At 52.9% G+C, this 280,827-nt stretch overlaps 5 protein-coding genes and 1 long non-coding RNA gene across 20 annotated transcripts; 3 read left to right on the forward strand and 3 right to left on the reverse strand.

Moving 5' to 3' along the window:
- The first annotated feature begins 21,611 nt into the window (after positions 1 to 21,611).
- Positions 21,612 to 86,868, forward strand: BICD1 (BICD cargo adaptor 1). Of its 5 annotated transcripts, XM_060194624.1 has the most exons (10): positions 21,612 to 21,939; positions 51,169 to 51,381; positions 55,036 to 55,188; positions 56,913 to 57,338; positions 59,710 to 60,765; positions 66,237 to 66,388; positions 68,347 to 68,676; positions 69,226 to 69,419; positions 80,646 to 80,721; positions 83,222 to 86,868. In XM_060194624.1, exons 1-10 carry the CDS (start codon positions 21,730 to 21,732, stop codon positions 83,316 to 83,318), a joined length of 2,907 nt encoding a protein of 968 aa, XP_060050607.1. In that variant the 5' UTR covers positions 21,612 to 21,729; the 3' UTR covers positions 83,319 to 86,868. The 5 variants fall into 5 exon arrangements, 4 of the variants coding, with proteins under 4 accessions (XP_060050607.1, XP_060050608.1, XP_016047456.2 ...); XM_060194625.1 differs by lacking the exon at positions 69,226 to 69,419 and having other exon boundaries at positions 21,614 to 21,939; XM_016191970.2 differs by lacking the exon at positions 69,226 to 69,419 and having other exon boundaries at positions 21,614 to 21,939; positions 68,347 to 68,554; positions 80,636 to 80,721.
- An 8,480-nt stretch (positions 86,869 to 95,348) lies between these two features.
- Positions 95,349 to 181,407, forward strand: FGD4 (FYVE, RhoGEF and PH domain containing 4). 3 transcript variants are annotated; one of them, XM_060194629.1, is made up of 17 exons: positions 95,349 to 95,606; positions 142,129 to 142,281; positions 151,356 to 151,509; positions 152,657 to 153,224; positions 161,066 to 161,155; positions 163,662 to 163,807; positions 164,980 to 165,136; positions 165,279 to 165,417; positions 167,463 to 167,521; positions 168,099 to 168,245; positions 169,758 to 169,930; positions 170,837 to 170,867; positions 172,788 to 172,880; positions 172,992 to 173,138; positions 174,323 to 174,527; positions 175,485 to 175,625; positions 176,976 to 181,407. In XM_060194629.1, the coding sequence occupies exons 1-17, from the start codon at positions 95,417 to 95,419 to the stop codon at positions 177,338 to 177,340; spliced, it is 2,958 nt and encodes a 985-aa protein (XP_060050612.1). In that variant the 5' UTR covers positions 95,349 to 95,416; the 3' UTR covers positions 177,341 to 181,407. The 3 variants fall into 3 exon arrangements, with proteins under 3 accessions (XP_060050612.1, XP_016047454.2, XP_060050613.1); XM_016191968.2 differs by having other exon boundaries at positions 95,351 to 95,606; positions 174,323 to 174,463; XM_060194630.1 differs by lacking the exon at positions 95,349 to 95,606 and adding an exon at positions 124,488 to 124,735.
- Positions 181,408 to 183,026: 1,619 nt separating this feature from the next.
- Positions 183,027 to 190,002, reverse strand: LOC132539435 (uncharacterized). 2 transcript variants are annotated; one of them, XR_009550724.1, is made up of 3 exons: positions 189,869 to 190,002; positions 183,477 to 183,688; positions 183,027 to 183,356 (listed from the first exon to the last, which is right to left on the reverse strand). It is a non-coding gene; the product is annotated as an uncharacterized LOC132539435 (long non-coding RNA). The 2 variants fall into 2 exon arrangements; XR_009550725.1 differs by having other exon boundaries at positions 183,477 to 183,758.
- Positions 190,003 to 190,206: 204 nt separating this feature from the next.
- DNM1L (dynamin 1 like) lies at positions 190,207 to 218,806 on the forward strand. 8 transcript variants are annotated; one of them, XM_060194631.1, is made up of 20 exons: positions 190,207 to 190,342; positions 206,640 to 206,787; positions 208,615 to 208,653; positions 209,604 to 209,650; positions 209,914 to 209,985; positions 211,355 to 211,441; positions 211,580 to 211,742; positions 212,706 to 212,826; positions 213,802 to 213,933; positions 214,599 to 214,805; positions 215,365 to 215,485; positions 215,575 to 215,730; positions 215,906 to 215,995; positions 216,247 to 216,339; positions 216,533 to 216,589; positions 216,950 to 217,027; positions 217,875 to 218,102; positions 218,179 to 218,288; positions 218,400 to 218,559; positions 218,634 to 218,806. In XM_060194631.1, exons 1-20 carry the CDS (start codon positions 190,241 to 190,243, stop codon positions 218,688 to 218,690), a joined length of 2,268 nt encoding a protein of 755 aa, XP_060050614.1. In that variant the 5' UTR covers positions 190,207 to 190,240; the 3' UTR covers positions 218,691 to 218,806. The 8 variants fall into 8 exon arrangements, with proteins under 8 accessions (XP_060050614.1, XP_007531811.1, XP_060050616.1 ...); XM_007531749.3 differs by having other exon boundaries at positions 217,926 to 218,102; XM_060194633.1 differs by lacking the exon at positions 216,950 to 217,027.
- A 322-nt stretch (positions 218,807 to 219,128) lies between these two features.
- YARS2 (tyrosyl-tRNA synthetase 2) lies at positions 219,129 to 226,320 on the reverse strand. Its single transcript, XM_060194647.1, has 5 exons — positions 225,542 to 226,320; positions 224,586 to 224,753; positions 220,043 to 220,198; positions 219,547 to 219,717; positions 219,129 to 219,345 (listed from the first exon to the last, which is right to left on the reverse strand). The coding sequence occupies exons 1-5, from the start codon at positions 226,297 to 226,299 to the stop codon at positions 219,183 to 219,185; spliced, it is 1,416 nt and encodes a 471-aa protein (XP_060050630.1). The 5' UTR covers positions 226,300 to 226,320; the 3' UTR covers positions 219,129 to 219,182.
- Positions 226,321 to 235,348: 9,028 nt separating this feature from the next.
- On the reverse strand, positions 235,349 to 271,546 carry PKP2 (plakophilin 2). Its single transcript, XM_007531762.3, has 13 exons — positions 271,250 to 271,546; positions 263,557 to 263,663; positions 262,545 to 262,999; positions 260,181 to 260,313; positions 251,844 to 252,051; positions 249,437 to 249,614; positions 241,152 to 241,269; positions 240,391 to 240,552; positions 239,076 to 239,249; positions 238,081 to 238,234; positions 236,507 to 236,696; positions 236,181 to 236,268; positions 235,349 to 236,060 (listed from the first exon to the last, which is right to left on the reverse strand). The coding sequence occupies exons 1-13, from the start codon at positions 271,467 to 271,469 to the stop codon at positions 235,992 to 235,994; spliced, it is 2,256 nt and encodes a 751-aa protein (XP_007531824.1). The 5' UTR covers positions 271,470 to 271,546; the 3' UTR covers positions 235,349 to 235,991.
- Between the last annotated feature and the right edge of the window lie 9,281 nt (positions 271,547 to 280,827).

Genomic DNA, 280,827 nt, shown 5'->3' on the forward strand with positions numbered 1-280,827 from the left:
GAGTCTCCAATGCTACTGCCCTCAGAATCTGGAGCTGTGGCAGGGAGGGCACCAAGGGAAAAGTCTGTTTGCATAACCACTGGATTATCTGCCACACCCAGCTTTATCTCTTCATCAGGAGTCAGTGATTAAACTAAGAAGCCTACTTATAGTTTAAAAGCCCTCAGGCTCCCATAACCTATAGGGAAGAAAAAGCACAAAAGAGGCTTTTAAGCCACTGATCTCCAAATCAGGGATTAAAATACTATTGAAACAAGTGTTAACTTCCACAACTGTGAACCCTTTAATTACCTTACTTAGACACAAGTAAATCCAGGCAAGAGTGATCAGTAATTTGAAAAGTACTGAGAGAGGGACCTCATAGCATACTATATAAAATGGTTAAACCAAAAAGAAGAAATACTGTAGAAATGAACCAGAACAAGAGTCCAGCTAAAAACTCCCCAAAGGTTGAAGCACAAAATGATGAGGTCAACATCCAAACACCAATTAAGGAAATAATCACAGGAGTGAGTAAAGAGTTTGAAAGAATTGTCATCAGAAATGCACAACAAATGAGACTCTGGAAGAAAACACTAATTACCTCAAGGTTATTAGACAGATGAAAGCTGAAATAGCTGAGCTAAGAACACAGCTAGCCGAACAAGCTAAAACAGTATCAGAACAGGGTAACAAAATAGATGAACTCCAGAAAACAGTAGAGGGAGAGAGACTAGAATCATTGAGGCTGAAGACAGAATTAGTAAGATCGAGGACAAATTAGAGACAACTAAAGAAGTAAGAAATCTCAAAAAGAGATTAGGAGATACTGAAAACAACAACAGAGTCCTATGGGATGACTTCAAAAGAAACAATATATGCATTATTGGTTTACCAGAGGAAGAGAGGGAGAGGAAGAAAGCATTCTTCAGGCCATAATAGCTGAAAACTTCTCTAGTGTAGACAACATCAATGACATAAAGATTCAAGAATCCCAGAGGGTCCCAAACAAAATTAACCCAGACTTAAAGACACCAAGACATCATATTTAGAATGGAAAAGAATAAGGATTAAAAAAAAGGATCCTGAAGGCTGCAAGAGAAAAACAAAGAGTCACCTACAGAGGAAAACCCATAAGGTTAGCAGCAGACTTCTCCACACAAACACTACAAGCCAGAAGAGAATGACGAGATATCTATCGAGTACTCAATGAGAAAGGCTTTCAACCAAGAATACTGTATCCTGCTAGACTGTCATTCAGACTAGATGGAGGCATAAAAACCTTCTTAGACAAGCAACAGTTGAAGGAATCAACTATCACCAAGCCTGCCCTGAAAGAAGTTCTGAAAGGTCTCCTATAAAGAGTCAGACCATCATAAATAGGCCATCTATTAGAACACTCTAAAACTCTACAAGAATGGCATTAAAATATCTTCAATCTTTGATATCAATAAATGTCAATGACCTGAATTTATCTATTAAAAGACACAGAGTAGGAAGATGGATCAGAAAATACAACCCAACAATATGCTGTCTACAGGAAACCCACCTAACTCAACAAGACAAACACAGACTCAAAGTGAAAGGATGGAAAACTATCATAATAGCCAATGGCCCACAGAAAAGGGCAGGAACAGCTATTCTCATATCTGACATGATAGACTTTAAAATAGGTAAGATTAAAAAAGATAGGAATGGACATTCCTTAATGCTCAGAGGATCAGTCAATCAAGAGGACTTAACAATTATTAACATCTATGCATCCAATGAGAAGCCATCTAAATACGTCATATGTCTATTGAAAGAGCTACAGCAATATATTAACAGCAACACAGTCATAGTAGTGGACTTTAACACCCCACTACTTCAACTTGACAGATCATCCAGGCAGAAAATCAATAAAGACATAAGGCAGCTAAATGAAGGGATAGATAAACTAAAACTATTGGACATTTTCAGAGTCATTCATCCCAAGAAATTGGAGTACACATTTTACTCAAGTCCACATAGGTCATTCTCAAGGATAGACCATATGTTAGGCCACAAAGACAGCATTAACAAATTCAAGAGCATTGAAATCATCCCAGGCATCTTCTCAGGACACAGTGGAATTAAACTAACACTTAACAATCAACAAAAGATTAGTAACAGTCCCAAAATGTGGAATCTCAACAGTACACTTCTTAACAACTTCTGGGTCAAAGAGGAAATCAAGGAAGAAATCAAAATGTTTCGAGAGTTCAATGAAAATGAAGACACAAGTGATCAAAATATTTGGGACACAACTAAGGCAGTACTGAAAGGGAAGTTCATAGCCATACAAGCTCACATTAGGAAACAATAAAAAGCACAAATGAACAGCCTGATTGCACCTCTTAAAGACCTAGAAGAACAGAGGAATCCTAAAGCAACCAGAAGGACAGAAATCACTAAAGTTAGGGCAGAAATAAATAACATTGAAAATAATAAAACCATACAAAAGATCAGTAAAAGTAAATGTTGGTTCTTAAAAAAAGTGAACAAAATTGACAGACCTTTAGCCAGACTCACAAAACAAAAAATGGAGAAGAACCAAATTAATCAGATACTAAATAAAAGAGATATCACAATAGACACTGCAGAAATTCAAAATACTATGCAAGGCTTCCATAAACAACTATATGCCACCAAGCTAGAGAACCTGGAAGAAATGGATGATTTCCTAGATACCTACCAACTTCCAAAACTAAGTAAAGAGGAAGTAGATAACATGAACAGGCCCATCACAACTAATGAAATTGAAACAGTTATCAAAAATCTTCCCAAAAATAAAAGTCCTGGACCAGATGGTTTTACAAATGAATGCTACAAAACCTTCAAAAAAGAACTAATACCTCTACTTTTAAAAGTCTTCCAGAAGATTAAAGACACTGGAATACTCCCTGCCAGCTTCTGTGAAGCCAACATCATTTAGCTACCAAAAGCAGACAGGGACACAACCAAAAAAGAAAACTACAGACCAATATCTCTGATGCTAAAATATTGAACAAAATGCTAGCCAACCAGATATAGCAGGATATTAAGAAGATTGTTCATCATGACCAAGTGGGGTTTATCCCAGGCATGCAAGGTTGGTTCCATATACATAAATCAATCAATGTGATCCACCACATCAACAAAAGCAAGACCAAAAACCACATCAATAGATGCAGAGAAGCCTTTGACAAAATACAACATCCCTTTATGATCAAAACACTACAAAAAATGGGAATAGATGTAAAATTCCTGAAGATAGTGGAGTCTATATATAGCAAACCTACAGCCAACATCATACTCAATGGTGAAAAACTGGAAGCATTTCCCCTCAGATCAGGTACTAGACAGGGCTGCCCACTATCACCATTACTATTCAACATAGTGTTGGAAGTTCTTGCCATAGCAATCAGGCAGGAGCAAGGAATTCAAGGCATACAGACTGGAAGAGAAGAAGTCAAACTCTCCTTATTTGCAGACAACATGATAGTATACACAGACAAACCTAAGGAATCCAGCAAGAAGCTTTTGGAAATCATCAGGCAATACAGTAAGGTGTCAGGCTACAAAATTAACATTCAAAAGTCAGTGGCATTCCTCTATGCAAACACTAAGTTAGAAGAAATTGAAATCCAGAAATCAATTCCTTTTACTATAGCAACTAAAACAATAAAATATCTAGGAGTAAACCTAACCAAAGAAGTGAAAGTCTTGTATATTGAAAATTGTGAGTCACTACTCAAGGAAATTGAAAAAGACACAAAGAAGTAGAAAGATATTCCATGTTCATGGTTTGGAAGAATTAACATCATCAAAATGAATATATTACCCAGATCCATCTACAAATTTAATGCAATCCCCATTAATATCACAACCACATTTTTTAGGAGAATAGAAAAAATGCTACAAATGTTTATCTGGAACCAGAAAAGATCTAGAATTGCCAAAACAATCTTGAGAAGAAAGAACAGAACCAGAGGCATCACACTCCCAGATCTCAAACTGTATTATAGGGCTATTGTCATCAAAACTGCTTGGTACTGGAACATGAATAGACACACTGACCAGTGCAATAGAATTGAGAGCCCTGAAGTAAGCCCCCATACCTATGGATATCTAAGCTTTCACAAAGGTTCCCAGACTATTAAATGGGGAAAGCAGAGTCTCTTCAACAAATGGTGTTGGAAACAATGGGTTGAAATATGCAGAAGAATGAAACTGAACCACTGTATTTCACCAAATACAACAGTAAATTCCAAGTGGATCAAGTACTTGGATGTTAGACCAGAAACTATCAGATACTTAGAGGAAAATATTGGCAGAACTCTTTTCCACATAAATTTTAAAGACATCTTCAATGAAACAAATCCAATTACAAAGAAGACTAAGACAAGCATAAACCTATGGGACTACATCAAATTAAAAAGCTTCTGAACAGCTAAAGAAACTACTACCCAAAAGACCCCTCACAGAATGGGAGAAGATCTTTACGTGCTATACATCAGACAAGAGGCTAATAACCATAATATATAAAGTACTTGCAAATCTCAACAAGACAACAAATAACCCCATCCAAAAATGGGGGTAGGACTTGGACAGAATATTCACCACAGAAGAGATCCAAAAGGTTGAGAAACACATGAAAAAATGCTCCAAGCCTCTGATTGTCAGAAAAATGCAAATGAAGACAACAATGAGATACCACTTCACTCCTGTGAGAATGTCATACATCAGAAAAAGTAACAGCAGCAAATGCTGGAGAGGTTGTGGGGTCAAAGGAACCCTCCTACACTGCTGGTGGGAATGTAAATTGGTCCAACCTCTGTGGAGAACAGTCTAGAGAACTCTCACAATGCTAGAAATGGACCTACCCTATGATACTGCAGTTCCTCTCCTGGGGATATATTCTAAGGAACCCAACACACCCATCCAAAGAGATCTGTGTACACATATGTTCTTGGCAGCACAATTTGTAATAGCCAAAACCTGGAAGCATCCCAGGTGTCCAACAGCAGATGAGTGGCTGAGCAAGTTGTGGTATATATATATAACTCAGCTATTAAAAATGGTGACTTCACTGTTTTCAGCTGATCTTGGATGGACCTTGAAAAATTCATGTTAAGTGAAATAAGTCAGAAACAGAAGAATGAGTATGGGATGATCTCACTCTCAGGCAGAAGTTGAAAAACAAGAAAAGACAAGTAGAATCTGAAATGGAATTGGCATATTGCACCCAAGTAAAAGACTGGGGTGGGTGGGAAGGTGGGAAGAATACCGATCCAAGAAGGATTACAGAAGGCCTAGTGGGGGTTGTATTGTTATATGGAAAACTGAGAAATGTTATGCATGCACAATCTATTGTATTTACTGTTGAATGTAAAAAATTAATTCCCCAATAAATAAATTAAAAAGAAAAAAAAGGACACATTGATAAAACCATAGGATAAGAGGTGTACAATTCCACACATTTCCTACCACCAGAAGATTATTTTTAAAATTAAGTATTGGGCGAGTCAGACGGTAGCACAGGAGGTTAAGCTGTAGGTGGCACAAAGCATAAGGACTGGCATAAGGATACCTCAGTTCCCCACCTGCAGGGAGTCACTTCACAGGCAGTGAAACAGCTCTGCAGGTTTCTGTCTTTCTCTCTTCCTTTCTGTGTTCCCCTCCTCTCTCCATTTCTCTCCTGTCCAACAACAACATCAATAATGGGAGTCGGGCAGGTAACGCCATTTGTTGAGTGCATGTTCCGCAAAGCACAAGTACTAGTGTAATGATCCTGGTTTGAGCCCCTGGCTCCTCATCTTCAGGGGAGTCACTTCAAAGGCAGTGAAGCAGGTCTGAAGGTGTCTATCTTTCTCTCCCTCTGTCTTCCCCTCCTCTCTCCATTACTCTCTGTTCTATCTAACAATGATGACATCAATTACAACAACAATAATAAGAAACAAGGGCAACAAAAGGAAAAATAAATGAATATAAATTAAAAAACCAACATCAATAATAACAACGATATCTACAATAAGGGCAACAAAAGGGAATAAATAAATATTAAAAAAATTAAACAGAGGACCTAATGGGGGTTGTATTGTTTTATGGAAAACTGGGAAATGTTATGTATGTACAAACTATTTAATGTCGAATGTAAAATATTACTTCCCCAATAAAGAAATTTTTGAAAGTTAAGTATTGGATAAAGACAGAGAGAAATTAAAAGGGGAGAGGGAGAGAGAAAGTGAGACACCTGCAGACCTGCTCCACCACTCAAGATCTGGGTGCTTGTGCATTATAATGTGTGTGCTCAACCTGGCCCCCCTAAAGAAGCTACTTATTTATTTATTTATTTATTCATTGCCTCCAGGATTATGACTGGGGCTTGGTGCTGTCACTACAAGTCTACTTCTCCCAGTGGCCATTCTATTTTATTTGACAGGACAGATAGGAATTGGGACAGTCTCTGTTTCCATCACCTGGTATCTCCCAGTCTGGACATGTCACGATCTTGCAGAGCCACCGGGGACATTTCTAAGAGGGGTAATTGTTCACAGTCCTCAGCTTGTGAAGAGAAATCTGTGGACGTGGAAGGCTGCGGTGCCCCGTGCCTTGACCCCCTGTGGAGCTTGACAAGGTCAGCTGCCATGGCCATGAGGATGACAGACTTCAAGGAAGCTGCATCCCCGGGAATGGGCTAGGACGCCGCAAAGGGAATCTATGTTGGAGTGTTTTGATGATTCTGATGATTAAGCTAGCTGTAGTAACTTGGGAACCTGGTAACTTTCCAGAAGCAGCCCCTATGCATGATAAATCCCCTAAGGCTAGAAGATGGCACCCCCCCATACAAACATACTAGGCGTGCACTCATAAGACTCATGCTCCAAAAATCTGAGCCAAAAGAATTTGCAGGACAAACAATAAAGTCACTGATAAGCAAGCTGATTATACAAATGTCAAAGGAAAAACAAATTAACTAAAGAAAATAGTGCTACATGTACAGTACAGAGCAGGAACTATGATTCCAGGCAAAACCACAAACCCCGATGCTTATCTTTTGCTTTCGTTTTGTACCAATGTTTATGTAACTGTGAAACTGTATAAAAGCAGAAGTTCTAATCAAGTAAAATTGAGTTAAGAGAGATAATCATACTTGAGAGTGTGTAGATAAAACTAAAAGAATGTTACAGTAAAGTGAAAGTAAAAAGAAAACTGCCACACCCCACTCAACTCCAGAACAAGGGTCTGACAGGGTCAGCACCCCGGAAAACTCTCTTCAAGGAAGAAGAATTCTGGGAGTGGGTCTTGGCATCCTGAGCAGATCTAAATTGGAAACTCTGATTATTGTTTTCATTATGTACATGGTAATGATGCCGTGTAATCGGGGATGAACAGCCCCTGTTCTCAGATTACAGATGAACAGGAAATGAGGTGGACGAAGTTATGGGTCATCAAATAAAGTTTTAGGAAAAATTCTTAGTAATACTTACTCACCTCCTCTTACGAAATATGTTAAAACTCTACACAAAATACTATCTGCTAAGCCTATTACTCAGAAATGCATCACCCTATAAAGTACGACATTTCTGTAAAACCGCAAGGCCATCTAATCAAGAAATGAGCTTTACTTTCTGTTCCAGATATTGTTTATGTAAGACTGAAAGATATATAAACTCTCACTTGCTGAATAAAAATTGAGTTCAGATTCACCCTCTAACAGTGTGGTGTATTCTGTTCTCCCCTGCGCCGACTCCTGACCCACCAGGTGGTCGCCTTCGGAGTTCCCTGATCCTTCCTGCTGCTCTTCCGCTGTAGCGGTCCGTCGCAGAAGGCTGTATGCCCGGAGATGCCACACACACAGTCCTGGTGGCCCAGTTGAGCTGTTTTCACTTTTTTCAAGTATCGAGTTCTTCCTCGAGACCACCAAGAAAGACCAGATGTGAAACAGAGACAGTTTCTAATTAGCATGTTCAGTCCCAGAGTATTGTTTAAAAGTTATTTCCGGCCAGTCAAAAGAATCAAAACCAGGTGTCTGAGCACAATGCCATGTATTCCTCCAGCCTGGAGCTCTTGTGTGTGTGTGTGTGTGGGGGGGGTGATGGGGGGTGGTTGAAGGACTGGAATTGCTCTGGGCAACACTTTCTCCTTTAAACACTTTATTATCTTTAAAAAAAATATTTTTATTATTGGAGAGAGAGAAATTGAGAGGAGAGAGGGAGTAGAGAGTGAGAGAGACACCTGCAGACCAGCTTCACCACTTGTGAAGCTTTCCTTGTGCAAGTAGGGACCAGGGACTTGAACCCAGGTCCTTGTGTACTGTAATGCATGTGTTCAACCAGGTGTGTCCCATTTTTTATTATCTTTATTTATTGAATAGAGACAAGCAAAAATTGAGAGACAATGGGGGGTGATAGGGAGAGAGACACCTGAAGGCCTGCTTTACCTGAAGCTTGCCCCTGCAGGTGGGTTCCTGGGGCTTGAACTTGGGTCCTTGTGCACTGTAACATGCACTCGACCAAGTGCACCACCATCCTGCCCCTGGGCAACTCTCTAGATTATTTGAAAGCTCCTAGCCTGTCCTTGTCTCTGTTTTATAAAAGCTTTGGGGGTGGGGGCACCTGCTGTCACCAACTGCTTTTTAAAAGAATTATCTTTATTTATTGGATGGAGACAGCCAGATACTGAGAGGAAAGGGAGAGAGAGAAAGAGACACCTGCAGCCCTGCTTCACCACTTGCAAAGCTTTCCCCCTGCAAGTGGGGGCCAGGGGCTTGAACCTGGGTCCTTGCACATTGTAACATGTGCTCACCACCCAGTCCCTCACCACCCACTCTTCTTGTGCCTATCTGCTCATGGATGAGCTGATACAGTGCCTCAATGTCCTTGCTCCTAGATTCCTGTCACTAATGAAATCTCTTTCTCAGTGGCTGGGGAGGTGCCCCAGCTGGTAAAAACAGTATTTTCAGGCGTGAGTTCCTGAGTTCAGTCCTAGCATTGCACGTGTTCAAGTTATGCTCCCCTTTCCATTATCATGTTACAGGATAAGTCAGCTAAGGGAGCCACAGCTACTCCTGCAGTGGTAGTCATCAGAAGTTACTCTCTCCAGCCAGAGGGCTCACTCCTCAGGCAGGGGTTGGCCCCAAGTACAGGACCAAGCATGTTTTAAAGTAAAAGCTTGGAACTGGGGAGACAGCATATGTGTTACGCAAAATGACTTTAGTGCGCGAGGCTCTGATGTTGCAGGTTCAGTCTTTAGCACCACCACAGCCAGAGCTGAGCAGGGCTCTGGTAAGTAAAGCAAAACAAACACCCTCAAACTAAAGTAAAATCATGGGAGGAATTTGAGATGACTTCACTGCTGGATAGGTCCAAGCTTATACAGTACAGAACTCTGCACGTGCACTTACCCATAATGCACATGGAAAACCCTCAGGGAGTGTGGGACTGTGATGCTGCTTTATTACAACGACATTATAATGAAGTGGGGCCTTCTTCAGCCTCCTGTCTCTCCTCTGCGCCTCAGTCAACCAGGTGCCATTCACTTTTTGCTTGGTTCTTTCCTGATACAACAGGTGTGAGACTGGTTGTTCTTGGCAGGATGTACCTGACCGAGAGTTCTGCCATCTCACATTTTGTTCATCCTTCCTGAGTAGTTTGACGCCTTTATAGCTGGCAGCATTTTTCTGTTTGCAAGATGAGTTTATAACTACCACTCTCTCCCCATCTTCCACCAAAGTAATCAGTAACTTTCCTATCTGATAGCTTACTACAGCAATTAAGTATATCTGTTCTTCAATTAGAAAAACAATTGTGGGATGGGGGGTAGATAGCATAATGGCAAAGATAGCAAAGACACTTTTGTATCTGAGGCTCCAAACTCCCATATTCAATCCCCCAGACCACCATAAGCCAGAGCTGAGCAGGGCTCTGACAAAAAAAAAAAAAAAAAAAAGATTGTGTTTTAATAGTATTTAACAAATCTTTCTTTTAGAAAAAGAAAATTCTTGGGGCCACGTGGTGGTGCACCTGGCCAAACGCTGACATTACACATTTCCACCTGCAAGGGGAAAGCTTTATGGGTGGTGAAGCAGGGCTACAGGTGTCTTTCTGTCTCTCCTGTTTTGTTTTGTTTTTTTTTTAAAGTGCTTGATGAGCAGGTGGGTGTGAAGGGAGTTCAGGATGCCAGCAAAAAGGGATTTGTGGGCCCTGGGAGTGGGTCAGAGGGGCACAGCTCACACCTTACTATGCATAAGGCTTTCTAGCCGTGGAATCATGAGGGAGCCCCAGGGATGGTGAAGTAAAGCTGAAGTGCGTCTCCTTTCTGTCTGTCTCTCCCTGGCAGGATACAGAGTGGAAACTGACCCAGAAGTCCACTTGGGAGTATTATGCATGCTTAAGGCTCTGGATTCAGCCCCAGCACTGCGTCAAGTACAAACAAGCAAAGAAGGGGGAAGCTTGGTTAAGTCTGGCTGCTCTGGGGGAGCAAAAGAGGCTAAGGAAGAAGTAACTGGGCAGAATTATTAATTGAGTTTACAAAAACACATGGGGAAGGTCAAAGCAGCTGTCTGGTGGGCTGAGAAGAGTGTTCCCTGTCTTGTGGCCGGGCTTTGTGGGGTCCCAGCTGCTCTTGCACAAACACAGACTCAGGACTGTGGACAGATTCCCGCAAGGTCAGCTGGGGTCTGTTCAGGGAGTTGACAGGAGGAGGCCGAACAGTAGTGCTTGCCTCAGCTGTTCAGGGCTGGCCTGTTCCACACTGTGGGTGGAGAGAGGGCCGCTCACATCAGATACACAACGAGGGGTCAGATTGGAGAAGCCCCCAGTAGACAGAACTGGTTCAGCCCAGAGCGAGCAAAGCCTTAGGGAGTTTGTGCAGTGCAAGCCAGGCTGCACAGCTGCTCTCTGCTCTCCCAAATCATGCCCCAAAATGCTGTAGAAGGTCACTTTTAACCAACCCCCTGACAAGTGGAAAGGCCACAGGGCTTGCACATCCCCTGAAGGCTGGCCAGACAGGCTCTGGAACAGGGCAAAGGGCACAGAGGCCCCCTCTAAGCTCTGCTGCTTAGGTTCCAGACTGACATTCATTTAATTAATTTTTTTTCCTAGAGCCCTGCTCAGCTCAGGCTTATGGTGGTATGGGGCATTGAACCTGGGACTTTGGAGACACAGGCATGAGAGTCTCTTTGCATAACCACTGTGCTACTCCTACCCCAAGACTGACATCTACATGGAGGAATTGCTGAGGTCAAGAAGTGCCTGGAGTGGGAGTGTGGGGGCTGGTGGGGGTGCACCTGGTTAAGTGCACACATTACCATGCACAAGGACCCGGGTTCAAACTTCCACCCGGTCCCCACCTGCAGGAGGGAAGCTTCTTAAGTAGTGAAGCAAATCTGCAGGCCTCTCTTTTTCTTCCCCCATTCCCTTTCCCTCTCAATTTCTCTCTGTCCTATCAAATTAAATAAAGATTCTTTTTTTTAATCTTTTTCCTCCAGGGTTATCGCTGGGGCTCGGTGCCTGCACTAAGAATCCACTGCTCCTGGAGGCTATTTTTTCCATTTTGTTGCCCTTGTTGTTGCATTTGTTGTAGTTGTCATTGTTGTCACAGCTTCTGCTGTTGTTGGGTAGGACAGAGAGAAATGGAGAGAGGAGGGGAATACAGAGAGGGGGAGAGAAAGACAGAACCTGCAGACCTGCTTCACCGTTTGTGAAGTGACCCCCCTGCAGGTGGGGAGCTGGGAGCTTGACCCAGGATCCTTAGGCCGGTCCTTGCACTTTGCGCCATGTGCACTTAACCCAACTCCCAGTTTTTTTTTTAAAGGAAGTATCTGGGGGAACACAGATACTGCTGCACCAAGCCAGAACACATGTTCCCCAGGCACACGTTTCCCAAGATATGGGGGGAGGGGAAATTGTTGCACTAGAAATATGAGTGATAATGGGTAGGTGTGGCTTAGAAAGGAGATGAAGGCAGGCCTTGGGGTTTATACAAACTTGTGTTATGGGCATGGTGACTCTGCCGAGGAGGACTTGCCATCATCTGAGAAAATGTCTCTCACTCCTTCTCTCTTGACCCATGTGTACTCTGATATGTGGGTGCTCTCAGTTCTCCTGAATAAAGTTTAAAATGCATGAAAATCATGCTTTCTCCTCAGTTCTTTGTTGGGTTTATCTGTGACCAAATCTTTAACCATGTGGGGAACATTCTTGGCCATTTCCTTCTCCTAATACAGAATCATGGTCAACCATGTTCCAGGAAGACCAGTGTTTACTGAGGCAAAGGAGGGAAGGAGAAGAGAGAAGATACAGTCTTTACAGGCATGTAGACCTGAGAGACGGAGAGAAGAGAGAGGAGGAGAGGAGAGAGTAGGAGTGAAGGGAGAGGGAAGAAAGAGGAGAGAGAGAAGAAGAGAGGAGAGGAGAGAAGGGAGGGGAGGGGAGGGGAGGAGAGGAGAGGAGAGGGGAGGGGAGGGGAGGGGAGGAGAGGAGAGGAGAGGAGAGGAGAGGAGAGGAGAGGAGAGGAGAGGAGAGGAGAGGAGAGGAGAGGAGAGATGAGGGTCCCAATTCTTGGTCTTTTAACTTTCATAGTGGTTGCAGGGATAGAGGGGACCCTGAGGGGACTCATGCCAGCCTTGTCTACAGGTGCACTCACCTGCTTTGTGTTATCAGTGGGCAGGTGGAGGGGTTGCTGGGGCGAGATGCAGACACAGTGATGCTTCTGGGCCCTGCTCCAGGCTGCCTTCAGGGAGCAGGGGAGGGGATGCTAATGTCCTTCCTCCAGTCCTTCCCTTAAGCAGCCCCCTAATAGCTCTCACTACATAAACCGTCCATCTGGAAACCCCCCACTAGGCCTCGGCTCCCCATCACTGTGGGGTCTCCCCACTGGCAGTCTGCTCCTCTCTCCACAGCAGATTCTGTTTAGCCCTGGGTGTCTGGTTTCAGTCTTGACCAGGCCTAGCTAGATTCTGACAGGTCTCACCTGCTAAGTTTCCACTGGGAATCTGGGATGTGGGAATCATAGCGTCTGGTCTCTGCAGTTGTGTGGCACAGAACATGGAGCTCAAGAGAAATGCTGTCAGCAGAGAGGTGTGGTGTGAATTCCACGGGGCCTGAGGTGCAGGCTCTCAGCTTCTGGGGACCGGTCATATCTGTCTGTATCTGTTTACAGAAGCAAGATTGATGGTGCTCTGCCATCTCTCCTCTGTCCCTTTCCTTTCCTTTCCTTTCCTTTCCTTTCCTTTCCTTTCCTTTCCTTTCCTTTCCTTTCCTTTCCTTTCCTTTCCTTTCCTTTCCTTTCCTTTCCTTTTCTTTTTGCCACCAGGATTATCACTGGGGGTCAGTGCTGGCACTCCAAACAAATCTACTGCTCCCACTGGCCGCCTTTTCCTTTTTTCTTTTCTTTTTCTATTTTATTTGACAGGACAAAGAGAAATTGAGAGGGGAGGGGAAGACAATGAGAGAGACAGAGAGATGGGCCAGGTGGTGGTGCACCTGGTTAAGCGCACATGTCATAATGCACAAGGACCCAGGTTCGAGCCTCTTGTCCCCACCTGCAGGGGAAAAGCTTTGCTAGTGGTGAAGCAGGGCTGCAGGTGTCTTGCTCTGTTTCCCTATCTCCCTCTTCCCTTTCGACTTAATGGCTGTTTCTTTCTTTCTTTCTTTTTTTTTAAGATTTTATTTATTTGTTTGTTTATTTATTTATTTATGAAAAAGAAGGAGACAGAAATAACCAAATATCACTCTGGTGCATGAGCTGCCAGGGATTGAACTCAGGACCTCATGCTTGAGAGTCAGTGCTTTATCCACTGCGCCACCTCCCAGACCATGACTTCTTGCTGTTTCTATCCAATAAATAAATAAAGATAATAAAAGAGAGAGAACAAGAGAGACCCCTGCAGATCTGCTTTGCCGTTTGTCAAATGTCCCCCCTGCAGGTGGGGAGCAGGGGCTTGAACCTGGATCCTGTGCTGGTCCTTGCACTTAGTACTATGTGCACCTAACTGGGTGCACCACTGCTCAGCCCTATCACAGTGTCTCTCTGTCTCTATTCAATAAATAAATAAATAAATAAACATATTTTTAAAAAGTGCAAAGCGCAAGGACTGGCCTAAGGATCCTGGTTTGAGCCCCTGGCTCCCCACCTGCAGGGGAGTCGCTTTACAGGTGGTGAAAGAGGTCTGCAGGTGTCTATCTTTCTCTCCCCCTCTCTGTCTTCCCCTCCTCTCTCCATTTCTCTCTGTTCTATCTAACAATGACGACACCAATAACAACAACAACTACAACAACAATGAAAAACAACAAGGGCAACAAAAGGGAAAATTTTTAAAAAATTGTTTTTAATTTAAAAAAAAAGATCTCCAGGAATCGACGGTAGTGCAGCGGGTTAAGCGCACAAGGCGCAAAGCGCAAGGGCCGGTATAAGAATTCCGGTTCGAGCCCCCGGCTCCCCACCTGCAGGAGGTTGCTTAACAAGTAGTGAAGCAGGTCTGGAGGTGTCTATCTTTCTCTCCTCCTCTCTGTATTCCCCTCCTCTCTACATTTCTCTCTGTCCTATCCAACAACAACAATAGCTATGACAACAATAACAACTACAACAAGCACAACAATAACAAGGGCAACAAAATGGGAAAAACAGCCTCCAGGAGCAGTGGATTCATAGTGCAGGCACTGAGCCCCAGCAATAACCCTGGAGGCAAAAAAAAAAAAAAAAGATCTCTCTGGGGGCCGGGTGGTAGCGCAGTGGGTTATTAAGCACTCATGACGCAAAGCGCAAGGACCTGCATAAGGATCCCGATTCAAGCTCCCAGTTCCCCACCTGCAGAGGGCTCACTTCACAAGCGGTGAAGCAGGTCTGCAGGTGTCTATCCTTCCTCATTTCTGTCTTTCCTTCCTCTCTTAATTTCTCTCTGTTCTACCCAACAACAACAGCAGCAATGACAACAACAACAATAATAATAATAAGGAGGGCAACAAAATGGGAAAAAATAGCCTCCTGGAGCAGTGGATCAGTGGATGCATAGTGCAGGAAGGCACTGAGCCCCAGCAATAACCCTGGAGGCAAAAAGGGGGGGTCGGGTGGTAGCGCAGTGGGTTAAGCACATGTGTTAGACGCAAGGACTGGCGTAAGGATCCCGGTTCGAGCCCCGGATCCCCACCTGCAGGGGGGGGGGTCGCTTTCACAGGTGGTGAAGCAAGTCTGCAGGTGTCTACCTTTCTCTCCCCGTTTCCCCTCCTCTCTCCATTGCTCTGTCCTATCCAACAACGATGATATCAACAACAACAGAAGGGAAACAAATGGGGAAATAAATAAATATTAAAAATTTAAAAAAATCTCTGCTGAGAGAAACCAGTGCACCATCCAGCATATGCAGTGCTAGAGCTCGAACCCAGGACTTCAGGCATGCAAGTCCTACGATCTGCCCACTGGCCCGTGTGACAGCCAGCAGGACCTTCCTGCAAGTTCCCCTGCTGACCGCCCTGGCTGTCCAGTGTTCTGTGACCTGGCTCGTGGCTCAGCCAGAGAGCAGATGCTGTGGCCAGGCGGTGGTTTTCCAGGTAGAGCACACACACACAGCGGGGATGCTTAGTCCCTGGGTTCAACCTCCCCCAGCAATGCTTATTGCTGGAGGGAGCATGTGCCTGGGTCTGCTTCTCCCCTCCCCTTCTAGGGGTGTACTGCAGCTTTGCTGCCAGGAGGTGGCAGCAGATGGAGGAGCATTGGATACGTGGGCGCCCCAACACCCCCATCAGCGGGTGAGAGGGCGGGGGGGGGGGGCAGCTCAGAGCACTGCACTCCCACTCACTTGTGCTTCTGAATCAGTTTCAGAGGCGCTGGGAAGTTATTTTACTGACAGAGCCAGGGCTCGTGTCCCCGTGATTCACTGCTCCCTTATACAGGTCGATAGGAAGGGACTGTGGGGAGAGAGACAGACAGGTAGGTGGGAGTAGGGAAGTGTGGAGAGAGAGAGAGAGAGAGAGAGAGAGAGAGAGAGAGAGACCCCACAGCACCAAAGTTTCATCCAGCACCTCTAGCCTGACAAGTACACATACTACTTGGTGAGTTTTTTCTTTCCTTTCTTTCTTTCTTTCTTTCTTTCTTTCTTTCTTTCTTTCTTTCTTTCTTTCTTACCAGAGCACTGCTCAGCTCTGGCTGATGGTGGTGCAAGAGGATTGAACCTGGGACTTCAGAGCAATAGGCAGGAGAGTTTCTTTGCATAACCATTATTCTATGTATTCCCCTGCCCCACCGCCCCCCCCCCCCCAGCTATCTTTCTAACCTGACTTACTTATTTTTTTTACCATTAGGGTTGTTGCTGGGGCTTGATGCCTGCACAATTCCATGAATCCCTGAAACCATTTGTTTTCCCTTCTCTTTTTTTCTTTTATTTTTTTGATAGAGGGTGAGAAACAGAGGGAGAGGAGAGATGCCTGCAGCCCTGCTTCACTGTTTGTGAAACTACCTCCTGCCCAGGTGGGGATGAACCTGGGCCCTTGGTTATGGTGATGTGTGCATTCTACCTGGCCATCCATCATCTGTCCCTCTAGTCTTACTAGTCTTACTTTTTTTTTTTTTTGCTTCCAGGGTTATTGCTGGGGCTCAGTGCCTGCACCACAAATCCACTGCTCCTGGAGGCTTTTTTCCCTTTTGTTGCCCCCCTTTTAAAATCTTTGTTGTGGTTATTATTATTATTATTAATGTTGCTGGATAGGACAGAGAGAAATGGAGAGAGGAGGGGAAGACAGAGGGGGAGAGAAAGACAGACACCTGCAGACCTGCTTCACCACTTGTGAAGCGATTCCTCTGTAGGTGGGGAGCCAGGAGCTTGAACCAGGATTCTTACGCTGGTCCTTGCGCTTTGTGCCACCTGCGCTTAAACTGGTGCGCTACTGCCCAACTCCCAAAACTTAAACAATCTTTAATGCAAACCAGAAAAACTTAAACAGCCTTTAATGGGAACCAGGGTTTTTTTTTTTTTTTTCTTTGTTCAGCTCTGGTTTATGGTGGTGCTGTGAACTGAACTTGGGACCTCAGAGCATTGGGTAGGAGAGCCAGTTTGCATAACCTTTCTCTATCTCTCTGGGCTTGGTCCCTGCACAATGACTGTACTACTCCTAGTGACATTAAAAATTTTTTTTCTTATTATCTTTGTTTATTTATTGGATAAAGACAGCCAGAAATTGAAAAGGGAGGGGTTGATAGAGAGGGAGTGTTAGGTCCGGTTATCCAAGGAAGACACCAAGAGACAAGAGTGATGCAGAAAGCACAATCTTTATTGCTAGCCGGGCTAGGGCTGAAGACTATACACAGACACAGCTGTACTAGGTGCTCGACCCCCACCCTAAGTTTTACTAAGGTTTATATAGGGCTCAGAATACATAGCCTACATGACAAAGCTCAGCTCTACATAGTGATTGATTACATGACAGTTTTACAATTGTAGTTACCTATTACATACGTATGGGGGAAGTGAGGGGGGTTTTCTTTTACAACCTTTTGGTTATCTCTTTTCCTGACTCCAGGCTCCGGGAGACGTTTTCCCAAGGTCTGGCCTGTGGTTATCTCTTACTTCACAGACTCAAGGGTCTGCAGTTGGTAACAGCCCCAAATTCTGAGTCATTCTTCTATCTGGGAACTCAGGTCTGTTTTGTAATTACGTACTTTTACTTAACCCTTGTGTTTTTAGAATCTATATCTATTTATCTTTCAGTTACCAAGTTTTGCTAAATTCCCACAGGAGAAAGACAGAGACACCTGCAGCCCTGCTTCACCACTCACAAGGCTTTCCCCCTGCAGGTGGAGACTGGGGGCTTGAATCTCGGTCCTTGCACATTGTAACATGTGCACTCAACCAGATGCACCAGCCCTTCTCCCCCTTTTTTTTTTTAACCAGAGACCTGCTCAGCTCTGGCTTGTGGTGGTGGTGTGTGTATGGAGGGAGGGAGGTATGGGTGGGGGGCAGTTTGCACCTAGGACTACAAAGCCTCAGGCACGAGAGTCTCTTGGCCTAACCATTATGCTATCTCCCCCACCCATAGGCCAAATGGCTATTTTTTTTTCTTCCCTTTTATTTGATAGGACAGAGAGACATTGAAAGAGACGGTGGGAGAGGGAGAGAGACAGAGAGACACCTGTAGACCTGCTTCACTCCTTGTGAAGCTTCCTCCCTGCCATTGGGGACCGAGGGACTGAACCCCAGGAAAAGGGAAGTCAGTGAAAAAAAGCCACGACACCCCGGGTGCAGGAAAATGGAGCTTATTGGTGCCTGACCCAGAATTAGCTCATGTTATATACATTTTCTGGGCCTCTTATTTCAGTGGAGTCTCTCTCTCTCTCTCTCTCTCTCTCTCTCTCTTTTTTTGCCTCCAGGGTTATCACTGGGGCTCAGGGCCTGCACTATGAATCCACTGCTCCTGGAGGCTGTTTTATCCACTTTGTTGGCCTTGTTGTTATTGTTGTTACTGCTGTTGTTGTTGGATAGGACAGAGAGAAATGGAGAGAGGAGGGGAAGACAGAGAAGGGGAGAGAAAGATAGACACCTGCAGACCTGCTTCACCACCTGTGAAGTGATCCCCCTGCAGGTGGGGAGCCGGGGGCTCAAACCAGGATTCTTGAGCCGCTCCTTATGCTTTGCACTATGTGTGCTTAACCCGCTGCGCTACCGCCCAGCTACTGCCTGGAGTTTCTCTCTTTTTAAAAAATATTTTATTTATTGATTCATGAGAAATGATAGGAGTGAGAGAAAGAACCAGGCATCACTCTGGTACATGTGCTGCTGGGGATTGAATTTAGGACCTCATGCTTGAGAGTCCAATGCCTTATCCACTGTGCCACCTTCCAGACCACAGGAGTTTCTCTTTTATACTGTAACAGTACACAAAGAAAGGTGGCAGTGTAATGATTCACAGTAGAATCTGGGAGGACCAGGGGGTAGGAAGAGGTAGTGAAAAGCTTAAAATCCCTCAAGGCCATACAAACGCTGGAATTGAAGGGGGTTTAAACTTAGAATTGATAGATGGCCTAAAGATATAGTACAAATATTTGCATTTATCTTTACACACGATTATCACCTGGGCCTTGCACATTAAAATGTATGCTCAAGGTTAAGCACAGGTGGCGCAAAGCACAAGGACCAGTGTAAGGATCCCGGTTCAAGCCCCCAGCTCCCCACCTGCTGGGGAGTTGCATCACAAGCAGTGAAGCAGGTCTGCAGGTGTCTATCTTTCTCTCCCCCTCTCTGTCTTCCCCTCCTCTCTCCATTTCTCTCTGTCCTATCCAACAACAATGACATCAATGGTGACTACAACAATAAAACAGCAAGGGCAACAAAAGGGAATAAATTTTTAAAAAATGTATGCTCAAGCAGGGGTGTCCACGCGGGCCAGGGCTGTTCCCAGGACCCTGAGCTCCCCGGGCGGCACCTGCCTGACAGCTTCTGTTTTGTGTGTATGGCTTCCAGGTGAGATGTGTGCAGCTAAATACGCAGCTATGGGCAGTGCTCACACATGCTGTCTCTCAACTACTGCATCCCTTCCCTCCCCTTCTCCAAGGACTGAGCTTTGGGGCAGGGAGACAGTCACCAGAAGAGCACACGTTACCATGCACATGGACCTGGGTCCAAGTCTTGGCACTGCATGGCAGTACCCTGTACAGCAATGGGGGAAGCTCCATGGATGGCAGAGCAGAGCAGAGAGTGTCTTCTCTCTCCTTCTATCAGTCCCTGCCCTCTCAATTTTTCTCTGTCCTGTAAAAAAGAGAGAGAGAAAGGAAGGAATGAAAGACGAGAGAGAAAGAAAGAAAAGAAAAGAAGAGAAAAAGGCTGGGCTGTGGCACACCCAGTAGAATGCACCCATCGCCATGGTGCAAGGATCAGGGTTCAAGCCTGTAAGGGGACACGTCACAGCTCTGGAGGAGTGCTGCAAGTGTCGCTCTTTCTCCTGCTCTATCCCCCCTTTTCCTTGTGATGTCTCTGGCTCTGTCCAAGAAAATAATAATTATATATATGTCATATATGTAATAAATATATATTATGTATACATAAATATATAAAATATAGTGTATATACTATATAAATATATATTATTTTTATTTTATTTTATTTCCCTCCAGGGTTATTGCTGGGGCTCAGTACCTGCACTACAAATCCACTGCTCCTTGAGGCCCATTTTTTCCTTTTAGTAGCCTTTGTTGTTTATCATTGTTGTTATTGCTGTTGTTGTTGTAAGATAGGACAGAGAGAAATCGAGAGAGGAGGGGAAGACAAGAGGGGACTTCCAAACATGAGGTTCTGAGTTCAATCCCCAGTATTATCACGTGACAGAGGGATATTCTGGTTCTCTTTCTTCCTCTCTCTCCTGGATAAATCTAAAAGAACAAAAAAAGGCATTTCTAAAAAAAAGAAAAAGAAAACATGGCTTCCAGTGGATTCCTTGTGGAGGTACCGAGCCCCAGCAATAACCCTAGTGGCAATGAAAAATTAATAGGTACATAAAGGTCTTGCTTGTCACAGCTTTCCCCTGTGTTGGAGCGCTGGCGCAGTCAGTAGATCACACACACATTACCATTCACAAGGACGAGGGTTCAAGCCCCCCTGGTACCCACCTGCAGGAGGGAAGCGTCTCTCCCTGTTTCCGCTTTCCTGCTGAACGTCTCTATCAAAAATAAATAATTAAATTTTAAAGAGAAGATAAACTAAACAATAAACAAAATAAATTTGGAGGCCAGGCTGTGGGCCTGTGGTGGGAGGCCAGTATCAGTTCCTCCTACCCACCGGCCCCTGGAGTCCCCTTCCCGGCTGAGGGAGGCGGAAGGGGAGGCGGCGCCCCAAGGTGCTGACCGCAGATGCCGGGTGGGGGGGGTCAGCACCTGGGGGAGAGGAGCCGGGCTGCGAGGCCGCTACAGCGAGGTGTTCCCCCATTACACCCCTGCCACGCCCATGGGGACCCCTCCTGCCTGATGACCTGGGAACCCCGCCACCGCCCCCAGCCCCGCCACGACCCTTCCTTCATCAAGACCCTTCTGATGCGCACACAGCCTCTCGCATCGTAGCCGTCCCCATCACACCCCTCCCCAACACCCTCCCTTTCCCTTCACGGCCCCTGCACATCACACCCCTCCCTCCCGATCACGATTACGCCCCTCCCTTCCCATAACGCCCCTCCCTCCCCATCACTCTTCCCCCTCCCCATCACGCTCCTCTCTGCCCAGCACGTCCCCTGCCCATCATGCCCCCACCCCACCACGCTCCTCCCTCCCCATCACTCCCTCCCCATCACCCCCTCCCCATCACACCTCTCCCGCTCATGGTCCGCCTTTTTCAAAAACCAATCCACATGAAGACCCCTCCACGTTACATCTGATCCCTCCCCCGTGCGCCCCGCCCCGCCCCTGACCTAACCCCGCCCCTACGACACGCCCTGCGCGTCAGACCACGCCCTCTGCGCCCGGTCACGCCCCGCCCCATGCGTCACGCCACGCCCAGTCATGCCCCGCCCGTGCGCCTGACCCCGCCCCATACACCTGACTCCGCCCTGCCCCCTCACGCCACGCCCTGCGCGCGCCAGCCTCCCGCCCCCACGCCTCGGACCCGCACACAGTGCCTCCTGGCCCCGCCCCCGGCGGCCGGTGCACGCGCTCCTGCTCGCGCCCGCGCCCGCGCCCGCGCCCTCGCCCGCGCCCGCATCCGCGTCGCTCCCGGAGGGGCACTGCGACGGCGGGCGGCATGGAGTCCCGCGCAGCGGGGTGAGGTGCGGGGCCATGGCCGCAGAGCCCGCGCCTTCGGCCGAGCAGTTCCGCGCGGAGATCGAGCGTCTGAGCCGCGAGCTGAGCGAGACGACGCACGAGAAGCTGCAGGCGGCCGAGTACGGGCTGGTGGTGCTGGAGGAGAAGCTGACACTCAAGCAGCAGTACGACGAGCTGGAGGCCGAGCGCGACGCGCTGAGGCGGGAGCTGGAGCAGCTGCGCGAGGTGAGGGCCGGGGACTCCTCAGTCGGGCCGCACCCGCAGCCCGGACCACCTCAGCCAAACCATCGAGACCCCCCCTCAAAGCAAGGCCGCACCCTCCCGCCCGGAGGGTCACCCAGGACCTCCTTCACAACCTCACAGCCGGAACCGCACCTCACACAGGCCAGGACCCCACCCGGGACCCATCCACAACCTGGGACGCACCTACCGCCAGAGCACCACCCACGGGCCACCACCAGCTGAGGGGACCCCACCCACAGCCGGGGACCCCACCTCAGGGAGCCCACCGTATACATCCTGGGAACCCCACCTCTAGGGCTTCCTCATAGGACCCCATACACAACCCGGGGAACCCGCATATACCACGGGGACCCCAGCTTAGGGATACTCCAACCCTACATATACACCCAGGGACGCACCCCATGGGACCCCACCCCACAAACCCAGGGACCCCACTCTATACACACACTCACACACATCTAGGTATGGGGAGGTGAGCGCACCATGCTCAAGCAGGGCTCTAGAGGTGTTAGCCCATTCCCACGAAACCTCCCCCACCTCGGGGACCCCCACCCTACACACTCCGGTTCCCCAGCACCTTCTGCACTCTGCACCCTGGGCCCGAGGAAGCTGCAGCACCTGGAACACGGGTGAGCCCAGGGCACCTCAGAGCCCCTTGCAACCTGGGGCTGGGGGGCCCACTGCTGTGCCTGGCCCAGGGGTGAAGGAGCCCATTTTCCATACTCCACTGCTCACAAGAGCACCCAGAAGATGGGGTGGAAGTTGGACCTTGTCCTGGGGGAGGGAGCAACCCCTAAGGCTGGGGCTGGGGCTGGGGGGGCCTGACTTCTAGGCCTGCAGTGGGCTCCCCAGCTAGGTCCATTGTGTGTGGGCCCAGCACTCAGCCTCTGTTGACTGTGCTTTGGGTGGGGGTGACAGGGTGCTCCACTGCCACCTCCCTGCGTCTGGGGATCCGCCCGCCCCACTGGCTTCTGGGGCTGCAGGAGATAAACAAGGCTGTCACCCAGGGAGTCTCCCTGAGCAGGCCCCCAGCAGAGTGGGCAGATGGCTGGCGTCTGTCCCGGAGGCCAGCATGGGGGCACTGATAGAGGAATCACTGTGACCCCTGTCAGCCTTGGTCCTTTTGTGAAAGCCCTGGGGGGCGGCTCTTCTGCCTCTCAACCCCTCCCTGCCAGACCCCTCCCCTCCAGGGGCTATGGCTGGCTGGTGACTGTCCCTTGTTCAAGTGTCCACTCCGGCTTCTCCTGCCCAGCAGGTCTTCATTTTCAGGTCCCTCAGTGTTTTAAACACCAGCCCTGAATTTGGCATAGAAAGCCCTCAGAAACGCTTTGTATGGGGGGGAGTCTGATCTTGTGTTGACAGTTAAAAGTGGCATTTCACGTTAGATCCAAGCGCCATGCAGGTCCAGTTCTGTGCCTGGCGTGGTAATATGACCCCTCCCCGGCTCTACCTGCTTAATTCTGAGGCATGGCTGAGAAGGTGGTGGCCTCGGGCTGTCACCTGGGGCTGCTGGCTTGGGGCTGCAACCATGGGCGTCCCCATTGTCGGTGGGCTGAGTGGTCGATTCCACCTTGGGGAGCTCGCTGGCCGACATGTTTGCTCTTGGAAGCCAGGAGAGGGGTTCTGGGTGATGCTGTCCCCACCTTTCCCATCAGCACTGCTTGGCCTGGATGGGGAGGGAGGCCAGACCTCAGCCTGCAGGGGCATGTGGCTCCAGGATGGGCTTCTGGCCTGACTGGGCTGGGGCGTGCTGGCCCACTCAGAGAGGGATGGAGAGACCCAGGGTGGACAGGCTGTCTGGGCCCCTGTGCTTAGCTGCAGCAGCAAAAGGAGGAAGGCGTGTTCTGGGAACTGCAGAGCCGTGGCCCAAGTACCCGCCCTGTTTATGTCCATGCGCATCTGGACCTCTTCTGTTCTGTGTGGCGGGGCCTGGCCTTGCTCACTAGGCGCTGCTGCTGTGTGTAGACCCATATGTCCCACTTTAGGCTCTTTAGACTGTGTGCTTCCATCAGAGGGTATATGAGGCGAGGAACTATGCCCCTGAGTGTGTCATAGTGATGTTGGTCTGTTCCCTGATAACTGACCTTAAAATAACGGGCAATGCATGCCTCAGTTGTGAGTATTAGTAGTATTGTTTTGTCGTTGCCTGGACCCCACATCTCTGGGCTGACTTTTCCAGAGAGACAGAGGAGAGACACTACAGCACTGAAACTTCTTTCGATGTGGTGGGGGCCAGACTTGAAGCTGGGTCATACCCATGATAGAACAGGCGCCCTCCAAGCTGAGCTATCTCGCCAGCCCTGGAGTCTCGTGCCATTCTCAGTCTTTCCCGTTTGAGCAGAGAATCTATAGCCATCGAGGATACGCAGGTGTGCCCTGTGGTGGGTCACAGATGCCATTTTGAAAGCTGCGCTCTGCCGCTCTGATAGCACACAGGGAGGCCCAGCAGGGTCTGGAGAAGCAAGTGGGCCAGCTGTGGATACATGAAGAGGATGCGGTGACCAGCAGTGGTCCATCTGCTTGTCCTCTTGGCTAATTCCTTCCAGAGAGGATGGGAGCAGCACTTTTCCTGGTGGCTTCCTAAGGGCAGCTCTGCACCCGACCTGCTGTCCTGGGTTGCCTCCGGGCCCTGTCATTCTGTCCCCAAAACACCGAGGTCTGGCCAGCATCCGGGGCCTCCTCAGAAGCTAGGGTGGGGGTGGAAGGCTCCCCTGGCCAGGTGCTGGCATCCTGAGCTTCACTGGGCGGCTCCAGCTGATTGCATGTTTGGGCTGTCTGCACCAGCCTATGTTGAGAGAGCCCTACTCCTCAGACAATGTCAACACCAAAAATAGCCGAGAGTTTAAGGCTAAGGGCTTTTAAACTAAAAAAAAAAAAAAATGCTGCCAAGGGTTAGAGACCTTTTTGGCAGAGCAGGTAGTGACCACACACTTGATGTCACCTCTTTGCTTTTTGGCTACCTCTCTCTCTCTTTTTCTTACACACACACACACACACACACACACACACACACACACACACACCGGGGGGAGGGGGAGGACCACAGCAATGGAGCTTCCCTGTTGCAGTGGAACTTTCACGTGGCAACTGCACTCAAACCCTACCTGGTGAACTGTCTCAACAGTCCCTGGAATGGGGAGTGACTCAGCGTCTTGGCACAGACTGGGAGAGCTTGCAGCTGGTCACAGTGTCCCAAGTCCACTCCTGGGTTGTCGGGAAATTGTGAGGATGTGGTTGAGTTTGGCAGGGCTTGAACCTGAGGAGTGTGTCAATCCTGTTAGTCTCTTTCTCTACCGAGAGGTTGAGCAAGAAGGGACAGTAGTAACCCCAAAGGTGTGTCTTGTCCTATCAGACTCCCTGCCTCAAAAAGCACCCCACATTCCTGATACTATGGCCATTAAATAAAAAGAAAGGGGGAGATGTTGGGCCTTAAAGCCAGCCCCCCTGCTCTGCTTACATAATCATCATTTTGCCTAAAATATCCCCTCCACGTTATTCCTTCAGGGTATTGCTAATTCAGTTAAAACCATCGCAACAGTTGCTAAGAATGCTTCCACCTTCCCAGCATGCCTGCCTTTTGCTTCTCTCCACCCCCTTTCATAGCCAATCCTATTCCTGACTTGCCACTTCCGTCTTTACCCTATAAATCCCACTGCTGTTCCAGTTTCGCTCTTTTTCTCTTCCGCGTCCTGACCCGGAGAAGACCTGGAGAAGGGCTGGTAGGCATAGTGGGAGGAGGCCATTTTGCTAGCTCCACGTGGCCTAAACCGCTGTGCTCACACCCCACTCTGGCGCATCCGCGTGAATAAAGATTTGCGTTCCCGCTCTGCCACGAGTTCCTGGTCTCTTCTCTCTCCCCTGCTACGCAACCTGACACTGGGTTCCCTCTAAGTCTGGCCCTGGGGTTCAGACCCATTGCCCTGCCCTGTAGACCTGGAGCTGCCTCCCACTGCAGCCTCTCCAACTCCCTGTGGGTGGAGCTTCAGTCAGAGAGTGTCCTGTGGGCTCACCTGCTGACCGTCACATTATTTTCTCCCTATTTACTGGATGAGCTGGGCCTGCACACAGCCAGACTTGTGCTCCCAACTGCAAAGCAGTCCTTGGACACTGGGCTTTCCTTCATGCACTTGAGAAGATTTTCTTTTTTTTTTTTTTCTTTTTTTTTAAAATCTTTTTTAAATATTTATTTTATTTATTCCCTTTTTTTTCCCTTGTTGTTTTATTGTTGTAGTTTTATTGTTGTTGTCGTTGTTAGATAGGTCAGAGAGAAATGGAGAAAGGAGGGGGAAGACAGAGAGGAGGAGAGAAAGATAGACACCTGCAGACCTGCTTCACTGCCTGTGAAGCGACTCCCCTGCAGGTGGGGAGCTGGGGTTCGAACCGGGATCCTTGTGCCGGTCCTTGTGCTTTGCGCCACCTGCGCTTAACCCGCTGCGCTACAGCCCGACTCCCGGGAAGATTTTTTAAACCGTGAAAATCCCTTTTTCTTTTTAACTTTATTTATTTTGGACAGAGGCAGAAATTGAGTGGGGAGGGGAGATAGAGAAGGGGAGAGACATTTGCAGTCCTGCTTCACAGCTTGTGAATCTGTCCCCTGCAGGTGAGTATCAGGGGCTTGAATCCGGTTGGTTCCTTGTGCACTGTGGTGTGTGTGCTTGACCTGATGCACTGCTGCCTGGCTAAACTATTTCTTTTTTTAAATACTTATTTATTTATTCCTTTTTGTTGCCCTTGTTTTTTATTGTTGTAGTTATTATTGTTGTTGTTATTGATGTCATCATTGTTGGATAGGACAGAGAGAAATGGAGAGAGGAGGGGAAGACAGAGGGGGAGAGAAAGATAGACACCTGCAGACCTGCTTCACCGCTTGTGAAGTGACTCCCCTCCAGGTGGGGAGTGGAGGGCTCGAACTGGGATCTTTATGCCGGACCTTGCACATTGCACCACCTGCGATTAACCCACTGGGCTACCACCTGACTCCTAGTAATTTTTTTTTTTTAAAGATAACTTACCAGGGTTATCTCTGGGGTTTGGCTCTGGTACTACAATCTACCTCCCCCAGTAGCCATTCCCTCCCTATTTTATTGAATAGACAAGAGAAAAAGATTGAAAGAGGAGAGAGAGAGAGACAGAGACATCTGCAGACATGCTTCACTGCTTGTGAAGAGTCACCCCTGCAGGTGGGGAGCAGGGGCTTGAACCTGACCTATCTAACAATGACAACAACAATAAAACTACAACAATAAAACAACAAGGGCAAAAAAAGGGAATAAATAAAATAAATATTTAAAAAAGATTTAAAAATTTAAAAAAAACACAAAAAACAAAGGGGGTTGGGCGGTAGCGCAGTGTTCCTTGCACATGATAATGTGTGTGTTTAACTGAGTTCATCACCACTTGGCCTCTGGGGATAGCTTTATTTTTAAAATGTTTAATATCTATTTATTAATGGGAGCAGTACAGAGAACCAGAGCATCACTCTGGCACATGGGCTATCTGGGGTGGGACTAGGGGCCATACGCTTGAGAGCCCAACACTTTATCCACTGTGCCACTTCCTGGGCTGCTCAACATTTGCTTTTGGAAGCTGTTCATATACAGCTTGAATTGGGCAAACATAATTTACTTCTTTGTTTTTTTGTTTTGCCTCCAGGGGCTCGGTGCCTACACCATGAATCCACTGCTCCTGGAGGCCTCTTTTTCTTCCCCCTTTTGTTGTCCTTGTTGTAGTTGTAGTGATTATTGTTATTGATGTTGTTGTTGTTGGATAGGACAGAGAGAAATGGAGAGAGGAGGGGAAGACAGAGGGGGGAGAGAAAGATGGATACCTGCAGACCTGCTTCACAGCCTGTGAAGCGACTCTCCTGCAGGTGGGGAGCCGGGGGCTCAAACCAGGATCCTTATGCTGGTCCTTGCGCTTGGCTCCTCAGCAAGGCCTGTGCTCCACCTGCTGAGCTGGCTCCTGGCCCCTCATTCTCATGCTCTCATCTTTAAATATCACAGGAATCTATGGTACTGCCATACTCTGCAATCTGGGGCTTTCATTTCATGGTGGGTCCTTATTTATTCATTTATTTAAGATTTTATTTGTTAATGAGAAAGGAGAGAGAAAGAACCAGCCATCATTCTGGTACATGTGCTACTGGGGATTGAATTCAGGACCTCACACTTGAGAGTCCAATGCTTTATTCACTGCATCACCTCCCAGACCGTGGTCCTTATTTATTTTATTATTTTTTTTTATTATAGTGGGTGACAAGATTGTGAGACTACAAGGTCTAGTTCTACACCACAGCCACTACCAGAGTTCTGTGTCTCCACTCTCCCACCTCCCAAAGCTCATCTCCAAGGTTCTCACCAGTGGCAGAAACAGTTTGCTTGCTTCTGTGTTTTATTTTTCATGTCCATGTTTCAGTTCTTCAGAAGGCGCATGAGTGAAGCCATTGGGAGTTGTCCTTCATCTCCTCACTTATTTTGCTCAGCATTGTCCTGGTGGGGTCTTTTAAGCTGTGGACATTTCCAGAGCAGACTGCATCTGAGGCCTACTGTCTCGGGTGGGAGTCAGAGCCTGGGGCAGCAGTACTGCTGGGGACAGGCCTATCCCAGGACAGCAGGGCCAGTGGGTGCAGAAGGCAGGGCTGCTGCGGGTGGGGGCATCTTGTGACGCTGTGCTGGGCGGCTGCATGGCTGATGCTTGGCAGGTGGCCAGGCTCCATGACCAGCAGAACCAGAGCTGGCTCTCATGCTGTGTGGCCACAGCCTATGCCCCCAGGGCTGGCAGGAGACCAAGTGGACATGGGCAGGAGCTGGGGAAGGGTCCCTGGGCTGTGCATGTGGTGCTGGATCAGGGTCTCTGGTGTCTCTGCTTTGCTACTTCATGCAGAGGCCCTGAGAACTGATTCAGGGACTCTTTTTTATTAGGGGGGGAACTTATCCTTGTCACAGGGTGGTGAAGACACCTTTTGCTTCTGTGTGGATCACTTTGTGAAGTTAAGGGTGGGCTACCAACACCCTGAAACCCCCACTTCAAGCCCCAGCACTGCCACAAGCTGAGGTGAGCAGCAATTTGGGCTCACTCTCGTTCTTTCACTGTAAAGAAGAAAGGCTGGGGAGACAGTGCAGTGGTGCCACAGGAAGACTGTAAAGGCTCATGCCTCAGGCTGTAAAGGTTCCAGGCTCAATCCCCAGCACTACCAGAGTCCAGAGTTTAGCAGCTTCTGGCTAAAAAAGGGAATAGGCAAGTAAAAGGCGTGTGTGTGTGTGTGTGTGTGTGTGTGTGTGTGTGTGTGTGTATGTGTGTGTGTGTTTGTGGGAGGCGGGCGGGGGGAGTGCAGTCAGTGGATCAGGCTTTGAACCCTCAGGCATTGTATGTGGCAGAGTAATGTCTGATTGTCTATCTTCTTCCTCATTAATAAATATAAGGTTTTTTTTTTTTTAAAAAAGCAACAAATACATCTTTTAATTAAAAAAATTTTAAACTTTTAAGGAAATCTTTATTCATTTGATTGAAACAGCCAGAGACTGAGAAGGAAGGGGTAATAGAAAGTGAGAGAGATAACTGCAGCCCTGCTTCACCACTCATGAAGTTTTCTTCCTGTAGATGAGGACTGGGGTCTTGAACTCGGATCCTTGAGCATTGTAATATGTGCACTCAACCAGATGCACCACCACCCGGCCCCAATATATCTTTTTAAAAATATATATGTATTTTAAATAGAGACAGAAGTTGAGAGGGAAGGGTAAGATAGGGAGACACACACACACACACACACACACAGGACTTATTCACCACTTTATGCCCTGCAGATGAGGAGTGGGGGCTTGAACCTGGGCCCTTATACACTGTAATGTGTGCGGTGTACTTGATGCAGCACTGCTCAGCCCCAGCAATGAATACATCATAAAATCTGAAAGCAGGGAGTCGGGCGGTAGCGCAGTGGGTTAAGCATGCAGGTGGCACAAAGTGCAAGGACTGGCGTAAGGATCCCAGTTTGAGCCCTTGGCTCCCCACCTGCAGGGGAGTCACTTCACAGGCAGTGAAGAAGATCTGCAAGTGTCTTAGCTTTCTCTTCCCTTTCTGTCTTCCCCTCCTCTCTACATTTCTCTCTGTCTTATCCAATGATGACGATGTCAATAACAACAACAACAATAATTACAACAACAGTAAAACAACAAGGACAACAAAAGGGATTACATAAATAAATAGTAAAAAAAAAATATGAAAGCAAACCAAGGGTTTCTTAGCAGTTTTGGTGATGGGACCACCCACCTGGGCAGCTGCACATAGCATCTCCCTTCGGTGCATGACCTCCCCTCTCCTCTGTGGTCTCCACTCTCAGGTCTGTGGGCTTCTGAGTTTGTCTCTGCCTCAGCCAAGTCCTGTGCCCCACTTCCCCCATGCCAACTGCTAGGTACCCTTCACCGGGCGCTTGGCTCCAGCAAGCAGAGCCAGAGGAGTCTCTCACCTTTGGAGCTGTCTTTTAAAGAATCCTTTTTATTTATTTTATTTATTCACTATTAAAAATGTGTTTACTTGTTTTCATGAGAGAAACAGGAAAGACCAGAGCTCTGCTCAGCTCTGGTACAAGGTGGTGCCAGGAATTGAACCTGCACCCTTTGGGACCTCAGGTGTACAAGTCTGGTGTGTAACCATTACCTTATTTCCCCAGCCCTGTATTTTAAAAATATTTTATTTTAGTGAGAAAGAGAGATACAGAGAAAAGCAGACACACACACACATAAATGCACGCACGCACGCACACCAGAGCCCTGCTCAGCTCTGGCTGATGGTAGTGCTAGGGATTGAACCTTCGACCTTGGAGCCTCAGGCAGGAGAGTCCTTTGCTGTCATCCCAGCCCTCTGCATTTGTTGTTATGACAAAGAGAAAATGAGAAACCAGAGTTGTGCTCAGCTCTGCCATAGGGTGATGTCAGGAATTGAACTTGTGTCTTCTGGGGCATGCAAGTCCTATGCTCTGATGCTGAGCCACCTCCCCAGCTGAGTTCACATTTGGGGTCTCCTGAGGGAAGTGTTGGGGCAGAGCCAGGAGGCCGCATGGAGCCACAGTCAGAAGAGGTGGTGCAAAGTAGCGACTCATAGATGGGTGAACACAGAGTGCAGGCTGCTTCCTGGGTCCCTGCCAGTGCGTTCCCATGCCTGGAGTGGGGCTGGCCCTCAGTGTCTGAGCCTCCACCCCACCCCAGGCATCACAGCAAACCCTCCTCCCTCCTGCTTCTCAGTCAGGGCAAGTCATGACTGCTTGGCTGCCATTACCACTGGACTTCCTGCCTGCACGAGTCTGGGGCTCCTGGCGGGCTTTTTGCTCCTTCTTCTTCTAATTAGTGATTTAGTAGTGATTACAAGATTACAAGATAATAGGTGTATAATTCTACACCACTCCCACCACCAGAGTTCTGTGTGTCTCCCGCAATGGTAACCTGCCGCGGACCACCACAGTGGATGAGCAGCAGGAGGGTCAGGAGTCTTGAAGGCAACCTCCCCGGTGGGTCAGGAGTCAGCGCAAGGGAGAACAGATAGACACCACACTCTATTGGAGGGTGAATCTGGACTCATTTTAATAGTGAAACTGCTTTAGCTTTTATACTTTTTTCAGGTTACAGTCAGGTTGCCTAAACAACCAGCTCATAAGGAAGTAGCAATAAGCATCATAGTCTTGTGGCTTTGGCAGGCTATATGTTACTCCCCTTTTACTGTAAAGAATGCTACAATACTTAGTATTGCCCTGTTCTCAGGGGAGGTCATACCCAGAATTGTTTTTGACTTTTGCGGAGGGCTATTTCTATCATTAATCTTCTGTGGGGGGCATACGGATCTTTGCCTAGTCGTGGACCACTGCTCATCTAGGTCTGGTACAGTTTAACTATTAATCTTTCTTTGTTTCAATATGTCAACTTGTACCAGGGAGGCCTCAATCTCTGCATTCTTTCTTTGAGGGGCAGGTCATAACATGACTTGTTTTGTCCGTCTATGTTGACCCACCTTCCCCACTTTCATAATGTAACTTTCAAATATGCTCTCCTGTGTAAGGGAGAGGGGGTGCTTCTGACTCTCCATTCCCACCAGGCACTGCCAAAGCGCTATTAATCAATTGTGACAGTATAATTATTTGTACAATAACAGGGGGAGAATGCGTCGACCCATTCTTGTCCTCCTGCCCAGCTTCCTTGAAGTCTGAATGCAGGTCCAGGGGAGATGACCCTGTCAGGCTCCCTGGCGATTGTGACGGGGCAGCGCAGTAACCACCATAGTTCTCCCAAGGGTGTAGTTAGGGTTGATGTGTGTTCGCGTGTACATGTCTTTTTCAATTTCATGCGTTTCAATTCTCTGTATTCCATGTATGAGGGAAGTCTTCTCGTAGTTGTCCTTCCTTTTCCCTCTTCTTTCTCAGATAAGATTCCATGTATGAGGGAAGTCTTCTCGTAGTTGTCCTTCTTTTTCCCTCTTCTTTCTCAGATAAGAGAAACAGCACCTGACTTCCTTAGGTGTTCTCTGGCTCTTTCCTACTTTAACAGGCTGCTGGTGGGAATGAGTGAGTGGCTGAGAAAGTTGCGGTCTGTATACACAATGGAATACTACTCAGCTTGATGAATTCACCTTCTTTACCTCATCTTGGATGGAGCTTGGAGGAATCATGTGAAGTGAGATCAGCCAGAAAGAGAAGGATGAGTATAGGATGATCTCACTCATGGACAGAAGTTGAGAAATAAGAACAGAGAGGGAAACACAAAGCAGAACTTGTACTGGGTTTGGTGTATTGCACCAAAGTAAAGGAGTCTGGGGAAGACAGGGAGAGGGGTGGGGGTTTTGGGGTCCTGGTTTATGAGGGTGGAGGGAGACCTAGGTGAGAGTGTTCTGCTGGCATCCTTCATGGGGGGATGAGAATCTGTACACGTCAGCAATGGTTTGAAGTACAGTAAACCATTAACTCCCAATAAAAAAGGGGGGAGAGTGTTAGAAGTGGGAAGAGAGAGATGGAGAGACCTCACGACCCAACTTTGCTGCCCATCAAGCTACCCTGTTCACAGTGCCCCCAAACCTGGGTCCTTGTGGATGGTGGCATGGGCAGTCTGCTGAGTGCACCATCTCAGCCTAGTGGTGTGGTTCCCTGGCCTCTCTGTTTGTGAGAGTGAGCTTTTTTTTGATGTGTCATAACTTTTTAAATGAATTTTTTATTACCTTTATTTATTGGATAGAAACAGCCAGAAATTGAGAGGAAGGGGGAGATAGAGAGGGAGAGAGTCAGAGAGACACCTGCAGCTCTGCTTCACCACTTGTGAAGCTTTCCCCCTGCAGGTGGGGACCAAGGGCTTGAACCACGGTCCTTGTGCATTGTAACATGTGCGCTCAACCAGGTGTGCCACCACCTGGCCTTCTGTATCATTTCACTTTTAGCCTTAAGAAAAATCTTATCTATTGTAACTCCTCTTAAAATCATCTCCATGGTGTCATCTGTGCTTGTGTAATCCACAGTCATTCCCCTTTGTGTGTGTGTTGATACATTTTCTTAAAAGATTTTAATCTATTTACTTATTTACTTTGAATAGAGACAGAAAAATCAAGAGGGAAGGGGAGATAGAGAGATACCTGCAGCACTACTCCACCAATCCTGAAGCTTCCCCTCTGCAGGTGGGGCCGGGCCTTGAACCCAGGTCCTGTGCTCTTTAATATGTGCACTCAACCAGGTGCATCACCGCCCAGCTCCACCCCTGTGTGTTTCAGCTGACTTTCCCAGTCATGCTCTGAGGTGTGGGTGTTAATAACATGGGAGGAGCTCAGACCTCCCCTCTGTAGCCAAGCACCAGATGTGCATGCCTAAGGCCCCCAACTTCTGTCTTGGTACAGCTGTAGTCCAGAGCTAAGCAGTGCTCTGACCTCTCCCCTCCCTCATAAACATAAACAAGTGTTTTTAAATAAACCACTTTCTTTAACATTAAAAAATAAGGCCCCCTCCCCCCAGCCCTCCACCCCAGTATACTTTCTCTCTCATCTTCTGTGAGGTGCTCTCTTCCCATGAACTTCACCCTGAGACACCACGGGCTTAGTGGGTCAGCGGAGGTGGAATCTGATCAGGAGTCTCTTGGCACATCGGTGAGGTGTCTGTGCTGGGGAGGCTCAGAGCTCAGAGGCAGCATCCCGGATGTGGGATGAGGGGAGGGGGCTCAGTGGCCAGGGTGCCAGGCTTGCAGGCATGGGGTCTCAGGTTTGATCCTTGGTGTTGTGGGTGCCAGAGTGACACTCCAGTTTTCTCTGTCATTTATGGATGAACAGATCTTTGAAAAGAAAATTTTAAATCCAATTTTAAAATTTGATTGGTGGCGGAACTTGTTACCATGCACTGCATGTGTGTCCCTCCAGCTAGCTGGCTCACCTTGAGTGACCCAAAGTGACTGCTCCTGTGCCCTATAGCCATAGTCACAGCCCATTCAGCATGGTAACCAAAGCACCTCTCCTCCTCTGTGTGCAGGGCCTGAGAACACAACACTTTACCTACAGCTTTGCTGCCCAGGCTGCTTTTTGAAAAAAAAAAAAAAAGATTTATCTATAGCTTAAACTTTAAAAAAATTATTTTAAATATTTTATTTATTTTCCTTTTTGTTGCCTTTGTTTGTAGGAAATTGAGAAGATATGGTAGAGCATGGTGGGACCCCCCATTGAAAGATGGGTGCCTGAGGGGCACAACTATCCTATCAGTCTCTCTCTACTAAGAGGTTGAGTAAGGAAGGACAGGGCCTCCAGGATCTGCTAGTCTCCCTGCCTCACAAGGACCCCACATTCCGCTCCCTCATTATCTATATATCATTGTTCTGCTCTATCAAACAGTAACTAAGGCCCCCTCCCTCCTTTCCCATCCCTTCTGTTCCTTTGATCATACCTGATCCATCTTCTCTCTGCCCTCAGGACCCCCTCTGGCTGCTGGTTACTGATAACCCGGATTCCTCGTTCTTTAACCGATTCTGACCCTCCCCTGACCCCTTGCCTCTCCTACCATATATGGAATATACATGTTACTTCCTACTATGACCCCTTAAAAATCCTACTTTGTTGTTCAATAAACAGATTGTGCCTAAACACCGTCTCCGGGTTATCTCTTTGTCACATCACTAGCAACACCCACTGAGAGAGTCCCGTAAGGCTCTACCCCGGCTGCCTCGGGTCACATTTTCCTAAGCACCTGCTCCTGGTGTGCAACAGGGCGGACATGCCAGGGAATTGGTGCCCGAGAGAGGCCTTCCCACAAAATCCTGGCACTTGTTTTTATCGTTGTTGTGGTTGTTATTATTATTGTTGTTATTGATGTCATTGTTGCCAGATAAGATGGAGAGAAATGGAGAGAGGAGGGGAAGACAGAGGGGGAGACATAAATAGACACTTGCAGACCTGCTTCACCACTTGTGAAATGACCCCCCTGAAGGTGGGGAGTTGGGGGCTTGAACCAGGATCCTTGTGCTTTGTGCCATCTTCACTTAACCTGCTGCGCTACCACCCAACCCCCTTAAAATTTTTTTAAACATACTTATTTACTTATTTTCCTGTTTGTTGCCTTTGTTGTTTTTTTTATTCTTGTTGTAGTTATTAATGTCACTGTTGTTGGATAGGACAGAGAGAAATGGAGAAAGGAGAGGAGACGGGGAGAGAAAGATAGACACCTGCAGACCTGCTTCACCGCTTGTGAAGTGACTCCTCTGCAGATGGGGAGCTGGGGGCTCAAACTGAGATCCTTATGCTGGTCCTTAAGCTTCGTGCCATGTGTGCTTAACCCACTGCGCTACCGCCCGACCCCCTAAAATTATTTTTTTAACTGAATAGAGACAGAGAAAATTGATAGAGGATGGAAGAGATGGGGAGGGAGAGGGATACCCACATCACTGCTTCACCACTCATGAAGCTTCCCCCCACAGGTGGAGAGCAGGGCCTCAAACCTGGGTCTTTGTGCATGATATCATGTGTGCTCAACCAAGTGCATCACCGCCCAGCCTTAAAGATTTATTTGTTAATGAGAGAAAGAACGGAGGCATCTCTCTGGAGTCAAACTCAGGGGATCTCAAGCTTGCACACTCTGATCCACCAGCTGCACCCCCTGCCTGGTGCCTCCTGGAGCACCTGGCTCTTTGTCCCTGGGCCTGTCTTCTGTCCCCCCTCTGCTTCCTCCAGGCCCTGCTGTAATGACCTGAGGCGGGCAGGACAGATTCAAGGCCTGCTCAGATGAGCAGGTCAGGAGGGGAGGCTGGAGGAGGGGAAGTACCCTGTTTCCTGGGGAACCAGCTCTTCCCTCACCCAGGAGAGGTCTGATGAGCCAAGTGGCAGCACTCCTTGCCCACTTCCAGAAGCCTTTGAGGTGTGACCCTTCCTGCCCTCCAGGTGCCCTCCAGGCTGACCACTCTGCAGAGCTTCCCTGCAGACCCAGAGGACAGACCCAGAGCTACTCACACCTTTGAAAGGAAGGAGGAGCTGGGAGCTGGCTTGAGTCTGAGCCTGTGTTGAGAAGGCAGAATGAAGAAAAGGCATGATGGCAGCTGTGCAGGGGGAGGGGGGAACACCTGGGTGATGGCATAGGTTATCACATGCAAGGATCTGGGTTCCAGCTCCCTACCCTATCTGTAAGGGGAAGGCTAGATGAGTAGAGAAGCAGGGATGCAGGTGTCTCTCTGTCACCCTCTCTATCTTCCTCTCCCCTTTCCATTTTTCTCTGTCCTATCACAAAATAGAAAGAATAAATGGAAAGAGTGGATTTATTGTGCCAGCTTTGGCACGGCTGCCCTAAACAGTCTGCTGTCTCCACAGGCACACGGCGCTCCACCTGCCTGCCTCCGTATGCCAGCTTCTCTGCCCAAGGCCGGCTCAGGGTGTGAGCTTCTGATTAAAGTTTTGCCCTGATGTCTGTTTTTCACTCAGCTTGCTGTGTATTTGCTCATAAGCTAAAGATATGGAAAAGAGTTTGAGAGAAACTCCTGGGCTTTGGGCTGGGGAGACAGCACAGGGCTTCTGCAAGAAACTCTCCTGCCTGAGGCTCTGAAGACCCAGGTTCAGTCCCCAGAACCACTGTCAGCCAGAGCTGAACAGGGCTCTGAGTAAAATAATTAATAATAATAATGATAAAGATAATAGATCAGGATGATGGCACTGTGGTTCTGCAAACAGACTCTCCTGCCTGAGGCTCTTAGATTCCATGTTCAGTCCCCAGCACTACCATCAGCCAGAGCTCAGCAGGGCTCTGGTTAAAAGAAAAAAATCCTGGGCTTCCAGTCAGGCGGGTGGACAGCTGGATGCAATGACCAGCATGCCTGGGAGGCCACTGCTGAGCTCAGACCTTGTCTCCTGACCTCCCAGCCTCTGCTGCCATGTCCTCCTCTTGCTGGGCCCAGTGACCTGCCTCTCAACCATGGTTCTAAGTGAACAAATCAGTTTAGCTTAAGAGGGAAAAAAAAAAAAAGACAGGTCCTTGTGGCAGTGCACCTTGCAAATCTCACACCCTGCTGTGCATGCAGCCCTGGGTCCAGGCCACTGGCAGAGCCCTGTGTGTGATGGAGCAGGGCTGTGATGTCTTCCTCTCTGTGTCCCCAAAGTGGAAGAATAGAGAGAGTTGGCTGAGGGGGCCAGGTGATGGCACACCTGGTTAAGTGCACACATTTCAAGCCCCCACTCCCCACCTGTAGGGAGGAAGCTTCACTAGCCATGAAGCAGGTCTGCAAGTGTCTCTGTCTCTCTCCCTCTCCCTCCTCTCTCAATTTCTCTCTGTCCTACCCAATAAAATAGGAAACAAATAAAGTCAAGGAGAAGCTGGGTGGTAGTGCACCTGATTGAGTACATGCATTACAGTGTGTAAAGACCTGGGTTCAAGCTGATTCTCAGCTGCAGGGGGAAGCTTCATTAGTGGTGAAGCAGGGCAGCAAGTGTCTCTCACCTTCTCTATTTCCCCCCTTTCATCTCAATCACTGGCGGGCACCAGGCCTTAGAGACCCTGTGAGGCGTTCAGCGGCTCTCACTGTGGTGTGATGACTGCTTCCCCTCACGTCCTTCCCCCTAGTCTCTGGTCCCACAGACTTGGGGCCGCAGGCACCCAGACTGTCTCATACAGAGAGAAATTGAGAGGGGAAAGGTAGACAGAGGGAGACATACATTTGCAGCCTTGCTTCACTACTCATGAAGCTTCCCCTATGTAAATGGGGAGTGGGGGCTTTGAACCTGGGTCCTTGTGCATGGTAATATGTGAACTAAACTAGCTGTGACACCTCCTGACCCCAAGACATTTAAAAAAATATTTATTTATTCCCTTTTGTTGATCTTATTGTTTTATTATAGTTATTATTGTTGTCATTGTTGTTGGATAGAACAGAGAGAAATGGAGAGAGGGAAAGAGAAAGACAGATACCTGCAGACCTGCTTTACCACTTGTGAAGCGACTCTCCTGCAGGTGGGGAGCCGGGGGCTCAAACTGGGATCCTTACTTTGGTCCTTGCACTTTGCGCCATCTGCGCTTAACCCACTGAGATACTGCCCGGCTCCCCCCAAGACATTTTTTTTGTATTGCTTCCAGAGTTATCGCTGGGGCTTGGTGCCAACATGATGAATCCACCACTCCCAGCGGCCATTTTTTTCCTTTTTTTTTTTTTTTCCTGTTTGTTTTATCTGACAGGACAAGAGAAATTGAGAGAAGAGGTGCAGACAGGGAGATGGAGACATCTGCAAATCTGCTTCATCGCTGGTGGAGCTTCCTCCTTGCAGGTGGAGAGTGGGGGTCTTTGTGTATGCTGATGTGTGCCCACAACTGGGTGTGCCACTGCTCAGCCCCCTAAAAGAAAATTGCTGTTGTTTACTTCACAGGAGAGGGACTGCCAGGGGGTGGGGCCAGCCGGGTCCCTCAGTCTGCAGGCCTCTGCTCTACCCCACAGGCCCTGCCTAGCCAGGTCCCGGCTGTCCTGGGCATACACTCTCTTTGTCCAGTGGGCTATACTGGTCTGGACGGCGGAGTCTGGCCATTGCTGTAGTCACTGTCTGGCCTCGGAGCACAGTGGCTCTGGGGTCTGCTCCCCCCTCCTTGCCCAGTCCCCAGTGTCCCCACAGCAGGCCATGTGACAGGCCATCTGTGGAGGAACCTCTACCAGGCATCTAGTTACCGGCATCTAGTGGCAGGCCTTTCCCCAGGGTCTGCTCTGGGGCCATCTGCTTCTGTCCCTGGGGGTGGGGGGCGGCTTGGCAGAGCTAACTGATATGTGAGGGACACAGGGCTGAGCCCCCTCCTCTTACGTGTGTTTAATGAGGAAGAACCAGACCCACAGAGAAGGGGTTGGGGGGTACGGCTACCATGGGGTAAATACTATGGCAGTACTTGTCTACCTGTGCCCCAAGAAGACACCTGCTTATGTTTTTATTGGTATTTTATTTTAATGTGAGAGAGATACAGAAAGAAAGGTACAGAGAGAACCCAGAACCCTGCTGAGCTCTGGCTGATGGTGGTGCTGGGGATAGAACCTGGGGCCCCAGAACCTCAAACAGGAGAATCTTTTGCAGAGCCACTGTGCTGTCTCCCCACTCTATCATTATCATCATGATTATTATTATTTCCCCCAGAGCCCTGCTCAACTCTAGCTGATGGTGATGCTGGGCATAGAACCTAGGGCCTCAGAGCCTTAAGCAGGGGAGTCTGTCTGCTGAACCCCTGTGCTGTCTCCCCCATGGAAGACACTGTTCTGTTTGCCAGCTTCACCTGCTTTGAAATAAGCTCTTGGGAGCAGCATTTAGTGCCCAGCCACAGCTGCGGCCACTCTGAAATGTGTGCTGTCAGTATGGCTTGAAGCTGTTGATGGGGTTGTTCCCGTTTGTCGTGACCTGAGACCAAGTTTGCTGTGCACAGCTGAGCCAGCCCCTCCCGGCCAGGCCCCAGAATCCTTGAGAGCTTGTTTGGAGGTTCTAGAAGGGGAGCGCCGCTACTCGTATACCCTCGACTGAAGACCGATCCATCTCTATTCGGTGAAGGCCGTCCTCTTCGACTGAGCGCGCAGCTTCGGGAGGGACTCACATGGAGTGGTGAGGGAGGAAGGGGGCACCCGCCTAGCCAGCCAGATCAGCCAAATCAACCCTGGCGATCAATGGGGTGACAGATGTCGCAGCCAGATCACCCTCACATCCGAGGCCCCAGAATCTTATAGAAGGCCTGAGCCCCCTGCCTGGCCCTGTACACTCACTGCTCTCCCCCATGTGAGGGGACTACACTGACCCAGCTGGCTGGCACAGGGAGGCCACAGTCCACTGCAGACCACCCCCCCCAATCATGGGTGTGTCTGTGTGAGTATGTGTGTGCATGTACATGTTTGTGTCCATGAGTGGCCATGTGTGTCTTGCTCTGAAGACCTCTCTCTGCTTGCCTGTTCCTGTTGGACACAGAGCTAGTGCCATCCCTGGCCATTCTTTGCTGCTTTCCCCTGGGCCAGGGGTGAGTGTCTTCTATAACATTTCTTTCTGGCCTGCCAGTACCTAGACCCACAGCTTGAGCTTGGCAGCTCTCTCCTCCAGGGTTATTCCTGGGGCTTGGTGCCAGCACTATGAGTCCACTTCTCCTAGTTGCCACTTTTTCCATTTTATTGGATAGGATAGAGAGAAATTGAGAGAGAAGGGGGGGTAGGGAAAAAGAAAGACAGACACTTGCAGACCTGCTTCACCACTCGTGAAGCTTCCCTTCTGCAGGTGGGGAGTTGGGGTTCAAACCCAGGTCCTTGTGCAGGTCATTGTGCTTCATACTAAGTGTGTTTCACCATATGCACCACTGCCCACACCCTGTCTCCTTTTCTTTCTCTCTTCCCCTCTTCTTTCTGTCTCTATCACCCTCTCTCATTCTCTTGCTTTCTCTCTTCCTCGCCTCTCTTTTCTCTTCCTCATCCTCTCCCCCCACCACTGTCCTCATCAGCTCAGGGTGACCCCTCTCAGAAGTGTGACTCCCCCAGCCCACACCCCCTGGTCTTCTGGGCCTTGAGTCCTGAAGCAGACACCACTGGGCCTGTGCTTTCTGCCCTGCAGGAGGGTGACCCAGGGTGACCCATGCCTGTTCCCTGGGTGGGGACACCATAAGGTGTCGGGGTCCAGGAGAGCCTGGAGTGGAGCAGGTGCCTTGGGTGTTGCTGTGAGGGAGGACACAGAGCCACCAAACGTGGGCACCCAGCTGTCACATGTGGAGAGGACACGTAAGCCTGGCATCACATGCACTCAACTCAGGCTGTCACTCCACTTATGGGAGGTGCCCTCCACCACTCAGGCCCATGTCTAGGAAGCTCCCTAAGGCCCCTGCCTGGCCAGGACCCCAGCCCGTTGACATGGCCCTGCAGAAAAGTGGTCTTGTGCGGCACTGCCTGAGTCCAGCCATGGTCACCAAGCTCTAGAGCCCTTTCTCTATTTTGTGTTTCCAGAAACAGAACGATCATTCCACCCCAGAGCAGTCAGTGTGCTCATCTGTCTTGAAAATCACAGTGGCTTACTGACAGAAAAAAAAAGTTTTTTAAGCCTCAGAAAGGACTGGCAGGACAAATGCAAGGATTTGAGTGCAAAGTCCTTCACCCAAGGACATGCTGCCCAGATAGGCTGTGGGTCAGGACTGAAGGAGGGACGCAGAACTTTCAGACAGGTACCAGCTAGAGGAACCCACAGGACATGCCATGGGCCATGTGTCAGCGAAGCACTGAGTGCTCGTCTCACAGAGGGTACATGACAAAGTAAAGCAAGGCAACTAGAAGTCGAGTGGGAGCCAGCCTTTAGCCTCAGACTGCACAGTGCCCAGGTTACCAGGCAGTGAGTGCCAAGGTGTGATGTCCATTGGACTCTGCTGGATGATGGTGGTGTTACTTGGAAGAGGTGCCTACATTTCTGAAAGACTTAGAGTTTGGTGGGGCCAGGTGGTGGCATACCTGGATGAGTGCACATGTTACAGTACACAAGGACCTGGGTTCAAGCCCCAGGTCTCTACCTTCAGGGGGAAAGCTTCATAAGTGATGAAGTAGAGTTGCAGGTGTCTCTCTGTCTCTCTTGCTCTCTATCTACCCCTCCCCTCTCAATTTCTCGCTGAGTCAGGGCTCACTGGCTAGCACAGACGCCACAGTGGCTGAGAATCTATGCTGTCTCCACCCACAGACCTCACCCCACCATGTCTCTGTGGTTTCTGTGTCTCAGGGCAGGGCTGCTTTTGCTGACTACCACACTGAGCTGTAACTGTTGCCACAGATCTTGTTGAGAGTGCTGCTTTGTCATGGTGTCTGCTTTCAGCCTGTCTTAAGCAATTTTTAAAAAATTTATTCTGTATTTTATTTTTATCAGTATTTATTTAGAAAACCCTGTAGTTTATTTTTAAGATTTTATTTATTTATTAGTGAGAAAGGAATATTGAGAGAAAGAACCAGACATCACTGTGGTACATGTGCTGTTTCAGGGGATTGAATTCAGGACCTCATGCATTAGAGTACACTGCCCCCACCTCCCAGACCACTTTTACTATTTTTTAAATGTTTTTCTTTTATTAATTAATTAATTTATTAGAGGGAGAAATTGAGAGGGGATGGGAGGTAGAGAGAGACAGAGACACACCTGCAGCCCTGCTTTACCACTCGTGAAGCTTTCCCCCTGCAGGTGGAGGCCAGGGGCTTGAACCCATGTCCTTACGCACTGTGATGTGAGTGCTTAACCAGGTGTGCTACTGCATGGCCCCTATTATTTATTTTTTAATTTCTGCCAGGGTTATCTCTGGGGCCTGGTGGTGGCACTATGGATCTACCACTACTGGCAGCCATTTTTCCTTTTTATTATTATTATTTTTTCCTTTTTTTCTTCCTTCTTCTATTTTACTGGATAGGAACAGTGAAATTGAGGCGGGGGGAAGAATATAGATAGAAAGAGAGACCTGCAGACCTGCTTCACCACTTAGGAAGCTTCCCCCGTACAGGTGGGATCGAGGACTCCAACCCAGGTCAAGATAATGTGTGTACTCAATCCAGCCCCCTTAGCTGATCTTTTTATTGTTGTCACTGGACTTTCACTACTCCAGGCCCTTTTCAGATAGAAACAGGGACAGAGATACCACAGCACTGAAAAACTTCCCCCAGTGTCTGGAGGCTGGGTCAGCCTGAACCTGAATGTCTTATGGCTTTAAAATTATTTTTTAGCGGAGACCTCAGCACTGCTCCACCATCTGTGAGCTCCCCTAGTGTGTCCATTGGCACTCCCAGGTGGTGCCAGGTTATGTGCTCTACCCACTGAGCCACCCTCCAACATCACCCTAAACTGCTGATTAATCCACTTTTGAGGGTTGAGATCAGCACATGGAGGACGAGGAGGCCCTCAGTAAGACAGTGAGAGTTCTAGAGATCCTGGGGTGGTTATGGGTGGGAGGGGGGCACTCTCTCTGCAGGGCAGGGCGAGCTTGGACAGAGGCATGAGCCACGGAGCACTGAGCTGGCTGGGGGTAACCTCCTCAGCCTGGGGGTGTCCTGTCTGAGAGCTGGTGTGTGCAGGGGGCCCAGGCCCTGGGGAGCCTGGCTGACGCCACCTCCAGTCTCTTCCCCCAGCTGCATTCCTCCAGCGCCTGCAGAATGTGCCACTGCTGCAAGGAGCTATGTTCCTGCCTTGGAGCCAGGCCTTTTCAGTGGTGAGGAGGCGGCCTGAACCTGCTCTGACCAGGGCCTTGGAGCCTGTGTGGGAGCTTCAGGGTGGGGGCCTGGGCTGTGGACAGGGAGTTTGAGGGGTCCATGATGGGCTACCTCAGGGAACTGCCCTGTACCTGCTGCCCTCCTGCTGCATCCTCACCCTCAGCCACCTGGAAACGGAGATCCTTTCACTGAAGCATTTACCCAGCATCTCGGGAGGGGGTATACCAGATAAAGCTTTGGTGTCTGGGCATGAGGTCCTGAGTTCAGTCCCCAGCATTGCTTGTGCCAGAGTGATGCTCTGGCTCTCTCTCCCTTCTCTCTCATAAATAAATGTATCTTTAAAAGGGAAGGCCAGGCAGATAGTGAGGTGGCAGCCCACAGACTCAGTGTGTGAAGCCCAGATGGCGGTTATTTAACAACAACCATGGCAATAACCAGGGAAATAGTTCAGCTCGCAGAGCACAGGACTTGCATGCCAGCAGCTCTCAGTTCAATCCCTGATGCTGCTCTAGCTTCTTTCTCTTTCATATAAAGTATACTATCTCTGTCTGTCTGTCTCTATCTCTATCTCTGTCTGTCTCTGTCTATCTCTGTTTATCTCTGTCTCTGTCTCATTTGAAGTAAAATAAATCATTTAAAAAACAAGAGTTTCGACCTGCTTCCTCTTTATATGTCATTTTGCTTGAAGTCACGGTTTCTAAGAACCAGTGGATTATGTGAAGAGAACATTTACTATACTCTGGTTTCCTTTACTTTTCTTTTGCCCTCCTCCTTCTTTCTTCTTTTTTCTTCTTCCTTTCCAGGGCCCTGCTGAGCTCTGGTTGATGGTGGTACTGGGGATGGAACCTGGGACCTCAGAGCTTCAAGCAGGAGAGTCCTGTCTGTAACCATTATTCTGTTACATTGACCCATATTTTATCTTTTTTTTTTAAATCGTTGTGGTTATTATTATTGTTGTTATTAATGTTAATGTTGTTGGATAGGACAGAGAGAAATGGAGAGAGGAGTGGAAGACAGAGAGGGAGAGAGAAAAACAGCTGCAGACCTGCTTCACCACTTGTGAAGCAACCACCCTCCAGGTGGAGAGCCGGGGGCTTGAACTGGGATCCTTATGCTGGTCCTTGCACTTCACACCACATGTGCTTAACCTGCTGCACTACTGCCTGAGCCCTGCCCATATTTTATCTTAATGAGAGAGAAATAGAGAGAAAGATAGAGACCAGAACCCTGCTGAGCTCTGGCTGATGGTGGTGCTGGGGGTTGAACCTGGGACCTCTGAGCCTTAGGCAGGAGAGTCTTTTGCAGAACCATTAAGCTATTTCCCTTTCCTGACAAATTCTTTTTTTAAAAATTTATTTATTATCTTTATTTATTTATTGGATAGAGGCAGAAATCAAGGGGGAGGGGAGTGATAGGGAGAGAGACAGAGACACCTGCAGCCCTGCTTCACCACTTGCAAAGCTTTCCTCCTGCAGGTGGGGACTGGGGGCTCGAACCCAGGTCCTTAAGCATTGTAACATGTGTGCTCAACCAAGTGTGCCATCACCCATACCCCCCCACATAAATTCCTAATACCTACTCTCTGTGGGGTGACTTGACAGTAAGGAAGTGAAGCTAGAACAACAGTCAATTGTGTAGTTATATAACTATATGGAGAGAACTGGAGGTGACAGAACGAAATTTCCTTTGTCTTCTGCATATTTTCACCTCTTTTAAAAAAATTATCTTTATTTATTTATTGGATAGAGACAGCCAGAAATAGAGAGAGTAGGGGGAGGTAGGAAGAGAGACAGAGAGACACTTGCAGCCCTGTTTACCATTCGAAAAGCTTTCCCCCTGCAGGTGGGGACTGGGGGCTTGAACCCAGTTACTTGTGCATTGTAAAGTGTACTCAACCAGGTGCACCGCCACCCTGCCCCATATTTTCACCTCTTAAAATATGATCAGAAGGACTGGGTGGTGGCACACCTGGGTTCGAGCCCCTACTCCTCACCGGCACAAGTGGTGAGGCAGGTCTGCAGGTGCCTCTCTCTCCATTTCCCCCTTTCCTCTCAGTCTCTATCAATAAAGGGAAACAAAAAAACCACTGGGAATGGTGGTCTGTCTCCTCCCTCCATTGTCCGGCAGCGTCCACTATTCCCCGGTGAGAGGTACTGAATGGGTGGGACCCGGAGGTCTACGGTGGTGTCTGCTGGGCGCTTCCCCTTTTTTGGCCGTTTTCAGCCTTCTCGCCACTCCCCTGTGGTGTCCACTTGCCATTCTTTGGTTCGAGTCTGGGGCCACAGTCAGGGGCTGGGCCCTCGCAGCCTGCTCTAGGCGCCTTGTTGCTGCGGGGAAGCAGACGTGCCATGACCAGTGCACAGTGTGTCTTCCTGTCTGTCCAGGGGTTTGGCTGCACACATGAATGGGCCGGGAGCCCTAGGGTGTCCCCAGGGCCAGGGGAGCCAGCCTGGAAGACCTGAGCCAGCTCTCTGACCCTCAACATTCATCTGCCCCTAGCTTTGCAGTACACCCCGCCACCCTGGGGCTTTCATCCAGCATCCACTTACGCTCCGTGGTTGGCTCTGACCTTGGTCTTTGGCCAGTAGGCTCAGGCTGCCTCCTCCAATACCTTCTCTGGAATCTCCAAATGCTCCCAGGTCCATGGCTCTTAGTATCAGAGAGGCGGTTCCACTTCTTTCTTTCTTTTTCTTTTTTTACCAGAGCACTGTTCAGCTCTGGCCTATATTGGTGTGGGGAGGATTGAACTGGAGACTTTGGAGCCTCAGGCATGAGAGTCTGTTTGCATAACCGTTATGCTATCTACCCTCCACCCCACTTCTTGTTCATTTAATTCTTTTTTTTAATTGGATAGGACAGTGAGAAATCAAGAGGGAAGACAGAGAGGGGGGAGAGAAAGATAGACACCTGCAGACCTGCTCCACTGCTTGTGAAGTGACTCCCCTGTAGGTGGGAGTCGAGGGCTCAAACTGGGATCCTTGCACTTCATACTATGTGTGCTTAATCTGCTGCACCACCACCCAACCCCCATTTTAAATCTTTAGTAGAGGACATGAGTTGATAGCAGAGGCTTTCTTCTTCTTCTTCTTCTTTTTTTTTTTTACCAGAGCACTGTTCAGCTCTGGCTTATGGTGGTGCAGGGGGATTGAACCTGGGACTTTGGAACCTCAGGCATGAGAGTCTATTTGCATGACAATTATGCTATCTATCCCTGTCCTCTTCCTTTCTTTTACAGATGGGCTTAATTAATGGAGAGAGGGAGAAGGAGAGGGAGAAGGAGGGAGAGGGAGAGAGAGAGAGACACCAAAGCATCCCTCTGGAACATGTGATGTCAGAGATGCGGTCTGCATTTCTTGTGGGAGAGGCAAGGCAGAGGGCCCAAGCTCTGCTGGCCAGGTGGTAGGTGAGTGACCACAGGGGGCTCACAGGAGTTCATGGGGGCTCAGGGAGGTGAGTGTTTACTCCCCAGGTGCACAGCTCCTCATCTCCTAGCAGGTCCTGGGATGAGCTGAGTGTGTGAGGCAGGCTGGTTTCTGGGGACCCTTAAGCCCTTTTTTTTTTTCAATTTATTTCTTTATTGGGGAATTAATGTTTTACATTCAACAGTAAATACAATAGTTTGTACATGCATAACATTCCCCAGTTTCGCATTTAACAATACAACCCCCACTATGTCATCTATCGTCCTTCATGGACCTGTATTCTCCCCACTCACCCACCCCAGAGTCTTCTACTTTGGTGCAATATGCCAATCCCTTAAGCCCTTTCATGACGATCAGCTTTAGTCATTGTCTTCTGATGTCCGCAGCTGCATTCTGTAGTCTCGAACCAGATACAAGGGGAGATGTTGGTGGAATTCTGAGACTTCATTTTCTTTCTTTCTTTTTTTTTTTTTAAAGAGACAGAAATCAAGGGGGGATGGGGAGGTGTATATATATATATATATATATATATATATATATAGAGAGAGAGAGAGAGAGAGAGAGAAAGACACATGCAGATTTGCCTCACTGCTCATAAAGTTTCCCCATGCAGGTGTGGACTGGGGGCTTGAACCAGCGTTCTTGTGCACTCAGCCAGGTGTACCACCCATCTGTCAGTTATCCAGAGACTCCCATCTGCTGACTTTATGGTGCTTTTCCTCTGAATATCAACACACAGCCACCAGACTGTTCTTGGATCCTCTCTAAGAAGCTCCCTCATTCCTGGGGTTGGTGCAGGATGGTTGGATTAGCGAATGCTGTGTGTTTGGGGGGGGGGGCTCTTAGAATCCTGCTCTCCTGGACAGGGGAGACAACATGATGGTTCTGCAAAAGACTCTCCTAGCTGAGGCTCTGCCCAGCTCTGAGCCCAGCACCACCATCAGCCAGAGTGCCAGGCTCTTGTGGGGAGGCCTCTCTCGGGCACAGACTCTCTGGTGTGGCCACTCTGTTGTACACCAGACGCGGATGCCGGGGAAAATATGCTTTGAGGCAGCAGGAGCGAGTCAACTCAGTGTTTTTCTCAGTGTTTTTCTCAGGGTCTTTCTCAGTGTTCGTAGCTAGTGACGCAACAAGAGATCACCAGGGGAGTGTTTGATGAACAATCTGTTTATTGAACAGTAAAGCAGGGTTTTAAAGGGGTCTCAGGAGGAAGTAACATGTATATTCCTTATATGGTAGGGAGGCAGGGGGTCTAGAGGGGGTCAGGGCTTCTCTAGTGCGTGATCTAAGGAACCAGGAAATTGTTAGGGGTTGGGAAAAGGTCAGGGTTTGATCAGTGACTATTGAGCAAGGGTTTAATCAGTTGGAGGAGCGAGGAAATAGGGTTATCAATAGCCAGTAGACAGAAAGGGGTCTTGAGGGCAGAGAGATGGATCAGGTATGATCAAATGAATGGGGGAAGTAGGGAAGTGAAGAGGACTATCAGTTACTGTTTGACAGAGCAGAACAATGATATATAGATCACATGTGATCAAAGGAGGTGAACTTCTAGTCACCTCTGAGTAAGCAAACCATCTGGTTTGGGAACAAGGAAGTGGGCTCTGTGTCAGGGAGTACAGGGTCCTTGTGAGACAGAGAGACTGATGGGGGTTGGGTGGGCAGATTCTGGGGGTCATTTCCCTCCTTGCTTGATCCCTGTTAGAGAGACTTAATAGGGTGGTTGTGCCCTCAGGCACCCATCTTTCAATGGGAGGTCCCACACCAAGCTCAACTACATCCTCACAACTCCCTACACCAGAGCTGAGCCAGACTGGGGGGTGGGGGGGGTGATAATAATAATAACAACAACCAGCTCTCTCACCATGGTCTCCCAACAGGATTTCCACAGACAATTTCTGTGTTGAAATCAAGAAGCAGGGCAGCCATTCTCTCACTGAATTCAGACAGCTCTTACAGAACTCTCTGGACTGTATCTCCATCCCATTTGTGCTGCAAACAATACAGCCTCTGCACATTTTTCCTGGGGGTGGGGGGTGGGCACCTCTTGGCTCCTGAAAGCTGGTGCCTTGTCCTGGAGCCTTCCCCGAGGCCACGTGTCTGCTGCCCTGCTCAGGAGTGCCAGTTCCTGCAAGGTCAGCATGGTCAGTGACCTCATATCTTTTCTTTCCAGAGTCTATATTTCCTGTTTCACCTTTCAGCATACCAGATCCCCAGGCTGTGTCAGCCTTCAGGCCTTTATCCTCTCTGCCACACTTGCACCCACCCTTGTGTTCTCCCCTCAGGGGTTGGGGGCAGGTGAGACCACCCCATCATGGGGCTGGCTTCTCCTCTGCCCACTTCCAGCCTACATGCCCCACCCCGAGACCAGAACCAGGTGGTGGGGAAGCACAGCAAGGAGCAGAAACATGCAGATGAAGCGTCCTTCTGCTTTCATGTTCTTCTAGCTGCCTCTGGATTCTCCTGGTCCCGTGTGTGTGGTCACAGGCCCTCTTGGTGCTCTAACTGTATGGTATCATCCTGCTCACTGGGGCTGCGGGCGGGCCGGTAGTTGGCCAGAGAGGATGCTTGTCTCCTGCCTGATTTTATGCTTTGTTGCTTGGAATGCATGGCCCGTGATGGGCTGAGTCCAGTTTGAACTGTCAGCCCCTGCGCAGGAGCTTGGGGCTGTGAGTGAGGCAGGGCTGTCCCTGCTGGGAGTGAGGGTGGGGGGAATGGCTGGAGCCTGGGGCTCTGGATACCAGAGGACAGATGGAGGGCTCTCTTCTCAGCTTGCAGGCGTCCCAGCTTTCATGGTTGCATGCAAAATTCATAAGACCTCAAGTTTCCACAGGTCATAAACAAATTTGATTTACTATTTACTTTAAATGCTTATTTATTTATGTACTTACTGGATAGGGACAGCAATTGAGGGGGAAGGGAGGAGACAGAGAAAGAAAGAAAGACATGAAGCTTCCCTTTTGCAGGTGGGGAGTGAAAGCTCAGACCCAGCTCCTTGCACATGATAATGTGTGCTCTCAGCTGCCTGGTCCCCATCTGGAGACCTGTGGCTCAGTGGCCAGGCTCACCTTCCAGACATATCTGCTCCCTGATGGCCAGTTCTCCTTTGGGGAGTAGCCTGGTCCCCCCCACCCCCCAGCTGAGGCCTAGCTCCTGGTGACCTGTCTCAGTGCTATGACCCCACAGCCTATGGGAGTCCTCTACTGAGCAGACCGTGTTGAGTGCTGCCCTTGTCTTTAGCTGTAGGTTACAGTCGTCCTGTCTCTGTCCATTGGAGCTCCCCAAGGTTGACTATAATGCCTATATGTTTGGGGGGGTGTGAACCAGCACCAGGGCCCTCAGACTGGAGGCTCATCCCTGTCTGTCTCCCGTGGCCTGTGTCTCTGTCCCTCCATGGCCTGTGTCCCTGCTTTCCCTGTGACCTGTGTCCCTGCTCTCCCTGTGACCTGTGTTCTGTCCCTTGTGACCTGTGTCCCTGCTCTCCCTGTGACTTGTGTCCTCTCCCCTGTGACCTGTGGCCCTATTTGTCCCCCGTGACCTATGTCCCTGTCTGCCTCCTGTGGCTTTTGGTCTGTGTCCCTGCCCCCCATTCCGTGTCTTGGCTGCCTCTGTCCCTCCTCCATGTCTGCTTCTCAATAGCCAATGCTGCCCCCCCACACACATAGGGTGACATGCATCCCCTTGATACTGTCTTCTGACTCACTTCAGGGCCAGTCCCCCCCAACTATCCTCACTGTGAGAGGCCCCCAGAGGTGGCCTAGTAGGCAGAGCACTCACCATTCACTGTGCATGAGACTCTGGAGTCCAGCCCTGGCACCATCTGGGAGCATCATGGCAGCACTGGGGGAGCTCCAAGGATGGTGGGCCTGTGCTGTAGAGTCTTTCCTCTCTGTCTCCTTCCTTCTCTCTGTATCTAAATAAAAAACTTAAAGATTGGGCCTGGAGGCTGCCTGGCGGTCCAGAGCACAAGTGAAGCCCAGCACCGTTAACTGTTTTCTCCAGGGTGGAGATGGATGCTGGGCTCTGGGCGGGTCACCTTGCAGGCTACCCCAACCAGGCTGTGTGAGGAGGGGCCATGGGCAACCTGCTCTGAGTCCCAGTCCTGTCCAGTGCCCTCCCGGGCTCATGTCCTCCGCCATTCCCTGCAGGCCTTTGGCCAGTCCTTTTCCGTGCACCGGAAGGTGGCTGAGGATGGGGAGACACGCGAGGAGACGCTGCTGCAGGAGTCGGCGTCCAAGGAGGCCTACTATCTGGGAAAGATCCTGGCTGGCCAGAGTGAGCTCCGGCAGAGCCGCGCCGCCCTTGCCAACGCCCAGGCCGAGAATGAGCGGCTAGGGGCCTTGCTGCAGGACCTCAAGGAGGTGAGGGGGGAGGGAGCAGGACCTCAAGGAGGTGAGGGGGGTCCTGAAGGAGGTGAGTGCAAGGGATGGTGGTCAGGACCTCAAGGAAGTGAGGGGGGAAGTGGCAGGCCCTCAAGGAGGTGGAGGGTGGTCTCAAGGTGAGGAAGGGTGTCAGTGGAGGGGGGGGAGGCCTCAAGGAAGTGAGATGGAGCTGAAGGGCTGGGGGAGGAGACTGAAAGGGGTGAGTAGGGTGGCCTGAAGAGCCTGGAAAAGGTGAGTGTGGAGGTGGGGCTGAGAAGGTGTTTGGTGGGGGCCTGAAGGAGTTGAGTGGGGAGGATGGGACCTGCACGTGGATGGACCCACCTAGTGCAGGTACATGCCAGGCTGCCCCAAGCACCCAGCACCACGCGCCCCAAGTGCCCGTGTTCTTGAGTGTCTGAGGAGAGGCCCGTAGAGCCCACTGTGCATGCAGCACACGGGACTTGGCCACAGTCCCCTCCCTCCCTCTTCCAGGATGGCTCCTGCACACTCAGTGTTTCCAAGCTGGTGCACTTTTCAGCCTTTTATTTATTTAATTTCCCCCGTCTTGACCTCTTTTGCTAAAGAGCATGCTAGCCAGCAGGCCCAGCTTGATTGAGATTCCATGCAGGCACCTGATTCTCCCCCGGGACTGGGGGCTTAGTCTCTCCATCAAGGATGCCGGAATAGGCTGGCCTGGCGGAGCTGAAGGTTATGGGAGACTCACCCCAGTGGGGGAAGGGGAAGGGGAGAGACAGAGGGAGGGAGAGAAAGCAAGAGAGGGAGGAGGAGAAGCAGAGTTTAGGAGAGGGAAAGGGAGAGGGAGAGAGGCAGAGACAGGGAGAGGGAGAGGGAGAGGGAGAGGGACAGCCCCAAGGGAAGAGCCCTGAGTAAGTGGGTGAGAGCTGGGATCTCCATGCCTTCGTGAGTGAGGCTCCTTATCACCCCCTGGGCAGAGGGCATCTGTAGAACCTCAGGCTGATTTCTGCCAGGTGAGGAGGGCACCAGCTCCTCCCTGCAGTGCTGACAGCTTTCAGGGAAGCAGCCATCCCCTGGGGGCCTGGGGCAGCTCAGGACTTGCCTGCCACAGCCCATTAGTGCTCTTGTCTCTCTTGAAAATAAGATGACAAGGGTTCAAGCCTCTGTGGGTCTGCAGGTGTCTCTCTCTCTCTCTCTCTATCTCTATCTCTCTCTCTCTGTCCCCCCTCACCCCCTCTCAATTTCTTTCTTTCCTTCCTTCCTTCCACCCTTCCTTTCTCTCTCTCTTTCTTTCATTGCTACAGGGGTTGTCACTGGGACTCGGTGCTGCTCCCTGCAGCCATTCTCTTCTTTTCTCATCTTTTTTTTTTTTTTTTTTTTTTTATTATTAAGTAGGACAGAGAGAAATTGAGAGAGGATGGGGAGATAAAGAGAGGGAGAGAAAGATACTCACCTGCAGACCTCCATCACTGCTTGTTAAGCAGATTCCCTGCAGATGGAGAGTAGGGGTCTGAGCCCATCCTTGTACTTGGTAATAAGTGCATTTAACCAGGTACACCACTGCCTGGCTCCTCCCCTCTCACTTTCTTTCTGTATCTATCCAGTAAAGGAAAAGGGGGACTGCCTGGCTCCTCCCCTCTCACTTTCTTTCTGTATCTATCCAGTAAAGGAAAAGGGGGAAATTGGCTGCCAGCAGCAGTGGGTTTGCCATGCAGACCTTTTAGCAATTTTTAAAAATGTATTTATTATTTTACTCTTTTTTAAAAAAAAAGATTTTATTTATTTATTTATTAATGAGAAACATAGGAGGAGAGAGAAAGAACCAGGCATCACTCTGGTACATGTGCTGATGGGGATTGAATTCAGGACCTCATGCTTGAGGGTCTGATGCTTTTATCCACTGTGCCACCTCCAGGACCACTTATTTTACTCATTATTGCCACCAGGATTATTTGCTGGGGCTTGGTGCCTGCACAATGAGCCCACTGCTCCTGCCAGCAATTTTCCTTCTCTCTCTCGTTCTTTCTCTTCTTTATTTTTCGCTTTCTTTTTAAAAAACATTTATAGTCTTTATTTATTCCCTTTTGTTGCCCTTGTTTTATTGTTGTAGTTATTATTGTTGTTATTGATGTCATTGTTGGATAGGACAGAGAGAAATCGAGAGTGGAGAAGAAGACAGAGCGGGGGAGAGAAAGATAGACACCTGCAGACCTGCTTCACCACCTGTGAAGTGACTCCCCTGTAGGTTAGGAGCTGGGGGCTCAAACCAGGACCCTTACACTGGTCCTTGCGCTTTGCACCACGTGCGCTTAACCTGCTGTGCTATTGCCCGACTCCCTCTTTTTTTTAAAATATTTATTTATTCCCTTTTGTTGCCCTTCTTTTATTGTTGTAGTTATTATTATTATTGTCGTCATTGTTAGATGGGAGAGAGGAGGGGAAGACAGAGAGGGGGTGAGAAAGATAGACACCTGCAAACCTGCTTCACCACCTGTGAAACAGCGCCCCGTAGGTGGGGAGCTAGGGGCTTGAACCAGCATCCTTACACCAGTCTTTGCGCTTCGCGCCACATGCACTTAACCCGCAGTGCTACCACCCAACTCCCTCTTTTTCTCTCTTTCAACAGGATAGAGAAAAATTGAGAAGAAAAGGGAGATAGAGATAGAGAGACTGACACCTGTAGCCCTGCTTCACCACTTGTGAAGCTTCCCCCCTGCAGGTGGTAAGCAGGGGCTTGAACCTGGGTCTGTGGGCATGGTGACATATCTGCTCAGCCTGGTGCCCCACAATCCAGCCCCCTCAGCAGAGGTTTCTCAGACCATTGTCTTTCTGTCCACCCGAGTGTCCCCCAGGGAGCCGGGGTGTAGTGAGCCCTGGGAGAGAAGAGCAGAGGCTGATGAGGGCCTGCCCGCCCTCCGCCTGTGGAGTGATCAGTGCAGTGGTTGAGTGAGAGATGTTTTTAGCCTGAAACTGTCCAGTGTTTTACTAATTTCTACCAGGCTGCAGTTTCCATTAGTCGTTCTTCTTAAGGAAAGCACTGGTGTTGCCATTTCCCCCAGTCTAGGCGTTGTTTCTGTACATTAAAAAAAAAATGTTTATTTATTTATTGGATAGAGACAGCCAGAAATCGAGAGGGGAGGGAGGAAATAGAGAAGGAGAGAGACAGAGAGACACCTGCAGCCCTGCTTCACCACTTGCAAAGCTTTCCCCTTGCAGGTGGCGACTGGGGGCTCAAATTCAGGTCCTTGCATGCTGAAATGTGCACTCAACCAGGTGCGCCATTGCCAGGCCCCCAGTTTCTGTTCATTTTCATGGCACTGCTTGACATCATTCCCAGCTCTGGGCAGCTGTGCCTCCAGGACTGTGGGCTGCCTGTCCCCTGGCAGAGTAGCTGTGCTGTGGTTCTCCCAAGGTCACAGAGATAAAGAGATAAAGCTTATATGGGGCTGGGGAGATAGCATAGTGGTTCTGCAAAGAGACTCTCCTGTCTGAGGCTCTGAGGTCCCAGGTTCAATCCCCAGCACCACCATCATCCAGGGCTGAGCAGGGCTCTGGGGGAAAACAAAAAAATAAATAAGAAGGCATTGAGAGTGTCCCCATGGGGACAGGTGCAGGGATTCTGGGGGAGTACCCCTGTCCTCACCAGATGCTGAGGTGCAGGCCCCTCCCACCCTACAGAGCAGTGAGATGGCAGAGCTGCAGAGGACCCGCATGAAGGATGAGATCCGAGAGTACAAGTTCCGGGAGGCGCGGCTGCTGCAGGACTACACGGAGCTGGAGGAGGAGAACATCACGCTGCAGAAGCTTGTGTCCACTCTCAAGCAGAACCAGGTATGTGCCCCCACCTCCCTCCTACCCTACAGTGTGCTCTGGGGCATTCAGCAGCCCTAACAAAGGCTCTCATCATAGGACGGGGGTGGGAGTCTGCACCCCTGAAACCTGCTCATGTATCACCAGGTGGGGGATCTGCACCCCTGAAACCACTTCACTTGTTACCTGGGGGTAGGGGGGTCTGTACCCTTGCAGTCAGGCTACCCGGTACCACTCTTCCTCCCTTGTGAATTGCTTTCAAATCATACCATGGATGGGACTGGGAAGTATAAATCCGTAGAACTAGATTTTGGGGCCAGGCAGTGCTGCACCCAGTAGGCACACGTCATACAGTGTCTGGGCTGTAGTGTGAGGGACACAGTGTGAGCTGTCTGTGCCCCATGTGTGATGGCGTGTCATAGTGTGTGTGCCACCATAACACAGCGTCCTTATAGCCATTCTGGGTTTAGTTTCAGGTTTTCTGTTCTTGTTGACCCTTTTTCCTGTTCATTTCTCTTTGTTACTTTATGTGGATGGTTTCCTATAATGATATTGCCTAGTGTATCTGTTTCCTGTTTGTCTTTGTGCTATATTTTGTTTTGTGGTTACCATGAGTATTGCATCTACCTTACAATATCTACAAGAGTCTTTTTAAAAAAATATTTATTTATTTGTTTATTCCCTTTTGTTGTCTTTGTTTTTTTATTTTTTTATTTTATTTTTGTAGTTATTATCGTTGTTGGATAGGACAGAGAGAAATGGAGACAGATGGGGAAGACAGAGAGGGGGAGAGAAAGATAGGCACCTGCAGACCTGCTTCACTGCTTGTGAAGCAAACCCCCCCCCCCCCGCAGGCAGGGAGCCGGGGGCTCGAACCCGGATCCTTACGCCAGTCCTTGCACTTTGCGCCACCTGCACTTAGCCCACTGCACTACCACCCAACTCCCACAAAGTTTTTTTAAAGTTTACGTTGGTTCACCAACATTGGGCTATGTTTATGTTGCTCTGTCTGTTTTGCTCTCCCCTTTTCTGTGTCTGTTTTTCCCCATTTGTAGTTGGGGCCATTGTTCTGTTGTGCTACTGGTCACCTCATTGACATTTGGGATTCCTTTGCTTCTTGTCATGTGGGACTCCTCTCAGGAATTCTTGCAGGGCAGGGTTGGTAGGTGAATTCTTTCAGTTTCTAAATGTTTGAAAAGATCTTTACTTCTCACTCATATTTGAAGGGTAACTTAGCAGGATACAGTATTGGGGGCTGTAAATCATTATCTTTTAATACTTTGTGGTTTGTGTTTTTCTCTACCACCACAGTTTTTTTGTTTTGTTTTGTTTTTCTGCCACCATAGTTATCTCTGTGACTCAGTGCCAGCACTTACACGATTCACTACTCCCAGCAGCCATTTTTTTCCTTTTTAAAACATATTTTTTATTGGACAAGACAGAGGGAAATTGAGAGGGGAGGGTGAGATAGAGAGAGAGAGAAACAGAGAGAGAAAAAATAGACACCTGTGGCCCTGCTTCACTACTCATGAAGTGTACCCCACTGAGGGGGGGAGCAGGGGCTCAAACCTGGATCCTTGAGCACATCGATCCTCTGAACCTGCCATTTGTCCTGTGGTCTAGCTCACGGTGACCTGCGTTTCCCGCCCACCCTGTCTGCCTGAGGCCGCCTGCCTTGCCCCTCCTATCGGGTGTCATCTGCCCCTGGGTGCCCCCGCCGCTGCCCGTGGCCCCTGTCTCCCCAGGTGGAGTACGAGGGCCTGAAGCACGAGATCAAGCGCCTGGAGGAGGACGCGGCCCTGCTGCACAGCCAGCTGGAGGACGCGCTGCGGCTGAAGGAGATCGCAGAGCACCAGCTGGAGGAGGCATTGGAGACGCTCAAGAACGAGCGTGAGCAGAAGCTGAGCCTGCGCAAGGAGCTGGCGCACTACACAGCCCTGGGCGAGGGCCACCTCAGCATGGCGGTGGACGGGCTCCGCTTCCCCGATGACGGGCCCGAGCCCAACAACGACGACAAGGTCAATGGCCACCTGCATGGGCCACTGGCCAAGCTGGGCAATGACTTCCGCGGCCCAGGGCTGCGCAAGGGCGACGGTCTGCACCCTGTGTCCGACCTGTTCAGTGAGCTCAACATCTCTGAGATCCAGAAGCTCAAGCAGCAGCTTGTGCAGGTGGGTGGCGGGCAGGGGCCACAGGGGCCGGGGGTGGACTGCAGGTGGGCAGGTGAGCCAGAGGCCTCAGGTGGGGAGCTGGGCCTGGGGTGGCAGGTAGGCAGGTGGGCAGCTAGGTCTAGGGGTGGTAGATGGGCATGTGTGCTAGGGGCTGCAGGTGGGCAGGTGGCCAGATAAATAAGTTGGCCCAGAGGCCAGAGTGAGATGAGGGCCACAGCTGGGCAGGTGGGCTGGGTGCCACAGGTGGGCAACTGGGCAGGTGGGCCTGGGAGTGGTATGTGGGCAGCTGGACAGTGTGTCCAGGGGGCAGTGGGTCCCTGAGCCCCCGTGCCCAGCTGCTATGCAGGCAGTGCTCCCCCACTGGCACCGTGTCCTGGTCCTTAGAGGCTGGAGAGGTGCAGAACCAAGTTACCTTCACATGTTCTCAGTCTTTTTTATTTCTTCTTTTTCTTTTAGAAAGTATTTTTTAAAGTTTTATTTTATATTTATTTATTTTCCCTTTTGTTGCCCTTGTTGTTTTTTTATTGTTGTAGTTATTATTGATGTTGTTGTTGTTGGATAGGACAGAGAGAAATGGAGAGAGGAGGGGAAGAAAGAGAAGGGGAAAGAAAGATAGACTATGGGATCTTTACACTGGTCCTTGTGCTTCACGCTACGTGTGCTAAACCCAACCTCATCTGTTTGTTTCTCAAACTAATCTAGAAGCTCATATTTACTTATATTAGTGATTTATTTTTTTTATCTATGTATTGGATAGAGATAGCCAGAAATTGAGAGGAAGGGGGAGACAGAGAGGGAGAGAGATAGACTCCTGCAGCCCTGCTCCACCACTTGTGAAGCTTTCCTCCTGTAGATGGGGGGCTGGGGGCTTGAACCCTGATCCTTGCAAATTATAACATAGCACTTAACTAGGTGCGCCACTGCCCAGACCATGATGTATTTATTTATTTATTTTTAAAAATTTTACTTATTTATTTATGAGGAAGAGAAGAGGAGAGGAGAGAAAGAACCAGACATCACTCTGATCCATGCACTGCCAAGAATTGAACTCAGAATCTTATGATTAAGAGTCCAGTGCTTTATCCACTGAGGCACCTCCCAGACCACAAAATATTTTATATATTTATTATTGGATAGAGACAGAGAAAAATTAAGAGGGAAGGGGAAAATAGAGAGGGAGAGAGAAACCTATAGCCCTGCTTCACCACTCATGAGGTTTTCTCCTGCAAGTGGGAACCGCGGGCTTGAACCCGAGTCCTTATGCACTGTAATGTGTGCATTCAACTGGGTGTACCACCACCCGACCCCCATGATTTATTTTTTTAAATAGTTTATTTATTTATTTATTAATGAGAGGGATAGGAGGAGAAAAAGAGAACCAGACATCATTGTGGTACATGTGCTGCTGGGGGTTGAACTCAGAACCTCTTGCTTGAGAGCCTAGTGTTTTATCCACTGCACCACCTCCTGGACCACTAGTTATTTTATTTTATTTTTCCTTTATGGAGGGATTAATGATTTATAGTTGACAGTAAAATACAGTAGTTTGTACTTGTGTAACATTTCTCAGCTTTCCCCATTAACACTCTGCCCCCCCCCCCCAATCTAGGTCCTCTTCTGCCATCATGCACCAGCAGGACCTTTACTTTGATGCAACACACAAACTTTTTTTTATTTTTAATCACCACCAGGGTGATTGCTGAGGCTCAGTGCCAGCACTACAGATCCACTGCTCCTGGTGGTCTTTTTTTTTCCTTTCTATTTTTATTTGACAGGACAGAGAGATATTGAGAGAGGTCGGGGAAGTAGGGAGAGAGACAGAGACACTTGCAGCCCTGTTTCACCACTTGTGAAGTGCCCCCCCCCTGAAGGCCTTGGGGCAGGGTGGGGGCTCAAACCCAAATCCTTGAACACAGTAATGTGTGTGTGTGTGTGTGTGTGTGTGCGCGCGAACGCGCGCTCAACCAGGTGCACCACTGGTGGCCCCTTTTATTAGTGATTGAATATAGATTCACAAGATGATAATAGCAGAAAGTCTCTGGTGGGGGGCCAGGTGGTGGCTCACCTGGTTATGCACACACATTACAGTGTGCAAGGTCCTGGGTTCAAGCCCCCAGTCCCCACCTGCAGCTGAAAGCTTCATGAGTGGTGAAGCAGGGCTGCAGGTGTTTCTCTGTCTCTCCCCTTCTCTACCTCCCTCTCCTCTCCATTTTTCTGTATCAAATAAATAAAAAAATAATAATAATAATAAAAGAAAGTCTCTGGTGTTCATGGTGTGTCCCTTGGGAAGTGGACGCCTTAGGCCTGAGGCCCGACTAGACAGGAGGAGCTGGTGGGGAGGGGGGCTGTGGTGACCGGTGTGTCCCCGTAGGTGGAGCGAGAGAAGGCCTCGCTGCTGGCCAGCCTACAGGAATCGCAGACGCAGCTGGAGCACACCAAGGGCGCACTGACGGAGCAGCACCAGCGGGTGCACCGGCTCACGGAGCACGTCAATGCCATGCGTGGCCTGCAGCCTGGAGAGCACGGCCCCGAGCCGGGAGAGGCCCACGACTACGAGGTGGACATCCATGGTATGGAGATCCTGGAGTGCAAGTACCGTGTGGCCGTGACGGAAGTGATTGACCTTAAGGCCGAGGTGAAGGCCCTGAAGGAGAAGTACAACCAGGCGGTGGAGAGCCGGGAGGAGGAGCGTGGCCAGTACGAGAGCCGCTTGCAGTGCTGTGGGGAGCAGCTAGGCAGCCTGGAGCGCAGTGCGCGAGAGAGCGGGGAGCGGGCGGCCGGGCTGGAGCGGGAGCTGCAGCGGGTGGCCGGGCTGGCCAGCGAGAGCAATGGCACACTTAGCGCCGCCCAGGACGAGCTGGTGACCTTCAGCGAGGAGCTGGCGCAGCTCTACCACCACGTGTGCCTGTGCAACAACGAGACGCCTAACCGGGTGATGCTGGACTACTACCGCCAGAGTCGTGGCCTCAAGGGCCCCGATGACCCCCGTGGCCTGCTATCCCCCCGCCTGGCCCGGCGCGGCACCGCCTCCCCACCCGTGGACGCCAGGACCTTGGTCCCCGAGCCTCCCTCTGAGCGCCCTGCCGGCCAGGACCCGGAGCCCAGCCCTGCCAAGACGCCCACGGTGTCCCCGGTCATCACCGCCCCGCCTTCCTCGCCGGTGCTGGACGGCAGCGACCTGCGCAAGGAGCCCATGAACATCTACAACCTGAACGCCATCATCCGGGACCAGATCAGGCACCTGCAGAAGGCGGTGGACCGGTCCTTGCAGCTGTCGCGTCAGCGGGCAGCCGCCCGGGAGCTGGCCCCTGCTCTGGACAAGGACAAGGAGGGCCTGTTGGAGGAGATCCTCAAGCTCAAGGCTCTGCTCAGCACCAAACGCGAGCAGATCGCCACGCTGCGCGCAGTGCTCAAGGCCAACAAGCAGGTGAGCAGGGCCAGCATCCTGGTCAGTGGGGCTGGACATGCTTCCCGGGAGCCCTCAGTCTCCCTTTCTCCTCCCACCATCCCTCTTCCCTCAACCTCCTCCTCTGCCAGGCCCACAAGCTTCCAATTTTCACTGCCCCTTTTCTATTTATTTATTTATTTTAACTTTTAAAAAATATTTTATTTATTTATTCCCTTTTGTTGCCCTTGTTGTTTTATTGTTGTGGCTATTATTGTAGTTGTCATTGTTGGATAGGACAGAGAGAAATGGAGAGAGGAGGGGAAGACAGAGAGGAGGAGAGAAAGATAGACACCTGCAGACCTGCTTCACCGCCTGTGAAGCGACTCCCCTGCAGGTGGGGAGCCAGGGTTCGAACCGGGATCCTTATGCCGGTCCTTGTGCTTTGCGCCACCTGCGCTTAACCTGCTGCGCTACAGCCCAACTCCCTATTTATTTATTTTTGTTAACATTTATTTATTTTGTTTGACAGGACAGAGAATTTGAGAAAGAAGTGGGGTAGAGAGGGAGAGAGACAAAGAGCCCTACTTCACTATTGCAAACCTTTTCCCCTGCAAGTGAGGTCTGGGGGCTCAAACTCAGGTCCTTGCACACTCTGTGCTCAATCAGGTACACCACCACCTGGCCCCTATTTATTTTTTTCATTGCCACCCAGGCTATTCGATGCTGGCACAATTGATCCACTGCTCCCAGTGGCCGTCTTTCTTTTTTTTTTTTTTTTTTAATTTTTTATTTAAGAAAGGATTAGTGAACAAAAACATAAGGTAGGAGGGGTACAACTCCACACAATTCCCATCACCCAATCTCTATAACCCACCCCCTCCCATGATAGCTTTCCCATTCTCTAGCCCTCTGGGAGCATGGACCCAGGGTCATTGAGGGTTGCAGAAGGTAGAAGGTCTGGCTTCTGTAATTGCTTCCCCGCTGAACATGGGCGTTGACTGGTCGGTGCATACTCCCAGTCTGCCTCTCTATTTCCCTAGTAGGGTGGGTCTCTGGGGAAGCTGAGCTCCAGGACACATTGGTGGGGTCTTCAATCCAGGGAAGCCTGGCCAGCATCCTGGTGGCATCTGGAACCGTTTCCAGAAGATGTGATCAGAGCTCACGCCGCTAGCGGCTTCTCAGTCCGCCATCTTCCGGGAACCCCCCAGTGGCCATCTTTCTTTCTTTCTTTTTTCTCTTTTCCTATTTAGTTTGAGAGGGAAGAGGAAGGTAAAGAGAGAAAGAGAGACACCTGAAGCCCTGCTTTATTACTCATGAAGCTTCCTCCCTGCAGGTGGGGAGCGAGTGCTCAAACCTGAGACCTTGCACCCATACGGTAATGTGTGCACTCAATCAGGTGCTCCACTGTCTGGCCCCCTATTTTAAATTTTTTATTAGTGATTTAATCCTGATTTACAAGATGATAAGATAATAGGGGTATAGTTCCACACCACTCCCACCATCAAAGTTCTGTCCCTCCACCCACCCCAACCACCAAAATTCTCCTAAGGTCATAGTTATGAGTCAACTTTATATACATGCATATGTATTCTTTTACTTTAAAAATATATATTTATTTATTCCCTTTTGTTGCCTTTGTTGTCTTTTTTTATTGTTGTAGTTATTGTTGTTATTGATGTCATTGTTGTTGGATAGGACAAAGAGAAATGGAGAGAGGAGGGGAAGACAGAGAGGGAGAGAGAAAGACACCTGCAGACCTGCTTCACCACCTGTAAAGTGATTCCCCTGCAGGTGGGGAGCCGGCGGCTCGAACGGGGATTCTTACACTGGCCCTTGTGCTTTGCGCCACCTGCGCTACCATCCAACTCCCTCTTTTTCTTTTTTCAAGTTCATATGCTTCAGTTCTCTGTATTCCACTTCTGACTGAAATCATTCCATAGTTGTCCTTCCTTTTTCCTCTTCCCTCTGAGATAATAGAAACAACACCTGACTTCCTCAGGTGTTCTCCAGAATCTCTTCCCTCTCAGTGATGGTGCAGAAACAAAGGTTCCTGGTAACAAACGTTCTGGGTTTTGATGGAATTGAGGTTCAGAGTCCTCTGGTCATCTTCCCCCTATCTCTTCTCCCTCTCTGGGGGCATGGACCAAAATCCTTTATGGGGTGCAGAAGGTGGGAGGTCTGGCTTCTGTAATTGCTTCTCCACTGGACATGGGTGTTGGTAGGTGGGTCCACACCAGCAGCCTGTTTCTGTCTTTCCCTAGTAGGACAGGGCTTCAGGGAGGGGAGGTTCCAGGACACATTGGTGAGGCCATCTGCCCAAGGAAGTCAGGATGGAATCATAGTAGCATCTGTGACTTGGGTTGTAGGATTTCTTGGAGGTAAAATAGGCAAATGTTTCAAAAGCCTCTCCTTTGTATAACCCTAATGAGTCTTCACCTAAGTCTTCCAGAAGGGACAGGAGTTGGGGAAATAGACCCAGAATCCCTTTCATCTCCTACCTGCTGCCTCTCAAGGATCCTGGAACAGCCTCAGACATAAACACCACCTTTTCGCAGAACCATTATGCTGTCTCTGTGGCCATTAAAAGAAAAAAACAGCACGTGGTGCAAAGACTGAGGACTGGTGGAAGGATCCCGGTTTGAGCCCCCGGCTCCCCACCTGCTGGGGAGTTGCTTCACAGGCGGTGAAGAAGGTCTGCGGATGTCTGTCTTTCTCTCCCCATCTCTGCCCTCCCCCCCTTCTCCATTTCTCTCTGTCCTGTCCAACAACAACATCAACAATAAAACAACAAGGGCAACAAAAGGAAATAAATATTAAAAAAAAAAAAGAAAAGAAAAAAACAAAGGAAAAGGCCACCAGGAAAGGTGCCAGCACCAAGCCCCATTGATAACCCTGGTTTAAAAGAAAAGAAACAAAACAACATAAAAAAAAAACCGTGCAGCAAAGGGGGGTTTTGCAGAGCATCCTGCAGACAGGAGCTGCAGTCAGAAGGCATTGGGGCCTGAGGTCTGCACTGGAGGATCTCCAGCTTTTCCTGCCCTTTCATCTGCTTGCTTGCTGCTGGTCTGCTCATGCACTCTTGCTCATGCTCATGCTGCTCATGCTCATGCTCATGCTGTTGGTCTGCTCATGCGCTCTCTCCTGTTCTCCTTTGAAGAGAGTGATGATGGGTGTCCTTGGTGTGCTGCATGGCTAGATTACACAGGGCAGAGATGGGACATGGGAATCAGGGGTCAGAACCTGCCTGAAAGTCTGTGTGGGTCTGACATGGGGCCCCTAGGCCTCCTGCCTTGTGTGACCAACAGGCTGTCTCCACCCCCCCCCCACCTCCCCACCCCCCCCCGTGAGGTGTGGACAGAGCCGCTGAGGCCATGTGCCTTCCATGGGAGCTCAGAAGTGCCTTCTATTGCATTTGTGATGGGCTTTCTCACTGCAGCGGCACCTGGTGTTACCACCCTCTGGAGAGCTGAGACTGACGGCCTATGAACACTGTCTTCATCTGCTTTCCACACATGTGGGTGACCTGCACCAGGCAGTCACTAGCCCCTCAGGCCACAGATGCAAGTGCCTACTGGTCAGCACTCTGCACCTCTAGCTTCGATCTATACTGGCAGCTCCCAGCTCAAAGCACTGCTCTCCACTGTAGGTGCACATGAATCCCTGTCTCAGCTTCATTCATTTCCCCTCCAGGCAGATTGTGGAGAATTAAGCTTGCTTACAACTCTTTGTTCTGAAAAGGTCACGGGCAGAGACTCAGCGTGTCATAGGCCCCTGGCTGGCTCTTCCCCCGAATCCTGTGGATTATACTTGGCCTTGTTACTGAAAGGCAGGACTGGTGCTTGTGGCTCAGAGGGCTGGCTGACTGGGAGGTGAGGGCTGGTGTCAGAGAGGTGAGGTGACTGCAGGTGCTGGTGGGTCCTGAGAAGATGGCAGCCTCCAGCCGCTAGTGGGTCAGGGTGGAGGAGGTCTAGTCATGCTGTCCCCTGGCTCAACGACTCCTGTGGCTTTCCTGCTGCTGGAAGGAGCTCTGGACACTCAGAAGTGACCCACCAGAGTGACACTCACTGACATACTTAAATGCTGGAGCTTGGTGGTCTGAAACCTTGAGATGACACCATCATACAGGCCTCCCTGGCTGGCAGTTCCTGCTTCCTGGTTCCCTGGTGCTGAGAGATGGATGGGCAAAAACCCACCATTAACCCGGGCCCTGTGTCATGGGACAGCAGGAGGGGGATCTGTCATGCCTGCTCACTGGCCATGCAGTTAGAACTGCAGAAGGTAGGAGAGACAGCACAGGGATTCTGCTAAAGACTCTCCTGCCTGAGGCTCTGAGGCCCCAGATTCAATTCCCAGCACCACCAGAGCTCAGCAGGGATCTGGAAAAATAAAACATCATCACATTAAAACTGTTGGGGTCTCTGGCGGGGCGATCTCCAGGGGAAAGGTAACGGACCGGTTCTTTATCGCTCACCGGGGAGCCCTGCAGCATGCTCAGAACTCCTTTATTAGCAGGTGGACATGAGTTAAATAGAAAACCAAACAAAGGGAATTATTATTGAAATATGTCAGAAATTACAGGTTTCTTAAAGGTCGGCTTGCCCCTATGGTAGGGGGCTGGTATGACAAGAATTGATGCAATACATAAAGGTCAAGATAATTAGTCTCCTGATGCAGGTATTTAATTACCCAAAGGCGTTTGAGGGGAGGAGAGGGGTTGAACCAGTTAAGGCAAGAGAGAGAGAAGATAAGCAAGGTTTGATGCAAATTGAGGACATCAAAGGGCACTGCTAGGTGTGTGTGATAAGGTGTGTTCTCCTCTGTGAACTTTGAGTAAGTGAATCTTAAGGTAGGCAGCCATGTGGCCTGCAGTTAATGGGGAGAAGTATTGGGGTTTCTGTGGGCCTGAGAGTCAAGAAGGAAAGAACTAAGTCTGAGTTTACCCCCTTTTGCTCACCTCGGTAGAGAGAGACTCACCAAGAGGGTATCTTCTCAGACCTCCATCCAAGGATGGAGGTAGTTCTTCCTAAGCTCTATCAAGCTTACACATAGTCCCAACATAAAACAAAACAAAAAAGGGCTGGGGAGACAGCATGATGGTTCTGCAAAAAAAAAAAAAAAAAATTCCTGCATGAGGCTCTGAAGCTTCAGATTCAACCCTCAGCACCACTGTCAGCCAGAGCTCAGCAGATCTCTGGCAAAACAAACATAAAAAAAAAAAAATGAAACTTGAAGAGACTTGAGCTCACTGAGCATTGGGAGGGCGATACTCTTCTGTGTCCTCCGTCACTTCTCCTTGATAAAAGTCCCCTTGGGGAGGTGTCTGTCCTGCTGACTGCCACCCACCCCACCCCTGACAGTCTGTTCATGGGGCCCAACTCCTGCCTTCTTCTGAGTAGGGGCACGTCACAGACACACAACACCCCATCACTGCACAGGCCCCGGCTCCCCATGCGCCGGGCGTCCCCACACCTGGCCTGACCCCTCATGAGCACTGTTCCCTTTCCCCACAGACAGCAGAGGTGGCGCTGGCCAACCTCAAGAACAAGTATGAGAACGAGAAGGCGATGGTGACGGAGACGATGACAAAGCTAAGGAACGAGCTGAAGGCCCTGAAGGAAGACGCAGCCACCTTCTCCTCCCTGAGGGCCATGTTCGCCACCAGGTAAGGCTCTGGGGCTGGGCCTGGAGGTGGAGTGGGGGCTCGGGGCAGGTGCTGCTGGTGGGGGGGTTTCGTGTCCTGTCCCCAGGGGCTGCATCTCCTCAGCACCTGCTGCCTCACATGCACAGAGTGTGCACTCTGCCATGTGCTACCTCATGCATCGTGGTTTTTCAGAATCTTGGCACCTGATGGTTGCATCCTGGCTGAGTGCACATGCTACAGTGCTCAAGGACCTGGGTTCCAGCCCCTACTCCTCACCTGCAGGGGGGAAGCTTCACAAGCGGTGAAGCAGATCTGCAGGTCTCTCTCTCTCTTTCTCCCCCTCAATTTCTTTCTGTCCTATCAAACAAAATAGAAATAATAAAGAGGGAGTCGGGCTGTAGCGTAGCGGGTTAAGCGCAGGTGGCGCAAAGCACAAGGACCGGCATAAGGATCCCGGTTCGAACCCTGGCTCCCCACCTGCAGGGGAGTCGCTTCACAGGCGGTGAAGCAGGTCTGCAGGTGTCTATCTTTCTCTCCTCCTCTCTGTCTTCCCCTCCTCTCTCCATTTCTCTCTGTCCTATCCAACAACGACGACAACAACAATAACTACAACAATAAAACAACAAGGGCAACAAAAGGGAATAAATAAATTAAATAAAATAAAGAAAAATAAAGAAATAATAAAGAAAAAAGAAGAAATAATAAATATATCCCGTGGCCAGGCAGCATTGCAAAATTGAGAGGGGAGGGGGAGACAGAGAAGGAGAGAGACACCTGCAGCCCTGCTCCACCACTTGTGAAGCTTCCTCCCTGCAAGTAGGGAATGGGGTCTGGAACTGAGTCCTTAACATATGGTAACATGTTTGCTCAACCAGCTGTGCCACCTCCCAGCCCCCCAGGCATGGCCTTTCCACTCTGATCCATTCCCCCAAAGGCTGTGGTGAGCTGTGGCTGCCATGTATGGAGCTCAGCTGAACCTTGTTCCATCCTGTGCCACTGGGGCCACCCCCACAGCCACTCAGTCCCGGGAGCTTGAGACATCTTTCCTTAGGAGTATCCCCCAGGCCTGGGAGGGAGCTCACCAGTAGAATCCTCACCCTGCTGTGCCTGAGGCCCTGAGTTAGAGCCCTGACACCACCTTGGGGTACCATGAACAGCATCAAGGGGAGCTCAGTGGATGGTGGAGCAGGGCTGCGGTCTCTCTAAATAACAGGTGGAAAATTAGGCATGAGAAGGCACTCAGTGACATTGTGTGTGCACAAGGCCCCGGGTTCATAGGCTGGTTCCACACAGAAGGAGGCTTTGGGGCTGTGGTCTCTCCATCCCTCCCTCTCTCTCTCTCTCTCTCCTTCTTTTCCTCTCCCCTTCCTCCCTCTCTCCCTCTCTCTCTATAAAAGGGAAAAAGGGGTTGAGTAGTGGTACACCTGGTAGAGTGCACACATTACCATGCACAAGAACTTGGGTTCAAACCCCCACCTGCAGCAGGGAACCTACACAATCAGTGAAGCAGGTCTGCAGGTGTCTCTCTATCTCCCATCCCTCTTAAATTTTCTGTCCTATCAAAATGAAAGAGAAATAAAAGCATTTTTTTAAAAAGACACTTATGATGCAGTTTCAGAAATTCTGCATGAGCTGGGTGGGGTGGTGGTGCATCCAGTTGAGTGCACATATAGTGCACAAGGACCTGGGTTCAAGCCCCCAGCCCCCACCTGCAGGGGGGAGGCTTCATGTGCAGTGAAATGGGGCTGCATCTGCCCTGTGTGTGTGTCTCTCCCTCTCTCCCTCTCCCTTCCCTCTGAATTTCACTCTGTCTCTATCTTATAAACAAATAAGTAAAAACAAGCAAAACATTAAAGAAAAAAGGTAAACAAGGGTGTCCCCCCTGAGTTGCCTGCTTAGGCTGGGCGTGTTGTCCCCAGCTCTCTGTGAAATCGAGGCAGAGCCTCCCCATGACGCCCCACTCTGCCCCACTCTTAAAGGTGTGACGAGTATGTGACGCAGCTGGATGAGATGCAGCGGCAGCTGGCCGCCGCAGAGGATGAGAAGAAAACGCTCAACACGCTGCTGCGCATGGCCATTCAACAGAAGCTGGCCCTCACGCAGCGGCTGGAGGACTTGGAGTTCGACCATGAGCAGGCACGCCGCGGCAAAGGCAAGGCCGGCCGCAGCAGGCTCGGCAGCCCCAAAGTAAGTGGGGTGGCGCCTGCCCGCGCCCCCCCCATAGACACCTCCCCCTGGCACCGCGGCCTGGGTCCCCAGATGCCTGTCACGCTCGCCCTGCCCGCCGCCGGGGCCCCTCACCCGAGAAGGTAGGCCTGCTGCCCGGCACAGCCCCTTGGGCCCCTCCTGCCCCCACGCCCGGCAGCCAAGGTTCCCGTGAGGCCCTTCCACCAGACGCTCCTCAGGGCCACAGGGATACCATGCTCTCGGGAACCCCAAATTCCAGGGCTGGAGCCAGGCCAGTGAGGGCAGTGGAGGAGGTTCTGGAAGCAAGCATCCAATCAGTTCCTACTGCTCCGGGGGCTGGACCCGCAGCCTCCTCAGCATCCCCAGCCTTAGGGTCAGCGGTGGCAGCCCCGGTCACCTCAGTCATCCTCGGGAGTTCCAGGCAGACAGCACACCCCATGTTGCTCGGTGCTGCCCAGGGGTACACACACAGAGCCCCTTCTCCAGCCCCCTGCAGTGTCTAGGCGGGGTTGCCCTCGCCCTCTGGGAGCTGACTGGCCCAGCCCCGGGTCCCCCTCGTCCTCCAGACTTGAGCCAGTGGGAAGGACGTGTCGGCGATGGGCCTGCTGGGAAAAGTCATTAAAGTTGACCTTTTCTGTTTCCTATATGTATTTGCTGGGATCTCCTGCAAGACCATTTTCACCTTCCCTTTGTGGTCAGAGCCCGCCCAGGACGCCAGGGGCCTCCGACCTCCAGAGTTTATTAAGAGTCCCCCCCGACCCCACCTCCACAGCCTCCTTGCTCCTGAGGGCCCCCCCTTCCATGAGTGAATTCCTGCGAGAGCACCGGCTCAGCAAGGAAAAAAGGTTAACCGTGGCCACTCCAGGTAAACACCATCTCCTTGGGTGCATGTGGTACAGGCGGCGAGGGACAGCCCCCACCCCCAGATTCCCGGGGTCCCCGGGCCCCCACACCACAGGTATCAGCCCCTCTCAGCCCCCCAGGCTCCCTCCATGCTGGAGTGGACAGAGAGTTGGATGGGCTGGGCCTCTGGCTCTAGTTCTGAGTCTCCCACACCATCAGAGAAGGCAGCTGCCAGGCGGGCAGGGATCAGTTCCTGCCGCCCACCCCGGTCTTCTCAGGGTCAGCACACTGGGCTTTGCAAGCCTGGATCCCCAGACACCTGAGTGCTACTGCACCCCAGCCCCCCCAACCTAAGAGGAAGAGGGACATTTACATTCTCCTGAGGCTACATATGCGGCCACAGCCAGACACCCATAACGACCCTGCACATCCACTTTTGGCTGGCCACCTGGGGGCACCGTCGCTGCTGGGGCCACTGCTGTTCCCCACCTCTGACCCCTCCTGGCACCTTCCATCCCCTGCCCAATCAGGTCCGGTCCTTGCTTCATAGCAAACCTGTATCACATGGCTGCCCCTCTGTAGAGCCCTCAGCTATGGCCCCATTGCTCTGCTTCTCTGCCCAGGAGGCAGGCATGATGGAAGCTTCCAGCACATGTTCAGCCCTATAGGTGGTGATGGTGGCACTGGCAGGGGCAGCTGCCACAATGTAAATACCAGCTCAGCTGGTTGCTTCTCCCCCAGGGCTCTCCAATATGGCCCTTTGTGGGGCTCTGGGGTGTCACAGCCCCCAGTGTGGAGTCACCTAGACATCTGGTCAGACAACACCCACTGCCCTTCCAAAATTCCAACTGGACTTGGCGGCACCATGCACTGGAGCTTAGAAAGGAAATGGAGAAGCCTTTAGCCTGCATTGGGAAGGGTGGGTGCAGGCATGACTGATGTGTAATGATAAGTGGAAGCAGTGGTGACTTTCTTAAAAATATTTTAAAATATTAATTTTAATCAGAGAGAGAGAGAGACCTGTTCAATTCTGACTCATGGTGGTGCCGGGGATTGAACCTGGACCTCAGAGCCTCAGGCAGGAGAGTCTGTTTGCAGAATCATGTGCTGTTTCCCCAGCCCTTTTATTTATTTGTTTTTATTATTTGTGGGTGGAGTCAGGGTTGCCTGCTTGTGAGATTTAACTGCTTCAGGCTACTTGTCATTCAGATGGGGGGGGGAGGGGAGAGGAGAGGAGAGGAGAGGAGAGAAGAGGAGAGGAGAGGAGAGGAGATTAGAGGAGAGGAGAGGAGACTAGAGGAGAGGGGAGGGGAGGGAGGGGAGGGGAGGGGAGGGGAGGGGAGAGAGGAGAGGAGAGGAGAGGAGAGGAGAGGAGAGGAGAGGAGAGGAGAGGAGAGGAGAGGAGAGGAGAGGAGAGGAGAGGAGAGGAGAGGAGAGGATTGAGTGCCCAAGCACCTCCCATGTGGATTCAGGGCTGGAATCCGGGGCTTATGTGACTGACTATTCAATTGGAGATCTCTCCAGCTCTGCTTTAATTTGTGTTTGGCTGTTTGGTCCTTGTTTACACACAGGTGAATTTCATACCATCAGCATCCATATTGGAAAGTTCTAGCACCATATCCTTAACATCCCATGCTGTTCTCCACCCCAGCCCCCCAGTCTGACTTTATTCTGAGTTTTATTTCAGGTGCTGCCTCTCTTGTTAACCACAGAGGCTGTGTTCTATTAATTGTGACATCACAGAACATTCTGGAACACACATGTATGGATGCTCTAGAATGCTGCCTGGTGTCCTCTTGCATTCCTTCCTCCTCCCTCCCATTTTCCCTCCAGAATGAGTGGACTCAACCTCCCCGAGGTTCTGGGGCCAGGAGGCTTCTGAGAATGGCAGGCTGCAGTGTCGTCTTATCTGCTTTAGTCTCCATTAACCAAAAGACACCCTTGGCCTTTGGAATGACCAACATGTGCATCTATAAGACCAGAGACATAAATGATAGGGCATTCAGAATCATGAGGCCAGAAGGTCATTCTTTTTTTTTTTTTTTTTTAAGATTTTATTTATATATGAGAAAGCTAGTAGGAGAGAGAAAGAACCAGACATTACTCTGGCACATGTGCTGCCGGGGATTGAACTTGGGACCTCATGCTTGAGAGTCCAGTTTTATCACTGCACCACCTCCCAGACCACCATAAGATTGTTCTAATCGTAAGTTAGCATATTGGCATGACTTGTAGTTCTTTTTTTCTTTTAAAAATTTAAAAATATTTGTTTATTTATTGGATAGAGACAGCCAGAAAGCAAGATCAAAGGGGGAGATAGGGAGAGAGACAGAGAGACACCTGCAACACTGCTTCGCCACTTGCAAAGCTTTCCCCCTTGCAGGTGAGGGCCAGGGACTCAAAGCTGGGTCCTTGTTCATGGTAACGTGTATTCAACCAGGTGTGCCACCACCTGGCCCCTATCTCTCTCTCTCTCTTTCTTTTCTTTTCTTTTGCCACCAGGGTTATCAATAGGGCTCAGGGCAAGCACTACAAATCCACTGCTCTCAGTAGCAATTTTTTCCTTTTCTTTTTTCTATCTTTTTATTTGAAAGAACAGAGAGAAATTGAAAGTGGAGAAGAATATAGAGAGGGAGAGAAAGATAAGACACCTGCAGGGGCCAGGTGGTGGCGCACCTGGGTAAGCGCATACATTATAGTGCACAAGGACCTGGATTCAAGCCCCTGGTCTCCACCTGCAGGGGGAAAGCTTCATGAGAGGTGAAGCAGGGCTGCAGGTGTATGTCTCTCTCCCTCTCTATCATCCACCTTCCATCTCGATTTCTGGCTGTCTCTATCTAATAAAGATAATTTTTTTTGTTAAAATACCTGTTTTTTTTAATATTTTTTATTTTATTTATTTATTCCCTTTTGTTGCCCTTGTTGTTTTATTGTTGTAGTTATTATTGTTGTTGTCGTTGTTGGATAGAACAGAGAGAAATGGAGAGAGGAGGGGGAGACAGAGAGGAGGAGAGAAAGATAGACACCTGCAGACCTGCTTCACCACCTGTGAAGTGACTCCCCTGCAGGTGGGGAGCCGGGGTTCGAACCGGGATCCTTATGCCGGTCCTTGTGCTTTGTGCCACCTGCACTTAACCTGCTGCACTACAGCCCGACTCCCTAATAAAGATAATTTTTTTTTTAATTTTTTTAAAAAAAGATAAGACATCTGCAGACCTGCTTCACTGCTCACCCTGCAGGTGGGATGAGGAGCTCAAACCCAGATCCTTGCGCATGATGATATGTATGCTTACCTGGTGTGCTACCACCCAGCCCCCAAGACTTGTATTCCATAACTATTTGTTGAAGTTAAAATGATAAAGGTAGACAGAAGAAAGGCAGCTGTTATAATCTGAGAAATTTTCAGCTATTTATCATGGAGTGGATTAGAGTTGTTGTTTTCCCAGAGCCCTGCTGAGCTCTGGCTGATGGTGGTGCTGGAGATGGAACCTGCACCTTCAGAACCTCAGGCAGGAGTCTTGCAAAACCATCGTGTGGTCTCCCCTTCCCTAGATTTATTCTTAATCATTTCTAAAGTCAACCCGACAACGTTTGTTTTGTAATCATTTTATTTATGGGTGGATGACTTAAATATTTATTGGATAGAGACAGAAATTGAGAGGAGTGGAGGACATAGAGAAGTAGAGAGAGAAAAATTGAGAGAAATTGGGGAGATAAAGAAGAAGACAGACACCTGCGGCCCTGCTTCACCACTTGTGAAGCTTTCCCTCTTCGGGTGGGGACCAGGGACTTGAACCCGGGTCAATGTAACGTATGTGCTCAACCAGGTGTGCCACCTTCTGGCCCAAGTGAATTACTTATAATACAGATGTTGAAACATGAGAACAATTTGTTTTTATTTTTTATTGATTTTATATTGATTTACAAAATTATAATATAACGGGTGTAATTCTCCACTGTTCCTTCTACCAGAGTTCTGTGTCCCCATTCCTTCCACTGGAAACTGCAGTGGTTCTCCCAAGGTCACAGATATGGGTCGGCTCTTACTTCTATAACTGTCTATATTTAGATATGTTTGCCTATTTTCCCTCTGGTCTTGTTTTCCTAAGTCACACCTGCACCTGTTACTACTTCCAAGTGTCCTTCCTTTTTTCCCCCTCTTCTCTCTCCAGGTCCTGATGGAGTTGGAGTTCATCTTTCCCTAGCATTTATCCCCCCATTTTTTTTTTTTATGTCCAGGGTTATTGCTGGGACTCGGTGCCTGCACCATGAATCCACTGCTTCTGGAGGCCATTTCCTCCATTTTGTTGCCCTTAGCTGTTGTTACTGTTATTGCTGTTGTTGTTGTTGGACAGGACAGAGAGAAATCCAGAGAGATGGGGAAGACAGAGAGAGGGAGAGAAAGAAAGACACTTGCAGACCTGCTTCACTGCTTGTGAAGTGGCCCCCCTTGCAGGTGGGGAGCTGGGGGCTTGAACTGGGATCCTTATGCAGGTCCTTGCACTTTGCACCATGTGCGCTTAACCTGCTACACTACTGCCTGACTCCTGACCAAAATTCTTTATGGGGTGCAGAAGCGGGGATGTCTGGCTTCTGTAATTGCTTCTCTGCTGGACATGAGTGTTGGCAGTTGGATCCATCCCCCAGCCTGTTTCTATCTTTCCCTAGTGGGGCAGGGCTCTGGGTAGGTGAAGTTCCAGGACACATTGGGGAGATCGTCTATGGGCACAATTTCTTTTCTCCTTGTGATAAGTGTCTGCAAAACACTCTCACCCCCTTTCCTCCATCACGTGCCAGGACCCCAACACCCTCCAGCCCCCACCCTCCTCCCTCATACCCCAGAGTCCTTTGCTTTGGTGCAATCCCAGCAATGTTTTCTAAAAGGATCTAGTTAAAGAAATGACGACAGAAACTCATCAGTCATCTATTCCAAATTGTATCTTCTAAAAGTAATTTGCATTATTAATGGCATGTATCATGTTTCATAGGCTGAGCAATATTGAGCAAGATATATGAAACATTATTTCTGATGCTCATACTATCTAAAGTGATTTCCATAAGCTGACAAAAGGAAAGGACACCATATGGGTTTAGCCCTGGCTTCTGGGCAAGAAATGGCTTAAAACCCCTGGGAAACAGTAGGTTTTTGCTTCTGTTCATGAGCTCTATATAAGTTATTGATTATCCTAAAAATTTGCCGACTGGGAACCATTTACGTTTACCATTTTAAAAGGAAAACTCATTGTAATTTCTCCATATATAAGGTTTTTTGGGTGATGTTTTTTTAAATTATCTTTATTTATTTATTGGATAGAGATGGTTAGAAATGGGGAGGAAAGGGAGCTAGAGATTGAGACAGAATCCTGCAGCCCTGCTTCATGAAGTGCGAAGCTTTCCCCCTGCAGGTGGGGAGCGGGGGCTCAAACCTAGGTCCTTGCGATTTGTAGCATGTGCACTCAACCAGGTGCACCACCACCCGGCCCCTTGGTGATGTTATTTTCTTTTTTTTTTTTTAATATTTATTTTATTTATTTATTCCCTTTTGTTGCCCTTGTTGTTTTATTGTTGTAGTTATTATTGTTGTTGTTCATTGTTGGATAGGACAGAGAGAAATGGAGAGAGGAGGGGAAGACAGAGAGGAGGAGAGAAAGATAGACACCTGCAGACCTGCTTCACCGCCTGTGAAGCGACTCCCCTGCAGGTGGGGAGCCGGGGTTCGAACCGGGATCCTTATGCCGGTCCTTGTGCTTTGCGCCACCTGCGCTTAACCCGCTGCGCTACAGCCCGACTCCCGGTGATGTTATTTTCTAAAATAGATCTCAGCACATGTTGTATTTGTGTTTGCAAATCAAATAAGGGAGGGTCTAGCCCCGTTGAAACAACCCAGTCAGTTGTTGGCCCACATCCTTTGGTGATGAAATCCAGAGGGAGATGAGTCTAGAAATTGTGATGGAATATAAACTGTTATCTGCCCCTGTGGGTGCTGCTTTCAGAGAGATATCTCACTTTTGTGAAACAATGAGCAGAAAACTCCCTTTTTTGAAAGCCCCCCAAGGGGGTTGTCTTGTTCTGATCTGATCCTCATCCTGGTGCACAGATTCTGAGTCCCCCACACCCCACCTCAGTCCTGCCCTGAGCCTGAATCTGGAGGAAGTCATCAGGGACTGGGGTGGGGCCCTCAGTGGTCACTTGGGGTCTCCGGTCTCCGAGAGGCGTTCACTCCACCCTAAGCCCTGCCAGAAGCTGACTTTCCACACCGGCCACCCAGCTGGCCCCCAGTGTCCCTGTGTTCTGCCGTGTCCTCCTCAGCCTCTCCAGTCACCTGCCTCTCCTGTTCTCTGCTGACTCCGTGATTCAGCCAGCTGGGGAGAAGGGTTTGGTCCCTAGACTCAGCTAGCTCTCAGCAGATGATGATGATGATTGGATAGAGACAGGCAGAAATCTAGGGGGAAGGGAGAAGATAAGGAGAGAGACAGACATCTGCAGCACTGCTTCACCACTCATGAAGATTTCCCCTTGCAGGTGGGGACCAGGGGATTGAACCCGGGTCCCTGTGCCTGGGAACTGGCTGGGCCCTGGCTGCACCTCTCTTCATAGTCCCTGTGGTTGCTCACAGAGGCGTGCTGGCCTTCGTGTCCACAGGGCCCTCAGGGAGGCCCACCTCGCTGCCCACTGGCCTAACGGGTGTGTGTCTTCCTGCCCTCTTCCTGCCCAGGGCAGCTGGTGAGCAGCTTGGGATGGACTCTGTGTCCAGAACCCAGGCCCCACTTCGGCAAAAACAGTAGAGGTAGGGACTGGCGTTTTCACCAAGAGGCAGGAGGCCACCCGCCCCTGCTAAGTGCCCTCCCTTTCTGCCCCTTGAACTGCTTCGGTCCCTCTGTCCTGGGAAGATCTGTCTGCAGGTGCCCTTTGAGCTCACTCCTAATCTGAGCTTTCTTCCGGGGCTGCCGTTTCTCATCTCCCTTCACAAGTCTGCACATCCACCTGTCACTGTATTTTCTTATTTATTTATTTTTGATAGAAATAGTGAAATTTAGAGGGGGGGAGATAGAAAGAGAAAGACACCTGCAGCCCTGCTTCACAACTTGTGAAGCTTTCCCCTTGAAGGTGGAGACCAGGCGCTTGAACCTGGGTCCTTGCGCACCGTAGTGTGTGCGCTTAGCCAGTGCACCACCACCTGGCCCCTTGTTGTTTTTTTTAATTCTCTTTGTTGCCTTTGTTGTTTTATTGTTGTTGTCGTTGTTAGATAGGACAGAGAGAAATGGAGAGAGGAGGGGAAGGCAGAGAGGGGGAGAGAAAGATAGACACCTGCAGACCTGCTTTACTGTCTGTGAAGCGACTCCCCTGCAGGTGGGGAGCTGGGGGCTCTAACCGGGATCCTTACGCCGGTCCTTGTGCTTTGCACCACCTGTGCTTAACCCACTGCGCTACCACCTGACTCCCATGTTTTTTATGCAGCACGTGGGGCCTCGTGCATGAGCAGACTGCCCCACTAAGGTCTCCATTTTTCATTTTATTTTATAGGTTTTAGAGAAAGAGGAAGGCAGAGAGAGTGAGCGAGAGAGAGACAGCACAGCACCACTCTCCCATGGTTCATGGTGTTCTGTGGTGCCAGGGTTCAAATCCAGAACCTTGAACAGCATAAGGCACATTTGAGTGTGGCCTTTGCATGACACACACACACACACACACACACACACACACACCTGCAGACCACACAGACAGGGACTCCCATGTGTGTTGGAGTTGGCTTGTCTGGGTGTCGTTCATCCTCAGGACTCTGCACCCAGCACATGGTGGGCCTTGCTTTGTTGGAGAAGTCAGTCCAGTGTCTGTCCCTCCCTCCCTTCCTACCTTTCTTTCTTACCACCAAGGTCTTTGCTGAGGCTCGGTGCCAACACTACAAACCCACTGCTCCACTGGCTATTTTCTTTTCTTTCTATTTTATTTGACAGGACAAAGAGAAATTAAGAGGGGGGAGATAGAAAAAGAGATAGAGAGACACCTGCAGCCCTGCTCCATCACTCATGCAGGTAGGGAGCAGGGGCTTGAACCCCAGTCCTTGCACACTGTAATGTGCACACTCAGCCCGGTGCACCCCCACCTGGCCCCGCCCCTGGGGAGCTGCTTTCTGACAGGTGTTGCTGACTCTGGGAGAACCTCGGGCCAGGCACGCTCCCCCCTGGTGCTGGCGTCTCCTGGGCGGTGCCGGTGAGCAGAGTGCATGCCTGGCTAGGGCTGGCTGGCGCCAGGGTCATGTCTCTGTCCAGTGCTACAGGTGAGACCAGCAGGCACGGAGGGCCTGTCCTTGCCTGTGTGTGCACCATCCCTGCTGAGAAGTCCTCGTGGGTTCCCCGAGGTCCCTTTCCTTGTCCCCTGTGACCATGTCTGACCTGGGGAGGGACATGTGGTGGCGTCAAGGCTGGATGGTGAGGAGAGACCCGCTGGGTGAGTGCCAGCCAGGCCAGCTCAAGCCCCGAGCGGCGGCTGGGCTAGAGGAGAGAGCCCTCATGCCGTGTGTCTGCTCACAGGCTGCCGATGTGCTCCATGCCAGCCTGCAGCCCTGGGTTCTGAGGACACACCCCTCCCCGTCTGCTGCTGACAATGGCATCAGGCTTCTGCCCCTGGCGCTCAGTTCCCTTTCTGTGGCATTTCTTCCTCGGCACTGCCTTCTGCTGCCTGGGTTCTGTGCTAGTCTCATCTTGTCTGCCCAGGGCTGCTCTCGCTCTGTGGGCAGACCAGCCAGGGCTGAGCCAAGGAAGCTGCCAAGATGCTTGTGCTCACACACTGCCAGTCACTTGGAAGGTTTAGCAAGAAGGGGCTAGCGTCACTTTAAAAGGTGGCTGTGAAAGTGGTTGTCAGGGCTTCCATGTCAGTCTGACGGCTACCTGAGGAGGATTAAGCACCTGTGTCTCACCTGCTCTATCTACTCCCATTTCCTCTTCCTGCTCAGCAACCATTCCCTCTCTGGCCGTGGTGGTGTGGTGAAGCACACTCTAGTGGGCCCCAGGCATTGGGGCTATGAGGGGGTCATGGCTGGCCCTCCGTCCAGGGCCTTGAGCTGCCCCAGCCTCCAGGAAGCTCTCTTGCTCACTGAGGCTCATGCTCTGCCTGGGCTGGGCCAGTTCCCCCTACCTGGGCACTGGGTGCCTGAGGCAAGCAGCAGGAGAGCAGGCATGGCCAGTGACCACCAGGCCTGGACCAGAGGGAGTGGTCACCGAGCTGGGTGCTGCCATTGTCACTGCCACCTCATCTCTGCTACTACCACCATTACCACCACCATCACTGTCACCATTACCACCATCATCACCAATAACACCATAACCACTACCATCACTACCATTACCATTACCACCATCACCATCACCACCATTACCACCATCACTGTCACCACCAGCACCACCAGCACCAATATCCTTCTCATCCTGATGCTGGGTGGTGCTCACTGAAGTTGCTGGCAGTGACTGAAGTTGCTGGCAGTTCCCATGGTCACCTCTGCCAGAACTGCAGGCAAAGGACAGGAGCTGCCCACCTGATTGTTGGGAGTCCAGGTGGAACCCCTTTTAGGCCCATGGTTGCCTCTCCCTGATACCCACCAGAGGCAGCCAGGCGTGTGGTCCAGGTGAACAGTTAGTGCCCAGCCCTAAGGCCCCTAGAATCTCCCCCTTGTGGGGGGGGGGGGGCTTGGGGCTGAGGGAGCAGTGGAGGCAAAACAAGGCAGCTGTGTCAGTCTTCCTTTCTTGGGGGCTCTGAGTATCCTGGCGTGCTGGGGTCCCATGGCCCCTTCCTCAGCTTCCCCCCAAAGCGACTTGCAGCCATGACCGACTGAGACCCAGTGATGCCCTAGAGCGCTAAGAGAATGAGAAGTGGACACAGGTGTCCAGGGTTGAAGCTATCACCCCGGGGCTTCCAAGGCACCTCTCCTGCCCACCCCTGCACAGCAGGCCCCAGGCGCCACCAAATTCCTGGTCACTTGCACCTTGCACCCACTGCACTTCCTCAGACTTGCCACAGGAGGGCAGCACAGCTCTGGCAATCTAAAAAAAAAAAAAAAAAAAACCCTAAAAACCCAAGTTTGGTAAATACATCAAAACAATTGAATACTTCAAGATAGTCAGATCGTCTTAACTTACCACATAGGTGGAAGAGCTGTAGAAAAGAAGGAGTACAAGGGTTTATTTTAATGTTGTTATTTTTGACACTGGGGCTACTGCTGGGGCTCAGCGTCTGCGCCATAAATCCACTGCTCCTAGTGGCCTGAAATTTACCCCTTTCTTTCTCAGAAACTGAGAGGGAGAGGGAGAGGGGGAGAGGCAGACAGAGAGACACCTGCAGACATGCTCCAACGATCATGAAGCATCCCTCCTGCAGGTGTGGAGCAGGGGCTTGAACCCAGGTCCCTGTGCATGGTAACATGTAAGCTCAGCCAGGTGCTCCATCGCCCGGCCCCAGGAATTTACCTTTCAAGACTCTACAAAAGGGAATCATGGGCTAAGCTGATGGGAAGGCAGAGAATTGGGGGGGGGAAGAAGCAGAACCCCAGACATAGAAGTGTGAAGGGCTGGCCATGCTGTGGGGCTCCAACAGTGGGTGCTGGGCAGTGCTGGGCTTGACCCCATCCCACCTACTCTGCCCATTGCTGCAGGGTGCCTGAGTCATCCAGGGCAGCCTGAGCCCCCCCACCCCAGACCTAGGGCTGTGACTCCCCGAGGTGTGGTCAAAGGAGGGGGCATTCCAGCCTCGGTCCCAAGGGCTGTTTCCAGAATCCAGCTGAGCTGGGGAATCTCTTGGTCAGTCTCCCAGTGCCCCAAGGAGCTGGGTCTAGACCCCCTGACCACTGGCCTGTTCCCTTGGGCCTGTGGGCAGGACACAATTCCCGTGTCTCTCACTGCTCCGCGGCCTCCTGGCACCGGGAACAGATGTCCTTTGACTGTGAGGCGGGCAGCACCAGCTCATGGCAGGCCCCCACCCCCACCCCTTCCAAGGGCCCTTAGAGAGCCAGTGCTTTGGCCTGGGAAGTTGGGGCCACCCAGTCCCTGGTGCCCTAGCCTCCTATGCCCCCAGGACACCCACTTTAATGGTGCCCACATGGGCTGCCCCCTGTCAGTGCACCTGTGGGTTTCAGAGCCTGGCTGGTCACTCTTGCAGGCCCTCCCCTCTGCAGGCACCTGTCCCTGGAGCCCTGGGCCCTCACGCCCTCCACCTCCCTCACTCTGGCACCCACGTCTAACTTCTCAGTTTCTCCTAGATTGTCAGCAGCCTGCTGCCTCCCTACCGGCACAGCACCCACAGCTAGCCCGGAGGCCCCTGAGCCCAACTGCCAGGTAAAACTCCCTGTCCCCCCACCACATGACCCACCATCGTCCCTGCCACCTCTCATCTCTACCACCCCTGCTCCCCTCTTCCAGCCTTTCACCCCCAGAGGCATTCCTCCAGGGTGGACAGGAGGGAGAGTGTGTCCACCTGGGACTAGCACCCTGCAGAGCCAAGTAGGGAGGACTGCGTGAGCTACAGACACACGGCCCCTCACCAGGCCCCCAGCCTACACCCATCTGTCCATGTGGGCAGCACTGCTGTCTGCTTCCGAGGCTGGGCTTGGCATGGCCTGCGACTCTGATGTCCTTGTCCCTCATCCTCGGGCCAAGCTGAAGGGGCCGGGTGTCCAGGGCAAGCCACCTTGCCTGGGGTGGACTGGCCAGTAGGTGACACAGGAACCCCCCAGGCACCATGGACAGGGCCTGGGGGACAGGGAGGAGTGAGGCCTCGTGCTGGATCTGACCACAGCTCCTCTCCCCGTACCCTGCCCACCATGGTCATCAGCAGGGCCGACTTGCAGAAGGTTCTGGTGGGCACTGTGGTCAGCCATGTAGAAGCAGCTGGGTAGAGGAGGAGGGGTGTTGGCGTCAGAAATGCGGCTAGACGACTCGGGTGCAGGTTTGGAAGTGGGAGAGGCTGGTTATGCTATCCAGGGCCTGGACTCCACACCAGCAGGTCTATGTCTACTTCACACACCTGTGGGGGAGCTCAAGACAGAGTGCACAGTGACCAGACTGCAGGGACAGCCAAAGACATAACTCCTCAAGGTGGCACTGGAGGGGGACCCACAGCCAGCTCTGCTCAGCCTGGGGTGGGGTCCTGTCAGTCAGGCTCCTCTGGGCCCACACAGCCCAAGGGTGTGTGGTGTGGGCTACTGGGTGTGTGTGTGCATACGCGCATGCGCGCGCGCTGAATTTGGCTTTTTAAATTAAATTGATTTTAATTTAATTTTGCCACCAGGACTATTGGTTATTGCTGGGACTCAGTGCCTATACTATGAATCCATTGCTCCTGGTGGCCATTTTGCCCCCCTATTTTTATTTAACAGGACAGAGAAATTAAAATGACTGGAAGAGATAGAGAGGGAAAGAGAGAGATACCTGCAGACCTGCTCCACTGCTCATGAAGCACCCCCCCATACACAGATGGGGAGCAGGGGCTGAATCCAGGTCTTTGCTCATGGTAATGGGTGCACTTGGCTCCCTTCTCCTCCTCCTCCTTTTTCTTCTTTTCAGTTATTTCATAAGAGAGGTCAGAGCCCCCTTCTGCATAGGCAGCATGAGCCCTTACACTCAGGCCCTGTGGTGCAAGTCCAGTGTCCTCCCTGCCTACTGTGCTGTCTCCCAGCTGGTGGTCTCACTTGACCTCACCCCTGGGACCACTTCAGTTTTGTTGGGACAGGAAAGGAGCAGAGTTTTTAGGGCTTTGACTATCTGGTTACAACAGGAACCTCGCCCTGTGAGGACTGTTTGCCTGGGCCAGTTCCCTTCCAGAAGCTACTGGAAATGGTCAGGAGGTCCCTCTCAGTGGACTCTGAGTCAAACACTGGGGAGTGGGACTCCAGCCCCGCAGCCTGGCCCAGACCCCCAGGCCCCACCGATGGAGCTAGAAGGCATTCCCCCCCACCCTTGGGTGCCTGGTTGGAAGGGAATGTTTCCCAGTGAGAGGGTGGGCAGATGGACAGACAGGCGGACATGGGCAGGAAGCCAGCATTCAGAGCTGCTGGCCCTGCCCCCATGGCCCTGCCCCCACACCCGGCTGTGTACACAAGAGCATCTTCTGTTTGGAAGCCTAGACCCTTCGAGCGCAAACTGAGCTGGCTTAGGAAGGTTCTAGAAGGTGGCTGCCCCATGTGAAAGGAATCCCCAGGGTGCCAGGGCAGCCGGTGGGGAAGGTGTGCAGATAAGAGGACTTTGTCCACTGCCCTGCCTGTCAGCCAGCTACTTTCCTGGAAAGAAAAAGGCGTGTGGTCAACAAGGGCAAAAAAGGGAATAAATAAATATTTAAAAAAAAAAAGGTGTGTGGCCCCATCTGGTGTCTGCCCAGAGCTCCAGGGGAGGCGGGGCCCGGGGGCACTCTTTGTACAACACCCCTGCAGAAGGATCTTCACCGCTACCCCTGAGGTATCTGGGAGGTTAGGGAGGTCAGTGGCAGGGAGAGAAGTGCTGCCCTGCCCTGCAGTGGCCAGACATGCCCTGGCCTCAGAGATGTCCCCAGGGCTGTCCCTTAATGCAGCTGGCTCTTGCGGGGCAGAGGACACTGGGCCCCCTGTGCTGGGCCCACCATTGCTGCCTTCCCAGGCTGCTGGGCACAACCATAGGTGCCCTGTGCTTGGAGGCCAGGCGGCAGGGGGGCTCCTACAGATGAGGGGCCAGAGCCTTGGGGACCCCTACTTCCACCCCTACCCCCTACACTCCCCATCTCTCTGCATGCTGTCCACTGGTCAAGTCCTCCCATCTGTCACCTGCCCCCCCCCCCCATGCTGATTACCCCTGTTTCTCCTTGCAGTCCTGACCTCGCGTCCCTGGAGCAGCCTACTGAGGAGCCCCCCGCCGGCCCACCCTGCGCCCCGCTGCACTGCCTCGCCAAGCCTCCGCCCCCCTAGGGCTACCTCCTGAGGGTAACAGGCTGATACTGCCCAGGGCTCCAGCTCTGGGATCAGAGGACAGAGAACAGAGTATGTGATGAGTGGCACCAAGGTTCAACTTAGAGGGGGACCTTGGGGGGGTCCCCTCCCTGGACCAGCCCAACAGCCACACCAGATATCAGTTCCCACGTTTATTCTGTCCTCGGTCATGTGGAGGGACTGTCACCCCTCCTGGCTCCTGCACAGAGTGTGTCCCCATCGGTCTGGGCCTGGACCTCTGCTCCTGAGCCAGGGGGGCTGGGGATCACTTGGTGGCTTCTGTTGGACACCCTCTCCCACTGGGAGACTCCACCAAATGCTCCTGGTGAATCTGAGAGAGGACAGTGATCGCCCACCATGTCCCTCCATGTCCAGAGACAAACGCTGGTGCTTGTGTGTGTGTGTGTGTGTGTGTGTGTGTGTGTGTGTGTGTACGTGTGTGAGCCACTACAATGGGAGGGGGACCGGAATGTCCCCATAGTGGCAGGGCTTCACTCTCCTGTCCCTTATTCCCTTCTGCTGAGTGCGTCCAGCCCTAGGGAATGGACGTCAAGTCAGCCTTGGGGAGGTGTCCCCAGACTGCTGACCTGCTGTTGCTAGGTTGTTTTATTTTATTTTATTTTCATAATGAACCTCCTTTGCACAAAGACAAATCAACCCAATAGCTACTGTCCATCATGGCTCTGTCCTCACCACTGTGGACAGGCATGCAGGTGCCACCACTGTCAGCTGAGAGAACCCCCCCATCCATGTTCTTCCTCCTTCCTCTGAGTGTCCACCTGCCATGTCCAATGTCCTGTCCAGTCAGTGGCCTCAGCTCGTGGGAGTGGACCTATCTTTTCTGGAAGCCGTTGTGCTCCACACAGGCCCAACGTGGCACAGAGCAGCTGCCCAGGGGCCTGGCCTTCTCATGAAGCCCTGGGGTCCCTGCTTGTCCCCCCAGCAGTTAACTCTAAGCACACGGCCGACCCAGCAGTCAGCACACATGCACTCACATGCATGTGCCTGTGCATGTGAGCGTGTGTCACTGGGAAGGAGCAGCTGCTGCACGGGGGCACCAGGCCTCAGGAGGAGGAACTCCCTCAGGAAGACTCAGGCTCAGAGGACAAAAGCCAGCAGCAGAAGTGCCACATAGGTCATGGGCAGAGGCTGAGAAACGGCCATGATCATGGTCATGGTGAAAGAGGTCGGCAGAGTAGCTGGGCTGTGTTTGCAAGAAAGCACAATTACTGCGTTGAAATAGAAAACAGAGTCCACAGGCAGACACGCCTTCCCTTCCTGTGGGAGAGCATCCTCAGTCAAACACTAAGAGTGGGAGGAGCAGTAAGTTGCATCTGGACCAAGCACACCGAGGTGTATGGGACACCACCCCTCACACAAATCCTTCCTAATCCTGACTCTCTAGGCCCCATTCACACCTCTTATCCTGTGTCCGTATAGGAGTCTGGAGAACTCTGAGGAAAACAGCTATTATGTGAGAAAAGACTTAATGAGAACGATGCTACTTTAGTCAAGGAGTCATGGGGAGGGGGGATCATGGAGAAAAGGGACTTTCTCAATCTACAGTTCCAGCTCCAGATGCCAGTGTTAGAACCTGGCCAAAGAACCCAGCTCTCAGAGATTCCCTAACCATGGCAAGTCGTTGAGTAGTGGACGTGAGGAAGACACATGTTTACGCCTTGAATGCTGGGTGTCCGGTGAAGATGAGCACCTTAGCCATACCGCGTGGCGCCTGCTGGGCTCATGGCTCTGAGGTGCTCCTCCGCTTTTCTGTCTGGCTTGTGGGGCCAGTTGGCCAGCTAGTCAAGAAGCAGCCTCTCTCTGGAGAGCAGGATGCAGTCTTCACTCCCCCAGGGTATTTGGGAGGAGCAAAACAAAACAGGGCTGTCCAGTTGGTTTCCATTGCTGTCATCTTTAACTTCCTGCAGAATGTAGAGACTTTGTTATAAAAAGCCGAAGCGGCCGGAGCTGCAGAAGCAGCCATGCTGGGTGATCTTCAGGGATGGAAAGGGAAGAACAGGGAGGTCTTTCTCTCTCTCCCTCCCTCTCCCTCTCTTTTTTCCTCTCCCTCTCTCTCTGTCTCCCTGCTGAGGGGACTGCTCCTGTGAGCTCGGGCCTGGCATTCTGCTCCACAGGACTGAGAGGGAGACTGCCCAAGACTGCCACCATCTTCTTCAAGCTGGGATATGGATTCTTGTTTTGAGTTGTTCTAAAGTCTTGGGAGAGAGGGTAGTTCCCAGTGGGGACTTAGCCCACAGGTGCCCCAGGTTCAGGGATGCAGAGAAAGCCAGGGATCACTCACCTGAAAGGCCCTCTTAGGAGAATCATGACTTTAAAAGAAAACAAAGTCCCCCTGGGGTTCTTGGTGGGTTGGTTGGTTTGTATATTGATTTTGAATAAGCTTTGTTTGAGATGACAAAAAGAAAAATACAAGAAGCTGGTCTCCCATACAGGGGCTGAGACTGTTCCAGAAGCCTTGGGGTGGGGGGCACTGCTGCTGTGCTGCTGGGATCAGTGCTGTCACGACACCCAAGTGAACCCCTCGGGACACAGCCCTCCGCAACCGCTGCCCTCCCTTGGCCTAAGCTGGGCCCTGGCGAAGCCCTTCCCTCTGGCCCTTCCCCCACCCTGTCTTCACTCAGTGCTCCCCAGGTGCTCAAGAGTTGAGGTGCACCCCTGGAGGATCTGCAGGTGTCACAGTCAGCTGAGGAAGGATGGCAGAGTGCTCCACCTGTGTCCCCGTTCTGTGACAGCCGCTGGGATGTCACCCAATTCCCCCCCCCTTTGCCTGTGTAACTGCGTGGTTTGCTGATTCAAATAAAGACCAGAGCCAGTAAGAAGCAGGCACCTTCCCCCCTTTTGATGCCTGAGCCAGAGCTGCTACAGAGGCAGAGCAAGGTGCCAGTCGTCCAGCCATAGCGAAGTTGGAGGGCTCTGGCACGTTTTCCACATGGCTGTGAAGCCCAGTGGTGACTATTGGCACCCAGGGAACAACTGGGAAACCTGTGTGTGACATTGCTGTCACCTGGGGGTTCAATTGCACCATCAAGACAGGCCACATTTGACCTCCCTCCATGTCACCGTCTGTTCCTTGTCCAGCGACCCCGCTGTCCTGTCCTTGTCCTATCCTGTCCTTGGCGCTCCCCTCCTGGGGCCACAGTGTCAAGTGTCCCCTCCCTAAGATCCATCATATGGAAACAGCTTTCCTAAAGACCCTTCGGTTGCCGGTTATTTTCTAAAAGTCCAATATCGAAGGAAATGTGTTCTCTAGGACATCGGCATCTCCTGTAAATGCAGGGTTGTTTTTTTTTTTTTTTTTTAACTTCTGGCTGCTTGTTCTTTGAGCTTGTCCCATTGCAGACGGTTCTGGGTGTGTGTCTCTTGGGAAGCTTGAGTGTGCTGGCATTGGAATAAGGGGGCTCTAGGGACGCCAGGGGCCACTGGACCAGCGGGCATGTCTCAGCCTGCCTACCGGCTGAATGAGGTGTAATACATAACTTCCCTGGAAATAAACTGGGTGTTGTTTTTTTTGTTTTGTTGTTGTTGTTGTTCATTTTCTCTGTGTCTCCTCATACTGCTCTGAGTTTCTGGATGTCACTTTAATTTTCACTCTGTGCTACCGTCAGCCCATGGGTGCCACTTTAACTCGTGCATTAGGAAAGTGAGAAGGCTCTGTGCATTTCTGTAGGATCTCCTCGGCTCTGTGGCTTTATTGGCTACACTTCCTGGTAAGAGGAGTCTCATCTCTGTCCAGTTTCTCCTGTCTCTGACCTGGCCTCCCTCCTGCTGCGCATTTTTGTCAAGAAGATACACTGAGTGGGATTAGATTAGAAAATGCCTTCCTTGGGGGGCCGGATGGTGGTACACCCAGTTGATCTCACATGTTACCATGTGTTAAGGACCTGGATTTGAGTCCCTGCAGGGGGAAGCTTCATGAATGGTGAAGCAGGGCTACAGGTCTCTCTCTCCAAATATATATATATCCTAAAATTCTCTCAGTCCTATCAAGTAGAAGTAGGAAGAAGAGGGGTCAGGCAGTGTGCACCGAGTTAAGTGCACATGGGCAAAGCACAAGGACCAGCAGAAGGATCCCGGTTTGAGCCCCTGGCTCCCCACCTGCAGGGAAGTTACTTCACGGGTGGTGAAGCAGGTCTGCAGGTGTCTATCTCTTCCCCTCTCTGTCATCCCCTCCTCTCTATTTCTCTCTGTCCTATCCAACAACAGCAGCAGTGACAACAACAATAATGACAACAAGGGAAACAAAATGGGAAAAATAGCCTCCAGGAGTAGTGGATTTGTAGTGCAGACACTGAGCCCCAGCAATAACCCTGGAGGCAAAAAAAAAAAAGGTAGTAGGAAGGAGGGAGAAAATGCCTCTTTAAAGGAAACATTTTAAGGGAGAAAAGAAGCGAAATGTTTGCGTTCTGGGAGGGTGAAATTCCTTGGGGGTGTGACAGAAAGGAGCTATAAAGTAGGATCCGTGCTACTGCCATATCCAACGCAGACACACTCAGCTCAGAGCTTACAAGCCCACACACCCTCTCAGAGGAATCTGAGGCTACAGAGCAGCCGCTCTGATCAGTGTATATGGGAGCCAGACTGTGCAGAGGTGCCTCCTCCCTAACTTGGCTTCCGTGGGAGTTGTAAATGATTACTGATGCCAGACCAACCACATTTCAAAGCACCACTGGGTGGGGCTCTGTGAAGGGAGAGGTCTTGGGGGGGAGGGGTCGGAGGGAAACTAGGCAGAGCCTTTGCGAGTTCTCAGCCTCTCAGCCCTGGTGGTGTTCATCCATCCAGTTTTACTGGGGGGCTGTTTGAGATGGGGAGGGCTCTGGAGGTCTAGCCCCACACCAGGGGACAAAGCAGAGAAGGCTCCTACCTTCTGAGAGTCGGCTAGTTCTGCCTGAGGATCCAAGGTCCCAGGTTCAATCCCCAGCACCACCATCAGCAATAGCTGGTTAAAATAATAATAATAAGCTCACATGGCGCAAAGAGCAAGGACCATTTAGGATCTCGGTTCAAGCCCCCGGCTCCCCACCTGCAGGGAAGTCGCTTCATAGGCAGTGAAGCAGGTCTGCAGGTGTCTGTCTCTCTTCCTCTCTATCTCCCCCTTCTCTCTCAGTTTCTCTCTGTCTCTATCCAATAACAAATAAATAAATAAAATAATAATGATGATGATGATGATCATAGCCAAATATTTCATTCGATGGACTTACTGATAACTGCCCATTCTAGTGAATTTGGATTTGACTGCAACTCATGATGTTGCTTTGTGACAGTCAGACTTGCTCTCCTCAAACCCCTTATTCTGCTGCTCTCCTCTCTGAATCACCTCTGCATCCAAACTTTCTGTAAAGGTAAGAGCATTTTTCAGAGCACATACCTCCCCTTCCCTTTGTTTGTTTGTGGTACCAGAGCCTTGCACATGTTCACTCCACAGCTCCACCATTCACGGTGCCATCTGTGATGCCCCTGTGTGCTGCCCAGAACTGAATGTGGGTCCTCACACATGGCAAGGCATGTGCTGTAGCTGCTGAGCTCTCTCCTGGCCCACAGTGCAGAGGTGAGAAGTGACGTGCCACTGGTCACCCCTCTCCCTTAGAGTGTCACTTGCAGAGCTGGGAAGACAGCACAGGGCTTCTGCAAAAAGACTCCTGTCTGAGGCTCTGAGGTTCCAGCTTCAATCCCCTGCACCACCGTTAGCCAGAGCTGAGCAGTGCTTTTGTTTATCTTTCTGACTGTCTATATATCTGTCTTCATCTTTCTCTCTCTTCCCCCACTTCCCATTTGCAGGAGGGAGCTTCATACAGTGAAGCAGGTCTGCAGGGGTCTCTCTGTCTCCTTCTCCCCCCTGCCTCAATTTTTCCCTGTCCTATCACATAAAATAGAAAGCAAGGGGGAAAAAATGGCCTCTAGGAGCACCAAGCTCCAGCAATAACCGTGGAGGAAAAAAAAAAAAAAAAAACCAGATTCATACTTGCAGCTGGGCTGTTTCAGTAGAGTTGAGAGAAAGACACAGACAGACCTCCTCATCACTCACCTTCTCTACTCTCAGGGTGGCTGTCCTTATCCAGGGCAGCTCAGCCAGAAGACAGAGGCCTTGTGGGCACACGTAGGTGCAGGTCCTGGAAGGGCTTCATCAGATGGGGTGTGCTGAGTTAAGTGAGTGCCAGGAAGGGGAAATAAAGGCGGGGGTGTGGATGTGCACTTGATGACCTCCCTGGGAGGCTTTCATACCACTTACTCTCAGCAGGGCCTGGTGTCACAGAGTGTGGCCTCTCAAAGGGCTTTAGAGGGACAGCGCCACCCTCCACTTATCCTGCCCTCTGACCTCCTAATCTCCGAGGGTGTGTAGAGCGATACTCTAGAAGCTGTCTCCCAGGGTCCACATTTTGGAGGCAAGGGTGCACAGCCCTTGTGGCTTCTGCACGTGGAAGATGACTCAGGAGAGCTGATGTGATGTGTGGCCTGGGGGCTCCCTCCCCAAGGGGCCACCTGCTCTACTTTCTGCACAGCCACCTGGCTGCCAGCTGTCCACCCCAGCCTGGAGTCACCCTAAGGGACCCCATCACTGCCAGCAGCAGCCAGAGGCCGGGCCCCCTAGCCCCTGTGAGACAAGCCCACCTTGAGAGGCTCAGGGAGAAGAAGCTGCAATCTTTGCTTGGTCATATGTTCTCCTACTTTATTTGCTTGTTTATTTTTTTTTTGCCACCAGGGTTATCATTGGTGCTGGGTGCCTACACTATGAATCCACTGCTTCCAGTAGCCATTTTTTCCACTTTTTTTTTGCTTTTTATTTTTTTATTTAAAATTTTATTTATTCATGAGAAATGATAGGAGAGAGAGAAAGAACCAGACATCACTCTGCTACATGTGCTGCAGGGAATTGAACTTGGGACTTCATGCTTGAGAGCCCAAAGGTTTATCCATTGCACCACCTCCAAGACCACTATGCTTTCTATTTTATTAGGTCAGAGAGAAAGTAAGAGGAGAGGGAGAGACCGGGAGAGAGAGAGAGAGAGGCCTGTAGACCTCTGGATAGGAAGTAGGGGTCTTGAACCTGGGTCATTGTGCATGGTAATGTGGTACACAACCACTTGGCCCCATGGTTCATTATTTAATTTTTTTAAGATTTTATTTATTTATGAGAAAGATAGGAGGAGAGAGAAAGAACCAGACATCACTCTGGCACATGTGCTGCCAGGGATTGAACTTGGGACCTCATGTTTGAAAGTCCAAAGCTTTACCACTGTGCCACCTCCTGGACCATGTTATTTAATTTTTTTTAAAAAAAATCTTTATTTATTGAATAGAGACATAAATTGAGAGGGATAGGGGAGATAGGAAGAGACAGAGAGGCACTCGTAGGCCTGCTTCACCACTCGCAAAGTTTTCACCCTGCAAGTGGAAAAAAGGGGCTTGAACCCAGGTCCTTTTGCTTGGTAATGTGTGATCAACTAGGTGTACCTTCTATATTTATTTATTTACTACCAGAGCACTGCTCAGATCTGGCTTATGGTGGTGCGAGGGATTGAACCTTAGACCTTGGAGCCTCAAGCATGAGAGTGTCTTTGCATGACCATTATGCTATCTACCCCCACCCTCTATCTATTTTTAAAGGGAGAGAGAGGCCATGGCATTGCTCAGCTCTGTAGAGAGTGACTGAACCTTGGGTCTCTGGGCATGAAAGTCAGATGCAAAACCCTGTGCACCCATCCTGCCTGGAACAGATTTACACTTTGTAGACTCGAAAATCAGGAGTCTCTTCTCGGGATAAATGGAAAGCTGTGAGCATGAGACCATTGACACCCTGGTTTAAAAATATTCAGATTGCCAATACTGATAACTGTCGCTCTCAGCTCTCTTTCAGATGCCCCACTGTACCCGAGTGTGTGGAGGTGGGGCTTATGCTCTGTTTTTCCCAGCCAGCATTGAGGGGGGCCATATGTGTGCATATGGGTGAAGGGGGGTTGTGTAACTGCTGCAGACATCCCCCCAAAAAGGGAGCCTGCAGGAAGGCAGTGGTCAGTGGGGAAGATGGGGCTCACTGGTGGGCTAAGAGCACAGCCAGAGTATTTCTGAATATTCAGTCTGTGAGATAGAGACAGCTTCACAACAGAAAAGGGAGGGGTGGGGGAGAAAGAGAGAACAGTGAGGAATTCACTCTGGTCCAGATGAACCAGGCGCCATGGGCATGCAAGTCCTGTGCTCTGTTGGCTGAGCTAGCTCCCATATTTCCTGGCCGTACTCCCCATATTTCTTGTCCCCTCAGTGTGTCCTTTTCAGTTAACACTCCTGTGACCAAGGCAAAGGCATGAAAGAGCAGAATTTAAAAGATAGTTTCTGACTGAGGTGAAAGCCTTCCTCAAAGCCAAGTGACCTTGTCCTTAAGTGTCCCATGTGCCTTAGTGACAAAGGAATCCAGAATCTGGTTACGAGTGGGCTGGTCTTTCCGGCATGCTGTCCAGAGCTTTTTCCCAGATGCTCAGCTCAGCTCAGCTCTGCAGAGAAGCACCCAGCTGGGTTCTTACACACATTTTGTTTGGGACACAGGAATTCATTTTGAATTTTTTTTTTAAATTATTTATTTTTATTATCTTTATTTATTATTGGATAGAGGTAGACATAAATTGAGAAGAAGAGGGAGAGAGACAGAGAGACACCTGCAACCCTGCTTCACTACTTATGAAGCTTTCCCCCTGCAAGCACGGACCAGGGGCTTGAACCTGGGTCCTTGTGGGTTGTAACATGTGCACTCAACCAGATGCACTACCACCAAAATTTATTCATTTTTAATGAGAGAGATACAGAGAGAAAGATATATAGAGAGGGACCAGAGAACTGATCAGCTCTGGTTGATGGTGGTGTTGGAGACTGAAGCTGGGACCTTTGGAGCCTCAGGCAGGAAAGTCTTTTTGCCATTATGCTATCTCCCTAGTCCTTTGCATAATGTTTTGGATCACAAGCTTCTTTTGTTTTCTTCTAGCCACTAAAAAAACAATCCTTGGCTGGGGGCTGGATAGTTTACCTGGTAGAGTATCCCATATACAGAGACCCAGGTTTGAGCCTTGGCACCACATGGGAGCACATGCACAGCACTGGGGAAGCTCCACGGGTAATGTGGTGTCTCCTTTCTCTATCAGAATAGGAGTGAGAGTATCTGAGGGACAGTGGAGCTCAGCATATAGAGGCTCTGGCCCCCCCCCAAACCAAAACAAACCACCATGTGAACCTTGGCTAGTCCATGGGTGGAACTGTCACCCTCAGAGACCAGCTACGCTTCCCCTCCTGGTCATAAGATGGCTGTAGCAGCTCCGGACTCACATCTGTATCTTTCTAGGTTCAGGTTGGTACTCCTCTCTCGACCTCAGGGTGCCAGGACCCACACACACTTTAGCAAGAAACTACTTTTCTTTGCAATTTCTGAGGCGGGGTGTGTGTGTATGGGGTGTGTGTGTGTAAAAACCAGCAACTTGGGCTGAGTGGTGGCACACCTGGTAGAGTACACCTTACAATGCTAAAGGACCCAGGTTCAAGCCCCTGGTCCCCATGGGCAGGGGTGGGAGAAGCTTCAGGAGCGGTGGAGCAGGGCTGCAGGTCTCTCTCTACCCTCTTGATTTCTCTATCTCTACATAATAAATGAATACAGCACTAAAAGCTAGCAGCTGACCACCGGAGGCCAGGCCTGTCCCAGCAGTTTCTGCCAGTGCCTCAGGTGTGCGCAGACCCAGGAGGGGTGTGGGTGTGCATCTTGCTGGAAGCTCTCTGGAAGAGGAGGGGTCCCTCTCAGGTCCTCCTGAGAGTGTGCTGTCCGCTAGCTCCCGTGCTACTGCTGAGAGCCAGCCGGTCCTGTGGGCGGCTTCTCTGCCTTGCACAAGAACACATAGCCCGTCCTGCTGAGGGAACCAGCATCTGTTCCCTGCTGTCACCAACACGGAGTGGCTACAGAATGGGGCTGGGTGGGGGTGCACCCGACTGAGCACAGGTGTTACTATGCACAAGGACCCAGGTTCAAACCCCCATTCCCTACTTGCAGTGGGGAAGCTTCATGAGTGATGAAGTAGGGTTCTGCTTCCTTCTCTGTCAATTTCTCTCTGTCCTATTAAAAAAAAAGGGGGGGGGCCAGGGTTGATAGCATAATGGTTATGCAAAGAGACTCTCATGCCTGAGGCTCCATAGTCCCAGGTTCAGTCCCCTGCACCACCACAAGCAAGAGCTGATCTCTGGTAAAAAGAAAGGAAGGAAGGAACGAAGGAAGGAAGGAAGGAGAAAGAAAGAAAGAAAAAATGGCTACTGGTAGCAGTGGATTCATAGTGCCATGCCTGCACAGAGCCTCAGTGACAGCCCTGGTGGCACTAACAAGTAGAAGTAAAAACAATTCTCAAAATAATTTTAGTCCATACTCTCAGAGGGGGAGAAATGTTAGGGGAAGATGACCAGAGGACTCTGAACTTCAATTCCATCAGGATTCAGAGAGAGAAGAAAAAGCTTAAATAAAAAGGACACTCGGAAGTAATAAAAGGTGTAGCTGTGACTTAAAATGGAAGAGAAGGCAGGACCATAGGGGGAGAAAAAAAGGGCAAGGGGGCGGGTGGTGGTGCACCTGGTTGAGCACATGTTACAGTGCTCAAGGACCCAGGTTCGAGTCCCTGCTCCCTACCTGTAGGGGGAAAGCTTTGCAAGTGGTGAAGCAGTGCTGCAGGTATCCCTCTGTCTCTCTCCCTCTCTACCACTCCCTTCCCTCTTGATTTCTGGCTGTCTCTATCCAATAAATATAAAGATAATGCAAGAAAAAAATTAAAAGGGCAAATTATAGAAATAAGGCAAGTTATAGAAATAATAGCCCATATCTGTGACCTGGGAAAACGACTGCAGTTTCCAATGGAGGGAATGGGGACACAGAACTCAGGTGGTGGGAGTAGTGTGGAATTGTACCGCTGTTATTTTGTAAATCACTAATAAAAATACAAATAATAATAGAAAAAATGGCTGCAGTGTTCCAGGGCCTCTGTCAGCTTTGGGGAGGTCAGCCCAGGGTCCACTCCTGGGAGTGGGGTGCTCCAGCTACTCCCCCTCCCCCCACCATGGGAGCCTCCCTCCTGTGCAGTGAGTAGAGCGAGTCTCAGAGTCGAGAAGCGAGGGAGGGAGGAAGATGCCAGCGGCCCTGCTGGATGGCTGGTCACGCCCAAGCCCAGGCAACACCAGAGGGACTGGACAGCAGAAGGCGTGGGTGCAGCCATGGGTGTGGGGGGCTTCAGGCCAGACATGTCCCAGCCCTGTGCAAATAGGGCGGCAGGGGAACCCCACCTGCAGGGGGCTAAGAGGCGGAGGGAGGGTGGAGACCCTGCTGGAGGGTGGGGACCCTGCTGCCCCTCCAGGCAGGCTCCTGGAAGAACAGACTTCCGGCCTGCAGGTGAGCCGGTGAGCGCCCCGCCCGCCACCTGGGGGCCCCACTCCCTCCCCACGCAGCACCCCTTCCCCACAGGACAGGGCGGGGTGTACCCGCAGGCCCAGCTCGGCGTCCCCGTGAGAACCGTCTCGGTGACAAGGCCTCAGGGTGGAGGCGGGGCACCCATGGGTGGGAGGGACGGGGCGGTGGAAACTGGGCTCCCTGGGGTGGGGGGTCCGTTGGAAGCCCTGGCCCGGGTTGGGAGGGTGGGTACGACTTCGCACGCGGGGTGAAGACCAGGGGATATGGGGTGGGCGGGCGCAGACACGGGTGGGGCCTCGGGCGGTGGCGCAGGGTGGGACCTCGGAGTCATGGGCGGGGCTTTGGGGGACGGGGAATGTGGGCGGAGTCTCTGGGGGTGTGGGCGGGACCACGTGGTCGTGGGCGGGGACTCAGGCGGGAGGAGAGTGCTCGGAGCCTGGCCTCTGGCTAGGGCGCAATCTCGTGGCCTGTTGGGAACGCGGGGAGAGGCGTGGTCGTTGGGAAGGCGTGGTTTTGAACTGAGCTGGGGGGGCCTCTGAGTGGGCGTGACTTAGGGGGCGTGGCCCCAGGGCGGGGACAGGGAACGCGAGTCGCTCGGGACTCTGGCGGCTGGTCAGTGTTGCGCTCCGACCCCCTCCCAGCCATGGAGGCGGTGCCCCGCGCCCGCGGCCCATCGCAGCAACCCGAGGGCCCCAGCTTTCGGCGCGTGGCTGTCCGCCGGAGATCTGACGGCTCCTACCTGCCGTCCGGGGCGCCCCGGCCCTGGACACGGCCCCCTGCAATCGCGGGCCGCCTCCCAGCCTCAGGGGCCCCCGGCGCCGCCGACGGAGCAGGTGAGCGGGGGGTGCGGGACTGTGCAGGTGACAGAATCGTCCGCGCAGGTGAGGGGAGCAAGGTGAGGGAGCAAGAGGGCCCAGCGGGTGAAGTGATCTCGCGAGTGAGGTGACCCCGCGGGTGAGGTGACCGTGAAGGTGAGGGGACCGCGGGCAAGGGGACCCCGCTGGTGAGGTGACTGAAAGTGAGGGGACCAGGCAGGTGAAGTGACCCCGCTGGTGCGGTGACCGTGAGGGTGAGGGAACCGGGCTTGTGTGGTGAGTGATGGTACAGGTGAGGGGATATCGCAGGTGAGGGGACCCCGCGGGTGAGGGGACCTCGGGGAGACCTCGGGCTGCAGACAAGCGCAGGGAGTCCCCAGGCCCTGCCCTGAGCGCGTCCTGGAGCCGGAAGTGGCCGAGGGTCCAAGGGGCCGGCTCCTAGGGGACCTCCCTGGCCCTGACTCACCCGCCGCCTGCACCTGCTGCATCCCCTGCATGCTGCTGCCCAGCACCCCGGGGCAGGCCGGGGCCGGGGACAGAGGGTAGGGACAGGGCCAAGCTGCAGGCTGGGCTGGTGCAGAGCCCTGGGAGGAGACCCTGGGACATTGCTCCTGTGAGCCCTGGTCTACAGGGCCTCAGGCACAGGGTACTGGGAGCTGGGTCACACCAACCGCCTGGTGCTCTGCCCAGTGCCCCCCCCCCAAAAAAAAAAAAAACTCTACAGGACTGAGCATGTGGTTCTCCCTGAGCACCCCAATTCCACCACTGCAGGATTCCCCCCTTACACTGTGCTCTGGACCCGCCAGCCCTGGAGGAAGGGCAGCTCTGCGTGGACATGGTGCCCTTCTCCCCTTCCTTTTTCTGGCTGTTACCCCTGTAGCAGACTTCCTTTCCCCTGCAGCCACCCTCATCCGTCCCCACCCCCGCCTGTCCTCAGGGACTGGGAGTTCAGGCTGCTCCTCTGCGGTGGGCAGGCCCAGGCCCTACTGATCCCTCCCAGGGTATGTCCCCTGTGGCCCTGTGTGACATTCCTCCCAGAGGTGCCCTTTTCCATTGGTGCCCGTAGATAGTGGGATAGATAGCAGAGAATGGCTTCTGGAGAGCTCCCAGCTATGGGCCAGACCTTCCAGTGCCTAGTCCTCCCCAGCCAGCTGGTCCTCCATAGGACAATGTCTCTCTTTAAAAAAAATTTTTTAAATTAATTTATTTATTCCCTTTTTTGTCCTTATTTTTATTGTTGTAGTAGTTATTATTGTTGTTATTGATGTTGTTGTCAGATAGGACAGAGAGAAATGGAGAGAGGAGGGGAAGACAGAGGAAGGGTGAGATAGACACCTGCAGACCTGCTTCACTGCCTGTGAAGCGACTCCCCTGCAGGTGGGGAGCCGGGGGCTTGAACCGGGATCCTTATGCCAGTCCTTGTGCATGGTGCCACATGTGCTTAACCTGCTGTGCTACCTACCATCGGACTCCCTGGACAATGTCTTTTAATCAGGTTCTTTTCCTGCCTGAGGCCTGAGGGCCCAGGTTCAATCACAGCACTGCCACAGCCAGAGCTGAGCAGGACTCTGGGGAAAATGATGATGATGATGATGATAGTGGGACTGGGGAGACAATGTAATGATTCCACAAATGACTCTTCTGCCTGAGGCTCTATGGTCCCAGGTTCAATTCCCAGTACCACCCTGAGCCAGAACTGAGCAGGGAGGGCTCTGCTCAGTCTTTCATTAATTTTTAAAAAAATATCAAAAGCAAAATGAATTACTACATATATCTTTTTTCTTTTGCCACCAAGGTCATCACTGGGACTCAGTTCCTGCATGACTTCATCACTCTGGTCATTCCCTCCCCCCCTTTTTTTTGGTTTTGATAGAGGGATAGAGACAGAAAAGAGAAGGGAGGGGGAGGCAGAGAGGTTTATGCAGCTTCTGCCCTGCAAGTGGGGACCAGGGGCTTGAGCCGGGATCCTTGAGCGGGCCATTGTGATTGGTTCTATGTGCGCTTAACTTGTTGAGCCACTGCCTGACCCCCCCAAAATTATTATTTTTATTACTATGAGAGAGTCAAAGAGAAATAGGTCAAGAAAGGGGGAGAGGGAGAGAGAGACACATGCCTGCAACACTGTTTCACCGCTTGTGAAGCCTGCAGGTGGGGACCAGGGGCCTCAAAATGGGTCCTTGTGCCAGGCTAGCTTCGCAGGTGGGAGAGAGGATCCAGGAACTCGTGGCAGCATGGTAATACAACTCTTTATTCACACGGGAACGCCCCAGAGTCAGGTGTGAGCACAGTGGGTTAAGCCATGTGGCGCCAAACTGCAATGGCCACCTCCAGCTCTGAACACCAGCCCCTCTCCAGGTTGGGAAGCAGGAGAGAAAAGAGAGTGAAACCAGGAACAGAAATGGGTTTTATGGGATAAAATTGGAAGTAGCGAGTCAGAAACGGAAATGGCTAGGAAAGGGAGAGGCAAAAGGCATGCTATGGGTAGGTGGAAGCGTCCTTAGCAACTGTTGTGATGTCTTTAACTGGTGGGATTAATTAACACCCTGCAGGCAGGGCGGGTCTTGAGGTAGAAAGAAGATAGATCAGGCAAAACAATGATTATGTAAATAGGCCATAGTGTCAGCAATGGAGGATGGAGCTGGGGGGGGGCTGCCCAATATCTTCCCCTTTCTTTTTATCCAATGGCCATAATATCAGGAATGCGGGGTGCTTTGTGAGGCAGGGAGTCTGATAGGACAAAGCACACCTTTGGGGTTACTACTGTCCCTCCTTGCTCAACCTCTCAGTAGAGAGAGACTAACAGGATTGACACACTCTACAGGTTCAAGCCCTGCCAAGCTCAACCACATCTTCACAATTTCCTGACATCTCCCTCTTTCTAATGGCCATATATAAATGGGTCAATGTCTGTAAAAGACTCCATTTCTGTCAGAGAAATGGCACTGTAGGGGTGAACTTATATTGTGCAGGCGTTTTTAAAAGAACTGGAATAAGACAGAGAGTGATAAGTAAGAGTAGCAAGGGACAGTGTGAGACTGAAGAGAGGCCTGGTAGGCAGAGAGGGGCTGCCTGATGGCCAGAAAGGGGGCGCTGCCTGATAGGCAGAGGAGTGGGGGCCTGATAGGCTGAGGAGCAAGAGGGGTGATCTGGTGTTGCAGAGTCCTGAGACAGCTGGCTGCAAAGTCCATGGACTGCTACAGTCAGTCCTCGAGAAGTCCAGCAGTGTAAAGGGAGTGTCCAAAGGTGTAACAGCAAGTCTGATAGAAGCGTCAGTCTAATGTCAATGACCAGGGGAAGAAATGCCACACGTCCATCTCGATGGGGGAGGACAGCCACTGGAACTTTGCTTCTCTGTAGAGAGTGAGCTGAAACCTCCAAAAGGTGACAGGTGAAGCAGAAGCAAGAAGGACAGACAGAGATGGGTGAGAGAAAGGAAGTAAGAAAGTTCTGTCCTTGGAGTCTATGAATCAGGTTTTTCAGATTGTGTCAGGTCACATCATGGGTTTTGGGGAGGCACTGTAGTTGTGCCATCTTGTGGGTGATGTCAGAGGACAGGGGTCCAAATGGATTTCCAGGGACTCCTGTGAAAGAAACACATATAAATCTGCTTCCCATGGTTAGCAGGGCATCTGATTCAAATTTTTATAAATATTAAAAGAGGTTTAATGTAGTTAGTGCCTTAGCCAACTGAATATTGGGGGGATGTATCCCCCTATTTTTCTTTACTTAATTGGGCCTAGGTGTTTGGCAGGCCTTCTCAACAACTGTTTGTCTTTGGGGCTTGTAAGGGATGTCTGTGATATGGATGATGTTATAAAGGAAAAAAGTCTTTAAATTGTTGGCTGACAAAGGCAGGCCTATAGTGGCAAAACGAGATACACCAGTTAAGTGTAGAAAAATATGTGAATGTTGTTGTTAATTTACATAAGTTGTATATGAGGGAACTTCTTATATAGTTTAATATCTTACCATATGAGCAGATGCTTTTTCATGTGAAGACTTGACAGTTGTAATTCACTTACTTGTGAAAAAAAGATAAAACTTGTAACAAGTTAGAAGTTTACTATAATTGATAACTTGATGATTATAATTGGCTTAAGTATCTTTGTAATTTTGGAAGGCCTTTTTAGTATGATTTTAAGGTTGTTTAAACAATTTAAGTGCAATAAAATGTAGAAAGGTAAAGAGAAGAATCATTGTTAGAAGCCTCAGTCATGAGAATCATTAGCATAACCATTGTATGATCTATCACTCACCTGGTTCTACTTCTTTAATTGAGAAGGTATATGAGAGCTTTACATATCAATAGCGTCTTTTCTACCTTTTGTTACATCCATTTAAGATGGAGACACACTCTAGGTGTGTGCAGGATCTTCAGACCAGATTGAGTTAAAATATATTTATTTTTAACTAATTTTTGCCTTAGACTTTAAAAAAACTCAGGTTACTTAGAGATGTTAGTGATATATTGATTTTTAACTATTTTTTACCTTAGACTTTAAACAAACTCAGGTTACTTACTTATAGAGTTAACACGTTAGTGACAATGTTTTTTGTTTTTTTTTTAGAACATTCACAATGTCAGATTGATGCTAGAGTTGTTGTGGATTAATTTCCACAAGATAGTTCAAAGGGCACTTTTGGGGGCCTCCAAAAGTATCCTGTATAGAGAATTTGTATTTTAATTTTGGAGATGATGAGTTGTCACATTAAATATTTAGACTTTTACCTTAAATACTCAGTTACTTTAGCAAATTAATTTTACCTTTATAAGAATTGTGTTGAAAATTCCTTCATTTAACTCTGCCTGGTAAGAAAATAGCTTCAAAGTTACACTTTTAACCTTAAAGTTAATGTTTACCAAACTTGAAACACACACATAACATGCAGTCTATAACACACAGGAGGAGAAAAACTTTTGTTATGAAGACATATCATTTCAAACATGAATTTAGATCTGTACTGTCTTAGTTGAACCATCTTTACTCACACAGTTTAAGACTAAACATTTCACATTTATACCAAGACTAAAAAAAAAAATCAAAAGAGGAAAAACCAAATTTTTTGGACTGTTTCTGGACGTCCAGCATTTTTATGTAAAGTTAATTAAGTTTCAGAGTACTCTGAGCAAAATAGGTCATACAAAAATTTGGTCATTCAACTCACTCACAAAACACAACTGAGGGTGGGGGAGACAGCATAATGGTTATGCAAACAGACTCTCAAGCCTGAGGCTTCTAAATCCCAGGTTCAATCCTCCACACCACCATAAACCAGAGCTGAGCAGTGCTCTGGTGTTTCTCTCTCTGTGTCTCTCTCTCTGCATCTCTCTGAAAATAAAAAAACAAAAACACAACTGAAAGCAGAGGGGGCAGACAGCAAGCTTAAAATATTCAGAGAGATTAAGGAAAGAGAAGTGGTAGGGAGGTTTTGTTTTTTTGGCTCTGTGAACCAGATTTTTTAGATCTCGCTATGTTGCATTATGAGTCCGGGAGGGTGTCCTACTTCCAGCAAGTAGCAAGTTGGGGGGGACAGGCTCGGGAGTTTTTACTTTCTCTAGAAAGCATGTAAGGTGCTGGCAAGCAGAATGACCTGTTCCCTTAAATCTTGGATTGCAGCCTCAATGTCCCTTAGACTGGGGCTGTTTCTCAAATTAGAGTCGCTCTTCTCCATGGGAGATATGGGAGGGGGAGTCTAGGAAGCCCCAGGGGAAATCTCCACACATCTCCCAAGCTCTACGATCACGGTCAAGAGGAACCAAGGTGTGGCCCAGAGCAAAATGTCCCAGAGACAGAGAAGCTGTCTAGAGAAAAAGGAATAAAGGGTTTGGGAAACCTCTTCATAAGGAGGAAGGTCGCCCATGGTGAGGGATCTCAGAAAAATAAGAAGAGGGAGAAAAAGAACCGCAGTGCCTTTGTAAAACACAAGGCTGCAGAGAGACAAGTGGTTGTATACTTACCTGGGGTGCCTTCCTACGTCTGCCTCTTGTGTGGAGCCAGTGGCCCTATGTTGGGCTCCAGAATGCTGAGATAGCTTCGCTGGCAGTAGAGAGGATCCAGGAACTTGTGGCGGCGTGGTAATACAATTCTTTATTCACATGGTAATACTCCAAAGTCGGGTGTGAGCACAGTGGGTTAAGCCATGTGGCGCCAAACTGCAATGGCCACCTCCAGCTCTGCACACCAGCCCCTCTCCAGGTTGGGACGGAGAGAAAAGAGAGTGAAACCAGGAACAAAAGTGGGTTTTATGGGATAAAACCGGAAGTGACGAGTCGGAAACGGAAATGGCTAGGAAAGGGGGTGGAGAGAGGCAAAAGGCATGCTGGAAAGGTAGAAGCGTCCTTAGCAACTGTTGTGATGTCTTTAACTGGTGGGATTAATTAACACCCTGCAGGCAGGGCGGGTCTTGAGGTAGAAAGAAGATAGATCAGGCAAAACAGTGATTATTGTAAATAGGCCATAGTGTCAGCAATGGAGGATGGAGCACGGGGGCTGCCCAACATCCTTGTGCATTGGTAACATGTGTGTTCCATAGGGTGTGCCCTCTGCCCCAGTTATATGTACTTCAAAAATGTGCTATTTCCTCAGGCACTTGACAAGCCTGCTAGGGGCATTCATGGCCAAGCTCTGCTTCCCAGTCTTTCTCTGCAGGCACTCCTCCTGACCTCAGGAAGAGGGGCGTCAGCCAGCACCTGGGGTGAGAGTGAGGCCTGAGCAGAACCACGAGGAGTTGCTGGCCTTTGCTGTGTGTCCCCCCAGCCTGGGTCCCCAGCCTGAGTGACAGCTGTGCTGCTTCTCAGGCTCTAGGCCCTGCAGCCTGTGTATGAGGGTTTCACCCCCCCTTGCCCTGGTTGTGCCCTGACCCCTGGTCTCACTGAAGGCGGGGCGGTGAGCAGGGAGCCCAGAGCTGCAGGAAGCAGATCTGAGAGCAAAGTCTAGGAGGTGGAAACAGGAAGTCTTCCCAGTGTACGGGGCAGAGAGTGCTGGGGACACGCCTGCCTGCCTACGCCCCTTCATGGTGTACTGAGGGTAAGGAGTCAGCTTTCTAGCTGAGATGGGAAGTGGGGGCTTGAACCCGGTCCTTGTGCTTGGTAAAATGTTTGCTTAACCAGGTGTAACAGTAGCCAGCCCCCCCATCACTCTTTTTTTAAATAAATATTTATTTATTTTGCTGCCCTTGTTGTTTTTTTATTGTTGTAGTTATTATTGTTGTTGTTATTGATGCTGTCATTGTTGGATAGGACAGAGAGAAATGGAGAGAGGAGGGGAAGACAGAGAGGGGGAGAGAAAGATAGACACCTGCAGACCTGCGTCACTGCTTGTGAAGCAACTCCCCTGCAGGTGGGGAGCTGGGGGGCTCGAACTGGAATCCTTACACCCCTGCTCCTTGCGCTTTGCGTCACCTGCGCTTAACCTGCTGTGCTACCGCCCAACTCCCCACTCTTTGTTTTTAATCTTCATTCTCTCTTCTTTCTTTCACAGTATTCATTCATTCTCTATTTTAAATTTCTATTTATTTAGGATAGAGATAGAAATTGAGAGAGGGGGAGTCGGGCGGTAGCACAGTGGGTTAAGCGCACGTGGCACAAAGCGCAAGGACTGGCATAAGGATCCTGGTTCAAGCCCCTGGCTCCCCACTTTCAGGGGAATCGCTTCACAAACGGTGAAGCAGATCTGCAGGTGTCTATCTTTCTCTCCCCCCTTTGTCTTCCCCTCCTCTCTCCATTTCTCTCTGTCCTATCCAACAATGACATCAATAACAACAATAATAACTACAACAATAAAACAACAAGGGCAACAAAAGGGAATAAATAAATATAAAAAAATTTTTAAAAAGAAATTGAGAGAGAAGGGGAGTAAGGGGATGGGGAGAGAGTGGAAGGGAGAGGGAGACCAACTGACCTGGGCTCTGCATCCTATCCCTTGTGTCCCCGCCTGTGAGGTCTCCTGGAGACACCATCCATGTCCACAGGGTCCCATCCCTGGGCCACTCCCTCGATGCTTCCTCTTCTCCCCCAGGGCCACAGTCCCCAGTGCCAGCTGCTGCCCTCCTCTTGGCCATGACTTGTTCATTCATCTATTCATATCAGGGGCGTGTACCCACGCCCCACTCCACCATCCCTGAAGCTCCCTGATGCTGCTGGGGCTCTGACCCAGGGCCTCACACATCACAAAGCCTGCACTCTACTGGTGAGTCTTAGCCCCCCCCCCCCCCTTAATGCCTGGAAAAGAAGTCTCCTCCCCACAGAGAGCAGAACACTGAGTCTCCTGTGACATTTGTCTCTAAGTCTCACTCTCTGGAGCTGCTCTCTTGATGGTTTTAGCCATGAGGAGTGCACAGGGAGGGACTGCGTGCAACAATGACTGATTTCTGCCCCTGGAAGGGGGACAGGCCAGGGACAGCAGTGCCCTTGCAGGTGGGTGTGAAGCGTGGGCAAAGGTGGCATCTCCGCTGCCCCGCCCCCTCTCATCCTCCTCCAGTCAAGATCTGTGGCCTTCTCTGTTGGAACCTGATCTTAAGGAAACAATCTGCCCCCCTAAAGTTTTCTCTTTTTCTTTAATTTTTGTAACTTAATTTTTTTGTATTATGTTTTTATTTATTTATTGGATAGAAACAGTCAGAAACCAAGAGGAAAGGGAAGGGGGGAAGGTGATAGAGAAGGAGAGGCAGATACCTGCAAAACCTGCTTCACCACTTGTGAAGCATCCCCCTGCAAGTGGGGGCCGGGGGCTTGAACCTGGGTCCTTATGCATTGTAACATGTGTATTCAACTAGGTGCACCACCACTACCTGGCCCCAAAAGTTTTCTCTTTATTCATAATTTTCCCCTAATTTTTTTTTTTTTGCTCATGTGCTAAATGATAACTTTTTTTTTTTTTTTTTACTGCCATCAGAGTTATTGCTGGGACATAGTGCCTAGGTGATGAAGCCACCCTTCCCAGCTGCCATTTAAAAATCTTTGAAAAATAGAAACAGAGAGAAATTGAGAGGGGAGGGAAAGTAGAGAAAGAGAGAGACAGACCTGCAGCCTTGCTTCACTGCTCTAAAGCTTCCCCCCCTGCAGGTAATGGAGCTGGGGCTTTCACCCAGTCCTGTACATGGTAACATGTGTGCTCAACCAGGCGTACCACTGCCTGTTTATTTGTTTGTATGCAGCGCTGGGGATGGAACCTGGGGCCTCACACATGTAGTACTGTTAAAGAGTGGAGGAATGAAGGGGCTGTAGCGCAGCGGGTTAAGCACAGGTGGCGCAAAGCACAAGGACCGGCATAAAGATCCCGGTTCAAACCCTGGCTCCCCACCTGCAGGGGAGTCGCTTCACAGGCGGTGAAGCAGGTCTGCAGGTGTCTATCTTTCTCTCCTCCTCTGTGTCTTCCCCTCCTCTCTCCATTTCTCTCTGTCCTATCCAACAATGACGACAACAACAACAATAATAACTACAACAATAATAACTACAACAATAAAACAAGGGCAACAAAAGAGAATAAATAAATAAAATAAATATTTTTTTAAAAAAAGAGTGGAGGAATGAGACCATCGCACCCCTCTACCATGTGTGGAGCTGCCCTGTGCTATTTGTGGTGCTGTTCCTCTCCTGGGTGAGCTCCCTCCTGGTCCCTGGCTGTGTTTGATTCATTGGATATTGTTACAGTTTGGCCTGGTCCAGGAGTGTGGTTTCTACATGTGTGTGTGTATCCATCCATCTGTGTCCCACCATCCCCACCCATGGTCCCAGGGCATCACACACAGGCCCCTGGCCCACCCCCTCACCCTGCCCCCGTCCCTCTGACTATTATCACTGTGCTTGCAGAGCCTGAGTCAGCTCGGTCCTTGGTGGATTCTGCACACTCATGGTTTTTGTATTCCACACAATGGGTGGAGTCCTCCAGGCTCTGTCTTTTAGCCCCTGACTCATGTCATTCAGCAGCGAGTGTGATCTGTAGCCACCTTTTTTTAAATGGCAGTCTAGTATTCCACAGATATCTCTCCCATGGGCCGTCTGCTATAGGGTGTCTGAGTGGTGGTGAAGGTCAGCTTTCTGTTGCAGACCTGAAGCTAGGGGTCTGTGAGTGAGTGACTGGCTAGTTCATGGCCCAACTTTTGTTGCTCTCCTCTGAGCTCCAGCCAGCAGCCAGCTCCCTACTGCCCGTCCATCTTTCTGTCAGGTCCTCTCCTCTGTCTGTTGCTCAGTCCTGGGTGCACCCAGCTGAGCACACATGTTACCATGCACATGGACCGGAGTTCAAGCCTCTGGTCCCCACCTGTAGGGGGAAGCTTCACCAGCAGTGAAGCAGGACTGTAGGTGTCTCTCTGTCTCTCTATCTCCCTCTCCCCTTTCAATTTCTCTCTGTCCTATAAAATGAAATATAAACGAAGATAGAGAGAGAAATGGCTGCTGGCAGCAGTAGATTAGTAGTATAGGCACCAAGCCCCAGAGACCACCCTGGTAAGGAGATGACTGGAGGACCAGCATAGCCTGCGCCAGCAGATTCTTACGTTCTTACATCCTAGGAAGTGACACCAGGCTAACAAGCTGTCTTCATCTCCTTCCTCCCTCTCCCCTCTCCCCTCTCCCGTCTCCCTCCTCCCTCCCCCTCCTCCTCCCTTCTGCCCCTTCTTCTCCTCCTCCAATTCCTCCTCTACACCAAGACCATTAATGGGGCTCTATACCTGCATGATGAATCTACCACTCCTGGTGGCCCGTTTTTTTTTTTTTTTTTGAAGATTTTATTTATTTACTAATGAGAAACCCAGGAGGAGAGAGAAAGAGCCAGACATCACTCTGGTACATGTGATGCCAGGGATTGAACTCAGGACCTCATGCTTGAGAGTCCGATGCTTTATCCACTGCACCACCTCCCGGACCACCTGTTTTTTTTTTTTCCATCTTCTTTTTTCATCAAGACAGAGAAACAGGGCCCGAATTGGTGAGCTGATGATGTCCTGCTCAGCCCTCGAGTGTCCTGCATTTGATTGGTTTTGAGGGTTGCTCTGTGTTCTGGACTCCAGTCTGTTCCCAGACAGACGAGTGCCCCCCATCTCCATTTCTTCCTTCCTTCCTTCCTTCCTTCCTTCCTTCCTTCCTTCCTTCCTTCCTTCCTTCTTTTCTTTCTTTCTTTTTACATTTTGGATAGAGACAGAAGTTGAGAGGGAAGGGAGAGGAGAGAGGGAGAAAGAGAGAGAGACCGACAGACTTGCCTTACCATGGCTCATGAAGCTCATGGGGAGTGGGGGCTCGAACCCAAGTCCATGGACATGGTGACATGTGTGTTGTTCAATCAGGTGTGTCATCATCTGGCCCCTTAGATAATTTTTTAAATATTTTAATTAATTTACATATTGGATATATATAGAAAGAAATTGAGAAGGGACAGGGAGAAAGAGATACACACTGGTAGCTCTGCTTCACCACTTGTGAAAGGAGCAGGTGGGGACTGGGGCTTGAACTCGAGCCCTTGCACACTGTAACATGTGCTGTCAACTGGGTAACATTTCAAATGTGGAGGACCTTTTTCACTCTTGAGGGTGTGTTTTGATGCACAAATGTTAAAAAACAAAACCCTTTTTCCCCTTGGTATTACTGGGGCTTCACTGCTCTGGGCCACCATTTTCAGATAGAGAGAGACACACACACACAGATGGAGGGAGAGACTCCCCAGCACTGAAGCTGTGAGTGGCACAGTGGGGGCTCAACTCTGGGTCACGTGCATGGCAAAGCAGATGCCTTCCAGATGCCTTCTCACCCTCCTGTCCTCCCCAACCCCCATGTTCTTAAATCTGTTTGAGGCCTGTTTTCCCTTTCCTGTCTTTGCTATGGGTGTCCTGGTGTTGCAGATATGTCCCCATCCTCTCATAAACATCGGCGATAGTGTCCCCACTCTCACCCCTGCAGCTAGCTAGGCTTTTCCCATCATCTGTAGGTGCAGGGCAGTTCACGTTGTTGACTCTCCCAATGGCCAGCTGTCAGCCCGTTGACTCCCTGGTGGTTTTTCTGGTCTGCTCCCACCTCTCCTTTGTCTGGCGCTATGCCAGCTCTGTGTCCAGGCTGCTCCTTTGCCAGGTCCTCGTGAGGGGCTCAAGCCCCCCTGTTCTCCCTGAGCCTGGCCATCAGCTCCCTTTCCACTCCCCTCTAGACACTTCCTCATTTCCCTGACCCAGTTTTCTTGGATTTGTTGAATGTCTATTTTATTTTTTAAATTTTATTTATTTATTTATTTTAAACATTTTAAAAGTTTTTTATTGTTGTAGTTATTATTGATGTCGTTGTTGTTAGATAGGACAGAGAGAAATGGAGAGAGGAGGGGAAGACAGAGAGAGGGGCAGAGAAAGACACCTACAGACCTGCTTCACCACTTGTGAAGCGACTTCCCTGTAGGCGGAGAGCCGGGGGCTCCAACTGGGATCCTTATGCTTTGTGCCACATGTGCTTAACCTGCTGCACTACCGCCCGACTCCCTATTTATTTATTTTTGCCTCCAAGGTTATCACTAGGGCTTGGTGCTGGCACTATGAATCCACTGCTCCTGGAGGCCATTTTCCCCATTTTATTGGACAGGACAGAGAAAAATTGAGAGAGCAGGGGGAGATAGAGAGGGAGAGAGGCACCTGCAGACCTGTTTCATTGCTTGTGAAGCTTCCCCCCTGCAGGTGGGGAGTGAGGGCTTGAACCAGGATCCTTGCTTCCACACTTAACCCACTGCACTACCACTCGGCCCCTTGGATGTTTTTTTTTTTTAATTTTTAAAAAATATTTATTTGTTTCTTTTTTGTTGCCCTTGTTTTTTTATTGTTATAGAGAGAAATGGAGAGAGGAGGGGAAGACAGAGAGGGGGAGAGAAAGATAGACACCTGCAGACCTGCTTTACCACCTGTGAAGCGACTCCTCTGCAGGTGGGGAGCCAGGGGCTCGAACTGGGATCTTTACGCCGGTCCTTGGGCTTTGTGCCACCTGCACTTAACCCGCTGTACTTAACCCACTGCGCTACCACCCAATTCCCGGATGTTTATTTATTTTTTTCTAGAACCCTGCTTAGCTCTGCCTTATGGTGGTATGGTATGGGGGACTTTGGAGCTTCAGGCATGAGAGTCTCCATAAATTTTGTTTATTATCTTTATTGGATACAGACAGGGAGAAGTTGAGAGGGAAGGGGGAGATAGAGAGGGGCAGAGACAGAGAGAGACACCTGAGCCCTGCTTCACCATTTGTGAAGCTATCCCCCAGCAGGCAGGGACTAGGGGCTCAACCCAGCTGCGTCAGCACCTGGCCTCTCCGCATAATCATTATGCTATGTCCCCAAGCCCCAATGGGTATTTAAAAGTGTGTTGTCCGGTTCCCACAGCCCATGGGCCCTTTGAGACTGGCCTCCAGCTTCTCCCAAGCTGCTGAGACAGGGAGCTGCCCCTCTGCCTTCTCCTGGGAGACTTCTCTGGCAGTGTGGGGTAGCTGGTGGTGAGGCTGTGTTCTGCAAGAGTCTGCCATGCCAGGCTGGCCTGTGCTCATGTTCTCTTTTTCTGCTGAAAATAGTATTCATTCATTTATTTTTCATCTTTTATTTGTGACTGATAGTGAATTACAAGAGTGTGAAATGACAGGGGCTAGTTTCACACTTCCTCCTCCACCAGAGTTCTGTGTCCCCACCCTCTCACTCCCCAGAGAACCACTAGAGTCTCAGAAACAGTTTGTTTCTGGTTTTTTTCTTCCTCCTCTCCCTCCTCCTGTGCTGTTCTCTCTCCTCCTCCTTTTCTTCTTTTTCTTCTTAGTACACACATTATCAGATCTCTAGATTCCACATATGAATGAAACCATCTGGTGGTTGTCCTTCATCTCTTATTTCACTAAGCATAATCACTTCCAGTTCCATCCGTTTTGTCCCAAAGGACACATTATCATATTTCTGTCACAAAGTAGTATTTATTGAAACATATATATCCCATAACTACTTTTTTATTATTAGAAAAGACAGAAATTGAGAGGAGAGGGGGAGGGAGAGATAGAGAGGGAGAGTGACAGAGCCACACCTGCAGCCCTGCTTCACCACCTGTGAAGCTTTCCCCCTGCAGGTGGGGACCAGGGTCTTGGACCTGCATCCTTGTGCACTGTAATGTGTGCACTTAACCAGGTGCCTTGGTCATCTGTGGATGGGCATTTAGGCTTCTTCCACCCTTTGACTGAATAATGCAGCTGTGAATACAGAGGTGCCCATGTCCCTCAAATCAGTGTTTGCATGTCTTTTGGGTAATGTATTCATCTCAAGCTGCTTATCCCATGTGGATTTACAGAGCTGTTATTGTCACGAGGATACAGCTCCAGATCTCCAGCACACCCCCTGCCCTGTGTCCCCTTAAGTGCTATAGACCACAGTTCATGGAGATCCAGCAAGCAGAGCACACACTTCACCATTCACAAGGACCCGGGTTCAAGCTCCGGCACAGCACAGAAGCTTCAGTAATGGTGGAACAGTGCTGTGGTGGCACAGCACAGAAGCTTCAGTAATGGTGGAACAGTGCTGTGGTGTCTCTCCTGTCTCTCTCACTCTAAAAGAAAAACAAAGCAAAACAAAAGTAAAGAGTTGTCTAAGAACAGTAGACTGTGCAGACGTGAAGCTGTGGTATCCTAGAATTCAGTGAACCACCTCCCGCGCTAACTTCTAGAGTGTGGTCATGAGGAGGCTGAGTTCCAGGCCCTGCAAGGCACAGAGGGAACATAGGTGCCTGCCTACCCAGCGGAACTCCCTGGGGCTCTGCACAGAGCTGCTCAGTACTGAGGCAGAGAGGGAGGAGAGGGAGGGAGGGAGGGAGGAGAGGGAGAAAAAGAGTAGGAGAGAGAGGGAGAGAAAAGAGAGAGAAGTGGTGAGAGGGGAGAAGAGAGGGACAGGTGGTGGCGCACTGGGTTAAGTAAGGACCCACACAAGGATCTGAGTTTGAGCCCTGCTCCCCACCTGTAGGGGAGACACTTCACAAGTGGTGAATCAGGTCTGCAGGTTGTCTTTCTGTCTCTCTCTTTCTCTGTCTCCCCCTCTTCTTTCAATTTTTCTCTGTCCTGTCCAATAAAATGGAAAAAATGACCTCCAAGAGCAGTGGATTCGTACTGCCGGTATTGAGCCACAGAGATAACCCTGAAGGCAAACAAACAAAACAAAAACAAAGAAGGAGCAAGGGAGAGAGGGGAAAGAGAGGGAGAGACAGGCTGAGGAGGAGCTGGGGAGGCGCAGTCATCAAGGAGGGGAGCCTGGCTCTCTGTGTTCCAGGTGGTGCGCGCGTGCGCGAGCGTGTGTGTGTGTGTGTGTGTGTGTGTGTGTGTGTGTGTGTATATGTGTGTGGGGGGTGTCCCAGCCTCAGGGCAGGGCTCCAGGCTTACTCCCACGAGGCCTGCACCCCACTGCTGGGCTGTGACAACATCTTATTATACCTGAGAAAAGTCTGTGCTGGGCTGGAGAGACAGCATGATGGGTCTGCAAGAGATTCGGAGCCCCCAGGTTCAACTGCCATGGAACCCGAGTCCTTGTTTATGGTGATGTGTGTGTGTCCACAGCACTGCTCAGCTGAGGCATATGCTGGTGCTGGAGGTTGAACCTGGGAGCTTTTCCATGCAAGTCCTGTGTGTTACCAGTGTGCTGTCTCCCTGGCCCAGCCTGTGTGGCTTTCAAAGTGTGGAGTACCTGCTCTGCTCCTTCAAACCCTTCATCCCCTCATTGTGGGCAGTGAGATAGCCCCCCTGGACTGCTCTGCTGTGTGTCACCCAAGTCTGAGCCTGGCCTCCACTGCATTGGAGGAAACCACAGTGTTGTGGACTCTCTCTCTCTGTCTGTCTCTATCAAAATAAAGAATTATTTTTTTAAATATCACGCATGTCCTTTTGCCCAACCAAACACTGAGGAGGCAGTTAACCCACCAGGCCCCCTGGGGTAAAAATCCTGCAGTCTGGGGAGCCGTGTTGAGGCCAGAACCTGCAGGAGGGAGCTAGGAGGGGGTCTGGTGGGGAGGCAAGAGGGAGGAGAGCCCAAGGGCCTCCTCCAGGGGCTGTGATTCCTTCACACCCCTGCGGGGAGCTGGCAGTAGCCTGCCTGCCTTGTTCACTTCCTTTCCAGGTGGAGGGTGAGGGCTGGAGAGATAGAGTGAGCAAGAGACAGAGAGAGGAGAGACACTGCAGCACCTCTGCTTGGAAAGCTCCCCACACAGCTGCTTTCCCCGTGGTAGTCAGGGCTCGAACCTGGGCAAACCCTGGCAGGCCGGCCAGACCTGTCTCTGGCCTTGGGGACTGACAGGTTAAGGCTTCCATCCTTGGTGCTCAGCTTCCAGGCCTCCCGCCCCAGGTGCCCGCCTCCGGTGCCCTTCCTCCTCACCCTTGTCCAAAGGGCTCAGCCTGGGGAGGAGGCCATTGGTCTGCACTCTGCACTTCTGCACCAATGGCTCTGAGCCCGTGAGTAGGGGCAGGCACCCAAGGGTGGGGCTGTGAGTCCTCCTAGTCACTCCTCCCTGAGTGCTCAGGGCACCTGCCCCCGGGCATCGGGGAGTGGCCAGGAGAGGACAAAGGACAAAGCACTGGACTTTCAGACTTGGGATCCATAGTTCAGTCCCCACAGCAGATGCGCTACGGGGACACTCTGTCCTTCTCTCCTCTCTCTCTCCCTGCTGTCATTGATGAATAAACCTTAAAGAAGACCTGTTACCATGCACAAGGACCTGGGTTCAAGCCCCTGCTCCCCAGCTGCAGGGGGGGAAAGCTTCGCCAGCAATGAAGCAGGTGTGTGGGTGTCTCTCTATCTTCCCCTCCCCTCTCAATTTCTCCCTGTCTGTACCTAATCAATCAATCAACTTTTTTAAGTGAAGAAGAAGCAAGACATTCAGAGACATACTGCTTTGCTGATTATATACACAAATTTGCATAAAAAGTGATCACACTTTCTCTTAAGACTTTCTGAGAGCTGTGTGGTTGTCAGGGATGGGGGTGGGGTGGGGATGGTTCCAGAACTGTGGATGCAGAGATACAAAGAGAAGCATACAGAGAGAGAGGGAGAGGGAGAGGGAGAGGGAGAGGGAGAGGGAGAGGGAGAGGGAGAGGGAGAGGGAGAGGGAGAGGGAGAGAGAGGAGAGGGAGAGCCCAGAGTCCTGCTCAGCTCTGGTTGATGGTGATGGAACCTGGGGCCTCAGAGCCTCAAGCAGAAGTCTTTTTGCAGAACTGTTATGCTGTCTCTCTAGCCCTATTTATTATTATTGCTGTTGTTTTATTTTCTCCAGAGCTCTGGCTGATGGTGGAGCTGGGGATTGAACCTAGGACCTCAGAGCCTCAGGCAGGAAAATCTCTTTACAGAACCCCTATGCTGTGTCCCCAGCCTCCTCTCTCTTTTACTCTCCCCCCTCCCCATGCCCCTGCCTCCCCACCTTGAAACGCCCACTCAGGCCTGCAGCACAGGCCCACCCTCAGTGTCCCATGGGGCAGCTCCGGGGGGAGCCGGGAGGACTCTTCCCACCTCTCCTCTGCCTCCAAACCCCAAGGAGCAGATGACCTCGTGATCCTTTGTTCTCGATTCCTGGGGGGTGAGAGAGATGAGGGGCAGGCCTGCTGAGGACTGTGTGCAGGCAGACTCTGGTCTGAATGGGGCTCGGACGCGCTGACCCACTTTCTTGTCCCCTGGGAAACGCTCACAAAGAGCCTGGGGGGCCGCCTCTGTGCCCCACTTCCCGCCGGTGGGCGGTGCTCTGTGGGGTGCTCATCAGTGACACTGAGGCTAGGGGTGGGGTGGAGGTGCTGGGCTGAGAAGTACTTTGTTGTACTTCATGTATTTTGTTGACTATGGCTCTGCGTGCACAGATAACATTTTTATTTTATACTGTGAATTATTGTTGTTACAGACCCATAGTTCTGCTTGATTTCTGGCTTGCTTTTATAATTATTTTATTTTATTTATTTATTTTTGCCTCCAGGGTTATCACTGGAGCTCAGTGCCTGCACTACGAATCCACTGCTCCTGGAGGCCATTCCCCCCCCCCCATTTTTGCTGTTATTGTCATTGTTGTTGGATAGGACAGAGAGAAATAGAGAGAGGAGGGGAAGACAGAGAGGTGGGGCGAGAGATAGACACCTGCAGACCTGTTTCACTGCTTGAGAAGCTACCCCCCCTGCAGGTGGGGAACTGGGAGCTCAAACCGCCATCCTTACTCTGGGCCTTGCGCTTCATGCCACGTGCACTTAACTTGCTATGCTACTGCCCGGCCCCCTCTGGCTTGCTTTTAATTTCAGATAGGGTGAGGGAGAGCGAGAAAGAGAAAGAGGAGGGGCAGCCCAGTTCCGCTTCAGCATTCAGGAAACCTCCCCTGGTGCTGTGTTGGCGCCCCATGTGGTGCCAGGTCCTGTGCCTGGCCAAGTATGCATTTTACCCATTACCTGCTGAGCCCTCCTTGGTCCTGTGTGGCTCTGCTCCACATCCAGCAGAGAGGATCCATTTGGTTGCTTAACTGGCTGTCAGGTGACTGGCTGTGGTCACTTCCAGGTGTGGACTCAGGGGGGCGGCAGGGCTGGTGCATGGCTGTGGGGCCCCGTCACCCAGTGTCCTGGGGCGGCTCGAGGCTCAGTGCTGCTTCCCTGCAGGTAAATATTTACTTGGATCCTGCCAGGAGCGTCACTGGGGGTCACAACACAAGCGGCTGGGGGTCAGGGGGATGCACCCACCTGAGCACCCACGTAACCTTGTGCAAGGACCCAGGTTCAAGGCCCCCTGCTCCCCACCTGTGGGGGGAGATGCTTCACAAACATTGAAGCAGATCTGCAGGTGTCTCTCTGTCTCTCCTCTATCTCCCCTCTTCTCTCAATTTCCCTCCATATATATCCAGAACAAAACATAAATAATAAAAATATTTAATATAATAAGTAACACAAGTGGCTCTTGTACCCCGGCTGGGATCTGAGGTCCTGGGACCCTCACGCCTGCTCTGGGGACAACACAGGTGCATAATGCAGTCTCCGCCACTAGGGGGCAGCACAAACCCATATGCGACTTTCCCTGGAGAGAGAGAGTGCTCTCATTTGGAGAACCTCCCCACTGGGGTCCCTATGGGGATGCACCAGGCTGAGCGCACATGTTACCAGGTTCAAGGACCCAGATTCAAGCCCCCGCTCCCCACTTGCAGGAGGAAGCTTCACAGTCAGTAAAGCAGGGCTGCAGGTGCCTCTCTGTCTCTCTCCCTTGCTTCTCTCAATTTCTCTCTGTCTCTATCCTAAGTAAATAAAATAAAGGGGCCAAGTGGTAGTGCTCACATTACCATGTACAAGGATTCTGGGTTCAAGTCCCTGCTCCACCTGGGGGACTTCTCATGAACAGTGAAGCAGGTCTGCAGGTGTCTCTCTGTCTCTCTTCCTCCTCTGTCTCCCCTTCCCTCTCAATTTCTCTCTATCCTATCAAATAAAATAGAAAGAATGAGGGGGCCAGGCAGGGGCACACCTGGTTGAGCACACATGTTACAGTGCACAAGGACCCAGGTTCTAGCTGCTGCTTCCCAGCTTCAGGGGGAAAGTTTTGCAAGTGGTGAAGCAGTGCTGCAGGCATCTGTCTGTCTCTCTCCCTCTCAATTTCTCTGTCTTTATCAATAATAAATGGATATAATTATATATATATATATATATATATATATATATATATATATATATAAAAGAAACAGTGCTGCAGGTCTCTCTCTTCCTATCTTCCTCTTTCCTGACAATTTCTCTGTCTCTATCATAAGTAAATAAAGTAAAATAAAATTAATATAAAAAAAAGAAAAGAAAAAAGGCTACCGGGAGCAGTGAATTTGTAGACGTCAGCCTCCTTTGGGCGCTCCTCCTTGCTGCCCTGAAGTGATGCACGGGCCCCCAGAACGGGACATCCACCCCAACCCGCCCTGCTGCTCTGGGCAGGAAAGTCTGCACACGTTCTCAGACAGTGCCTGCACAGGAAGCAGGGCATGTGGCTTCAGACCCTGTTCTAAAAGCTGCCTGGCTATTGAGACCACTGCCTGCCCTGGGGGCCCCTCAGGCCATAGGCAGGATGGCGCTCACCCTGGGATGCTGGGATGCTGGGATGCTGGGATGCTGGGATGCTGGGATGCTGGGATGCTGGGATACATATTTCTTTCTTGACTTTGCAGAGTTGTGGGGTGTGATGTTACCGCTCCTGGGATGAATAGTTCACTACAGGGGGCGAGGGTGGGGGTAGAGAAAGAGACAACACATCACCAGAGCTTCCTTCAGTGCTATAGTACTTTCCATGTGGTGCTGGGTTTTCACTGAGGCCTTGGGCATGAGGAGGTGTGCATCCTACCCATTGAGCTTTCTCCCCAGCCCCAGGCTGTCTGCAGTCTGGTGGTTTCTATTAGTTTTTTGTTTTGTTTTACATTATCTGAAAATAATGTGCACCTGTTTGAAAAATGGGGCACTCTGTGTCTGTGGCACTGGGTCTCCCCAGCTGGTCCTTTGCCACGAGTCCCTCTGTGCCTCTGTCCCTTTGTCACCTCTCTCTAGGCCTGGGGCTATAGGCCTCTGTTCCAGGCTACCCAGAGCTCAGACAGCTTGGGTGTGTGGGCAGGAGGTGGGGACACTACCAAGCACAAGGACCCAGGTTCTGTCTCTCTCTCTTTTTAATCTTTATTTATTATTGGATAGAGACAGAGAGAAATTGAGTAGGGATGGGAAGATAGAGACAGAGAGACACCTGCAGCCCTGCTTCACCACTCACAAATATTTCCTCCTGCAGGTGGGGATTAGGGGCTTGAACCTGGGTCCTTGAGCACTGTATTGTGTGTACTTAACCAGGTGTACCACCAACTGGCCCCTCTGTCTCTCCTTTTTTTTTTTCTCCCCTTCTTTCTCAATTTCTCTCTGTCCTGTTAAATAAAATATAAAGAAAAAAAAAAAAAGGAGAAAATAGCCTCCAGGAGTGGTGGATCCATAGTGCCAGCACTGAGCCTCAGCAACAACCCTAGTGGCAATTAAAATAATAAATAAATGAAATGAAATAAGTGAAAAAGGGAGCTCCATGCTGGTTATAAAGTGGGGGAACAGCATGGAGGCATGGCTCCCCCCTAGAACCCTGGTACCAGCTGTGCACTGGACCGGGCCCCTGCGTGTCTCTCCCCATCCCCCCCGAGGGGTCCCCGGGCTCGGCAGTGTCATCTGAGGGGGTGTGAGGTGACAGTAGCAGCGGAAGTGGCCTCTCGGGACTGCTGTGAAACTTCCTTCACTGAGCCTCTGACACAGGGCTGCCCGACTCGGGCCCACCCCGCTCTCTGGCCACACAACCACACTGGGATTTTTCTCTTCTTGCTTTGCCCCCCTGCTCCACCTGGGAACAGTGGAATTGAACTTTATTTTATTTTTAATTATTATATTTATTTATTTATTGGATGGAGACAGTCATAAATTGAGAGGAAGAGGGAGATAGAAAGGGAGAGAGACAGAGACACTTGCAGTCCTGCTCCACTGCTTGTGGAGCTTCCCCCTACAGGTGGGGAGTGGGGGCTTGAACCTGGGTCTTTGCACATTGTAATAAGTGTGCTTAACCAGGTGCACCACCATCTGGCCCCAACTTTTATTTTTTTACATTTTTAAATTTGATAGGACAGAGAAATTGAGAGGGAAGGAGGGGTAGAGAGGGAGGGAGAGACAGAAAGACACCTGCAGCCCTGCTTCACCACTCATGAAGCTTTCCCCCAGCTGGTGGAGACCAGAGGGCTCCAACCTGGGTCCTTGCACACTGTAACATGTGTGCTCAAGTAGGTGCACCACCACCCAGCCCCTTTTCTGTTCTTTTTTCCATTTATTTATTTATTTATTTATTTATTTATTTCCTCCAGGGTTATCACTGGGGCTTAGTGCCTGCAGTATGAATCCATCACTTCTGCTAGCCATTTTTCCCCTTCTTTCTTTTTCTTTCTATTTTCTTTGATAAGACAAAGAGAAATTGAAAGAAGAAGGGAGATAGAGAGGGAGAGAGGCAGAGAGACACTCGCAGCCCTGCTTCACCACTTGTGAAGCTTTCCCCCTGCAGGTGGGGCCTGGGGGCTTGAATTTGGGTCCTCGTGCATGGTGATATGTGTGCTCAGCCAGGCTCTTCCCTGCCCAGCCCCCCTTGCACTGGGCTTTCAACATGGCCTTGAGGACACCGAGCTGGCAGCTGGCCCACAGCCCTGCCCGTGCTGTCCCCATGCCTGTACCCATCCTCGCCAGGCCCCACAGGCCCAGTGCACATCTATGGGCTCCCACACACCACACAGAGCATGAGCCAGTGTAGTTTCCATGGAGGAAGGGCCAGTGGTAGGGTGGGGTGGGGTGGGGCGGGTAAGAGGGCCCTCAGGATCGACCTTCTCGTGGTGCATCCCGTGAGTACCCATTCATTGGGGAAACTGACGATCCTTCCTAGCCGACTGAATCCACATGGATCCCAGTCACTTTCAAAGCCAGCAACAAGCAGCTCCTGACAGCTTTCAACCTGACCTGTTGACTGGCTACGGAAGAAGGGCAAACGCTAGAAGAAGAAGTGGGAGGGCACTGGACTTGCATGCCTGAGGCTCCTGGTCCTTAACGTACCAGTGTGGTGCTCTGGCTTCTCTGTCCCCCGCCTTAACTTCTTTACTTATTTTGCTTGATAGCACAGATAATTGTGTGTAGAGGGGGAGACAGAGAGGGAGAGAGACAGAGACACCTGCAGCTCTGCTTCACCACTCGTGAAGCTTCCCCCCCCCCCCCGGCAGGTGGGGAAGGGGGCCTTGAACCTGGGTCCTTGTGCACTATAATGTGAGTGCTTAACCAGGTGTGCCACCATCTGCCCTTGTCTCTCTCTCACTCTGTCTCTGTCTCTCTCTTTCATGCAGTAGACAGAATTGTTCTCCAAAAGCTAACTGAGCAGGAGACCTTGGGTTTGGCATGACCTGCTAAAGCGGCTGCCTCCGTTCTCTGACAAGAGGAGGAAATGGATGCTGGGGTCACTTGCCGTGGGGGCGAGGCCCCCCTTCTGCCCCCTTCTTCATCCATAAATTGGCCCAACACACACCGCATGGAGTCTGTAGGCCTGGGCTGCTGGCCGACCCTGCTGCTGACCCAGAGGAGGAAGTGATTTAGAGCCAGCCCTGAGGCAGACTGCTATTTCTGACAGGAGTGGCCATGGGGAAGTGACAGGCTGTTCTCTCTCTCTCTCTGACTTGGGAGCTCAGAAGGGGCACAGCCACCAGAATCCTGGCCACGCTAAGAGCGCATTGTGTCTGCGTCTCTGTTGCCATCTCATCCTCTCTCTCAGACTGAGTGTGGACTGTATGAGTCTGAGGCCAACTGAGTGTGGTGGGCAGAGGCCGTGGATCCTGCAGATGCCATTGTGGGCACCCAACCGGCAGTCCAGGAGCAGGGGAAGCTGTTCTCTGTCCTGTAGCACTGAGGTGTGAGGGAACTTGGGGAGCGGGAGCGCCCCTCTGGGACTGTAGGGACGAGGGCTGGGAGGGGAGGCATTGGGCTCTGTGCTTCCACACCAGGACATTCAGCTGCACTTATTAAAGCTTTCCATCAGTACATTTTATTTAGTCTTTAAAATATTTATTTGGGGCCGGGCGGTGGTGCACCTGGTAGAGCACACCTGTCATCATACTAAAGGACCCAGGTTCAAGTCACTGCTCCCCACCTGCAGGGGGGGAAGCTTCATGAGCAGTAAAGTAGATCTCTCTGTCTCCCTCTTCCCTCCTGATTTTGCTGAGTCTTTGCAATAGACAGTAAATAAATAAAATATTTAAACAAAACTATTTATTAAGACTGGAGAGACAGCACAGGGACTGCAAAGAGACTCTCCTGCCTGAGGCTCTGAGGTCCCAGGTTCAGCCCCCAGCACCACCATCAGCCAGAGCTGAGCAGGGCTTTGGTAACACACGCACACGCACATACCCCAAAGGTTATTTATGATGAGTGAAAGGATGAGGGAGCAGGAAGAGGGGCCAACACCCTCATCCAGGCCTCAGCAGATATGGGGTTTGTTTTTTTTAAATATTTATTTATTTATTTATTTATTTATTTATTTATTTATTCTCTTTTGTTGCCCTTGTCTTATTGTTGTAGTTATTATTGATGTCGTTGTTGTTGGATAGGACAGAGAGAAATGGAGAGAGAAAAGGAAGACAGAGAGGGGGAGAGAAAGATAGACACCTGCAGGCCTGTTTCACTGCTTGTGAAGCGACTCCCCTGCAGGTGGGGAGCCGGGGGCTCGAACCGGGATCCTTACGCCCGTCCTTGCTTTGCGCCACCTGTGCTTAACCCGTTGTGCTACCACCTGACTCCCAGGTATGGGGTTTGAACCCTCGACTCCGGACCATGGGCTGGAGTTATGGAGCTGTCTCCTGGCTGTAGCAACTCTCCTCCCATGCTCGGCCTTGCCTACTATGAGATAGGGCTGACCCCCCACCTCCACTGCCTTTTCATGCTGGGGAGGTGCTCTCCCCACTGATCCCTTGCCTTGTGGGAGCCTGCGCAGAGGGGTGGTGTCCTGGGCATAGGCATCCCATTGCCCCTCTTCATTCACAAAGATGGTCTTTTCAGTCTGCCAATACTGTGGGTTTTCTTTCTTTCTTTCTTTTTCGCCTCCAGGGTTATCACTGGGGCTCAGTGCCAGCCCAATGAATCTGCTGCTCCTGGAGGCTATTTTTTCCCATTTGTTGTCCTTAGTGTGATTGTTATTGTTATTGTTGTTATAGCTGTTGTCGTTGCTGGATGGGACAGAGAGAAATTGAGAGAGGAGGGGAAGACAGGAGGAAAGAAAGATAGATACCTGCAGACCTGCTTCACTGCTTGCGAAGCGACCCCCCTGCAGGTGGGGAACCAGGGACTTAAGCCGGTCCTTGTGCTTTGTGCTATGTGCGCTTAACCTGCTGTGCTCTGCTCAGCCCCCTTTTTCTTTTTTTTTCTTTTTTTAAATATTTTATTTATTTATTAATGAGAGTGATAGGAGAGAGAGAGAAAGAACATCTCACTGGTACATGTGCTGCCAGGGACTGAACTCAGGACCTCATGCTTGAGAGACCAACGCATCATCCACTGCTCCACCTCCTGGACCACTTTCTTTTTTAAGTTTGTTTCTATATACTTACTTACTGGAGAGACAGAGAGAAACTGAGATGAAAGGTGCAGACAGAGGCACCTGCAGCCCTGCTGCCTCACTGCTTGTGAAGCTTCCCTCCCCTGCAGTTGGGGACAGGGTCTTGAACCTGCGTCCTTGTGCATGGTAACAGGTGCGCTCAACCAGGTGTGGGGTGGGGGCAGGGGACGGAGGAGTTTGATTCAGCTCAGGACCTCTGGTCCAGGGCACAGTTCTTGGGCCCTTCTGAGGTGTGTGGGTCATCTGACCCAGATACAGAAGTCACCTGATCTCTGACATGGCAGAAGCAGCTGTGCAGAGCTGTGCATGTTTGCAACACCCCTGGCAGCTTCTCCCTGCAGCTCAGAGCTTGGGGCGGGGGGCTCTGGGCAGAGGAAGCCTTGACTGGGGGACACAGCAGACTCAGCCACATTGGGGGGGGGGTACATGAGGAAGGCCAGGGGTCCTGCAGGGAAGGCTCACACACCCCAAGTCCCTCCAGCATGGAGCTTTGGGCAACCCTGGATTAGCCAACAGGCCTGGGGCTGTGACCACAGCTTCCTGCCACATTCCTGAGAGCCCAGAGGAACCCAAAATGCTGATGCCCCATGACCTCACGATCTTGCCACTTCCCCTGTGTCTTGTACCCTCCCCCGCAGGGCCACCAGGCCCTCAGCTGACCTCCCCCAGTGGACCCATCATCCCCTGCTCTCCCCTCCCTGCAGGGAGCTCAGTCTTCAGAGCTTAGAACCAGCAAATCCTCTGGGGGAAGGGATCCTGCTCTCCAGGATGTGGGTGGGGTGTGTGTGTATTGCTAGCTAGGAGCTCAGCTGAGGCCCCACAGGGGTGGGGGAACCTGGGACAACACAGCAGGCCGCCATGCACGAGGCCTAGGTTTGAGCCTTTGGTCCCTACCTGCAGTGGGGGAGGCTTCATGAGTGGTGAAGCAGGTCTGCAGGGGTCTCTCTGTCTCCCTCTCTGTCTCCCCTTTCTTCTCAATTTCTCTCCATCTCTAGCCAATAAGTAAATAAAAACATAATACAAATAATAAAAAAGAAGATGAAGGGGGTCGGGCGGTGGCGCAGTGGGTTAAGCGCATGTGGCGCAAAGCGCAGGAACCTGCGTAAGGGTCCCGGTTCGAGCCCCCGGCTCCCTACCTGCAGGGGAGTCGCTTCACAGGCGGTGAAGCAGGTCTGCAGGTGTCTATCTTTCTCTCCCCCTCTCTGTCTTCCCCTCCTCTCTCCATTTCTCTCTGTCCTATCCAACAACGAATTGCGTCAACAAGGGCAATAATAATAACCACAACGAAGCTACAACAAGGGCAACAAAAGGGGGGGAAAAATGGCCTCCAGGAGCGGTGGATTCATGGTGCAGGCACCGAGCCCAGCAATAACCCTGGAGGAGGAAAAAAAAAAAAGAGAGAAAAAAAAAGATGAAAATTAAAAGGAAAAAGAAAGAGCTAGGAGATGGCTCACCTGGTAGAGCACAAGCCTCCCTGTGTACAAGTCCCAGTTTTCGAGCCCAGGCGCCACACAAGTGCACGAGGACTGCACCAGGGGATGCTCCATGGGTCAGGGAGCCGTGCTGAGTGTCTCTTGCTCTGCTCTCTCTGCCCCCCCCCCCCCCCATAGAAAGAAAGGGATGGGCCCGAGTGCCCAGCTATGTTGTGCTCTGGGCTTACTCTATCCCCGCAGAGGACTGCACCAAAGCAAGGGGGGTGGGGGGCGTTCAGGTCATGGTGCATGATGCTAGAAGAGGACCTGGACTGGGGGCGAGAGTGTTTTGCAGGAAATTGAGACGATTTACCCATGTACAAACTGTACAATCATTAAAATCCTCAATAAAGAGAGAGAGCGTCCCAGTTCAGAAGGGGAGGTGAGGGGGCCACTTGGACAGTCTGTAGAGGGTCTGAGTGCACAGCTGTGCCCCCGGGGTCCAGCAGCAGCCCCTCCACCTGGCCCCATATCCTCCCCGCAGGGCACGGCAGGGCAGGGCAGGGCCCCTCCACTTGCTCCTTGGCTGCTCCTCCCTGGGCTTGTCCATGTTTCGGGTGCTTTGGGACCCCTGCCTTTCCCACTCTCATGGAGTTCGGGTTCTCTTCATGGCTCACTGCTGTTCTTTGGGCTCAGGCTCTCAGTGGTGCTGGGGGATGGAACCTAGGAGCCGGGAGTCAGGAACCCAGGGGGGTTGTCAGAGGTGGTCGGGTGACGACTGTGCTATCTCACCAGCCCTGCTGGTGCTTCACTGCTCACTACTGGGAATCCAGACCCAACAGTCATTCAATATTTATTTATTTATTATAAATATTTATTTTCCCTTTTGTTGCCCTTGTTTTTCATTGATGTTGTAGTTATTATTGTTGTTATTGATGCTGTTGTTGTTGGATAGGACAGAGAGAAATGGAGAGAGGAGGGGAAGACAGAGAGGAGGAGAGAAACATAGATGACTGCAGACCTGCTTCACCATTTGTGAAGCGACTTCCCTGCAGGTAGGGAGCCAACGGCTTGAACCGGGATCCTTAAGCCGGTCCTTGCACTTAGCGCCACGTGTGCTTAACCCGCTGCGCTACTGCCTGACTCCCGTCATTCAATATTTTAAAAAAATATGTATTTGATTTATTTTATTTTTTAATATTTATTTTTTTATTCCCTTTTATTGCCCTTGTTGTTTTGTTGTTGTAGTTATCATTGTTGTTGTTGTTGTTGTCATTGTTGTTGGATAGGATAGAGAGAAATGGAGAGAGGAGGGGAAGACAGAGAGGGGGAGAGAAAGATAGACACCTGCAGACCTGCTTCACCACTTGTGAAGTGACTCCCCTGCAGGTGGGGAGCCAGGAGCTCACCGGAATCCTTACAGGGGTCCTTGCACTTTGTGCCACATGCGCTTAACCCTCTGCGCTACCACCCAACTCCCTTCTTCTTCTAGCGTTTGCCCTTCTTCCGTAGCCAGTCAACAGCGTCAGGTTGAAAGCTGTCAGGAGCTGCTTGTTGCTGGCTTTGAAAGTGACTGGGATCCATGTGGATTCAGTCGGCTAGGAAGGATCGTCAGTTTCCCCAATGAATGGGTACTCACGGGACCCAACTCCCTGATTTATTTTAATGAAAGAGGTATAGGAAGAGAGACCAGAGCCCTGCTGAGCCCTGGTTGCTGGTGGTGCTGGGGATGGAACCTGGAAACTCAGAGTCTCAGGCAGGAGAGTCTTTTGCAGAACCCCTGTGCTGTCTCCCCAGAAACTGCAGCCACTGCAGCCTTCTCCATCTCCTCCCTCTCTCCTCCTTCCTCTCCTCCTCTTCTTCCTCTTCCTTATTTTTCCCAGATCCCTGCTGAGCTCTGGCTGCTGATGGTGCTGGGGACTGAACCTGGACCTCCAGCATCTCAGGCAGGAGAATCTTGCAGAACCCCTGTGCTGTCCTCCCAGCCCCCAAGAAGCTTTCTGAGGAGCCTTGCCCAGCCCCACCTAGTGGTGCTGGGTTGGCCTCCCTGGGGAGCCCCGTACCTGCCTTCTGTCCCCTCCCCACCTGACCCACCATTTGCAACAGTGACAGCAGAGTGAGGTGGGTCTGGGTGTCGGGGCTGGATGCAGTGCAGCACTGGGTGTCACCCCGCATGGGGTGAGGACTCTGGAGGAGGGTGTCTGGGATGCGGGGGCGGGGAGGGGGGCATGCGGAAGGAACTAGAGGCCCTTGTGATTCCGGGGGTATAGGAGCATCAGCTGGGTGATGCTTGTCAGCTGGGCTTCTGGTAAGTTCCTGGTGACTAAAAAATAAATAAATGAAAAGCCCTCAGGTGCCTTAGCCCTGCTTTTCCAGGATAGCCCAGCTGGAGGGGGGACGGCGGTCACCCCCAGGCCTTGTGAAATGGCAGGGCCAGTGGGGCCGGTGGTGTGGAAAGCAGCCTTGCACAGCCCTCACCCCGAGGTGATGAAAGGCCTGTCGCTGTCACTTCCCGAAGCATTGTCCACAGCCGGCCCCAGGGACCACAGGTGGCCGTAGACCGCTGCTGCCTACCAGGAAGGGCAGCATGAGGAGTGAGGTCAGGAGACCCTGCCGGATGCCCACATGGGGGGCTGTGAGTGCCTGGCATGGGATGGAGGCATGCCATGGGGACTGGGGTGTGTGTGTGTATGGGGGTGGGGGTGCTCTGTGCATCTCTGTTCACCCCTTGGCCAGGCCTCAAGCCTGCACTGAAGGCCCAAGCAGAGTTCTGGGATGTGGGTTTGGTGTAAAACAGTGCTCTCTCTTCCTTCCTTCCTTCCTTCCTTTCTCTCTCTCTTTCTTCCTTTCTTTCTTTCTTTCTTTCTTTCTTTCTTTTCTTCCTCCTTTTAATTTTTCCCAGAGCCCTGCTGAGCTCTGGCTGATGATGGTGCTGAGGATGGGACCTGGGACCTCAGAGCTGCAGGCAGGAGAGCCTCTTTGCAGAACCATTATGCTGTCTCCCAGCCCGATTACTACCACTACCACTACTATTTATCATTATTTTCCCCAGAGCCCTGCTCAGCTCTGGCTGCTGCTGCTGCTGAGAATTGAACCTGAGACCTCAGAACCTCAGGCTGGAGAGTCATTTTTGCAGAGCCATTATGTTCAATTTTCTCAGCCCATTTTTTAATTTTAAAAATTATTCATTTACTTTTAATGAGAGATGCAGAGAGAAAGAGAGACCAGAACACTCACTGCTGAGCTCTGGCTGATGGTGATGCTGGTGATTGAACCTGGGGCCTCAGAGCCTCAGGCACAGGGGAGTCTTTTGCAGAACCAGTGGGCTGTCTCCCCAGCCCTGTTGTTGTTGTTGTTGTTGTTCTTAATTTACCCCAGAACCCTACTCAGTGCTGGCTGATGGTGGTGCTGGGGATTGAACCTGGGCCCTCAGAGCCTCAGGCAGGAGAGTCTTTTTCTTTGTAATACATTATTTCTTCACTTAATGGGGATTGAACCTGAGACCTCAGAGTGTCAGGCATCAGAGTCCTGTCCATAACCATTATGCAGCCACACTGGTCCATGCTTTTTTTGTTTTTAATTTTTTTATTTATAAAATGGAGATATTGACAACCATAGGATAAGAGAGTTACAATTCCACACAGTTCCCACCACCAGAACTCTATGTCCCACCCCCACCCCCTTGAATGGTCCTTGTTTTATTTATTTTGATGGGAGAAAGATATATATATATATATATATATATATATAGAGAGAGAGAGAGAGAGAGAGAGAGAGAGAGAGAGAGGGAGAGAGAGACACTAGAGAGACCAGAGCCCTGCTGAGCTCTGGTTGATGGTGGTGCTGGGGGTTGAACCTGGGACCTCAGAGCCTCAGGCAGGAGAGTCTGCAGAACCATCATGCTGTCTCCTCAGCCTATGCTTTTTTTCTCTTTTCCCCAACCAGCAGTGTTGGGGGAATGACCTTCCTTATGTGGGTGCTGCTCCTGGGAGTAGGACTGCTCCCATGCTGTCCTTAGCTCCCTGAACTCTGTCCTCAAGGTTCCCACCCAAGGTCCTACCTGCCTATTTTTGGAACCCCTCATCACCCTCTCTGGGTCCTTCTGTGCTGAGGGGGGGGACATTCCCTCCTTCCTGAGACCTTGGGCTCAGGGAGTTGGGTGTTGGGAGTCTAAGTGCCCAGCTTCTCTGTGCCCTCTTCCATCTGCTCCACTTGACCTGGGTGGCCACTCATAGACCTATCCTGACATCCCTTCCTGATGAGTGGCCTCCTGCCCAAGGCAGGCTGGACCTCAGGGTATGGGCACACTTTTCCTTGGAACAGAGACGTAAGTGTGGGGTTTCCTCTCTCTCTCTCTCTGGTGACAGGTGTGATCTGACACATGGCTGAGATCAGAGGGCACCCCAGCTGGGCTAGAAGCCACAGCTGCACTTGGTCTCAGGTCCCCCCCCCCACCTGCTTGAGTGTCTCCTCCGAGCCTGCTCACGGGGGCCCAGGGACAAACTAGCCCCAGGTCCTCTCATCCATAGCTGAGAGCTGGGGAGGCCACAGGTGTACCTGGCACCCAGCAAACAGTCACCTCGGCCACCTCTAGTCCCCAGGAAGAGTTTCTACACGGTGGGAGGGGTGGTGGTCGGTGACCTCGTGTGACAGAAGTCACACCTTGGGAGTCGGGCGGTAGCGCAGCGGGTTAAGTGCACATGGCGCTAAGCCCAAGGACCAGCATAAGGATCCCGGTTCAAGCCCCCGGCTCCCCACCTGCAGGGGAGTCGCTTTACGGGCGGTGAAGCAAGTTTGTAGGTGTCTTTCTCTCCCCATCTGTCTTTCCCTCCTCTCCCCATTTCTCTCTGTCCTATCCAACAACGATGACATCAACAGCAACAACAATAATAACTACAACAATAAAAACAACAAGGGCAACAAAAGCTAATAAATAAATAAATAAAAAGAAGTCACACCATGCCAGCCCTGGATGAGGGCTTGGTGGGCTCCGATCTCAGTTGCGTGGTCGTCACACTCCCTTGCTCCTTGAAGCTGAACTCTCCACTCAGGCTGATGCAGAGGGTCTCCAATAAGGAAAAATATCCTCAGACTTCAGCTTATTCTCAGGAAGGTCTGAGAGAGACACAAAAAGTGAGAGTCCTAACTAGAATAGTCCATTTTTAAAAATAGTTTTGTAATAAATTACACAGAAAGATGTTATTAGTAAGACGCATAGTGGGTCCATCTGGAAAACAAGTTTGGGGTACCAGCAAAGATACAGATGACACAGGGAAAATACTGGATATCAGGTACATCCTTTTTCTTTTTCTTTTTTAAAATATTTATTCCCTTTTGTTGTCCTTGTTGTCTTATTGTTGTAGTTATTGTTGTTGTTATTGATGTCACTGTTGTTGGATAGGACAGAGAGAAATGGAGAGAGGAGGGGAAGACAGAGAGAGGGAGAGAAAGATAGACACCTGCAGACTTGCTTCACCGCTTGTGAAGCGACTCCTCTGCAGGTGTGGAGCCAGGGACTCAAACCAGTATCCTTATGCCAGCCCCTGCGCTTTGTGCCACCTGTGCTTAACCCACTGTGTTACCGCCCGACTCCCAGCTACATCCATTTTCTTGGGTCAGGCCCAGTATTTTCACTGTTCTATTAATTGAGCCCCTGTGGCATTGAGTCAGGGCATGTCTCTGAAAGCTCACAGCCCGCAAAGTCACTGAGGCCTTGGGCCACAGGGTGGTCAGTGTTAGAAGCTGCTGCCCATGGGCTGCCGTGGTACTTCTGGCCCTGTTAGTGTTTGGTCTCCCATCTCAGAGCTGCTCACTGCTGCTGCCCAGGGGTGCCAGGTGGCTGCCAGAAGTGTTTTATATTTATTTAATTTTTTAAAACATTTATTTACTCCCTTTTGTTGCCATTGTTGTTATTATTGTTGTTGTTATTGTTGTTGTTGTTGGATAGGACAGAGAAATGGAGAGAGGAGGGGAAGACAGATGGGGGAGAGAAAGAGAGATACCTGCAGACCTGCTTCACCGCTTGTGAATCGACTCCCATGCAAGTGGGGAGCTGGGGGTTTGAACCCAGATCCTAACGCCAGTCCTTGAGCTTTGCGCCACATGCGCTTGACCTGCTGCACTACCACCCGACTCCCTATTTAAAATTTTTTATTAGTGATAATATTGGTTTACAAAATCATAAGATAACTCGGCGGGGGGGGGGCAGGCAGTGGTGCACCTGGTTAAGTGCATATGGTACTAAGCGCAAGGACCTGCGGAAAGATTTGGATGAAGCAGGTCTGCAGGTGTCTCTCTGTTTCTTTCCCTATCTCCCCCTCCTTTCTCAATTTCTCTCTGTCCTATCTAATAAAATGGAAAAAATGGCATCCAGGGCAGTGGATTTGTTGTGCTGGCATGAGCCCCAGTGAAAACCCTGGGGTCAAAAACAAACAAACAAACAAAAACAGGAGTACAGGGGGCTGGGCGGCGGTGCAGTGGGTTAAGCACACACAGTGCAAAGTGCAAGGACCTGTGCAATGATCCTGGTTTGAGCCCCCGGCTCCCCACCTGCCATGCCCAGGACAGGCAGACTCCTCAGTGAGTCCCCCTGGCTTCCCCTTGACCTTGGAATGGAGCTCTCTCAGCAAGGATGCTCTCCCATTCCATTTCCCCTTTCACTGCTTCTAAGTGAGGGGATGTGCCCAGCCTTGGTGGGGGAGCAGGAGGCGGCTGGTATGCTGGCTCCTTGCCTGCAGTGCTGACCATGCCTGGTGCGGGGCTGAAACCTCCTGGTCACGCCCCCCACACACCTGCTCCTTGCGACCTTGGCCGCCCCTCCCCACACTAGCTCAGGTGCCTGTTGTGTGGTGTCAGTCATTTTGCTTTTGCCCCCTGGGAGGGCTGTAGGGTGGGAGGGGACGCCAGCTCAGGCTGGTGGGGGCAGTCCTCCAGAGCAGGCCCTCGCAGGGAGCTGCCTGGTCCCCTGGAATGGTCCTGAACCCGGTGTGCTCAGGCCCGCTCCCTTGTCCCCAGGGCCCAGGTGGGAGCTGGGTGCCTCCCTCCCTCCCTGAGTCCTCCTTCCTTCCTTCGTCCTCTCCACCAATGGGCACCTGCCCCGCCCGGCCTGGAGGAGGGCCGTCGCCATGGCAGCCTCCGCCTGCTCCCTCCCGCTTCCTCCCCCTGCTCACTGCCGGAGCTCTGGGTCCTCCCGCTGGCGGGAGCAGGCCGGCCGGGCTGGGTCCCGGGGTGCCCGGGCGGGGGCCTTGGGATGGCATATGACCTTGGCCACAGTGACAGTCCCTGAGGAGTGGGCAACCTGGAGCAGGTGAGCCTTGTCTAATCTGCCTTCCCCTGCCAGGGCTCTGCAGGGTCTTTCAGGCAGTGCGGCCAACCGGTGCATGTCTCTCATGATTCCCAGGGGAGGGATGGCAGCAGGGGGCCCAGGCTGTGTGGCCTGGCGGGGACCTTGTGGGGACAGTGGGCGGGGTGCGGTGGGGCGGGTGGCCTTTGTGTCGGCTGGCGGCGGGTGGCCTGGGCAGCTGGTGGCCGCCTGCGCTGAGGGCTGGAACCATGGCCACAAGGGCCCCTGTGTCCATTGTGAGGCCAAGTTCAACCCCACAGCCCCCGCAGAGCCACAGGTTGCCCCCCTTGCCCTCCCCACTGACTATAGGACTGGGAGGGCCCTGCCCCACCCTGGGGTGCCCACCCTGCCCAGCCTAACCCTCCCTTGTCCTCCCCTGTCCTTCCCTCTCCTGCCCTCCCCTGCTCAGCTCTCCCCCGCTCTGCTCTCCTCAGTCCTGTCCTGCCCTCCCCTGCCCTTCTCTCCCCTGCCCTGCCCTGCCCAGCTCTACCCTCCTCCGCCCTGCCCTTCTCAGTTCTGCCTTGCCCTCCTCTCCTTTACCCGGCCCACATCAGTCCTGCCCTGCCCAGCTCTGCCCTCCTCAGTCCTGCCTTCCCCTCCCCGTGGCCCTGAGGAGGGGACAGGAACCTTCCCTCAAGGACTCACCACATGTGGCCACCCTCCTGTGGTCCTGCCCCTCCCCCTGACCTGGCCTTCTTATGGGAGAGCAGAAGTCTCTGCACGTGTTGCTGGGTGCTGGGTGCTGGGTTCTGGGTGCTGGGACTAGCCCTCCTGCCATGAGCACCCTTTCCTTCCCAGCCCTCCTCCACCACCAGCCCCCCAGCAGTCCTGGAAGTGGGGGTGGATAAAGCCATATGCTGGGCAGCTGTGTTGCCGCCTGACCCCAAGGCCTGGACACCTGTGGGCAGCAACAGGTCTTGTGGAGGGGGGGTTCCTGACCAACCCCTTGTGAATGTCCGAGTCCCACGTGTCCCTGCCCCGTGCTCGATGTCACCAGAGCTAGGAGCACACTGAGCATTCTGTGCAGGCTGCCATGGTGCTCCCAGCAAGCTGAGCTCCATCCTTTCCCTTCTCCTCCTCCCCCCTCCTTCTTCCCTCTTCTTCCACCTTTCCCTCTTCTCCTCCTCCCCTTCCACCTTGCCCATACCCTCTCCCCCTTCTATTCCCCGTCCTCTTTTCCTTCTCCTCCTCCTCTTCCCTCCCTCTTTCCCTCCCTCCTCCACACAGGGGAACTGGCTCACCCTGGGGTGCGCCATCCTGGGAGTGCTGGGCCTAGATGTACTGTACTCAGGGTGCTCCCTGAGGCTGACACAAGCAGAGGCCCCCCATCTGCTGCCCTCCATGACTTCCCCAATTGGACAGAGGGGAGGGCCTCACAGCAAGGTCTGTGCTCCACCGGTTGAACTACCACACTTACAGTGCCTTTCTGAGACACCACAGCCCTGCCCACCATCCAGGACTCAGGACCTGAGTGCAGGCTCAGAAACTGGGTGCTGTCTTAGGATTTGGGTGCTGGCTTAGGAGTTTGGTGCTGGCTTAGGAGTTTGGTGCTGGCTTAGGAGTTGGGTGCTGCTTCAGGAACTGGGTGCTGCCTTGGGGATCTAGGTGCTGCCTTGGGGATCTGGGTGCTGGCCCAGGAGCTGGGTGCTGTCTGTGCAGAGAGGAGAAAGACAGAGCAGGCGCTGCTGTAGTGGTGCCTGTTTTCTGAGCTGTCCTTAGAGGGTTTGGGACACAGAGGCCCTGACAGGCGTGGTGGGGGCATGGAGAGAGAGTGCCCTCCAGGTCAGCTGGGTCCGTTTCCTTAGAGCCTCGGGGGAGTCCTTTTCTGGAAGCTGTGCTGCTATTTCAAGTCTGGGACAAATAACAATTCCATTGCTGTGGACACTTCGGGAAAGGAGATATTTCCCCTGACCTCCTCAAAAGCAGGGCCTGAGAGTGGGAACAGAACGCAGCTGGCCAGGGTAGGCAACCTGGGAGGAGCCAGCATGCCTGGTGAATCCAGGGCAGGGCTTCCGTGTGAGGCCCTGGGCTCAAGGCCCGTGGCCACCTGGGAGCACCACAAACAACCCTGGGGAAGCTCTGTGCATGATGGGGCAGTGTTGGGCATCTTTCCTCCTCTAAGCACCTAGAAAAAGACATTTGGTTCTGAGACTGCCCTGTAGGAAAGCGAATATTCGAGGTCTACATGATTAAAAAAAGAAAACAGTTTTCTGCATAGCACAAGGGTTCTGCACAGAGCCTCTCCTGCCTGAGACTCTGAGGCCTGAGGTTCCATCCCCAGCACCACCATTAGGGCTCAGTAAGGCTCTGGGGAACACAGGTAAACAGGCCTTAACTGTTGACAGCTCTGCCTATATACCACACACGGACATTCCTTAAACACTGTCAGGGGCTCAGTGAGATAGCTCAGGGAATGGTGTGCTATGTGCTGTGTGTGTACCCCAGGGTCCAGGCTGGTCCCCACTCCCCATGCTGGAGGTGGCTTTGGTGCTATAGATTTTCTTTCTCCTCTCTCTCTCTCTCTCTCTCTCTCTCTCTGTCTCTCTGCCTTTCAGCCTCTATCTTTAAAATACAAAAGAAAGAATTATAAAGCTGAGGGGGCTAGGCTGGGGCACACCTGGTTGAGTGCACCTGTTACCATGCACAAGGACTGGGGTCTGAGGCCCCACTCCCCCCCTTCAGGGGGAGTGTTCAATTTATCTCTGTCCTGTCCAATTAAATGTAGTTAAACAATCTAAACAAACAAAGAACTAGCTAACTGGGGACAGAGGCGGGCTGGAAACTTTGGCTCTCCTTCCAGCCTCTTGCCTTGAATGTGGAAGCCAAGGTCTGTGTTCTCTCTCTGTCTTTCTCTGGTAGCACGGGGCCCTCGTGCACATGCTATGTCACCCCCCAGCCACCTATTTTTCACTCTTTTCCACTTCAGACAAAGATAGGGGGAGACACACAGAGAGGGAGAGACATGAGGCCCCTCTGGAACTTCCTCTGCTGCCTTGGTGCCTCTCATGTATTGCTGGGGCTTAGACTTGGGCTATGTGCACAGTAAAGCACAGGCCCTGCCCAATGAGCTGCTCTCAGCTCCCACAAGCTTTTCAACCTCCTGTTTTTTAAAAATTATTGTTATCATTATGGTCGAGGGGGAGGGAGCTGACCAGGGGCTGGGTGTCACCGCCTGAGGGCCTGCACGCCAAGTGACAGGTGTGTTCCCCAGCAGGTGTGGGGCTGAGGGGCCAGTGCTTGTGGCCAGCCCTGGGTGTGTTGGGGTGGGCGGGGCGGGTGGGCGGCAGCTGTGTGAGGCCAGGGTGCTGCACACTCTAGCTCTCCGCCACGTGCGGTCCCCATCCAGCCTACGCTCCTCCCAGCGTTCCCTCACCTGTTGCCCCTCCAGCAACCTTGCAGGGCTGCACGCCTCCTCCTTGGTGCTGTCTGTGGTGTTTCACATGGTCCCGGGCTTGAACCCTGGGCCCTGCATGTAGGAGTTCCATACTTGGCCCTAGGCAAGTTTACTAACCTTGCCTGATCATTGCCTCCCCCCAGTTTGAGAGCCCCAGCAGCAAACCCCCCCCCCCCGCCACCTGCTTCCCAGTCCTGGCTGCTGGGACTGTGTTCTGGGGTCCCCAGGCAGAGAGCAGAGACACCCTGGGGCTGGGATGCAGGAAGCTGTGTCTGTGCAGCTGGCAGATCTGTGTTCACAGGAGCTGGGGGCCCGGGCACCATGGCGCTGGCCTTTATACAGTGACCACCTTGACACAGTCACTCAGAGCCCACTGCACAGGGGACTGTTTCTGTGTGTACAGAGAGTGTACCTTGTCTGGTTGGTCAGCAGATTATTTTTTTTATTTATTGAGGGGACTAATGATTTGCAGTTGACAATAAAATACAGTAGTTTGTACATGTGTAACATTTCCCTGTTTTCCATATAAGAATTCAACCCCCTTTAGGTCTTCCTCTGCCACCATATTCCAGGGCCTGAACCCTTACCCCCACCCCAGAGACTTTTACTTAGGTGCAACACAACTCCAGTCCAAGTTCTGCTTTTAATTTTCTTATTTTTCAACTTCTTGTTTTCATTAGTGATTTAATAATGATCAACAAGATTGTGGGATAAGAGGGGTACAATTCCACACAATTCTCAGCACCAGAGTTCTGTATCCCATCCCCTCTATTGGAAGTTTCCCTATTTATCCCTCTGGGAGCATGGACCAAAATTCTCTATGGGGAGCAGAAGGTGAGAGGTCTGGCTTCTGTAATTAGGAGGAGCAGATTCTAAGGCCACAGACCAAAGCCACTTGGGTGGCAGCAGAAGAAAGCCCTGTGTGTGCTGGGAGGAAGGGATGGTGGCCACCAACCATGTTATTCTTTGACTAAGACGTTAACCCTTGCTTCTTTCTTTAAAAGTGAACCCTTGCTAGCCTCAGTAGAGAGTAGACTTGGGTGGGGGGGGCAGGGGTGTCACCACGGGGCTTCACAGCACAGGCGTGCCAGCCTCCTGACCTTGGAGGGTTGCTCTGCATAGGGTCAGGGCTGGGGTTACTCTCCTCTTCCACCTTGGTCCTACCCTCCCAGAATAGGCCTGTCTGAGTGCTGCAGCCATGCCTCTTCTCCTGGGAAGGCCTCTGGGTTGCACTGGCACTAACACTGAGCAGGAAGCCTGCAGGACCAGTCTCAGGGGCGCCCCGTCCTCACGGCCAGCCTAGTGGCCACCTGGCCACCTGGCTGCTGACCCGCCGGAGCAGACCTGTGGGAAGAGGTCATGCTGGGCTTCTGTTACCCCTAGGGTCCTTTGCATCCCTTCTGGGGAGGGACCCTCCCTAGGACGCATGACTCCCACAGCCCAGAGCCAGCACCCCGCTTTCCCCTGAGCCCCCCCCAGCTGGTGGCCTGACCCCCAAGGCCCGGAGGTGGTCTGGTGGCCTCAGCTGGCTGGCTTCACGTCTGAACCTTGTGCTGCTGCCGCCCTCATCTGCACAGTCTTGCCAGCAGCTTCTTCCAGAAGCTGGGAGCCTAGTCGGCAGGGAGCCCAGTCAACAAAGAGAGGCGGGTGCCAGTGTTTCCCCTGGATGTTGAGGGTTTGTGTGCAAGTGCCCTTAGATGTCTGGAGATTTGGGGGTTGGCACTGTGAATCCACCACTCTCTGTGCCATGTTGCCCTTCCTTCCTTCCTTCCTTCCTTCCTTCCTTCCTTCCTTCCTTCCTTCCTTCCTTCTTATTTTATTGGATAGGACAGAGAAATTGAGAGGGGAGGAGGAGAGAGACACCTGGAGCCCTGCTCCACCACTTGTGAAGCTTCCCCCTTGTGGTGGGGAGTGGGGGCTGGAAATGGGTCCTTATGCATGGTGGCACGGTGATATGTGCACTTAACCAGGTGTGCCACCGCCTGCCCCCCGCCTAACTTTTATTGTATGTGTTTGAGAGAGCTGAGGTATGGCAACCCCACTCCACCAGCTGTGAGGCTTCCCGGGTGCCGTCCACAGTGCTCCTGTGCGGTGCAGGAGGCTGAATACACGGCCTCACTCACAGCAAGGTCATCCGAGGTCACAAGCACCGAGGCAAGAGGTCAGGGAACTCAGTGGATTTGACTGTTTGACTGTGCAAGGGAGGGTCTGTACAGGAGAGCCCAGCCTTCAAAGTGAAGGAGGTGGTCAAGACATTCTGGCACATCCTTGAGCAAAGCCAAGCAAATGGCACAGAAGGGAGCCTGTACCAGGGAGACTTCACTCACAGGGGTACATGGAAAAGTAAGCGAGGTGGGCAGGGAAGATAGCATAATGGCTATGCAAACAGACTCATGCCTGAGGCTCCAAAGTCCCAGGTTCAATCCCCCTCACCACCATAAGCCAGAGCTGAGCAGTGCTCTGGTGTTTCTCTGTGTGTGTCTCTCTCTCTGCATCTCTCTCAAAATAAAATAAATAAAATATTTAAAAAAAGAAAAGTTAAGTGAGGAAAGGCAGGCGAAGATAGGCATCCAGAGGGGGGCGCAGCTGGTTGAGTGCACAGTACAGTGCACAGGGACTCGGGTTCAAGCCCCTGGTCCCCACCTGCAGGGGGAAGCTTCATGATCAGTGAAGCAAGGCTGCAGGTGTCTTTCTGCCTCTTTCCCTCTCTATCTCCCCCTCCACTTCAATTTCTTTCTGTCTTTATCCAGTGTTAAGTAAACAAAATTAAAACAAACCAAAAAAAAAAAAAAAAGCTAAGGGAGGCTGGGCAGTAGTGCACCTGGTTAAGTGCACATAGTACTAAGCACAAAAACCCACACAAAGATCCCATTTCAAGCCCCTGGCTCTCCACCTGCAGGGGGGTTGCTTTGCAATCAGTGAAGCAGGTCTGTAGGTGTCTATCTTTCCGTCTCTCTCTGTATCTATCTATCTATCTATCTATCTATCTATCTAATCTCCCCTCTTCTCTTAATTTCTCTCTGTCCTGTCCAATAAAAGGGAAAAATGGCCTCCGGCAGCAGTAGATTTGTAGTGCCGGCACTGAGCCCCAGCAATAACCCTGGAGGAAAAAAAAAGCTAAGACTTCTGGTATCCGCCTGCAGAACCAAGTTACAAGGGGGCTGGGGGTGGGGGGCTGCCAGGGTGGAGAGGGGCCCAGGGGCTTTGGGTAGAGGAATACTGGTGCCATAGTGGGGGTAGGAGGGGTAGGCATTGAGAGGTGGGAACTCTGAGCCCTCGATCCCCAGGCTCGCCTAGTCATGCCTGCCAAGGTCACCCCTGGAACAAGTGAGATTTGTGAATGAGAATAAGGCAGAGTGCTGCGTCAGGGCTGCTGGCTCCACTGGGTCAGTTGGCATGGGGCCACCCTAATAGAACACTTCCCGGGAAGTGGGGGCTACAGTCTGCGTCTCCACCCTCCACATGTTGTCCAGGACTGTCTGCTGTGCAGATGTGCAGGGCTTGGTTGGAAAGCCCAAGAACTGTTCCTCCCAGGCCTCCCACACATACCCCCCACTGCCCTGGTGGTGGAGGGGGGCAGAGAGGGAAGCAAGCTGATGCCCAGGCCACCTGGGGGACCCCCCAGCCCACTGTCACTGCTGCTCTGAGCTCCAGAAACAGCCCCTTCTTGGCGGTGTTTTTTTTGTTTCCCTGAGTTCCCATGCTTCTGGTGGTGACTGGGGACTCTTGCAGTTTCATAATCACAGTGTTTATTTTTGTAAAAAAAAAAAAATAGAGGAAGGGAGAGAGGATGAGGGAAGAAAATGGGTAGAGGAGAGACCCCTAGCACGAACCCACCATCCTCTGTGTGCTGGGGCAAGAACCCTGGATACAGTAGGGTACATGCATCACCCCAACCACCTTGAGGCCCTGGAAACTGATTTTCTTTTGTCATATTTTTCTTCTTCTTTTGCCTCCAGGGTTATCACTGGGGCTCGGTGCCTGCACTAAGAATCCACTGCTCCTGGAGGCTAATTTTTCTCCCCTTTTGTTGCCCTTGTTTTTTGGGGTTTTTTTTTTGTTTGTTTTTAAGGTTTTTAAAAATGTTTATTCCCTTTTGTTGCCCTTGTTGTAGTTATTATTGTTGTTGTTGGTGGTGTCGTTGTTGTTGGATAGGATAGATAGAAATGGAGAGAGGAGAGGAAGACAGAGAGGGGAAGAGAAAGAGAGATACCTGCAGACCTGCTTCACTGCTTGTGAAGTGACTCCCCTGCAGGTGGGGAGCTGGGGGCTCGAACCGAGATTCTTATGCTGGTCCTTGTGCTTTGCGCCATGTACACTTAACTCGCTGTGCTACCGCCTGACTCCCTATTTTTTTAATCGTTGTTGTGGTTATTATTATTGTTATTGATTTTGTTGTTGAATAGGGCAGAGAGAAATGGAGAAAGGAGGGGAAGACAGAGGGGGAGAGAAAGATAGACATCTGCAGACCTGCTTCACTGCTTGTGAAGCGACTCCCCTGCAAGTGGGGAGCCAGGGGGCTCGAACTGGGATCTTTACACCAGTCCTTGCGCTTTGCACCATGTGCACTTAACCCACTGTGCCACCATCCGACCCGTCTTTTGTCATTTTTAACATGTTTTATTCATTTTCATTTTATAGAGACAGAGAGAAATTGAGAGAGGAGGGAGAGGGAGAGAGGGAGAGAGACAGAGAGACACGTTGCAGACCTGCTTCATCACTTGTGAAGCTTCCCCCTGCAGGCAGGGAGTGGGGGCTCAAACTCAGATCCTTGCTTGTGGTAATGTGAGAGCTCAACCAGGTGTGCCACTACCCAGCCCTGAAAAGTGATTTTATTATTTTAATTAAAAAAAAAATTTTATATGTTTATTTTCCCTTTTGTTGCCCATGTTTTTTTTAATCATTATTGTGATTATTACTGTTGTTGTTAGTGATGTTGTCATTGTTGGATAGGACAGAAAGAAATGGAGAGAGGAGGGCAAGACAGAGGAGGAGAGAAAGATAGACACCTGCAGACCTGATTCACCGTCTGTGAAGTCGTCCCCTGCCAGTGGGGAGCCGGGGGCTCGAACCGGGATTCTTACATGGGTACTTGCACTTCTCGCCATGTGCGCTTAACCCGCTGTGCTACCACCCGAGTCCCTATCATTTAATTTTTTTTTATTGAATAGTGACAGCGTAATTGAGAGGGGCAGGGGAGAGAGAGACACCTGCTTCACTGCTCTTGAAGTATACCCCCTGCAGGTGGCGAGCAGGGGCTCAAACTTGGTCCTTGTGAATGCTAATGTGTGTACCCCCACCTGGCCCTGGAACGGGTTTTAACCAGCCCCCTAGGAGGAGTGTCTGGCTGAGGACTGAGCCTCCCTGCTCCGAGCGCCTGGTGCTCTTGTGCCAGTGCCTGGGCCCGGCCCTGCACCACCACCTCCAGCAAAGCTACATCCGAGAGGTGTCTGTCTGTGCCCGGGGCCCTGGGTTTGAGCCAGACCCCAGCACACAGGGGGAAGGAACTTCAGTTGCTGTGGTGTCTCTCTGTTTGACTAACTCAGCTGGCAGGGAGGTGTGAAGCCCCACTGGGGACAAAAAACACAAACAAGTAAGCAGGATGCAGACCCCGCCCGGCACAGTGGACACACTGCCCAGCTCAGGGCTAGCTGGGGTTCTCCAGGCTGTGTTTTGTTGCGGAACAGACTGGTACAGCTTCCTGATCAGGCGACTGCGGTGATATGGCCCCCGAGGGGCTGTGTGAGGTGTTTTCCCTCTGAGGGACTGGGGCTGCCTTCCCCATCTGCTCTCAGCTGCTGCTCAGCTTCTCTGCCCTGAGCACCTCAGACTTTCTGGGGCGGGGGGCTGGGGAACAGAGCCCTGAAAAGGAAAAGCAGGGTGTGTGCACATGGGGTTGAGGATGCACTTTTTTCACTAAGGCTTTATTATCATTATTATTATTTTACTGCCATCAGGGTTATCACCAGGGCTTGGTGCTGACACTAAGAACCCACCACTCCAGGAGGCCATTTCTCTATCTTTTTATTTGATAGGACAGAGAGAAATTGAGAGGGGAGGGGAAGATAGACAGACACCTACAGACCTGCTCCACTGCTTGTGAAGGGCCCCCCTGTGGGTGGGGAGCGGGGGCTTGAACCTGGGTCCTTATGCATGGTGATATGTGCGTTCAACTAGATGCACCACGGCCAGACCCCCCCCCCCCAATTAGGCTGTCTTTCTTCCTTCTTTCTTTCTTTCCTTCCTTTCTTCCCTTCTTTCTTTTATTGGGGGTGGGGTTTAATTGTTTACACTAAATAGAGTTGTTGTCTTGGTCCTTGTGTAAAGTTTCTCAGTTTTCTGCAAAATACTCTCACCCCCAGCCTAGGTCCTTCTCCACCATCACAAGGACCTGAAAGCCCCCCATCCACCCTCCCAAGTCCTTTACTTTGGTGCAATACCCAGGCTTTTTAATTTTTAAACTTTTCATTAGTGAAAATAATGATTAACAAGATTGTAAGATAACAGGGGTACAATTCCACACAGTTCCGTGTCCCATCCCCTCCACTGGAAGCTTCCCTATTTTATATCCCTCTGGGAGTATGGGCCCAGGATCTTTGTGGGGTGCAGAAGGTGGGAGTTCTGGTGTCTGTAATTGCTTCTCTACTGGACATAGGCAGTGGAGCATTGGCCTAAGCTTTCTCTTTCTTTCTTCCTTTTTTTTTCTTCCAGGGTTGTCACTGGGTCTCAGTGCCTGCACTATGAGTCCGCTGCTCCTGAAGGCCATTTTTTTTCATGTTGTCCTTGTTGTTGTTATTGTTGCCATTGCCATTGCTGCTGTTGTTGGATAGGACAGAAAGAAATTGAGAAAGGATGGGAAGACAGAGAGAGAGAGACACCTGCAGACCTGCTGATTTATCACGTGCTGGTGAGAGAGCAGGAGAGCAGAGAGAGGAGTCAGAGCACTGCTCAGCCCCAGCAGAGGGATGGTAGGGCAGGGGTGTAGGGTGTGCAATTCAGCGGGTGCTCCAGGCCAGCTCTAGGAGGTGGACATGGCACTCACACCAAGGCTCCACCAGCGCCACTACTGCTCTCTGCCATGTCAGCTGAGCTATGGGGTCACCTTGTTGCCAAGGCCGCCATCACAGGGGCTGGGCGCTGCTCAGAGCAGCTGGCACAGGCCTCCCGGAAGCACCTGACCAGCCCAGCCGTCCTTGGTGCTGGCAGCTGCTCTGAGCCTCCTGGGCGGGCAGAGTGTGTGTAAGGGGGACACAAATGATAAGGGCACAGGGTGGGGTGGCGGTGAAGGCGCAGTCAGCACCATATGTTTATTTTAATCTCAGGAGGGCTGTCTCTCTTGTGCACACACACATTTATATCCCCTAAGTGTGCGAGCCTACCCACTCACCACAGCCCGGCACCCCTGTCCCTCTTCCTCCCCCAAACCACCGAGCCCTGGGGTGGTCTCCCTGGGGTGGCTTCTGCAAGTCCGCTGCAGTTATTTTTATTTCCCAGTGCTTGCACCCCACTTAGCTTGCTCGATAACCAGCTGGAAGAGAAGGGGATGCATTTGTGTCCTACCAGCAGGAAAGTTGGCTGTTCTATCAGATAAGGTTTTAAAAGAGAAAGAAAAAAAATTTTAAAGCTTTATCCTTTTAAAGATTTTTTAGACTTTTTTTTTAATTTGATAGGACAGAGAAAAATTGAGAGGGTCAGGGAGATAGAGAGGGTACGAGAGATACAGAGACACCAGCAGTCCTGTTTCACAGCTCATAAAGTTCCCCCCCCTGCAGGTGGGGAGCGGGGTCTTGAACCTGGGTCCTTGCACATGGGAATGTGTGCACTCTACCAGGTGCACCACCACCACCCAGGCCCCCAAAAAACTTTTAAATGAGACTGGCAGTGGTGCACCCAGTTGAATGTACATACTACCATGCACAAGGACCCAGGTTCAAGCCCCCATCCCTGCCTGCAAGGAGGGAAGCTTCATGAGTGGTGAAGCAGGTCTATAGGTGTCTTTCTGTCTCTCTCCCTCTGTCTGTCCCCTCCCTCTCAATTTCTCTCTGTCTTGTCAAAATAAATAAAACTAAAAAAAGAAATCTTAGAGGAGACGTGGGCTGGGTTCAGAAGCTCATCTTAGTTTTTTTTTATTTATTTAATCTTTATTTATTTTGAATAGAGACAGAAATTGTGAGGGAAGGGGGAATTAGTGTGGGAGAGAGACAGAGAGACACCTGCAGACCTGCTCCACCACTCATGAAGCTTTCTCCCTGCATGTGGGGACCAGGGGCTTGAGCCCAGATCCTTGCACACTGTATGTGTGTGCTTAGCCAGGTGCACCACCGCCTGGCCTTTCATCTTAGTTTTAATAAGGTCTTTCCAGAGCTTCTGGAGGTGGGGGCCGTGGCCTCTGCAGGGGGGAGTCGTGGAAAGTCCTGTGTGACTGCAGGCTGCTCCTGAGGGTGCCCGGACAGCCTGGCCCTCACCCCTCAGCAGCCCCTTTGCACCCTTTTGCACTCTGGAGGGCTGAGCTCTGCCGCTTAGCTGAGTCTGCCTGCACATTTCCGGGAGACCCGGCTGTTTGAGCAGCTCCAGCCTCATTTTGGGGGGGTCATGAGGAGGCACAGGCCTGCGTGTGGGGCCTGGGGGAGGTGGCTGCAGGAGAACACGGGGGCACCCTGGGCCCTTTGGTCTGGGCAGTTACGGGCACCTCCTAGTATCCTGAGACAGAGGCAAAGACTGGGGGAGGCCAGGGAGGCTGGGGAGGGCTTGACTGGATGAGAGATGGCCTCTCCTCCTGTCCAGCAGCTGTTCCCTGCCCTACCAGGGGCTCTGCATGCCTGTGTGTATGTGTGTATATGTGTGTGTCTTGATGTGCATGTTGGTGTCTACGTGTGTGTGCAGGAGTGTGTTTGAGTCTATGTGCCTGTGTATATGTGAGTGTGTGTGTGTATGCCTGAGTGTGGCTTTGTGTGTATATGTGTTAGTGTGCCTATGTGTGTGTGCCTATGTGCCTGTGTGTGCCTATGTGCCTGTGCCTATGTGTGTGTGTTTGTGCCTCTCTGTGCGTGTGTGCCTGTGTGTATCTGTGCCTGTGTGCCTGTGTATGTCTGTGTGTGTGTGTGTGTGTGTGTGTGTGTGTGTGCCTGGCACCCAGGTAAGGCTTCTCACCCTGAGGGAGGCCCATGCAGACCAGCAGAGCAGGTTCTAGGCTCGGGCTCTGGAACAGCTGGTTCCTCCCTCTTGCAGGCGGGCTGGGTGGCAGGTATCTGCCTGCCCACCGTGATACCCTTGTCCCTGTCCTTGTCCACAGGTGGCAGCACCTGCCCCAGGATCGTGGTGGACCCCCCCTGCTGGAGGCGGAGCGACACCCCTCTGTTGGAACAGAATGTGCCAGAAGGCCAGGCTCAGGGACTAAATGGAAAGCCTCCTGCCAAACACTCAGCTGCCAGAGCAAAGCCAAAAGGTACCCAGTGGTGGGGAGGGGACCTGGCAGAACACAGCCAACCAGGGGAGTGGGCATGGAGGGGGCTCAGGGGACACAGTCTGGAGGGATGCAGGCACGGAGGGGGCCTAGGAGACAAGGCTGGGGAGGGGTGCGGGCATGGCAAGCAGTGGGTGGGAGCTAGTGCTGCCTTGCTCTGGGTGCGGCAGCCTGGCATGGTTTCTGGCATGGCAGTGGCTTTCTGCCTGGGAGCAGCCAGGTGAGCTGGGTTTGTCTGGGATGGACATGTGAGGCGGCTGAGGGCTCCTGGGACAGAGCAGTGAGAAGGCAGCGCACAGCTGACCAGCTGAGCCACCCACATGGGGAGCAGGCTCTGGAGGCGGAAGTTGTGGATTCTGTTCTGTGCCCTTTCTAGTTTTGTTTGTTTTTTTCTGTTTATTTTTCATTAAACAGAGCCCTGCTCAGCTCTGGCTGATGGTGGTGTTGGGGATGGAACTTGGGACCTCAGAGCCTCGGTAGGAAAGAATTTTGCAGAGCTATTATGCTGTCTCCCTGCCATTATTATTATTATTATTATTATTATTACTATTATTATTTTCCCCAGAGCCCTGCTCAGCTCTCTGGCTGATGGAAGTGCTGAGAAATGAACCTGGGACTTCAGAGCCTCAGGCAAGAGAGTCTTTTGCAGAACCACTATGCTGTCTCTCCAGCCCCCTGTCCTTTCACAGATATCTTTCTAGTCAGTGGGTATTAACTTTGAGCAGCACAGAATTAACATCCTGACAGTGGAGAGCCTTTTGAGCCTAATGTGCAGTGCTCTACCTTGATGGACCTTCATTGAAGCTAATAGTTCTGGGCTAGGGAGACATTCCTGCCTGAGGCTCCAAGGCCCCAGGTTAGTCCCCAGCACCACCATCAGCCAGAGCTAAGCAGGACTCTGGTCTCAGCCTCTCTCTCTCTCTCTCTCTCTCTCCCTTTCCTATATCTCTCATTAAAATAAGACAAATAGGATAGGGCTGGGAGACAGCACAGGGGTTCTGCAAAAAGATTCTCCTGCCTGAGGCTCTGAGGCCACAGGTTCAATCCCCAGCACCACTATCAGCCAGATAATAGTAATAATGATGATACTAATTATAACAATACAGTACTGAGCATCTTCAGAATTGTGCTTTGGGGGGGAAAGGGTTTTGTTGTTGTTGTTGTCTTCAGGGTTTACGTAGTCTGGGTTGACTTTTTCAGGCAGAGACTGAGAAGACAGGGGTGAGAGTTGGGGGTTGGCAGAGGTTGTGAGGGAGGCACCAGCACTGAAGCACTCTAATGCCGTGGGGCCAGGCTTGAACCTGGATCACCCACATGGCAAAGCAAGTGTACCATCCAAGTGAGCTACTTGCCACTGATGACGACCGTTTCTGTGTGTCTCATTTTGTACTTACTGTAGTCTCTTTCCCACCCCTGGAAGCAAAGTCTGTGATGGAGGCAGGAGAACGTATTATAAAAGCATCAGCATCTTTCTTTCTTTCTTTCTTTCTTTTTTTCTTTCTTTCTTTCTGCTCTGGCTTATGATGGTACAGGGGATTGAACCTAGGACTTCAGAGCCTCAGGCATGAGAGTCCCTTTGCATTATGCTATCTACCCCTGCCCTCCTTTTTTCTTTATTTAGGTTTGTATTTGCCTCCGGGGTTATCGCTGAGGTTTAGTGTCAAAATTACAAGTCCAATGCTCCTGGCAGCCATTTATTTTTTTTATTTTTTTTACCATTTTATTAGCCAGGACAGAGAGAAAATGCTAGAGTAGGGGGAGACAGAGAAGGAGGAAGGAGAGAGAGAGACAGACACCTGCAGATCTGCTTCACTGGTTGTGATGTGTCCCCCCTTCAGGTGGGGAGCCAAGGGCTGAACCTGGGTCCTTGTGGTTAGTACTATGTGTGCTTAACCGAGTGCACCACCACCGGCCCCTCAGTGCTGCTCTCTAAAGTCCTGATGTGTTGTTGCTCTCTGGAAGAGATCTTTGAAGGGACCTGGATGGAATCTTCCAGGTCAGAGGCCTTTGGTCTCACTGCTGGCTGCACAGGTTGGGGTGGGAAGCAAACCCAAACTTTTGGTTACTGTGGAGAGTGCCCCCTCTTCAGCCTGTCATTTCTCCTTGGGACATGGCTATCCAATAACATGACATGACAGAAACAGAAGTAGCCCTGGTCAGACCTTCATTCCTTTTACTCGCAAAACACAGAACTCTGTCTTGCCCCTTCTCTCTGAGCTGACCAAGCCAGGTCTGAGGTAAGAATATCAAGTCTGAATATAATTCGATTTTATGACATTATTCAATTTAAAGCAAGACTCTCATTAATTAAAAAGCCCCCTTTTACAATATTTATTTATTTATTTATTTATTATTGGGTAGAGACTGAGAAATTGAGAAGGGAGGGGGACATAGACAGGGAGAGAGAACAGGTCTGCAGGTGTCTATCTATCTGTCTATCTTTTTTTTTTTTTTTTTCCTCCAGGGTTATTGCTGGGTCTCAGTGCCTGCACTACGAATCCATGGCTCCTGGCAGACATTTTTTCCATTTTGTTGCCCTTGTTGTTATTATTGTTGCCATTGCTGTTGTTGTTGGATAGGACTGAGAGAAATGGAGAGAGGAGGGGGAGACAGAGAAGGGGAGAGAAAGATAGACACCTGTAGAAAGATAGACCTGCTTCACCACCTGTGAAGCTACCCCCCTGCAGGTGGGGAGCTGGGGGCTTGAACCAGGATCCTTACTCAGGTCCTTGTGCTTCACACCATCTGCACTTAAATTACTGTGCTATCACCCAGCCCCCAAAGAATTCATTTATTTATTCATGAGAAAGATAAGCAGAGAGAGAAAGAACCAGACATCACTCTGGTGCATGTGCTGCCAGGGATTGAACTCGAGACCTCATGGTTGAGAATCCAATGCTTTATCCACTGCACCACCTCCTGGACCACTCTATGTTTCTATCCCTCTCTATTTCCTTTCTCCTTTCAATTTCTTTCTGTTTTATAAAAAAAAAAAAAAAAAAAAAAAGCCACCAAGAGCCATGGATTTGTAGTGCTGTCACCAAGGCCCAGCAGTAACCCTGGAGACAAAATAAATAAATAATAAAAAGAAATGGAGAGAGAGAGAGAGACCTGCAGACCTGCTTCACCCCTTGTGAAGCTTTACCTCTCAAAATTGTGTTGTTGTTTCTTCCAAAAGAAGGGGGTACAGGCAGTGGCACACTGTAATATGATTGCTTAACCAGGTGCACCACTGCCTGTTCCCCCTTCTTTTGGGAGAAACAACACAATTTTGAGACCACAGATGACCTTGACGCTGCTGTGCTCTAATTACTTGGGACCTGATATCTTGCTGTTCAAATGCACATTAACTTCCCACTGTGGGAAGCTCAGTGCTTAAAACCACAGGACTTGCATTCCTGAGAGGGGGCATGGGCTCAGTTCCAGTCATTGGCCTGTACTAAGCTGAGTGGTAGGCTTTGGTTTCTCATTAAAATAGCTAAATGCATCTTTAAAAATATATACTGCCACCTCTGACCTCTGACTGGAGACCTGCCACCTCTGACCTTTGACTGGAGACCTGTCATCTCTGTCCACTGGAGAACTGCCACCTCTGACCTCTGACTGGAGACCTGCCACCTCTGACCTTTGACTGGAGACCTGTCACCTCTGTCCACTGGGGACCTGCCACCTCTGACCTCTGACTAGAGGCCTGTCACCTTTGTCCTCAGGAGATCTGTCACCTCTGTCCTCTGCCTGGAGGCCTGTCACCTCCATCCTTGTGGTGATTCTTCTAGAAGGGGAGGCAGCTGAATGCCGTTATTAGTGGTGAAGAGAGAATCATTCTCTAATAAGGTGCCTGCTGCCAACAGGTTGATGTCTGTTTATTGATAGCCAACAAGTCAACCATTTTGGAGAACCAAAATTTGTTAAAGACTGTTTTGTATTCACTAAACTTGTTCCACTTGGATCTTTTGTGACTGAGATCCTTGGAGATGTGACAGAGTTTCCTAGGAGAGAGAGGAAGTGAGAGAGAAAGCAGAGTTCCACTGCAGGTACTGGTGTTACAGTCTCAACTGAGCAGTTCCCCTCATCCAAAACCAATTGTAAGACAGAGGGGAGCTTTTGCAGGTGAGCCCAGCGCCTCCAGCTGTCCCTCTGAGCTCCTCCCTGCCCTGGGAATCCCGTCTGGATTGCTGAAGCAGCCAGGCTCTCCGTGCATGCAGGTGAGGGAGCTGGCAGCTGGGTGGCAGCTGGAGCCCATGGGTTCTGCACACTCTCTGGCCTGGTTGGGGCAGGTCTGGCCACTATTGGAAAGCCACCACATTGTCTGGGTGGTTTGGGAAGGGGTTGGGGTAGGGACCAGATGCTTTCCTTTGCTTCTAGAGTGAGGTGCCCCCTGTGGACAGCCCCCTGTGGACGTGCCCTGAGTGGAGGGTGCCCTGGCATGTGCTAGTCTTTGATCCCGTCCTCAGTGAAATGGCTGCCTGCCACCTGTGTGTTCCCCAGTGCTGGCAGCCAGTCAGCTCCTCTCTCTCTTCTTACATTGCAAAACTCACCTTGCATTACAAAAAAAAAACATTTTATGCATCACCAGGGTGTGAACCAAGGGTCTTGCTCACGTGACACAACCAGGCAGCTCCCTCAAGCCCAACTTTTTTTTTAAACCTTTTTATTAGTGATTTAATGCTGATTTATAAAATTATGAGATAGTAGGGGTATGATACCACACCATTCCCACCACCAGAGTTCTGTGTCCATGTTCCCTCCACTGGAATCTGTCCTGGTCCTCCCAAGGTCACAGATGTGGGCTGACTATTATTTCTATAGATGTATATATATACATCCTTTCTCAGTCTCATACTACTTCTGAGTGTCCTTTTTTTTTTTTTTCCTCCAGGGTTATTGCTGGGCTCGGTGCCTGTACCATGAATCCACCGCTCCTGGAGGCCATTTTTTTCCCCCTTTTTGTTGCCCTTGTTGTTGTAGCCTCGTTGTGGTTATTATTATTACCATTGTTGATGTTGTTCATTGTTGGATAGGACAGAGAGAAATGGAGAGAGGAGGGGAAGACAGAGAGGGGAGAGAAAGATAGATACCTGCAGACCTGCTTCACCGCCTGTGAAGCGACTCCCCTGCAGGTGGGGAGCCAGGGGCTCGAACCGGGATCCTTACGCCGGCCCTTGCGCTTTGCGCCACGTGCGCTTAACCCACTGAGTCACTGCCCGATCCCCCCCCTTTTTTTTATCTCCTTGACTCCTAGTGGAATTGGAGTTCAGCGCCCTCTGGTCATCTTCCCCTAACATTTTTCCCTCTCTAGGAGTATGGACCAAAATTCTTTTTGGGGTACAGAAGGTGGAAGGTCTGGCTTCTGTAATTGCTTCTTTGCTGAACATGGGCACTGGCAGATGGTTCCATACCCTCAGCCTGTTTCTCTTTCCCTAGTGGGGCAGGCCTCTGGAGAGGTGGGGTTCTAGGACACATTGGTGAGGTAGAGGTAGCCGGCCCAAGGAAGTCAGGATGGAATCATGGTAGCATCTGCAACTTGGTGGCTATAAGACAGTGAGATATAAAGCAGAACAAAATGTTTAGTAAGTAGGAACCAAAAAAGTAGGGATGAGCAGATAAGATTAGGGATTTTAGTGTTTAAAAAAAAGTAGGAAGTCTTTTTTAGGTATGATCCTTGGACCCCATGACTTTGATAGTTTTTGCTTGAGCTTAATAGCTAACATGGAGGTGGAATCTAAATATTGTCTGGAGGGGCTGGGCGGTAGCGCAGCAGGTTAAGTCCACCTGGCGCAAAGAGCAAAGACTGGTATAAGGATCCTGGTTCAAGCTCCCGGCTCCCCCACCTGCAGGGAGATAGTTTCGCAAGCAGTGAAGCAGGTCTGCAGGTGTATATTTCTCTCTCCCTCTGTCTTCCCCTCCTGTCTCCATTTCTCTCTGTCCGATCCAACAACAACAACAATAAACAACAAGGGCAACAAAATGGAAAAAGATGGCCATCAAGAGCAGTGCATTCATAGTCTCAGCACTGAGCCCCAGCAATAAGCCTGGAGGGAAAAAAAGAAAAGAAAAAAGAAGAGCCCAGCAAACAGCTCTGTCAATGCACTTGTCACCCTGACCCCAACAGAGAGAAATCTGTGTGTTCATGTGTGCCCTAAACATCCCCAGGGCTTGGCACCTCCTGCCACTGCTTAACTGTCCTTGAGAGTCTGCTCTGAGCATGTTGGTGGGAAAGTCCTCAGAGCCATGTAACAGCGTAGTGGAGATGGAGAACCTGGGGGACTTGGGCAGCCACTTGTCATTCGTTAGTGACCCCCAGGACTGCTCTGGGAAGGCCCGAGGACAGCCGGGTGTGTCCTGTGTGCACAGCCACTTCCTGCTTCAGACATCCCGCTAGCAATGCCCACATCATCCTTGCTGGCAAAACTGTTTTCTGCTGCAAGATCTTCGGCTCGGGCCTTGGAGGCTTAGTGTGCATTTGTTCCACACAGGAAGTGTCTGCTGAGACCCAGCAAATGCTACATGGGCGTCAGCACCTGCCTCCGCACAGGTGCTGTGTGACAGGCTCCCCCCCACCCCCGGGAGTCTGGGGGAAGCTCTGTCATCCACACATAGAGCCTGGCCTCTCACTCCGGCTGAGAGGGGAGGGGTTGGTGCCTGGGGTCGCCAGACATTTCTACCATGTGAGAGGTGACAGTGGTGCAGGAGCCAGGCCTGGAGCCGGGACCATGCTTCCCAGGGTTTGTAAAGAGGGTATGGGGTGTGGGGGGCACAGGCTGGAGACACCAACTGTGGACACGCAGAGGCTGTAGCCTGCCCCTCTCCCTGCTTAGCCAGGGCTGGACACAAGGCCGGGGCTGTGTGTCAGAACTGGCTCACCAACAGGCTGGCATGTGATTTTTTTTTTTTTTTCTCTTAAAAGAGTGGTTTTTAAAAATTATTTATTGGGGGAGTTGGGCGGTAGCGCAGTAAGTTAAGTGCACGTGGCGCAAAGTGCAAGGACCAGTTAGGATCCTGGTTTGAGCCCCCGGCTCCCCACCTGCAGGGGAGTCGCTTCACAGGTGGTGAAGTAGGTCTGCAGGCATCTCTCTTCCTCTCTATCTCCCCCTTCTCTCTCAATTTCTCTCTGTCTCTATCCAATAACAGACACACAGATAAATAAACAAAATTATTTATTGAACAGAGGTAGAAATTGAGAGGGAGAAGGAGATAGAGAGGAAGAGAGACACCTGCAGCCCTACTTTACCACTTGTGAAGCTTCCCCCCTGCTGGTGGGGAAAGGGGGCTTGAACCTGGGTCCATGGTAGTATGTGCACTTAACTGGGTGTGCCACCACACAGTCACAGGGATATATCATAGGAGTCTCATGAGTAGTGACTATTAAGTAAAAATAATATGCCTGGCTTTCTTCATTATCTATAAGACTTTGGTGTAAAAGAAAAAGCAGCTCCTATCATTCCTCCCCACCCCTTATGGGGATGGTCTACAGGACAGTTGTTGGCACATGGCTACGATGTCTCCTCTCCCTTTGGTAGATGCCTGCAGAACTATTGCCCCCCAGCCTAGATCCTTTTCCACCATCCTACACCAGGACTCCCCACTCTCCATTCTTCTTTCCCAGAATTCTTTGCTTTGGTGCAATATGCCAAACCCAGTCCAAGTTCTGCTTTGTGTTTCCCCTTTTGTTCTTATTTCTCAACTTCTGCCTATGAGTGAGATCATCCCATCTTCATCCTTCTCATCCTGGCTGATCTCAGTTGACATGATACCCTCAAGCTCCATCCCAAAGGAGGTGAAGAGGGTGAATTTGTTGTTCTGGGTCTTCTGCCCAGAATTCTTGACTAAGAGCAGCATGATGTCACCTGGAGACCCAGTTGTCTCTGTGCCCACTATGCACTCATGGCTCCTGGTTCCCCGTGCTCCCTGGTTAGGGCTGAGGGCTAGCTTCTGACACTGGCTTGGGGGAGCTGTTTTGTGCCCCCCAACCCCACCTGTGGGGAGCAGGATCTTCAGTAAGAAGTGTCAGTGGTCTCCTGTCTCCCCTGCTCTGGGTTCCTGAGCTGGCAGCTCCGGGGAGCAGGAGGTGGTGTCACCCCAGGGCGAGAGGCTTGTGCCCAGTTCAGGGCACCCAGTGGGGGGTCTTTATACCACAGTCTGACTCGTCTGCTCCCCGTTTCCTCAAGTGCTAGATGCTGGGGCTCACTGGGCAGGCTACCCACCTTGTGTGTATGACTAAGCACTGAGCCATGCCATCACAGGGAGGTACCAGTGCTGGGGTGTCTCTTGTGTCAGTGAGAAAGTGGCCTGGAGCCATGAGACTGTGTGTGTGTGAGGCGCTGGTACCATTGGATGGATGGATGGAAGGATGGATGGATGGATGGATGGATGGGTAAATGAATGCTGCCTCCTCTTCCTCCTCCTCCTCTTCTTCTTCAATATCTGTTTTTGAGGGGAACAGGCTGGCATGCACCTGGTTGAGTACACAAGTTACCATGCACAAGGACCAGGGTTCGAGCCCCCCCCCCCCAGTACAGCAGGGAATCTTCTTGAAAAGTGAAGCAGTTCTGTAGGTGTCTCTCCTTCTCTCTCCCTATCTCCCCCTCCCCTCTCAACTTCTCTCTGTCCTAGCCAATAAAATGGAAAAGAAAAAAGAAAAGAAAAGGGGGGTGGATGGTGGCACACCTGGTTGAGCTCACATGTTACAATGCTCAAGGACCTGGGTTCGAATCCCCAGCCCCCACCTGCAGGAGGAAAGCTTTGCAAGTGGTGAAGCAGTGTTGCAGGTGTCTCTCTGTCTCTCTCCCTTTCTGTCACTCCATTCACTCTTGATTTCTGTCTGTATCTATCCAATAAGTAAATAAAGATAATACAAAAAAAATTTTTTAAAGCAAGAAAAGAAAGAGGGAAAAACAAATAGAAGAAAAATTGTTTGTAAAAGCACTTGTTTGTGCCCAGTGAGTGCATCTGGGAACGCCTGTCCAGGGGACATTTACTCCTTCTCTGTAACTGCCATGTCGGGAGCCCTGGCACCCCCAGAGCAGCCCTGACCCCAGGCCCCCCTCTGTCCACAGTGCCTCCCAAGCCAGTCCACCTGCAGAGCCAAACCCCACCTGCCTGCAGACCTGCAGCCGCCATGGAGGACATGAGGCCCAGGCCGGCCCCCTGCCCCATGCAGGACAAGCCCAGCAAGGTGTCCGACCTCATCAGCCGCTTCGAAGGAGGCAGGTGAGAGCTAGATACAGAGAGGACAGGGCAGGGCAGGGGGCAGTGAGCCAGGGCTGTGCCCACACAGCCAGAGGGGACAGCTCCTACAGGGCCTGCGTTCAAGTCCCAGCCACCGCATGGAGTGCCTGCACAGGGAGCTTCACAAGCGGGACAGCAGTGTGGCATCGCCTCTCCTCCAGCTGTCTCTGTCTCCCTCTCTGTCTCTGGATCTATCTGGGAAAGAGAGATGCAGCACTGTGCTCCCCGATGCTGGGCCACCTCTGCCTCAGCCAGGCCGTGTTGCCCCGTGTTGCCCCGCCCCACTGGGGACTCTTCCCTAGAGGGTCTCGGGGTTGGTGGGAAGAGGCTCTGCAACCCAGGCTCCCCACTTCCCAGAGCTTTCTGTACAGGCTGCACAGAGCTCAGCCAGCAGAGAGAGAACCTACCAAACATGAAGCCCTTGGGTTGAGCCCCAGCCCCCCAGGGTAGCACCTTGGGTGGTGCTGGGGAAGTTCTGTGGGTGGTGGGGTGGAACTGAGATATCTCTCCTGTCTCTGTGTCTCTCTGGAATGTAGTGAGTGAAGAGTCAGAGAGGCTGCTCAGCATGGCTTTATGCATGCCAAAGGCCCTGGGCCCCCACCCCATCATCACATTAAAGAAAATAAAAAAGTGAGTTATTGGGGCCAGGCAGTGGTGCACCTAGTAGAGCAGACTCACCAGCATACTCAAGGACCTGGGTTCAAGACCCCTGTCCCCAACTATAAGGGAGAAGCTTCAGGAGTGGTACAGCAGGGCTGCAGGTCTCTCTTGCTCTCATTCTCTCTTTCTCCTCTCTCTCTCTCTCTTGCTCACTCGCTCTCTATTTCTTTGCCTCTATGAGAAAAGGAAGAAAGAAAAAAATGGCCACTGGGAATGGTGTGGAGCCCTCCTACAGGCACCAAGCCCCAGGGATAACTTAGGATATTAATTAAAACATATCCCATAAAAGATGGGCTGGGAAGACAGTGGCCCTGCTCGCTAAGTTCTCTGTCCAGCCCTTCACAGGTCTCTGAAGCTGCCGAAAGGGGCAGGGTCCCCTGATCTTGCCTGTGACACTGCAGGGAAGCTGCCACTTGGGGCATGTCTGGGCCAAGCACTCACACCTCCTGCCCACTGTTGTGTCTTCCAGCTCCTTGTCCGGTTTCAGTGATGTGAAGAGAGAGCCTGCCATGCCCACGCATGCCCCCAGGACCCCGGGGAGGCATGGTCCCCCTGGCCTTCAGCCCAGGGCCCCCTGCCAGCCCCAGCCTGTGAATCAGGGGCCTGGAGGTGCCCCTCTGTGCATGGCCAATGGCCTGCCCACCACCCCAGAGGAAGACCTCCCCACTGGCACACCCAGCCCCGGGACTCCCGATCAGACTCCAGAGCCCCCTGCTGGCACGTGTTTGGTGAACGGAGAGCACGGGGAGACAGAGACCCCTGGGGGCACCCAGCAGGGTGACCCAGAGGCTGCAGGCAGCCTGGGGGCCCCAAGGCCTGGCCTCGAGCTGCTCCCTGAGGACGCCAGGGTGGACTCTGAGCTGGGGGGGGCCCTCAAGGCAGGAGTAGAGCTCCCTGCTGAGCAGACGGAGGAGCCGGAAGAGCCAGGACAGATGGACCGGTCAGGACAGACAGACCAACCAGGACAGACGGAGGAGCTGGACCAACCTAGGCAGCTGGAGCAGACAGAAGAGCCAATGTCGGCCCCTGAGCCCAAGGTAAGGGAGAGGGCAAGTTGGGGAGGCCAGCAAGGGCCTGGGCCTCACAGGCACTGTCTTGGGGGCACTGTGGCCACTGAGTGTGGGTCAGCAGTGCTTTGGGCAGTACCCGGGGATGCAAGGGGCGGGGAAGCATTCCTACTTAGCCTGAGATCTCAGGATCTCCCGCTGAGGCTGACACAGAGGAGTGCAGCTCCCCAGAGAGCCAGGGAAGCCCCTGGTTTCCCAGGGCCCGGGCTCTTAGGACAGGGGTCCCCAGCCCCACCATGTTACAGCCGTGTTTCTGGGAAGCAGTGAGCTGGGCACCCACCTCTGTTAGCTGCTATGGGGCTCACCAAGTGCCCCCCCCACACACACACACACACTGGGGGACACACCCTATGTCCTCCGTCCTGTCTCTGCAGTGTTCTGCTACCAGGGGCTCGGGGATGAGTGTCACACAGCCCCACCCCATGGGGTGCTGGAGGTGGGGGCCAGTCATGCCTGCCTTTGAGCAGGCCCTTGGACAGGGGGCGGCCTGCGCAGGGAGCCGCTTGCTGTGCAGGGCTGGAGCTGGACTTTCTCGGGTACCCACCTTGTGGCAGTGGGGACACTGGGTCTCAGGGTGCCCTGGGTTCTGCAGGCTTCTGAGCTGAGGGAAGCAGCCCTGAGAAGATGGATACCCAGGTCCGGCCAGCCTGGTGTCCTTGAGTACTGAGGGGAGGGGGGCACAGCCCTCCTGGTAGCTGCTGGGTCACATCCAGGCAGAGCTGGGAATGAGACCTCATGGTGGAGGGGCGAGGCATCACTGACAGAGTCCCTCAGCTACTTAGCATGGGCTTTATCAGTGCACTATCTGATTTAGCTCTTTTTTTAAAGAAATATTTTTATTTTATGTTTTTTTAAAGAATTTATTTATTCATGAGAAAGATAGGAGAGAGGAAGAACCAGATATCACTCTGGTACATATGCTGCCGGGGATTGAACTCAGGACCTCATGCTTGAGAATTCAATGCTTTATCCACTGAGCCACCTCCTAGATCACTTATTTTATGTTTTAATGAGAGAGAGAGAGATAAAGACAAAGACCAGATCATTTCTCAGCTTTGGCCTGTGGTGGTACAGGAACCTCAGGTATGAGAGTGTCTTTGCAGAACCATTATACTGCCTACCCACTGCCCTGATTTTAATGCTTTTAAAAATGATATTTATGGGGGCCAGCCAGTAGTGCACTGGATTAAACACACGTACGATAAACACACGTACAAAGTGCAAGGACCAATGCAAGGATCTTGGTTCAAGCCCCCAGCTCCTCACTTGCAGGGGTGGGTGGCTTCACAGGCAGTGAAGCAGGTTTGTAGCTATCTGTCTTTCTCTCCTCTATCTTCCCTCCCCTCTCAACTTCTCTCTATCCTATCAAAAAATAAAATTTTAAAAATGGCCTCCAGGATTAGTGGATTCATAGTGCAGGCACTGAGTCCTGGCAATAACCCTGGAGGCACAAAACAAAAACCAAAAAAGTAAAAATAAAAACTATTTTTCAGACAGAGACAGAGAGCAATTGAGAGGGGAAGATAGAGAGGGAAAGAGACAGACAGACACCTGTAGCCCTGCTTTACCACTTGGGAAACTCTCCTGCAGATGAGGAATGGGGGCTCAAACCTAGATCCTTGTGCATGTCAGCAAGTGCACCACCACCTTGCCTCCCTCAGGATAGTCTTTTAAAAGGATTTAAGAAAAAATGATTCATTTATGGGGGCTGGGCAGTAGTGCACCTGGTTAAGCACACAAAGACAAGGACCTGGGTTTGAGCCCCCAGCTCCCCACCTGCAGGGGGTGTGTTTCCAGAGTGGTGAAGCAGGTCTGCAGGTGTCTCTCTTTCTCTCCCTCTCTCCATCTCCCTTTTTCTCTCAATTTCTCACTGTCCTATCAAGTATAATTGGGGGGAAAGATCCATTTATAGGAGAGACCAGCTCTAGCACTGACAGTGCCTGGGCTTGAACCTGGGCCTTCCACTACGCAAGCCCTGTGCTCTGCTGCTGTGCTGTCTCCCTGTCCTGCTGGGGGTGTTCAGAGGCACTGCCTCTTATCCTGCATTCAGCAGAAACCCCAAAGAGCCAACAGGAGAAAATGAGATGATCAGGTGTACTAGGAATGCCCGCCTTGTGGTACACTTGGCACTGATTCTGAGGGAAAGAATCCATAACACACAAAAAGCCAGCAGTTCCTTTCCTTAGAGCTCGTGAATGGATTTTCCCCCCTTTAGTCAAGACCCTGCACATGTGGCCAGCAGAGTTTTAATTTTTCTTTCCTTTTAAGTTCAGATATACAGAGATGGAGAAGGGGAGAGAAAGAGAGAGAGACCACAGCCCTGAGCCACCATCTGTGGAGCTTCCCCTGGTGTCACGTTGGCTCCCATGTGGAGCCAGAGGCCCAAACCAGACCCCTACACGGCTTTAGTGAGCACCCTGATGGGTGTATTGCTGCCCAGCCCCCATTTACTGGTCTTCATGGCACCTCCCAGCAGAGAAAGTTGAAATGAGGAAGTGGGCAGCAGCGGTGAGTCAGCCTGACAGCCTCTCCCGGACACTCTGCAGCCTCTCCACCTCCCCCTCCTCCACCCGCGCCCACGCCTGTGCCCACCGGAGATGGCAGCCACCTAGTAGGCCCTGGGTGACCCCACCCCGTACTGGTCGCCGGGAGGGAATGCTGCCTCCGGGGTGTCTCTACGATCCGGTGAGGAGGGGCGTGGCGGGTGGGGCTGGGGCCACTTCTCCAGTCGGCCACCGCTCTTCGTGGGGCAGGACAGTGCGCCACGGCCCTGTCCCCAGGTCGCGTGCAGGGAGACTGAGCCCTGTGTGCTGGCAGAGATGAGGGAGGTCTCACCGAGAATGAGGCCGGCCGAGGGGTCTGGTTGGCTGGCGCTGTGACCCGGGGCTGCTCACACGAGGGCGCAGGGGTGAGGGGCCGCTTCTCAGGTCCCCTGGGTGTCACTGCGGGGCGGGTGTGGCTGGAGGTGGGTGAGGCTCAGGTGTGAAGGAGTGTTGGGGGGGAAGCCCACCTGGAAGCAGGCAATGGCTCTGCTATGTACTGGGGGAGCTCCGGCCTGGGCTCCACAGCAGGATCCAGAACCCTGCCCCCAGGGAGGAAGAAAGGAGGGAAGAAGAGAAAGGAGGGGGAGAAAGAAAAAGAGAGAGAAAGAGAGGGAGGAAGGAAAGAAGGAAGGGAGGGGAGGGAAGGAAGAAGGAAGGAAAGGAGAGGAGAGGGAAGAAAGGAAGGAAAGAAGGAAAGGGAGGGAAGAAGAGGGAAGGGTGGAAGGCCAGCTGTGGTGCATCTGCTAGAGCACACATATCACCATGCTCAAGGACCCAGGTTCCAGTCCCTGCTCCCCACCTGCAGGGGGGAAGCTGCGTATAGATAGATAGGCTGTGTGTGCGGGCCACAGGGACTCCAATGGCCCCTCCCTCCCAGGCTTGTCACAGCACCTGCCCCACCCCCTCCTAAAGCAAATGTGATGGCCTCGTGCGGAGGGGAAAGGGGAGAACCCCACAGCAGAGACTGATGGGAATGTGGCGCTTTTTTATTTTTAAGTTTTTATTAGTGATTTGATATTGATTAACAAGATTGTAAGATCACAGGGGTACAATTCTGTACAGTTCCCACCACCAGAGTTCCATGTCCCATCCCTTTACTGGAAACTTCCCTATTCTTTATCCCTCTGGGAGGCTGGACCAAAATTCTTTATGAGGTGCAGAAGGTGGGAGGTCTGGCTTCTGTAATTGCTTCTCCACTGGACGTGGGTGTTGGCAGGTGGATCTACACCCCCAGCCTGTTTCTGTCTTTCCTTGTAGGGCAGGGCTCTGGGGGAGATGGGGTACCAGGACGCACTGTTGAGACTGTCTTCCCAGGGAAGTCAGGATGGTGTTATAGTAGTGTCTGCAACTGGGTGGCTGAAAGGTGGTAAGATATAAAGCAGGACAAATGGTTTTATAAGCAGGAACCCAAAGGTAGGAATACAGCAGGTGAAATTAGGTGTCTTCAGGAAGAAGCCAGGAAGTATATTTTAAGTATGGGAACGTGGTGCTTTGTAAGATGTCATCAGTGGTGCTGGAGATAGCTCACACAGTAGAATGCAGGGGTCACCACGTGTCAGGCTGGGCTTGAGCCCCCGCACCACAGGGGAGCACCCTGGGGGCATAAGGGGAAGCTCCAGGCATGGTGGAGCAGGTTATGCTTTGTCTGTCTCTCTCCTGTTCTTTCCCATTCTACACAAAAGATGGGAAAAATCATTTAGAATAGGCTCTGAAATGCCTGTTTCCCAGTGGTCCTGGAGACCTGAGTTGCCACTTGGCTTTGAACCTGGAGGTCCTGGGCCTTGTCCACATGCTCAGACAAGTATCCAGGAGATACTGATCTCCTGAGCCTCAGTGACACAGTCACACACACAAGTGACACATGTGACAGCCACAGGCCACCTCCTCCCCCTGGCCCTCTGTTCCCCTCCCTGGCTGGTCTCTGGGGTTCAGGCTGGTTTGTGGGAGCTGGCCAAGTGGGTCTTGGTGCCTGGCTCAAGAGAGCACACCTGACTCTTCATGAAGCTTCATGCAGGGCCTGGGTGGTGGCGTACCCAGCTGAGCACATACATCACAGTGCACAAGGACCCGAGTTCAAGTCCCTGCTCCCCACCTGCAGGGGGGAAGCTTCATGAGTGGTGAAGCAGGGCTGCAGGTGTCTCTCTGTCTCCCTCCCTCTCTACCTCCCCCTCTCCATGTCTCTCTGTCCTACCAAATATAAGAAAAATCAGTGCGAAAGATGTGTTTTTAAATAAAAATAAGGGATAGAATTGCTATCATAGGGGAGGATAGTGTACAATATGGTAGAATCAAATAGAATGTGACAGACTACAGAAGAATAGTGTAGGTTAGGATAGGATATAGTAAACTTACCAGGATAGAACAGAACTGAACAGAATACAATTTGATTGAATGGAATAAAGTAGGGTAGAATGGTATAGAATACGATAGGAGCTGGGCTGTGTTGCATCTGATTCAGCACACCTGTTCTCATGCACAAGGACCCAGGTTCAAGCCCCTGCTCCCCACCTGCAGGGAGGAAGCTTCACGAGTGGTGAAACAGAGCTATAGGTGTCTCTCTGTCTCTCTCCCCTTCTCCTTTCCCCTCTCAATTTCTCCCTGTCCTATCAAGGAAGAAGGAAAACAAAAACCAAAGAGGAGAGACACCACAGCACAGCTCCACCACCCATGCACCTTCCCTTGCTGACATCTGTGCAGTTAGCACCTGGCTCTGGGACTCAAACCTGGGGCTGTCACATGGAGCCCTGTGGTCCTGGCAGTCCTGGGAGAAGGGGTGATCTGGCCCCTGACTGTTAGTGGACAGTGACATAGCCAGCTGCCAGCTCGGATGCAGACTGGACAGCATGAGGGAACAGGGCTTCTGGGGAAGCTGGCTTATGGGGTCAGGTGAAGCTTGAGCTGGCCTCAGACCCCAGCAGGGACATGGAGTCCCTGGTCCTTGATTGCTGGGCTATCCTCTCGGCAGGTCCCCTGGATGTGCTGAGGAGGGAAAGGGGTCTAGGTGGGGGAGGGAGGGCAGGAGGGCCTAAAACCACAGGGTCAGACCAGGATTTGACCCAGCCCAGGGGATAGGGTGCTGAATCAGAATGGGGAAGTGGACTGTGACACCGTGGGGACACTGGGAAGGCTGTCATGATTGAGCTCAAAGCCGAGACTGGTGTCAGTTCTAGGGTCTTTTGACTGCCATGCCAGACCCAGGGCAGGGGGGGGGACAGTCGCTGTCCCCCAGGTCCCAGGTGGGCCCATGTGGCAAGGTCAGGTGCTGTGACTTGAGCCGGGGTCCCCTCTATACCCGAGGGTGCATGTGAGCCTCAGGCTGGGAGGAGTGACTCAGGTGGTAAATGCAGTCTGAAACTTCACCCTGGAACTCTACATCTTGTAGCCTACTATTAATCACAAAAAAGGAAGAGGAAAAAGAAAAAGAAAAAAAAATTAAAAGGAAGGAAAGAAAGGCACTTTGAATAGATTTACTTTTTATTTTTTATTTATCTTGAATATAAACAGAGAGAAATTGAGGGAGCCAGGCAGTGATACACCTGGTTAAGTGCACATAGTACTATCTGGGTTTGAGGCCCCGCTCCCTACCTACAGGGAGGAAGCTTCACGAGTGGTGAAGCAGATCTTCAGGTTTCTCTGTCTTTCTCTTGCTCTATATCCCCGCCCCTCTCAATTTCTCTCTGTCCTTCCCAATAAAATGGAAAAATCAGCCGCCAGGAGCAGTGGATTTGTAGTGCCGGCACTGACCCCCCCCCCCAATGATGACCCTTGAGGCAAAAACAAAGAAAGAAAGAGAGAGAGAAAGAAAGAAAGAAAGAAAGAAAGGAAGGAAGAAAGAGAGAGAAAGAAAGAAATGGAGGGAGGGAGGCAGGCAGGCAGGGAGGGAGGGAAGAGAGAAATTAAGAGGGCAGGGGGAAATAGATGCCTGCAGCCCTGCTCCACTGCTCATGAAGCTCCCCTCTCCTCGAACCCAGGTCCTCGCTAGTGGTAGTGTGCTCTCACCCAGGCATGCCCCATCGAGGGGTATAGCGCCTTGAGGAGCAGCAGCTGTGACCTGGCCGCATCTGTGAGACTAGAGTTCTGCAAGCCCCACTGTTGTGGTCCTGGGCCCATCCAGGTGCCCACAGTGCAGCCAGCAGAGCCCCAGCCATGTGCCCACCCGCCCACCTGCCCCTGGGACCTCAGGGCCATTTGTGAGTTTGCTGAGCAGGTCTGTCTGAGTGAGAGAACCCCGGGAAGGCGGCAGAGTCCTCCCCAAATGTGCTTGTACTGGGCTCAGTAGCTAAAGTGATTCTTTTTTTCCAAGTCACTTTATTGGAAGCAGCAAGGTTGACAAAACATTGTCACCTAAAGATGACTTTCCCCCCTTTTCTACCACCAGGATTATTGCTGGGGTTCAGTGCCAGCACTAAGAATCCACTGCTTCTGGTAGCCTTCTTTTCCTTAATTTTTTAAAAAAATCAGTAAGTAGGTAAATACGGGTTTGATCCCCAGCAGTACATGTGCAGAGTGATGCTCTGCTTGTTTCTCCTATCATAAAATTCAAGTAAATACATTTTTGCTTATGTATGTACTTTAATCAGAGACAGAGAGAGAGAGAGGACCCCCCCCCCAGCCCTGCTGAGCTCTGACTGTAGTGGTGCTGGGGACTGAACCCAGGACCTAAGAGCCTCAGGCAGGAGAATCATTTTACAGAATAATCATGCCACCTTTCCAGCCCCAGTATTATTATTTCCTGCTCTTGCTGATGGTGGTGCTGGGGACAGAACCTGGTACCTCATAGCCTCAGGCAGAAAATGCTTTTGCATAATCACCCTGCTAGGTCCCCAAACTATAAGTAAATATTTAAAAATAAATGAATATAACTGTTCGAGACTCCACCGCTACCTGACTGGGAAGGGGCAGCCAGCCCCAGCCATGATGGGTGATGGGGGTGGTGATGTTCCCAGATGGCCTGTGTGGACTACATATCCAGTGGTCAGAGCTGGCTGGACAGCCAGGCAGGTAGGGTGGCCACTCCCTTACCTGGTCAGTGGATGGGGCATTTGTGTTTTTGGAAGCTTCCGAGCCGCCAGCAGAGAGGGGCTCCCTGTGTGGCATGCATGTGCTGAAGACTTGGGCTGCTGGAATCGTGGGGTGCTGGGACTGAGTTTCATGCCAGGGTGGGGGCATGGAGACTTTCAGGGTGGACATGGGGTTGGGGGGAGTGACAGGTGCAGAGATGGGGTCCAGGCTCACCATCTCACCTACTGTGGTCTATTCTTCTTTCAGGAGACAAACGAGCAGAAACTCCATAAGATTGCCAATGAGCTTCTGCTCACGGAGCGAGCATATGTCAGCCGGCTGGACCTCTTGGACCAGGTAACCCTGCGCAGTGGCTCTGCTCCCTCCAGGGCTTCCCTGTCTGAGAAAGTTGTCTGGGACAGGGTAACCCCTGTGATGACAATTATTATTATTATTACTTATTGTAAAGAAGAAACCACCACAGGGTTGGGTGGTGGTATACAAGCCTGCTTCACAAGTGACGAAGCAGGGCTACAGGTGTTTTTCTCTCCTCCCTTCTCAATTTCTCTCTTCCCTATCCAATACAATAAAAAGGAAAAAGGGGGGGTTGGGCGGTGGTGTACCCACTTAAGTGCACATATCACTATGCACATGGACCTGGGTTCAAGCCCTGGCCCCCCCCCCACTCCCCACCTGCGGGGGGGGGAGCTTCACAAGTGTTGAAGCAGGTCTACTGGTGCCTCTCTGTCTCTCTCCCTCTCTGTCTATCTCCCCTCCCCTCTCAAGTTCTCTCTGTCCTGTCAAATAAGATAGAAAGAGAAAAATAAGCGCATGTACATGACGCAAAGCGCAAGGGCTGGCGTAAGGATCCCAGTTCGAGCCCCTGGCTTCCCACCTGCAGGGGAGTCACTTCACAAACAGCAAAGCAGGTCTGCAGGTGTCTAGCTTTCTCTCTCCCTCTGTCATCCCCTCCTCTCTCCATTTCTCTCCGTCCTATCCAACAACAACAATAATAACTACAACAATAAGGGCAACAAAACGGAATAAAGAAATAAGAATTAAAAAGAGAGAGAGAAATACGGAAAAAGAGAGAGGGAGAAAGAAAAAAATGAAAGTGGATTCATAGTGCCAGCACTTCTTCTTCTTCTAGTGTTTGCCCTGAACCCCAGCAGTAACACTGGAGGCAATAAATAAATAAATAAATACTAAAAAAAAAAAAAAAAAAGAACAAACCACTGCTATTATAAAAACCTCAGTAGCTTCTGCATAGTAGAAATAGCAGTTTGTCTAGGCTCTGGGAAGCCCCAGTTTCAGCTTGACGTCCAGATCCAGGGCCAAGAATCAAAACTCCCCTACACTGAGCATAGGTGAGCGCACAGATCTACCAGCAGCTGCACTGTGGGGAGCCAGCTATCTCTAACCACCTTCCCAAGGCAGGCAACCCCAAAGAGACTGGGTGCTGAGAGCGCAAAGACCAAGGGAGAGTGGCTTCTGCCAAGTCTCTCAAATAGTTTTCCATCATCACATCCCTCTTCCCCTGCGTGGGGAGGGCCTGTGCTGATGCTACCAGGACGAGATGCCTGACAGCCACGCCTGTGAGGCCCAGCTTCCTCCCACTGCTCTGCTCTGGGCAGTGAGCACTGCCCTAGCCAGGGGTGGCCACATCCAGTGGGGAAGCCCTGAGGTCACGCCCTGCCCAGGCCTCACAGCTGTGACTCAGACTCCCCAGCTCCAGGAGCTTCCTGCACAGCAGTACCCAGTACTCCTTGTTGAGTTGCTGGTTCTGCATAGCCCGCAGCTGACACTGTGAATACCCAATGGCCAGGGCCAGGTGGTGGCACACTCAGTTAAGCGCACATATTACCAAACTCAAGGACGTGGGTTCCAGCCCCCGGATCCCCACCTGTAGGGGGTCACTTCACAAGCGGTGAAGCAGGACTGCAGGTGTCTGTCTTTCTCTCCCTCTATCTCCCCGTCTTCTATTTCTCTCTGTCCCATCCAATTAAAAAATCAGGAAAAAAAAAAAGAAAAAATGGCCACTGGGAGCAGTGGATTCATAGTGCTGGCACCAAGACCCAGCAGTAACCCTGGTGGCAAAGAAAGGAAGAAAGGGGGAGTCAGTAGTGCAGCTATGGTAGTGCAGCTGGTTAAGTGCATGTGGCACAAAGCGCAAGGACTGGCATAAGAGTCCCGGTTCAAGCCCCTGGCTCCCCACCTACAGGGCAGTCGCTTCACAGGCAGTGAAGCAGGTCTGCAGGCGTCTATCTTTCTCTCCCCCTGTCTTCCCCTTCTCTCTCCATTTCTCTGTCCTATCTAATAACAGCAACATCAGTAACAATGATAACTGTAACAATAATGAAAACAACAAGAGCAACAAAAGAGAAAATAAATACTAAAAAAAAGAAAAAGAAAGAAAGGAAGAAAAGAAAGAAAGAAAGAGAAAGAAAGAAAGAAAGAAAAAAATTCTCGACAGCCCCTGGCAGGAGACAGGCTCCCAGCTAAGCCTCACACAGTGAGGGTACTCTAGGAACAGTCTGGGGCCAGCAAGAGCCACCTCCTTGGGGAGATCTCCCACACATCCAGCCCTGCCAGGGCCTTGGCCTGAGGGCCTTGTGGTTCATCAGAGGACTCCTGCCCCCACATGGTTACTGCTGTCTGCGCGGCCACCAGGTGTGCTCATGCTGCTCACCCAATAGGTGTCTCTCACCCTTTGCCACACTTCACTCAGAAGGGCCGGCTAGAGTCCTGCCCACTTTGTTCCCAAAGAAAAGGTCTCACCCTTTGAACGGCAGAGTAGTATTCCACTATCTCTACCCAAGATGGGTGGTTCTAACACTAAATTCCTCTCCTCTCCCCTCGCCAGGTCTTTTACTGCAGACTGCTGGAAGAAGCAAACCGAGGCTCATTCTCAGCAGAGATGGTGAATAAAATCTTCTCTAACATCTCATCCATCCACGCCTTCCACAGTAAATTCCTCCTGCCAGAGCTGGAAAAGAGGATGCAGGAGTGGTAAGGGGCCCTTCAGCTCTGCATCAAGTGGGACAGAGGGGCTGGGCTCCCAGGCTGTATGCTGGAGCCTGCAGGGATGTGGTGGGCAGTAGCTTCCTCCCTGCACTGAGCTGTCCTCTGAGTAGTGGGGACAGGATGGGTGTGATTGTGCCCTCAGGAACCACCCCACACCCCGCTGCCCTGGCAGAGCCCACTCCAGGCCCAGCCCGGCTCAGCTCTGCCAGTCCCATGCTGTCTGTGCTGTTCCCTCTGTGGAGCTCTCAAGATAAAGAAACAAGATAGTTTAGCCTGTTAGAGCAGAATACGGGCATGCCAGAGGCCCCAGGTTCCAGCCCTGGCACAGCCATATGCCAAAGATGAACACTATGCTCTCTCTCTTTCTCTCTCAAAAATAGATGTAGCTTAAAAAAAAAATAATAAGAAGAAGAAGCTTTTAAAAAATGACCTGGAGGGGGCCAGGCATTGGTACACCTGGTGAAGCTCACACACTTGTCCTCACCTGCAGGGGGGAGCTTCACGAGCAGTGGAGCAGGGCTTACACTGTGGAAGCAGATTTCTCTCTCTCTCTCTTTAATCTTTACTTATTTACTTTGGATAGAGACAGCGATAAATTGGGTGGAATGATAAATTGGGGGAAATAATGAGAGAGACAGAGAGACACCTGCAACTCTACTTCACTACTCGTGAAGCTTTCCCCCTGCAGGTGGGGACCAGGGATTTGAACCTGGGCCCTTGTGCATTGTAATGTTTGTGCTCAACCAGGTAAGCCACCACCTGGCCCCAAAGGTGTCTATTTATCTCCCCCCCTCAAATTTTACTTCATCTCTATCCAAATTAATTAAATAAATGAAATAAAAAATATTTAAAAAATTTAATGGCCTGAGTGGTCTGAGCGATGGCACAGTGGAGAAAACTCTGGACCCACAAGCACAAGGTCCTGAGTTGGATTCCTGGCAGCACGGAACCGGGGGATGCTCTCCTTCCGCCGCCCCCACCCCTTGTTAATAAAGCTTTTGGAGAGGCTGTGAAAACAGACTGAAGAACAAGTGAATCGACTTCTCTAAAGAGGGGAGCTCCTTCCTGGTAGCTGGGTGATGAGGTGGGGGTGACGGCTTACAGGGAGGAGGCTCACTGTCCCACGGCCTGCATGGCGACTCCCCCCCACGCTGCAGGGACAGAAGCCCACGGATCGGGGACATCTTGCAGAAGCTGGCGCCCTTCCTGAAGATGTACGGGGAGTACGTGAAGGGCTTCGACCAGGCCGTGGAGCTGGTGAAGAGCATGACGGAGCGCGTGCCCCAGTTCAAGGCGGTGGTGGAGGAGATCCAGGTGCCGCCTGCCCCCACCGCTCCCGAGAGCGAGAGCGAGACCCTGGACTCTGGGCCCCTGGCGCCACGAGGGAGCACCCCTCTGCGGGGGGCGTGGTGGGACCCCCTCAGCTGACCCCGCCCCACCCCACTTCGCCCCGCAGAAGCAGAAGGTGTGCGGAAGCCTGAGCCTGCAGCACCACATGCTGGAGCCGGTGCAGCGCCTACCGCGCTACGAGATGCTGCTCAAGGACTATCTGCGCAAGCTGCCGCCCCAGGCCGCTGACCGAGAAGACGCTAGAAGTCAGTGTCCAGTGTCCGCCACGCCCCACGGGGGAGGGACTCGGCCTTGGAGACCCCGCGCCAAAGGGGGGATTTCCCTCTCTCGCCTCTCTAGTTCTTTGATTTGGCATGCTTTCCTTCTTTCCTTCCATCTTTCCTTCCTTCCTTCCTTCTTGTGGAGGGGGCTGTGGTGAGACTCTCTCTCTGTCTCCTCTCATACTTTTTCTTTTTTAAAAAAGAGTTTTTTAATATTTATTTATTTACTTATTACATTTTGTTGCCCTTGTTTATTGTTGTTACGGCTGTCGTTGTTGTTGGATAGGACAGAGAAATCAAGAGAGGAGGGGAAGACAGAGAGGGGAGAGAAAGCTAGACCTGCTTCACCGCCCGTGAAGCGACTCGCCTGCAGGTGGGGAGCCGGGGGCTTGAACCGGGATTCTTAAGCCGGTCCTTGCGCTTTGCCCCAAGTGCGCTTAACCCGCTGTGGCTGCGCTACTGCCTGACTTCCCCCTCTTACTTTTTCTTTGACTCTTTCTTTCTGGAGGAGGCTGTGATGTCTCTGTCTTCCTCACTGTTTTTTAAAAAAAATTATTAGTGACTGAATATTGATTTACAAAATTAAGATAATGGGTATAATTGCAAATTGTTATCGCCACCAGAGTTCCTATCTCCTCCATTGGAAACTGCAGTGGTTCTCCCAAGACCACAGATATGGGTTGACTATTATTTCTATAAGTGTCTATATTCTATATATTTGCCCTTTTTTTCTGTGGTCCTGCCTTCTCTTACTTTCTAAGTTATACCTACTACTTCTGAGTGTCCTTCCCTTTTTTTCCCCCTCTTCTGTCTCTCTGGATCCTGATGGAATTGGGGTTCAGAACCTTCTGGTCATCTTCCTCTAATGTTTGCCCCATTGGGATTATGAACCAGAATTCTTTTTGGGGTGCAGAAGATGGAAAGTCTGTCTGGCTTCTGTAGTTGCTTCTCCACTGACATGGGTGTTGGCAGGTGGATCCACACCCCCAGCCTGTTTCTGTCTTTCCCTAGTGGGGCAGGGCTCTGGGGAGGTGGGTTTCCAGGACACATTGGTGAGGTCCTCTGCCCAGGGAAGTCAGGGTAGTGTCATGGTAGCATCTGCAATTTGGTGGCTGTGGCTTACTGAGCTTCTCTTCTCTCACTCTTTCTTTGACATTTTTCTTCTCTTTCATTGTAGAGGGGGCTGTGGTGTCCCTCTTCTCACTGTCTTTCTCTCTCATTCTCTTTGATTTCTTCCTTTTTTTCTGGAGAGGGCTATGGTGTCTCATTTGTCTTTGTCTTCTTTTGATCTTTCTTTCTTGAGGGGGTTGTGGTATCTTTCCTCTCTGTCTTCTTCTCTTGCTCTTTCTTTGATATTTTTCTTCTCTTTCTTCCTTTCTTTGAGGAGGGGTCTATGGTATCTTCCTTTCTCACTCTTTCTTTGGCTCTTTTCTTTCTTTATTTTGGATTGAGACAGAAATTGAAAGGAAAGGGTAAGACAGGGATGGGGGGGGGGAACCTGCAGTACTGCTTCATCACTTGTGAAGTTCCCCCCCTTGCAGGGAGGAAACTGAGAGCTAGGGACTTGAGCCTGGGTCCTTGCACACTGTAATGTGTGCACTTAACCAAGTGCACCACTGCCCAGCTCCTCTTACATTTTATCTAATAAAGAGAAACCTGCATGCCTGAGTCCCCAGAGCTGAGCAGTCTTCTATATCTCTGTCTCCATCTCCCTCTCCTGTAAAAATAAGTGTAACCTTCAAGGCTAAAGAGACACCTCATCTGTTGGTGTGTGCCTTGCTGTGCACATGACCCAGGTTTGAGCCCCAGCACCACACGGGAGTGCCTTCATGCCAGGGGTTGTGCTATCTGACTCTGTGTGACTCTGTGTGGGTGAGAGCCTTGAAATCACCCAGTTTCTGGAAGGAAGCCGCCCCTGCTCTGGTCTTGTGTCTTTGTGTCTGGGGCTTTATTCCCAGTGTGTGTTGTCCAGGTCCCCCATAGCAGAGTAAGACCATGCATACTCACTCACTTCCTCTTTCTCCACCCAGAGTCTCTGGAGATCATCTCCACAGCAGCCAGCCACTCCAACAGCGCCATACGGAAGATGGTGAGCGCCTGCCGGGGGCGAGCTCCTGCACTCACACTGCAGCCCACTCACATCCAGCTCAGCTCCTGGCATTGGACAGAGTGAGCTGAGGCCCTCCAACAAAAACCACTGCCCACAAGACCGGACGGGGCGCACCCTACTGAGTGCACACATTACCGTGCTCAAGGACATGGGTTCGAGCCCCCAGTCCCCACCTGCGGGGGGAGGGGTAAGCTTCACAAGTGGTGAAGCAGGTCTGCAGGTGTCTGTCTTTCTCCCTCTCTAGCTCCCTTTCCCCTCTCAATTTATCTCTGTCCTATCAAATAAAATGGGGGGGGAGGGAAAGACCACCAGGAGTGGTGGATTTGTAGTGCCAGCACTGAGTCCTGAAGGCAAAAAAAAGATTGCTAGGAATGCTCATTGTCATCTGGAGTAACCATCCTCCCTGCCCCATCAGGTTTCAATGTTCTCAGAACTACCCTACTTTGGCCCAGATTTCACACCTGCTCCTAGCCCCTCAGTCACCCAGATGTCTGCCGAGGTTATGGCAGTGTTACGGCCTCCTCATGTTTGATCCTGCTGTTGTCTGATTTTGTAGGACAACCTAAAGAAGCTTCTAGAGATCTATGAAATGTTGGGGGAGGAAGAAGATATCGTCAACCCTTCCAGTGAGCTCATCAAAGAAGGGCAGATCCTCAAGCTGGCAGCCCGGAACACATCAGCCCAGGAGCGGTACCTGTTCCTGGTGAGTGTGAATGTTAATGTGTGAGAGAGTCTGTGAGTGTGTGAGAGAGTGTGTGTCTGACTGTGTGAGTATCTATGAATGTGTGTGAGTCAGAGTGTGTATGATCATATGGGTATGTGAGTGTGAGATTGTGTGTGTGAGTCTTTGAGTGTGTGTGAGAGAGTCTGGGTGTGTGAGTCTGTGAGTGTGTGTGACAGTCTGTGTGAGAGACTGAGTGTCTGTGAATGTGTGTGAGACAATTTGAGTGTGACAATGTGTGTGTGTGTCTGTATGTCTGTATGAGAGAGTCTGTGAGTGTGTGTGTGTAAGTCTGTGAGTATGCGAGAGTGTATGAGAGTCTGTGAGTGTGTGAGAATATGTGTATGACTGAGTATGTGTGTGAGTCTGTGAATATGTGTGTCTAAGTGTGTGTGAGAGCATTTGTGAGTGTGTGAGTCAGTGTGTGTTTGAGTGTGTGTGTGTGTGTGTGTGTGTGTGTGTGTGTAGAGAAATGCCCAGGCTGGGTGCCAAGCTGTTGCAGACAGATCACTGTGTCTGGGGGAAAGTGGGGGGGATTGGGGCTCAGGCAGACAGTACCCCAAGCCCCATGACACTGAGACCCACTTGGGGCTTTTGCCCAGTTCAACCAGCTCACCCTGTGCTTTGCCGAGGCACAGAACAGAGGGGAGCTCTCCCGATACAGGGAAAGCCCAGCCACTTGGCCCCATCACGGCACCAGCTTCCTCTTTCTGTCTGCACAACACCAGGAAGTGAGCCCCTCAGGTGGGGCCTTGCTCCCATGTGAGGTTGTTGGCCCACCTTTATAACTTCCATGTACCTAGAGGAGAATGGAGAGATGGCCCAGCCCTACCAATGCATCCAAGCAGCTCCCCCCTGCTGTCCATGGTGGCTCATTGTGGTGCTGAGGCTCAAACCCAGGGCCTCACACATGGAGGAGGATGCATGCTCTGAGTCACCCCGGGCCCTGCCAGGACTTCTCTTAGTGTTGGTGGAGGGGGACCCACAGTGGCGGTAGTGGCCGTGGCCTCCACATCAGGGTCACAGCCTGCCGCCATGTCTGTCACTTCTGCAGCCTCTTTGTCTTCTGGGTGACTTGTGCTGCTGGGCACTCACCCCACTTCCTGGGGGCAAGAGAGGGGCTTCTGCGTGGGAGGAGTGAACTCTGTCCTTGGGGGGGTGGGGGAATGCCCAGGGGTTCAGTAGGAGAGAGGAGCACCCAGCACCCTCAGAGGGGCTGATACAGGCTGAGGCGAGGAGGGCTCCATGCAGCCACAGCCAAGCAGCCTCCAGCCAGGGAAATCCTTCCTTCCAGAGCTGGGCCTGACCCACAAGAGCTGGAGAGACTCGCCACTGGTTGGAGGAGGGGACTTGAGCTGACTCCCTTACACTCCTGTGGCATCGTGGGCAGGGTGTGGCCAGTCTGAGTGGCTGGCAGCCCCCGGGGATTGTGGCGCCCTGGCCTCTGCTGTCCCTGTCCCCTGTCTCCCCTCACGGAGTGCCTCTCTCCCGCAGTTCAATGACATGCTACTGTACTGCGTGCCCAGGTTCAGCCTGGTGGGCTCCCGCTTCACGGTGCGCACGCGAGTGGGCGTGGAAGGCATGAAGATCCTGGAGACACACAATGAGGGCTACCCCCACACCTTCCAAGTGTCGGGCAAGGAGCGCACACTAGAGCTGCAGGCCAGGTAAGCTGCTGTGGACCCAGCTGGGACCCCAGGAGCGGGTGGGCAGGACAGCCTGGGGGGCACCTGACCACGCCACAGCCTCCCCCAGACCCAGCCTCCTCCCACCCGACTATCCCTCCTCTCCTCAGGACCCTCCTCCCCTGCACAGGCAGCGGGCATGGAGGTGGCCACAGACCCTCGCCCTCAGCTTGAGGACACGTGTGGCTTGTCCCTGTTCTGTGGCAGGGGCTGAGGGCTGGCCTTGGGCTCACGTGTCCCTTTGTCCCTGGTGAGGAAGGGAGGTGTGAGGGTGGCTACTGTGTGATGTGCTCCCAGGAGCATGGCCATGCGTGGCTGCGTGTGAAGCTGGGTGCTTCAGAGTCGCCAGCTCCTGTACCTACCTACCTGGCTCAGGTGTCCCATGGCAGAGACCCGATTCTAACATCCCATGGTGGAAGCCTGGCTCAGGCACCCCATGGTGGAGTCCCCCTCTGCAGGGCCCTGAGTCAGTTGCCCTAGATTCCCTCCTGGATACCAGGTGACCCCTCCCTCATAGCCTGAGCTACAGACTCTGGCTGAAGGATATCTGTCCCCTCCCCGGGCAACTGGGGGCAGCCAGATCCAGACTCTTGCAGGAGATTGCTCTGCCGGATCACTAGCTGCCCCCCACTTCCCGCAGGCCCTTTTCCTCCTGCAGCTGGCTTTCCTGCCCCAGGCTCAGTCCCAGCACCACCATCAGCCAGGGTGGAACAGAGGGCCCCTGGGGAAACAAGCATCTGTTGAGGAATGCCCTTGTTTGGTAGCAGAGAGGCAGATGCCTGTTGACTGTGGCTCCTTTCCCATCTGCCCTGAACTTCCAGAGAGGGAACAGTGAGAGCAGCCTTGTCTGCCAGTGGGACTCACTCCTGTCCTTTCTTCTTGTTTCAGTTCTGAGCAAGACAAAGAAGAGTGGATCAAGGTGAGCTGCCCCCACCTCCACGCCTCGTTCTGCTGCTACCCTCTGCGGCCACAGCTGTGACCAAGTCCTGTTTGCTTAGAATGCATCATCAGGACAGAGCTCCCTTCCTTCTCTTCTTCCCCTTCTCCTTCCTTTGGATAAAGCCTGAAAGAAGTTGAGAGGGAAGGGGGTGAGAGGGAGAGAGAGACACCCACAGACAAGCTTCACAACCTGTGGTGCTCCCCCCTGCAGGTGGGGACCAAGGGCTTGAACTCAGGTCCTTGCACATTGTGATGTGTGCACTCACCCAGGTGCACCAGCACGTGGCTCCTTTTAATTTTTATTTATTTACTTAATTTATCTTGGATGAGACATAGAAATAAAGACAGGGAGAGAGGGAGAGAGAGAGAGAGAGAGAGAGAGACACCTGCAGCCCTGCTTCTCTGCTCACAAAGCTTTCCCCCTGCAGGTGGGAAGCAGGGGCTTGAAACTGGGTCCTTGTGCACTGTACTACGTGTGCTGCATGTGCACTCACGCAAATGTTTTCTGTGGGTCTGGGCAAGGAACCCAGGGCCCTTGCATGTGACCTCCTGAGTAGACTTCCTGTTTTTTTTAATTCTTGGTGAGAGAGACACCACAGCACAGCTCCACCATTTACGGCCCAGCCCTGCTGTCTTCCATGGGACTTGCATGTGGTGCTAGGACTGGAACTTAGGGCCTTACTCAGCATCGTGTGTGTAGTCCTGAGGGAGCCATCCCCTGATCCCAGTCATTTGTTTATTTACTTCTCCTTATTGCCATCAAAGTTATCTGGGGCTCAGTACCTACATTACAAATTCATCGATGGCAACCATTCCCTCTCCCCACTTTTTTTTTCCAAAGTGGGGGCTTGAACCCAAGTCCTTGAGCATGGTAACATGTTCACTTAACCAGGTGTGCCATGCCCAGAATCTCTTTAATTTTTGATTAAAGATGTTAATTCTGGGGCCCTAGGTGTGACACAGTTAACAAAACATTGGATTTGGGGTCAGGCTGTAGCGCAGGGGGTTAAGTGCACATGGCACATGAGGACCAGCATAAGGATCCCAGTTCGAGCCCCCGGCTCCCCACCTGCAGGGGGGTCACTTCACAAGTGGTGAAGTAGGTCTTCAGGTGCCTATCTTTCTCTCCCCATCTCTGTTTTCCTCTCCTTTCTCCATTTTTATCTGTCCTATCTGGCAACAACAACATTAATAACAACAACAATAATAATCACAACAATGATAAAAACAAGGTCAACAAAAAGGGAAAATAAATAAATAAATAAATAAAATATTTTTAAAAAACACTGGGTTCTCCAGAATGAGGTCCTGAGCCCAACCCCTGCACCACATATGCTAGAGGGATGCTCTGGGCCTTCCTGTCATTAACAGATAAATGACTTTAAAATAGTGGAGGCCAGGGAGACAGCACAATGGTTCTGGGAAAAGACTCTCCTGCCTGAGGCTTTGAGGTCCCGGGTTCAATCCCTAGCATCATCAGCCAGAGTTGAGCAGGGCTCTGGGAGAAATAATAGTAATAATAATAGTAGTAACAATAGTAATTAATAGTAATAATAGGACTGAAGAGACAGCACAGTGGTTCTGCAAAGAGACTCTCCTACCTGAGGCTCCAAGGTCCCAGGTCCAGCCTCAGCACCACCGTCAGCCAGAGCTGAGCAGGGCTCTGGGGAAAATGATAATTAATAATAATAATAAGAAGAAGCCTGGGGAGACAGCATAGGAGTTCTGCAAAGAGACTCTCCTGCCTGAGGCTCTGAGGCTCTGAGGCCCCAGGTTCCATTCCCAGCACTATCATAAGCCAGAGCTGAGCTGGGCTGCGGGGGGGAAAAAAAACCCAAGTGCCCCGGCTGTATGTCTCCTCCTGGGCTGACTGGTGCCCCTGCCTTCACTGTGTATGCAGGCACTTCAGGACACCATCGACGCCTTCCACCAGAGGCACGAGACCTTCCGCAACGCCATTGCCAAGGACAGTGACATACACGCCGAGGCTCCTGTGAGTGTCCCACCAGGACGCCCCCAGGCAGCAAGGGAGGTCCTGGCCGTGGGGTCCGAGCACCAGCTTCCCTGTCTCTCTTAACACCTGGTGCTGGCCTCTCTCTCTAAGCTGCCTGTGCCCTGCCTGGCCACAGCAGAGCTGGGGAAGCGGGCCCCCCGCTGGATCAGGGACAACGAGGTCACCATGTGCATGAAGTGCAAGGAGCCTTTCAATGCACTTACACGGCGGCGCCACCACTGCCGGGCCTGTGGACACGTGAGTGGGGACGGGATGGGATGGGACGGGACGGACATGGGGGGAGCACAAGGGGATGGGTTTGGGGGCCCTCTTGTCTTTATTTTTCTTAATCTTTGTTTATTTATTGGATAGTGACATCCAGAAATTGAGAGGGAAGGGGGAGATAGAGAGACACCTGCAGCCCTGCTTCACCACTCGCAAAGCTTTCCCCCTGCAGGTCGGGACCAGGGGCTCAAACCTGGGTCCTTGCACATTGTAACATGTGCACTCAGCCAGATGCACCACCGTCCAGTCCTAGTTCTTGTCTTTAGAGCAGAGGGGAGGTGGACGATGAAGCAAGTGTGTCTCTTTCTTCCTTTCTTTCTCCCTTTCTTCCCCCCTCCCCCCTTTCTCTCCCCTTTCTCAGTCCCATCAAATAAAATGTCAATATTGGAGCCAGGCAGTGGTGCTCCTGGTTAAGTGCACACACTACAGTGTGCAAAGATGTAGGTTCAGTCCCCACTCCCACATGCAGTGGGAAAGTTTCATGAGTGGTGAAGCAGGGCTGCAGGTGTCTATCTCCTCGTCCCCTCTCAGTTTCTCTCTGTCTCTATCCAATAAATAAATAAATACAAAATAAAATATCAATAGAAAGGAAAAAAAATTAAAATTTCCACCGGGTCAGTGGATTCCAAGAGCAGGCACAGAGCACCTGGTAGCAATAAAAAAAAAATAATAATAAATAAATAAAATGTAGGATGAATGAATGAAACATGCTTAGAAGAGTCTGGAGAGGGTGTTAAGTGTGCTGTCCCAGGGAGGACTAAGCAGTGAGCACCCTCAGGGCAGCTACAGATGTGGGGAGCAGCCAGGAGAGGCAGGCTGTAACAGGGACTTCTCAGACACCATGGTCTCAGGGACCTGGGAGCTCAACCACTCAGAATCAGGCAGAGAAGGCCGGGCAAGTAGAGAGACTCCTCCCACCTGTAGCAGCTGGCTCTGGGGTCCTATGGAGGAAGGGGGAAAGAGGCACAGCCTGGCCAAGGGGAGCTGGCTTCACTTGGGGTGCTGCTGCAGTCTGTTGGTGGTAGAGATGGACCTCTCAGAGCCCCTCCCAGGGACAGGGAAACTTGGTGCCCCCACATCCCCCAGTCGGCTCTAGGGTACTGCAGCTCACTTGTCCCTTGTCCACTGTGGTCCCTGTGTGCCCCCCCCCCCCGCAGGTGGTCTGCTGGCGGTGCTCAGACTACAAGGCGCAGCTGGAGTACGATGGTGGCAAGCTGAACAAGGTCTGCCGGGATTGCTTCCAGAGCATCAGTGGGGTCACCGACAGCGAGGAGAAGAAGCGCAGAGGCATCCTGGAGGTCAGCCGCCCCCCCCCCCACGAGGGCCTGACTTGGCCTGCTCCCAAGCCTGCAGAGAACAGAGGTCCAAGCAGCTAGCCCAAGTTTAGGGACCTCTCTCCCCTCTTCCTCTCTTTCTCTCTGTCTCTCTTTCTCCTTCTCCCTCTCTCCCTATCTCTCTTTCTTTCCCTTTTTCCCTCTCCCCCTCTCTCTCATTTCCTCCCTCTCCCTCTCTCCTCCTTTGTATCTCTCCCTCTTCCTCTCTCTCTTATTGCCACCAGGGTTATTACTAGGGGCTCTGTTTCTGCAGGACAAATCCACTGTTGTTAGGGGCCTTTTTTTTTTTTCCTTTTTTAACTTAACAGGACAGAGAGAAATTGAGAGAGGGAGGGGAAGATAGAGAGGGAAACAGAGAGAGACCTGCAGCCCTGCTTCACTGTTTGTGAGACTTCCCCTCGCAGGTAGGAACCAGGGTTCTTGAACCTGGGTTCTTATGCACTGTAATGTGTGCACTTAACCAAGTGCACCATAACCCAGCCCTCTAGTACACATGTTTTTTATTTTTTATTTTTATTTATGTATTTGTTTTTTCATACTTGATAGGATAGAGAGAGATCAAGAGGGAAAGGGGAGATAGTGAGAGAGACAGAGAGACACTTTCAGCCCTGCTTCTCCACTTGTGAAGTTTTCCCCCTGCAGGTGGGGAATGGGAACTGGAACCCAGGTCCTTGTGCATGGTAATATGTGCGCTCGACTGGGTATGCTACAACCTGGCCCCTCCAGTTCTTAAATGTGAGATTGGACACTTGTTGAATCTCAAAACCCCATAGAGAGTGAAAACAGCCACTTTTCAGAACAGGAACTCCAGAGTCCAAGCCGGAGGAGTTACCACAGTGAGATTACACTGGTCTGTCCCCAGCTGCCTGCACAGCTGAGGGAAGGGTCTTTCTGGAGAGCAGCAGAAAGTGGGAGGGAGCCTGTGTGCTCCATGGCCACCCCACTGGCCCTCACGGGCCACTGTCCCTCTCTGCCCATGCTCTAGATCGAGGCAGCGGAGGTCTCTGGCAACAGTGTGGTATGCAGCTTCCTCCTGTACATGGAGAAGTCCAAGCCCTGGCAGAGGGCCTGGTGTGTGATCCCCAAGCAAGACCCCCTGGTGCTCTACCTGTATGGCGCGCCCCAGGTACCTGACCTTCCCTCAAAGGAGCGGGCTGGGGCAGGGTGGGGAGGATAAGCAGACACCCAATCCTCCATCACTCCCACCTCCAGCAGGGGGCACACCTCCTCCATCATACCTGGCATGGGGCACAGGGGCAATCTTTGTAGCTATTCATCCATCCATCTTTTCATCCATCCTTCCATCCATCCATCCATCCATCCACATAGCCATGAATCTGTTCATCCATCTATCCATTGATCCATCCATCCAATCCATTCATCCATCTTTGCATCTGTCTTTCCATCCATCCACTTATCCCTCTTTCTCTCTATCCATACATACATACATACACCATACATCCCTTCTTTTCATCTATCTATCCATCCATCTTTCTATCTCTTTATCCATCATTCCATTCATCCACCTATGCATCTTTCCATCCATCCACCATCCATCTTTTCATCCATATGTTCAGCCATCTGTCTATTCATCCATCTATCTATTGATCCATCCATCCAATCCTCTCATCCATCTTTGCATCTATCCATCTTTCCATCCATACATGCATCCACCCATGCATCTTTCCATCTATGCATCCATCCGCCCATGTATCTTTCCATCCATCCATCCACTCCCCACCCACCCATCCATCTATGCATCTTTCCATCCATCCATCCATCCATCCATGTATCTACCCACCCACCCATCCATTCATCCATGTATGCATCTTTTCATCCACTGACCTACCCACACATCTGTGCATCCATTCATCCACCCACGCATCCTTCTATGCATCTTTCCATCCATCCATCCATCCATCCATCCATCCATCCATCCTCCCATGCAACTTTCCATCCATGCATCCATCATCCCATCTATGCATCTCATCATCCATCCATTCATCTATGCATCTTTCCATCCATGCATGCATCCATCCATGCATGCATCCACCCATCCCTCCATCTTTCTATCCATCCACCCACACATACATCTATGCATATTTCCATCCATCCATCCTCCCATGCAACTTTCCATCCATGCATGCATCCATCCATGCATGCATCCACCCATCCTTCCATCTTTCTATCCATCCATCCAACCATCCATCCATCCATCTTTCTATCCATCTTTCCATCCATCTTTCCATCCATCTTTCCATCCATCCATCCATCCATCCATCCATCCATCCATCCATCCATCCATCCTTCCTTCCATCCATCCTTCCATCCATTCATCCATGCATCCACTCTTCTGCCCACCCATCCATCTTTACACCCACATACAGGCAGGGGGAGGTGTTTTTGGCTGTGGGTGGAGAGCAGGGGTGCAGCTGGGTAGTGGGGTGAGCACCAGCTATGGGCTGTACATGTGCAGGACGTGCGCGCCCAGGCCACCATCCCGCTGCTGGGCTACGTGGTGGAGCCGCTCCCGCGCAGCGCCGACCTACCGCACAGCTTCAAGCTCAGCCAGTCCAAGTCCCTGCACAGCTTTGCCGCAGACAGCGAGGAGCTCAAACAGAGGTGGCTGCGGGTCATCGACCTGGCTGTCCGAGGGGAGACACCCGAGGACTCCGGAGAGCCCCCTACCCCTGGCCCCGGGGACTCCCTGGCTGGTTCCCGGAGGAGCTTGGAGTGCTGAGCTCAACCTCCGGGATCCACTCACCTCTTAGCACTTTACATGGGAGCAGAAGGCTGTCCCCTCACCAGCCGGCCGCCCTGCTTGCCGCTGCCTGTGAGTAATGTGAAAGGGCCCCGCCTACTGCTCTGCCCTGCCCTGCCCTGTCCAGCCCTGCCTGCGGGGGACTTTTTCTCGGAGGAATCTGTCAGGTCAGAGTTGGCGCTTAGTTGCCAGAGGCCCCTGTGCGAGTGCGTGCACACGCCACACATACCTCCACGTTGCCAAAACAGACCCAAGGGGAAGAGAAGTACAGCTACCCTTCAAGCTATCCGTCCGTGACCCTCTTAACTTATTTCAGTTGATGGCACCCCAGCTGCAGATACGTGCACAGAGGACAGCCCGTGGGTGCTCAGGTTTTTGACTCATCAAAAGAAGATAATACTTGTTTTTGTAGAAATGCTCAGAATAAACTATCTCAAGTCTATAGCAATTATGTGTATATAGTATTGAATAGAAATCTATGAATCTATACATAATATATATGTACATAGTCCCATGCTTTCCCCGTAGGTTCATACTTTCCCCTAATTTATTTTTCAAATGCAGAGCATGTTGTACCTTAGGGCTGAGGAGGGCTCCTCATTTCATGTTTTCTGGTGAGCTGCATCTCGCTGCTGGGCATCTGAGGTGGCTGATGCTTTTCTAATAAGAGAGATGGGTCACGGATGGGGTGGGGGTGTGTTGGTGAATTCCATCGGTGTTTTCCAAGTCCTAACGTTTTGTTCTGTGCCTCCTTAAAGCAGTGCCTCTCTCCCAAGGTGCTAATCTTCCCCACCTCAGGCGAGGAGAAGTCCAGGCTTCTGTGTCCTGCTTGTCTGAGATGGCGCTTGCTCGTTTGGGGTAGTCACAGCCTGCAGATCCCTGGCTCTTTCCCGGCGTGGCCAGGCCTGTCCTTGTGCACAGACCAGACCTTTCCAGTAGAAGGGACGGGGACTGCTCTCAGGCAAAGCAGCTCTCATGGCCGCCGGGGACTGTGAGGAAGAAGCCAGGCAGATGGAGCCCCTGTCAGCAGCAGGGCTGCTCTTCCTATAAGTCCTGTCCTGAGCTGCCTGAGTCTATTAGCCCATTCTCTGCCCTGGTGCCCACCTGCAAGGAACTCACATGCCTGCCCCTGCCCTCAGCGGCTGAGGGAGGACACGTGTAGAGCAGGGAGCATTATCCCTCTCCCACCTACAGGCAGGGAAGTCAGGGACAGGCTCCTGGCTTGAAGGGTAGCTGCAGCCTTTGGCCTTGTGAGCCACCAGAAAAGAGAGCAGAGAGACAAGGTGACGGCCAGGAGGGGAAACTCTGATCACAGTGGCCACCCAGGAATCTCTCTGCAGAGCCCACTTTGCCTCTGCAGCAGCAAAAGATGCTCTCGGTGGGTCGTTGAGAATATGCTCAGCTCAACTAAAAGACATCAAAGTCCCCCAGTCTCCAGAACCATGTCTGTCGCATGCTTCCTGAGACACCCAAGCAGGCCGGGCAGAGGGAACCTCAACAAGAAGAGAAGAAGAAAAAATGTTGCATTCCTGTTACAAAACAAAAACAACCAACATTCCACGTGGCTCTGAAGTCTTTATTTTTCAAAATCTGGTGCTTTCCAAGCTTCCACTAAAGCACTGTCCTGCCCAAACCGAAGAACTTCTGGATCACAAGCACGGAACATTCCAGCCTTGGACACTCAGACTTTGCTCAGCATTGCTGTGCGGCCTGATCTTGGAGTCCCTGTGGGGTGCAGCCATGAAAAATGCCACCAGCCACCTTTCCAGCAATAAAACTCTACAGGGCAGTTTTTTTTAATACCGAGATTTTAATGCACTGCCCTTCACACAAAAGCAGAGAGAACTAATGTTAGACGTGAGGTTGCCTTGCAGATGGGTGAGTGCCAGGGAGATGATGCGGGAGCTTCAGTCCTGGGGTTCAAGTCTCTCTCAAGTGGATTCTTTTGCAGAGGGATTGGATGGTACAGCTGCTAAGCACACAGCACGACTTTGCCAAGTGCTGTTTTCTTTTCTGGGAGGTTTGATGTCACAGACAGGTGAGGAAAGTCATCTTTATTAGTTAAGTGAAGGGTCTGTAGTAAACAAGTAAAAAAAACCCAGCTTTTTATAGGAACTAACCTTTTAAATATGCCCTGTCCTCATAGATAGTATCAATAATAATAATAACCCATTTGGATTATTATTATTATTTTAAAACAATACTTGTAGTTAAACTGCAAACTCCAGAGTATGGCAGAGATAGGCTCATAGTCACAGATGCCTTCTAACAACCTCCTCTCCGAAATGCTTCCACAAGTTCTCAGCGCTCTCGCTTTTTCCTGTGTACTTTTGGGAAACAGGGTATATCCTCCCCCCCTCCCCGCACACATACCTTTGAGTTGTAAATCTTGTTCCTAGCTATGGCCAAAGCCTTAAGTTCCCCCTCGGAGCCGTGTCTGTGATGACTGAAGGTGGTCTCTGGGGCAGGGGATAGCTGGGGCTTCTGAGAACAGGGATCGATCGCCTTTTCTGTCGCCTTTCCTGGGCCAGCTCAGGACAGACCATGAGTCATACCCTCCTGGGTCCACATTCTTCTTGTGAGTGCTCAGGGCTGGGGTGTGGGGCTGCTAGGCTAAGACCAGTGCAGAAAGCAGGGACATCTCCACATTCCCAGTTTCCTGGGCCATCGTCTTCCTGAAAATTTCACTGGACAGGCTGTGGCTTGTCAGAGTTCCATCCCCACTCACATGGGCTGTGGGCCAGGCTGGGCTGCTCTTCTTCCCCCCCCCCCCCCATCTCAGCAGGATTCTTTCTCACTGTCACACCTGTGCCTGCTCAGGGAGGTGGGTGTTGCATGCAGAGCCCTGACTGACTCCTGCATCCATGCAGAGCTGTGAAAACACTGTGGGCTCCCAGCTGCTTTTCCACAGGAGAGAAATGTTTCTAAGCAGCTCTTCCTTTTCTTTCTTTCCTTTTCTTTTTGCCTCCAGGGTTATTACAGGGGCTCAATGCTGGTACTACAAATCCACTGCTCCTGGCAACCATCTTTTCCTTTTTATTGGATAGAGACAGAGAGAAATTGAGAGGGGAGGGGGAGGTAGAGAGGGAGCAAGAAAGAAAGACACCCGCAGACCTGCTTCACCGCTGTAAAGCAACCTCCCTTCGAAGGTGGGGCGCCAAGGGCTCAAACCGGGATCCTTGCTATGTGCACTTAAACGGGTGCGCCACTGCCTAGCCCCAAGCAGCTCTTCCTTTTTTAACTTGAATGTTTCCACTGTAATTCATGGTGAGTCATTTACATGGACTTGGGCCCAACTCTTTTCTTCTGTACTCCCGGATTCCTGTGTTTGCTGATGAGGTGGAGAGGAGCCAGCTTAGGCATCACCAGCCAGAAGTTGACATTTGGGCTCCTGCTCTCTCTCTCTCTTTTTTTCCCCTCTACTGTTTAAACACTGATTTCCTCCTTGGGGCCCCTGTCCCCCACTTCCCTGGGGCAGCAGCACCCTCAGTTGCTTGCCACGACTTCTCCTTCTGCCCTAGCCCTGGCAGGAGAAGGTGTCTTTGTTGTGTGTGGAGGTGAGAGCACATGACACAGCTCCTACAGGGAGAGTTTAGCTTGTGGGTGGGAGGAGTCCCCCTATAGTTCATGGTGGCCAGTCAGTGAGGCAGGAGATAAGGAAATCTCACTGCGGTAGACTCTTCAAAAGTGAAAAAGCAGACCATAGAGTGATGGGGGTGGAGAGAGGTCGGGTGGCCTGAGGGCCCAACCTGCTATCAGTTGCTCTGTATGTGACTCAGTGTGTGGGCTGGGGTGGTCTCACTCAGGAGGGGGTTGTGGGGAAGAGCTCCCTCTTTTAGAGACTGTGTCTGTATAGAAAGCATATTTTTTTCCCTCCCAACTAGTGCTTCCTGTGAGTGACAATGGACTGAGACTTTCGGATAAGTGTTGTCAGAATGTTAAATGTGAAAAAAAGAAAAGAGAACTGTGCGCCCAGGGTCCTGTCTGTCCCCTAGCTCGGTGAACTTGAAGGCTCGCAGGCGTGTACATCCTGTGTGACCTGTGTGTGGGGCCAAGGCGGGGCTGTGGAGATGGGGTGCCGCTCAGCACTTTAACCCCTGGGAAACATGGAGCATTCGATGTTGTAAATAAACTTGTCCTCCAATGAGCCTGATGCCTTGGGTGCTGTGTCGACGCAGAGTCTGTGGGTCCTGTGTGGCGTACTTGGGGCTGTCCTCTGCTGTTTGGCTCAGAGCTGCTCTCATGGGGTCCCCCTGAACCTGCAACAGTCTTTCAAGAAGAAAGCTAGTGACTGGAGCGGGGTTCCATGACATCTGACCACTGCTTGGAGTCTGGGAAGAGACTCTGCAGTGGCTGCAGGAGCTCAGAGGTGGTTCTTGGGGACCACAGAGTGTTGGCTGGAGCATGTTCCAGGACTGGTCACTGGGGCTCCCTTCACCTTGCTCCCAATACGAGAATCTGGGTGAAGCTCCAGATGGAGAGCACTTCCAGAATGGACGCTCTCCCCCAGGTCTCAGAGTCCGTCAGCCACAGGAGGGAGGGAAGAAGGGATAGGTGGGTGGATGCATGTGCGGATTATGGAATAGTGGCTGGGTGTCTGAGGGGATGCACAGAAGCATGAATGCAAGGAGCAGCTGGCTGCAGAGGTGCCTGTCTCATTGCCAGGAAATCCAGAGCCTGGCTCTCTCACTCCTGTCTTCCCGGGACCATCAACTGCATAGCCCCTTACCTCCTCATGTCTCTACTGGGGTGTGAGTCTGTGTATCTGTGTCTTTCTTTGTGTGTCTGTGTGTCTCTGTTTCTGTGACTGTGCATCTCTGTGTCTCTTGTATGTCTGTGTGACTCTGGTGGGGTGTGAGTCTGTGTGCATCTGTGTGTCTCTGTATGTCTCTGTGCTAGAGTGTGAGTCTGTGTGTAGCTGTGTTTCTCTGTGTATATATATATATACATATATATACATAAACATACATGTATATATATATACACACACACATATATATATATCTGTCTCTGAGCTGTGGTGTGTCTGTATCTGTATCTCTCTGTGTGTCTGTCTCTGTCTCTGCTAGAGTGAGTCTGTGCATCTGTGTCTTTATGTCTCTGTTTCTCTGTGTTGGGGTGTGAGTTTTTGTAGCTGTGTGTCTCTGTGTGTGGGGGGTGAGGGACAGAAGCCCCGGGCACAGAGCACAGGAGAGGGAGCCAGGCTGCCCAGGCCCCAGCTCTCCCCTGGGGAGGGTGTGCCCCACACTGCAGCTTGCAGTGCCTGCTCAGATTTAGGGTGCTTTCCGAGGACACCCCCAAGCCAGCCTCAGTATCATACACTCACTCTATCTATCTATCTATCTATCTATCTATCTATCTATCTATCTATCAACACACCTGAGAAGGATGTGGTACGAACCAGCTGTTTATGTGTATCCACCTGCCAGTGACCACCAGCCCCCTGGTGCCCACCCAGTCAGTGGGCTCTGCAGCAGGTGGGCACCAAGTCCTGGGCATGTGACACTGGCTGGCCTGTGTCCCACACAGACTGGACCTCACCTGGTTGGGGGCCAGGAAAGGTGAGTGGGGCCTGGAGGCACCCTGGGTGTGGTTGGGCTGAGCCTCCACCCTCCTCGTTCCCCAGTCTTCATCATGAGATGACCACAGGTGACACTTAGGGATTCCCGATACTGAAAACCCAGCTCCACAGGGTCTGAGTGTCCGTGATTTTCAAGCAAAAAAAAAAAAAAAAGAAAAGAAAAAACACAACTGGACGCAGCAAAATGTTGTGGGGTTTTCGGTGGTGACTGGGCGGGAAGTGGCGTTGATTTACTGCCGCATCATGAACTCAGCGGGCTCACACCCAGAACACTGAGCCTTGAACAAGTACAGTGGGCTTGTCCCTTGACATAGTGGTCAGCTTTCCCAGTCACTCAGTGACAGGCTGCACAGTCCTTGTATCCTTCTCTTTGTAGAGAGTGTGACTTGCTTGCGTGACCCTCGGATTCTGAGGCAGGAGCAGCAGATTCCAGGGCCGCTTTGATGACAGCAGGAGGAAGCCCCATCCCTGCAGACAGGAGGGGCAGGCTGCCACCTTGCTTCACTGCCCAGCACCTTCAGGACCCGACAGGGGAGTAGAGAGGCCAGGCCAGGCCTGAGGGCCCTCCCCCTGCCTCCCAGGGTGACTGGTTGTGTTGAGGGGCACAGGGCCTGCGGGGCCCTGGGAACACTCACCTGGAGGGGTGGTTGGTCTCAGCTCTATGCTGCCCTCCACCCAGCTGAGCCCCGTGTGGGCAGGAGCTTTTCAGAGCTTCCAGACTCCAGATCTGGCTGATTCCCTGAGCCCACTGTTGTCTCTCAACTCTACTGGCTGGGCAGCCTCGGGTCCCAGCAGGAGTGCCCAGTGGGCACTGAGAAGCAGGGCTGCAGCCTTCAAGCCCCTTCAGCTGGAGAAGAAAGGATTTAGTACTGTGCCTCCTGGAGGCGGCTGACGATCTCTTGAGTTCTGGCAAAAAGCTATTTTGGAAAGAGACTGGAATAGCCTTGCTGTTTGAGGAAAGAGGTGGAGGAGACCCCCCCCCCCAAGGTTGGCAGGCAGCCCTCACCCTGGGGTTTCACAGGGAGAGCTTTGGACTCCCAGGCTCTGGGCCTTGCTGCACTATGAATATAGCTTTCTCTGTAGATTTACTTCTAGTTCTTTTTTCTCTCTCTCTCTTTTTAAATATTTATTCCCTTTTGTTGTCCTTGTTGTTTTATTGTTGTAGTTATTATTCTTGTCGTCGTTGTTGGATAGGACAGAGAGAAATGGAGATAGGAAGGGAAGAGAAGAGGAGAGAAGATAGACACCTGCAGACCTGCTTTACCACCTGTGAAGCGACTCCCCTGCAGGTGGGGAGCTGGGGGCTCAAACCGGGATCCTTGTGCTTTGCGCCACTGCGCTTAACCCACTGTGCTACAACCCAACTCCCAATTCTTTTCTCTTTTAAGCTTTTTTTTTTTTAAAAAAATGGAATCTCTAAATTATTTTTTATTTATTGGATAGAGACAGCCAGAAATCGCGAGGGAAGGGGGTGAAAGAAAAGGAGAAAGACAGACATCTATAGCCCTGCTTCACCACTAGTGAAGCTTTTCCTCCTGTAGGTAGGGACCAGGGACTTGAACCTGGGTCCTTGTGCACTGTAATGTGTGCATTTAACCAGGTGTGCCACCACCTGGCCTTTTTCTTTTCCTTTTTTTCTTTCATAGAGACAGAAGAATTGAGAGAGAAGGGAGAGAGAGAGAGAGAGGAAGAGAGAGGGGACCAGGTGGTGCTGCACCTGGTTGAGTGCACACATTACCATGCATAAGAACAAGGGTTCAAGCCCCCACTCTCCACCTGCGGGCAGGAAGCTTCATGAGCAGAGAAGCAGGGCTGCAGGTGTCTCTCTCCCTCTCTATCTCCCTCTTCATTCTCAATTGCTCTATGACCTATCAAATAATAATAATAATAATAGGCCACAAGGAGCTGTAGATTTGTAGTGCTAGCATCAAGCCTCTGGAGGCAATACAAAAAATAAAAAGAGAGAGAGAAAGACAGAGAGACACCTGAAGACCTGCTACACCACTTATGAAGCTTCTCCCCTGCGGGGAGAAGGGGAGCGGGGGCTTGAACCCGGGTCCTTGTGCACGGCAGCCTGTATGCCCTGCTAGGTGCGCCACCACCCGGCCTCCTACCTGTGTTTCACATCAGAGTTGTACCTGCTGCATCCCAGAGAAAAGCAGTGGGTGGTGGGGTGCTCAGCTGCATCCCCCAGGAGCTGTGCTCATCACAGAAAAGGAGATGGAGGGGGAGCTGGGAAGATGGGGAGAGAAGAGAGACAGCACCAGCCTCGGCGTTCCATCCCTCTTCTCCCACCTGGCCACTGAGAGGCCTCTGCTGGGGGCACCGGCTGGCCGGGTTGTAGGGTCCCAGCAGAGGGAGAGGGAGAGAGACTGATCAGGCGACAGTGGTGTCTCCTGGACTCTCAAGTGGCTGCAGGTCTGTGGGGGCTGAGCATGGGGCCCTGTCCAGGTCACACAAGTCCACCTGTGCAGAGTCCAGCAGTGGTATGGGGACCTGGTGGACACTGGGGCAGGGGATATTCCAGGCCACCAGGGCCAGGTCAGGCTAGCCCCATGGCTGCACAAAGCAGTGACAAAGAAATGTCACTTGCTTTGACTTGAGTTTCTAGGACAGGCAACCGGCCTCATTCCCGCACCCAGAGAGAGAGGGAGGACTCTGGGAGAGAGAGAGAGGCCAGGAGATGACTCCCTGGTGCAGAGCACCCTGCTGGGGGAGCACCCTGGCATAAGCACCCCACACTCAGGGGAGGACCATGTAAGCAGTGGAACCATGCTGCATGTGCCCCTCCCTCTCTTCGAAAAAGGGGGAAGAGGAAGAAGAAGGAAGAGAAGCATGATAATAATGATGATGATGATCATAATAATAGTAGTAGTAGTAATAGTCTGCTAGGAGCAGTAGTATTGCACAAGTACAAAGTCCCAGTACAGCTCTGGGAGCATAAACAAAAAACAAAAAACAAAAAAAAAAAAGGAAAGAGGAGGCCAGGTGGTGGCACACCAGGTTGAGCACACACATTATAATGCACAAGGACCTGGGTTTGAACCCCCACTCTCCACCTGCAGGAAGCGAAGCAGGTCTACAGGTGTCTCTCTGTCTCTCTCCTTATTTCTCTCTTCCCTCTCAATTTCTCTCCATCCTATAAATAAAAAATAGAAAAAAAGAAGGAAAGAAGGATGGAAGAAAGAAAAGAAAGAAAGAAAGAAAAAAGGAAGAGAAGTCCTCCAGGAATAGCAGAGTCGTAGTGACAGCACTGAGCCCCAGCAATAACCCAAACAGCAATAAAAATCGAAGTCTAATAAACAGTTTAAAAAAGGAAAGACAACTTTGCAGCCAGCGGTGGGGGGTGATGTAAGGTGAGTCCCTGGAGAGGGAAGGGGGAAAGTGGTTAAACGAGCCCCACAGGTAGGCATGCTCTGAGCACCAGGTGTTCAGACCCAGACTGTTTGGCTGTGTCTGCTGCCAGCAGAGCTCTTGAGACAGCACCCCTCAGCACCCAGCACTCAGCCCGCTCCTCTCAGTGCCGGCCCATGGCTTCTTCCTCAGCCTCCCTTCCTCTGTCCTGTGACCTCAGAGCCTGGCCAGAGGGGACTGGCACATCAGCCGGCCCCAGCTGGCAGTGCTAATAAGAGTCCTGGCGATAATGGATGGTCACCGGCCTCGGCCTCTTGCGCTTCCTCCTAGAAAGAGATAGTGGGAGCCCGCAGTCCCCAGGCACTCGAATCTGTCTCACTCAAGAGAGGTGTTAGAGACCAGGTGGGACTCGCAGTGCCCCACAGAATGGCTTTTATTCTCAGCTTACAAGCAGGAAAGGATATGGGCACCACATGCAACGGAGGAGCAGCTGCCGGCCAGGCCGGGGAAGAGCTGAGCCTGGAGCCAGCTGCTTTTGCTCCTGAGAAGCTGTGGACACAAAGTGTTCAGGGCACAGTGGGGCACAGCGTGCACTTTCCTAGAGAACAGAGGCCTGGCCTGGGAAGTGGTGCAGGGGATAAGGTCGTGGGCTCCCAAGCATCAGGTCCTGAGTTTGGTTCCCAGTATCACGTGATGCCACTGTTCTGGTTCTCTCGCCTTCTCTCTCTCCTAAAAAATGATTTAGGGGCCCAGGTGGTGGCACACCCAGTTAAGCACACATAGTACTAAGTACAAGGACCTGCTCAAGGATCTGAGTTCAAGACTCCACTCTCCACCTGCAGGGGGAAGCATCACAAGCCATGAAGCAGATCTGCAGGTGTCTATCTTTCTCTCTTCCTCTCTTCTCTCAATTTCTCTCTGTCTTATCCAATAAAATGGAAAAAAATGGCATCCAGGAGCTGTTGGTATGCTTCTAAATATTGCTTATAAGACCTTCTGTTTTGATCATCACATTAGGTTCGCTTGTATTACTTATGATGTATTCTTACTTATGTATTATTACTTATGATGTATGTTTACATAGCCACTGTTGACTGAAAACCCCCCTGCCTCCAGGACATTGATTTAATCCTCAGTGGTTCTCGCTTTTTCCTTCTCCCCGCCCCCTATCCTATGTACTTCCTTTTTTTCTGACTCTTCCGCCTCAGGAGAGATGCAGGACAGAATTGTGTTGTGATTAGATTAGACTGTTGAACCACATCTCCGCTCGTCAATAAAGAGATACTGCTTCCCAACTCAGCCATGAGTCCCTGGTCATCTCTTTCTCCCGCCCGGGAAGCTAGCATGGCAAGGAGCAGTGGATTTGTAGTGCACATAACAGTGTACAAGTACGCAGGTTCAAGTCCCTGGTCCACACCTGCAGGAGGAAAGCTTCATGAGTGATGAATCAGGGCTGCAGGCATCTCCCTGTCTTTCCCTCTCTATTTTCCCCTTTCCTCTCAATTTCTATCTATATCCAATAACAAAAAAATATTTTAAAAAAGAGAGAGAGAGACAGAGAGACACCTGCACCTCTGCTTCATCACTTGTGAAACTCCCCTGCAGGTGGGGAGTGGGGGGGGGGTTGAACCTGAGTCCTTGTGCTTGGTAATGTGTGTGCTGCTGGAGGTCCCAAATATATATTTATTTTAATGAAAGAGACACAGAAAGAAAGATAGGCCAGAGTACTGTTAATCTCTGGTTGATGGTTGTGCTGGTGATTGAACCTGAGATCTTGGAGTCTCACTAATAATCTTATTTTTTTTGAAGATTTTATTTATTTATTAATGTGAAAGACAGGAGGAGAGAGAGAAAGAACCAGACATCACTGTGGTACATGTGCTGCCAGGAATTGAACTCAGAACCTCATGCCTGAGAGTCCAGTGCTTTATCCACTGAGCCATCTCCCGGACCACCCTCAGCATAGTCTTTTGCAGAACCACTATGCTGTCTCCCAGACCCAGATATATTATTATTGTTGTTGTTGTTATTATTATTATTATTTACTTCTGACTTCCTTCTCACCTTATCTGATAGGATGCAGGTCAGCCTGGCTGCCCAGGCACTGAGTGGGCTCAGGTGTTCTGTTCACCTGCTGAAGTCCAGGCACTGGTCCCACCCCTTCCTATTGGGCCCCCATGGGGTTGTACCTTGCCCAAAGCTGTAGTCCAGGGCCCCCGGGTAGCCTGCGGACCTCTGGGCTGCTCCCTGAGTCTAGCACCCACAGCAGGTGCCTGATCTGGGAGTGACCCTGGGCTAGGCTCAGAATGGGTGCCCTGGTCCCTTTGTGGGAGTGCAGTGGCTTAGTAGGTCCAGTGGCCCAACCAGAACTAGCCCAGTACCAGAAGGCTCAGGGAACTTAGGTTGCACCACCCTTCCCACCCGCTGACTCCCAGCTCCACTGGCCTGCAAGCGGGGGCCCATGAGCACTAGCCCTGTTCCCCCAGTGGGCAGATAGTGCTGTGTGAGCAACAGCCAGTGGACTGGTTGTGTGTGTGTGTGTGTGTGTGTGTGTGTGTGTGTGTGTGTGTACCAGTCCTGTGGGCTGGTTCTCTGTGTGTGCACTGACTCAGTGGCCTGGTTCTGTGCCTATGTGTGCACTGGTCCAGTGGGATGATTTTGTGTGTGTGTGTGTGTGTGTGTGTGTGCGCGCGCGTGCGCACTGGTCCAGTGGGCTGGCTGTGTTTCTGTGTGCACTGGTCCTTTGGGCTTGCTGTGTGTCTGTGTACACTAGTCCAGTGGGTTGGTTGTGTGTCTATGTGCATTGGTCCTTTGAGTTTGCTGTGTGTCTGTGTGCATTGGTCCAGCAGGCTGGCTGTGTGTGTGTGTGTGTGTGTGTGTGTGTGTGTGCGCGCACTGGTCCAGCGGGCTGGCTGTGTGTGTGCTTCTGTGTGCACTGGTCCAGCAGGGTGTCTGTGTGTGTGCACTGGTCCAGTAGGCTGGCTGTGTGTGTGTGTGTGTATGTGTGTGTGTCTGTGTGCACTGGTCCAGCGGGCTGGCTGTGTGTGTGCACTGGTCCAGCAGGCTGGGTGTGTGTGTGTATGTGTGTGTGCACTAGTCCAGTGGGCTGTTTCTGTGTGTGTGCACACCCGCAGAGGTCCTGCGGGCGGTTGTGTGTGTGTGCCAGGTCCAGCGGACTGGGTGTGTGTGTGCACTGGTCCAGTGGGCTGGCTGTGTGTCTGTGTGCACTGGTCCAGTGGGCTGGATGTATGTGTGTCTGTGTGCATTGGTCCTTTGGTCTTGATGTATGTCTGTGTACGCTAGTCCAGTGGGCTGGTTGTGTGTCTGTGTGCACTGGTCCTTTGGGTTTGCTGTGTGTGTGCACTGATCCAGTGGGCTGGTTGTGTGTGCATCTGTATGCACTGGTCCAGCGGGCTGGCTGTGCGTCTGTGTGCACTGATCCAGTGGGTTTGTTCTGTGCGTGCACTGAAGACTGGCTCTCTTGGTGCAGTGGGCGGTCCGGATCGTTTCTGTGCGTGCTCCGGGGTGGATCAGACTGGCTCCCTTGGTGCAGCAGGCGGTTCGGATAGGTTCTGTGCGAGCACCGGCTGTCTAGGCCAGGGTCTGCGATCCCAGGGCCAGAGCTGTCCTCAGGGGCCAGAAACCCGCGCTGCGCATGCACACATGACCTTACATGTGCCCGCTGCCGCGCCCTTCCCCAGAGGCCAGTCCGGAGCTGTAGGCACCGAAACTACGACTCCCGGCAGGCCTTCTTCCGGTCCGGGCAGCGCGGGGCTTGCCGGGAGGATGGCGTGGGGCGGAGCCCCGGGATGGGGCGAAGGACTAGGATCCAAACTACAACTCCCGGAGGCTGCTGCGGGTACGGCGCAGGGATTGCCGGGAGCGCGACAGGGCCCAATCAGTGGCGGCAGGAACGGTGCGAGGGCAGGACTACGGGTCCCGGCGGGCGGTGTGTTGCGTGGGGCCTGCCGGGAGGCAGGCGGTCCCGGGCCGGGGAGCGGGCCGAGCGGAGCGGGCCGGCCCATTCATCGCCGGCAGAGCCGCCATGGAGGCGCTCATCCCCGTCATCAACAAGCTGCAGGACGTGTTCAACACGGTGGGCGCCGACATCATCCAGCTGCCGCAGATTGTCGTGGTGGGCACGCAGGTAAGGCGGGCCGGGCCGGGCCGGGCCTGCGGGGCGGGGGGCGCGGGACGGGAGCTGCGGGCAGCGGCGGGGAGCGGGGGGCGGCGGGCGGAACCCGAACGGGCGGGCGCGGCGTGACGCGGGGCCGCAGCTGCCAAGGGCACCTGGGGGACGCGCAGCCGGGGCGGCGCTGGGGGCCTGGGGACTCGAGGGGCCGGGAGCTCGGAGGGCTGAGGGCTCTGGGGGCTGGGGACCAAGAGAACCCGGGACCGGGGAATGAGGGGCGTCTGGGCCCCGCCTGATCCCGGAAGGCCGCCCGAGCCCACTTGGGTTCCCGCGGGAGAGTTGTCCGCTGCGGGCACCCACCAGGCCCGCAGCGTCCCGGGGCTCGCACCCGCACAACCTGACACATCCCGCAGGCACAAGCACGCGCCCCTGCACCTCCCTGTGGTGGACGCTCACATGCACGCGCACCCCACCTCGTGGACAGCCTCATGCACACGCCCGAGCACCCCCCCTCTGCTCACATGCACGAGCGCGCCCCCCACCCACTCATGTAAGCACCCTAGAGTCAGCACACGTCACCTGCACCCTCAGACACCACCACCCTCCCGCACACACTGATTTCACGCGCGCGTGTCCCCCCACTCACATGTGCGTGCACCTCCCCCAACACCCCCTGTGGAAACAGGCACCCTACATCCCTCACGGTCATGCACCTCTCCATCACCCTCCACACGCACCTTGCTTGAGCACCCCTCCCTCCACGCACCCTCTCCCAGACATGCAGGTGCGGGCCCTCAAGTCCCTGCAGAACACACCCCAACTCACACCCTTGCACACTTGCCCACCACATGCCAGCACACACCATAGACAGTTCACCCCAACATGCGCCCCCAGACACCTGGCCTCAGCTGGCAGGCACACACTCACCAAAGTGACAAGTGTTACAGGCACACCAGAGCCACACACCCTGCACGCTAGGGGGCGTGGGGGCTAAGTGCGTCTCTGGGGTGGAGGGGCTGGTCTCTCCACGGTGGCACCCCATTTCTGCTGAGAAGCCCCAGGAAGTGTGTTCCCGCAGCCCAGGTGGACTGGGAGACTGGACTGGGGATCAGAGAGATGCTTCTGAGAGGCTGCTAGATGCCTTGAGTTAAGTGCTTTTCCCATTGAGGGTCATTTTGCACTTCCATTTCCCCCAGATGCTCAGAGCCCAGGCTCCCGCCTTCCCTTTGCTTTTGTGCAGTTAAAGCTCTGGGACTGAGATCAGGAACTCAGGCTGACGTCTGTGGTCGTTCTAGTCTGTGGTCGTTCTAGTCGGCAGGGCCTCCCCACCACCCCTGTTCCCCTTGTGCATCGTGGGTGGTATTCTCAGTTCTGGGTAGCTGAGCCTTGTTCAGTGCTGCGTGGTGTTCCCATCCCTGGCCCAGGCAGCAGGACTGTAGTAGCATGCTCAGATGTTTCAAGTGGCTGTGGTTCACTTTGACGAAAAGGTGTTCTAAAAAATGCCAGGCTGCCGGGAGTCAGGCAGTGGCACGGCGGTTTAAGCGCTCGTGGCGCAAAGCTCAAGGACTGCCATAAGGATCCCGGTTCCAGCCCCCGGCTCCCCACCTGCAGGGGAGTCGCTTCATAAGCGGTGAAACAGGTCTGCAGGTGTCTATCTTTCTCTCCTCCTCTCTGTCTTCCCCTCCTCTCTCCATTTCTCTCTGTTCTGTCCAACAGTGACATCAATAACAACAACAATAATAACCACACGATGTTAAACAACAAGGGCAACAAAAGGAAAAATAAATAAATAAATAAATAAATATATTTTAAAAAAATGCTAGGCCACCTTGTGGCAGGGCTGGCTCCTGCAGTGGAGCCAGAGGACAGAAATAAAACCTGGGAGGACCAGGACTCTGCGGGCACCCCTGTGAGTAGGAAGAGAAGCGAGGGCACGGAGTGCTGCATAAATGCTTCAGAGCGGCCTGGAGCCTTACTATGCTTGGCACTGGGGGGGGTGGTCGTAAGGTCACTTGCAGGCTGCCAGGCTGTCTATAAATGCCAGCTCAGCGCCGCCTGTGGGCAGAGGGCTGTTTGGCTCCCTGATAGGAGCTGGGGCCACGGGAGTCAGGTGTAGCGGCCTCCCTGGGAAGGGCCTGCACCTGTTCCGGGCCTCCCAGCCGCACTTAACCTGCCACAGGGGAGGGAGCCCTCGGGCTCGCCTCTTCCGCTTCAGGGTGTCCACGTCCACGGCACCTTTTCTCCATGGTGGTCTGAGAACTGTGGTCCCTGTACCCCTGCTGTGGGAGGGGTGCCCTTCTTCTTCTAGCGTTTGCCCTTCTTCTGTAGCCCATCAACAGCGTCAGGTTGAGCCTGATGTAAAGTTTCGAGACCTCCTTTGAATCTGGAGAGGTGGCAGTCGTTGACTATGTGGGTCATAGTCTGTCTGTAGCCGCAGGGGCAGTTCGGGTCGTCTCTGGCTCCCCAGCGATGGAACATAGCGGTGCACCAGCCATGGCCTGTTCGATAGCGATTGAGGAGGGCCCAATCATAACGTGCTAGGTCAAAGCCGGGTTGACGCTTGCAGGGGTCTGTGATGAGGTGTTTGTTCTTGACCTCAGCTGACTGCCAACTCTGTTTCCAAGAGTCTGGAACAGAGAAGTTCAGTGTAGGCGTAGGGGACCAGATTGGATGACGAGATGTCAAGCGTTGGACAGGGTGGGCGAAGATATCTGCGTATATTGGCAGGTCCAGTCGAGAGTAGACGTGGGAAATGAACTTAGATGATACCGCATCCCGACGAATATCTGGCGGGGCGATGTTGCTAAGAACTGACAGCCATGGAACCGGGGTGGAACGGATGGTTCCAGAAATTATCCTCATGGAGGAATATAATTTGGAATCGACCAAGTGGTCATGGGGGCTACGGAACCATACTGGGGCACAGTATTCTGCAGTGGAATAGCATAATGCCAGAGATGATGATCGTAGTGTAGAAGCGCTCGCGCCCCATGAGGAGCTGGCCAGTCTTGCAATAATGTTATTCCTCGCGCCCACCTTTGCTGCAGTTTTTATGAGATGTTCGTGAAATGACAGAGTGCGATCGAGAATAACGCCAAGATAGACTGGCTGGGCTTCATGCCGATTCTTGTATCACCAAGCTGCACATTAAGCTCACGCGAGGCCGAGGCATGGTGTAGATGGAAAACAGATGATACCGTTTTTGCAGTGCTAGGGATTAGTCGCCATTTTTTACAGTAATCAGATATCAGAGACATATCTTTCGTGAGTGTTTCCTCGAGGATGTCGAACTTGGATGCCTGAGTTGCACAGCAGATGTCATCGGTGTAGATGAACTTCCTTGAAGAAGTTTCTGGGAGGTCATTGATGTAAATATTAAATAGCGTAGGAGCCAGAACAGAGCCCTGGGGGAGGCCACTTGAGACAAGTCTCCATCTGCTAGACTTGTCACCCAGATGCACCCGGAATCTTCTGTTTTGGAGAAGAAACGATATTAGTGTTGGCCACCCAGGGAGGCAGGCATCTTGAGATCTTGACTAGGAGACCACGATGCCAGACCGTGTCATAGGCTGCTGTGAGATCAACAAAGACAGCACCCGTCTTTAAATTCTTTTTTTTTAATATTTTATTTTAATTTATTTATTCCCTTTTGTTGCCCTTGTTGTTTTATTTTTGTAGTTATTGTTGTTGTTGTCGTTGTTTGATAGGACAGAGAGAAATGGAGAGAGGAGGGGAAGACAGAGAGGAGGAGAGAAAGATAGACACCTGCAGACCTGCTTCACCGCCTGTGAAGCGACTCCCCTGCAGGTGGGGAGCCGGGGGCTGGAACTGGGATCCTTATGCCGGTCCTTGTGCTTTGCGCCACCTGCGCTTAACCCGCTGCGCTACAGCCCGACTCCCCCGTCTTTAAATTCTTCTGGGTGCCCTGAACAGGGTCCACTGGGGTCCACACAGGGTGCCTATAAACCACCTGCCCTGAACAGCCCAGCCCCTTTTTCTTTTGCCTCCAGGGTTTATTGCTGGGGTTCAGTGACGGCACTATGGATCTACTGCTCCTGGCGGCCATTTTTTCCATTTTATTGGATAAGACAGAGAGAAACTGAGAGAGGAGGGGGAGATAGGGAGGGAGAGACAAAGACAAACACCTGCTATGTGCGCTTAACCCAGTGTGCCACCACCTGTCCCCCTGGGTTTCACTTCTTCTCAGCAGTGACTCTTGTTGTCTATCTGTCTGTGTGTGTGTGTCTGTCTGAGTCTGACTCTGGGTCCTTCCTGGCCCTGGGCAGCTCCTGGCACACCTGCTGCCCAGCCAGGACAAGGTACCCAGTAGGCAGCCTAGCTCCTCCGCCCGCTTCCTGAGCCTCTGCCCTCCACTCCAGACTTGCCTTTCCTGCCAGCCGCATTCAGGGCCATGGGGCTGGGACTTGGAGGGCGGTCTAGCTGAGGGCTGTGACAGCCGGCTATAGCAATCTTGCAAGGGGCATGGGCCGTGGCTCACTCTGGCTCTGTCCCTGTTGGAGCCCAGAGTGGGGGCTGCCAGTGCAGGTGGGGTGCCCCTGAGCTTGCGCTCAGTTGCTGCCACCTTCCAGGGAACGCTGAGACTGCAGGATGACACCAGGGGGAAGGGGCTGGTGTTGTGACGCTGCGCAGGCCGGTATGCAGTGTCCAGCATCAGGCGCTGAAATTCAACGCCTCTGGCATGGGCCCACGGTGTGAGCGCACAGCTCGGGGTGTCCCTCCCCCATGAGGCCAGGGCACTCGCTCTCCTCCCCCTACCTTGAGGAGACCTTGGGGGTACTTGCCCACCTGAGCCCGGCCCCACTCCTGGCACCTCTCCTCAGTCCTGCAGTGCACCCTCCTCTGGCAGCATCTCTGTGCGGGCCCTTGGTAGTGACTGAACCCCTGACCTGGGTTGGCCACTTTTCTCGTGAACATCTGTTTTAAGTTCTTCCATGGGTATTGATGCTGGGATGACTCGCTGGGTCATCTGGAGCCTTGGAATAGAGAAATGCCACCTCATTCTAGAGCTTCTGAGTCTGAAAACAAACCTCAGGGCTGGGTGGTGGCACTCCCATTGGAGCGCACACTTTCCCACAACAAGGACCCAGGTTCAAGCTCCTCAGTCCCCACTTGCAGGGAAGCAAGCCTCCACCTCCCCCCCACCCCACCCCAGTTTCTCTCTGTCTATCAAGTTAAACAGGGTGAAAATAGCCACTAGGAGCAGTGGACTGGGGGTGACCCTGGTGGTGACAGGAGACCTGCTCCTCCCTCCAGAGTGCTCCTTGCCTCAGGCAGAGCAGGTCTCTTCCTCACTGGGGGCCTTCCTGGCAGCCATGCCCACACCCCCTCCTTAGTTTCTAGCACAGGTGAAATCACTGCCAGGACAGGAGCCTTAGTCAGTGTGAGAAGCAGTGAGCAGGGTGTGGGCCCAGCACCTTGTCTGCAGGGGAGCAGAGTATGGGCCCAGCATCCCCATCTGCAGGGACCAGAGTGTAGGCCCAGCACCCCATCTGCAGGGGGCAGAGTGTGGGCCCAGCACCCCATCTGCAGGAGGCAGTGTGTGTGAGCCCAGCACCCATAGCAGGGGGCAGAGTGTGGGCCCAGTACCTTGTCTGCCGTCTACCTAGGATTGTCCAGTCTGGGTCCTGTGGCAGTGGGGTTATGCCCTGCTGACCGCCTCATCTCTGCATGGCAGGTGTGCTCAGGCCTGGGGGCCCTCACCAACTCCCTGTCCTTGCTGACTCACCCCTGCAGCTCAGGTGGGATTCCTCATCTGGGCTGGGCATTTGTGTTCCTACACGTGGACTTCTGTTAGTATAGAGCCTCTGGGTGGCACTGCCGGGCATGCAGGGTGGAGTGGGGTCTGGGGTGAGCTGGGCCAGGTCGTGACTGTGTCATCAAGGATGCCCATGTACCCTGCAGTGCGCATGGCTCAGACCACCCTGCAGCTAACGGGGTGAGCCAGCCACTGCTTGCTGGCCACCCCTCTCCCCACTCTGGGGACCTCACCCTCCATGGTGCCCTCGGGCCTGGCCGGCCAGTGCTGGTGTTGCGTCTGAGATGCCGCCGCATAGTGTCAACTCTTGACTGACTTTCCAGTAGCTTCCACACCTGGTGCTGCTGCCTGGCTGCCGGTTTTCACAGAGAAGCCCAGGGCCAGCACCGGCCTGTGGCTGGGCTACTTCTGCTCCTGTTCCTGGTGCTGCTCTGCCTCTAAACTCGCTGACCTCCAAAGCCCAGGGAGGGCTGTGCTGGAATACCCACAGCCCCATCACACTCTCCTGCTTGCTTCCCTCTTTTTTTTACCACTCATCATATGATGGCATATGGTTTTATTGCTTTTTAAGTTGCCAGCAGGGTTACGGGGCTTGCTACTTGCACGACAAATCCACTGCTCCTGGTCTCAACTTTTTTCCTTTTGTTTTCTCGTTTCTCCTGGCTGCCATTTTTCCCCTTTTATTTATTTTATTTCATTTTCTAAAAAATTTTAATTTATTTATTTTGGATAGATACAGAGAAGTTAAGAGGGAAGGGGGAGATAGAGACACCTACAGACCTGCTTCACCACTAGTGAAGTTTCTCCCTTGCAGGTGGGCAGGAGCGGGGCCTTGAACCCCGGTCCTTACACATGGTGATGTGTGTGCTCAACCAGGTGCACTACCACCCAGCCCCTCCTTTAATTTTTTTTTTTATATTTTATTTGGTAGGACAGAGAAATTGAGAGGGGAAGGGGAAACAGAGAAAGAGACAGAGACACCTGCAGACCTGCTTCACTACTTATGAAGTGTCTTCCCTGCAGGTTAAGAGCAGGGGCTCAAATCCAGGTCTTCACATATGGTAATGTGAGTGCTTAACTCAGTGCACCACTGTCAGGCCCCCTATTTGCTTATTTTTAGTGAGAGTGATACACACACACACACACACACACACACACACACACACACACACACATCACTCCATGAGTGAGATCATCCCATACTCATCCTTCTATTTCTGGCTGATCTCACTTCACATGATTCCTCCAAGTTCCATCCAAGATGGAGTGAAGAAGGTGAAATCATCATATTTACTAGCTGAGTAGTATTCCGTTGTGTATATAGATCACAACTTGCTTAGCCATTCATCTGTTGTTGGACACCTGGGTTACTTCCAGGTTTTGGCTATTCCGAATTGTGCTGCTATGAACACAGGTGTACACAGATCTTTTTGGATGGGTGTGTTTGGTTCCTTAGGATCTATCCCCAGGAGAGGAATTGCAGGGTCACAGTACAGGTCCACTTCTAGCCTTCTGAGAGTTCTCCAGACTGCTCTCCACAGGGGATGGGCCCATTGACATTCCCACCAGCAGTGCAGGAGGGTTCCTTTGTACCCACAGCCTCTCCAGCCTTTGTTGTTGCAACCTGTCACTTTCCCCACAGTCCTGCTGAGCTCTGACTGATGGTGGTGCTAGGGATTGAAGCCAGGCCCTGGAGCCTGAAGCAGGGGAGTCTTTTACATGAGCCCTGTGCTGTGTGCCCAGCCAGCCCTCCCTCCCCAGTCTCCTGGACAGTGCCTTGCTGTGGAGTCCAGGCCTTCACAGGCTGTGGGGCTCGCTCTCTCTCTTTCCAGATGCTCTGGGCCTGCGTCTGTGGACAGGAGCTGCCAGGCCTGCAGCATCTTGGAGAGTTTGGGCTCTGGCTAGTTGAAGTGCTGTTGTTAGCTTGGGCTATGTTTGAAGTATAGAAGGGACCTCCCCCCCCCCCCAATAATTTTTATTTATAAAATGGAAACACTGACAAGACCATAGGATAAGAAGGGTCCAATTCCACACAGTTCCCACCACTAGAATTCCGTATCCAATTCCCTCCCTTGAAAGCTCCTATTCTTTATCCCTCTGGAAGCATGAACCCAGGAGCATTATGGAGTACAGAAGGTGGAAGGTCTGGCTTCTGTAATTACTTCCCCGCTGAACATGGGCGTTGGCAGGTGGATCCATACTCCTAGCCTGTCTCTCTCTTTCACTAGTGGGGCAGGGGCTCTGGGGAGGCGGTTCTAGGACACATTGGTGGGGTCGTCTGCCCAGGGAAGCCCAGTTGGCATCATGGTAGCATCTGGAACCTGGTGGCTGAAAAAGAGTTAAGATGTAAAGCAGAACAAATTGTTGACTAATCATGAATCTAAAGGCTGGAATATTGAAGATGAGGATTTGGGGATCTCCATTTTGGAAACAGCTGGCAGGTCTATTTTAGGTATATTCCAAGGGACCCATGACTTCATTAGTTTTAGCCTGAGCCTGACCTCTGATATTCAGGTGGACCCAGGTTACTATCTGGGGAGATGATGTCATGGCTGGAAAAAGGACTAGAAAGCTGGATCAGGGAAGAGAGTAGCTCCCAAATATAGGGACGTGTATAAATATTGTTAACTGTAAACCCCATCAATTTGATCTGGGGCCCATAGTCAGTTTAGGAGCCTCTGTAGCCTCTGCATCCTTCTAGGTCTGAGCTCACATTCTGTAGTCATGAGTAGGAACATTCCAAGCTGCCCTAATTTCAGGACCTATCTTCCTCAGGTGGTAGATAGAGTATGTTGTCCAGCCTCCCTTCGGAGAATAGAACATTCCCTACCACTATTGATCCACATTAAGGGCAAGGTCCTATGGGGGCCCACAAAGGCGTCCATTATGTTGTTCCTGATGAAGATGACCAGTGCAGTGGCGAGAGGGATCTGTTAGAGGTCTAGGCCCATCACGTCTGTGTGGGAACCCCAGGACTCCCTGACTAGGGCCCCAGGTGATGCGATGGCCTGGTAGTGACTAAAGAGTCACCATTAAAGTCTGCCAGTCTCTTGCCCTTATTCAGCTTTTGTAGTCCTTTGATAAGGTTAGCTTTGGAGTGAGTGAGGGAAGTGTAATAGGAAGTAGGTGAGGAGGGTATTTAGGTCTAAGTAGACACTATTTCATTAGGTACTTTATGGTGTCTTATTAGGTCTTTCTACTTGCTTGCTGCATATACTGACTCACTGCAAACTATTGTGCACTTTTGCTTTCAGGTATATATTTTGCCCTAATTTATGGATACATGTGAACATATGCCCTATCTCATGGGACCTGGTCTTTATCTAGGTTTTGGGGCTTTGTTAGGAAGTGGACCACCTGAAGTGGAATTAAGGAGTCCTATGAGAAAGGAAAGGTCTCACCTGAGTAATGAAGCTAAAAGGTTGGCATTTCATGCCTGAAGTCTCTGGACACAGTCCGAAGTGAAGCATGCTGGGGTGGTACTGGTTGCATTGATTAGGTTGGGATCAGCAGATGCAGTATCAGTTGGTATGAATTGGGAGAAGCATGCAGGAAAGTGAGCCCCACCCTAGAGGTTCCAGGACTGGGGAAAATATGGGCTTTATAGTTCCTCCTGTCTCAGGGTTTAAGAAGGCAATGGATAGTTATAGCTATAACCAAATTATTTGGCAGTTGGGTTAACTTTGAAAACCCCATTGTTAGGATTTGCTGTATTATACATAACCTCATCATAAATTATGTCCTTTGACGCTGTCTACATATAGCTATATTTTATAAAGTAATGCCACCAATTGCTTCTGTTCTCCTTGGTCTAAGCTTTTAGGAGAGTCAACATTTCAAAGAACAAGTCATTATTAGAAATTAACAATTTGAGCCCACTGTTAAAATTCAATCTGATTGCCAATTTGAAGTCTTAAGTACTTACTTATATTGAAGGAACATACACTCAGCTATGGTCTAGGCATCAAAAAATTTGAGACATTCGATCAGTTTTACCCCTCTCATATTAATTAAATAGTAGTTTATGAGACTACAAGTTAATAGGAGTGTACATCACCACTCTCACCACCAAAGGTCTATGGTCGTCGTGTCCCCCCCCCCCCCCCCCAGTGAAACTGAACATCCACCCTCACTCTCCACCCAGAGATTTTTACTTTGGTGTCCTACTCCAAACTCAGATCCTGGTTTGAGTTTCCTTTTCTGTTCTTCTTTCTTAACTTCTGTTGATGAGTGGGATCATCCCATACGTGTCTTTGTCTTTCTGACTTATCTCACTTAACACATAATTCCTTCTAGCTCCATCCAAGATGGGTCAGAGAAGGTGGGTTCATTGTTCTTAATAGCTGCGTAGTATTCCATTGTGTATATATACCACAGCTTTCTCAGCCACTCATCTATTGTTGGAAGCAACCTGGGTTGCTTCCAGGTTTTAGCTATTACGAATTATGCTGCTTTGAACATAGGTGTGCACATATCTTTTTGGTTGAGTGTTATGGAGTCCTTGGGGTATATCCCTAGGAGAGGAATTGCTGGGTCATATGGAAGGTCCATGTCTAGCCTTGTGAGTGTCCTCAGACTGCTCTTCACAGAGGCTGGACCAATTTACATTCCCACCAGCAATGTAAAAGGGTTCCTTTGTCCCCCACAGCCTCTCCAGCATTTGTTGCCACTGTCCTTTTTTGATGTATGCCATTCTCACAGGGGTGAGGTGCTATCTCATTGTTGTCTTTATTTGTATTTCTCTGACAATCAGTGACCTGGAGCGATTTTTCATGTGTTTGTTAGCCTTTTGGATCTCTTCTGTAGTGAATATTCTGTTCATATCCTTGATCCATTTTTGGATGGGGACATTTGCTTTTTTGGTGCTTAGTTTGCTGAGCTCTTTGTATATTTTGGTGACTTGTCTCTTGTCTGATGTATGGCATGTGAAGATCTTCTCCCATTCTGTGAGGAGTCTCTTTGAGTGATGGTTTCTTTGGTTGTGCAGAAGCTTTTCAATTTGATGTAGTCCCATTGATTTGTTTTGTTTTAGTCTTACTTGCAATTGAGTTTGTATCATCAAAGATGTCCTTGAGGTTTAGGAAGGAAAGTGTTCCACCAGTGTTTTCCTCTAAGTATTTGATAGTTTCTGGTCTAACATCCAGGTCCTTGATAGAAGGGACCTTCTTATTCAACATAACTACATTTTAGCACTGGGGAGACAGCACAGTGGTTATCCACATGACTCCTGCCTGAGGCTCCAAGGTCTCAGGTTCAATCCCCAGCACCACCATCAGCCAGAGCTCAGCAGGGCTCTGGTCTTCGTCTTGGTCTTGGTCTTGGTCTCTCTCTCTCTCTGTATCTTTCATTAAAATAAATGAGTAAACTATCAAAGAAAAAACCCTACATTTTAATACTGTAAATTGTGGAATAGGTTTTTTTTTTTTTTTTTTTTTTCCCCTCCAGGGTTATTGCTGGGGCTTGGTGCCTTCACCACGAATCCCCTGCTCCTGGAGGCCATTTTTTCCCATTTTGTTGCCCTTGTTGTCGTTATTGTTGCCATTGATGTTGTTGTTGGATAGTTGCAGAGAGAAATTGAGAGAGGAACGGAAGACGGGGGAGAGAAAGACAGACACCTTCAGACCTGCTTTGCTGTCTGTGAAGAGAACCCCCTGCAGGTGGGGAGTTGGAGTCTGGAACCTGGATCTTTGTGCAAGTCCTGTGCTTCTCAACACGAGCAACTTAGCCCGCTGTGCTACCACCCCCCACCCCCGCTGGAATAGTTTTAAGTTTATTTTGTATATTAAGTATATTTATTTTGCCAGTAGGTGTAGGGTTTGAGCTATTTGTTAAAAAGTTTATTTAAACAGCATAAAATGTTGTGTTGTGTTTCTAGGGACACTCGGGAATTGATCTATTTAAATCATGTGAGGGGGAAGTAGCAAGGAGACCTCTTTCAAGCATCAAAAATCATTTCAAAGTATTTCAAGCTAAGACTTGAAACAGGTTGAGAAAATGCATCTTCCTGTTGTGTTCATGTCAAAGTCAAGTTGATGATGGGAAGTCACCTCAGAAGCTGGTCACCAGATTGGCGTGGGTTGCTGCGGGGGGCGTGGGGGGCGCAGTGGCTCTGCCCCCCATGCTGGAGCCCAGGAGGAGGGAGGAGGATGGGCCGGGCCTGTGGACACAGGGCCCTGCTCAGACCAGTCCTCAGCTTAGCCCTGCGCCTCGGCCTGGTAGTCGGCTTAGGAAAATGGTGCAGATGAAAAGGCTTGCTTGCTTCCCATTATTCATTTGATAAGACAGAAATCGGGAGGGAAGGGGAGAGAGGAAAACAGATGCCGAGAAGCTCATGAGGGTGAGGGCTTGCACCTGGCTCTTGGCCCTGCCTCCTTCTGCATGGGGTAGTGATGGCCTTCTGAGAGACAGACCAGAGCAGTCCTGGCTCTAGCGTGGGGCGGTGCCAGGGCTGGAACCGAGTGAGGCCAGAGGCTCAGCCTTACAGCCGGCTGTCTGTCCTGTCCTGATGCAGAGTTGCCGGGGGCTCTTGGCCGCCCACCTGGGCAGCTGCAGTCACTGGGGGCTGTTGGCAGGGTCCTGCCCTTGCTGGGATTGGTCAGAGTGGGCTGAGGCCAGACATATGGCGGGTGTGTGCTGTGCTGGAGAATCCCCACACCGAGGCCTACAGGTGGCTGTCCTGGCAGCCTTCACCCCAGCTGGCTTCTCTTGGACCGTCAGAGCTCCTGGCACCCAGTGTTTCTGTGGGTGCTGCGCCCTGGGTGCTGCTCCCAGGCTGGGTGGGGCTCCAGAAGATGCCTCTCCTGGCACCACCACACAGCTCTGCTGCTCTGACCAGTGGTGCCGGGACATGGGCATGCTGAGGACTTTGAGTTCCTTGTTCTATTTTATTGAAAGACACAAATCCCAGAGCCCTGCTGAGCACCTTCTGCTCTTTCTTGTGCTGCTCCAGGACTTCCATGTGCTGTGAGCTGATGTGGGCATGGCCACTCGCTACTGGTCTTGTAGAAGTGCTTCCGGCCTCTCTGAAGCTGAGGCTAAGGCTGCGGCTGCCTCGTCATGTCAGGCTTCCCTTGCTGTGCTTTGCTCGCTCTCCTCCCCTTCCTCTCTCCCTCTTTCTCTGCCCACAGCTGAGGGTTCTGTGGTGCATGTGGATGCTGGCTTTGTCAGATGGCCTTATGGCCACCTCATCTGGCTGTGGTGTCAGGCTGTGTGGTCCTGTGTGAGGCTGGAGAACTTCCTGCCCTTCCCGGTTTGTGCAAGAGGCTTGGAAGGACCAGGCTGGTTTATCTTGTGTGGGCTGGGGTGCTGGGGTGGAAGCCGCTACAACCTTCCGACCTGGACTTCTGCTTGTGGGAAAGTTTCTTGATCACTGCTCAGTCTCCATTCTGGCAGTAAATCTGCTCAGATGTTTTACTCCTAACTCAGCCTGGACGGATCACACATTTCTCAGAGTGTGCCGATTCCTTCTTGAATGTTGAGTTTCTCAAGCCTAAAATGCTTCATGGTGCTCTGTTCCTTTGTCAGCTGTGATCTCTTTCATTCCTGATTTCATTTGAGTGGACTGTGTGTATGTGCGCGCATGTGCGTGTAAAGCAGCTCTGTCACTCCCCTCACACTGCTTGTTTAAGTCTACGTTGTGTGTCCCCTTGGTCCTGGAGCTGCTGAGGAAGGATGTCTGAGATGCTTGCATCCCCTGTTGTGAACTACCCTCGTGCTGGCTCCATAGGTGTTGGTATCTAGTGCTGTGTCATTGTGGCTTGACTCACCAGGGCCTGGCCCGTGTGTGGGTCCCGGTGGATGCTCCTTGCCCCCCAGGAGAGCGTGCACCTCACTTTGGCGGGGAGCCGAGACTCCTGGAAGCACGACTGGTGTCTGCACACACCTGTTGGCCCTGCACCGGCTGTGTTACTGTCACCGGCGCCTCAGCCTCTAGTCGAGTTTGGGTCATGTGCAGGACCCCGTTGTCCACATTTCTGTCTCTGTTCAGTCTCCTCCTGTTTCCCAGGTGTGATGACTCTCTTTCTGCTTTCTCCTCAGTTGAAAATGTCACACGGTAGTGGTGCACCCACTAGAGCTCACGCTTACCATGCTCCAGGACCCAGGCTCAAGGCCCTGGTCCCCACCTGCAGGGGGAAGCCTCACGGCCAGAGAGTGGCTCTGCAGGTGTCTCTCTTCTCTGTGTTTCCCACCCCTCAAAACTGAGAGGCTTCTAAAGGCAGTCTTACTCTTGTTCTCACAGCTGAAGTGAGATCTGTTTGCTTGCTTACTGTTAGTTCCTCCAGGGTTCTCACTGGGGCTTGGTGCCAGCACTGTGAATCCACAGCTCCTGGCAGCCACTTTTTCCTTTTACAATTTTTACTTATTTTTTATTTGATAGGACAGGGCGGGGGGAATGAGGAGATAGAGAGACAGAAAGACATTGGCCAACCTGCTTCACCACTTGTAAAGCCCCCTCCCTCTCCCCCCCGCAGATGGAGACCTGGAAGCTTGAACCGTGCCCTTGAGCATGCTAATGTGCATGGTCTGCTGGGTGTGTCACTGCCTGGCTCCTGAAGTACATCTGTCTGTCTGTTTTTTCTTATAGGGTTATTAAAAATATCCACTCGACCTCTGGGTTTTGACTGGAGGACTTGCATTTGGGGGGATGCCTTGTGGCCATGTCCCCCTCAGTCACTGTTGGCAGCTGCTGTGGTTCAGGAGCCTCTCCTTACCGAGATTCGTTTGTCACTATCCTCCATGTGCCTGCTTGAGGTCTAGCTTCGTGCTCACTGTGAGGTTTATGTCAAATGATTCCTACATGTATCTTTCAAATAGTTTCTCTAGGACAGATGGAGACATTGAGCGTCAGGGGAGAGTGGGGAGTGCAGCACTGTTTCCCCCCATGTGAGGTTCCCCTCGGGTGGGGACAGGTTTGGAGTTGGGCGCTGGTGCACTGAGATGTGTACGCTCACAGGGTGTGCCCTGCCTGGCCCCCTTTATGCATATTTTGAGTCGACAACAACTTTGTTGGAAATCATTCTGAAACTGTCCGTTTTACTGTCTCCCCTGCACTCTCTGCTGTCATGGCTTACATCTTTTCATCTTTTATTCCTGGACATTCATTAGCAGAATACTGTGGCCATAGCTGCTTTTACTTCTGCCGTGCATCTGTGCTGGGAACCAGCCCAGGGGCTTCCCTGTGCCGTGCCACTGCTGAGCCAGAAGGATAAAGAAAAGTCATTGGTTGTTTTTACTGAGAGAGGTGGGGAGAGGGAGAGAGAACCCGAGCATCACTGGCCCGAGTGACCCAGGCGCCAGGAGTCTGATGCTCTGTGCGCCCTCCTGCCCCTGCGGCTGCCCTGTTTCTCACTCTGGTTTTTAGTAAGGGAGGGAGAGACAGACAGCACAGCACCACCGTGCATTCCTCAGACACCTCCTCCTGCGGCGCTTCTGGGCACAGACCCTCAGACCTGGAGCCCTGTGCGTGCAGGGTGAGCACTCCTCTGGAGGAGGTCCTGGCCCCACCTCTGCCCTTTAATCTTTAACCTTTGTGCTGTTCTCAGTGGTGGTGCCTGCAGTGCCTCTGCTGCCCTCTGTCTTAGAATTGCCGGGCCTGTGGGCATCCTGAGGTTCCTTACTTTACAGTCTTAGGATTGCTGGTTCTGTTTCCTTAGAAAAAAGACCTCTGGGGAGCCGGGTGGTAGTGCAGTGGGTTAAGCGCACATTGCACAAAGTGCAAAGACCGGTGGAAGGATCCTAGTTCGAGCCCCCGGATCCCCACCTGCAGGGGGGTGTCGCTTCACAGGCGGTGAAGCAGGTGTACAGGTGTCTGTCTTTCTCTACCCCTGTCTCCCCTCCTCTCTCCATTTCTCTCTGTCCTATCCAACAACAACAGCAGCAGCAGTAACAATAATAATAACAACAACAATAAACAACAAGGGCAACAAAAGGGAAAAAATGACCTCCAGGAGCAGTGGATTCATAGTGCAGGCACCAAAACCCAACAATAAACTGGAGGCTAGAGAGAGAGAGAGAGAGAAAAGGCCTCTGCTGTGTTCTGGGGGTTGTGGTGGGTCAGGTGTGAACACACGGGGTCCTTCTCCAGCCACGTGCACAGGGCAGCCCAGCCCCTCTGCCCCTGCTTCTCTCCTCTGTACACCCCTGGCTCTAGCTCATAGCCTCATGTGCTTGTGATGAAACCCTGTCCTTCTGTCCACAATGGATGCAGGTAGTACTGTCAGATGGCCTGGCATGAGGTGGACTCCCGGTGCTATGTTCCCCGCCAGACATGAAGGGGATTAAAACTGAGAGAGCTGTGTCTTCCTGGGGGGGTGTGTCCCTGTGTGGTGGCTCTCCTGGGGGGGGTGTCCCTGTGTGTTGGTGGCCCTCCTGGGGTTGTTGCTGTATGGTGACCCTCCTGTGTCCTTTCTCCCCCTTGTGGGGCAGATTATTTCTCCTGGTTGTGGGCCATGGGTGAGGCCGTGGTGGCTTTGGGGGAGAGGGGTAATGTGATGTGAAGTAAGGGCGGCAGCTAAGCCTGTGCACTGTGTGTTCCAGAGCAGTGGGAAGAGTTCGGTGCTGGAGAGCCTGGTGGGCAGGGACCTGCTCCCCCGAGGTACGGGCATCGTCACGCGCCGGCCCCTCATCCTGCAGCTGGTGCACGTGGCCCCTGAAGACAAGCGCAAGACCAGCGGTGAGGAGAACGGTGAGCCTGTCTCCTTTGGGTGCGGCCCTTGGTGAGACCGAGCGTGAGGGTAGTGGCAATGCCCTCTGTGCTCCGGGAGCAGGGACCAGCTAGTTTGCAGCAGGACTGTGGATACTTGCGCTTAGTGCCCTGTAGCTGGTGCCCTTTGCCAGACTAATGCGATAGGTTTGGAATGAGTCAGTGCTTTCCGGGGAAAGCTTCTGCATTTGGATGTTTCTGCTATTCCTGTCTAGTGGCTAAAGCTGGTTTTGATATGCCTCTTACTTGTAAAGATTTACTAGTTTATGAACAAAAGAGAGGTGCCGGGACTGAACTCGGAGCCTCCTGCGTTACAGCCTGAGCTCCCGCCACTGCTCAGCCTCCCCAACTCCCACCGCCAGAGGGGCACAGGCCCAGGAGGGTTTGGTGGTGAGGGTCCCCTAGGTGGTCCTTGGGACGGCTCCCCCTGCGGCTGCACTGAGTGCCGTGGAGGCACTGAGTCTGAGCGGGCTAGCGCCGTGGTCTGCAACCCCGTGTACTGGGGAAGCTCGAGTAGAGACAGACAGACAGACCCCCGGCTACCTGCCCAGGTGGCACTGGCTCCGGCTGCCTGCGTCCATAGCTGCTCCGACCTCTCCACTGGCAGCAAGGGCTTGGCTCCTGGGCACAGGGCACTGGTTCAGGATGGGCTGCCCGGCAACAGAGACACCTACTGTGGCCTCTGCCGTGGCCGGGACGGTAAGCATACAGGCTCCCCTCACACCCGGGACCCGCACCGTGCCCGCCAGCTGTGTCCTGAGTCCCCACAGCCACTCTGCTGCGCGGTTCAAGCTGCCCTGCAGCCCACTGAGAGCTTGAGGGAGGCAGCGCTGGTTTTCCCTGTGCCGCCTCCCCACCACCTGGGGGTGGAGCCTGGTGTGGTGCCATGTGTAGGCGCTTCCCTGAGCTCAGTGCTCACGGTGTTCGCCACTGGCTTCAGATGACAGCTGGGCTACCCCACACTATTTCCTGACACTGGGTGCATGAGCCCTGTCCTCAGAGTGACAGGGCAGCTGGGTCCTGGACGCCTTGTGGTGAGCTGGTCTCAGAATTGAGGAAGCAGAGGGGTGAGTGCCCACGAGTCTGGCAGAGGACACGGGCCACCGCCTGAGGAGGACGCTGGGAAAAGAGGTGCCAGAGTGGCCACTGGGGTACGGCAGTGGGGCCTCAGCAGTGAGCTCTCAGTAACCTGGACGCCCTCTCTGGGCCAGGCTGGGACCGGGACTGCTCTCTACCTGGAGGCTGGGTTGTAAGGCAGAGAGGTAGCGGGACTGCCACTCTCTGGCGCACCATGGCCCACAGCCTGCTGCGACTTCTCCTGCAGAGGAATATTCTAGACTGGGCAGCAGCTGAGACAGACACTGACTGGAACGGTCTCAGACCTCCCTTCACCCAAGCCAGCAGTAGCATATGGTCATGGCCTGAGGGTCCCCGTGAAATCGGCCAATGGGACAGGGCGGGGGCTCAGGCCAGGGCACGTGGGAGCTTCCTGGGCCTGGTCCCGCACCCTCTGTCCAGACCGCCCTACTGGGCAGGGAGGGTGGCCTGCAGCTCTGTTTTTTCAGAAAGGAGGCCCTTGTCCATCCTGTCTCCCAGCCACCCTATGTGACTTCGGCCGGGCTGGAGGCAAAGGTGATGGCAGGGTGGTGTGAGGGGCTAGAAGCAGAGGAGCCGGGAGCCATGCCGGCTGCCCGTGGGCCACACATGTGTCAGCTGCATCTTGAGTGGGTGTGAGGCGAGGTCACTTAACTTGGCTGGCTGGGGCACAGCACTAACTCTCACTCTTGTGCTCTTTCTCTCTGACTGCAGACCCTGCTGCGTGGAAAGGCGCAAGACACCCTTCCAAAGGTCTCCTCCCCTCCCCTCCCATCTCTCTTCTCTTCTCTTCTCTTATCCCCTCTCTCCCTTCCCTTTCCCTCCTCTCCTCCCTCTTTTCCCCTCCCCTTTCCCTTCTCTTCTTCTCCCATCCCTCTCCCCTCCCCCCTCACCTGCCCTGCTTTGCCTCTCCCTGCCTGCATGTGCTTGTGCCTAGGCTGTGCCCGCTCACTGGCTGCCCGGCTTGGCAGCACTTGTCAGCTTCCTGCTGTTGTCCGGGGATACAGGCTTCTTGTGGTGGCTGTGTGTCCCGTCTGTTCAGTGCTGTCCCTTGGGGCCAGGTGCTCTACTCTGAGAAGGTGGCCGCGCAGCCTCCATTCCTGGGGCCTCCTGCCCACTGAGGAGCTGCCCACCTTCACTCACTGCCTCGCCCCTCTTGTCCGGGTGTCAGGCGGCTGCTGCTCTGTTCTTAGACTCGGCTGTAGACCCTGGGGATGGTGTGGGCCCAGGCAGAGCACTGTGCTGAGGGAGGTGGGTGTGTCTCTGGCCCTGCCCAGCAGGGACCACCCACCAGCAGGGTCCCCTCAGCAGGTGCGGGGCGTTTGTCTGTGCCCCTGGTGGGACCCTATGGGGTGCCAGCTTGGTGTTGGAGGCCTGGGGTCCTGCTGTCTGCTCTCTGCGTTGCTCCATAGAACCCTGATGTACTCCCTCTGGCCTCTGGTTTCACAGGGTGTGACCCTCAGATTAACTGCAGTCACCTGAGCAGAGACTGGGAGGCGGGGCAGGCAGGCAGGGTCCCACTGGTGTGAGTGACATTAGGGCCTGTGCAGCGCTGGGCGGCCTCACAGTGGCCTGGCCTTCACCTCATCGAGAGACTTGTGGTCACTCTGGGGACGGGCGGTGGTGCCCCACTGCCCTGGCATCTCTGGCCAGGCCGACCCGTCCTTCCCGTGGCTTCCCTCACATGAACTCTCCTTTTGCAGGCGTTGAAGCGGAAGAATGGGGTAAATTTCTCCACACCAAGAACAAAGTGAGTACAGGGTGGGGGCCGAGGGGCTTGGGGGGTAGTGGGGGTCAGGGGACAGCAGTGTAGGAGCCTACAGTGCCACTGACTGGTCTGCACTGCTCCCAGGACCACATGTGTAGACACTCCCATCTGCTGGTGGGGGGGGGGGGTGAGGCCACATGGCAAGTGTCAGGAGCCCCTGCAGGAGATGCACTGGCCTTTGTGGGTGGTCCGAGGGGCCCCTCGCCTCACCAGAGCGCTGCACTGTCTGCTCCCACACTCTGCAGCTTTACACAGACTTTGACGAGATTCGCCAGGAAATTGAAAGTGAGACAGAAAGGATCTCAGGGAGCAACAAGGTAGGCATCTCTGTGGGGCTGGGGGAGTGGGGCAACTGTCCCCTAGCACTGGGGCTCACCAGTGGAGCTCACACCACCACACGCAGGACCCGGGTTCAAGCCCTTGGTCTTCACCCACAAGGAGAAGGATTCACTAGCGGTGAAGCAGAGCTGCAGGTTCTACCTCACCCCCATTCTCTCTCTCTCTCTCTCTCTGTCTCTCCCCCTTCTCAATTTCTCTGTCTCTATCCGAAAGAAATGAAAAACTATTCATGAAAGAAGGCAGGCATTTCAGGCGACTGCTCCCCCACACCCTGCTGCCACCCACCCCCCAGTTCTGTGTCCTTGGTCCTTCTGGCCCAGAGTCCAGGGTCCGACTGCAGGCCCTCCCTCTCTCTCCCGGCCAGTGGGACCAGGCTCCTCTCTTGCTTGCTGCATGAGCCCTGGGAAATGTAGTTTTCCTTTGTTGAGCTGCACATCTTAACTCTTGAGGATGGTGAAGGGAACTAGCAGCCTCACAGTGACCCAGAACTGCGTCAGCCCCCAGGGCCTCATTGGGTGCTACCAGGCTTGTGCCGGCCAGACACCAGAGAGCCCTTCCCTGACCGAATGGCTGCTAGAAGCTGTGCCCCCCCACCCCATGTGGAGACTGGGTCCCGCTTGGTGCCGAGATGCACAGCTCTGAGGCCTGGCTGCCCTAGCCTGCAGTCAGTCTGGCAGGTGGGATGAGTGGGAGTGAATTTCAGGGGCCCCCAGAGGGGACTTGGAGGGGCAGCTGAAAAGTTCCTCTTTGACGGCCAGGAACGACATTCTCAGTTAATGAATGGCTTCCATATTTCTCCAACTTTCTGTCATCCACCCACTGGAGTAGACTTATAACACTTCAGAAAAGTGCTCTCAGGCTAGAGGGGAGGTCCAGGCTGGGGCTGCAGAGGCTGTCCTGGCCAGGTGCCTGGAGCTTGGTCTCAGCATGAGAGGAGCCCACACGTAGCCCAGCACACGTGGCAGTGGGCAGCTTCAAGTACGGGCTCTTGTGGGACGAGCTCAGCCGCTTTTCAGCAATAGCTCATGCAAGTCTTTAGACCACGGCCCACGTGACACAGTTCCTAGGGGAGCTGGGTGAGCGGACAAGAACACGTCCAGGCCTCGGGGCATCAGGAAGGCCGCCTGGCTGCACCCAGAGTCCCATGGCATCTCAGCTGTGGAGCCTGGCTCCCCGTCCAGTATGGACTGGATGGCCAGAGTACAGCTTGGCAGGGCCCACAGGCCCAAGATGCTCCCTAAACCCAGAACCGGGGGTGGGGGTGGGTGTTGCAGCTCCTGGAGGGTGGCCGGCAGTGCTGGATGCAGACACCTCCTGGCCTGTGATGTCAGTGCCCCTATATTTCAGGGAGTCAGCCCTGAGCCCATCCACCTGAAGATCTTCTCCCCCAATGTGGTCAACCTGACTCTTGTGGACCTTCCAGGAATGACCAAGGCAAGGCCTGAGGCGGGGCCCTGTGCTGGGCATGTGGGTTTGGGGGGCTGTGAAGTTTGGAGGGGCATGTGGACTTGGTGGGGGGCTGTGAGGGTTGGGCCGGCGGCTAGGCTGGGCTGTGATGGTGTCTGCCTGCAGGTGCCCGTGGGGGACCAGCCCAAGGACATCGAGCTGCAGATCAGGGAGCTCATCCTGCGCTTCATTAGCAACCCCAACTCCATCATCCTCGCCGTCACCGCTGCCAACACCGACATGGCCACCTCCGAGGCCCTCAAGATCTCCAGGGAGGTGGACCCTGACGGTCAGCAGGGGGCAGCATCTATCACGGGGGCAGCATCTATCACGGGGGCAGCATCTATCACGGGGGCAGGGGACTGTGTCCACCTCAGGGCACAGCAGCATGGAATAGCATCTACCTTGGGTGACACGGGCAGGGGACAGTGAGAGGTGGGGAAAGTATCTACCACAGGTGACATAGGGACAGGGTACTGTGTCTACCTCGGGGGACAGAGAGAGCTGAGCTGGGGACAGCATCTACCTCAGGACATGGGCAGGGGACTACATTCACCTCAGGACACGGGCAGGGGACTACATTCACCTCTGGACACGGGCAGGGGACTACATTCACCTCAGGACACGGGCAGGGGACTGCGTCCACTAGGGGACAGTGAGAACTGGGGACAGCATCTACCTTGGGACACAGGCAGTGGACTACACCCACCTCAGGGGACATGGGGGCAGGGACTGCGTCTACCTCGGGGAATAGTGAGAGCTGGGGACAGCACCTACCACAGGGGACACAGGAACAGGGGACTGTGTCCTCCTCAGGGGACAGTGAGAGCTGGCGACAGAATCTACCTCAGGGGACTGTGTCCATCTTGGGAAACACGAGGCTCCAATGAGCTCTGCAGTAGAGCCTCTCCTGCACTCCTTCCTGGGTCTGAAAGAAAAGATGAGTGAAGGGTAATGGCAGGATAGCAGACAGTATAATGGTCACACGAGACCCTCCTGCCCGAATCAGTCCCCGGTTCAATCTCCAGAACCACCGTAAGCCAGAGCTGGGCAGGGCTCAAGCTGAGTGAACCCTAGGGGTGTAGAATGTACAGGTCCAGCTCCCCCAGAGCAGCAGCTGTATCTGCTCACCCGGAGGAATGCAGGGGACTGACCGCAGCTCCCCTCCCTCACGTGAGGGTCTGTGTTGGGCAGCATTTCACAATTAAGCACACAAGTCTCCTGCTCACCGGCAACCCCTGTCCCTCCCCAGGCCGCCGGACACTTGCGGTGATCACCAAGCTGGACCTCATGGATGCAGGCACAGACGCCATGGATGTGCTGATGGGCAGAGTCATCCCGGTCAAGCTGGGCATCATTGGGGTGGTGAACAGGTCAGTGCAGGGGGGGCTCAGGGGAGAGGTTGGGGGGAGCCACCCAGCCCAGTGCCCCTGTGCGGAGCCGGCCTCGTGGACGTTCTAGGAGCTGGCCCTCCTCTGCCGCATTGCCCCAGGGCACCGGGCTTATGGCCACCCGGTGGCGCCTGGGCCTCGGCCTGCCATGCCCCTCCAACCCCGCCTTCTACGGTAAATCTACATAGCTGGTGTTTTTAGGGAAGTGATGGTTGGCGAGACAGTGGTCACAGCACACGCACCTCACCCTTCCACGACAGGTGGTGCTGTTGAGACTGGGCGGGAAAGGCAGCTGCCACACCCCTCTGAAACAGATATGGGACTGAACCCAGGGTCTCTGCACCCTGCTCACACCACCTCTGGACCTGCCTTTTTAAAAAGATTTATTTAGGGAATCAGGCGGTAGTGCAGTGGGTTAAGTGCACGTCAAGGACTGGCTGGTATAAGGACCCCGGTTCGAGCCCCCAGCTCCCCACCTGCAGGGGAGTTGCTTCACAATCGGTGAAGTAGCTCTGCAGGTTTTTCTTTCCCCGTCTTCCCCTCCTCTCTCCATTTCTCTCTGTCCTATCCAACAACGATGACATCAATAAACAAGAGCAACAAAAAGAGAAAATAATTAAAAATAATAATAATAAAAAAGATTTATTTAGTGGGACCTGGATTCAGCCCCAGCCCCACAGGAGAGCTTCGCCTATGGGGGAGCAGTGCTAACCTAGCATTGGCCAGGAGCCACACCGTTGCAGAAGCCCCAGAACACAAAGAGGTTATTTCTGCCAGTGAAAGTGAGCGAGCCCAGCTCAGGACACCGACCCTCTGCCCCGGCTCTTAACTAAGACAGGTCCCTGCTGTTGTACAGGAGGCAGGAGAGGAGCACAGCAGGCCTCTGGACCTGGGGGGCAGTGTGGGACAGCTGTGCAACCTGGGTCGACCTTCTGGAACCCTGTGCTCTGCCCCCAGGAGCCAGCTGGACATCAACAACAGGAAGAGTGTGAGCGACTCCATCCGGGACGAGTATGCCTTCCTACAGAAGAAGTACCCCTCACTGGCCAACAGGAATGGAACCAAGTACCTGGCACGGACGCTCAACAGGTAGCTCCCCCTGTTGGGAGCTGGCGGCCTGGAAACTGCCACCGTCCCTCCTGACATTTGCAGACTGCTCAGTGGCCATGGCTTCACTCCATTCTGGTGGTGGTGGGGGTGGATTACATGTGTGGTTGCTGCGTGTTTATTCCGTGTCACCTGGGGTACCGCCAGAGCTGCACCCCTCCCTCCCCCCAGGTTGGCCGGGCTGGAGCCTGAGTCACAAGGCTCATTAGTGCCGGGTGTCTGCTGCCCTGTTCACAAGACAGGACTTGAACCCAAGTCCCAAGGCTCCTGCATTCCCTTTGGGCAGGAGGCCCTCCAGGATTTACATGTGACCTAAGTCAGTGCCGTATCCTGCTCTAGTAAACCAGAGGCTGATGGTCCCTCACCATCGTGCCAGTACTCACGGGGAGAGACATCAAGTCAGAAGCCAGACTGTTGGCTGTGTCACCCTGTGGGTCAGGTGCTGCATCTGAGGAGGCTACACCCACCTGGTTTCCTGGCTGCCACTAAGCCTCCTGGGCTTAGGCCAGTTTAGCCAACACTGGCCAGGACACCCAAGCCCCAGTCCCCCCATGTCTAAACCAGGCCCCTGTCCCTATCCCTCAGCCCCCAGGTCTCAAGCCAAGCCCTGGGCCCCCTGTGTCTGAGCCCCAGTTCCCTGCCCCCAGGCTGCTGATGCACCACATCCGGGACTGCCTGCCAGAGCTGAAGACCAGAATCAACGTGCTGGCAGCACAGTACCAGTCCCTGCTCAACAGCTATGGGGAGCCCGTGGACGACAAGAGTGCCACCCTGCTGCAGCTCATCACCAAGTTTGCTACTGAGTACTGCAACACCATTGAGGGCACAGCCAAGTACATCGAGACTTCAGAGCTGTGAGTGAGCGCCCAGCCGCCTAGACGTGGGTACCAAGGGCCCTTCTGGGGGCTTATGTACACAGCTGGTCAGCCTCAGGCCTAGATGGCAGGTGGGTGGGTGGGTGGGGGTGCAAGGAGCATGGGCATGGGTCTGTGTGTAAATCATGATTTAGTAATAAGTCTTCTCGTAGACTACGCACAGTCTGAAGCAGCAGGGCAGACCCTTATAGGAGGGGCCCACGAGCACAGCCAGAGCCCCAGGCCCCCAGGAGTGAGGCCGGCCAGCCAGGTGGGAACTGACTCGGGCAGGAGGGAGATAGGCTGCACAAGGTGCGCAGGCACCGGCCACCTGGGAGGACTTAGAGGTGGCCGTCCCTCAGGTGGGGACCCCACTGTGCATGTGGCCTCTGCTCCGTGCCCAGGGACAGTGTGCACAGGCTGCAAGGCTGGGTCCTGCCTGGGTGGCCGCACTTGGAGTGCCACCTCCCCTCTCAGACCAGGAGTGTGATGTCCCCACGATGGTCAGTGTGGGAGGTGTGGCGAGGAACTGGGGGGGACACGTGTCGTTGCCTTGCAGGTGCGGTGGCGCAAGGATCTGCTATATTTTCCACGAGACGTTTGGGCGGACCCTGGAGTCCGTGGACCCCCTTGGCGGCCTCAACACCATCGATATCCTCACGGCCATCAGAAATGCCACGGTAAGCACCGTCTGTGAGAAGCACCAGATAATGTTCTCTGGGAGGGCCAGACCCACAGGGCCCGGCCTGAGCCTACCCTCTCCCCCCAGGGACCCCGGCCGGCGCTGTTTGTGCCGGAGGTGTCCTTTGAGCTGCTGGTGAAGCGGCAGATCAAGCGCCTAGAGGAACCCAGCTTGCGCTGCGTGGAGCTGGTGCACGAGGAGATGCAGAGGATCATCCAGCACTGTAGCAACTACAGCACACAGGTGGGGGAGGAGGACCCGGGGCCAGGGCCCCAATACAGCTATCACAGGACACAGTGGGGACGTGGGACAGAGTTGGGCCGCCCTGCCTAAAGAAGCCCTCAGCAGGAAGGGGGTTCTGGTGGGAGGCTGTGCTTGCTGAGTGTCGTCGTGTCCCCCTCCCCACCCCCCGCCCCAGGAGCTGCTGCGTTTCCCCAAGCTGCATGATGCCATTGTGGAGGTGGTTACCTGCCTGCTGCGCAAGCGTCTGCCTGTCACCAACGAGATGGTCAGTGGCCTGCATTTGGGAGGTGGGGGGACAACATGCACGCATGCCGGGACTCTGCATAGCCCCCGTGGCCAGCTCCACAGAGGGCTCTTCCCTGAGATCCAGACTGATGCGGTGGAACTTCCGCCCCGTACTCTACATGGAGGCTGGGTGCTGGGTTTGGCCCTGGTGTACACACCCCTTGGGCAGTAGAGGAGCGGGACTTGGCCTGGCAGGGCTTCTTGTGCAGAGCCTGGAGTGCTTGTTTCCAGGTCCACAACCTGGTGGCCATTGAGCTGGCCTACATCAACACCAAGCACCCTGACTTCGCTGATGCCTGCGGCCTGATGAATAACAATATCGAGGTAAACTGGGGGCACAGGTGAGGGAGCCCATCCAGGGCTGTGCCCCTCAGTGAGCAGCCAGCCTGGGGAAGCTGATTTCCCCTTGGCAGAAGGGAGATGTAGCGCCCTGGGCTTAGCTATTCATTCCTGGACGCTGGGACCAGCAGCTGCTTCTTGCACATCCCAAGAGTCCCTGTTTGCCCCTGTGGTGCAGGAGCAGAGGAGGAACCGATTAGCACGAGAACTGCCCTCAGCCGCATCCCGGGACAAGGTGAGTGTCCCGGCGGCATCTCCACTGCACCCAGACCAGACAGAGGGCGGAGGGCATGCCTGGCAGTGCTCCGTTCCAGTGCCCCATCCTCCAGAGTCGTCCCCCCCAGTGAAGGGGTGCGCTGAGTGGTGAGGTCAAGAGTAGTGTGGGAGAGCCAGGGCTGTTCTGGCATCCAGTGGGAGACTGCACTTGTCACCTGACTGTCCCCCCACCACCACCACCACCGGGCCCACGGAGGATCTTCCTAGGGAGCCCAGGGTGCAGCATGCAGGAAGGGGTCCGGGCCAGCCCCGGTGGCCTGCAGAGGGTGTCTGTGACCGCATCTGGCATCTTGATCTCTCCTGCGTTTTCTGCCTCCAGTCTGCTAAAGTGGCCAGTGCTCTGGCTCCCGCCCCCCAGGAGACCTCCCCTGCTGCTTCTGCTGAGGCTGACGGCAAGGTCTGTTGGATTCCCTGCCTGCATGACCGGCGCGGTGGTGCCGAGCACGGCACCGACAGTGTAGCCTGTACATGGAGGCTTTGCTTGCAGTTTAGAAGGTGCAGAGGATGACTTAGCCACTGACTGAGTTTGCACTTGGTAGTGTCAGGCCACTGGTGTGGCAAGGTCGCTTGTTTAAATGGCATGTTTTGACGTATCTCTTAACAGTTAATTCAGAACAGCAGCAAAAAGACTAAAAATGTGTTTGTGTTGCTTCACAATGTCATCGCTGGTCCTGGCTCTTGTGGGGCTGATGGCCTGTGCGGCGTCCCCCACCTAGCTGAGTGTTTAGTTAGGAGCGGGACAGGACGGCCCACTCAGGCGACTTGAGTTGGCCCCTCAGTACTGTCCAGGCTGAAGCACCAGGCTGTGGTGAGGGAGACCCCTCCCCAGCTCAGCCTACACAGGGGTAAGGCCTGCGCTTCTGTAGCTCAGAGCCATGGCAGACAGGTTCTGGCCAGTGGTTCCGCTCAGACTGGATGTAACACCTGTCACAGTGCTGTCCTGTCTGTATCTGTGTGGACTGTGATGTGCTCTGTGTTCATCTGGTTGTCCAGAGTGGGCTTTGAGTTCAGCTCAGTGACCAGGACACAGGGCTGCCCGGGAATTCCCTGCTCTCATCATTTCTTGTGCCCAGCGCATGTTCTGCACCACCAATTGTGAAGTTGCCCCACAGGGCTTGCACCTGGGTGCGCCTGGCTAACGTGCGCGCCACAGGATGAGCTGCTGCCCATCTCTCCTTGTCACGTTTGAAAGACAGTTTGACATGTCTGGCCCCTGGGGCCATCTGACTGCAGTTGCCACACAGGCAGGAGCGGGCGGTTCCGGCGGGCAGGCTTCGGGACACGGCTCCTTGCAGGTGGCCCCTGGAGGTGGTGGTGTTGGAGATGCTGTGCAGGAGCCGACAGCAGGCAGCTGGCGGGGGATGCTGAAGGCCTCGAAGGCGGAGGAGCTGCTGGCTGAGGAGAAGTCCAAGCCTCTGCCTGTGCTGCCCGCCAGCCCGCAGAAGGGCCATGCCGTGAACCTGCTGGATGTGGTGAGTGGCAGGCAGCATCGGGCCAGGGGCGTGTGTGTGAGGCAGAACCGGGACTGAGCGTGCCCCCTGCCCCCAGCCCGTCCCCGTAGCCCGGAAGCTGTCAGCCCGGGAGCAGCGGGACTGTGAGGTGATCGAGCGGCTCATCAAGTCCTACTTCCTCATCGTCAGGAAGAACATCCAGGACAGGTGAGCTCGGGAGTGGGGTGGGGGGTGTCAGGACAGGTGTGTGTCTGGGAACACACACAGGGCAGAGTGGGGAATGCAGCCACTCGGCTGGCCCAACACCCCTCCCCACAGTGTGCCCAAGGCGGTGATGCACTTCCTGGTGAACCATGTCAAGGACACACTGCAGAGTGAGCTGGTAGGGCAGCTCTACAAGTCCTCGCTGCTGGACGACCTGCTCACTGAATCTGAGGACATGGCCCAGCGCCGCAAGGAGGCAGCTGACATGCTCAAGGTGCCTGCCCTGACCCCCCCCCCCCCAGGGTGTGCCCTCTGCCCCTGGCCTGCCCTGACTGCTGTCTCCCACAGGCCCTGCAGGGAGCCGGCCAGATCATCGCTGAGATCCGAGAGACTCACCTGTGGTGAGCGTCCCGCCCCCGCCCAGACTCTATTTATGACCCTGACCGGCTGGACACTGGCCCCACACCTGCCACTCGTGTAGTCCACAATAAATGGCTGTTTCTCAGGCTGACTGGCCAGCACAGCTGTGGTGATGCTTCCTTTGCACATGCCATGGGTGGCCCTGCCCTGCCTATGTCCCCTGCACTCGTGTGAACACACACTGCAGATCCTGGCATCCCAGCTCCAGAGCTTCAGCCACTGTCCCTGCTGTCCCCAAGAGCACAGCTGCTGCTGGCTCTGACAGCAGACATGCCAGGAGCCCCCAGTGTTCTTGCCCCTGCCTGTCTAGACTGACGCTGTGAAGCAGCCCCACACCCTTCTAGGGGGGCCCTGGGGGAGTGGGGCAGACAGGGTGGGGACATGGAGCAGCTGGAAGCGGCTCAAGAAGCTAGACCTCAGGAAGCCACTAGACCAAGGCTGGTTTATTCAGCAGCTGCGGGGAGGGGTGTGGAGGCCTCACCCCAGTTGCAGCCACTTGATGACGTAGACGTTCTTCTTGCCCACCCTGAGCAGCGAGAGTCCATTGCGCAGGATGTGCTGGCCCAACACCAGCACGCCCTCGGGATTGGTCACGGGCACGTGGTTGATGCTCACTCCGCCCTCTGTGATCATGCGGTACCTGGGGGTGGGGTCAGAGGTCAGTATATTGTCTGTATACCCTGTCCCCCTCCGGGTCACCAGGCTGCTGGGGGGTGGGCAGTCACAGCAGAAGTGGTCTTGAGGGCAGGGTCTGGACCAATTGTAGTGGCCTCACCCCAGTGCTTGGAGGGCTGACCTGTGACCACCCCTACCCCAGATTCCCTGAGCCCCTACACCTCACCCACGTGGGCCGTCTGGGATGGCATTGGCCTTGCGGCAGGTGTCCAGGACACTGGTCCCTGGGTCCAGCACTAGCTCTGCGAAGGCGGCTTCCCTGAAGAGCTCCTTCAGCTCCTGGTCAGACATCACCTCCAGTGCGTCCACGCTGCTGTGGTACAGGGCCTGTGTGCACCTGTGACAGGGAACACTCAGCACCCGCCTGGGCCTGGCCTGGCCCCGGGGGATGGTGTGCAGCACATGATCCCCGTCCAGCCCTGGGAGCTCAGTATGCAGAGTAAGAGCCGCCCAGAACAGATGGATGGACAGACACTCACAACACATCCTCTTCCCACCAGGAAGTTCTGAGGAGGGGCCAAGTGCAAATATTACTATCCATCATTTCCAGGACGGAGTGAAACTGCCCAAGCGTCCTTCCAAACACAATGCTACTGAAGGAGAAATGAGCCTGCCCTCCACCACAAAGCCCCTGCCCCTGGGGGGACCCTGGCACAGCCCACCTCTTGGCGGAGTCCAGCCCCTCCTGGCCGTGTACCAGCTTGGTGACCTCGGCTGCCAGGCGCTTCTGGGGTCCCCGCTTCTCAGGCTCCTGGGCATGTAGCTGCATGATATGCTCAATCTCAGGCAGTGGCAGAAAAGTGAAGAGCTTTAGGTACCTGCCACGTGGAAAGTGCACGTGAGCCCATGACGCACCCACATTCCCACCAGACAGGAAATCGTCACACAACCCCCCCACACACACTCTCTCAGAGCCCTACCTGACAAGGACACCCTCCCAAACCCTCCCCCTCCACAGGGGACACTGTCCCCAACGGTCCACCAGACATGGATACCCTCCAACAGCCCCACCTAATAGGACCCTCCTACAGTACCACCTGACATAAGACACACTCTCACAGCCCCGGTAAAAGTGGACACCCCCCCACACCTCAGCTGAAAGGGGGTACTGTCCTACAGCACCCACCTAACATGAGACACCCTCCCACAGGGACCCCATCCATAACAGGGGACACTGTCCCACAGCACCCCGACAGAAGACACCCTCACACTGCCCCACCTAACAGAGGATACCCTCCCGTAGTCCCACCGGCCTTTACTGACGGGACACCATCCCACAGCCCCAACTAATGGGACACACTCCCACAGACCCAGCAGACGGGACAATCTCCCACAGCCCCACTTAACATGGGACAGTCTCATTCAGCTGCCAGGACGGGACACCCTACCACACCACACCCTGAAGGGGAACACCTCACACAGACCTAACAGGGAACACCTTCCCACAACCTCAAACCTTACAATTTAAGTGGATAGGAGACACCCTCACACAGCCCCCATGAATACCACAGACCCACCTCACAGGGGATGTCCTCCCATAGCCTCAACTGACAGGGGACACCCTCCCACAGTCTCAACTGACAGGTGACAACCACATAGCCCAATCAGATAGGGGACACTCTCCCACAGTCCCACTTGAGGGGACACCCTCCCACAGCCTCAACTGAAAGGAGATAACTTCCCACAGGCACACATGATAGGAGACACTACCACAGCACCCCCTACAGAAAAACACCCTTAACACTGCCCCACCTAACAAAGGATACCCTCCCACAGGCCTACCTCCTGACGGGACACCCTCCCACAGCCTCAACTGAGAGGGGGAGAACCACCTACAGCCCCATGTGACAAAACTCTTCCACCACACCCTATGACTGGGACACCCACCCACAGCCCCTACCACCACCCAACCCAAAGACAGGAAACAATCTTCACAATTCCATCTGAGAGAGAACATCCTCCCACAGCCCCACCTGAAAGGAGACATCCTCACGCAGACCCAACTGATGGGACACCATCCCACAGCATCACCTCAGAGGGGATGCCCTCCCACAGCCCCCTCAACCACCAGAGCCTCCCCAATAGGGGACACCTTCAAATAGCCCCATCTGACAAGGGATACCCTAACACAGAGTCCCCAGACAGGGCACTCTTTTCCACAGTACCTGACGGGGACACCCTTACAGCCCCACTCGACGTGACAATACAACACAGCTCACCTGACCATGTATACCCTACTATAGCCCTATAGACAGGAGACACCCTCACACGGCCCCACCTCACAGCAGACACCCTTCCATAGCCTCAACTGAGAAGAGAAATCCTCCCGCAGCACCCCATGACAAGGGACATCCTAATTCAGCCTTAACTGATTGGGGACACCCTCACACAGCCTCAACTGACAGGGGACATCCTCCCCACATCCTGGCTTGATGGGACACCCTCACACAGGCCCCCCTAAACACTCCTGGCTTCCAGGAGTGATGGATTCAGAGTGCCTGAGCCCCAGGAATAACCCTGTGGCAACAGGAAAACAACCATGTTTGTGGAGGCAGCAGGAGGCCCTGGGTGCACACACACAGTGCTCTCAGCAGCCTTGGGCACTTGGGAGCTTCAGCCACACCCCACCCATGCCAAGCGACAGACAGGGTGTGAGCACAGACCACATGGCCCAGCCCAAGCAGGGAGCACAAAGGAGATGCCGCAGACTGGGATGGGGAAGCCAGGGTAAGCGTGAAGGCCAAGCCACAGCGATAACCCTGGTGGCATTAAAAATAAAGCTGCCCAGGCCCCAGCGGGGTCAGCTGTTCACAAAGCCGGCATCGGTGGCCAGGCAGAGTAAAGAGCCACAGGCCTCATGGCCCTGGGTTCCAGACCAGGGCGCTCGAGCTCCCATCAGGTGACAGGCCAATGAGGCAGTGCCGGCCCCTGCGGGCTGAGGTGAGGTGCCCCACGGAAGAAGCGGGTGCCAGGGGGTGCTGCCCAGGCTGCAGCCACAGACCCTGGAGGTCTCCTTCCAGCCTCTGCATCCAGTGAAAGGCTATTCCCGGGACCCACAGAGGATTCTGGGAGGGGACAGCACACACTGGGCTGAGCAGCAGCTCCCTGGCTCCCTCGCAGGGACACCTCCCGCTTCCTGTGCTGCAGCCTCCCAACCAGGTGACAAGCTCCCTGCACCCACATCACAGGGCCTGGGGGCACGCTCGACCAGGCAACTCCACACCTGGCATCCCAGCCCACAGCCTCCCTCACTGAGCTCCAAGCAGCCTCAGCAGCCAGGAGCAGAAATGGCTCAGTGGGAAGAGCCGTGCCCTGTGTGGGGAGCCCAGGCCCTGGGCAGCTCAGGTGGGGGTGTCTCCCTGTCTCTCTCCAGCTGTGTCAGTGGGGAGGCCTGGGCTATGAGACAAGCCCCTCAACCAGGTGACACCAGGCCTCCTCTCAGGCCCTGCCCCTCCCCGTGGGAAGGGGACTTCACGAGAGTCACCTGTGACCTGCCCTCCTCTCTGGAGTGAGACCCACACACTGCCCAAGACCATTCACAGCCAAAACACAGGGAGCTGGGGCTGGAGACACAGCACAGGGGATCTGCAACCGGGTTCCAAACCCAGCACCACCGTCAGCCAGGGCTCAGCAGGGCTCTGGGCTATCTCATTAAGAGAAATAGTGGCCAGGTGGCAGCTCGCTCCATCAAGCACACCTGACCCCAATCTGAAGGCCAATGTTCCAAACCCCACTCCCCACCTGCAGGAGGGAAGCTTCACGAGCTGAGCAGTGTTACAGGTGTCTGATTCTCCCTCTCTATCCCCCCCATCAAGTTCTGTTTCTATCCAACAAATGAGATCTATAATAAAAATAAAGAGGCAGCCATTAAAAAAACACACAATCAGCAAAAATCAGCAACTGATGTTGGAGGAGAAGAAACAGCAAGCTGAGCTCTGGGGGTGACAGCGTCCTCCACAGGGCCTGGGTCATCAGTTACCACAACCTTAGCAAACACAGACATTAAGGAAAGACAACAAAGAACCCAGAAGCACAGACACACATCTGAGGAATCGCCACATGGTGACACAGGAACAAAACCAAAAATGAACAAGGGGCTACATCCAACAGAAAGGATTCTGTGTGGCCGGAGAAGCCATCACCAACACAGGCAACCTGCTCAACGGAAAGCTAACTGCCAGCCCACCCAATGCTCAGCAAGACATCCTGACTAGAACAGGTGGAGGACACCACGGAATGGAGACACCTCACAGGGCAGACAGAAACATAGAGTCCAGCAGAGTGCGGCATGCCCAGCCTCTCCTACCAGGAAACGCATGTCAGAGCCAGAGCTCCTCGCCGTGCGGGCCGTGTGCTCAGACAAGAAACAGGACCGAGGGTGGGCGGGGGTCTCTGTACCGCGGGTGGGCACCCAGCATCCACGGAAATTAAAAATTTGACCCTCAAATTAAACTGACCCCCAAATTAAAAATACACCTGCTGTGTGAGATGGCGACTCCACTTCTGGCTATCTGCCCACAATATAAAGCCAGTGATTAGGGTGCAGGCCAGCAGTATCTGAGTATCGGAGAAGTGCTTTTACCCAGGTGCCCAGCCATGGCTGACTGGGGAAGGCTGTGTACACTGTGGAAGATTACTCAGCCAAGAGGGTAAGACCTTGCATATGGCTACGAAACCGGAAAGGGCCCTACCAAGTCAAACATGAAGGACTGGGAGGTGGTGCACCGGTTGAGCGCACCTGTTGCCATGCACAGGGACCTGGGTTCAAGCCCCTGCTCCGCAGAGGGAAAGCTTCATGAGCACTGAAGCAGAGCTGCAGGTGTCTGTCTCCGTCTCCACCTTCCCTCTCAATTTCTATCTCTACCAACTAAAGAAAAAGAAAAAAACAAAAGAGGAAAACAATGACCACTGAAGCAGTGAAGTTGTCCTGCAGGCAATGAGCCCTCATGATAACTCTGGGGGCAATAACATAATAAAATAACTGGAGAAATAGTAACTCTGGAGAAAGACATATGTCAGATGATCTCCCACATGTGGGAGAGGGGACTGAGAAACCACTGCCAAGAGGGGCGGCCCTACACACAGAGGTCATCGTGTCCTGGCTGGTGTGCCTGGGAACGTGCTCAGAGAGTGTGTGAGCCACACTGCCCCAACCCAAACAGCATTTCCATCAGCAGACTCTGCTCAGCACGGCCCAGCACCCACCTCTCCACCATGTTGTCTGGCTGCCTGAGGAAGAACTGATACAGTTCAAACGGGGACGTCCTCTCTCTGCTCAGCCACACGGCGTTGCCAGCGGACTTCCCCAGCTTCGCACCAGTGGTGCTTGTGATGAGAGGAACGGTGATGCCAAAGACATCTTCTCCCGTCATCCTGCAGAGAGGGGGTGCGGTGTGTCAGCAGCAGGACCTAAGGGGCTACTTCTACCAGAGACCCCACCCACATGCCTGTCCACCCCCAAGCCTGTGCCTCCTCATCCTGGCTGGAGCCCTGCTCATCTCCACCGAGGGTGGTGCTGGGAATGGAACCTGGGACCTGAGTCTCAGGCAGGAGAGTCTTTTGCAGACCCTGTGCTGTCTCCCCAGCCCCCCTCTTGTATTTTCTCCAGTGCACAAACTCAGCCCCAAGAGTGTGCCACACTGCCGAGCCACCTCTCAGTCCAACTTACTTTTCTTTTCATCTGAAAGAGACACCACTGCACTGCTCATTCAGCACCCAGTGTGCCCCCACCCAGGGCTTTGGCACCTGCCATTCTGCATGACCACTGAAGCAGTGGCTCTGGGCCAAATGAACGGTGGGAGCCTCATCTCCAAGGGGTAAAAACTGGGGTGGGGGCAGGAGGGCCAGAGTCCACTCACGGGGGGCTGAAGGCCTGAGCGGCCAAGCCACAGCCCTCCAAAGGCTGACCAGCCCTCAGCCCAGGTGCAAAGCCCTGAGGCTGAGCTCTGGTCCACGTGTGTTTGTATGTGTGGGAGGGGCGGTCTCAGGACAGCCTAGGCTCGGTTCTAGGTAGATGGGGGGGTAGGGTCCCCGGGGTCCCCAGATGCAGAGCCCAGTGGCCAGGCGCGGGTCCTGCGAGTGGGGAGTCCCTTGGCTCGAGTCCGGGTGGGTGGGGAGTTCCTGGGGCGGCCTGGGTGGGTGGCTGGGGTCCTCAGGCTTACCGGCGCACGAAGTCGTGGCCGCAGGTGATGTTGCCCAGCTGGTCGGCGCCGCCCAGCTGCAGGCGGCAGCCGTAGGTGCGGAAGAGGTGGTAGAAGTCGTAGGCCTGCAGCACCGGGTAGAGGAACTCGGCCAGGCTCATGCCCGCCGGGCCCCGCAGCCGCTCCCGCGCGCTCGGCCGTCCCAGCAGCGCGCCCATGCGGAAGTGCGCGCCCGCGGCCGCCGCGAAGTCCAGCAGGCGCTGCTCGCCCAGCCAGGCCGCGTTGTCCAGCACCCGCAGGCTGCCCCAGGCGGCGCCCGGCGGCCCGAGCGCGCGGTGCCCCGCGTCCAGCGCCTCCAGCCCGGCGCGCAGACCCCGCGCATTGCGCTCCAGCTGCCCGGCGTCCAGCGCCGCGCGCTTCTCCCGCCGGCCGCTCGGGTCGCCCAGCCGCGCCGTGGAGCTGCCCACCAGCAGGATGGCGTGGTGGCCGGCGCGCTGCAGGTGGAAGAGGCCGAGCAACGCGGGCAAGTGGCCCACGTGCAGCGAGTCAGCCGTGGGGTCGAAGCCGCAGTAGGCCGTTAGCGGGGGCGCGCCGGGCGCCAGCAGCTCCGCCAGGTCCGCGCGGGAGCCGTGCTCCGGGAACACGGTCTGCAGCAGCCCGCGCGCCTGCAACGCCGCCAGAATGCACGCCGCCCGCCGCCCCGGGGCCGCCGCCGGCCTCCAGGGCCTCGCGGGAGTCCAGCGCCGGCCGAGGACGCGCCGCAGCACGGGCGCCGCCATTTTCGGCGCGCAGCGCCTGCTGGGAACGGCCGTCGCCGCGTGCCGCCGCGCATGCCCGGTTCCGGGCGAGACCGGTTGCCTAGTTACGTGACCGCTCTCGAGAGTTCCTGCGCAGGCCTGATCTTGCGGTTTACTTCCGTGCTCCTCTACGCATGCTCGGCCGGCGCAGGCGTTGCCTAGCGACGTAATAGCGTCACCCACGAGGGCGGGTCCGGCTGGCAGCCAGGGCCCGTGTTCCCAGCAGCTCCACTCGGACAGGGCTTGGGGCAGCAGGCCCAGTGCGAAGGGCTAGGGAGACAGCACAGTGGTTCTGGGAAAAGACTTCCCTGCCTGAGGCTCTGAGGACCCGGGTCCAATCCACAGCACCGCCATCAGCCAGAGCTGAGCAGGGCTCTGGGGAAAATGATAATAATAATAGTAATAAAAAAGAATAGGGCAGGGGAGACAGCACAGTGATTCTGCAAAAGACTCTCCTGCCTAAAGCTCTGAGGTCCCAGGCTCAATCCTCAGCACCACTATCAGCGAGAGCTCAGCAGGGCTCTGGGGAAAAATAATATAGTAGTAGTAGTAGTAGTAGTAATAAGGCTGAGGAGGCCTCACAGTTGTTCTGCAAAAGACTCTCCTGCCTGAGTCTTTGAAGTCTCAGGTTCAATTCCCAGCACCACCATCAGTCAGGGCTGAGCAGGGTTCTGGGGGTAAGGAAAAATCTCTAGCACTCCCAGTCCGGGAACAGGCATAGGCTGGGAACCCCCATTTACAAAAAGTAGCCCAAACCAGCCATCCCTCAAAAGGAAAGATCGTCATTTCAACTCAGCCCTGGTTGACGGCCTTCAGTGCCCAGTTCCTCAAGGCTGTGGGACTTCACACCCTCCTTACACCAGACTCCTCTCCACCATCCCCAGTTCCGCCGTTTGTTCTGTGACCATCAATTTACAGTCTGAGAGCTCGCTTCATTATTTATTTATTTATTTTTCACAAGTTTGTTTGGGTTCTTCATATTCCACGCATAAATTAATAACCATCCCATAGTTGTCCTTCATTTCGTTGCTTCGTACAAAATATTAAAAAGAATAAGAGGGATGGCGCCGGTTCAAGTCCAGCCACCAGCACATGGGGTGAGCCTCTCCCACCTAGAGCAGTGAAGCCCCGACACGACGAAGCCCATGTCTGCATGTGCTGGCACAGCAGAAGAGGGGTTCTGTCGGCCAGCAGTGACTCCTTCAACAGGCTGCACAGAGGCGCCCCTCACAGGACCAGAGTCTGCAGGGCGGGTCAGCTCCGCAGCTCAGAGGTGGCCCTGCGGCTGGACACTCCCGGCAGAGGGCGCCATCTGCCCTGTGGGCTAACTCATTCCTGCGGTTTCTGGCCTTTGTGACAAGTACCTTACAGGATCGATCCTCTGGCTATTGAAGGTCTGAGTCATTTTAGGCCAGAAAGTATGACTTCATGTTGTGGCTTAGTCACTGCGGGAACGAGCAGATGGCAGTGGCAGCAGCCCTCCTGGCTCAGCGGAGAGAGCTCCTGTGAGTCATCAGAAACAGAACATGTCGGCACAGCTTGGACTTGAGGAAAAGACCTGTGGGGAGAACTCGAGGCCTTCTGCCCACCTCCACCCCTCAGCTGGGCTGCATTTTCCCGGCAGCTGGGGCAGGCTGACTGTGATGAACCCTAGGGGCTTAGTGACAGCAGTGGAATGGCCCTTTCCTGATCTCCCTTGATGCAGCAGGGAACCCAGGCTAAAGGCTGAAGCAAGAGAAGAGTCTTTTAGGCCTTGGGGTTATATAATGGCTAAATCTCTATGTGGCAAGGACTTGTGGAAAAAAAAAAAAGGTACTTAAGCAGGTTAATGTTTTTTCTTCCATGTTGTCTTAAAAGTAAAAGGGGAGGAGGTGGCAGGGGGAGCACTTGGATAAACATACACATTACTATGCATGTGGACCTGGGTTTGAGTACCACTTCCCACTTGCAAGGGGAAGCCTCACAAGTGGTGAAGCAGGTCTGCAGGTGTCTGTCTCTCTCCATCTGTCTGTCTGTCTCCATCTGTTTTCCCTTCTCTTCTCAATTTCTCTGTGTCCTGCCAAATAAAAGGAAGTAAGAAAGGGTAAAAGATGGAAGGAAAGGAAGAAAGTGGGGGCTGGTCGGTAGTGCAGCGGGTTAAGCGCACGTGGCACAAAGCACAAGGACCAGCATAACGATCCCGGTTCGAGCCCCCGGCTCCCCACCTGCAGGGGAGGGGTCACTTCACAAGCGGTGAAAAGCAGGTCTGCAGGTGTCTCTCTCCCCCTCTCTGTCTTCCCCTCCTCTCACCATTTCTCTCTGTCCTATTCAACAATGACAACAACAATAATAATAACAACAATGATAAACAAGGACAACAAAAGGAAAAAAGATAGCCTCCAGGACCAGTGGATTTGTAGCACAGGCACTGAGCCCCAGTGATAACCCTGGAGACAAATAAAATAAAAGGAAGAAAGCAAAGAGAGAAAGAAAGAAAGAGAAAAAGAAAGAGGAAAGAAAAGAACAAGGCCACCAGGAGCAATGGATTCACTGTTCAGGCACGGAGGCCCACCTATAACCTTGCTCGGAATTAAAAAAAAAAGAAAAAGGTGAACGAGTGTTAAATGGGCATGGGGTGTGGGGCTGGCGGGCTGCAGATGTCGGTGGAAGGCTGCAGGCACATGTGGTGGTTGTGGTGTGTTAATTCACATCTGAAGAGGTGTGAATCTCTATCCTGAAACTCACACTGCTGTAAACCAGAGACAGAGAGTGAGCAGGTGGTTCCAGCGTGATAGTGGAGTCCTGCCCCGGCCTTGGGGCACCTCTGCCGGACTGCAGGTGTGGCCTGAGCAGCCTGAGGGCCCCTGCATATATGTGGTTTGGTTTAAGGTGTGACAGCCGTCAGGAGGCATAGAGGGTGACTAGTTGCAGACCCCCGGCTCACTCCCCACACAGCTGGCAGAGCCCCGCGAGGCTGCACCGGGAGCCAGTGGAGGCCAGGCTGGCAGCCATGGGCAGAGCCTGAGGAAGCTGGGCTGGCGGTGCACCTGGTTGAGTGCTCACATTACAGTGCATAAGAGCCTGGATTCAAGCCCCCGAATCCCCACCTACGGGGGGAAGCTTCATGAGTGGTGAAGCAGGGCTGCAGTCTCTCCGTCTCTCTCCCTTTCTGTCTCCTCCCTCCCCTCTCAATTTCTCTCTGTCCTATCAAAAATAAATAAATAAATAAAAGCCACCAGGATGCAGACACAGCCCCAGTGATAGCCCTTGTGGCAATAAAAAATAAAAATAAATTTTAAAAAAGCCATTCCTGTGTGTACTGCCTCCTCTTTGCTCCTTGGAGAGGGAGGGATGGCTCTTCTGGAATGTGCGTGCTGACGTCATATGCCAAGGGAGTGGACAGGAACAGGGGTGGGGTGGGGTGGGGTGGGGTGGGGTGGTGGGACAGAGATCCAATTCCCATCAGGGACTTAGCAGTGACTTCCCTTCTGGCAGCAATGTGTCTGCACACTGCTGACCCTGCTTGCTGGCTCCGTGCTTCTATCTCCTAATACCCGAGAAAGAGAACAAAACCTAGATGCCGATCTCACTCACTAAGCAGATAAACCCCTCCTGTGTTCACGGCAGCCCTGCTGACAAGACACAGAAGTGACCAGGTGCTAAGGCAGGCAGAGGAAGAGTAGGAAATGGCCTGCCTGCACTGTGGAAGCTATGAACTAGGTGGGAGGGCTGCCACTTGCTATATCCTGAGGGAGCTGGAGGTGTACCTCTGAGCAGAGGAAGCTGGCAGCAGACAAAGACGGAGACTCTCACCACCTCAGCTGTGAGGGCTAAGACACCAAAGCTGGGAGGTGGTGGTATGGGTAAACCTTGGACTCCTAGGCTTGTGGTCCCGAGTTTGATTCCTGGTGAGACGTATGCCAGTGGTGCTTGGGCTCTGTCTCTTATAGTAAATCTTCCTGAAAAGTCCTCTAGACAAAGCAGGGAACAGGGGCAAACAGAGGCAGCTTGGGGTAGGGGGGACAGGGTGCTCTCACACACCCCGACCCAGGCCCAGCACCTGGGTTTCCAACGGGGGTTGTGAGGGGTGGCCAACAGCCCCTCTACTCCTGTGGTCTGCAGTGAGGAAGCCACCACGACTCACTGCCAAGTGGACACAGGGAGACACGGGGGAGGGTGAAGGGAGGATGCAGCAGGCCAGACCAAACCCGGGAAAAGGCCCAGAAGAGGGCTGGTTGCCCAAGCCCCAGGACCACCCCTCTCCCCGCCAGCTGGACCCCAACCAGTGCTTAACCAGCTGACTTTTCAGTAGCTGAAGCCCCACTTAGGCCCCTAGAGATCTCTCACTCCGGGGGGCTTTCTGGGCAGAGCCCACTAAGCAGCAGTCAGAGAACCTTCCGGAAGGCTAGCCTGGAGGGGCTTCAGGCCTCAGCTGCCAAGGATGGTGAAAGCACTCTGGGGTGGACCAGGCAGTGGTGCACCTGGTAGAGTGCACACGTGTGAGGACCCAGGTTCGAGTCCGTGCGTCCAACCTGTGGGGGTGGGGGGGAGCTTCATGAGCGATGAAGTAGGTCTACAAGTATGTATACAGGTATGCACCTGGTTAAGTGCACAAATCACCTAGCGCAAGTACCTGGGTTCGAGGCCCCGCCCCCCACCTCCATGGGGGATGTTTCACAAGTGGTGAGACAAGTCTGCAGGTGTCTCTCTGTCTCTCTCCCTCTCCATCTCCCCTTATCTTACCAATTTCTTTCTACTGGAGGAGGAAGAGGAGGAGTCGTCTTTCTATTGCTCTCCTCTATATTCCTTCCCCTCCCTACATCTCTCTGTCACATTCAAAAAGAAAAAAAGAAAGAAAAATAGAGAAAGAAAAGGAAAAATGGCCACTGGGAACAGTGGGTCTGTAGTACCAGCTGAGCCCTACAGATAATCCTGGTAGCAGTAAAAAAAAAAAAAAGAGGGAAGGGGACTGGGTGGTGTCCAAGGACCTGGGTTCAAGCCCCTGCTCCCCACCTGCAAGGAGGAAAGCTTCATGAGTGGTGAAGCAGATCTACAGGTGTCTCTCTGTTTCTCTCCCTCTCTATCTCCCCCTCCTCTCTCAATGTTTTATGTAATAAAAAATTGGGAAAATTAAAAAAAAAAAAGAAGGCTACTGAGAGCAGTCGACTTATCGTGAAGACACCAAGTCCCAGAAATAACCCTGGTGGAAGGGGGTAGGGAGAGAAGACAAGAGAAGTGAGGTCTGTGGGCTCACAGGGAGTCTGTGCTCACCGGGGCTGGGTGCTGCTACGGCGAAAGACTACTCCGGACAGGGGCTGAGGTGGAGGTCGAGGACCCCAGCAGCAGGCCCTCCTCCCAAAGCCAAGAGCCCAAGTCCCAGAGAGGCTCCCTGCCCCTCAAGACTGCAGACACATGGGCCCTGGATACAGAACGTGACAGAACAATAGACACCTGCACGGAAGAGTCTGCACAACCTTGGGATTTTATCAGGAGAACAGCAGGAGGCCCTGGGTCTGAACCCAGGCACCACATGGGGGCACTAAGGCAGCACCAGCGGGAGCTCCATGGATGGTGAAATGGTGCTGGGGTGTCTCTCCTCTCTCTCTGCAGTAGAGAGGTTTTTTTTTTTTTTTAAAAAAAAGTCAAGCTGGGAGCTGGGGGGTTGTGTTACAACATAAATGAAGTAGTGCACAGATGGCAACATCTGGGCCTGTAGTCTGCAGAGGAGGCAGGGAGAAATCAGCCTGTGTGCTGTTGGCAGGAAGCTCCTCACAAAACTAACACTAGTGACTGGGAGATAGCTCAACTGGTAGAGTGCACACTTCACCATAAACAGGGGCCTGGGTTCGAGCCTTAGCACCACATGGGAGCACCATGTAAGCACCAGGGGAAACTTCATGGATGGCAGAATAATACCGTTCTCTCTCTCTCTCTCTCTCTCTCTCTCTCTCTCTCTGTCTAAAATTCAAAGGAGAAATAATATCTGCTGGGAGTGGTGGACTTGTACCTGCATGAGGCTCTGCCAAGCCGAATAAGTAAATAAGGGCAGAAATTCCATGTGAGGGGATAGGTAGTGGTATACTTGGTTAAGTGTACATACCACCAAGCACAAGGACCTGGGTTCAAGCCCCTGCTCCCCACTATAGGGGGGATGTTTTACAAGTGGTGAGACAAGTCTGCTGGTGTCTCTCTGTCTCTCTCCCTCTCGATCTCCCCTTATCTGTGTCAGAGGAGGAAGAGGGGGAGAAGGGTGAGGAGGAAGAGGAATGGGTGGTAGAGCACCAGATTAAGCAAGGATCCTAGTTTAAGCCCCCAGCTCTCCACCTGCAGGGACGTCACTTCACAAGCAGTGAAGCAGGTCTGCAGGTGTCTTTCTCTCCCCCCTCTCTGTCTTCCCTTCTTCTCTCCATTTCTCTCTGTCCTATCCAATAAAATGGAAAAAAATGGAGCAGTGGATTTGAGCCCCAATGATAACCCTGGTGGAAAAAAAAATGAAATAAAAAAAAGAAGAAAGAAAAGAGAGATGGAGTTCTCAGGGCCTGGCATGCTGGGCAAGGCCTTTACAAGTGGCTTTCTGGTACAGATGCCCCCCCACCCCCAGACCAGGCTGGCCCCGTCTCAAGGATGGAGCAAGTCCAGGGCTCCTGTCCTGCTTGCACGAGGGAGCCAGGCCCTGGAAGCTCCACAGGGACTTGTGGATGAAGAACTCAGGTGGCTGCTGCCCTTAACAGCAGAATCTTGGAAGTCTGGAGGGCAGGGTGACTCCAGAACTGCCAACTCCCCAGAGCTCTGCCCTGGAGGCTCTCAGGAGGGAGGACATGGGGTCTCCTGTCCCTTCCCAAAGAACACTGCTCTCTGGCTTTTAACTGCTTTGGTGTGAGGTCCTAAAGTCAGAGTGTTCGCTTGCTACTCAACAAAAAAGCCTCGGGCACACCAGGTTGAGCACACACATTACCATCCACAGGATCTGGGTCTGAGCCCCACTCTTTACCTCAGGCAAAGAAAGAAGGAGGGAGGGGGAGAGACAGAGAGAGAGGACAGAAGGGGGAAATTGGCTACCAGGAGCAGTGGATTTGTTGTGTAGGCACAGAGCCCCAACTGTGATCCTGGTGGCAAAACAAACAAACAAAACAAAACAAGAACAGGTGGTGGTGCACCTGGATTAGGCTCACACATTACAGTGCGCAAGGACCCAGGTTCAAGCCCCTGGCACCCACTTGCAGAGGGAAAGCTTCAAAAGTGGTGAGGCAGGGCTGCAGGTGTCTGTTTCTCTCCCTCTCCCTCTCAATTTCCCTCTGTCCTCTCAAAATAGATAAATAGAACAGATTTCTCAAAATAAATAAGTAAAACAAGTTTTTGAAAAAGTCGGGTTTGCATTCCTGTCTCTCAGGGTGGTGGTGGGGAGTGTGTGGTTTGGGTGATGGGGAGAGATGAGGAGGGACCTGATCACATGTCCTGTCCCACCATAGCTAGGAGAGGCAGCAAGTGCCCACAAGCCCCATCCTCAGTGCACAGTGTGCCCCCAGGCCTGGGGATGGGGGGCTCTGGGGAGTCCCGCTGAGCCAGCCTGTGGCTCCCCCAGCACAGACCCCCACCCTAGCCGCTCCTTCAGACCCTCCAGGTGTCCCTGCCCTGCTGCCCAATCTCCCGCTGACCCTGGGCGGCAGGAGGGAGCAGGGGTCCCACTGCCCCGACACAGAAGAGAAGGGTGTAGGTGACCATGGTCAGGAGGGATGTGCAGAGCAGTCCCCAGGACACGTGTGTGTGTGTGTGTGTGTGTGTGTGTGTGTGTACATGCAGGCCAGCTCATCTACAGAATCTGTGTCCACTCCCAGGCCGTAATACTGCTGAGGGTGAAGGCCTGTGCCCTCCTGTCCCCATGCATCAGCCACTGGCTCTGGGGTGGGGGTGGCACTCAGCTGTCACCGGGCAGGGGACAGCGAGTAGGAGCACCCAGGCCTCACATAAGGGCGCCAGACCAGCCACAGGCAGAACCAGGCCCACAGGCAGACCCACCCCACTCTGCAGGAGTGCAAGAGCCTCCCTCTGCAGAGCCCGAGGGTACGAGCACCCCTGGTAATGGGCTGGGGAGGGGTAGAGAGGAAGCAAGGCCTGCAGGCCTCAGCATCAGGGCCTGCAGCCAACCCCCCACCCCCAGCAGGGTGCCGGCTCTCTTCCCTTCCTCTCACTGTCTCACTGAAAGGAAAGAATGAATGTGTCTGCAAAACACACAGGTGGGGCTGGGTGGTGCCGCACCCTGCCAAGTGCACACATTACAGTGTGCAAAGACCAGGTTTGAGCTCATTCTCCACCCGCGGGGGGAGGGGGGGGCTCCATGAGTGGTGAAGCAGGGCTGCAGGTGTCTCTCTTCCTGTCTCCCACCCCCTTCTTGATTTCTCTCCATTTCTGTTCCATCAAGTAAAAATAGAATTAAGAGAGAGAGAGAGAGAGAAAGGCAGCCAGGAATGGTAGATTGGTAGTTCCGGCACCAAGCCCAGAGGAAACCCTGGTGGTCTCTCCCCCCACCCCCATGCCTGGAATGTGTGTGAGTTACCTGGAGGAATGTACAGGCACCCAACATTGTCCTGGAAGAGGCAGCTTCCCTTTCTCGGATTTTAAAGATCAGCATTGGGATGCGCTGCTCCTGGACTAGATGAGCCTCCCAGGTCTTCTGTGAGAGTTCAGGGTTGAATAATTCAGGTGGAGGAGACAGCACGATGGTTCTGCAAACAGACTCTCCTGCCTGAGGCTCTAGGGCCCCAGGTCCCATCTCCAGCAGCACCATCAGCCAGAGCTCGGCAGGGCTTTGGTCTCTCTTTGTATCGTTCTCTCTGTATCTCTTTAACATATATATTAAAGAATAGGGCTGGGAAGATGACATAATGGTTCTGCAAACAGACTCTCCTGCCTGAGGCTCTAAGGCCCCAGGTCCCATCCCCAGCACCACTATCAGCCAGAGCTGAGCAGGGCTCTGGGTAATAAAAATAAATAAATAAAAGATTAGATGGAACACATCTCAAATTCCACAGATAACAAAGAGCTGAGCACACACTGTGACTGGAAAGGAGTTTATTTCCTGTGACTTGTTTTTCTCTGGCTCTTTCTCCTCCTCTCTTTCTTATAATAAAACTATGAGATCAGGAAAAGCCACCACCACGGGACAGCAGGGATGCCATGAGGGGCTGTGGGGTGTGTGTGTGGGGGCATGTGGGAGGCCATGTGGAGTCCCCTAGGGGACATCTCTCGGGCCCTGAGCGCCTGAGCATGGGAAGGGCTCCCCGCTGGTGGGACCTGGGCAGGCGGCTCTCCTGAGGGAAGGGCTGTAGGACTGCCACCAACATCCCCTCCAGCCTCTCACTCCTGTCAGAGAGCAGCTTGGAGGGCTGGGAGCTCTGCAAGCCCAGACTCCCTCCTGCTGCTCAGCCTGAAGGCCTCTGTGTTCCCCAGCGGCCAGGGGCAAGCCCTGGGAGGGAGGCGCCTGCACACTGGAGACCGGGCCCATGGCAGCCACACGCTTCCTCCCTCAGGCGGGCATCCAGGCTTCTGGGATGGAGGCCACTGCAGAGAGGGCCTGGCCCCCAGGAAGGGGACTCCAGCAGGCTCTGGGGAAGGAGTGGGCTGTAGAGAGGGATAGTCGGTGCTGTAGGAGCTTCCTGGGGCAGTGGAGACGAAGGGCACCCACAGGGCCGCTCTCCTCAGTCTTTGAGGGCATGGTAGGCCTTGGCAGTCCGGCTGTTGACAAAATCTGTCTTCTTGAACTGTGCCTGGGGAGTGAGCACACAGGTTGGTGGGAAGGACACGAGGCCCAGTGCCCTGGACAGGACAATATCCGGGGCCTGTGTTCCCCTCCACCCACCCCTACCTCCGTCCCCTCAGCTCCTCACCTTCTTGTAGGCCTGGTGCAGCTCTGTGTGCGCCCACAGTGAGTACAGCAGCACTGAGGCCGCCCTGCTGGCCTTGCTAGATGCCGGGCTGGGGGGGGGGGCGGGGGGAAGAGAGGCTCAGAGCTGCCAGGGGACAGGAGCTCAGAGCTGCCAGGAGACAGGGGACAGGAGCTCAGAGCTGCCAGGGGACAGGAGACCTTTTGTCTCTTGTGAGGCTGGGCTCTGTGTTTTTGTGGAGCACTCACTGGTCCTCGGTGCTGACCCTGGGCAGCCCCTGAGGCTGTGTGTGGCAGGGTGTGGGTGGACTGGGGGTACAGAGCACTCACTGGTCCTCAACGCTGATGGCCATGACCCTGGGCAGACCCCCGGTGCCCAACAGGTCCCGTGCACTCTGCAGGCTGTTCTGGACCAGGTTGTTGAGCGTGTAGCAGGCGGAAGCTGTGGTCTCCACCAGGAGCTCAGTGGTGGGTACAGAGTCAGGGAGGACAGACACCAGGTCCGGCAGGGTCTCCCTGGCTGCAATGGGAGTGGGTGAGGAAGGGGTCAGTATGGCTGGGCGTCAGAACCCAGAGGCCTCTGTGCATCTTACTTCTTTACAGAGAGACAGAAAGCAGAGATGAGAGAGTGAGAGGCCACAGCATGAAGCTTCCTTCACTGTGGTGGGTGCTGGGCTTGAACCCGGGTCAGCACATGAAAAAAGCAGCACACTATCCAGGTGAGTTATTATCTTTCATAGATCCACCTGGGTGCAGTTTTAAAGGAGCACAGCTGGGAGAGACAGCTCAGCAGCCAGAGCACATGCCCAGCCCAGTGAGGCCCGGGTTCGAGTCTCTACTGTGCACAGGAGCACCATGGATGGCACAGGGGCACCATGGATGGCACAGGGGAGACAGGCTGTGGAGTCCCTCCCTCTATACGCCTTTATCTCGCCCCCCTGCCCTCAGAAGCACATACAGGGGGAAAAAGAGCTGGGGAGGTCCCTCAGTTATGGTGACACATACATTCAGACCTGGGGGCCAGTCCCTGGTAAAACACAGACATACAGGCACACAGACACATGCACACAGACACACATACATGCACATAGAAACACAGAGACAGGGAGTCGGGTGGTAGCGCAGCGGGTTAAACGCACATGGCGCAAAGCGCAAGGACCCACGGAAGAACCCCGGTTCAAGCCCCTGGCTCCCCACCTGCAGGGGGAGTCGCTTCACAGGCGGTGAAGCAGGTCAGCAGGTGTCTGTCTTTCTCTCCCCCTCTCTGTCTTCCCCTCCTCTCTCGATTTCTCTCTGTCCTATCCAACAATGACGACATCAGCAATAACTACAACAACAAAACAACAAGGGCAACAAAAGGGAAAATAAATAATAATAAATAAATAAATAAAAGAAACAGAGACAAAGAGACACAGACAGTAGAGACATAGACACACACACACACACACACACACACACACACACATCTGGTTGGCAAACACTCAAATAAGAAGATAGTGCTCTGTGCTGAGTACTGAGGCCAATGCCAGCACTTGCTCTTTCTCTGATTTAGCAGTTCCCCTTTGGGGATTTGGCCTAAAGATTCCAACTGAGCATGGAGACTGTCCTCAGGGCATGTGTCCAGGTACAGGAGCCCAGAGACCCCAGGGGCAGGAGTGCCATGAGCTGAGCCCCCCCCCCAGCAGGCCCCCAGCTTCCTGCAGGGCTGCCCAGTGGCTGCCCCCCCCCCATTAGTCACAGCAGGGCGCAAAGGATCCCAAGGCATGCACAGGGCGGCGGTTACCCAGGCAAGCACACTGAGTCCTGTGGGGGGGGGCCTCACAGCCCCTCACTGTAGGCAAGGTGGGGCAGCACCATGGGCCTCCCCCACCCTGGCAGAGCCAGCCCCCAGGCTGCTCACACACCGATCTCACTCTGCAGCACTGGGTTCCTGGACAAGTTCCGCAGCAGGGACACAGCTGTCCTCCGCACACTGGGGTCCCCGAGGTGCAGCATCCTGCGGGCGTGCTGGAGCCCATTCTCCTTCTGCACCACCACCTGGGCCACGGCGGCCGGCATCTGGGGATGGGTGGGTGGGCAGCGTGAGCCAGCGCTGACGCTGAGGCTGACACAGCCGGGCTCACTGCTGCAAATCCTGTGTCTCAGAGACACAAGGCACAGATACAGAGGAAGAGACAGCAGCTGCCGGAGCCCACAGCCCTGCCCTGTGGCCTGGGCCCACACCCCGGTCTGTGCCAGCCAGGCTGTGTCCTAGTGACCTCTCCCCACCCCGTGTGTCCTGCTTTACTCAGAGGGGCTTGCAGCTGGGCTCCCGGGTTAAAAGGCTGCTCAGTGTTTTTTTAAAATATTTGTTTTATTCATTTATTATTGGATAGAGACAGACAGAAATTGACAGAAGAGGGGGAGATAGAGAGGGAGAGAGACAGAGAGACACCTGCAGCCTTGCTTCACCACTCATGAAGCTTCGCTCTGCAGGTGAGGACCAGGGGCTTAAACCTTGGTCCTTGTGCACTGTAATGTGTGCGCTTAACCAGGTGTGCCACTGCCTGGCTCCAATGCTCAGTATATATATATATATATATATATATATATATATATATATATATATATATATATTTTTTTTTTTTCTCTCTGATGGGACAGAGAGAAATTGGGAGGGGAGGGGAAGATAGAGAGGGAGAGAAATACAGACACACCTGCAGCCCTGCTTCCCCTCTAGGGCTCAAACCCTGAGACCTCCCATCCCTGCCCCTGCTCTGGGGTACTCAGGGGCCACACCCTGCCCTGAGGGACGCCTCCCATCCCTGCCTCTTCCCCTGCTCTGGGCTACTCACAGGGCTCATCCCCTGCCCTGAGGGACCCCTCCTGCCCCTGCCCCTGCCCCTCCCAGGGTACTCACAGGCCCGCTGCCTGCCGTGAGGTTCTGCAGGGCGCCCAAGGAGGCCTCCTGCGTGTAGCTGCGGCTGCTCTGGGCAATGAGGGACAGGTACATGCGGATGGTGATGGAGTGCCACAGCCACTCCACGCCCCGCGGGCTGCTCTTCTCCTCTGGCAGCGGCGGGTCCTGGAACTCCTGGGCCCGGGTGGGAGGGAGGACTGGTGAGGAGCTGAGGGACGGGGGACCCCACTAGGTATGGGGCCATGCCACAGACCCAACCCAGGGAAGTGGTATATGAGGCAGTGTGGGCACGGCGAGCTGCAGTGCCTTCTGGTGGGAACTGTTCCCCTGAACTCTCTTAGCACACCAGGTCACAAGAGGCAGGGCAGGGTGCACAAGGACCCAGGTTCAAGTCCCTGTCCCCATCTTAAGGGGAGACCCTTCACAAGCAGGGAAGCCATGGTGCAGGTCTCTCTCTCTGCCCCCACTCTCTTGATCTCTGGCTTTCTCTATCCAATAGCTAAAGGTATTATTTTTTTTTTTCATTTTTTAAAGACCTGTCACAGCACAGGAGAAGCCTGAGCACCAGGAAGCAAGTGGGGCCCTCAGGCCTGGGAGGCCACCCGCCGGCTGAGCTACCCCTGGCTGCCACTCCTATGGCCTGATGTGCAGACTGTGCTGGGCCAGCACAGAGGGAGCAAGGCAGGAACACGCTTGCTGGAGGAGAAACAGAAACTCGGACAGACGCATAACAAATACAAAGTTCAACACCCAACTTGGAGTGGGTGTGGGGTGCACTGCACCAAAGCTGGGGGTCTGGGGAGGGTGGAGGCTCTGGGTGGACTTTGGGGTCCTGGTGTAGAAGCTCTGCAGGCCCCTGTCACCGGATGGGGGACTGTTCTCCTATGCCAGCAGCTGCCCCGTAACCACCAGTTCCCCACTGCAAGGGTAAAGAGGGAAGACGGCAGAGGGCAGCTCAGTGGGCAGGGCATGGGCTGTACCAGCCAGGCAGCCCTGTTTGGAACCCAGGCACCAAGGGAAGCTCCAGGGCTGTGGGGTGTCTCTGTCTCTATGTCTCCCTCCCCCTCTTTCTCTCTCTCTTGCTTTCTGTGTGGAAAAGGGGGCCCAGCAGCTGTGAAATTGCACATGCAATGAAACAAATAAATAATTAAGTAAAGATAAAAGAGGGGGAAGAGGAGCACCCCAAATGGGAAGGTGTGGGGACCAGGAGTGAGCATACCGCATCCTGGCTGGCCTGGGCCCAGCCCCTGTACCTGTACACTCCACCCCTGCACCCTATACCTCGCACCCCGCACGCGTGACCCTTGGGCAGTACCTCCTTGGCCTTCCTGCTGCGGCCCCCGAAGCAGCCCACACTCCTGTCTTCAGGCTGGGGGCCTCGACTCTGTGCGCAGAAGCTGTGGGCGTGGGGCTCGGGCAGCTCCGCCTCCAGCTGGTACGACAGGTTGTGCAGCACACACACACAGTTCTCCGTGGCCTGGGGGGGGGGCACACATGAGACTCACAGGCCCGTGGCTATTCAATATATTGGGGGAGGGGACGGGCGGCAGGAGAGACAGAGGGGAGGAGAGACAAAGGGGGAGGGGCAGGGGGAGAGACAGAGGTGGGTGAGAGAGAAGAGACTAGAGAGAAGAGACTGAGAGAGAGAGGGAGGAGAAAAGGGGGAAAGACACACACACACAGAGTGAGCGAGAGAGAGAGAGAGAGAGAGAGAGAGGGAGAGAGAGAGAAGGGGTGCAAAAGAGATGGAAGAGAGAAGGGAGACAGAGAGATGGGAGAGAAGGGGGAGAGGGAAGAGACCGAGAAAGGGAGATGGAGAGAGAGGAAACCAGGAAAGAGCAAAGAGGATGATGGAGCAGGAGAGACAGCAGAGCACCTCTCCACCACCCCAGGCCCTCAGCATTGTCAAGTGGACACCCTGTGGAATGGGTTTGCACTCGAGGCCGGGACACTGCTGGGCACAGCCTACAGTGCGGAGGGTGCTCTGAGTGGCTCTGTGCTGGTGGCGGGTCAGTCACAAGGGGCAGGGGCAGGCTCACCCGGGACACTGGGGGGCTGGGGGCCAAGGGGGCACACCTTGTCGTCGGGCTGGTGGTCCGCCACGATGCCCCTGACGTAGTGCACTAGTGCGTCAATCAGCCCCTCACGGCTCCTCATCAGCTTCCTGCCCGCGGGGCCCGCGGAGCTCATGTTCCTGAGGGCACAGGGTCTGAGAACCTGGACATTGACCAACAGGCGGGGGTGGGGGGGACACCTGTGGCCTCGGACAACCCACAGCAGGAGGCCACTGCTCCTGGCTGGGCAGACCTGTCACCTCCCTGTCACCATGGTGAAGGGGACAGGGGTCCACATGCTGCTGTGAGGGCAGGTGAAAAGGGCAGGTGATGGACAGTTGACAGGGACAGGGACTGGGGCTGGTGACCAGGGTAGATACCATGGAGGTCAGCCCCAGCAGAGGCTCATCCCCACCTGGCTGCCCAGCTGAGCTCTGACCCAGGAGGTGCTGGGGCTCACCTTCCACAGCAATAAGTGGAGCATTGGAGGGAAGGTTTCTTTACAGACTCATCCAGACACCAGGAGACCCCAGGCCACACCTAGAGACCTCAGGCCACACCTGGAGAGACCCAGGTCACACCTGGAGACCCCAGGCCACACTTGGAGACCATAGGCCATACCTGGAGAGACCCAGGCCACACTTGAAGGGACCCAGGTCACACCTGGAGAGACCCCAGGCCACACCTGGAGAGACCCAGGCCACACCTAGAGATCCCAGGCCACATCTGGAGAGACCCCAGGCCATACCTGGAGAGACCCCAGGCCACACCCAGAGACCCTAGGCCACATCTGGAGAGACCCAGGCCACACCTGGAGACCCCAGGCCACACCTGGAGACCCCAGGCCACACCTGGAGAGACCCCAGGCCATACCTGGAGAGACCCCTGGCCATACCTGGACTTAGGCCACACCTGGAGAGACCCCAGGCCACACCTGGAGAGATTCAGGCCACACCACAATGACAGGCCCCACCAACAGGCTGGTGTGAGGGCACTAAACTGCCTGTTCCTAGAACACAGCTCCCAGTCTCTAAGGGCAGGTAGAGCAGCTGCTGAGTGGATGCTGTGGCATTTAAGGAGACCCCTGTGTGATTCCCTGATCCTGCAGGGCCTGGCCCAGTCAGCTTCTCCCACCCCCAGACGCTCCATCCCCACCCTACAGGCAGCGAATGGGCCATGTGCAAAGCCAAGATAAGCACCGCCTCCCCCCAAGCCCACACATGCCTCAGCCCCTAGATTCTTCTAGACCTTGGGGTCTAGGGGAGTGCGGCCCCGGCTCCTTGTCCACAGGAACTGAGGCTGGGGCTGTGTCCTGGCTGTCCCTGTGAGGGTTGGGGACGCCAGGAGGGCACAGCTCTCCAGTCTGCAGCCTGGAGCATCCCATCTGCCCATCTGTGTCCCCAGTCCCCGAGTCCCAGTCCAGCACCCACCCTATGCCTGAAGCTGTCCCTTACCTGCCCCGCCCACTGTCTGTTCTCACTGCCCAGGGCAGGTGGCAGTGCCCCCCACCCCACCTGCTCAGAGTCTGTCCTCACTACTAGGCAGGCGATGGTGTTGAAGGGCAGGCTGGCTGGTTATTTTGGGTGAGGAGAGTCACCAGGCCCCCATCACCGCCCGCTGCTGTCTGGCGTCTGGTATTATCCAGCCCCGACTCACCGAGAAGGGGCTAATCAGGCTTCCTGTCATTTGATCCTTGGTGACAGCGTGGGCTCTGCTCCCGCCTGACTTGGCCCGGGAATGGCAGTGATAAGGGGATGGAGATAGCCTACCCTCCACGACAGAGCCTGGCAGGGAGACTGCGGAGTGGCGCTGGGGGCGGCGGACAGCTCCATGTAAGGAGCTCAGCATGTGCACAGCCGGCCTCTCAGAGAGCAGGGCCATGACATGTTCACACTGCTGCTCACGCACAGTTCCCTCGAGGCCTCAAATGCTGAAGACCCCAAACATAAACCAGAGATCAGGGTATCAGACGGTGGTCTTAGGAAGAGGGAGGGGCTGGATGGTGGCACACTCTGCTGAGGGTACCTGTTCTTATGCTCAAGGACCTGGGGTTCCAGTCCCCACTCTCCACCTGCAGGGGGAACTCTTCATGTCTGCAGGTGTCTTTTTGTCTCTCTCCCTCTCTGTCTCCTCCTTCCCTCACAAGTTCTTTCTGTCCTGTCAAATAAAGAAGAAGAAGAAGAAGAAGGAGGAGGAGGAGGAGGAGGAGGAGGGGGAGAAAAAGGGTGGTCTGGGAAGTGGCACAATGGATAAGGCATTGAACTCTCAAGACTGAGGTCCTGAGTTCAATCCCTGGCAGTACATGTACCAGTGATGTCTGATTCTTTCTCTCTCTCCTATCATTTCTCATAAATAAATAAATAAAATCTTAAAAAAAAAAAAAAAAGGAAGGAAAAAATGGCCACAGGGAGTGGTGGATTTGTTGTGCAGGTGCCAAGCCACAGAGATAACCCTGGTAGCAATAAAATAATAGTAAAGACAAAGATAACAATGCTAATGATAGTGACAAGTGCAGGCAGATGTCTAGCAGAGGCATCCCTGCACTGGCCTACGTTTCTGCTGGGGTTGAGCTCAGAGCCTGGAACTGCAGGGGATTTCTGGGGAGCAGGGCAGGGCAGGGCAGGGTGTCCTCCTGTCTCTGGTCTGTGTGAGCAGGATGTGGGCTCCTTCAGGTGGTGGGATGGTGAGGAGCCCCATCCTTGCTGCCCCAGCAGCAAGGGGGATGGTGGTGTGTGCTGGGTGGGTGGGAGTGTTGACGCACACTCTGGGGAGACTTTGGGGAGATTCAAGATGGTGCCTCTGGGCCAACACTGGTCCCAAGAAATAATATCCCGTTAATAGATAAAAGTAAAAAAGAATTTAAAATCACCAAGGATAAATTAAAAAAGAAAAAAAAACCAGCAAAGACTGAAAGATAGTACATACCTTGCTGCATGTGAGGCCCTGAGTTCGAGCCCAGGAGCTGTGTTAGAACAAATCGAGTGCAGTGACTAGAGGTGACACTGTGGCCAGAGCTCTGGACTGAAAAGCCTGAGGCTCTGAGCTTGGTCCCTAGCATCACCTGTGTTTGTGTGAGGCTCTGCCACCCCCCCCCCACTGCCGCCCTCCCTGACTCCTTTTCTCAGGTCAATAAATACATTAAAGACAAAAGCAAAATACCCCCAAACTGTAGTGAGCGCAGGCTCCCGTCAAGGGCTAAGCACATGCTCATTGTGGGCACAAAACCCTGGGGGCTCCACCCTGGGGGACATAGTGCCTCTCAGGGTCCCAATTCATAGGCAGGGGACTGCCCAACCCCTCCCTCCCCCAGAAGGCCCATGGTGCCCGGGGAGGCTGCAGTGAGCCGTCCTTCTTGGACACCTGAGCAGCTCTGGCAGAGCCTCTGTGCAGTCTGGGGTGACCCAGATTCCACAGGGGTGCCTTGTCCTGCTCAAAGAGGCAGTGGGCTAGGACGGAATGGAGTGACAGCCTCAGTTGACCCACAAGAAAATCAAGATGCCAGGCTAGGTGGGTGCCGAGGCACCCCCAAATGCAGCCTAGGCCCAGGGGTCCTGTGCCTGGGGTGGAGGCTGAGGGTGAAGACAGAAGGGCCATGTGGGAATGGCTGGGTGTCACAGCTCCTGTGACAAGGGTCAAGAGTGATGGAACGCCAGGCTTGGGTGGGGCAGGATGAGGAGAGGACGGAGCCACAGATGAACCTTCTCTGATGCAGGGCCACGAGGCAGAGGGCAGCCCCACGAGCAGGGCCACAGTGGTGCTGCCTGACTGACCACCTGATTCTTGTCCAGTGGTCACCAAACAATGACCTCAGTCCCCGGATGTGGCTTATGAAAGAACCATTGTTCTGCACTGAAGATGGTATTTACCTAGTAACAGCCTTTGTATCTTTTGTTTCACTTTAATGATCTATTTACTATGAGATATAGTGAGAGGAGACAGAGGACAGAGAAAAAGGGAGTAGGAGGAGAGAGAGGGAGTGAGAGAGAGGGAGTGAGAGAGAGGGAGAGGGAGAGAGCAGGGGTAAGAGCACTGCAGAGTTCAGGTATGAGGTGGTGTTGGGGATTGAATCCAGGCCCCATGGGGCTGCAGGCCTGCACATTGGTGCTCTAAGAAGCTGAGTCATCTCCCTGGCCCTTAAGTATCTTGTCTGCAGCACCCAGAGGTGAAGTGTGGGCGGGAAACACCGCCTGTGGTCACGTGTGGACCCACATGGTGGGTGCCGACACCTCAGACACGGGTGGGAATGATGGACCAGCAGTCTGAGGGGCTGCATCTCCCTTCAGCTGCCTGAGAAGCGTCCAGCTTCTGTGGCCTCAGAAGTCCAAATCCCAGCCTGAAGCGCATGTGCTAGGCCTGTGTGGACAGCCTCTGGCAGGAAGAGCAGGGTGCTCTGACAGCTTGGGGCAGTAGGTCCTCCTTCACCATATATATATATATATATATATATATATATTACCAGAGCCCTGCTCAGCTCTGGCTGATGGTGGGGCTGGGAACTGAACCTGGGTCCTCAGAGCCTCAGGCAGGAGTGTCTCTTTGCAGGACCACTGTGCTGTCTTCCCTGCCCCAGTACCACTAATACTATTACTACTACTACCACTATTATTTTTCCCCCAGAAGCCTGGTGAGCTTGGGCTGATGGTGGTGCTGGGGATCTCAGAGCCCCAGGCAGGAGAATCTTTTTTGAAGAACCCCTGTGCTGTTTCCCCAGTCTTCCTCAGCCCATTTAAATTTATTTTTTAGATAGATAGATAAAGGGGGTGGCGAGAGGCAGCATGGGAGCTTCCCTCAGCGCAGTAGAGGCCGGGCTCACCCCAGGGCTGTGGGCATGGCAGGGCAGTGCACCATCCAGGGGAGATATCTCATGGGCCCTGGCGTTCCTTGAATGATCTGAAGCAGCAGGTCACATTCCTCTATTTCAAGCATCTGGCTTGTGGGCAGGTGAGATCCAGTGAGCCTTTTCCTGCCCTGTACTCAGAGTTGGGGGTGACTGGGCAGGGGAGAGTGGGGAGGTCTGAGGAGCCACAGACTTGGGGGACCCAGGGAGTCTGCAGGGGAGGGTGGAGAGGTCTAAGGAGCCCAAGACTCAGGGGCTCCAGGGGGTCTGTGGAAAACAAGTCAGGTGCCACAGTTCCTGTGTGCTGGGAGCTACAGGGCCAGAACTTGATGCATAGATTGTTGGAGGCAGCACAGGATGCAGGGGCAGCCTGGAGGCAGGGACACTGCGCTTGCACACGGGGATGAACGCTGGGGCAGGAGCACATGGCAGGGGCACAGGGGACACTAAGCACAGAGGATGGGTGTCAGGTTGTGTTGCGGGGGAGAGAGAAGAGACCAGGAACTTGTGGCGGAGCAGGAACACAAATCTTTATTCACACGGATGCCCCAGAATTGGGTGTGAGCACAGTGGTTCAGTCCACGTGGAGCTAGCAAAATGGCTGCCTCCCACTATGCCCACCAGCCCTTCTCTGGGTCGGGTCGCAGAAGAGAAAAGAGCAAAGAGAGCGAAAGCAGAAGCAGGAGAGGATTTTATGGGAGAATTCCAGAAGTGGCAAGTCGGGACGGGATTGGCTAGGAAAGGGGGTGGAGAGAGGCAAAAGGCATGTTGGGAAGGTGGAAGTGTCCTTAGTAGCTGTTGCAATGGTTTTAACTGAATTAGCAATACCCTGAGGGGATAACATGGTGGTGGGGATCTTTCAGTGAAAACAATGATTATGTAAGCAGAGCAGGGGGGCTGGCTTTAAGGACCAACATCTCCCCCTTCCTTTTTATCTAATGGCCATAGTATCAGGAATGTGGGTGCTTTGTAAGGCAGGGAGTCTGATAGGATGAGGGACACGTTTGGGGTTACTACTGCCCTCCTTGCTCAACCTCTCAATAGAGAGAGAGAGACAGGATAGACACACCCCTCAGGTTCAAGCCCTGCCAAGCTCAACCACATCCTCACAATATCCCGACACATGGATGCTGTGGGGGGAGTCTGGGTGAGGGGACACACCTGTGCTCCCACCTGGCCAATGGGACGCTGGCCCAGGTGTGATGTGTGTAGAGTTTAAGAGGAGAGGGATTTTCACACGGAGGGGCTTCTGGGAACTCCTCCAGGGCCCTCAGGTGACTGTCCTCAAGTGTTCTCTCCTCTGATTTAACTTCTGCATGACTTCCACCTCATAAAAGTAAAGGAGGGTTTGGAAATCACACACCTCTCACACGTGTTTCCCTGTAATTTTTTGAAGAGAATTCAAATTGGACCCGTGGGAAAGGAGCTGGGCAAAGGTCCCAGCTAGCCTCCCTCTCCCCCTTACAGAATGAACACATTACCCCAAAGGATGAAGGGCTGGCCACTAGCCTTTGAGCCCATTAAATACACCTGCTGGGCACTGTAGCTGTGGCACTACAGTACAACCTGCAGGCAGAGTTTCTCGGGGATAGGGACAATGAGGTGGTGACACTGGCTCAGGGCTCCACAGGCATCTCTGAGGATAGCCTGCTCAGTCACAGAGCTGCTCACACATGGCTCCTCCCAGGGTCTCCAGCTCTCCTTCCCCAAGGGGCAGCCAGCTCAGACCTCAGCACCTCCCTCTTCCTCTCTGTGGGCTTATCAACACGGGGGTGGGGAGTGGCTGTCTCAGCCTGGGGCCCTGCAGGCAGAGGTGAGTCCTCTGCCCTCCCCTCTGACACTTCAGGAATGTTCTGCTGGTTTGGCTCTGCAGCCTCTCCAGAGTGACAGGGCTGAGAGGGTGAGGCCATGACCTCCTGTTCTGCTCTGGGGAGAACTGGTTCTCTGGCATTCCAGGAGGCATTCCAACCTTGGCTTGAGGCTGAGCCTTTCCAGAAACCAGGCTCCCGCTGCTGCTCCTGGGCCCAGGTCTCCCCAGCCTTGGCAGGCTTTCTCCTCTCAGAGAAAAGGGGTGTGTCTGTGGGAGGGCTGGGAGACAGACAGCACAGGAGTTTTGCAAACAGACTTTCCTGCCTGAGGCTCCAAGGTCCCAGGTTCAATCCCCAGCACTAACATAACCCTGAGCTGAGTAGAGCTCTGGGAAAATTTAAAAAGAGTGTGTCTGAGAGACGTGTGTGTGTGTGTGTGTGTGTGTGTGTGTGTGTGTTCTATGTGTGAGAGACTTTGTGTATGTGTGAGTGTGCGTGTGAGTGTGAGGCTTTGCACACAAGGGTAACTTTCTTTTTAAAAAATTTTTTTTTTAATATTTATTTATTTTCCCTTTTGTTGCCCTTGTTGTTTTTTTCATTGTTGTAGTTATTATTGTTGTTGATGTTGTTGTTGTTGGATAGGACAGAGAGAAATGGAGAGAGGAGGGGAAGACAGAAAGGGGGAGAGAAAGACAGACACCTGCAGACCTGCTTCACCGCCTGTGAAGCGACTCCCCTGCAGGTGGGGAGCCGGGGGCTCGAACCGGGAGCCTTATGCTGGTCCTTGCGCTTGGCGCCACGTGCGCTTAACCCGCTGCGCTACCGCCCGACTCCCCAAGGGTAACTTTCTGACTGAGCTGTGGAGAAGCACACCTTACCCTCACTTTTGTTTCTGCCATGGACACAGCACAACTTCACCCCAGCCTGCTGATGTTGCTGTCAGGCCTCCCTTGAACAGGATTTGCAGGGCCTCATGCACACACTGGGCCTTACATCCTCCTTCCCGCTATCCTCCCCGAGCCAATGCAGGCCCTCACTTCAGGGCTGACATGGCTGAGCATCACTGGTGAGCCCTATCACCAACTGTAATGGGACAAGGTGGCGCCCTGGCCCCCAAGCTTCCCCCCTTCTCCACCATGAAGCCTGAAGACCCCAAGTTTCTTAGTGCAGCTCTGGGTACCTCCTCAGGCATGCTGCATGGACAAGCCTCTCGGCCGACTTGCATGCTCTGCTCCTCAGAGGGAGGAGGGACCCACCACCCCCAGGGCTGTTCATGGTGCTCCTAGCTTGCTGGGATCCAGTCTGGGGCCTTGTGCTCTGTCCTGTACCTCCCCCTGGTCCTTGAGCCCGGCTCCCTGAGCATGCACCTCTTACCAGATTCTGTCCACCCCCAACCCCCAGTTGACTGACTCAGAATTCCCTTCTCACACTGCACCATGGAGGACTTCTGGGACCTAGGTGGCAGCAGGGGCCTGCTGTAGACCCAACAAGAGGCGCAGCTTTGCCCCTCCCTGGGTTCAGCCTGGCCCCGTCCTAGGGAGCTGAGCCTCCACCCCACCCTGGAGGCAGCCCTGGAGGCTCCACTGTGCCTTCCCAGGCTGGGGGCCACCACATCCTCCCACCCAGCGGGGGTCCCCAGGCCCAGGTGGGGGCCAGCCCTACCTGAGGCAGCCTGTGACATTGTAGAAGATGTCCAGATCCAGGAGGCCAGTGGCCTTGGGGTAGTCTCCCTCCGGCCACCCTGAGTAGGGGATGACCACACTCTCCGTCAGTGTCAGCAGAGCCTCCGTGATCAGCAGGTTCTTGAGCCTGTCGCTGGAGGACAGGTTCCACAGCAGACCTGGGGATCAGGGTGGGGGGCTGGGGTCTCAAGGTCGACAGCAGACCTGGGATTGGGGGTGGGGAACTGGGGTCTCAGGGTCCACAGCAGACCTGGGGATCGGGGTGGGGGGCTGGGGTCTCAGGATCCATAGTAGACCTGGGGATGAGGGGGCTGGGGTCTCAGGGTCCACATCAGACCTGGGGATGGGGGTTCTGGGGTCTCAGGATCCACAGCAGACCGGGGGATGGGGGCTGGGAATCTGGGGTCTCAGGATCCACAGCAGACCTGGGGAACAGAGCTGAGAACTGGAGTCCCCTTCCTGCTGCCCACTGCCCAGAGAGAAACTCTTCTTCCTAACTACTGCCTGCAAACCAAACATCAGTCTGAATTGGTTTCTGGGGTGAAGTCTACCCTGGTTTTAAGGAGATCAGAGTCTGCCTTGGAGCTGGCTAGGATTCAGCCCCCTTACCCCCATCAGGGCAGGGCAGGTGGGGTGGGGCAGCTTTTGGGGTGGCTGGTTGGGTGCTGACAACATGCTTCAGAGCCAGCCTGCCAGGCTCCATTGACAGTGCTGGGGCTGTGGCCTGCTGTCACCCACAGACAATACCCCCCTTCCCCCAAGGGCAGAGACAGGAAGGGCTGGAGCTGGATAAAAGGATTCCCAGGCAGGTCTGAGCTGAGCTCTAGTTACCAGGCCAGAGAAAGTTGAAAAGAAAAGAGACAAAGAATGCTAGAAAGAGCTTTCTGTAGAAAGTAGGCGAGGAGCCCAAGTGAGCGTCCAGAGGCAGCTCAACAGTGGGGCCCCCACCTCCTCTTCCTGCACAGGCCCTGGGCAGGTGCTGGAGGAAGCACACCTCAACCAGCTGCTTCCTCCCTGCCTGCACAGCCAGCTCGCTCAGGGCCGGGAGGCCAGGCACTCTGCTCCTATTGCCTGGTGCTGTGCAGAGTCCTGAGTCCACAGCTGTGTGGGCAGGCAGGGGGACAGAGCCGGCCTGCCCCTAGGGACCTGGGACCACACAGACACCCCCCCCCACACACACACACAAAGCTCTTGTTCTCTCACAAATACAGGGGCTAGGCACTGACATACCCAGCAGAGTATACAAGCTACAAAGTCCTTGCAAGGACCCAGGCTAGAGTGCCTTCTGCCCCCCTGCAGAGGAAAAGCTTCACGAGTGGTGAGGCAGGGCTGCAGGTGTTTCTCTCCCTCTTTATCTCCCCTTCCCTCTCAATTTCTCTCTGTCCTGTTAAGTAAAATAAAATAAAAATAAAAGAAAGAACCCAACAATGGCTGCTGGAAGCAGTGGATGTGTAGTGCTGGCACCAAGCCCCAGAAATAACCCTGGTGGCAATAAACCAACAAAGACTCTGCTTCTCCCACACGCTAGAAATCTTTCCAGCTGTGTCATGTCTCAGTCGCTACTGAGTGGCTACTGTTCCTCCACCCTCTCTGGGGTAGCAGGGGCTGGCAGGCGGGTCCGAGCATGGACAGATTGGGAGACAAGTCAGGTGGTGTTTTCACAGACGTGACAGAGCAGTTGTGCAGGTAGGGGCCATCCTCTTTCCCTCCCCTTCTGCTTTCTTTGTGCAGATCCAGCAAGGACTGTGGAGGTGACACCACGAGAACTGGGTGCGGGGCTACCAGGCTTCCAGAATATTCTGGGCACCTGGGACAATGCTCTAGTAGGACTTGCATTCAGAATTAGTTTTAAGGATAAGTGGCCAAGGGGAGACAGTACAGAGGTGCACATGGGACCTACATGTGAGGCCTGCTCCATCCCAGTGAGCTCTGGTCCCAACTAACAAAAGAAGTAAAATGAGAATGGGGTCAAAGGTTTAGGGTTAGGGTTGCCACACACAGCCAGCCAGAGTGAGTCACTTGCTCTTCAGAGCAGGGGCGTCTGGATCAGGTCTTAGACAGCAGGCACCTCTCAGCTATGGGGAGGGGCACTGCCTGGACACAGATGGGGGGTTGGGGCCCTGCCTGGACACAGATGGGGGGTTGGGGCCCTGCCTGTACACAGATGGGGGCTCCAGGTTCTTCCTGGATGTGGATGGGGGCTTTGGGCCCTGCCTGGACACAGATGGGTGAGTTGGGCCCTGCCTGGACATGGATGGGGGCTCTGGGCCCTGCCTGGACACAGATTGGGGGGTTGTGGCCCTGCCTGTACACAGATGGGGGGTTGGGGCCCTGCCTGGACATGGATGGGGGCTCTGGGCCCTGCCTGTTCATGGCAGATGTGGTACCTGTGATCTGCTTCTTGGTCTCTAAGTCTCGGCTCAGCCTGAGCACTTGCAGCAGCCGGGGGATTCCCCCAAGGTCAGCCACTTCCAGCTTGTTGTCACTGTCCTCGAAGACCAGGTTGCGCAGCGCCCCGCTGGCCGCCCTCTGCACATCCTCACTCGCTGACTTCAGCAGCTGCAGCAGCCGGGGGATACCACGGAGCTGGTACACCTGCAGGGGGGCGTCATAGGGCTCTGGGTGACATACTCCCCCAGGCCAGCTGTGCCTTCCTAAGGCTAGCCATGCCCATTCCCCCAAGGCCTGCTGTGCCCACCCCCAAGGCCAGCCAAATCCACTAGCCAGAGCCCAGGGTGGACAGGGGCCTGCTGGCCAGAGTCACGATCTGGACACTCCTCTTGGGAGCCCAGGGGAGCCTGGGGAGGGGATGAGGGACAGTCAGTGAGTGAGAGCAGGGGCTCCGAGCCCGGAGCAGCACACAGAGCCAGGAAGATCTCTGGGGGAACGTGGGGTCCCAGCCCTCATACTCTGTGTTAACACCCCCCACTCCTGTCCCCCTCACCCCAGACATGGTGGTCCCCAGGCTCTGGGCTTCCTAGTCAGCCACCAGGGAGCAGGAGGCCTCTGAGGCCGAGGCCATCTAAATACTGAAAGCAGGTAGATGCTGCCTCACACTTGTGCGTACCCCAGCCCCAGTGATGCCGATGGAGGCAGAGAGTTCTCTGCCCAGTGTTGAGGGTTGAGCCTGTGTTCCCAGCTCAGAGACACTGGTTGCGGCTGCAGTGAGGTGACCCCTCCTGAAGGATGGCAGAGCAGGAGGGCAGTGGCCAGTGCTATGCTGGGATGTGTGACAGACCTGCCCAATAGGCCTGGTCTCTCCTTGCTCCCTTGGGTGCACACACAGAACCACCAAGCTCAAGGGGGCACCCGGCTGAGTGCACTATTACCAAGTGCAAGAACCTAGTTCAAGCCCCCACTCCCCACTTACAGGGAGCAAGCGATGAAGCAGGGTTACAGGTCTGCCTGTCTCTCTCTCCCTCTCTATCTCCCTCTCCCTCTCAATTTCTCTGTCCAATCAAAATAAATAAAAGTTAAAAAGTAAAGTAAAAAAAAGAAGCACGAGTCCCTAAGCCTCCCTTCCCCCAACCGGCCTGGGCCCCATGTGCCCCGCAGGTGGTGAGTGCCAGGTGTGCCAGAGGCGTGGGGACACCAGGTGCAGGCACAAAGGAGCTGGCTGCCTGGGACACTCCCCACTCCATCCATAATTCACCATCTCTGTCTCCACAGCAGAAGATGCCTTGGAAGCTTCTGGAACCCTGACCTGGCTGGCGTTTCTGACATCTGACCCTGGCCCTCCCACACTGCCCCTCCTGGGTGCCTGCAGAGGCTCTAGGCCTGATACATGTCTGTCACACCCTACTTCCTGCAGAGACTGTCCCCTCCCTACCCCGCCTGCCTGGTCAGTCAGAACCCCAAGGGTGGATGCACAGGACAGCACAGGGTGGGGGGTGGGGGCTGCACAGCCACTGACACCCACACCCAGCACCCAGAGCCAGGACCAAAGAGGGACCACTCAGCACTTAACAAGGAGAGGTGAAAGCTAGGTGCCGGGAGCCCAGTGCAATGACAGAACACAGGCCTTGCAGCCTGAGCCCCGAGGCCCTGGGGTTTCCCAGCACTGCGGGGTGCTCTGTGTCCTCACTCAATGCGTGCAGACGGGCCGGGCCATGGCACATCTGGTTAAATGCTCACATTACAGTGCTCAAGTACCCAGGTTCGAGCCCCTGATCCCCAGTGTTTGGTGCCTACACTATGAATCCACTGCTCATGTGTTGGTATGCATGAGACCCCTTCTGTTTCATTTGGTTTAAATCCCCCCTGCTTAACACTATTCTATTTACATAACCACTTCATTCTATTTACATAACCGCTGTTAACAAGCACCACCCTCCCTCCAGGGTATTGGTTTAATCCCCACTGTTTCATGATATGTTTTTGCTCTGCCCCCTCTCCTTGTCACACTCTGATTTTCACCAGTCACTTTTCTCTCCACCCTCTCTATGTCACATCCTGTTCACGCCCTACTTGGGAAGTATATATAAAGACAACATTGTTCGTTTTAGAGGCGTTTAGCTTAGCTCAGCTTAGATTGTGCTGCGTCCTGCATGAATAAAGAGATACTGCCTAAGCTCAACCATGAGTCCCCAAGTCTCTGTTCACCGCCGCGAAGCTAGCCCGGCCTGCTGGAGCTCCCTAACGAAAACAACACTCGTGGAGGCCATTTGTTCCCATTTTTATTGCTCTTGTTGTTATTGTTGTTGTTGGGTAGGGCAAGAGAAATCAAAAGAGGAAGGGAAGACAGAGAGGGGGAGAGAAAGACAGACACCTGCAGATCTGCTTCACCACCTGTGAAGTGACCCCCCTGCAGGTGGGGAGCTGGGGGCTCAACTGGGATCCTTACACCCGTCCTTGCGCTTTGTGCCATGTGCGCATAACCCACTATGCTATCGCCAGGCCCCTTCTCTTTCAATTTCTGTCTCTATCCAATAAAATAAAAAGTGAGAAAAAAAAGACAAATAAGTGGCCACTGGGAATGGAGCAGTAGATTTGTAGTGCCAACACATGTGATAACCCTGGTGGCGATAAAAATGAAAGTAAAGGAGTAAATGAAATGCAGATGATACCTGGGGAAAGGAAGCCACAGGAGGAAGTGAACTGTGCTGTTGCCTGCCCACAACAGAGGGACAGGAGACCCGAGAGGTGGGAGGGCCAAGGCTCATCTGCAGGAGGGGCTGAGAGTGTCTGCAGGGTGTTGCACATAGGTGTGCAGCCCAGGAGCTTTGGGACCTCCCCAACACAAAACATACACACACACACACACACACACACACACACACACACACACTCATAGCCACTGTGCTGGGCGGCTGAGAGACTGGGCCTTGCGGGCAGCTGGGGCCGGGGGTGGAGACGCAAGCATTCTGTGAGGGGGAAGAACTGAAAGGTTTGTTTCTGGTAGAAACAGTGGGAAGGCTGAGCACAGCAGGGAGCTGAATATCACAGGAAGTTGGGAGGGGGCGCAGATGGTGTCTGTGCAGGGCTGGGGAGGGGCTCCCCATAGGTGGGTACCCATAGCCCTATGCCTGAGGCTTGGGGCATAGCTAAGAGCCCCTCACCAAGCCTGCTGCAGAGTGAGCGAGCGAATCAGTGGTACTGCCCTCCACTCAGAGCACACAGAGGGACGCATCCTCCCAGTGTGCCAGGATGCCTGCCCAAGGGTCCTCCCTGGGAAGAGAGCAGGGCCTCCCCCACCACCGTTGTGGGTCCAAACAGACACGACCTAGGTTCCAGACTGTTGTTACCCAATACCCAAGACTTGGTACATGGGACCCGCTGTCCTCGAGACTGTGGTGTCTGGCAAAGACAAGCAGCTGTGGGGCCAGAACAGAGCCCAGGAAGGGAGGCACACCCCATCGTGTGCTCCCAGCCCGGGCTAGCGGCAAAGCAGCTCCACGCAAGTAGTGCCCTCACAAGCCGTGCAGCGGGAACAAGGGGGACTCCCAGCTGCACTTTGCGACATGCACACAAGTACTGGCCCCAGACAAACCACAGACGAGAGGATCTCACACTTGGCAAGCTTCTAGAAGGAAAACACAGGAGAATAACCCTGGGTCTTTGAAGTAATGGAAGAATTCTTTTTTAAACTTTATTTCATTTGACAGAATAGAGAGAAACTGAGGGGGGAGAGAGAGACTTGCAGTCCTGCTTTACCACTTGTGAAGCTTTCCCATTGCAGGTGGAGACCAGGGGCTCGAACCTGGGTACTTCAGCACTGTAACATGTGCACTCAACCAGTGTGCCACCACCCAGCCCCAATAATTTTTTTTAATTGCCACCAGGGTTATCAGTGGGGCTCAGTGCTGGCACTATGAATCGACCACTCCTCTATTTTACTGGATAGGACAAAGAGAAATTGAAAAGGGAGGAGGAGATGAACTTTTTGATTCACTGTGAAAAGTAAACCTTATAAAGGAAAAAGCTGACAAATGACACTCAACTGAGATTGAATATGGTTAAGAGAGTGAAGAGACAGGGGACTGAGTGGTAGCACAGCGGTTAAGTGCATTTGTCGCAAACCGCAAGGACCAGCAGAAGGATTCCAGTTCGAGCTCCTGGCTCCCCACCTGCAGGGGAGTCGTTTCACAAGCAATGAAGCAGGTCTGCAGGTGTATATCTTTCTCTCCCCATTTCTGTCTTCCCCTCCTCTCTCCATTTCTCTCTATCCTATCCAACAACAACGACATCACTAACAACAATAATAACTACAACAATAAAATAATTAGGGCAACAAAAGGGAATAAATAAATAAATATTTTTTAAAAAGAGAGTGAAGAAACAAAACACGAGTAGGAGAAATATTCCCACACTGCCTTGTCTAAAGGACTCAGATACAGAACACAGGGAGAACTTTCAAAATTCAAGAACACAGAAAAAAAAAAAAAGGAAAAATAGGCAAGAGATGTGAAGACATATTTCACCAAAGGTGACATCCAGATGGCAAGAAAGCAGGAGAAAAGATGGTGAAAATGTCACTTGTCAGCCCTTTGAAAGAAAAGGAAAGGCAACTTTGAGCCACACCAGGGGCCCCTCCACCAATGCACAGCCCCCTGAGGGAGGGTCCTGAGGGCTGGATGCCTCCCCGTCAGTCACCTCTGGGGGGGGGGGGAGGCTGACAGGCACACACACACTGCACCCTGCACACACCCTACTCCTGGAAACAATACCGTGTGTCTGCACACAGGCTCAGGGCAGCTGCTTCTGTGATCTCCAGGACTCAAGAGGGAAACAGCCTGACTACACACCCACAAGGACCCAGAGACTAAGGTCAACCCCAGAAAAGTCAGCATGTGGTCTGTGGGCTTTCGCCCACAGAAAACTCTACCAAAATCCGTACAACCTCTAGTCACAGAAAGCAGCTTACTGAGTGGGGGGTGGGGTGGGGTGGAGAGTGGGGGGCGGCGAAGTGTAGAGAGATTTTGGGGGCAAGTATTATCAAGGACACAAGAAAACCTTTCAAGAAGCAGAGACACCCAATATCTGGACTTTGAGGATGGTTTCATGATGTCAACACATGGTTAATTCGTCCCTCAGAAAAGCTGTTTAGGGGGCTGAGTGGTGGCACACCTGATTAAGTGCACATAACACCAAGTTCAAGGACCCAGGTTCAAGCCCCTCCTTGAAGGGGGGACGCTTCATGAGCCAAGAAGAGGGTCTGCAGGTGTCTCTCTCCCCTTTTTTTTTTTTCTCTCCAGAGCACTGCTCAGCTCTGGCTTATGGTGGTGTGGGGGGCTCTCTCTGACCCCCTTTGCCTCCAGGGTTATCGCTGGAGCTCAGTGTCGACACTACAAATCCACTGCTTCTAGAGGACATTGTTTCCAATTTCTTTTCTTTTTAAAAAATTTTTTTTAATTAATTTTATTTTTGAGAGAGATGAAGACACACACACACACACCACAACACTGCTCAGCTCTGGCTTATGGTGGGGCAGGGGATTGAACCTGGGACTTAGGAGCCTCAGGCATGAGAGTCTATTTGCATAACCATTATGCTGTCTCCCCGCCCATGTTTCCAGTTTCTATTGGACAGTACAGAGAGAGATTGAGAGAGGAGAGGAAGACAAGGGGGGGAGAGAAAGAACTTAAAGACCTGCTTCACTGCTTGTGAAGTGACCCCCCCCCCCCCAGGTTGGGAGCCAGGGGTTCGAACCAGGATCCTTGTGCTGATCCTTGCACTTTGTACTATGTGCACTTAACCCGGGGCACCACTGCCCAGTTTCCTCTCTCCCTCTCTATCTCCCTGTCCTCTCTCAATTTCTCTCTGTCCTATCTAATTGAAAAAAAAAAAAACTAAGCAAAGCCGGCACCAAGTCCCAATGATAACCCTGGTGGCAAAAAGAATAAATGAATGGACAGGGTGGGCGAAGATATCCGCGTATATTGGCAGGTCCGGTCGAGCGTAGATGTGGGAAATGAACTTAGATGATGCCCACCCTGTCCAACGCTTGACGTCTCGTCACCCAATCTGGTCCCCTATGCCTACACTGAACTTCTCTGTTCCAGTCTCTTGGAAACAGAGTTGGCAGTCAGCTGAGGTAAAGAACAAACACCTCATCACAGACCCCTGCAAGCGTCAACCCGGCTTTGACCTAGCACGTTATGATTGGGCCCTCCTCAATCGCTATCGAACAGGCCATGGCCGGTGGGCCGCTAAGTTCCATCGCTGGGGAGCCAGAGACGACCCGAACTGCCCCTGCGGCTACAGTCAGACTATGACCCACATAGTCAACGACTGCCACCTCTCCAGATTCAAAGGAGGTCTCGAAACTTTACATCAGGCTCAACCTGACGCTGTTGACTGGCTACGGAAGAAGGGCAAACGCTAGAAGAAGAAAATAATGCAAAGGACCTAGCTTCAGGCCCCCATCTGCATAAGTGGTGAAGCAGGGCTGCCAGGGTATCTACCTCTCTTCTCTTTCCCTCTTCCCTTCTCAATTTCTGTTTCTATGTAATACATAAAATATAAATACTAAAAAGTAAAGCTTTAAAAGATTTAAGAAGAAAGTGATGAGAAAAGTTAAAAGAAAAGGCATATTCAACCAAAAGAAAGAGAGGGCAGGGGTAGATAGCATAATAGTTATACAAAGAAACTCTCATGCCTGAGGCTTCGAAGTCCCAGGTTCAATCTCTGAACCACTATAAGCCAGAGCTGACCAGTGCTCTGGTATTTCTCACTGTATCTTTCTCTCTCTGCATCTCTCTCAAAAATTAAAATAAACGCATGTGGCACAAAGTGCAAGGACCAGCGTAAGGATCCCAGTTTGAGCCCTCTGCTCCCCACCTGCAGGTGAGTCGCTTCACAGGTGGTGAAGCAGGTCTGCAGGTGTCTGTCTTTCTCTCCCCCTCTGTCTTCCCCTCCTCTCTTCATTTCTTTCTGTCCTATCTAACAACGACGACATCATCAACAACAACAACAACAACAACTACAGCGACAATAAAAAACAAGGGCAACAAAAGGAAAAATAAATAATTAAAAATAAATAAAATAAAATACTACAAACAAAAGAGAGAGCTATGCGGCCATGTAAAGAGAGTGCAGAGTGCAGGGCATGAGGCAGGGCACTAGAAACATGAGGCAGGGCACTAGAAAGAATCCCTGCCACTTGTGGCTTTGCTCTAAACACACATCCTTTGAAAAGCTTATTTACTTCCCAGGACAGACACACACACACACACCAGAGCACCACCACCACCACCACCACTACACACACACACACACACACACCAGAGCACTGCTCCTGCCACCAACTGCCAGGACTTGAACCCGGGGCCTCACACAGCAAGTCTGCTCCACTGACTGAACCATCTCCCTGGCCACTCGATTTTAGTTTTAACAGTGACAGAGAGAATATCCAATCACCCCATGTGATATTTGCTTCTACAGGCCTAAAACACACCTGTGAAGATGACCACAGCTGGTGAAGGAGAGAACAGAGAGCATCTGGGAATGAGAGATTCCTTCCCCACATAGCTTCCAGAGCCACCTGGACCACTCTGTGACACACAGCCTCTTGTGGGCCCCTCCCCCCTGGGAACTGGCCCTCTGCCCCTCCCCCTGGGAGCTGACCCCCAGAGCTGTCCCCCTCTCCCTACAGGAGCTGGTGGGGTGGCAGCTCCACACAGCCATGGAGCAGGACTGTTGGGGAGTCATCGTGTTTCCTCTGAGCCACTGCCTTCTGTACAACTATTCCTTGAGAACACTGACTACATTATATATTTTACTGCTTATTCTAATTTTCCCCAGAGCCCTGCTGAGATCTGGCTGACAGTGGTGCAGCGTATTGAACCTGGGATCTCAGACCTCAGGCAGGAGAGTCTTTTTGCAGAACCACTGTGTTGTTTCCCCAGCCCTATTATTATTATTATTACTATATTATCATCATCAGTATTATTATTTTCCCCAGAGCCCTGCTCAACTCTGGCAGATGGTGGTGCTGGGGATGCAAGCCGGGACCCCAGCCTCAGGCAGGAGAGTCTGTTCGCAGAATCATCATGCTGTCTCCCATGTTCCCATCATTCTATTTTAAATGCAGAGAAAGACAGCCTAGATTGTGCTCACTCTCTCAGAAGCATCTGAGATGCAGCCGACTGCAACAATTAGCCATGGAAGCTTCCAGAAAGAGAACTGTGTACAGAGTTGGCTGTGAGAATCAGCACACACCCCTTCCAGCCCAGGAATGCCCAGTGTGGGCCCTCACCCACTGCCCAGCCTGGTCACAGACTCACCCTCCTGCGTGCCTCAGCCTTTTGGAAACACTCGTGCTGGATGAAGGTAGCCGCGGCCGCCACCCTGGGCACTGTGGGGTCGCCGTCCAGCAAGCCCACCGCCCGCTCCAGTGTCATCTCCATGTCCACACTCCTGCAGAGATGCACCGTCAATGCCGTGCTCCCCCCGCCCAGACCCCTAGCCCCCTGTCTGTGGGCAGGTTAGCACTTGAGCAGGAGCAGCTGGGAGGTGAATCCCTCCAGGGAAGCTGGACTCCTCTCAGGAACTGGACCTCCCCAAGGGAGCTGACCCTCCTACTGGAGCTGGACCCTCCAGGGGATAGCTGACTCCCTTAAGAGGGGGTCACACCACTAGCCCCACAAGCAGAAGCCACACTTCAGCACATGTGCCCAGCTGTCCCTGGTCCCCAGCACTGTCCTCCCAGGGTAGGAAAGACAGCCTGCTTGTCAGTTAAGGCTGTGTCCAGCTGCCTCATGGAGAGGCCTGTGACAGCACTTGCCTTCACATGTGGAATATCACCAGGCAGCAGAACGCACCCCACATGCGGGCCTTGGTATGGGGCTAGGCCAGCATCCCTCCACAGGGCACCCCTGACCTGCTTCTGTCTTCAGGGAACACCATTTTGGCTGAGAGTGAGGAGGGGGGGAGGAGGAAGGGGGAAGAGGGGAGAAGGCCCTGCTCAGCTCTGACGTGAAGCCTACCTGGGACTGGTCATGGCAGGCTGAGCTATCTCTGCAGCTCAGAGAGCCACACTTTCTAGAATCCATTTCCACAATTTCTGATCTCTGGGGTGGAACCTTTGGGAACTGTAGGAATGATTTCTTATCCTTTAAACTTCTTTACCCCAAGCAAGGCTTCTGTTCCTTGAAATGTGCTCAATTATTCTAACATGAATGTCCCAACTGATTAGCTTGGCTAGTTCTCCTAGAACCTGAGCCCCAGGAGAGTCCAGATGGTGAGCCATGGACTCTGTGTACTATTTCCTCCTCCTCTAACTCCTCTCCTCTCTATCCTGCATTTCCGAAGGTCTCCGTGACCTGCCCGTCCAGGGCCCTCAGAGCATAAGATAAGGTACTGGAAGGCCCAAAGTCCAGGGGTAGAGCCCATAAACGCTGACTCACACAAACAGGGCCCCACCCCAATTCTGGGGAGAAGATGGGAATGGGGGTGTCCTGTTCACTCCAGCAAAACCTCAGCAACTGGGTGGAGAGAGAGCAGAGAGAATGATGGAAGGGAGAGAGAGGTAAAGAGGTAGAGAAAGAGAGAGTGAGGTGGAGAGAGAGATGGATGGATTAGAAGGGAGGGGAGGAGGGCAGAAAAGGAGCACCTTTGGGAGTTGTGCCAGGTGACCAAGGAATGCCTAGATGGGCTACCCAAGTAAGTGGGTGTGCTGGGGGTGGGGCTACAAGACAGACAGACTGAGCCAGTGGGGAAAGCACAGTGGTGATGCAGGAGACTCTCCTGCCTGCAGCTGTGGTCCCAGGTTCAATCCCTGGCACCACTGTAACCCAGAGCAGAGCAGGGCTCATAAAAAATATTGGTTGAGGGGTGGGGTGGTGGTGCACTTGGTTGAGTGCATGTTACATGTGAAAAGACACAGGTTCAAACACCTGTTCCTCATCTGCAAGGGGGAAGCTTCAGGAGTGGTGAAGCAGGTCTGCAAGTGTCGCTCTGTCTCTTTTCCTCTCTATCTTTCCCTCCCCTCTCAATTTCTCTCAATTTCTCTGTCTGTATGTAATAACTAAATAAACATTTAAAAAAGAGTTGTTTCCACAGCCAGGACAGGCTAGAAGCTCTGTGACAAGCAGGGTTCTGCCATGTGACTTGGGACCCAGCCCCACGCAGTTCAGCTGACTGAGGGCCAGACAAGCATCCTGAGACAGGGTGGGGCAGGACCAGCATCCTCTGGGCTCAGGCCCTAAGCTAGACCAGGGTCAGGCTGCAGGGAGGGTAGATACCCACAGGGCCAAGAGTTGGAGAGGCTGCCGGGGTCTCAGCACCCCGTCCCCACCAGCTTGGTGCTGGACCCAAGGGTGGAAGCCACCAGAAGCAGCATGAAGCCTTCAGAAGACTGCTGGTACCCTTCCTGACCCAGCATTTTGGGCAGCAGTGACAGAGACTCAGCCCAGGACCTGCATCTCTGTGTTCCCTGCGTGGGCTGGGGAGGTGATGCTGGAGGAGGTGTCCTCTGGCCCATCAGGGGCTCCCAGAGCAGCCAGTGTCCTCTGTCACAGGTGGAAGGGGGCCCTATCCCTGGGGCACCTGTCCCTCAGCCACCACAACCCCCCCACCCCCGGCAGACAGGGCATCCCTTCTTCCAGGCCTCTCTTTCCCAGCCAGTGTCCCTGTGTCCCTGTACTCACCCGAGCAGTGGGTCGGCGAAGGCAGGCCTGTCCAGGCCGAGGTTGGCGCTGCCCACAGCGGCCAGCTGGCCGGCGGTCAGGTGCGTCCTGTGGGCGTGGCCCCTAACGGAGCTTCGCAGCCCAGCCATGAGGTTCTCCTTGTCACGCAGGTCGCCAGTGCTGCGGCTGGCGGGCCGCGGGCAGGTGAGGGCGCGGCCATCAGGGGCCGAGGACAGGCGGCAGGTGCGTCCCCAGGCCTCTCGGTGGACGCTCAGGGTGTCGTAGCGCCGGCGGGTGGCCGCTGTAATGTCCGAGCGTGCGTAGTGGGTTGCAGGGGCCATGGGGCGTGGGGCAGGGGTCCAACGGGTGCGTTCGGGGCTGCCCTCGGGGGACACCTCCAGCCGGCGCAGTGGAAGCCTCCAGGCTCGCTCCTCCACCCAGTGCCCTGAGCCGGCCCAGCGTTCCCAAGGCCCAGGCTGCGGGAGCAAAAGCCAGTAAGGGGGCCAGCCTGGCCCTGAGCCCAGAGCCCCTAAGCCCCTGGAGTCCTCAGAAACCCAGAGCCAGGATCCCCTGAAACCCCTGGAGTACTCAGACACCCAGAGCCTGGAACCCCCAAAGCCCCTGGAGCCCTCAGAAACCCAGAGCCTGGAGCCCCAGAGCCCCCAGAAACCCAGAACCCCTAGAGCCCAGAGTCTGAAGCCAGACTCCAGAGCCCCAGAGTCCTCAGAGTTCAGAGTCCCAGAGCCCTCAGAGCCCAGACCCCCAGGAACACAGAGCTTATGCTCAGGGTCGGGGAAGCAGCAGAGCCAGTACTGCGGGGTAGGACCTAGAGCCTCTGACACCCAGAACCTCCAGAGCCCAAAAACATAGGCTGGCCCCTCCTTCCCAGCCCCCAGCTCCTTACCCCAGCCAAGTACCCTCCTGCACCCCAGCCCAGACCCCCAGTCTAGCCCCCTCCCACCGCAGTCCAGCCCCACCCAGACCCCTGCTGCCCCAGCCCCCAGACTTAGCTGAGCTCCCCACCCAAGCCCACCTTCAGCATGTCATAGGTCCTAGGTGTCAGGAGCCGGCCGTGGTCACCGTCTGCCAGGTGCAGGCTGTACACGTACTCTGGCACGCTGCTGGTGCGGTGCAGGCTCCCTGCCAAGGCAGCAGGGTCAGCGCACAGCAGGCTGCAGGACAGCTGGGGCCTGGCCCTGCTGCACCTGCACAGAGCTCCTCACTTGCCTCTGTTGTGGCCTCAGCCACCCGGCAGCAGTACCATATCTGCTCTAGCGGCCTTCATGCCTGAAGCCCTGGGTTTAAGTTCAGTAGCACATGGAGCCTCATGGAGGGTTGGCAGGGCTCTCTCAGCACCCTGCACAGCACCCAGGGAGCTCATGGAGGGTGGGCAGGGCTGTGGGGTCTCTCCTCTCTCAGCACCAGGCACAGCACCCAGGGAGTCCCATGGAGGGTGGAGCAGGGCTGTGTGTGTGTGGGTCTCTCCTCTCTCAGCACCATGGACGGCACCCAGGGAGCTCCATGAAGGGTGGGCATGACTGAAAGTCTCTCCCTCTGAGTCCCCTCCAGCTATGCCCCTGCCCCACCCCCCTTTTCAACAACTGAAGAAGGAAAGATTAGACCAGGAAGATGCTCAGTGGTGCTGCAGGTGAGGAAGTCCTGGCTTACTCCTCTGCCCACATAAACAATTTTTTCATTCATTAGTTTTTTAGGATGAGGAAGAAAGGCTAAAATGTGCTAAAATCTATGACTGTTGAGGTGCTGAAACAGAGGAGTCTGGAAGCCCTTCTTGGCCTGGGGTGTCCACCATAAGTTGGGAGGGAGGGGATACTGCCCCAGGCAGGGATGGGAGCTATGGGAGGAGGGGGAGCAGGCACTGAGTGAACAGGGACTCCCCTATGCTGGGACAGGAGTGGGAGGCACTGAGTGCTCTCTGGGGGTCAGGCTAGTGCCTCCAGAGACAGAGGACAGACAGGAGCGTGGTGTGGGGCAGTGGCCCTCCCTGTCTTCAGCTCCACTTCCCAAACTTTAATCCAAGCTCTGCAACACAACCATGCTATGCTCTTAGGCTGACACACTCAGGGACCTGGGAAACCCTCAGAGCTGACACACTCAGGGAACCTGCAGAGCTGACACACTCAGTGAACCCTCAGAGCTGACACTCTTGGGGAACCCTCTGAGCTGACACACTTGGGGAACCCACAGAGCATACACTCGGGGAACCCTCGGAGCTGACACACTCAGGGAACCTGCAGAGCTGGCACAACTTGGGAAACCCTCAGAGCTGACACCACTCGGGGAACCCACAGAGCATACACTCGGGGAACCCTCGGAGCTGACACACTCGGGGAACCCTAACAGCTGACACACTCAGGGAACCCTCTGAGCTGACACACTCAGGGAACCTGCAGAGCTGACACACTCTGGGAAACCCTCAGAGGCTGACACATTCAGGGAATCCACAGAGCTGACATACTCAGTGAACCCTCAAAGCTGACACACTTTTGTGGAACCCTTAGAGCTGACACACTCAGGGAACCTTCAGAGCTGACAGACTCAGGGAACCCTCAAAGCTGACACACTTGGGGAACCCTTTGAGCTAACACACTCGGGGAACCCTCAGAGCCTGACACACTCAGGTAATCCTCAGAGCTAACACACTCAGGGAACCTGTAGAGCTAACACACTCTGGGAAACCTTCAGAGTCTGACACACTCAGGAACCCATGGAGCTTACATACTCAGGGAATCCTCAAAGCTGACACACTCAGGGAACCCTCAGAGCTGACACACTCAGGAACCCTCGGAGCTGATACACTCTTGGGGAGCCCTCAGAACTGACACACTCTTGGGAAACCTTCAGAGCTGACACACTCAGGAACCCTCAGAACTGACACACTCTTGGGGAACCTTCAGAAGCTGACATTCAGGGAACTGGGGAAACTCCCAGAGGCTAGCAGTGATATTGAAGCTGGCCTTTGCCCTTTGTCCCTGGGGGACCTACAACTGGGGTGGATGTGAAGCTCACATCTTTGTGGGTACAGGCCTCTATTCCACCAGGCCCTTGGGTGCTCCTCTGCCCCAGCCCAGAGTGAGCTTCTCCTCACCTCTGTTCTCTAGAATGCCAGGCTGCTCCAGTGTCTTGGAGTGGTGGTGGTGGTGGGAATGCAAAGAGCAGCTGAGCCTGAAGCCCCCCGCCATTGAGCAGGGGCTCTGGCAGGCTGAGGGGAAGGGTGCCAGCATCCACAAGCCTGGCCACCTGTGGGCCCTAGGACAAGGACAATCTTTGGCCTTGTTTTTAGGAGGGGAGGAGAGAGGAAAGCTTGATTGCTGGTCATCTATGCAATGAATTGCTGGGATTAGAGAGAGAGAGACCAGAGCCCAGCTCAACTGTGGCCTATGGTGGTGCTGGCAGTTGAACCTGGGACTTTAGAGGCTGAGGCAGGAAAGTCTTTCTGTACAACCACTACGCTCCCTAGTCTACATGGTAATATGTGTGCTCAACTGAGTGAGTCCCCACCCAGCCCCCTAGTGCTGTCATCTCCCCAGCACAGTGGGATTCTGGCAACTCCTCCCCCCATACCCCACTTCCACCAGCCACCTGTGTGGGCAGCCAGGTCTTGCTGAGCTCTGGCCAATCAGCACTGCCCTGTGCTTGGTGCCTCTCCAGCTCAGCCTCATGTCCCACACACTGTCCCCTGTCCTAGTGGGAATGGACACCTTGAGCCTCCTGTCCCACACACTGTCCCCTGGTCCCAGTGGGAGTGGAGACCTTGAGCCTCATGTCCCACACAATGTCCCCTGGGTCCCAGTGGGATGCAGGTCTGTATCCCTGTCCCTCTGCTCTGGGATGCAGGTCTGTGTCTGTCCCTCTGCTCTGGGGTGCAGGTTCCTCTCCCTCTGTTCTGGGGGTACAGGTCTGTGTCTGTTCTTCTGCTCTGGGGTGCAGATCTGTGCCCATTTCTCTGCTCTGAGGTGCAGGTCTGTACCTGTCCCTCTGCTCTGGGGTACAGGTTCCTCTCCCTCTGTTCTGGGGGTGCAGGTCTGTGTCTGTCCTTCTGCTCTGGGGTGCAGGTCTGTGTCTGTCCTGCTCTGGGGTGCAGGTCTGTGCCCATCTCTCTGCTCTGGGGTGCAGGTCTGTGCCTGTCTCTCTGTTCTGGGGTACAGGCCCCTGTCCCTCTACTCTAGGGTGCAGGCCGCTAGCCCTCTGCTCTGGGGGTGCAGTCCCTCTGTTTTCAGGCTGAGCGGTGCACACTGGCATGAGACAGAGGCCTCAGCGCTAAGGGGGCTGAGCAGGGGCTGCATGAGGGGAGTGGCTTGGAGAGGTGGCAGGCCACCAGAAGGAAGTCAGCTCCTGCAGAGGGCAGCAGACCGCAGAATTCCTGGGGGTGGGGTGGGGATGAGGGCACTGGGGACCACCAGAATAGAGCAGGACTTACCCTCCAGGACAACTTCTGAGGGACACACCCCACTCAGCTCCCTGGGATCCCCCTGCACCCAGAGAGCCCTTCTGACAAGAAGTCTGACTGCTCACACTGTGGGCTTCCAGGCCAGTCCTCAGCAACTACTGGCTGAGCTGCAGCCTTGTGGTGTTCACTCCTGAGGGAGGGGGTGAAGGCCAACCAGCAGAAGCTCCCCTCCCAACAATCTCTCCTGCAGGCCCTGCCCTGCCCTGAAATACAGGCCACAGAGGGGGAGTGCCCACCTGCCCTCTGGGGTGCCCAGTAGGGCACCACCACCAGCTACCAGCAAGGATGGTACCCCAGCCTTCTCCTGGGGACCCCGTCAGGGTGCAGTGTCCTCTCTATTTGCAGGGCCATCACCCCATTCTGCTAGCATTTATGTTTGGGGGTTAATTCCAACCCAGAGAACACAGTGCTGTCCTTGCTGCAGCGGGCCACATGACACACTGACCAGAGAGTGGGGAGTCTGCCAGCAGACTTGGGGTGCAGGAGACCCACATGCAGTGTAGACACCTTGCTCCCCCCCCACCCCTCCTCTACTTTCTGACCAACTTTGCTCCCTCAGCAGTTGCTGCATTCCCGGGATTCTTTTTGGCTGAAGCAATGACTCAAAAGATTCAGGCCTGGCACAAGGTCTAAAGAGCTTCCCCCCATGGCCCCTCCCCACCCAGTAGCAGCTACAGCCAGCACCAGCCCGTCCAGCAATCCCACTGACCATGACTCTACACACAGCCAGGAGAGCTGTTTCAGGCTGGCCTGGCCAGGCCGGGGCTGATTCCCATACCAGCTGCACTTTTTACCAGGACACTGCTCACTGTTTTCTTGTGTCAACGTGAAAGGATGCTTTCTCTTTATGCAGAAGACACGGGGTGGGGGTGGGGGTGGAGGTGGGGAGGAGGCTGCAGAAGGTGAAACAGCCACACTTTTAAAGTGAGTATGACAGACTGATGGAGGAGCTGTTTTCCCTGTGAAATTCTCATTTGTCCTCTCCGTGACTTTCGTAAAAGAATTCTTCAAATTCCAAACCTCAGGATGTTGTAATCTCCCCCTGAACCTGTTCCTCACCCCTAGGAAGATCAGAGTTGACTTTAAAAGGTTCTGCAGAGCTTCAAATAACAACAGAGTCACAGTGGTTTGAGGAAGCCGCCCAAGCACTGAGGGGCTGGGGCTGGGACTGCGACTGGGGTTTGGGCTGGGGTTGGGGCTGGGGCTGGGGCTGGGGCTGGGGGCGGTTCCCCCCCCCCAGGCTATCTGCTCCCATCTCAGGCAGGACCATGCGGGACCCTCCCCCAGCTCATGGCAGGCAGCCAGGGGCTCTCCCTGGAATGTTTGCTGTTGACACAGGATTCGTGCCAGCCTAGAGAAAGAACAGAGCCCAGGCTCACAGCCCTGAGCCCATGGAGCTCCAGAGAACTTTAGTCAAGGACAAGCCATGCAGACCCCGCCCTGTGTTGCAGTGGCCCCTCAGAGCCAGTTCCTGATTTCCTGCCTGGGGCAGGGGCTGGGGTTGACAGGTTTGGGGGCTGAGGGCTAAAAGGGGCAGAGGGGTTTGGGGGCTGAGAGCTGGTATCTGTGGCTAGGGGCTAAGGGTTGGGGACTGAGGGGCTGAGGAGTTAGAAGGCTGTGAGGTTTGGGGGCTGTGGGCTGGGCGCAGGGGCTGGCGGATAAGGTGATTGGGGGCTCAAAGCTAGAGGTTGAGGGCTGGGAGTTGGAGGGCTGTGGGCTGGGGACTGGAGGACTTGAAGGCAGGCAGCCTGGGGGCTGGGTGTCTGTTCCCATGACGGCTGTCCCTGTGCTGGCCAGCCTTTCTTCGAGATCCACCATCTGTTCTCGGGAAGGGGCTATGCTCACCCAAAGGCGTCAGACACCCTTTCCTCATCCACCTGGTTGTGCCCTTTGATTTACAGCTTGGACTGTGACTCAGGAACATACCAGAATTCCTGGGAACTCTGCTTCCTCCAACGCCTTCCTGGGCCCAGATCTGAGACTCCTGGGCCCCACAGGCCAGGCCCTGCAGAAGGCATCCTCCAGGGCCCTCCAGCCCTTTTTCTAACCCCAGGTTACCTCTCTTCTCATCAGGGGCTGTGCCTGGGGTGGGGGGGCATGGCTCATGTGGAGGCAGGCCTGCCGTGCAGTGTAGTCTGGGCAAGGCCAGCCCCCTTCAGGGACAGAACGCCCTCCCCCAGTGCTCGGAGACCCCTCTAGCAGAGTGGCTGCGCCCTGGCATCGGGGACAGACTATGACAGATGGGCATTTGCACATGGGAGAGGGGTCTCACGCCCGTTTGCAGGGTGTGTTGGAGCACTCAGGAGGCTGTAGGGGAGGGCAGGCAGGGGAGCCTGGCTGTAGCTCTTCCTGCTGGGCTGGTTGTCCTCACAGGAAGCAAGACCCAGTGTGGCCACCACTCCAGGTCAAGCAGTGGCTTGGTGACCCTGAAGCCTTTGCCCCAGAATCAGTGGAGCGCCCCCCCTTTCTTTTTTATTACCGACAGGATTATCACTGGGACTTCGTGCCAGCACTATGAATCCACTGCTCTTGGCTGCTGTTTTTCCTTCCTTTCCTTTCCATTTTTGTTTTTGATAGGACAGAGAGTAATTGAGAGGAGAGGGAGAGAAACAGAGAGAAAGAGACACACCTGCAGTTCTGCCTTATCACTCATAAAACTTCACTTCTGCAGGTGGGGAGTAGAGGCTTGAACCCAGGTCTTTGTACATGACAATGTATGTGCTCAGCTAGGTGCACCACTGCCCAGCCGTGGAGTGTCTCTTTTCCAAGCTCCTCCCAACCCCCTAAGTCTCCACTGTGCTGAGAGGAACAGGGTAGGTGGGCTGTTGGGTGGTGAGAGCGCCAGGTCCCGGCCCCTCACAGCCACTCTGCTTTTTAGCAGACAGGAAGCTGGGATGGAGCAGCAGCTCAAGAGTCCAGGCTGGGAGTTTAAATACCAGTTCTGCCACTTCCAAGCTATGGGAACTGGAGAGCTATTGAGCTGCCTGACTTCCTTCTCTGTCAAAAGAGGATTAAAATGCCCACTGCAGAGGCTTTCAAATGAAATGAACCCACAGGCATCTGTAGTGCACCTACCACACCCACTGGCATCATGGCCCCTCTAGCCTGCAGGTGTCATCACCACGCTGAGGGGGTTTCACCACACAGGCAGGGCTCTCTCCTGGCCAGCTGGCCACAGCCTCAAAACTCTGGCCCAGCTTCATGCACCTTTCTGTTCAGACAGAGAGGCAGAGAGGGAAAGCGATCGGCCCAAGCCCAGAAAGAGGCCCAGCTGCTCCCTCGTCCTCCCCACAGTGCCAGTAACTCTAGTCTAGGAAAAAATGAAGCTGCCTGTGCTCTGCCCGGCCAGTGTGTGCCGCCTCCTTCCCACCGCCTCCTGTACTGCCAGTCACTGATCCCGCACTACCTGCCAAAACACTTCATCCCCAAGCTCAGGGTTTTGGAGTGGGCAGTGCTGCACCCCCAGAGCACAGAGTGGTAGTGGGGGTCAAGTCTCCTCCTGCTGACTCTGCCTGTGGTGCTCAGCGAGCCCCACCCACCCCAAAACCTCTGTCCCATTCTCTGCTTTTCCTATATCAACCCTCACCCCACAAAGGGTGGGAGGCCCCAAGCACCAGGGGCTTGGAAGCATAAGCTGGAGGTGGCGAGAGCTCGCTTTCTCTGTAAATTACCTAGCAGGTCTGGACCCTGATGAAACAGCTGACACCGTGAATGGAGTCCTCCCCCCTCCACCTCCACTGTGAAATGTCCAAACACAGAATGTGAATAAATCACTATCAAAATCCTGCATACAGTCTCTGAGTTTATGGTCTCCAGGGCCTCACAATTAAGTCCTGCTTGGGCTGAGCCTGGAGCCACATTCCTCCACAGACACAGGTGCACACACAACACACCTGTACACACGTGCACTCACACACACATACCTACACTGTACCCCTGTACAATGCGCCTGTGCACACGCACCCCTGTACATAAACACCCCTACAGTGCACCCCTGCACCCTGCCCACTGCGTTCCTACTATGCACCCCTGCACCCCGCCCCCTTCACTCCTATATGCACCCCTGCACCTGCCCCCTGTACTCCTAAATGCACCCCGCCCCCTGCACTCCTATATGTACCCCTGGACCCCCCGCCCCCTGCACTCCTATATGTACCCCTGCACCCCCGCCCCCTGCACTCTTATATGCACCCCTGCAACCCCGCCCCCTGCACACATGCACTGGTCACACAGGTAGGTGGCCGCCGCGGTCACTCACCAGCCGGCGCGCTGCGGCCCCGGCGGGCCAACGTCTGCTGCACCTGCTCCTGGATCCGCAGGCTCCGTGCCACCTGCCCGCCGCGCCCGCCGCTGCCCGCCAGCCGCAGCGTGGCCTCGGACGGCAGCGCCAGGCTAGAGCTGTCCAGCTGGCCCAGGATCTGCTGGCCCAGCACCGTGCGGATGTAGCTGCACTCTCCAGGGGACGCGGGCGCCGCCATCGCTCCCACCTGCCGCCGCCGCTGCCACCACAGGCACTGCAGCTCCCGGCGCTCCCTAGACTTGCGGGCCAGCCGGCCCCGCCCCGCGACCCCATCCACCGGACCCCGCCCATATCAGGTCCCACCTTCCGCGGCAGAGCCCGCCCACAGCAGGCCTCCGCCCCGCCCACTACAGGATACTGACACCCCTCGGAGGCCCCCGCCCACTTAAGACCCGGCTCAGCACCCTGAAGACCCCGCCCCCCGAATGTAACCAGAGGACGCCACACCCACCACAGGCCCCGCCTCGAAGACGACACGCCCTTTCTGATGATTGGCTGGAGACGGCCACTGGGCCCCGCCCTCCGCGCAGGTGTGGCTCCGCCCACCCTGGTAGACACTCAGACCGTGGCGTTCAAGGCCGGGTCGCAGTTCCGGTCCCCAAGGGACCCGCCTGGACTGCTGGCGCCCGGGCTTCTCCTGCATCCGGGCTGAGGGCTCTGGAGGCTTGGGGGACTGGAGATCAGGGGCCCTGCGTGGGGAGGGGGTGGGGTCGCGGGGCGTGCAGGGCGGGCGTGCTGCACCGACACAGGCCCCAGTCCGCGGGGTGTAGCGCCCCCTGCAGGACACCCTGCACCACACCCCCTCCTGAGCCAGCACCCCGCCCACACTGCGCCCCCCCACTCCTTGCCTCAACCCTCCAGGTCTATACCCACCAAGGCCTCCCACACTGCCAATGCTCCCCCTTCGCCCGCCAACTCTCTCGCTCCTCCCGCGCCTAGAGCGGCGGGCGGGCGCCCCCTATTGTTCCCCACTTCTCTGGCCAGATCTTGTCCCGCAGGCGCTCTGGGGGCGCAGGGACTCCCCTTCCTTCTCATTCCCTCCTCACAGCCCCCAGCCTGGGTCACAGAGGCCAGGGAGCCACCCCCAACATCCCCGGCGTGGCTTTCTGCTCCCAGGAGAAGAGAACCAGGCGCCAGCTCCCACCCCCACCTCCATCGAGCCCAGGGGGAGGTGACAGCTGGTTGCCCTTGCTTAGCCCTGGGGACTGAGCCCTGCTCCCCCAGACCTGCTCATGACAAGCCAGGGCTGAAGGGGGGCACTGGGTTCTGGCCTGCAGGTGCCCCTCCACAGGACACAGGTGTCTCCAAAGGCTCTCATGGATGGTGTCCTGGGGACATAGATGTTCCTCCACAGGATCTCTTGGATGGTGGCCTGGGGACACAGGTGTCCCTCCTCAGGGCTCTGCAGAAGCTCAGAGCAGACCTGGCCAGCTTGCAGCAGGTGCCAGCCCCTCACTGTGAGGCGCTTTGGAAAAGCAGACATCCCCAGTCCACATGCAGCAGGGCATGGATTCCTGCCCTGTGGGTGTGTGTGTGGTGGCACACTCCCCCACAGCCTGGATGAAGGCTGGGTGGAGGATTGTGTGGGCAGGGGCCTCTCATCCGCCCTCAAAGGCCCCCACAGTGCCTGCAATGCGTGGGGGTCCTGGACTGAGGTGGCCATGGTGTCTGCATCCTCCTGCCATCACCTGTGTCTGATGGGACTTCTCCCCAAATGACCCCCTTGGTCCTGCAAACACCAGAGCACCACACCCCAGCTGCAAAGACAGGCTGACTACTCATCTTGGGTACTGAAGCCCTCCCTCCTTTTTATTTTTCCTTTTTCGCACTGGGGATTCACCCTCCAAGCCAACTTTTCCAGAGACACAGGGAGAGACAGAAGCTTCCCCACCTGAAGCTGGGTCATGTGTGCCCAAGCAGCACACTGCCAGGGGGAGCAGCCCACCTCCCTCTCCTCTCCCTTGGGCATGGTGGGGTGCCACCCTCTGTGCTGAGGGGGACTGCTGGTGGCTGTTGCTGGGGTGGTGAGGGTGCTGGCCATGGGGGAGGGGCGCTGGCACTCTGGACAAGCGGCCTTGGGTCCGGCCCTGATTGGGCCCTGCTTGTCCCTGCCCCACAGAGAGGACAGCACCCATGCCCGAGGGAGGGTATCTCTGTGGCTCTGGCCTGGCCAGTGGGGCTGCAACAGCCTGCTCTGTGCCTGTGTCCTCGGAGCCCTCTGGGGCCTCAGAGCCCTCTGCTTCAGGCCTCTCCTCCTCAGAGGGGGGGCCCTTCTCCCCAGGGGTGACTGGGGCTCCCGCAGTGCTCCCTGTCACCTGTCAGCATTCTCTTGCACAAAGGCTCTGAAGGACACGTGGGGGGGGGGTGCATGCTGGTGTGGGGCAGGCAGCCCCCGCAGACTAAACGCCAGGAGAGTGCCCCTCACCCTGTAGACTGACAGCCAGGAGAAGGTTGCCCCTCACCACTCACTGAGTCAGTGAGTGGGAGCTGCTCACACAGCCCAAGCAAGGGATCTTACGTGGACTCAGCTCTGGAGACCTGCCTGGGGGAGCAGTGCCAGGAGGTGGCCTCTCTCTCCCATGGCTAGTAGCCGCTCTGCTCTCTGCCTGCAGATGCCTCACAGTGGGCCCACCCATATGCCACCCCACAGAGTAGCCTGGCCTCCTCAGAAATCCCTGCAGCTTGCAGGACAAGGGGCCCACAGGCTGTGCCAGGTGGGAAGGGGCACTGCGCCCCACTGTCCTTTTTGCATGCCCGTGCTCGGGCCATGCCGATGCCGGTAGAGCAGGGATCACGGTGAGCAGCACCCTACATATCCCCCACACGGCACCTGAGGTGGCTGCCGGCTGGGGGCACACTGACCTGGCTGGTTCCCTAGGGTGCCGCCCACCTTCTTAGAGCCATGCACCCCAGATGCCAGCAGACCAGGGGTGGGCAGCTCCTGCTAGGCCCAGGGGTGTCACCCTACAGAGGAGAGAAGTCCCTGTGGCTCTCTTTCCATGAGCACAGTCCCACTGAGGAGGGCGACCCCCTTCCATCCCCCTGTGCTTCTGGGCCAGGCACAGCCCTCCACCCAGTACAGCCCTGCTCTGCTCTCACTGGGCCTACAGAGTGGACGCCAGGTGGGCCCTGGCCACCAGAGGGTGCCTTCCTGGCCTTCCCATCTCACTTCTCAGTGCTGCCTGGGGGTGCAACCAGGCCTGGCACAGGGCATGTCACCATGCACGGCCCAACACCTCCACCCTGCACTTCCCAGCTTCCTGGCTGCATGCCAGCGGGCCACAAAGCAGTCTCTGAGCTCACAGGCAAGGGCTCTGGGGAGCGTACACTGGCCAGATTGTGAGCCTTCTGTGCTTTCGCGAGAGGGTGTTGGGCTGGACACCAGGACTGGCTTTGGGGCTCTGCTTAATAAAAGGGACCAGCACCTGAATGGGGCAGCACAGTGTGCGCACAGGGGAGCAGCTTCTGCAGTGGAAGCCTCCCCAGACCTGGACAAGGCGTGGGCTGACTACACCAGTGGTGGGCGCCTGTGACCAGAAACATCAAGTGAAGCATCACTGGGGCTGGGCAGTGGCACACCCCATTAAGTGCTCACATTACAGTGTGCAAGGACCCAGGTTCGAGCCTCCACTTCCCACCTGCAGGGGTGGGGGGAGGGAAGCTTCACAAGTGGTGAAGCAGGGCTGCAGGTGTCTGCACTTCATAAGGTGGCCCCTTATGAAGTGTTGGCACAGGACTGAGGAGAGTAGGCCGGGTGGAGTGAAGGCCATGGACCACTTCTGGCTGTGTTAGCAGCACCCCTGTGAGAGCTGACCCTCCCCAGGATGCTCAGGACATGAGAGGAGGAGGACACAGTGGTGTCCTGTCCCAAACAGAGAAATGCCAAGGTCACCAAGAGCTTCAAGCTGAACTCATGACTTCTCCTGGGAATTATGGTGCTCGGGTTGGTGCATCATGGCTGTGATGTTGTCACGATTAGGATGTGCTTTCCACTGCTGTGTTGCTGAGTGAGAACAATACACCAGGGGCCAGGTGGTGGCGTACCTGGATAAGAGCATGTATCACTGTGTGCAGACCTGGATTTTAGCCCTTGCTGCCCACCTGCAGGGTGAAGCTTCATGAGTAGAGAAGCAGGTCTACAGTGGTTTGTCTCTCTCCCTACCTCCCCTTCCCCTCTCCATTTCCCTGTCCTAGTCAAATGAAAGGAAGGAAGGGGAGTTGGGCAGTAGCACAGCGGGTTAAGCGCACATGGCCTAAGGCTCCCAGTTTGAGCCCCAGGCTCCCCACCTGCAGGGGAGTTGCTTCACAGGCAGTGAAGCAGTTCTGCAGGTGTCTGTCTTTCTCTCCCCGTTTTCCCCTCCTCTCTCCATTTCTCTCTGTCCTATCTAATGACGATGACATCAGTAACAGCAACAACAACTACAACAATAAAAAAAAAAACAAAGGCAACAAAAGGGAAAATAAACAAATAATAAAAAAATTTAAAAAGGAAGAAGGAGGGGGGGGAAACAAAGAGATACACCAGAGGAAGGAGGCTGTTAGTCTTGGAGGCCGGCCTGTCTTCACGGAATCGACAGACCTGGTTAAGCTGCAGAGAACAGCTGCAGTGCTCAGATCTTATGCTGTCCACGGCTGCAGGACTAGGATGGCACTCGTGCATAGACACTGAGCCCAGTATTTGGATGGCACCACAGCCTGGTCTGTAGTTGCCTCAAGGCGGCTGGAGAAGAGGCTCCAGCTGGGCTTCAGGGTGCGGGTGTGAGCAGCACAGCTGTGATAGCAAGGGCTCCAGGTGGCCCTCGGGAGAGGGGAGCAGAGGAGGCTGCTGGATGAGGACCAGGCTGAGATCAGTCTGGCTGGGGAGCACACAGGGTCTGTTCTGGATGTGAGGGTGCCTGGATCCCACAGAGCCTCCCGTGGAGAATCTGTAGCGTCCCTAGGGCAAGCAGCGGAATACAGGTCAGCATGGATCCTTGGAGGAGGCTTTGTGCTGAGCCTCTGAGACCACATGAGACAGGAGACAGGAGAGGCTGGCATCCTTAGCAGGTCCAGGTCCCTTGCTGGGAGTGAGGGGCAGGGAGGGGCCTTTCAGGAGGCAGAGTGACTCCTCAGCTTCTCTCCCCTGAGCAGGAAGCCAAGCCATGGGGGACATGCTGTGTTCTCAGGTGAGCATCCCTCTGCTTAGGGGGCTGTGTCTGCAGGGGTTGGATCCCCCAAACCCTACCCTTCCCTGGCACATGTTCAAGCACAGGCCCCTCTTTCCCTGACCCTCCTGCTCTTTCTCAGCACAGTGGGGTGGGCTCCTCACTACTCTCTCTTCACAGCTAGGGATGTCTTCCCCTTTGACTGCAGCCCTGCTTCACTACTCACAAAGCTTTCACCCCCTGCAGGTTGGGACCAAGGGATCAATCCTGGGTCCTTGCACATTGTAACATGTGCATTCAACCAGGAGTACCACCACCTGGCCCCAACATATGATTTCCTATACTATTCTTACAGCTCTAATTCAACCAGGAATTCTACTTTCTTCTTTTCAAGATGTGAGATCTAGCGTCAGAGGTAATGACATGAAGTGTGAAAAATGAGTGCTAAGTAATGGCATACTCAGTAGAATGCACACATACCCATGCCCGAGGACCTGGGTTCGAGACCCACTTCCTACCTGCATAGTGGAAGATATGTAAGTGGTGGAGCCATGCAGCAGCTTCATCTCTTTCTCTCTCCCTCCTTATTCTGTCTTCATCAGAAGGCTAATAGAAAGAACACACTCCCCAGTCTTGGTGGAGTAGGAGTAGTATGCAGCACTGAGTCTGTGGTGCCCCTGCAGACAGACAGCACATTAAAACCTGGGTTTCTAAAATGTACGACTTAATGATTTCCCTCACCATGATTTCTGAGTCAGCATCTGCACTGAACACCACCCAAGGTTACTGCTATTCTCCTTAAAAGTTTCCACAGACCTCACCAGGTGTCCTGGAGCCCCAGCTCCCCAGCTCCGTGCCCCTCTAGGGAAAAAGAGAAACAGGCTGGGAGTACGGACCCACCTGTCAATGCCCATGTTCAGTGGGGAAGCAATTACAGAAGCCAGACCTTCCACCTTCAGTACCCCATACCCCTGGGTCCATACTCCCAGAGGGATAAAGAATAGGAAAACTATCAGGGGAAGGGATGGGATACGGAGTTCTGGTGGTGGGAATTATATGGAATTGTACCTCTCTTATCCTATGGTCTTGTTAATACTTCCACTAAATAAATAAATAAATAAAAAGTTTCCACAGTGAGATGATCTAGTTAAATGTTTTCCAAAGACCATACATTCTCAGGGATCCTTTCTATAGTTGGTCACAAAATGTTTCCCCTGATTTGTTGATACAGATATGCAATCAGCAAACTCATTAGAGACCTGACCTGTTTACCTTTGCTAGACACACTGATTAGTCCTAGGAGGTTGATCTAGATTTCCTTACATTTGGGGAAGCAGGGCTGCAAGTGTCTCTCTGTCTCTCTCTCTCCCCTCTCAATTTCTCTCTGTTCTAACAATGAAATAAACAAACAAATAAATAAAAAAGGCCACCAGAAGCAGTGGATTTGTAGTGCCAGCACAGAGCCCCAGCGACTGGAGGCAAAAAGGAATACTACTCAGGTATTAAAAGTGGTGATTTCACTATTTTTCAGCCCATCTTGGATGGAGCTCGAAGAAATCATTTTAAGTGAAATAAGTCAGAAACAGAAGGATGAATATAGGATGATCTCACTCACAGGCAGAAGATGAAAAACAAGATCAGAAGTGAAAACACTAAGCAGAACTTGGACTGGAGTTGGTGTATTGCACCAAAGTAAGACTCTGGGGTATGTGGGGGAGGAGAGTACAAGTCCTGGAAAAGGATGATAGAGGACCTAGTGGGGGTTGTATTGTTATATGGAAAACTGAGAAATGCTATGCATGTACAAACTATTATATTTACTGTCAACTGTAAAACATTAATCCCCAATAAAGGAAAAAAAAAGTTTTCTTCTATCTTAAAAATCTGAGCATCAGACTTCTAATTTAACATGATATTCAACCCAGAAATATAAACCATTTAAACTGTCTTCCATTAATACAGCTTTCAGGGTGTCTGGGCTTGTATTGGTGCCTGGATTTTATTTTATTTTTTTGTCTCCAGGGTTATCACTGGGGCTCAGTGCCAGACTCCTCTAGGTCAGGACATGGAAGAGAGAGAAACCAGAAACAGAAGTGGCTTTTATAGGATAAAACCATTAGTGGCAAGTCAGAAATGGAAATGGCTAGGAAAGGGGGTGGAGAAAGGAAAAAGGCACGCTGGGAAGGTGAAACTTCCTTAGCAACTGTTGCGATGATTTTATTTTATTTTATTTTATTTTTTATAATTTATTTCTTTATTGGGGAATTAATGCTTTACATTCAACAGTAAATACAATAGTTTGTACATGCATAACATTCCCCAGATTCCCATTTAACAATACAACCCCCACTATTTCATTCATCATTTTTCATGGACCTGTATTCTCCCCACCCACCCACCCACCCCAGAGTCTTTTACTTTGGTGTAATACTCCAATTCCATTTCAGGTTCGACTTGTGTTTTCTTTTCTAATCTTGTTTTTCAACTTCGGCCTGAGAGTGAGATCATCCCATATTCATCCTTCTGTTTCTGACTTATTTCACTCAACATGATTTTTTCAAGGTCCATCCAAGATGGGCTGAAAACGGTGAAGTCACCATTTTTTACAGCTGAGTAGTATTCCATTGTGTATATATACCACATCTTGCTCAGCCACTCATCTGTTGTTGGACACCTGGGTTGCTTCCAGGTTTTGGCTATTACAAATTGTGCTGCCAAGAACATATGTGTACACAGATCTTTTTGGATGGATGCGTTGGGTTCCTTAGGATATATCCCCAGGAGGGGAATTGCAGGGTCATAGGGTAGGTCCATTTCTAGCCTTCTGAGAGTTCTCCAGACTGTTCTACACAGAGGTTGGACCAATTTACATTCCCACCAGCAGTGCAGGAGGGTTCCTTTGACCCCACACCCTCTCCAGCATTTGCTGCTGTTAACCTTTTCTGATGTATGACATTCTCACAGGAGTGAAGTGATATCTCATTGTTGTCTTGATTTGCATTTCTCTGACAATCAGAGACTTGGAGCATTTTTTCATGTGTTTCTCGGCCTTTTGGATCTCTTCTGTGGTGAATATTCTGTCCAAGTCCTCCCCCCATTTTTGGATGGGGTTATTTGTTGTCTTGTTGTTGAGTCTGGCAAGCTCTTTATATATATTGGTTATTAGCCTCTTGTCTGATGTATGGCATGTAAAGATCTTCTCCCATTCTGTGAGGGGTCTCTTGGTTTGGGTAGTGGTTTCTTTTGCTGTGAAGAAGCTTTTTAATTTGATGTAGTCCCATAGGTTTATACTTGCCTTAGTCTTCCTTGTAATTGGATTCGTTTCATTGAAGATGTCTTTAAAATTTATGCGGAAAAAAGTTCTGCCAATATTTTCCTCTAAGTATCTGATAGTTTCTGGTCTAACATCTAAGTCCTTGATCCACTTGGAATTTACTTTTGTATTTGGTGAAACACAGTGATTCAGTTTCATTCTTCAGTTTCAACCCATTGTTTCCAACACCATTTGTTGGAGAGACTCTGCTTTCCCCATGTAATAGTCTGGGCCCCTTTGTCAAAGATTAGATGTCCATACGTGTGGGGCCTCATTTCTGGGCTCTCAATTCTATTCCACTGGTCAGTGTGTCTGTTCATGTTCCAGTACCAAGCAGTTTTGATGACAATGGCCCTATAATACAGTTTGAGATCTGGGAGTGTGATGCCTCTGGTTCTGTTCTTTTTTCTCAAGATTGTTTTGGCAATTCTAGGTCTTTTCTGGTTCCAGATAAACATTTGTAGCATTTGTTCTATTCTCCTAAAAAATGTGCTTGGGATCTTGATGGGGATAGTATTAAATCTGTAGATGGCTCTGGGTAATATATTCATTTTGATGATGTTAATTCTTCCAACCCATGAACATGGAATATCTTTCCACTTCTTTGTGTCTTTTTCAGTTTCTTTGAGTAGTGACTCATAATTTTCAGTATACAAGTCTTTCACTTCTTTGGTTAGGTTTACTCCTAGATATTTTATTGTTTTTGTTGCTATAGAAAAAGGAACTGATTTCTGGATTTCAATTTCTTCTAACTTAGTGTTTGCATAGAGGAATGCCACTGACTTTTGAATGTTAATTTTATAGCCTGACACCTTACTGTATTGCCTGATGATTTCCAAAAGCTTCTTGCTGGATTCCTTAGGTTTTTCCATGTATACTATCATGTCATCTGCAAATAAGGAGAGTTTGACTTCTTCTCTTCCAATCTGTATGCCTTTAATTCCTTGCTCCTGCCTGATTGCTATGGCAAGAACTTCCAACACTATGTTGAATAGTAATGGTGATAGTGGGCAGCCCTGTCTAGTACCTGATCTGAGGGGAAATGCTTCCAGTTTTTCACCATTGAGTATGATGTTGGC

Source organism: Erinaceus europaeus, chromosome 7 (genome assembly GCF_950295315.1).
Source record: "Erinaceus europaeus chromosome 7, mEriEur2.1, whole genome shotgun sequence".
NCBI lineage: Eukaryota > Metazoa > Chordata > Mammalia > Eulipotyphla > Erinaceidae > Erinaceus > Erinaceus europaeus.

What these genes read in the sequence shown, in the direction of transcription:
- BICD1 (XM_060194624.1), top strand. Translation starts at nt 21,730, where the DNA reads ATGGCCGCAGAGCCCGCGCCTTCGGCCGAGCAGTTCCGCGCGGAGATC. An exon ending in TGCTCAAGGCCAACAAGCAG is followed by an intron (nt 60,766 to 66,236) that starts GTGAGCAGGGCC and finishes CTTTCCCCACAG; the next exon opens with ACAGCAGAGGTGGCGCTGGC. An exon ending in GTTAACCGTGGCCACTCCAG is followed by an intron (nt 69,420 to 80,645) that starts GTAAACACCATC and finishes AGTTTCTCCTAG; the next exon opens with ATTGTCAGCAGCCTGCTGCC.
- FGD4 (XM_060194629.1), top strand. Translation starts at nt 95,417, where the DNA reads ATGGAGGCGGTGCCCCGCGCCCGCGGCCCATCGCAGCAACCCGAGGGC. An exon ending in ACAGCGCCATACGGAAGATG is followed by an intron (nt 167,522 to 168,098) that starts GTGAGCGCCTGC and finishes CTGATTTTGTAG; the next exon opens with GACAACCTAAAGAAGCTTCT. An exon ending in CAAGCCTGCAGAGAACAGAG is followed by an intron (nt 174,528 to 175,484) that starts GTCCAAGCAGCT and finishes CCCATGCTCTAG; the next exon opens with ATCGAGGCAGCGGAGGTCTC.
- DNM1L (XM_060194631.1), top strand. Translation starts at nt 190,241, where the DNA reads ATGGAGGCGCTCATCCCCGTCATCAACAAGCTGCAGGACGTGTTCAAC. An exon ending in TGCCTGTCACCAACGAGATG is followed by an intron (nt 215,996 to 216,246) that starts GTCAGTGGCCTG and finishes GCTTGTTTCCAG; the next exon opens with GTCCACAACCTGGTGGCCAT. An exon ending in CAGCCGCATCCCGGGACAAG is followed by an intron (nt 216,590 to 216,949) that starts GTGAGTGTCCCG and finishes TTCTGCCTCCAG; the next exon opens with TCTGCTAAAGTGGCCAGTGC.
- YARS2 (XM_060194647.1), bottom strand. Translation starts at nt 226,299, where the DNA reads ATGGCGGCGCCCGTGCTGCGGCGCGTCCTCGGCCGGCGCTGGACTCCC. An exon ending in CCAGACAACATGGTGGAGAG is followed by an intron (nt 220,199 to 224,585) that starts GTGGGTGCTGGG and finishes TCCACGTGGCAG; the next exon opens with GTACCTAAAGCTCTTCACTT. An exon ending in GGGCTGGACTCCGCCAAGAG is followed by an intron (nt 219,718 to 220,042) that starts GTGGGCTGTGCC and finishes TCCCTGTCACAG; the next exon opens with GTGCACACAGGCCCTGTACC.
- PKP2 (XM_007531762.3), bottom strand. Translation starts at nt 271,469, where the DNA reads ATGGCGGCGCCCGCGTCCCCTGGAGAGTGCAGCTACATCCGCACGGTG. An exon ending in GGGCCGCAGCGCGCCGGCTG is followed by an intron (nt 263,664 to 271,249) that starts GTGAGTGACCGC and finishes CTGCCTTGGCAG; the next exon opens with GGAGCCTGCACCGCACCAGC. An exon ending in GCAGCAGGAAGGCCAAGGAG is followed by an intron (nt 239,250 to 240,390) that starts GTACTGCCCAAG and finishes ACCCGGGCCCAG; the next exon opens with GAGTTCCAGGACCCGCCGCT.